Genomic DNA, 276,009 nt, shown 5'->3' on the forward strand with positions numbered 1-276,009 from the left:
TGAAACATGGAACATATAGTACCCCAATGATGCCCAACTTACAACTCATAAAAGATAGGTGAATTCCTAAAAAAATCCCGAAAGATACAAGAGGTTAGTGGGAAAACTTAATTACTTCACAGTGACTCGACCCGATATAGATTGCTTAACAAGTTTTATGAGACAATATGTGTCATGCCTTACAGTTGATCATTGGGTTGCTATGAACAAATTTTTGTTATCTAAAAGCTACTCCAATGGTTTATTATATAAGGATTATAGCCATTCTAATATTGAATGTTTCTCGAACGTCGACTAAGAAGGATCTAAAGAAGACAAGAAACCAACTTTAGAATATTATGCTTTTGTTGGTGGTAATTTAATTTCTTGGAAGAATAAGAAGCAAAACATGGTCACTTTTAAGTACAGAGTCCAAATATAAAACAATGAGTCCAAATATAAAACAATGGTGTCTATTTGTGTGTGAATTGATTTGGATATATCAACATCTTGTTAAATTGAAATTTGAAATTACTACACCAACCTCACGTAATATGAGCTTTTATCTCATTATTATTATATTAATAAAGAGATTGTCTCCTTTTCAAAAATTATCACTGCAGCAACAAAATTATTGCGTGATAATCAAGTAACACTTCACATCACATCTAATCTGGTGCTCCATGAGAGGACTAAACATATTGAGGTTGATTCTTATTTTGTACGTGAAAAAATTCACCAATGTTTGCTACCTATAGAATATGCAAAGACCGGAAAACAATTAGGTGATATCTTCACAAAGACATTGAATGAAACACGTATAAATAGTCTACATAACAAGTTGGACCTAATTAACATATATCCTCCAACTTGAGGGGGAGTTATAATTCTATTATTGTAAATATCTGACATTTTTTTTTTCGAGTTTTCCTGCACTTTATTTATTTGGTCATCTCTGTATCTTGTGTATATATATATATTTCTTTCGTAAATGCTACAAGGTATTCTGATTCTCTCAAACAAGTGTTTTAGGTTAAATAAAGTAAACAATACAATTCTTATTGTGTCATTTATATTCGATTAATTTGATAAGCTAGTAACAATAATAGACAAACAATCTGACACACATACCAAATAGGTCCATAATTTCGTATAAAACAATGCAAGTGGAGTGTGACGGGTGATAGAGCCCAAGCTGAAAAGCAGCTACCGTCATAAGGCATCTCTTAGTTTCATATTTATTATGACCGACATAGTTAACTTTCGACTTCGACATTCTGCTTATTAATCAGCAAGCAACTTCTACCCCTAGCTTTTTCAGCCTGTTGAGAGCTCCGAACCCTACCCGAAAACATGCCGAAAACTGAGACAGAAGACTGCCGCAATATCTCAATGACGTTTTCAACAAAGCTCTGGAGATAGGCATGTCAACATGGTTGATCCTACTCGAAAAAAATACAAGCACATTTTTACACCATCTCCATTTTTACCTTCACTGGTTCTCTGATCTTTATTCCAATGTTAGAACACGCCAACACAAATTAATTATTGGTAATGCAAACGGAGTTCATTCTCAGCTTATATCCTTTGCAGCTTCTCTTCTCCAATAATCCATCTAGTCAACCAACTAGGATCTTCGGCAAAGTACTTGCACGGTGAAGGAATGATTCCAAGATCCACACCAATTTCATCATACTCCTTCAAAGCCGCCTCCATGTCCTCTTCAATAGAAGCATTATCAATCACATCAATTGCACCCAAGCGTAAAAGATCAGCATAGTGCATCTCCCTTTCAGGATCATTCTGGAAAGACATCATAGCAGGGCCCTGTAGATCAACATTCCAAAGCATGTCAGTACTGCAATCACAAGGCGACAAAATTCAAACCAAGATTACTTCCGTCATATACAGACACAACTTTGGACAAGAGACGCGTGTTAAACTTATCTTCTGAAATTGAACTTTGTCTTTATGAAATGGGGAACCTTTAGCCCCATAGCAACATCGGTAACATGTTAATGAAATAACTGGTAAACATGCAAAACTATGAGGCCTCCCTTATTAAAGATGTATGCTAGGAAAAAAGTGAAAATTTACCCGCTGATGGTTAGTAGCTGAACGTGCATATGTCAAAGTGATGTAAACCAAACTAGAAAATTTTATTAATGTTTAAGTCATGAATAATAATTGAAAAGTAAACTAATTCTAATTCTAATTAATAAAATAAACAAATCCCGAATTCTAATTCTAATTAATAAAAGAAACTAATCCTATTCTTAATTATTAAAAGAAACTAATTCTAATCTTAATAAACTAAGGATTTACCCGTATTATTCTAGTCCTACTACATTCTATCCCTCCCAAAAGATAAAAATAAAAATTCGTTCCTGAGTTTTAAAAAATGAAGGTAGCAATAAAATGGTAAGCCGCTTGAATAGAAACAACTTTGAAAAACTAATATCAATAACATCCAAATTTCACAAGTTGAGCTAAGATTTATCTTTTGAAACGAAATAATTTTTTCATCAAAATCATCCGAATTTAGTCCAAGAGTTATGTTGTTCAAGAGATCCATTGCCCTCGTAACCAAGTCATGCATTGCTTCATCATCTTCTCCTTTTTTCTTTGTGGAGTCTATTAGTTCAACCATCTCAGTCACGTCCGCGATTTTTCCAGAATACCTGCATTTTTTAAATTCCAAACATGGCATCTCCCAAGTTGCTTCACAATCAACTAGAATTAGGTTTTCAAGGTTATTCAAATAAGTTCGCCTGCAAGTATTATCTTCTTCTTCCTCTTCAACGACTTTGGTTTAGACATCTCTTATGTTGCGGAGAGATTCGTGGGTCGCTTCACAATCAACTAGAATTAGGTTTTCAAGGTTATTCAAATAAGTTTGCCTGCAAGTACAATCTTCTTCCTCTTCAACAACTTTGGTTTAGACATCTCTTATGTTGTGGAGAGATTCGTGGGTCGGGTCACTTTCCTCCATTTTTGACATTGATTTCCTTTCCAATTTGAGTCTCACAATCTCCAATATGAGCATTTTTGTTGATTTCATTCCCACATGGTATTTCTTCTTTAATCAGTTTATGGTATTCTTTAACTTGAATCTCAATCTGCTTGTCTTCACTGATGATTTTCACTTCAGCGTCAAGAATTTTAATCGTGTTATCTTCTTTTTCTAAAACTTTGGGTGGGCTCCCCAATTTTTGTTCATTGTTTTCTTCCTTGCAGTGAATTCCTTGAATTACACTTTCTTTATATTTTTGCAAATGTTCTGAAAATTGCTTCACTTTTTGAGTTATTTCTCCCAACAAATGTTGAGTTTTCTTGACATCCTTCTTTATTTCTTCAAAACTTCATGGAGTTATGTTCAAATCGGGTGTTCTTGAATAAGTTTCTTCATCGTAATTGTTGTAGGACCGGTTCTTTAATTTGCTTACATATTTCTCAGTTTTTCTTGGTTGTTCTCCAAAACAAAAATAATTTCTGTCCAAAATTCTAGTACTTCTATAAAATTCCATTCTTGCAAAATCTTGATTTTGTTTTTCAATTTTTGGAATTTTAAGAGTTCCCCAAAGTTCGACGACAAGCACTACTCACAAAGCTCCCTCTTGTGATCAGCATCATGAAGAGTTTCTCAGTCTTCCACTGATAGCAATCAACGTTGGCCTAGATGGCTACTCTAATACCAATTTGATGTAAACCAAATAAGAGAATGTTATTAATGTTTAAAAGTTTTAAATACAATAAGACAATTACTCTATGAATTTCTGATGGGGACTGTTGGGCAAGAGAATTTCAAATCAGCTGGGTGTTTGGTTTGATTTCCGTTATCTTCTTTTCTGTGCTGTTCTTTCTAAGAGAATCTCTCCATTGTTAGACTGTATTAGGGGATTTTCAGTATTATATTACAATAAAATAGCAGAAATTGGCTCCTTTAGCCTCGTTTTTCGAGGAAAAAAATTATCATTGAAATAATTAAAAGGGATGAATGCCCAAGATAAAAGAAACAAACAAAAACACAAGAGAATTTTAGTTTTTTAGAAAATTAGAATTTTTAGGGTTTCAATGTTATTTTCGCTCTCATAATCTAGGTTTCAGAGTTTTATTAAATAGAAAAAAGAATACCCAATACAAAGTAGGAAAAAACAAATAAGGAAAAAATAAATACACAAATATATCCTAAATACAATGAAAATATAAACAATAAAGGAAATAATCAACAAACCAGAATAAACCTTATGCTAAAACTTCTGCCACCAGCAAATTAGGATGGAAGAAGAATTTTGCACAATTGTAATCCACAAACTTCAACTGTGGAGAACTCCGATGGGATTTAAGAGATAGGTAGAGAAGAGAGCCTCACATTAGAACCTGACAGACTCCTACAGGCTACAGGTGTTTCTTAACCTATAAACATAACAGTAAGGGATTCCTGACAGACTCCTAAAAGTGTTTCTTAACCTATGAATCACTTGGGACAGGGAAGATACGGGGATATAGAGAATTTCCCTTAACAAGGTTATGTACACCGGCAGAAAAAAGAGGATAACATCTACCACTTTTTCTTTTTCTTTCTTTATTATTATTATTTTTTTATTTTTATTTTTTTGAAAAGGATACCAGCCTCTTTATTAATAGTATAAAGTTCCAAGTACAAGAGAGTTATACAATGAGCAACAACGAAGAGACCAAAAGGCTACAACTTTTTTCTATACATTTGTCATACTTTGATAAAGAGCATCTCTGTTGATTTTAAAAGACGGAAAAGAGAAAAAACAAAAACAAAAACAAAAGAAAAAATTCGAAGAGCAAATTTCAAAAGACATATCAGGGTTGTAAAACAAATACACGTCAATTATAACTGTTCAGTACGGAATGACCAACATTCAATTACCTCACATAACTCAGAATAGTGTTTATATATCTCATTGCTTTCATCTTGATCGCCAAGTAAAGTTCCACCATACCAACCGTTGGCTTCTTCAACTGATGTCATTGCAAGGTACCTAGACACCAACAAGTAACTATCATTTTAATTATAAGCTAAAAGCTCTTCTGATAAATATTCAGCAACCACACAAAGATAAAAGAGCATTTCCGATTTGAAGATTATGCACCTGGCATTGATTAGAGAGAATTATGGTATTATGAACAGAAGTCCAATCTTCAATAATTCATGACAAGAGAGTACGTGAATAGTTAATGAACAGAAGTTAATTAAATTGTTTCATTCTTCCTATAAGATAAAGGATTCCACCTTCCAAAAACATGAGCTACACCTATCAACTTTTATATTGCATATAAAAACTTTTCAAACATAGTTTTAAAAGGAAACAAGAAACAAACTTTTGTGTTATGGAGTTTGATATGCTTAATCAATTTTCTAGGTAGATTCCTCATAAATTTTATGGTGATATGAATAGAACTTCATAGTTGAAACATTATCTTTTGTTTTGGATTTTTTTCTTTTATACTGCAACACTTGTATTGATGAAATTTATTCTTAATGCTTTTAATACTCTTACCAAATATTAATTGATTTCTAATTTAAGTTGGAGCTTGGAAAAGTAAAACTTAAATTTAGACTCTAGAGTGCCTAACTAATAAAGTAACTAACACGTGATTGAGGTTATTTTATCAGAGGTTGTTGATTATTTCTAAAGGGAGTTCTGATTCTTAAGCGACAGCAAGAGCAGTCTACTCACAGTGTGACAGTGGGGTAAATTGGAGATATTATTAGAAGTAACCAAAGAGAGTTTCTTAATGCCTTGTTAATTTATAGGAAATAGACTTAGTAATGTTCACTTTAGAAATTAACACGAGTTCATTTGAGCTCAAAACAGGATGTTGATATTTTAGAAAATTCTCAAACTTATATATTGCTGCTAATTTAAATTACGTCTAAAGCATGATATGTCTTTTAACTTTTCCCTTTGAATATGGTCTCCAATAAAAACAAACGAACTATTGAAAATAACAACAAAGAATTCACACACAGATTTACGTGGAAACCCTAGTACAGGAAGAAAAACCACAATAGAGAATTTCTTATTATTTTCTTATGCAACAAATTGATACAATAGGAGAAACTTAATAGACAACAAGAGCCTAATTATAAGAGGATAGAATAATTAGGGTAACATAAATTACAAAAACTACCCTTGAGCTTTCAACATACAACAAGTCCACTAATTCTAACACAAACCAAGGCTAAACAAGATTAGCAAGAAGGGCCAAGAAAACAAAGATATTCCTACCTCAAAAACCATGCATTGCAGGTTTGTCAGAACTATAAGAAGAGAGATATAGAAGAAGTCTCAATGGTACGAGCAAAGTAATTTAAACAATTCAATGCTATTAACAAATTGTTAATGCCGCTCAGTAATCTCTTTTGAAACACTTTTGTAGTCATACCCCTAAGATCAATACCAACAGGAGAGATTTTGGTAAACTCTCTTGCCCTCAAAAGTCAAATCTCTAATCCTTAATTGGTATCTCTTCTTGATTACTATTTTTTTCTTCATATCTTTATGAAAAAGATTTCCTATTTCCAAAAGAATGCCATTTTAGATATCAACACAAGAGGAGAGAGTCGTCTAATTTGTTTACAATGAAGCACATAAATTAACAGCAATATCAGTAAAGTATTAGTATTCATAGAAGATTTACCTTTGGAAGATCTCCTCATCATTGAAATTGTCAGTAGAAGAAAGTTTGTTTAAATCATAGAAGCCATCAATTTTTATGTTATCCTCAGTCATACAGACTGCAGCTTCATGTGAAACGCCTTTGGAACCAGGGCCACTTTCTTCATACTTCCTCTGACCAAACAGCCAATTTGGGCTTTTGAGTTGAATTTCACTGCATAAAAGTCACAGTTTAGTTCAATGCCGCTTCAATAACTGTTCCCAGCATTTACCAAGTTTAGTTAGTCCATATGCAATGCAGTCCCATACTTCAGTAAAAACAAAGATCAAAAGTTCAAAACGAATAAATGATACCAACTCAAAAGATAAAATATAATCTAATGAAGTTCAATAAATGTGCCTCCTTTCCTGATCTAGCCCCTCAAACAACGAGAGAGATTAAAGAGACCATTCAAGATTAATAAGAAAATTACGCTGCATCAGGTGCCATGCCGGAATTTCCTGTACTACCTCCAGGTTTCTGATCAGGCTCACACCAAAGCCTTACATTCTTTATTGAACCACAAGTTCGTTCGATCAATTTATCAAATGATGTCAACTTCAACCTAGAAAAGTCCTCTCTGCATGCTGGAATAGGTTCAAGCGTCACCGCCGTTCCTCCAATAGAATTGGAGACAGCTTCTGAACTGAAAAATAAGAGTTAGGAAGGAACTACATAAGACTGACAACAATAATAAGTTATTAAGTTTTACTAAATGTGGTAAATGGAAAATTCTGAATGAACTGCTTGCAATTATTCAATAAATTGCTAACATTATCAAACAACAATAACAGATTCTAGATCCTTTTTGAGAGGTATCCTCCGGCCTTTCCCTTGTATTATTATACCCAGAGAATAGTTAATCAATCGTCTTCCAAGTCTTTAGCAGGTAATTCTGACTCTTTAGAAGAGAAAGTGTGTACGAGCTCCCGTTCCTATGAGATCCGAGTGTCTTCACAGTGCTTCAAGGAGTCAGCATCATTTGGACTTAGGTTCTAGTGAGGACTCAGGTTGTTGGTGTGAGCAGCGTACCTGATTTCCATCATTTGGACTTAGTTCTTGAGAACCAGTTTCAGTTGAACACATTAGGGATGAGGAAGAACAGTCGGTTCATGATACAAGGTTGGTGCTCCTTAAAGGAAACAAGACTAGGACAATTTGCTAAGAACTAGAAGTGTCTCAAAAGACACCTAATGGGTTTATTGTGATAAAAGGTTGCCATTGCTATAACTCATAATTCAATCCTACATGATCAGACAAAGCACATCGAAGTTGACACACATTTCATAAAGGAGAAAGTTGATGCAGATCTAATATACATAAGTTATCTTCCGAAGACAGAACAAACATCAGATATGCTAATTAAAGGTCTTTCGGAAAGACAATTTGATAAACTTCTTAGCAAGCTGGCTGCGGATATCATAGTGGGGGAGTGTTAAATTTCCTTTTATCTCTTGTAATATTTGATGTTTATTATTGTATATTCATCATTTATGTCTAAGATTTTTTCATTTTTTGTAGTCAGTCTTTCTTCTAAGACTTCTATATTAGAAGACGTATTTGATTCTTTTTATGAAAAGAACAGTCTCATTTATTGATAACCAATAAGACAAAAGCTCATAGTACAAGAGGATCATACAATGAGCAAAATCGCAAAACCAAACAAGGATTAGAAGATGCACCCGAGCATCTCAACTAGATTGACACCCTTAACACCCTCGTCATATCCAACAAAATAAAGGACAAAACCAAAAATTAATAAATAGAGTCCATTTGGGGGCTAAACACCGCCAATACAAACCAGTAAGAAACATAGAAACAACTCTAGCAAGACTAGAATAAAAGACAGACAAACAAAGGAAGTGCAGATGGAAGAAGCATCAGAGGTCGTTGCCCAAAACTGGATCATCAAATAGAAGACATATTTGATTCATTAGATAGAATGATAAAAACAGCACTATTGCCTTCTCAATTTCAACTCACTGAATACTTTCTAGGATGGAACTGCCTCAATCAAAGAAAGGTTTGTGTCAATGTGTGTCTCTCAAAGAAAATATGTCCTTGACCTCCCAAAGAGAAGAGTATGCTCGGATGTAAGCCCTCTAATACTCCTAATGATCCTAACTACACCTTAGGAGAAGAAAACACATTGGCTAATATGGAATAATATCAAAAACTGGTTGGGAGGTCAATTTACTTAAATCACACTAGACCTGATATTTGTTTTGAAGTAAGTTTTGTGTGTCAATTTATGAACAATCCTACTAAAGAAAATATGCACGTTGTTTATAGGATCCTCAGATACATAAAAGGAATATTTGGAGAAGGATGTACATCAAGAAATCAAAGAAAAGAGACGTTGAAGTATTCACAAAAGTTGGTTAGGGAAGCTCAAAAGTTGACAAGAGACCGGTTATCTTTGTGTGGGGAAATTTGGTCACTTGGAGAAGTAAAAAGCAATTTCTTTTTTCGTGAAAGGACACCAGCATCTTCATTCAAATAATATAACGAGACTAATGCTTAAATTACAATAGAGATACACATTGAGCAAAAGAGTACTTTAAGATCAGGAGGTAAGTAATCAATTGTCTGGTAGAAACAGAAATTGAGAGCTCTAGCTCAAGGAATATGAGCATCTTATCAAAATTGAGATCACTTCTAAAGAAATAATGAAGGTCCACTGTGACAAGAAAACCAAGCAACAATAAATATTGTTAAAGACCCTGTCCATTTGAATCACTTAAAACATCTGGATATTGATTGACACTTTATCAAATATCAAAGAAAAAATTAAAAATAAAAGCATCTCTCTTAACTTCTTACCCACCAAGTCTTTCTGAAGCTGTTAGTGTGGAAATGAATCTGGGTTTCTTATTGAAAATCCACTACTTTTGCTTTGTAGTTTTTCTCTACTTTTTGGCTTGAGTTCTAGAGGAGTTTGGCTTGTTTTTTCTGTTGTTTTTATTGATATAATAGTCACTTTACACCTTTTTGCTCCTAGTATATTTCTTTGTACTTTGAGCATTAGTCTCATTTTTTTTCATTAATAAAGAGGCTCATTTCCATTTTGGAAAAAAAAAAAAAACAAAACTATTTACCCACCCAGATGAGACATAAGTAACAAGGCTCTATTCAAGAATTTCTTTGATGAATTAAAGACCGAGCTGGATTTAGTTAACATCTACAATCCGGGGGGAGTGTTGAAAATAGGAATGTTTCTTCTTTCGTAATTACTTGTCTTTTACTTTTCTGTAATTTTTGTGTGTATTTGTTTCCTCTATTTTTCACCCCATTGTACCATTGATCTATTGCCTTTTTTCTTCAATTTCTCCCACCATTTAAATTTACCGTTGTAACTTCATACATAGTAGAAATAAAAGTAAATTAAAAAAATTTTACAAAAAAGCTTTGTAACTGAGAAACTTCTAATGGCAAAAAAGCTGCAGAAGAATAACAAGTCAACTTAACTTCATACCCCAATCCTCAGTTAAGCCCACTGTAGTTAAGGCGCAGCCAAGTGCTCGCCTGAGGCAAGAGGCGAGGCAAATCAAGGCCTTAATGCCTTGCAAGTACCCAAGGCAAGGTGCTTGCCTTTTGCACCTTTCAATCAACTTGAACATACGATCAAGGCAACCAGGCGCTCACCTTGTTCAATTGTTGCTCGACTTTTTTTTAGAAAAAGAACATTCTTATCCAATAGGATTAAAAGGAAGTATCAGAGTTTGTAAAACTAGAATTAAAGAAAAATCTAAGAAAGGAAGGAAAAATGAAGAAAAAGAGCCAAAGTAGAAACAGAATCATTTTTATTTCTATATCTTTTTTCAAATATATTTTTCCTCAAGATTATTTGAGCTAATTTCTTTCAAATCTTATGTATTTTTTTTATTTATATTATTATTATTTATTATTTTATTAACTGCACCTCGCTTCAATCAGATGACACTTTTTTGTTGCCTCTTGCCTTGAGGTGATTAAAAAGTTTGTCGCCTTAGAGTTCGCCTTGCTTTGAAAACACTGGTTAAATCTTAATTCATGGTGATTGAGGCATGATTTCTATCATCTGTAAACCACACACCACAATTGAAACAAGAAATCAAGTGCCCAACAAATATATTTGTTGGAAATGCACAAGCTCAGTTTTGACAAAGACGTGATTGATGTAACTGCTAAATGAATCTCATGGAGAAATTGTACACACCGAATTCTTGCAACTCATTATATAGTACTCTAAGACCTGCTATGAACGAAGGTCAATTCCTTTTGTGCAAGAATAACAGTCAGTATATACATCAAGCAACACTAACACTAACTACCAACAGAAAGCTATAAACATAATAGCTGGTACATGTAAACTAGACTGAAATGTAGAAGTACTTTCTTTTAAGGAAACCTAGAATTACTATATGCATAGAATGTTGTACACATCAATGCTTTCACGGAACTGCATGAATAATTGCTTCAACAAGGTGCATATATATAGCCAAGACTGCTGACATTATACCACTTATCTGGAAAAAGATCATCTCCAAGCCCTGATACATGAAGGTAATAATCAGAATCCAGTTCCCACAGAGCAGGCTTGCCTTCTTGTGGTTGAAAGTAACCTAAAAATCTGGTAATACATGAGTAAGAAGAAGTTTAAGAACATGAAAAAGTGAAGAAGGCATAATGTTATTCTCTAAATAGTGAAATAATAAGCTTGAGAAAAGAGAATGGAAAATAGAAAGTATGTTCTGTCTGAAAGTGAATGGTATTCATTGATAAGATCCCATGATCATACAAATTTATTGCATCTTGTTTTTCACCATCAGTGCAAGTATTGCTATAATAGCGTTTGATAGATTTGATAAACTCTCTTGATTGGGTGGTAGCTTTCCATTTGCCCTGCCTTTCAGGAAACACCTAAATTTGTGAACAAGCACTTATTAGTTAGAGACGAGAGTGTCAAAATATAAATAAATTTATATGAACTTAGATTCATGCACGTATAATAAATACAGTGTTGTGAGCTGCAGAGCCACCATATTGTTGAGCAAGAGCATCCCCCATGCTCTGATACATATCCATAAGGGCTGCAGCAATGCTACTATCAGGATCCACTTTAGGCATATTTGTCAAACCCATTGCATGGAGTTGGCGGCCTAAAGCTGCAAGACCATAGGCATATTGGGCAACATTTGTTCGATCCAAACAATCAATGCAGTTTGTACGAAGAACTCCACTTTGAAAGTGTGATGCTTCACTACTATGACTGTTTGTTTTGTCATACTGGTTAGATGCAGCCTCTCTCTCTTTATTACTAACAGTACTTAATGTTTCACTGTTGCTCCCACTTCTGGTAAGATCCCCTGAACTAGCTCTCAAATCTCGAAGCGAACCATCCCTATTAGATAACAAGTACATACACATACCTATATAAATTGCCAGGCACAAAATTCAAAATGACCATACACACAACAACAGAAGTAAAAATGACCATACACATAAAAGGATATTCATAGTGATACGTCATTCTTAAAAAATTTTAGGACAGAGACATGTTTATTCAACCATACACCTTTTGAAATATATATCATTTTTACATAAGAAGGAAATTCAAAGACAACAAAACTAAACTTTATGCAATGATTTTGATGTATTTCAAACTCAAACTTCAATATTTTTTTCCCTATACCATTATCTATATATTTAGTATAATCTACAAGGGTTCAATACATGTTTAACAAATGCACAACTAGTCTTCAACACATGCCATCGAGTTAACAAGTGTTGGAGAGTCCATGTGTCTATAACGGACAGGCTAGCCAAACTAAAGTACCTATGATGCAGGAATAAAAAGTTTCCTATCCTTTTCTAAAGAAGAAAATGGCAGGTTGACAAAAGTTCGTAAGCATACCTTGAAGTGTTTGTTCGTCTGATTTGATTTGATTTTTTCTTCATGACACTGGGTTTACCACTATAGTAAAAACCAGTCAAGTCAAGTGCTTCACTTGCCACAGCACCCAAGACAGCCAATACGTTGGCAGCTTTGCTATGATCACCAAAGAAATCAAAGCATTGGATCAGAACGAAAGAACGCATACAGATAAAATACAAACTGTATTCAGAGGTTCTTTATAATTGGAACAAACATATCACCTCTTAGCAAATTTATGAAAGTCCCAGTGGATAAATTGAAGATGATTCTCCTCCGAAAGAATTTGGTTCAAATACCCAACCGCACTTGCAAATTCACGTCTCAGCATCATTTCTCTAGGCCTTTTCTCAAAAGTCTGCATTTAACAAGCATCATGAGAATAAATAATACCAGAAACAAACTCAAATTGATGTAGGACACATTTTGGGTAGTTGAATAGTTGATGTTCTCAATGAAATCAAGTCTCTCCTTCAAAAGTCTGACATTCAGTAGAACTTACATCCTTCCGGGCTTGATTAACTCTAAGTCAATGGAATTCAAAAAGACGTTCTCAAATCATCCACCATTAATAAAACTTTTCGAACTTGAACCTCTAAAAGATACAAAATCTCCATAACAGAGAGAAAAGTTCCCAGTTTTGCGTCCTCGATTGCAATATCAGCTGGTAAAAAACCAGCTAGGTTCTTCACCTGAATAATAGCACGAGCAATCCATAAAATTGAGATATGGCAAGCAAATCCTCCCAGGCCTTGACCAATGGCTTCAAAAACAGCACGCTTCCAGCATTTTAAAGGCAAATTTTTTAATAAGAATCCATCCACCATAACTCTTAATAACTCCAGGATGAGAATGAATAGAATCTGACAAATTTTATTGTTTTAAGAATAGATTACCATAGTTCAACCATTTTCCAGGAATAGCAATACCTGAAAAGTTTCTTTCACACTTAAACATGGCCTTACCATCCATGAATGGATTGATAACAACTCGGGACTGAAAATACTCTTCTAAAACCTCTTTAACCTCCTCCCGAGAGTGATGAGGCATTAATCTGGTGACTACTGAAGAAAGATCAAGATGCAGATCCAGCACTTCAATCTCTTTTCTAACCCAAAAAGGAGAAGTGTCGGCCAATAATCTCTTATCAAAATACGTTTCTTTTCCATTTTGAAGATTTTCCTTTTGCTTCACCATGCCAGCAAAACTACACTTTGGTGAAAAAGAAAAGTATCTAGCACTAACTTTCTTGTTAATGAAGGTGCCCATAAAATCGTTAACTATTTCCCAAAAAATTAGCCAAACTCGCTTCTCAACACCAGCAGAAACTTGAATATTAATTTTTCCACCAGTAGATGATGAGAGAACACAGTCAAGGAACCATCCCTCATTTGATCTGTATTCATCCTTCACTTGATCAGTATTTAGAATTTTTTTAAAATCTGTGATCATTTGATCGGTAATTTTGAAAGTTGGATAACCCAAAAATCTTCTTTTAACTTTCTTATGGATGAACGACAACTTCAAGGGAGGTCGTAAAAGTTCCATCAAACTCTCTTCAAGTCTTCAAGGAAGCAGTCAAGTCTTTCTTGCCAAATACAAAGTAGGTGTTTCAAATACAGCAGCTTCTCATCTCCATGGGACAACTAATCAACAAGGAGGATAGATGGCAAGACAGAGAGGAGATGGATGGGCAAGGGTGATGAAGATTAGTGAAGAGAAGGCCAAAGCGGAATAGAGGTGATCGAAGGTAAAGAAGATGGTTGGACGGAAGGGGCTGCGGACAGAAAGAGAAGTTAAAGGGAGGGGTGGTAACTATGTTTTTTCTTTAAATGGAAACGGAGGTAATTATGTTTCCAATAGTATTTTTTTAGGAATTGAAAATAACTTCCCCCTCTAATACATATCACAATTTGTGCCTTTCCCATAAAAATTAAAAATCATAGTATGTACCTTTATCAAATTGAGAACAATAATTGGATTGCCATATCTCTCTGCAAGGTCTTCAAAATGCAATTTTGTAGCTTGATATGTAGGATCATATCGTTGTACTGAAAAGTCAAAAACAATAAACATAAGGATCCTTTTATGGTTGTTCCTTTATTTATTTATTATTTCTTTTTTGGTGTGTGTGACAGGGGAGGGGGAAGGGAAAAGGGGGCAGGGGGTACAATGTTTTTCTTTAATCGCTGATTGACTCAAAAGCTTAAGCTAATCGATGACAGCAAATTAATATCATATCATTCAATATTCCTCTTCACTTGTGGGTTTGAAAAACGAAGAAGACCCAATAAGTGGAAATTAATTTTAATTGGAGAGGAAATAACATTGAAAAGGCGTGAACATAGTACCTTTCAAGACCACCTGCTCTGATATCAAATAAATTATCAATTTGACCTAAAAGCTCAAACTAATGAATATTTTACCATTCAACAATTTTTCATTCAGAATATGAAAGAAAAAAGAACCTATTGCAAACTCCAAAAGGAGCAAAAGAAAACAAAAATTTAAAACCTTTTGTTAACATGTTTAAACTTTATATAAAATTTTCACATTCTTTGGGGTATCTACCTATCACTTTTTTGATAGGTTCTTCATTCTTCTTGGCTCGAGTCAGGACTGTGGACCGCACTTACAAATGAAATTTGTTTCATTGAAAGAAAAAAGAGAAAACAACTGAAGTCCAGTTTAGCCATTTAATTTAACCAAACACACAAGATAAAAATCATGACAATGATATCCTTACAGATAATATCTGGCTTTGGGCTAAATTTAGAAGCTTCTTGAGACCAAAAGAGAGGAATTGAACCACGCATCTGCACAACAGAACTCATTTTCCCCTTGCATGAACCAGCTTCTTCATCAAGAACAATCTGCTCTGTTTCAACGTCATTTGCAACGTGTCCCCGATCATTCACTCCTCTTTTTAAGTATCTGTAATTTGTGAAAAGAATCACGAACGATAAAATTATTTGTTTCTTTTTTTAGTGAGAGAAGACCACTTTCATTGAGAAAAAAATGAAAGAATACAAAGACATGCAAAAAATCAACCCACAAAAGGAGGGAAGGTTATTGAGTTGTTCCTTGGTTATGCAAAGGAAACTTCCAAATAGTTGCTGCATGCCCTTGGTTTTCCCTCTATGCCTACAAGGGGAAGACTCTTACAGCATTGTTTCTTTACTTGCTCATATTCAGCTAAATGTTGGGGAAATTTGTTCTCTTTATTCGATGTTGCTTCGGTTTTTGATGGCTTATTCAGATCCAATGTTGAATATATTCTTTTTTTTTTTCCTCTGAAAAAGGAAACGAGCCTCGCCATTAAGAAAATGAATAGACAAAGTAGTGTTGAGTGCAATAAAGAGACAAGATCCAAGCCTTTAGGACCAGCAACTGCACCAAACATCTCAACTAGGCTGGCACCTCCTTAGCACTCTTATCGCTTCCAGACTTAGACCGTAAAGTAAAAACCAAACCGCAAATACGACTCGAGCAAATACATCTAGAAGCAAATAACAAAAAAAAGATTACAAGGACCTTGGAATCTGAAACTACAACAAACACACCCGAATCAGAACAAGATACAAACTAAAAACATCAAATCATATAAGAATGCTAGCCAGTTAAGGCTAATGTCCAGGATGGAATATGCTTAGTTGGAAATAAGGGACTTTGTTGACAGTTTATAGCCCTGGGGGTATTTTAATATTTTACTTTACCCTAAGCTTAATCTTTGTCTGTAATAGGGCATGCTAGAGCCTATCAAGTTGTCGTCTTTTGTAACTTTCATTGTGTGTGAAAATAATAAAAGAAACTCTCTATTGTGGTTCTTTCTCCTTGTTTTAGGGTTTTCCATATAAAACTTGTGTTCTCTTTTCTACCATTTAACATGGTATAAGAGCGTGGTGACATAACCCTAGCAGCAATAGGCAAAAACCAACCGGTGCAAGATAACCTTAGTTATGCACCAGTCTTGTTTTTTCTGATATAAGCTGCTCTGTTCTACGGAGCCAAAACAGAGGTTTGTTGGTTTTGTAAGACTTTTCAAAATAGGGGAGATTAAAGCTTTTTTTCTCTCCTATTTTGGTACTTTGATCTACATTTTTCCCAAACTGAGTTCCCAGATTTTTAACTTTATCGGCATAACTTGAGCTCTAATTTGAAGGAGGGTATTAAGACGTAGGGGTGTGGCTCAAGAACCAATTCTTATACTCCAAATTCGAAAAGAAACTTTCCAGCATCGACCACCCCTTTTTGGCTTCCCCTGAGGAAACCATAATGGTTGATCATACACCTGAAGCCAGCCAGAGATCACAACAAAGAATCCAACAAGTGTCGGCCCTGAATTTGGATAGCTTCAATCTCTCACGGTCTAACTCTTCAAATCTCTGAAAGAAGCGTCCTCTAGACCTCTGATAAGCTCTGCTAAGGCATCAGAATACCATTTCAACTGACTCTCTGAATTGACCAAGATGATTTAAGCTTCAATGTTTTCTAAATGGAGTCGTTCATTCTCCATCTAATGAATGAAGAACCTTACAGCATATAACTTCCATTGTATCTAACAATCGAGAAGCTGAGCCATGAGAGAAAAAAATGTCAGAAGGTCGTTGAAGAAGTGTCGGAGGTGATGTCGGAGGGTGGAGGTGGAGCACACGGTCACCAAATAATTGTCGGGGAAGATGGATTCAACAGAAGGGGGGAGAAGAGAACTTAACACTCATCCATAATATAACTATATATATATGACACATTCAAGCAAAACTATACCGTGTCCCTGCAAAGTGTCGAGAACGCCTAGAAATCAAGGTGATGGTGAAGTCTCTTCCGAATATTGATAGTCTAACCTGCACATTGATATTAGGATTTGTATTAGGAAATGTTAGGAAATTTGAGCATTCTAACAACTGAACAGTACTCTTCACGCATAAAAAATAGCATAACCAGAAGTATAATACAAATACCAAAAGACATTAAACTTTAAATAAACATAACAATAAAACCCAAACCATATGACAAAAAATAAACCCAAAACACGATGAGTTTTCCCCCTTCCCAACAAAACAGCCAAACTTCAACAACAAAATAAGAAAAAGCTCCCTAACAGAATTGGGCTCCTCCCCTAGCAAGGAATAGCATAAGAAAAGTATTAAAGCTTTCTAAAATGTGCCTATGTGAGCCTAAACTTGCTTAAATCTCCTCTATTTGAACAAGATTTGTTACGTAAGATGTATGTAATACCCGTGAACTTTAGGGTTTGTATCATTTAAATCTTAAACTAATAATTGTATGAATTTAAACTCTAAACTTTGTGGGTTGAATTAACTTAAACCCCAAACTAATAATTGTATCATAGACCTCAAACATTTCCAGGTGTATCAATTTAGACATGAACTTATAAGTGTATCGATTTAAACCCTTCGTTATGTTTTACTTGAACACACTTATAAAATTTGAGGGTTCGAATTAATACATGTATGAAAGGTTAGGGTTTAAATTGATGCATTTACGAAATTTAAGGTTTAAACGGATACAAATATTAGTTTAGGATTTAAAATTTTTTTTGAAAAGGAAACGAAACTCATTTATTAAGAAAATGAGGTAGGGCTCAAAGTATAGTAGGGTTATACAATGAGGAATTAAAGAACTAGGGATCAGTAGACACACCCGGATATCTCAACTAGGTTGACACCTTCTTAGAGTCCTTATCATATCCAAAAACAAAAAGAGAACAAAAAGAGAAGTGAAATGACATAGAGTTAATAAAAGTGGTCAAAAATATAAGACTTTTACATCAACATCCTATCATGAACAGAAGACTAAAAGACAAATCTAAACTGGGCAAAAACAGGGCCCTTTGCTAACTCTCCTTAGCTGGACTCTAGATGACTAAACAATAAAGGCTTGCCAGTTGAGATGGATGTCCTGTGTGAAATAATCCTAGAATCCTTTGACCATGGAGTGCCATGGTGAAGCATTTAAACGGGCATACTCAAATCGATTGGACCACACTGAAGCCGTATTGTGGAAAACACGTTGATTTCTTTCAAACCATAATTCTACTAATAAAGCCTTGACTACATTGCGCCATAGTAACGTTGAGGTTTTCTTTCAATTTGGTACAGAGAGAATTTGTAGTACCTTAGCACTAAAGCTGCCATGAAAAACCCATCTAAAATTAAAAATTTGCAGCAACTTACACTAACAATTCATTGCATAAGGACACTAAAAAAAAGGTGTTGAAGATCCTCTTGATTCTTACAACATGGATGCCACATATGTGGAGATAGGCAATGAGAAGAACCTCTTTTTGCAATGAAGAGGCACAATTTAAATTCTCTTGAAGTATAATCCACACAGATACGTTCTCTTTTAGGGCTCTTAGTTTTCGAAAGCCCCCTGAATAGAGAAACATCAATGGGAGAAGCAAAAGATAGATGAGCAAACAAGAATTAGTTTAAGGTCTAAATTAATAGAACCTCCAAAGTTCAAGGTTCAAATTGATACAATTATTAGTTTAGGGTTTAATCATCATGGATCGACCTAGTGGTGAAAAGGGAGACAAAGTCTCAATATCTAACTAAGAGGTCATGAGTTCAATCCATGGTGGCCACCTACCTAGGAATTAATTTCCAACGAGTTTCCTTGATACCCAAATGTTGTAGAGTCAGCAGGTTCTCACGGGAGATTAGTTGAGATGTGCGTAAGTTGGTCCAAACACTCACAGATATAAAAAAAAATAAAAGTTTAGGGCTTAATTGATACAACCCAAAATTCAGGTGTATAAATTGATATTTTCCCACAAATAAATCTAAAACCCATGAGATTTCCTCCTTCCCAACAAAATAGCCAAACTTCAACAACAAAATAAGAAAAAGCTCACTGATGGAATTGAGCTCCTCCCCTTGCAAGTAATAGCATAAACAAAGTATTAAAGCTTTCACAAATGTGCCTAGGTTGTACAACAACATGAGCTCCAAATATGATGATGGAGGCAATCAATCTGAAACAATAACTAATACCAAAACAGCAATGAAAGTTCAAGCAGTTAATATGATAAATGAATGCTTCCTTTTTGTACAACCTATGTAAATGAGATTCATTTGAGTTATGCCTCTGAGATCTGCCTCATTTTTTAATAAATGAGATTCCCTTAATTTAAAAAAAATGACAAATGAATGTTAATGTAAATCTTAAATCACCGGTTGACCCAAAAGCTTAAGCTAGTGGGTGAAGATAAATTTAATTATATATTATTCAACACTTCTCCTATCTTGTGGACTCGATGTATGAAGGCTCAACAAGTGGAAATCAATATTAAATGAAGAGGAAATAACAAATACATTCGTTTAAAATTTGAGAAATGGAACTAGCAGATACATGGTCGGTTGAATGTACTGAAGGGAGAGAAATGAGTCTAATGCCCAAAGTACAATAGAAATTGTGAGGGAGAGAAACAATATAACATTAGGTCTTTCATTCCAATTTTATCGGATGTCCCCAAAGGGACGATATAACCAATTTTATCGGATGTCCCCAAAGGGACGATATAACATTGGGTCTTCGAACTAACAACCTTAAAGATAATGAAACTGTACAACACCCAAAAGATGTTAAGAGCAAGGAGCTGCATTTGCATACCTGCTTGAAATGTCCGTGAACTAATGCTATGGTCCATGCAGTATTATTGCATCGTGATCGAATAGCTCGAGTCAAATAAGCATTCCAAACAAAAATGTTATCATATGGCATTCCTTCTGCAGCAGTTGACATGGCATTCTTTTGCAAACTTTGCATTATTGGATAGGTATAGCTATAGAAAAAATCTTTTGTCAAATCCACACTGGATAAAAGTTTTTTATACCTGCAAATAAACACAGCAACAAATGCAATTAATGTGTCTATATGGAAATAGCCTCATTTATTAATAAATAAACAATGAGACAAAAGATCATAGAACAATCTGTTGGAGGTTCCTCTTGCCAATGGGAGATTCACTTGGGTCAGCGATGGTAACATAAGCTCAAGATCCTTTGTTGACAAGTTCTTCATATTACAAGAACAGGACGAAAATCTTGATAGCACAAGAGTAACAAGGCAAGTAAAGTTGTTCTCTGATCATTTTTTGTTACTATCAGAAGTTGGATAATTCGAGTAGGGACCTTCCCCCTTTTGTTTTTGCAATAGTTGGTTGTACAATAAGGAGTGTTGTAAAATAATGGAAAGAGTTCTGAGCAACTCCCGTTCACAACAGTGGGCCGGCTTTAAATTCGATGAGGTTAGAGGTACAATAACTCAACTCCTTGGAACATGGGCTTCAAATGCATCAAATAGGCCCAATAATCATTCCAGAATGCTACTCTTGAGCCATCACCGAGCTTGAATGATGCCAAGGAATTCACTTGAAGTTGGCACCTCGAAATACTAATCCAAGGACTATGGAGACTACAAGTGACATTTCCTTTAGTATACCATCTAAATAAACTTTCTCCATGAATACTCTTCACTACTTGAACCCAAAGGGAATCCTTTTCATTCATAGATCTCCATCCCCAATTGGAAAGAAGGGCTAAGTTTTGCTTTACGAACATGATACCACCTTCCAATTTTGTTCAGAAAAGATACAGCCTCTTTATTTTTTGAAAAGGAACGAATCTCATTTATTAATAATGAGACAGAAACTCATAGTACAAGAGGATTATACAATGAATTATTTGGCATAGGCTTGGGAAACGAAACCCGCCGATCAACGACCAATTTAGGCTTATATCTCACACAAAGTAATTCTCGAAATCCTTGGAGATGGAGCACCACAAGAAGGCTAAAAAAATTTTGCTGACTCGAACGGGGTCATCCACTAAGAAGTTGAAGGGGAGCAATTAAGGAGGAAAGAGAAAGATCTGGCTTAGCCTCCTTTATTGCTCGTGGAAAATCCAAGGGCTAATCATGATTCGTTTTCTTCTTCTTCCTTCTCTTCTTCGGCCAGATCTGGGAAAAGAGCGAAGATTAAAAGAATTCAAAATCAAGGCCTTTCTTGAACCTCTTTAAAGCATTCCCAAAACATTTTGTTAGAAGAAAGAGGTTGAAGGAGGTCTCTAAAAAGAGAATTACAAAGGCAAAGTTGATTTCAGATCAAAATCCTGATCTTTTAGAATCAAATTGTGCCCATCTTCAAGCCCGTTCTTTTCTAACCAGGTCAGTTCATCAAAGCACAACCCATCCACATTCTAAAAACTTTGTTTTTTCTTTACCCAATTCCAAGGTAAAGTTATTGAGAGGTTCTCCTAGCTAAACTCCGCTCCCCACATAAAAAAAGAAGCTTGTTTCAAATTTTGACTCTCCATTTAGCGTGAGCAGCGAGGAAGGTGGTTTGATAAGTTTAGATGAGAAGGAAGATCAATTTTTGAAGGACCCTTTAGAGACTGATCTAAATTCTCTGTTTCAGACTAAGGAAGATTTATTTTTTTGAGAAACAAGCCACTGGAATTCCCTCACAAGCTCATGAACGTGGTATTCCAGATCATTTGAAGTCCTTTATTGAGAAATGTGGGTTGTTTTGGCTGGAGCACTTTTCACGCTTGGCCTTTTTCTTTGTATTTCTTTCTTTCTTCCTTTCAGAATTCTGTTCGATGATTTGGAAATTTGATAGGCTTTTTCAATAGTACATCTTCAGTTTTTTTTGGTGAGATGGAAGATTTCAGCAAGTCTTCTAGGGCACACGTTTGTTTTTTAAATTAAGCTTGAAGCAGCTCAGTAGGTTACCTTGTATTAGTGTCCTCCTTTCCATTCATTTTTTAAGCCATTTGGGATTAAGATTTTAGCCGATTTGGGGCTCCTTGTTGAAAGTTTTTTTGCTTTGCTTTGTATTTTCTTCTTGTTTTGCTCAAGTTCTAGAGGGTCTTGACCAGCTCGTTGAAATTTTTTATGTTCTCTCTTGTCTCAGATTTTGTTGTATTCTTTTAGTCCTTTCTCCTCTTCATATGTATCTCTTATACTTTGAGCTTTAGTCTCGGCTCGTTTCCGTTTCAAAAAAATAAAAGACTAGATTTTGTAGGGTCCAATTAGTGAATTATTTAACTACAAACACCTACTTACTCTACATCGTTTGTATCCCAAAATCCCCCACCCCATCCCAACCCACCCCCCACACAGACACCCGCACACACACATCTCCCACAGAAAAAGAAAAAAACAAATAAAAACACATGAAGATTGAAATATCTGCACTAGTACCACAAGAGCAACTTAAACTTACCTCAGCTCAGTTTTAGAATGTGCTACATCAGTCTGGACGGAGACGTGTGGAACTGTAATTAATTGGGTTTCATCTATACCATATATTGCATGACCACATATACATCCAATTTGCCGACGCTTGGTAACCAAAATCAAATAATAAGACTCCAAACATTTAATGCAACCTACAAGCATTAAACATATCACAAAATTATAGGAAAGTGCGAGGAGATTCGAGGATGAATTGGCACATAAAAGCAGAAGCATCATCAACCTGCAATACCAAAAGCCTTTGTAACCGGGTTTAACCCCCCTGTAGCACGATTCCCTTCGGCAATTCGCTGACGGAGGTTCCTGATTTCTTGCAGGGAATACACTACCGGGTCTTCACTGATATTGAGTTCCGATGGTTCCGAGCGATCGATCTTCAACACTCGGAAGAATTTCTTGTAGCGATCGCTCCCGATCAGATAATACCTCTGCTTCGGAAAACTCGATGCAATAAAACAAAATTAAAATTGGGGAACAATCAGCTTCTCATGCTGGTTAGAATTAAGGTTTTAACTCGCTCTCAAGCTTATGAGAAATACAGAAAAACAACCTTAAAATATTAAATGATTGTTTTGACACACTACCTAGGCAATCAATTATGTCTTGAACTAATTCCCTCAAGGCGAACAGGGAAATGGAATTTCATTTGTGCTTTCTAATGATAGAAAATGACAGACTGAAAGTGTAGAGCTTACCGCTCTGGTTTCGTAAAGTCTGAATTTCTCGAGAGAATATGAATTGTGATCAACGTCGGGGTCATTTGAGGGGTGAACTTTGGCATAGGGTGGCGGAGGCGGAATGGAACCTTCTGCCTTACCCATATTTCTCGAGGTTGGGGATGATGATGGCTGTGGATAGGTTCAGGAATTGGTTCTCATCACCGTTGGTTCTTCTTCTTTGAGTATTCATATGCATTCTAGTTATATTACGTACCGTGTATGCGTCGATGCTTCGTGTTGGTGTTTATTTGAGCTTTGTTTTCCTACTTTTACCGAAAAAGAAAAATAATATATTGTAAATTAATTTTAAAACATATATCAAAATTTAGATTAAGTAACATATATCTGGATGTTTTAAAAAATATAAAAGAGCGGCAAAAATAATTCCAAAAATTGAAAAATGTCACGTGTAAAATACTAAAAATATATCATCAATAACGGGTGTATAATATATTTGCGGATCTTTAGATTTGGTTATTTTTTGATACACGATCAATATGGCTACAATTTATAAATAGGATAGTTTACATTTGGAGACACGATTTTTTTTAATTTTTTGGTACACCATCGTTTACATTTGTCTACTTTTTTTCAAGATTCTTTATACACGATTTTTATCGTCTTGCTCTGAACTCTTTCGATTTCTTCCATCTTTTTTTATTTTAATTTGGGTAACCAAATTTATTTCTTTTTATAGTCATTCTTGTTTTGCATGTCTTTCTTTATCCTGTTTTTTTTATTGTGTGTACAAAAAATCTTTAAAAAATTGATAAAATATTAAAAAAAATCTTTTATACCAAATTTTGAAAAAGAAAATAGTTTAGATTCGATCGTAGACCAAATTTTGAAAAAAAAAATTAGATTTAGGACCCCAAGTCTAAACGTGGGTATACCGAAATTTTCATGCCCGATTAATCATCCAACCCATGCGAAATTTTCATCTTCACCTGATTAATCGTCCATTTGATTTTTCTTCTTCTTCTTTGATACCCATCTATCTGAATTCTTCTTCTTTTGCTCCACTGTCAACGTTCCATAACTTCTTTTTCTTCCACTGCTTCACCTCCTTCTTCTACTACTACTACTTCTCTTCTTCTTCATCTGCCAATATTTTCATCTATCATCGTCGTCAAACAAGATTAGAAAATTACTATTTGCTGTTCACTTCATCTGCTCCTCCATTCAATAATGGTTTTAATTGGAGGGTGAAAATAAGATTTTATGGTTTTAATTTAAACTTTGAATAGTTTTAATTGAAGGGTGAAAATAAGATTTTATAGTTTTAATTTAAATCTTAAATATATATAGATTTAAAGCAGACACAAATAGTACTTATTATTCATATTTCATATCACTATCTATTTCAAATAGATAAAAATAAACCATTGTCTATCTCAAATTGAAAGAGACAGATGATTATCATTATCCATCTCAGAAAGGCTACTATTGTTGTTCATATTTGTTTAATAATATTGGGATGGGGTTTACTGTAGAACTAGTGGAGATAGACACAATTATTTGTCTAATTGAATTTACCTATTAATAGAGAGTGATGGTATAATGTTCTATCCTTTTCTATCTAGATAGACATAAATAGACATCTATTTAACTTTATCAAAGAATAAAATGGATTGTTTATCAAAGAGATTATGAAAATAATGCTTTATTGTGAAAATGTGAATCAATACAAGAGATATATACTTATATACACAACGCTATCACTATTTATTCAGGTAGATAGTGATAGTGTTTTATATGTCTACTATCTATTGTATATTGTCTATCATACTTTGCTTCTACGTTGCTTTTAGTTTGTAATGACATATTGTTAAATAAATCTTTTCAATACGAGAACATAAATTGATTATGAAAAATGGCAGTAGAAACTCAAAAGTTACTCCAAAGAAGAAACTTCTTAAGAAGGAAAAATGAACTTTAACTCAAGAATATTTGAAATTCATACATAGTTCTTAAACTTAATCTCAATCTAAGTTTCAATCTTGATCGTATAATTACTTTATACAATTTGTAAAGCTTCAAGTTTGTAAAGTTTCAAGTTGAACATTTCTTTATTTTCTACTTTATATAGTTTGTAGACAATCAACTTGAAGGAATGGAATTCCCATAACAGAAACGTATCAATGGACGTACAAATGGAATTCAATTTGAAAAACCACAAAATTTATAGAAAACAAAACTTAAGATTCAACATACTTTTCTAAGGAGGAAAGGAAAAAAAGATTTATTCTTTGTAAAATTCTCCCAAGAATACTACGAAGTTTTCCTTGTTATTCTAAAAGTGAAAATCACACAAAAAGTTATGGGCTTCTGTGATATTGATTTGGTGAAAGGAAAACTTTAAAAGATTTTGTAGGGAAGATAGATTGTGAAAACAAAGGAGAGAAGTTAAAATTCATAAAAAAGAAAAAAAAAATCCCTTTATCTTTAACTATTTTAGGAGGGACGAAGGGGAAGTTATCAAACACCCTCCCTCTCCCTCTACTAACATAGGCCTTGAGGGTTGATCTGACGATTTTAGTGAACGAATATTCATCCCACGTAGCGGTCCTTTTTCAGTGTGAATATCTGATTTTTTGACTCAGGTTCAGGTAGAATATAGAGACCCATAGGTTGAGAGGCGCAAAGCATTTGCGGGTTAGGACCAAAGAATTTGCGAAAAAATTATGGATTCTTTATTCTCTGAGCTTAGCGAGCTCATTCTCTTTTCTTTACTACAGCGCTTCACGCCTTATTTATTGGGTGGAATTCTGGATCATAGGGCGGTTTATCTGATCAAGGACCGGGGCACAAGGGTCCTGGTACTATCCAAGTGCAAAGAACCTTGGGGGTGGGCAAGAAGCTACTTCAGTGTTCACCGCCCAATGGTGCTTTTATTTTACGAAAAAAGAGCTGAACTAGGCGCCTTTTTCCTCAATTACAACACTATCTCAACAGAAATCCACTCACCAGTCTCTCGAAAGTCCTTATCCTTCAAAGGAGTGCAACGAAAGAAATCCATATTAACATTAGGACCTACTACAATTAGTGAAATTCATAAGTCCGGAGGACGGGTATAGATGCTATGACGTGAAATCCAATCCCTTGTTCGCAAATTCTTTGCGTCGATTCGTGGTGGCTTAATAAGTGTCAGAAGTGGCAGTGGCCATTGTTCTTCCAAGGAGGTTCTTTTATCTCGACCATGTTTAGGCCTTTAGGGACAGAACCTATTCCTTAGCCTTAAGTCAAGGCCTTTTCAAGAGAGAGAGAAAGAAGTATGAGTTCTTGAAGGATCTTTCCAAATATCTGACGACTTATCTCAAAATATTTCATAACCTTGTTCATTGATCATATGTACTCCACTTTCTTAGTGTTTAGGCACCCATATCGATGCATATAATTCTATCTCAAGATGCCTATTCAGATGCCCAGAGGGGATATTTAAAAGATAGTCAGCCTTCTGAAGGGGTCGAAATGATGTAATGAAATGAAGGAAGCCCACGTGTCAGAAGGAACCCATTCCAGAAATGCTTAAGACGAATATTCTGTCCCTAGAAGAATGAGGAATATATCGAAGCAATCAGCTTTGTCTCACCCCAAGGAAGATGAAAGAAAAGATATCTTATCAGACATATTTGAGATTGAAAACAAAGCAAATCAAGTACCTTTGTCAAAATCGAATCGAAATTAAACGTAAATGGAAACTAATGAAGTCCAAGAAATACTATAAAAAATTCAAAACAGGTTAATGAGTCCTGAAAAGGAAGCCATTAAGAGAAGAGATGGTCTACAACGATTGACAAATACTAATTCAACAGTAAGAAGAAGACGAGAAACCCTAACTTATCGGGAAAATGAAGCATTATGGCGTTTGAAAATGAGGTCAAAAAAAGTAGATTTTAAAAATGAGGTTACCTTCGAAAGAGACTTTTTAGGTCAAAAATAGCAATTTCCCTGTTTCTGTAACAATATGCCATATTTTACCCATTTCCTTCTTACAACTTTCCTTCCAAAAAAGCGAAATCACAACTCTACTAATAGAATCATAAAATTAATTAAATAAAGTAGTGTTTTGGCATAGCAAGTAAAAGAGCTTTTAGTAAGGGCAACAGCTTCGGATATTTCAAACAAGCTAAACAGGAGGAAGTCAGCTTTTACAGTACAATCATCTACTGCCAACAAGAGGCTTTAGATGAGTTGTTTCTCGTCTTGCTATTCTACCTCTGATTTAAATTCAAGGTACAAACATGATCCCGTTCTCCTTAATGGTATCAATAACAATGCCAAGTTTACCTTCAATTTTTTCATCCTTTCTAGGCTCATACGAAATTGCATATACATCTGCTTCCTTTGATCTCTCTGCAATAAGCTTCCCTATTACTCGACATGCATTGTGATCTGTAAGTGATGGTAAACTGTTTCTAAGGTCCTTTGCATTTGTTGTTGCCACTGATATCACTTTGCTGGTTCCTCTATGCATTACCTTAGCATGGATAAATTTCTTCGAAAAGAAAACATTTAGTAAAAATGGCCTCATGTACATATCTGTTCTTTGTTTCCATGATTTCTTGTTTGGTCGCTTTGCAGCCTCCTCCCGAGACCTTCTAGTCCAAGCTGATTGTATAAATAAAACCTACAAGTATAAACATGCTGGTCCTTTAACAAAAGAAATACAAATCTCAACAGTTATCTGACTCTGTTTAAAGAGTGAATACAAACAGGTATAGATTTATTGACCAAATGTCGCAGACGTTACTATAAGTAAAGTAGGCCTTGCTCTATATAGTGTCCAGCCAAAGCTAGCAACGAAAAAGAAATACACGGGCTTGCTATTTTTAAAATAAAGCAAAAATGCACAAGATAACGAGTATATCTGTAATATTTTTCCCTTTAAAATATGAGCAGTGAATAGTTTTTACCACAATAATTTCAATTCTATTTTCCTTTCTTTTACTTGTATTTTTGGACAATCTTTTCTGTTATCTGTTTGTCCTGTATTCTTGTGACATCATGACATGAGGTGATCTTGTTATCTTTAAATATTAATACTTATTGATATGCCCTGCACCGAGCGTTTCACATCTCTTTCTTTTATTGTACGTGGTACCAGAGCACAGACTCTTTAATTTCTGAAATTTGGCCTAGCTCAAATAACTAGGCATTTAGTAACTATACTGGTCATGTGTTCAAACTTCCACTTTATTCATAATACAATACTAAAAAACATTACTTATTTTGAAAAAGCTTCCACTTAAAAATTTAACAATTGCCAGCTTGAACTTAGGGTTAAGGCGTGCTGACCTCAAACAAAAAGTAATAGATTTGCATCTTTGCCATCATATGCTATTAAAGTTGGAAAGGGGGACTGAATCTTGTTTTGGTTGGATCTGTGGCTGGACAGAATTGCTTTGAAGACCAGAATTCCAAGTCTGTACAGAATAGCCCTTTTTCCTCAAGGCTCAGTTTCCAAATATTGGGACTCCTCCACCTCTTCCTGGTCTCTTAATTTCAGAAGATTGTTGAAAGAGGAGAAAATCTCTAATTTTCAACTTCTCCTTGAATCCTTGGACAGGATAAGTCTATCCAATTTAGATGATAAAAAAGCTGGTCACCGGAATCTCATGGGGTTTTTTCAGTAAAGTCACTATCAAAACACTTGACAGGGAGCACTTGACTCCTGCCTCCCCGTTGGACCCACAGCTGGAAAAATGCCTTTGGAAATCTAAAAGTTCATGGAGGGTGAATATAACCATATGGGTTATGTTGTTGGGGAGTTTAAATTGTACTTCAGTTATCCAAAAGAAAACTACCCACTCATTATATTTCGCCATATATTTGTCCATTTTGTCTTATATATCTCATGAGGACCTACAGCACATATTATTCGATTGCTTTTATGTTGCCAAGTGTTGGAGTAACCTCTTTCACACCTTTAATCTCAGCTGGTCCATTGATAAAGACTGCAAGAACTACATTAGATAACTATTTATTTGATGTAGCCTAAGTAACCTCAAAAAGAAATCCTCCAAGAACTAAGGTTGTGGATTTTTTATTAGAATGAATAATATGTTTTATACAAGAGAAGAAGTCTCTTATTTATAAAGTTCTATTATAATTGGGGGTAAAAAGGGATATTAACCTAGAATATTACCTAATTACCCAATTAACCCTTAGTCTTCTTACATCATTCAACCCCTCCAAAAAGAAAACTCATCCCGAGTTTTAAAAAGAAGAAACTTATGAAGCAAAAAAAGGAAAAAAAGAATGAAATAAACTTGTTCAACGGAGTATGACCAAATCAACCTCCTACGTTTTAAACCAAAATATTATGATCGAAGGGGTAAAATCGAGACAAAAAATCAATTATGGACACTAAAAGATGAATCTCTCCATCAGCCGTAAACCTGAAAAAGATGTTTCCTCAATCTCACTCAAAACCGTATTCAAAGAATTAGCTCTCAAAGAAAATCCTTCAAAAATCACATTTTTTTTATCATTCGCTTCAAGTTCTTCGACGGTTTGAAGATCATTTCCACCGCAACCAATATGTCGTTCTTGTTCGATTTTTGCTCGGTGTTCGATACTTCTTTTTCATCTTCTTTGTTGGATTTTTCTTCACTTGTGACCATTTCTAAATCAACATTTTCAAATTCTTGTTCTTCAATTTTATCTTCAAGATTTTCTATTTGAAAGTTTTCCAACCGTGATTCCTTTGTTTTTTCTTTTGTATATGAAACCAATCCGTTCTTGAACTCTTGCAGATGAATTGATAGTTGATTGATATGTTGAGTCATTTCAACGTTGAATTTCTTTTATTGTTTTCTTTATTTCCTCCAATGCTATGGGATCTAAGTTGTCATTTTGTTAGATTCTTGAACGTGTTTCAATCTCATAGCGGGTATAGGACTCATCCATTGATTTTTTTGAATCAATCTTTCTTGATCGTGTTTCATAACCAAAAGAGTAATTTTGAGTTTGAACATTCTTTTTAGATGGTAAAAATCCATTCTTGATGATTCTTGAAATTCATCCAACTTCCATTCTTTATGTTGATTTCTTAAAAATTGGGTTTGATTGGATCATTGAGCCATTTTTCAATATTGTCGCCTTCTTATTCCGTCCCAAAGTGTCTTAGAAACATCATTGGAGTCACTAGAATCACTAGAATCAATTTTCCAATTTGGATAATGATAGGTTCTTTGAGAAAATCGAGCATGGCCGAAGTTGGAATGTTGAAATTCTTCTTCTGAATCACTTGAATCAAAACTCCAGCATTGTTTATGGAGTAAAATTGATTTTCTTGTCTATACCTACTGCTGGTTTTTCTCTTGGACATCTTCTTTGATCGATAGAAGTCCATTCTTGAAAAATCTTGATAAATCTTTGACATCTTTCTTTCTTTCTTGAAAAATCTTGATAAATCTTGATAAATGTGTTGTTTGGAAACAAGCACAACACTCAAAGCTCCATCTCGTGATCAGCGTCAACAAGAGTTTCCCGATCTTCCACCGACAATAGTCAATGTTAGCCCAGACGATTGCTCTGATACCAAATTGATGTAGCCTAAGTAACGAGAAATCCTCCAAGAACCAAGTTTGTGGATTTTTTATTAAAATGAATAATTTGTTTTATATAAGAGGAGAAGTTTCCTATTTATAGAGTTCTATTACAATTGGGGGTAAAAAGGGAATTAACCTAGAATATTATCTAATTACGCAATTAACCCTTAGTCTTCTAACATCATTATTGGTCTGTTTATGTGTAAAAATGCATCCTTGCCTTGGTGCAATGCTATGAAGGCAATCTTAGCAGAACTATGGTTTGAAAGAAATCAATAGATATTTCACAATAAATCTTCCTCTTGGCTTGACAAATACGAGCTGGCACGGCTGAATGCCTCCTCGTGGTGCTCTCTAAGAAAACAGTTCAAAGACTTCTCAATGCAAGACATCTTACTAAATTGGCAGGCCTTCATCTTTCCTCCTTGATCGTTGATCTAGATTTGGGCAACAACCCCTGATGCTTGTATTTGCAACTGCTTTTTTACTGGCTTTCATTCTTGGTCTTGTTAGATTTATTTGCATGTTTCTTATTGGTTTGTATTGGCTGTGTGTAACCCCCAATTGGACTCTATTTAATTTTTATTTGGTCCTTTATTTTGTTGGATGTGATGAGGGTGCTAATGGGGTGTCAGCCTAGTTGAGATGTTCGGGTGCACCTCCTAATCCTGTTACAATTTCGCTTTTGCTCATTATATAATCCTTTTGTACTATGAGCTTTTGTCTTATTGATTATCAATAAATGAGACTATTCTTTTTTTAAAAAAAAACTACTATTTTACCTAAAAAAGGAAAAATCTTATTTTTACTGGCTACTGGATTTTTTTTTAAACAGAAACAAACTTCTTTATTAATAATAAAACTCAAAGTACAAGAGAGTTATACAATGAGCGTAATAAAGAAGCCTTAAGAGCATTAAACAAGGGGATCAGGAGGTGCACTCAGACATCTCAACTCGATTGACACCCCCTTAGCACCAAAACATTGTATCTTTTTTTTTAAAAGAATACGAATCTCATTTATTAAATAATGAGGCAGAGCTCAAAGTATAAGAGGGTTATATAATGAGCAATTAAAGAACTAGGAATCAGTAGACGTACTGGACATCTCAACTAGGTTGACACCCCACTTAGCGTCATCATCATATCCAAAAACAAAGAAAATGAAATGACATAAGCTAATAAAAATGGTCGAAAACATAAGACCTTTCCATCAACATCCTTTCATGAACAAAAAACTAACAGACAAATCTAAATTGGGCAAAAACAAGGCCCTTTCCTAACTCTCCTTTGCTGGACTCAAAATGACTAAACAATAAAGGCTTGCCAATTGAGATGTATGTCTTGTGTCGAATAATCCTGGAATCCTTTGACCATGGAGCACCATGATGAAGCATTTAAACGGACGTACTCAAAGCGATCGGACCATATTGAAGCCGTATTGTGGAAAACGCGTTGATTCCTTTCAAACCAAATTTCTACTAATAAAGCCTTGACTGCATTGCACCATAGTATTAATGATGTTTTCTTTAAAGTTGATCTAGAGAGAATTTGTAGTGCCTTACCACTAAAGCTGCCATAAAAAATTAGCAGCTTATGCCAACAATTCACTGCATAAGGACACTCGAAAGAAAGGTGCTGAAGATCTTGATTCATACAACCTAGATGGCACATATGAGGAGAAAGGCAATGAGAGCACAATGGCATTCAACGATCAATTAGCCTTGCCTTTTAGGACATTTTATCTTGGGTGCAGTTTGCCTATGGTCACATGCCCAAAGCATCCTCAAACCACCGTAACATTACTTCTAGCCTCAAAAGGAAGAAAAGCCAAAGGTTGATGATTGGCACAAGTTTTATTATCCATGTAGCTAGCAAGTCTCACAATCACAGATTCACAAGCCATAGCAAGTGTTTTAGACTTGAAACCAAGCTTGCTAGCTACCAACAAACTTTTGAAACAATAATCTGATTAAACCAGTGAAAATAACCACCACGAAAGCCGTGTAACAATGATACGTTTTATGTCTATATCAGACTTGTTTGGTTGTTGTAAGTTGGGCTACACTCCGTGTTAATATAAGTTGTTTATATTCCTGTGTTGTATGTTTTATGCTAGTTCATTTTACTACTCATTGTTTTGTTAAAGCAAATTTGTTTTAAAACTGGTCACTCATTGAGATTTAGCTTACCCTTTCCAAAAATGTTTTCTTACTTTCCAAGTGGAGATCGTGGACCTGACGCCTGACCTCATCCGCTATCTGCTAGTTTATCTTGAGTTTCATACTAGTATGTGCTGTTTTAGTTGTGTTTTTCTTGTCTGTAAATAAGTATTGGGTTCAGTGGTGTTAGTTATGAGTCGTATAGGGTTTGACTATGAGTTGTGTAAACATTGGTATGTGGTCCGAAAGGGGGTTCTCTCTTCCTCTTCTTCAATAAAGCTGGTATTACACTTAGTTCAATGCAAATCTTCCTGAATATTCCACATTTCAAGTTGGAAAATTGTTAATGCAGCCTAGCTGAGTCCAAGGATGTTAACGTAGAGAAAACTTCTTGCAGACTTAACTAAATGGTCCTGGGTTCAAAAGGTTGGCTGTCATTTTGCTAGGCCCCCAATTACCCAAGTTTATCATAGAAAGAGGAAGAAGGGTAAGAAAGCCATTTCAGCATAGACAAAATGGTAGTTGGAATGGCCAGTGGTCCCTGGGGCACGTGGCAGCAGCAAAGGGAGTTTATATATAGGGGGACGTTTAGCTAGGGTTAGGCCTTGGAATGTTTGGAATGTTTTGAATGGACACCCTTGTTCATTTGGGAGAGAACAACCCTCTCATTTGGTTGTAATCATTTTGTGGTAACCTTTTGTATTGAATGATCATTCCTATATAAATATATAAGTTCCAGACTGTCTCATATTGTTTTAGAGTGTAGTGTGATAAGTGTTCTTGTGCTGTGTTAGCTGTTAGTTTGTGTCTGTGTGTTGGTATTATTGTTACAGGAACCACGGGCGCTAACATTGGTATCAGAGCGAGTCGACAATCTGGGGAGGTGGAAGAAGATGACGCAAAAGATGATAGAGGATCGTTTAACCGCTTCAGAAGCAGAGATCGAGGCGATTAAACAAGAGGTCCAGAGACTACCGCTCCTAGAGAAAAATTTAGAGAAGGTGCACGCCATGTGATCTGCAATTTACGAGGACCACCAGAGGCAACTGGGAGGTTCGGAAATGACCAGGATAAGCACCGGGAAGAGGAAGCTCAGAAATGAAGATACGGCCGAAGAGGAGGGGGAAGAAGGGGAGACGTCCTTGAGTGTGGAGGGGGAAGAAGGGGAGACGTCCTTGAGTGTGGAAACAGGGGTAGGACAGGATAGGATCAAGTTCAAGAAATTAGAAATGCCGGTTTTTAACGGGGAGGATCCAGATGGATGGTTCTACAGGGCGGAGCACTACTTCCAAATGCATCTCTTGAACGAACGGAAAAAACTGAAGATCGTCGTGGTTAGCTTGGAAGGGAAGGGATTAAGCTGGTTTAAATGGGCAGAAAACCGTAAACGGTTCAGATCCTGGAAGGAGTTGAAAGAAAGAATGTATAATCGATCCCGGAGTAGAGAACACAGAACGGTGTGTGCAAAATTTTTGGCGGTCAAGCAGGAAGGTTCGGTGAGTGAATATCTGCAAAGGTTTGAAGAACTATCAGTGCCCCTACCGGAAATTGCAGAAGAGGTTTTGGAGGGAACATTCACTAACGGTCTGGACCCAATAATTAGAAAGGAGGTATTCTCCATGAGGGCCGTGGGCCTGGAAGATATGATAGAGGCGGCCGAACTCGCAGAAGAAAAGATTGAAGTAGCAAAGGGGGGCCCATACCCGTACCCGAAGGAGACCGCGAAAACAAACCCAAAACTGAGCCCAAAAATTTAGGAAAGCCCGACCACGAAGATGGTGACCTTGGCGGAAAAAGTTCTCCCTCATCCGTCAAATTCAAACACAGTTCAAGCTAAAGCCGTAGGAGGGGGAGGTCGACGCGAACATCCCTATCGACGGTGGACCGACTCTGAGCTACAGGCGAGGAAAGAGAAGGGTTTATGCTATCGGTGTGACGAACCGTTCAGCAAAGGCCACCGCTGCAAGAACAAGAAGCTTCATCTATTTGTGGTAGCTGACGACTTGGACGACGCAGAAATGGGTGAGATGGAAATCGAAGAAGGAATGGTGGAGGTTAGTCCCATCGTCGACTTATCTCTGAACTCAGTGGTTGGCCTCACGGCTCCGGGTACGTTCAAGATTAAAGGAAAAGTGGAAGAACGGGAAGTTGTGGTGATGATCGATTGTGGGGCCACACATAATTTCATCTCCTTAAAGCTGGTGGAGGAGTTAAAAGTTCCGACAACAGAGACGACCAACTATGGGGTCATCATGGGATCCGGCAAGGCAGTCCAAGGAAAAGGGATGTGCACGGGTGTGATCGTGGGGCTGCCTGGGTTAACAGTAGTGGATGATTTCTTGCCGTTGGAACTGGGAAATTTAGATATGGTTCTTAGAATTCAGTCGTTGCAAAAGCAAGGAGCGATGACAGCAGATTGGAAGGATTTAGCAATGATGTTCTTCGTCGGGGGTACTAAAGTAGTGCTGAAGGGGGACCCGTCGTTAACAAGAATGGAAGTGTCCCTGAAGATGTTGATGAAGCAATAGCAGCCCAAGGATCGGGGATTTCTCGTGGATTTCAGGTCCATGGGAGTATCGAGGGCGGACTGGCAACTGACTGTTAGTGAAGCGGTGGAAGAGCTACGACCGGAATTTGAACAGCTTGAGCGGGAATTTGCAGATGTATTCAATATGCCCTCAGAATTAAGACAAGTTGACCACCGCATACAACTGAAGGAAGGTACGGACCCCATTAACGTTCGGCCATACCGTTACCCCCATGTTCAGAAGAACGAAATTGAGAAATTAATGAATGAGATGCTCGACTCGGGAATTTTTCGGCCGAGTGTCAGCCCATTTTCCAGCCCAGTGATCCATGTGAAAAAGAAAGACGGCGGTTGGCGGTTTTGCGTGGACTATAGGGCGTTGAATAGAGCGAAAGTACCCGATAAGTTCCCAATCCCCATGATTGACGAGCTGGTGGATGAGCTGCACGGGGCCAGTATTTTTTCCAAAATCGATTTGAAGTCGGGGTACCATCAGATCCGAGTGCGAGAGGAGGACGTAAAGAAAACGGCTTTTAGAATGCACGAGGGGCATTACGAATTTCTGGTCATGCCATTTGGGCTCACAAGCGCACCAGCGACATTCCAAGCCCTTATGAACCAGGTTTTCCGACCTTATTTACGTAAGTTTATACTGGTGTTTTTTGATGATATCCTTGTGTATAGTAAAGATGCAGAATCTCACTTGGAGCACCTCACGTTGGTGTTTAGCCTACTAAGGGAGCATAGCCTTTTTGCCAACCGCAAGAAGTGCCATTTCGGGAAGGAACGCATCGAGTATTTGGGGCATTGGGTGTCTGAAAAGGGGGTTGAAGCAGACCAAGAAAAGATCAGAATAATGTTGGAATGGCCGATTCCAAAGAACGTGAGGGAGCTTAGAGGATTTCTGGGACTGACCGGATATTACCGCCGATTTGTGGCAAACTACGGAGCCATAGCCACGCCCCTCACCCGTTTGACGAAGAAGAATAACTTCCATTCGTCAGCGGAGGCCAAGGTGGCATTCGAGAAGCTGAAAACGGCCATGGTTACACTGCCTGTCTTGGCCTTACCGGATTTCCAGCAACCGTTTGAGATAGAGATAGACGCTTCCGGGTTTAGGTTGGGAGCGGTATTATCACAGAACAAAAGACCAATTGCTTACTTCAGCCAAAAGTTGTCAGAAGCGGCGAGAGAGAAATCAGTCTACGAGAGAAAGCTAATGGCCATTATGTTAGCAGTAGAAAAATGGCGACATTATTTGTTGGGGCATCATTTCGTGGTGTACACCGATCAGAAAGCCTTGAGACACATACTGGAACAGCGGGAACTGATATCGGGAATACAGAAATGGTTGATGAAACTCATGGGTTTTGATTTTGAGATCTTTTACCGAGCGGGACCAGAAAACAAGGCTGCTGATGCATTATCCCGCATCCCGATTGAGGCCTAGCTGAATATTATTACGGTCCCTTCCATACTTGATGACGTTGTGGTGGAAAAAGAGGTCCAAGCAGATGACAAGCTCAAGGGCATATTCGAGAAACTATTAGAGGACCCCGGGAGTGTGTCGCGGTATTCAGTCCGACGAGGCCAGTTGTTTTATTAGGGCAGATTAGTCCTCCCGAAGACATCCAGTTTGTCACCAACCATTTTACACACTTTCCATGACTCTGTGGTTGGGGGACACTCGGGGCAACTACGTACCTACAAATGAATCGCGGCTGAATTATATTGGGAGGGAATGAAGAACGACATCAAGCTCTACGTGGATCAATGTCATGTGTGTCAACAGAATAAAACTCAAGCCTTATCGCCAGCCGGCCTGCTGCAGCCCCTACCCATTCCTAACCGAATTTGGGAAGATATATCGATGGACTTTGTGGAAGGCCTCCCACGATCCAGGACGTTCGACTTGGTGTTAGTAGTGGTGGATCGATTGAGTAAATACGCACACTTCATCACTTTGAGTCATCCACGGATACCCTCGATCAATAGTATCCGATCGCGACCAACTGTTTTTAAGCCATTTTTGGAAAGAATTATTCCGCTTACAAGGGACCCAGTTGAAAGAAGTACGACGTATCATCCCCAAACCGACGAACAAACAGAAGTCGTTAACAAGTGCCTCAAACTATATTTACGATGTTTGTGTCAAGATCGACCCAAAACGTGGAGTGAAAAGCTAGCATGGGCCGAATATTGGTATAACACCAACTATCATGCATCAATCAAGACGACCCCCTACGCGGTGGTTTATGGACAGCCTCCACCCCCCGTTATCTCCTACGGTCAGGTGAGCACAACACCGAATGATTCGGTCGAATACCAGTTACAGAATAGAGATGAAATACTAGCAGTTTTGAAGCAACATTTACAACATGCCCAGGAACAAATGAAGAAGTTTGTAGATGTACACCAAAGGGAAGTAGTTTTTGACGTTAGAGATTGGGTATATTTGAAATTACAACCCTAGAGGCAGCAATCGGTCGCTAAGAGGCGCTGTGATAAGCTATCCCCTAAATACTTCGAACCTTATATGGTGTTGGGAAGAGTCGGCGAGGTAGCCTACTTGTTGGACCTTCCGGAAAATGCCAAAATACACCCAGTTTTTCATGTTTCGCAATTAAAAAGGGCAGTGGGTGACAAACACCGTATCCAACCGGAAATATCTGCGCTTAATGATCAGATGGAGCTAGTTTTGGAGCCCGACCAAGTGACACAACTCCGCTGGAATGATGCCGAGAGGAACTGGGAGTACTTGGTTCATTGGAAAGATCAACCAAGTCATGAAGCCACATGGGAATCCTATGCAACACTCGTGAACCAATTCCCTGATTTCCACCTTGAGGACAAGGTGGCTCTTCTCCATGGGGGTATTGCTAGGCCCCCAATTACCCAAGTTTATCATAGAAAGAGGAAGAAGGGTAAGAAAGCTATTTCAGCATAGACAAAATGGTAGTTGGAATGGCCAGTGGTCCCTGGGGCACGTGGAAGCAGCAAAGAGAGTTTATATATAGGAGGACGTTTAGCTAGGGTTAGGCATTGGAATGTTTGGAATGTTTTGAATGGACATCCTTGTTCATTTGGGAGAGAACAACCCTCTCATTTGGCTGTAATCATTTTGTGGTAACCTTTTGTATTGAATGATCATTCCTATATAAATATATAAGTTCCAGATTGCCTCATATTGTTTTAGAGTGTAGTGTGATAAGTGTTCTTGTGTTGTGTTAGCTGTTAGTTTTTGTGTGTGCTGGTATTATTGTTACAGGAACCACGGGCGCTAACACATTTATAAGGCAAATTTCTAAGTTCAAAATGTTCGCAATTTCACACCCAACGAAAATAGAAGGTTGAAAACGAAGTATTTGAAAGAAGTGGAACTGGGACACTACTCAACAATAGCAATGAAATCATTTGACCTGGAACGAAGCAGAAAATAGTTGAGAACTTTGTATTCCATGGAACGGTCATTTCCGTCTTTTCCATCCATAATAACAGCAAGACTATTCTCAGAAAATGATTGCACGCAGTATTCCTTTTAAATTCTAAAAACATATCCTGAAAAGTTATCATGATAATTCTTTATAAATTATCACGCAATTCTTTCTCTCCTTTACTATGCAGCAAGTTCAAGGAAAGTTGCGATATGGTTGAGTTCATATTGACTATTGGCTTGAATACACAATTAGCAGCAAACCAACCACAGATTAACCTTTGTCGCATATAATTCTGCTTCTCCCAACAAAAGTGAACAACAATAGAGAAATTCGTGCTCCACAATCGATAAATCACAAACTTCAAAATGTAACTAAGATATCCTCCCGAATAGTAGGGAATGAAGTAGGATGGCAGTGAAGAAATTGTACCTTGGCATACGGGGGATTGGAAGAGGCGAAAGGAGAGCCTCTGAATATGTTAACATGCGGAAAAGAAGATGCCCACGATAGAGACGAGGATTTCTGTAATGGAGTTGATGGCCCCTGGGAGGAGAACACAGAAGAACAAGATGGCAGTGAAGAAGCTATTGCTGTGAAGGCCATCGTTCAAATTCAGGTCATTCGTCCACCCGCGACTTTTTGGTGGAAGTGAGGCCTAATGATATTTGTCCGCTTTTTTACCTTTACCTGGATTGAGGAGAAATTCGAGTGCAGTTACCAAGATGAACGGCCGAGCGTTAAAAAGTCATCTCCTCATGCTCACTCTTTTCCATCACTCTCCCAATGATACATGGTTTCGTTGGAAAAGAAAAGAGGAAAAAAAAAAAGGAATTTTTTTTAATAATGTAACTTTAAAAATAATGTCAAAAATAAGGTAGGTGGAAAAGAAATGTAAAAAATGGGATTGCGAAGTCGTGTACCTAATACACGACTAGGGTAAATCGTGGGCCAGGTATACGTCTATCGGTCGAAATCGTAGACCTGGTCCACAACGCGACACTGAAGTCATGTATGAGGTACACGACTCCAATCTCATGTGTATCCACTGTGGTAGTCAACGCTTCAATTGACTGCCCATTTGTCCGGCATGGAGGGCATCGTGGTCATTTGGTTATGAAATAGAAGAGTTGAAATAAGGAAACCTGTATAGAAAGTATGGCAAAATGTTAACTTGTCTTATCTATTGATGCAAATGATCATATATTTCCTCTCGCATTTGCTATCGTGGAAGGGGAAAATTCCTCCAGTTATTCATGGTTTCTTCACGTATTACGTCAATTAGCTTAATCTCTAATAAGCATAGAGACATTCTTTCTGCCATCAACAATAAAGTGGTAGGTTATAGAGAGGTAGGTTGAAGTGAACCTCAAGCATGATATTGATATTGTTTTCGTCATGTTGCTAACAACTTTAATACGGAATACAAATCGAAGCAACTAAAAGATTTGGTGTTTAAGACAGGTAATCAACACCAAGATGCAAGTTTACAAAGTGCATGAAAGAACTGAAACAATTGAATCCAGAGTGTCTTGAGTACTGTGAAGATATTGACTTGGAAAGATGGCCTCAATCACACTATAATGGAAATCAATATGAGTGGATGATAAGCAATGCAGCTGAATGTATGAATAGTTATTTAAAGGAGCTTGAATGTTGTCCATAACTTCTTTGATTAGATTGACATTTTATCAGAGAATTCTGTATTTTGAATGTCGAAGAGATGAGATAAGTGTAGCACTTAACCGGGGAGATGTTTATACATAATATGTGATACGAAAGCTTAAGGGTGTGAAAAACGAGCTTTTGCACATTCAGTGACAGTTATTGATAGAGAAACTCAAACATTTGAGGTTCACATGAGAATGAGTATGATTTCCTCATACAAAGGTGTATCCACACTAATAGTAAGTTTGATGGAAGGAACCTGTTCTTGCAACAAGTGGCAGTCATTTAAAATTCTATCCTCACATGTTATTGCAGTTTGTAATTACATGCACTTGACGTTATACCTTATATTGATGAATGATACTTATTGTCCAACTTCAAGCGTCCTTTTGATGATTGACTCCATCCAATACAACATCCAGATTATTGGCTAGAGTTATCACTAAAGTTCACTCAAATGCGGACTTACTTAGAAAATCTGATCGACCTAGAACTACTATGATCCATAATGAAATGGATTGGAAAGATTTCAATTAATCAGTCAGAAACACGGCCTGTAAAAGCATTAGGACATAACAAACATACTTCCTCCACGTGCTTCTTTTTTAAGACTATGATGTGTTGTATTTTAGGGTTTTTGTAATTATTAATGGACTACATTTATGTAACTGTTTGATTTTATGGCTTGATGTATATTTTAGGGTTTGACTTATATTGTAGGCTTAAATTTTAGTGTATCGATATAAAAATTTTACAACTTAAATTCATATTATCGTATTGTGTAATTATTTAATTTTATGTTTTTGAATTTTTGTTTCATAAATTGGACATGATATTTTTAATTCATCACTTTTATATAGTTGAACTTTCCTTTTTCATGTTATTATATGGGATACTTCCTCCATTCTGGTTTTGAGTTATTGGAAGAGAGAGACAATATCCTAGCGCACGATCCCCTTTAATCAACGTATTGTGCCATACTTAGACGCTGCTGGATTTCTTGGGGTTTCCTAGATAGGATTCATGTAGTTGGATTGACACTTAATTACTACTTTGGTGGAGCGTTAGAGACTAGAGACCCACATATTTCATGTCTTATGGGGAATGCACGATCACATTGCAGGACATTACAATCTAGTTGGGTTATCGATGGAGGGGGAGCCTATTGTAGGATCATTAACATATAACTGGTAGCAAGTATGTGAAGATTTCTTGGGAGTTCTATTGCTTGACATGAAAAGTCAAAGGTAGAGTCTTCCATGGTTGGTCGAATAGTTCACAAATTGCCATCAGATGTTGATGTCGTGAGTATCCAAAGATACACACGTGCATATATAATGCAACTAAATTGAAGACTTTTTGTTTGATGACAAATTAAATACCCTGGTACATTGTATATTTCTTTTACTAGTAAGCGATTTCGACCAGGCACATACATACTTTTGGGGCGTTACATGCCTTGCATGGCTTTATAGGGAATTGTGTTGAGCCAGTAATGCACAATCCTTAGAAATAGTTGGGCCACTAATGCTACTCCAAATGTGTGGGCATATGACAGATTTCCTATTGTAACACCACAAGTTGCATTGCAGACTTCAATTGCTCGATCACTGATTTTTAGGTATTATTTTATTTATATATTGGATTTTAATAAAATTTGCACTATTTTTAACTTATTATCAAATTGTTTAAAATATTAGATAGAGTGTTGTCCTACCTGCATTAGAACAATAAGCAAATATGTTGTTGACGTATCGACAAATATTTGACCAACTGATGCATACTCAGGTAGTAAAGCATTTATGAATGTTGTCAACTTATTTTTTGTTGTCTATTTATGTTTTTTTTTATCGATTAATTGGACACCACACATGTAAGAGTTGTGTCTGAATATAAAGATATGATAGTGTTATGATAAGATGTGTTAGGGAAAGAGTTATGTAGGTAGTATTATGCAAATTATTTATATATATAATTCATATTATAAATCCAATACACAAATTCGTATATTTAATTTACCAAATTGTCATAGTTTTCGTAAAATAATTTGCCTTAATTTCTTTAAATACGACATTCATTTTCAACCATTTTTAAGTAACCGTTACGTGCGAATAATTTTTTTTAAGAAATTCATATTCTAAATCCAATACACGAATTTCACGAATTTCGTATATTTAATTTACTAAATTGTCCTAGTTTTCGTAAAACAATTTGTTTTAATTTATTTAATTCTACTTTCATTTTCAATATTTTTTAAGCATACGTTACATTTCAATAAATTGATTTTGATTAATGTGACACGCAACCCGTAAACATATAAATAAGTGCAAAAAAGGGGTTTGAAAAGACGAGAAGTATTGAAAACAAAAAATAACAATCAAGCCTTTTACCAACTCTAGATTCGTTTTCTAGTGGAAAATTACAATGAATCTAGTTTTAGGTTTCTCTTCGGTTTATTTTAGTATGCTTTTAAAATATTAACTTTAATTTTTATTCTTTTTAACAATGATTTATATACTGTCAAAATATTTATTTTAGTCATTCTACAACAATTATTGGGTGAAAATTTCATGAACCTACCATCTTTATAACAAAATATTTATTATGTTAATTTAACAAAGCTTAATTTAATAACCAAAATAAGTTATGAAAGTGGAAAATATAAACAAACCACCTCTAAATAATAGGTTTGTTGAATCTACAACCCCACTAATCTTTAATTTAATCAAATAGTTCTTGTAGTTTGATAACTGTTTTAATCAATTTATGGTAGTTTATTAATTTTTTACCATTTTTTATTGAATTGACATTCCTTAGAAATTTAAGTTAATTAACAAAATACAACGAGGTTGAGATTGATATCAAAATTAATTTCACAAATTTATTGATATGAATTCGAACATAAAGTTGATTGAAGGTAATTAAATTAAAATTTTAATTGTGTAATCACAATAAACTATCTAATTCAAGAGTACAGAAAGAAATTAAAAGTTTAATAATGTAAGTGTACCAAATTCATAATTTAAAAATAAGCTGTATTTTTAAAATAAAAATATTTAAATTAACAAAACACATAAGTATAGAAATTATAAATGAAAAAAAAAAGAATTAAGGAATGGTTGAGGAAGAGTTTAGTAAGCGTTAAAAAAGGGTTGAGGGAGTAAAGCTAGGGTTATGATAACCCTTTCCTCAAACGAGTATTAGATTACATAACCTAATCCTCCCTTTTTTAACCCTTCCCCCAAACATGTCATAAGATTTTGAAAAGTATTTTATCACACAATCGTATAAGAAAGCAAATGATTGTGTAACAAAGTTAGACGATAGTATAAGAAGTAAACTATTGTTTATAAAGCTAAATGATCGTATAAAAAGGCTAAATGATCATTCAATCTATTACACGATCGTTTAGAAGAGTGAGCAATCCTGTAAGAGATTTAAAGAGATTCTCGGGGTTATAATTATCAGATCGGTGGAGTGGATTTCCGGTGTCGTAACATACGAAGATTTAGAATTTAGTTAAGTAAGAGCTAGCAAGATTAAAGGAGTTTAAAGAATGACTAATCCAACTTAGGATTAATATAAATAAGAGAATAGGACAAAAGAAAAGGGGATTACTGTTGGAAAACAAACTAGGGCTAGACTCAGCGAAATTAACATAAAAAAAATTCTCTAACCCTATAACGTAAAAACACCGTGCATAAACAATTAAATCATGAATAAACATACCTTTGTATCGATGTTCCAAATTCAAATTTTCTTTGTTCCGATAAGAACGATCCTCCAAATTCGTATCACCAAAACGTTGCAAAATCACTAACGTTCTTTGGCAGTATCCATACACAAATTTAGAATTTGACTTCTCGAAATCGAGTCTTTTAGAACCTCACAAAGTGAGAATTTTGACTCTCTCTACTCTTTCTCTATGTAAAATGGATTTATGTCTTTTGCTTGTATATCAAATATGATGTCCAAGGTCTTATTTATAGGTTTCCTAAAGTCTTCTAATAAGCTTAGGATTTTCTAGTAAACTTTAGATTTCCTGATAAGCTTCAAATTCTCTAATCAGACTTATTAACTACCCAACCCAAAAGATAAATTCGACCCAATTTTTTCGTGTACGATCCGTTAAGTTAATTTAATATGACAATGGGCCCATAACTCATTTTATGGCCCATAAGTCATAATTGGTATCTAGTAAGACATTATGGTTACCCATGTTAAATTAAGTTAGTGATCCAACACAGCCTAACATAATTATTACTTAAACCTTTTAACATGTGATATCTATAATTAAATATAAGGCATGGACAAAGTCACCTTATCTAATTCAATTGCTTTCTCAATCAATAAGCATACCAAAATAATAAATGGCATTAACACCCTTATTAATTCATTAATAGCACGCTCTTGCATTTCCACAATCATACTTAATCAAGGGATCCAGAGATATCTCTCCATAACAAGAGATAAATTCCATCCTGATTAATCTTTGTTCACTACATAATTCATAACGTATTTGAGTACAACCTTTATAATTATCCGGTTAAAAATAACGTTTGATTGCATAAGAATAGATTAATTCTTATATTTAACACTATGATAATCTCAGGTTTAAGGATCAAAACAATCAATTATTTATGACACTTGTCCATGAATAATCTAAAAAAAGGGTTAGTCCAATTCTTATTCTCTAATAAGAAAATATAATTATAATTTATGTCTTTACATATATAATAATCCTATGATTATCAATTATAACTCATACTAACATATTCATAATAATCGATTATGGACATTTAGAATATAATAACATATTCATGGATATTATTATACAATATCATGCAATTGAATAATAATGAGAATAATGACTTTTTTCAAATAATTAAACAATAATCCAACTATCCATAAAATCATCATAGAGCACAATAAAAAAACCAACAATTACTCTGCAACTTTGAAAAGAAAAGCTAAGTGTTAGCTTATCCTAGGTGAGAAGAAGAAGTGAACAAGGCATTCTAAGCTAAGGGAAAACTATGTTTTTGTGAGTGACTTTCTAAAAATATTTACATTTTAAAGCTTTCTTTAAAATTCATGTTGTCTTGTAAGAATATTTCATACATCAATGTTTATAAAACTATTTCGAATAAAAGTTTATATTATGTTTAAGGTAAGTTTTATGTGTTTTAAATGAATGTGAAATTGTGTTTTCAAATCATTAGTCTTTTCCTATTAATGAGCTAACTATTATGTGCACATAAGGAGTAAAGGTAGTCATGTAAAAAAGGATTGCATGGTGGATTGAAGTCGACCAATGTGTAAAAGGAGTGCATTGTGCTTGGAGTCCTGAGCAATGAGGAATGAACCAGGAAATTCCTGAATGTTGTTGATGAAAAGAACATCACAGTCTAAATGCGAGATGTTGACTCTTAGCGCAGGGAATGGTTCACTATCTCGGCAAAAGGATGTGTGAGACTAATGAGTATTTATGCAATCTAATGCATATGTGAAATATGAATATGATTTATGAGTTGTGTTCCAAAAGGTTTTATAATTAAAACTTCATTCAATAAGTCATAGACTTATGTTTTAAGTTTTACTTCCCCCATGTTGTAAGAAACTAAGCTATTAGTTAGAAAGGCAAGAAAGAAGGTTGAAAAGTAAACGATCAGAGCGAAGCAATTGTTTAGGCAACTAACCAATCGTGTAAAAAGGTAAGCAATTATTGGAGCTAAGCGATTGATCAAGAAATTAAGCGATCGCACTGGGTACTAAATGATCGTTGAAGGATGAAGACTTTTAAGGCTTTCAACATTTTTTTGTTAAGCTGTTTTAAGAACTATAAATTGTTTTGAATTGTTATAGAAATTTTCGGGTTTAAATAAATAAGAGTGTTGCTTTACTTCAGATGTTGTTGTTACTGTTAAGCTTTCATGGTGTAATAGTTAATGGTTCAAAGTTTTTAAATCACGTTTCGTTTTGCACGATAAGTTTAAGAATGCGTGTGGGACAAGACGTGACAATGCACCTAATATTATGACATTGCTTTCATGTCATAATGGCGAAGTGATATGAACTTATGTGGGCCCTATGATATGCTTCCATATTGTTGAGTTGCATGCACCTAATTGTATGTTGTGACAGTTCGATATGCTTCAAACGATACCATTATTGTGTTATACAAACCCCGCAATGCATCAAATTGATTTAAAAGGCAAACACGATCAAGATTGGCGTAGGATTAAGGTGGAGTATATCACAATGTGGCGTTCATGATTTGATCTTTGTGCACATGGACAAGCAACACACGAGCCATTTGTATGAAATGACTATTTTCCCTGGTACACGTCAATTACAAGATGATTTATCATACCTGATGGCGCTTACTATTATTGTATGGTAAGAATTCTAATATGATTTTTTTTTATAATTTAACAATATGCACATTCTTTAATTATATTATTGTAATCCTTAAAAATAATTTGTTCCAAGACGTACATGCTTATTTAATGGAACACAATTTACAAGATTTGAGCTTAATGTGTGATCAAACCACATTTTTTTAGAAGAATAATGCTCCTTTTTAATCTATATAGGTTAATGAATCAAATATATCATTATAACCATAAAACGATTACAAAATTTATAACCATCAAAATAATAGTAATTATAATTTCCAATTGAAACATTAATTATAAAACAGGTACAATGACAGTCATTCCCAACAGAGGAAAATAGAAGTCTGATGAATCAAAACGAACGAGAAGACCTGAAGAGGTTTGCAGACAAATTGAAAACTAAGAGCGATGACGAGCAACAAGCAACAGACATTGGACGAGCATCGGACAATTCATAAACTAAGAGAAAGAGATAGAGAGAAATCAAAAGGGAGGCAAGTGAGCAATAACTTAAACCGATAAGAGAACATAAGAAAACCCAAACTTCTCGAGATGAATCGATTAACTGGTAATCAAACTGAATCCTATTGGGCCAGCATGAGTAAAAGATAGAAAAAATAGGTTTAATTTTCAAAAATAAAAAACAAAATATGAAGGGATTGTTTGGGGAAAGATTATGTAGGATTATAATAACCACCTTGCTACAAGCGAAGTCTCCACAAAAACACTTTTTCAAAGCTCCCAATTTGCTACAATATTTGCAATTCGCTACCGTTTTTACTATTTGACATTCATCATTTTTTTTATTCTTTGTTATAACATTTATTACTTTTTTATCAAACTAAAATAATCTACGTACCAAACGTCTACTATCATAATCCAAACTAAAATAATCTACACCATAAACACAATCCATTTACTAAGACTATAATAACTTACTTCTTGTCCCAAACAACCCGAAATGTTTACCAACGAACCTTGAGTTTCATTTTTTTATTCTCTCAAAGCATTTCTCAAAGACACTTTAGTTCAAAGCATCTCAAGATATTGATACATTTATGTTGTAAAGAATGCATGTATCACGTGTATATCTGAATCTTCGGCTTGCAGTCTTACGACTCAACTTTAATGAAATTAAACAAAAAATGAAACTAATAAAATGAGGATGAAGAATACTGTTGATAAATTGTTGAACTTATTTATATGAGCACATCAAAGAAAAAACTAAGAAGAAAAATTAAAATAAAAACATGCAAATAGTTGAAAAAAATTGATTTGGTCGAAAATTGTGTATTAGCAATTTATGTTGAGTAATTTAACTCATTTTGTCATATATACCTTCAACCAATTTAAAGTTACAAATTAAACACTTTAAATAAATTAACAATTAAATTCTCAAACTGTTATATCAAAAAGATTAAATTCTTCACTATTCAGCATTAGTTGACACGCACTCCCTCTTTTAAAATGGGAGGTTTAATTTTGAATATTCACATAACCTTAGACTAAAAAATTTGAAGTTCTAAACTGACAAATTTAAACCACGTTCTAGAATTTGAAGTTATCTTTATTCACCAAGTTGACATGAATTTACTGATCTCAAGTCAACTTTATACTATCCATTAAAATTAAAATATATTAATTTTTACATAGAAAACTCATTCACTAAAATGAGATCTATTCGTTGATGGTACCATCGATAAGTTTAAATTATATGTCAAGCATCCATATTCACCAAACTAACATGAATTTACTGATTCCAATTACTGATTAGATTTAACAAGCAAACAAGTCTAATACCAAAATGTAGAAAACAAGAAGTAACAAAACTGAAATTCTTATTTTAATAACTTTTGTACAACGCTTTTTTACACACTCCTTCCCACCCAACCACTTAATCATAACTTAAGAATACGTGCCACTTTGAGCGAAGAAAATCAGGAGTATGAGTCTAAAAACAAATACCAAACTTTCCTGATTATATTTTCCGGAAATTAAGTATTTGAACAAGTCATATGCACATAGAAAACGGTCATATCCCAAGATCAAAAGATGGAGAAATGTCGATAGGAATATTCTTCTGTTGCTGAGTAACCATAGTCAGAGGCAACTCGACTTTCTTCTCGAGGAGCAATTTTGCATGGGCCTCAACTGCATCAAGGTCAAGACCTTCATAAAATTCATCATCATCAATGTACACATTTCTATTTGAATCCACTTCGCTTATGGATTCTCTTCCTGCCACCACCAACTCAAACTGTTTATCCAAATTAAGTACAGGAACAGATTCTGATGTACAAAATGTCGAATTTCTATTCCTGCTTTCTACGTCTGTTGCCCTTGGGCAGACACCAGTTGTAGCAATTACAACTTCTGGGCTGCAGTTCATTTTCACATGTTTTGAATGAAGTATATGAGATTGATTGACGTCACCTGTTACAGTTGACTGGAAAATATTCAATGTCTTGTCAGGAGAAGTTTCACTTTCAGTTACCCTGGTCGCTAGGGGTGAAGTCAACCTCCCAAATGGTGATTGACTTAGCAAAGAACGTCTGTTGTATAAGCTCACAATTTTAGTACAACATTTATAGAAATAGCTCCACCTCGTAAATCCAAATTAATTTTCAGAGTAGAAAATGCAATTTTGGAATGTCACAAATTAGAGATTTTTATAGCAGGTTCCGCAATATTCACAATCTAATATCAAATTTCAAGACACACGATAAGATATGTAGAATAATAGAAAATCGTCTGAGTTAATGTAATGCTAGGAAGAGACTGCTTATTCTATGTGATATACAGAGGCAAAAAGGAGAAAATTACTCCTAAAGATCAGTTGGTTAAGATGGCAGGAAGAACGAAAAGATGATTTTGTTATTAATTTTAAAATCATATAATGAGATGGAAAAGGTTCACAAATCACAAGAAAATGACCCAAAAGCCCAACTAGAGTTGTCCTAATACCTAGCGAATAAGATATAAAAAAGGCTATAAATAAGAAAGAGTACACTAAGTTATTGAACTTATCATTCTAGCCCCTGAAACTTCTTATTCCACTGTCAAAGCCAAAACCCCAATCGTGACACGAGGCACTACCCAGGGTGAAACTACACAAATTCAAAGGGTTGAACTGAGATTAGTAAATTAAAACAAAGGACAAAAGACTAATAAGCTCCTATAATTACATATATACTATAACACTCCCCTCAAATTGGAGCATATACAAATCTTGCCCAACTTGTTACCTAGGTACTCTATTTGAACTTCGTTCAAAGCTTAAGTAAAGATATCTCTTAATTGTTCACTAGTCTTTACATTCGGTAGACTCAGACCTTGTTGTATTTTTCCCGAACAAAATGACAATCAATTTCAATGTGTTTACTAGCTCATAAAATACTGGATTAGATGCAATATGGATAGCAACTTGATTATCATACCACAACTTAGTCGGAATTGTAGTATCAAAACCTAACTCAATCAAGAGTTGATGTAACCACATTATTTTGCATTGATTGTGTCATTGCTCAGCATTCTACTTTATCACTTGATCGTGAAACTACGTTTTGTTTCTTACTATTCCACGAAACCAAATTGCCTCCAACAAAAACACAATACCTAGAAGTCAATCTTCTATCTTTCTTTGATCCTGCCTGATCAGCATCTGAAAAAGATTCAATATTCATATGACCATGATCTTTATATAAAATCCTACATCCAGGTGCAACCTTAATGTAAAATAAAATTTTTGCATTCTGATATTCCACTGTGGGTGAGGTCATAAATTGACTCACAATGCCTATCGAATAAGAATAAGTAATGTCTGGACGTGTTACCCTAAGATAATTCAACTTACCAACCAGTCTTCTATACCTCTCAAGATCCTTAAATGGTTCTCCATCTTTTAAAAGTTGTAGACCAAGGATCATCGAAGTACCACATGGCTGGACTCCTAATTTTCCAGTCTTAGATAGCAAATCAAGTACATCTCTATAACATAAAAGTACCCTTCTTGCTTCTCATTACTTCAATGCCAAAAATACTTTAGCACTCTTAAATCTTTGGTATGAAATTGACTTTGGAGGAAAGATTTGAGAGACAATATATTTAATGTATCACTACCGAATATAACAAAATCATTAACATATACAACAAGTAGAATAATTCAACTTATAGATCTTTAGTAGAAAATTGGGTAATTCAATTTGCTTTTCTTCATTCTAAACTGCTCAAGTGCTTGACTAAATTTTCCAAACCATGTGCGTGGATTCTGTTTCAACCCATACAAGGATTTATGAAGACGACACAGTTTATCGTTCTCCCCACGAGCAAGGCTTGTTGCTCCATATAGATTTCCTCCTAAAGATCATTGTGGAGAAAGACATTTTTAATGTCAAGCTGATGCGAAGGCCAATCTTTAGATGCCACCACAAAAATGAATAACTTGACAAAAGTGAGTTTAAAAACCGGAGGGAATGTATCAAAATAGTTAACCCCATACATTTGAGCATAGCCTTTAGCCACAATGTGTATTTTTAAAAGAGCTATTGATACATCATGATTAACCCTAATTGCAAACACCTATTTGCACCAAATAGTCTTCTTTCTTGTAGGAAGAGATGCTAAATGTCAAATGTTGTTATCATCTAAGGCTACCTCTTCTATCATCGCACTGCACCATCTAGAATGAGACAAAGCGTTATGAACGGTCTAGACTGAGAGAGACCGATGACCAAGTTGACAATGGGCATTAAAAGGAAAAATAACTCCAGACCAAGCAACAATTGTGGATATCGATACTTGGTGATCCAAACTGTAAAGTCGTTGTTGATTATTTCCTTTTTGTATTATATTTTATTGTATTGGTTTCATTATATATGGCAAAAGTATTTTTTCCTTATGTGTAAAGGGTTGTTCTTCTATTTAAGAAAACCATTCTCTATTTGTGAAATACACAGAAAATTACATTTTTTGACATGGTATCAGATAAGGTTCTTGAAACCCTAAAAAAACCAATTTTTTTTTTAAAACCTAAAAGGTCCTAAAACTCTTATAGCCCGCTGCCATTGCCCAAGTGCTCCGCTGCTTCAAGGGTTGTCACTGACGATTGTACTACTCTGACCGATTGTCGTTGCCAACCACTACTTGACGGACACCGCCGGCAGCCGCTTTTTCTTGTCTGTAATTTGGTCTTTTTTTTTATTTTTAATCTTTGCCATTGTTCATCTTGGTCCTCGTCGATTGCCCCTTTCTAAGCCGCTCACCACCAATCCGCTGTCCACCACCGCAAATATGAGGTCCTAATGATTTGTATCGGAAATTAGTAGTGATGGAAGAGATGAACGCTCTGGAACAAAATTGCACATAGAACATAGTTGAACTACCAAAAGATAAGAAAACAGTTGGATGCAAGTGGGTTTTAACGGTGAAATGTAAAGTTCATGGTAGTGTTGAAAATTACAACACCAAATTGGTTGCTAAAGGGTTTACTCAGATCTATGGAGTTGATTATCAAGAAACATTTGCTCTAGTTGCAGTAACTTTGATTGGGCTCTTTATCAACCAGATGTTAAAAATGTCTTTTTCAATGGAACTTGAAGAAGAGGTATTTATGAACTTGCCACATGGTTCAGGATTAATGAACTGTGCAAGTTAAAGAGATCATTCTATAGTATCAAACAGTCTCTTAGAGCTTGGTTTGAATGCTTAGAAAAAGCAGTCACGAGCTATGGATTCAATCATACGATGTTTTATAAACATACAGAAAATGACAAGGTTATAGTTTTGATAGTCTATGTTGGTGATATCATTCTTATAGGCAATGATGAGGCAGGATTGACTTTCGTGAAGAAAAAGTTAGTTGATGATTTCCAAATTAAAGACTTAGGAACCTTAATGTACTTCCTAGGTATGAAGTTTGTCAAGTCCAAAAGTGGCATTCTTATTAACCAAAGGAAGTATATTCTTGATATACCGAAAGAAACAGATTACTTGGTTGCAAGGTAGTAGAAACTCCACTTTAGTAGAATTTGAAATTAGACGCTACAACAAAAAATGAGATAAAGGAAAGAGAAAAGTACCAAAGACTTGTGGGGAGACTCGTGTATATTTCTCACACACGTCTTGACATCGCTTTTTCAATTAGCTTGGTAAGTCAGTTCATGCATGCTCCTAGGTCAGCTTACTTTGATGCAGTTTATAGAATCTTAAGATATTTGAAAGGTAATCCAAGAAAAGGCATATTGTTTAAAAGGCATGATCATCTTAATGTTGAAGTTCACACTGATGCTGATTGGGCAGGTAGCATGACTGATATAAGATCCACATCTGGTTACTGCTCCTTTGTTGGAGGAAATTTTGTTACTTGGTATAGTAAAAAGCAACATGCGATTTCTAGATGTAGTGCAGAAGCAAAATTTAGAGCAAGCCCATGGTATTTGTGAGGTAAGAAGACTGTTGGAAGAATTGAGATTCACTCAGACGATGCCGATGGGTATTTACTGTGATAACAAGGTAGTAATTTCCATTGCCCATTATCCAATCAATGCCCAAGTGCTCAATCTTCATAAATGGCCGTCCAAGAGGCAGAATACAAGCATCAAGAAGCCTAAGACAAGGAGATCCACTCTCCCCTTTTCTATTCCTTCTTGTAAGTGAAGTTCTTAGTAGCCTCATCTCAACGATTCACGTAAATATAATGTTTGAAGGCTTTACGGTAGGCAAAGACAAGGTCCATGTTCCCTTACTTCAAATTGCTGATGAGTCCCTTTTGTTTGGCTATGATGGGAAGCCTTTGTAAGACTTTGGTTATATTTGAATGGTGTTCAGGCCAAAAAGTTAATTGGGAAAAGTCTTCTATCTGCAGGATCAACATTGAGGAAAGAAAGACTGCTGAAATGGCCTCAAGGTTAAGTTGCAAGACAGAGAAACTCCCCATTATGTACCTCGGTCTACCACTTAGAAGTGACCAAAAAGTTCCTCATTTTGGCAACTCATCATAGATAAAGTCCAAGGAAAACTAAGCAAGTGGAGGAGGTAGAATCACTTTATGCAAATCAGTCCTTTCTAACGTTCCCAAATATTACATGTCCACTTTCCATGCCAACCTTTATTTCTAATACTTTGGAAAAAATTACGAGAAAGTTCTTCTGAGAAGGTAAAAGTGAGGGGAAGATGAATCATATGGTTAAATGAAACAAACTCACCAAAACAGAGAGAGATGGAGGTCTCGAATTATGCGATATGAAAATAAAGAATAATGCTCTCTTATCAAAATCGGGCTGGAGGTTTATGTCAGAACAGAATGTCCTGTGATGTAAAGTAGTTAAAAGGATTCATGAGAGCCATCTCTTCCATTGGCACACAAGTGGGAGGGAGTACTTGAGCCTAAGAAGCCCATGGATCAGTATATCTAGAGAATGGTGCAAAGTTGGCTGCCTTTAGAGTGGGCACTGGCAGCAGAATCTTCTTCTTCTGGACCGACTGTTGGCTGGATGTTATCCCACTAAATAGCAAATTCCCAAGATTATTCGTATTTCCCTTTCACCAGAAGGGTTTGTGGCGAAGCATTCGGATAGTCAAACTAGCACTTGGTCGGTTTACTTCAGAAGATTACAGAAAGAGGAGGAAGCCACCAAATTCCAAATACTGTTTTTTGAAACGGAAATAAGCCTCTTTATTAATGATAATGAGACTAAAGCTCAAAGTACAAGAGTATTATACTAAGAGTAAAAAGAACTAAGGAAAAATACAAGCTAAAACTTAAACAAATAACTATACTCGGGTAACATAAATATGATGGAATTCTAAAAACGAACCCGAGCAGAAAATAACGAGCTAATAAAAGCCACTCAAAGACAATATATCAATAGAAAGCTAAATACAAAGCAAAACTTAAACTCTCTCAAAATTAGCCCACTTGAAACTAAAATCTTGCACACGCAAGTCTTCAAGATGGAAAGAAAAAGAGAGCTAAGAAGATGCAACCAGCCCCGACAAAACTGTCTTACCAATGCAATCCAATGTCTAGAGGAACTTGAAGCAGTCTACTAGTCCACAAAATCTTGCCAGCACTGCCTTCAACACATTACTCCAGTTATCAAAGAGAAATCTGCTTTAGCAATGTCAGACACCGAAAAAAACCTTCATCCCACCTTGTAAGAATGTACGCCGAAACTAAGCTTCCAGCAAAAATCCAGCCAACATCTTTTGAGCTCTAGATGCTTTTTACGAATGCTTTGTCAAAGCTGTCTCTTCTAGATTCATGAATTAGTACAACAACCAGATTGATTTCTCTAGCAATCTTTTAATAATCAGCCACATTGATTTTTGTCCAAGTCCTCACGTATTTCAATAGCTGGCTAACTGTAGGTGCAACTTGCCGTGGAAAAAGAAGTTCAATTTACTTTCTTTACCTCTTTGGGATTGTGCTTCAGAATCAGATTTGCTTCTATTTGCCATCCAATCAGCTGACAAGGTTCGTATATAAGAAAGAATCCATGAAATTTTTTTCCTCTTCTGGAAGGTAGTTCGTAACATGGTGGCCAATGTGTTTTGAACAAAATCTTGAACCTCAGCATGAACAGTTTCCCACAAAGCATCAGCTACCAGAGTATCACACTGCTGCATCATTGACCCAATGCTCTTTATATAGCTAACCAGCTCAACAAGGGCTTTCCTTTCTTCCGCACTATAATTATGTCTCACTACTTGTTAAAGAATGCACAGGAATTTCAATGAGTATTTTCAAAACGATCGACCCAATCGAGAGATTTGTTGTGAAAGTCCTTGGTTTCTTTCAAACCACAAAACAGCCAATAAGGCTTTGACTGCATTCCACAAAGAAACTGCACAATCTTATTAAGATGAGGCCCTCCTAGAAGCTGTCTAACCGATTCTCTACTCTCCAAGTGAGGCACCCAGGACATTTCAAAGATGGAGAGCAGCTTTTCCAGCAATTGGTATTTGGCAATTTTCTCTGAAAAAACTGTAGACTTCTTTTTTTTGGCGGCTAGAAACTGATGGAAAAACGTGGTGTTCACATCCCCTAATTTCATCTGGTTTAACTTACTTTTCTGAATAAGGTCTCTTTCCTCCCTCCTATATAGTTCCAGAAGGTCTGCTTCCAGCAACCATTTTAGGGTACTACTCTGTTGCTAAATCCAGTTGCTCATCGTTGTCTTCTTTATTTGCCAAAGCTTTCAGCTAGCTTTCTTCATTATGTTAACAAGGCTTCTTGCAAACAATATTGCATTTAAACGAGAGGACGTATCTTCCTTTAATGACTTCATACAGATATTTTACTTTCATCCCACATAGTCAACATTCCTCCAGATCTACCGGTTGATTCAATATAATCCCAGCCAATGTCCTTCGAACTCCATAAAGCCTTAATTAAGGAGTTGTCAATAGTCTCTTGTTTCGTCTCTTGAATTAGAATAACATCTGGATAAGTCAACTTCACTACTCCTTTCAAGACTAATTGTTTTGATTTATTTAGGATGCCTCTAGTGTTCCACAATTTGACTTTCATGTTTCGCTTATTCAGATCTTCTTTAGATAAGATCAATTCCACAAGCAGCAATGAAAGGGACTAATTCTGCAGGAAAGCTTTCTGCCAATTCTTTATAGCAAGCCTTGGGTTCAGGGGTGAGAAATAACTTAGGAAGATCTGGACCCAACGCATCATCCAGATTATTTACCTTGAATTCAGCCAACTTGTCGTCTCTCTCCTCTAAACTAACAGGTTCTAATTCTTCACTGCTGGTACCGACTATGGAGACTTCATCATCTAATTTTTTTTTTTCCGGAATTTGTAATATTTGATGCTGAATGCAGAGTACATCGCACAAGATTAATGCTCAAGTTTGAAATTTTTATAGGAGATAGATTAAAATTTGAAGAGATGTGAGTTTTATTTTCTGACCTTTCACATTCTAATCCAAAAGTTTGAATTTTAATCATAGTGCTCCACAGCCAAGGGCTTCCAGGATTATTTCACATAAGACATTCAATTAAACTGGCAGGCTTTTATTTTCTAAGATTTTTTAAGTCCAGTTTTGGTGTATTAGACATTGGGTCATGGTTTTTGTTCTGTTTTGATTTGATTGATATTCTCTGTTGATGCACTGCTGCTGTAGAGGCAACCTCAATTTCCATGTTTCTATAGTTTCATCTTATTTCTTTTCGGATATGATGAGGATGCTAAGGGGTACGACCTAGTTGAGATGTCCAGGTGCGTCTACTGATCCCTAGTTTTTTCTTAGCTCTTTGTATGCTCTTGTACTTTGAGCTTCTAACTCATTATTATTATTAATAAATGACACTCATTTTCTTTTAAAAAAAAGTAGAGGAAGAATACTACATTATTTCTACTTCCCATTTTTAAGTATATAATATAACACTTATATTCTGCTCTTGTAACGTGTTAAATAAATCATTTGAACAGTCAATAAAGTTTCTTAGACTTGAGCATTGTGCTAAAATCAGCTACTTTATCGCATAACGAGAGAACGCACAAGCCCATCACAATTAAATAACAGAGAAATATGAGATTAGTAGAAACCTGTAAATTGCCATCATATCAGGTTTGCTTGTTTCATCTTGAGTACTAGAGGCACTAGCACTGACCCTATCATCTATGAAACTATCAAATGAGCTCTTAATCTTGTCATCTTCATCCCCAGATAAGGTAGCATCCGAAGACACCCTAGATGTCAACAAGAAATGGGGCAGATATTCACCACTGTATCATCTCCTTTTAACTTGTGAACGCAAGGTAAAACTACCATATCATTACCAAAGGTATATTTAAATTTAGCACTAATCTCATTTCCTAGATTTTTTTCCTTTTAACAAGGTAAACTTTGGACTTACTCAGCTTCCTCCTCGATAAATGCTTTAACATTGTCATCAAATTTCCTTTCACCTAAATGTAGCAATTGAATTGACAATTAGCAACTAGGAAAGAGTTTTTGTTCAAACGTTTGCTCTATTAGATCTCTTAACAATATTTGGGACAAGATTTCAAGAATTGAACAATGAGAGAGAGAAGATACCATCACGTTTCTTTCTTTTAAATTGTCTGGTGCTAGAAAAAGTTCCAACCATATTTCCCAATGGAGAAATTGAAGTTTTTGCCATGCTTTCGACGTTTTCATTTTTCTTCATGTCTCCAACCTTTCGCAATCTTTTGAATTTGTGGGGTTTCGGTATGCTGCTGAACTTTTCTCCATTAACTGAATCCCAAACTTCATTATCACAACTGCTTGCAATAATAGCCAAGGGAGTTTGTATTTCATCAGCCACAGAAGATGTAGGGGCATGTGATTTTATACCCACGCTCTCATTATCCTTGAGTGCAGAAGATTGACCTTCACTACTTGCGAGAAAAATATAATTTCCAGCACAAAAGCCCCCATTACAATTGATCATTTCATTTATCCCAGAACTTGAGGAGTTTAAAAGCTGTAGACCATCCACTTGGGCAGGCAAGATAAGCTGTGATTTTGCTGATTCAGATATCCGTTGTCTAGAATATCCTGGAAAATAAAACCCGCATTAGTATGTAGAGATTCTTGTCATCATTAGAGAAATCAAAGAACAGTGGAATATTCCCTCTTTATCAACAGAACATAAAGTATTATCTTGGAAAATAGCATGTACCACAATCATCAATTGGTGAATCTGGTACAAAACCACTCTCAATTAAATTAGTGAGACGAGGACTAAGCTGAGTCTCAGTAATACAGCATTCGTCAGCCGGGGTGAATTGCGGCTCGATTTCCAGAACAAGTTTTTCATCGACAGTGTCTTTATTAAAAAAAGTCCTCTTCAATGGAGTGTTTTGATGATTTTTCTCAATCAGATTCATTGCTTTGTCTTCCAAGACAGGAACACAATCTGTTTCAGGGCTTGGAAAAATCTCATCCGGTAAGATTTTTGTTTGCGAAGTTGTCCGCTCGTTGACAGCTTCAGTTGGCACAATTAAGTCCTGAGCAGTTCTTACACAGTAAGAACCTGGCTCAGAAGAACTCAACAATTTGCTACCTACAATAATAGAATAGGAATGCAATAATATTTTGAAGAGAACACCAAGAAACATGGTATTTGGTCATTTCCCATGGCACCAACAGATATCAAACCTGAACCAACGAGGTCTATTGTAGAATGTTTGGGAGAACAGCAACGAGAAATACAATTGTTTTCTGCAGAATTTTGGGGTAGTGAGACTTCTGGATACACTAATGGTGTTTCTAATTCTGCTTTTGATGTGTTGACTTCATTTCTTGACTCTATAAAATAATCAAAACTTTGATCATAAGAAAATAAATTATCATGATTTTTTGACGAAGTATTATTAGAAACACACTACCATAATGAGTTCAGTTTATGTTTAACATTGCGTTGTCACCAACATAGTCACAAATGAAGATGAGCAAAAATGTTTCTTGTTCCGCAAATATAGAAAACACTAATTAAAGCTCCCACTCAAAATTGGCATTATTTGAGAAACGTAAAAGTGAACATATGTATATTTGTCATCCATAAGTGTTATGGTTATCTTACGTGCAATAGAGAATGATTCAGATTCCCTAGAAAAATGCAGTCCTTGCAAGTGTTGCATTGTGTTAATCAGAACCATTGTTCTAGATGAATGCAATACTCCATGGGTTCTTGAAGGAAAAGTCTGGAAGTGAGGAAAGGCAATAAGGGACGGCCTCCATGCATCATCACAAGGATGGAAATACTTGAGAAGTAACTCAGTCTCAGTATCAGTTAACTTGTTCTTAAATGATGTTATCTGAACAGCATGATCATCTTTCACTTTCTTTCCAGGACGAACAAATTGTTTGATAGACAGCTTAACAAACTGGACTTCTGGTCTGATAGCATGTGGAATCTAAATAATGGAAACGAAGCGATAGCATAAGAAAACAATACTATGTTGCGATAGACTTATGTCAAATGATCTCACCATTCTAGAGCTAGCATGAAAGTTGAAGCTATTTATTCCCCCATTTTGCATGTGCTTCTTTATAGACTTGCTTGTTGCTTGCTTTTTCATGTAACCCTTCAATTCTGACCCTTCACATGCTAAAACTAGTAATACTAGTCAAGGAAATTAAATAATTAGCATAAAAGGGAAAAACAATTAGGTTGAAGTTCCAAACTTTGAGGGATGAATGTTTAATTTTAATTTTCTTTAAGGAAACAACACTTTTCATTGATATAATGAAAAGAAACTACAGAAAAGACAAATAAATAAATAAACAAAACTTTTTTTTTTCATTGATATAATGAAAAGAATTACATAGTAAGGATCAGGAGGTGCATCCGCGCATCTCAACTAGGGTGACACCTCAAAGCAACCACAACAAATCCAAGATAATAAACCGAGTAAAATATGACAATCGTCTAAGTGAACAAAGAGATCTGGTAGAACAACCACGAATGCAAAAAAGAAGAGAGACTACTAAAAAAGATAAATAAACAAAACCTAAAATAAATAAACAAAACCTTTCTCATGGAGTTTTAGAAAGAAAGTGAAGATTACAAAAAACTAAAATAAAATATAAAATCTTTTAAACGGAAACTAGAAATTTCATTGATATAATAGAAAGCTTGTACAAGGCACATTCAATCATGATAATAATAAAGAGGATCAACAGGTGCACCTAAGCATCTCAACCCCTGTATATACGTGCACAAAAGACTGAAACCCTGAGGTATTTCGAGCAACACATTTGACTACCCATCCAGAAGAAGCTCTGAACTTTGTTAGTCTTATAGTTCCATCTGCATCTCTACCATTTTTTAGGAAGAAACAATGTTTCTCATTTTGAGCCAAATCCAACAAAGCATTGATAAACCATCTCAGTTGATTCTTCAAAACTTGTCTTCGAAAGTCAACAGCTTCAATGTTGAAGTGCCCCTTTTCCAACCAAATGCAGTAGAAAGACTCAATTTTACAGCTCTTCACTTCCATGTTGCTGCCAGGAGGAGGGAAGAAAGAGGAGAGAGAAAGGCAGAGAGAGAACTTACCTTTTAGATAAAGCTAGTATTCTCTTTCCCAAATGATCATCTTTGACACTGCTCACACTAAAAAAAGGAGAGCCAAAATCGAAATCACATTTCCTTTTAGAAGGAGGGTCCGAAGTTTTGGATAGGGGAGCATCTACAAAATTTTAAGTTTTAGGAAGGTAGGGAAAAATCAGAATATTTAAAATGTGGAAGGTTGAATCTCTGAGGGGCTGATCTGGTTGAAAGAGAAGGAGCTTGGATCCATGTACAAAAAAGGAGTTAATGACGATCTTCACTCTGAAACAAATCTTCCAAGAACCTTGTAGTTTCATTCCGGTCATTAAATATTGTCATTCTAGCCAAGAAGCTTGAGGGGCAGTGTTCGAATATGTATGTAACTATAGGAGCTTATTAGTCTTTTGTCTTTTATTGTAATTTACTAGTCTTTAGTTAGGGTTTCCATGTATGGCTATATATTGAACTCTATAGTCTATTGTATAGAATGAATTAAGGGAGTTATTTCATATTTTGCTCTAACTTCAACGATGCCAACCTAGTTGAGACGTTTGAGTGTGCCTACTAATCCTCTGGTCTCGATATTCTCACTCTATGTCTGATTCTCTTGTACTTTGAGTTTTATTATTAATAAAGAGACCGGTTTCTTGTTTAGAAAAAAAAAGTTGGCATGATATCTTGCTAAACTAACAAAAAACAACTTTAGCTAACACAAGTTCAGAATTTAATTAATGAAATTGATTGATAATTGAATGTTCAAGGATATCCACTCTTCCATCATGCTTCCTTCCGGTTCTACCCATCCGCTGAATCATTCTTATTGGTGAAATATTTGCATCGAAACAGATAACAAGATCGACTTCCATTATATCAAGACCTTCTTCACCAATGCATGTGGCAACAATGACATTGAACCCGCCAGCACGAAATTTCTGTTGAAAAGTATAAATTCAGTACAGGTAGCTAATAGGGATAGTAACCACAAACCCGGATTGCCTACCTCCAAAACAGCCTGTTGAACCTTTTGTGATTGACCTTTCAGAGATTTTCCTGCAATACTCAGACTAAGTAGCTTGTCCAACGTCAAAAATATTTCCAAACAAATAGAAGTCCAAGCTAGATATATTTAAGCTTGCTGATCCCTAATTCTTGTGATTTCTAATTCTTTGTAATTCAAACATTAGTCTCTTTTCATTTCACCAATAAAATGTGTAATTCAAGCATTAAGTCCAAGCTCTAATAAATTCCAAACCATACATAACTGGAGCAATTTAGATATATTTAAGTCCAATTCGGATTGACAAACTTTTCTCATTAGCTTTTCAACAATAGGACTATCCAGATAAGATTAAACAGGCCGAAAAACATGCTCTACAATATAATCATCTCATATGTGCTTATGTACATAAAGAAAAACATATCCAATATTGTTAAATCGCCAATCAACCCAAAAATTTAAGTTGGTTGGTATGATAAATTTATGAAGGGTCAAATTACAAGAGTGTCGGTTCAAGTTTTAGGGTTGTCTAACGAGAGGTCCCAGAATTTGAAAAGAGATCATAAGCCTCTAAACTTTCAATGTTTTGTGACTTTTATCAACAAGTTTCATAAACTATAAAAACACAAATTTGAAAGTTCACGGCTAAACTAGTAATTAACTGGTGTACATAAGTTTTCAAAAAAATACTGATTTTCACATTAGCCCTATAAGAAAGCCTTCGGTCTTATTTATAAGCTGAAGAAGTTACAACCTAAATTACCCTTTTACGGCAGGGTAAAAGAACTAAAGAGAAGCTAACTTAAAGAAAATACAATAACCTTTATGGTGAAGTAAAAGGTGAAAAGCAAGCTGCATATGAATACAACTCAAAAGAGAAAAAAAAAAGATTAACCCAAGAAAGGTCAAGAACTACTTAGGACAAAGAAAGAAAAGATTATCCTCTCTCCTCTCTCCTTCCTCTGCTGTCTTCTCCATTGATCATCTACACCTTTCTGGTGTTCTCTCCTTTTTGGGTCAATGACCGATATTACCTTCAGCCTTCTCGGGTGTTTTCTTCGGCTTAGTCCTAATACAATAAAAGTAGCATGTTGCAAAATTCTTTAATCGCACTTTTGCACTTGGCTGCAAGATAACCGCTTTCACGTCGAGGATGTGGAAGCTCAACGATCCCTATTCATCACAGAAGCCCACTTGAATTGGTTCCTTGCATCGATAGTAGAGTTAGTTAGAGGCCCGGAGAATTGTTTCTTTCTTAAATTTGGGAAGCTAGACAGTGGGAAACAAAGATCTCAAAGTTCAGATCCGACAAATGGTTGGGTTTTATGTTGCGAATTCTGGCCGGCGTCAGATGGGCATTCAACAATCAAGGTTTTTTCAACGGAAGACAAGGGGTGGTCGTCCTTCCTCTTGATGTTGGTGATATAATATGAGTTTATATTGTAATTATACATTCCCTAGATTAGGGCTTCTTAATTGCCTACATATGTATCTTCAGTCTGATTAAAGAATAAAATTATTATATTCTCCAAAAATACAGAGTACATAGTATCAGAGCATCTAGAGTTTGGAAATATTCGTTTGACGACTTCATTCTCTATTAGAGTCCAAGCTTAGGTCATCTTCAAGTGGCTGTTTGTTGATACCACCCATCTCAGTAGAAGCGTCACCACCATCCGCAAAAGTCTGTCGTCACCATCCATTGGAAACAACTATGCGTGAGGTTCACACACCACCAAAATGATAATGTCTTGTCTCCATGAGCTAACGCGTGGGAGTGATTGGAAACTTCGATTTGGTTTTCATCAGTTGGGTTCGTCTTGGTTTGGTTTTTGATTGAATTTGTTACAAGCTACTTTATGAGGCTTAAGAAGACAACTACTGAACTTTTTTACTATTATCTTTAAGCTTCGATGTCAAGGTTCAACAAGCTCAACATGAAAAGATGGTGTTGTGATGTTCTTGAATGGATTGTTACCAAAATTTGGAATGGCTAAAACACATCCTTTCTGATTCTGAGATTCTATAATTAGATGAAGCCTTTAGTCGTGTTCTTCATATTGAGAGTTCCCAATCTGATTAGCCTATTTCTCAACCTAGTAGTGCCCTAATCAACAAGAATAATAATAACTCTCGAGGTGTTTCAGGGATGACTAACAATTTTCAGAAGCCTAGTTCTGATATTCGAAAATCCGACTCTCAAGAGACTGTCTATCACTGTTGTCATAAGGCAGAACATCTAAAACATGATTGTCGAAAGTTATTGTATAAGTTTCTACACCTTTGACCCCTATCTCATCCCCATCTGTCACCTTGGAAAATGGATCAACCTCCTCAGTGCTTGGATCCGACACCATTACTCTCACCCCATTCCTTTCTTTGTCCTCTGTATTATATTTGCCTCAATTGTCCTTTAATTCAATTCCTATTAGTTGACTTACTCGTGATCTTAATTGTTTTGTCTCATTTTTCCTAGTTATTGCTTCTTTCAAGATCGTATGACGAAGAAGATTATCGGTAGAGGACATAAGTCGAGAAGCCTTTACATTTTTTACCATCAGATATCGAAAGTTGTAGCTTGCTTGAAGTTACATCTCCGTTTGAAGTTCATTGTCATTTGGGCCATCCATCTTTGTTCGTGTTGAAAAACATTTGTCCAAAATTCCATTCCTTGTCATCTTTGAATTGTGATTCATGTCAATTTGCTAAATTTCATCGTCTTAGTTTGAGTTCTGGAGTCCATAAACTAGCCAGTGCTCCATTGGAGTTAGTTCCTTTCGATATTTGGGGTCCTTTGTGAGACCCGTATCTGAATAAAAGAGTCATTTTGGAAGATAAGAAGTTAAGTAAAGGATTTTGAAGAAAAAAGTTTGAGGATTTAGGCATTCTGATGCTTGGAGTTGAGTTAAGGCAACGCGAGGTGAAGGAGAAGGCGAGCAAGACTAAATGGGCGGTTTGAAAATCAATGCGAGCTAAAGCTAGGTGTTGAGAGTTCGGAAAAGTCTAAGAAGTTTCCTAATTATACTTAATGAGCCACGTATAAGAATTTAAGCTAAGCATGGTTTGAAAAGTTATTAGGCTTACACGTCTAGCATTTTAAGTAAGAGCTGGTAAATTTATAAGAACTTAGGATGTCTAATCCAAATTAGGATTAGTATAAAAAGGAGAAGGAGTCAGAAGAGAAGAAGGTTACTCTGAGATTTTGATAAGGAAAAGTATTAAGTGTTGTCTTGCTGAAGAATCACTAGGCGAGAAGGAGGACTTTGGGGAGGTAGGTGTTATGAAGAAAAGATTTGAGTTGTGAGTGATTTTCCAAAATGTTTAAAGATTTAAAGTTTTCTTCTAAATTCCTTGTTGATCTGTAATGATGTTCATATGTTAATGATTATAAAAGAAAGATTCCGAAAGAAAGCTTGTGTTATGTTTAATGATTGCATTGTATGATATGTTTGTTTGTAAACCATTAGTCTTATTTCTATCGATAGAGCTAACTATTATGTGCATATGAGGAGTCAAGGCAGCCATATAGAAAAGAATTGCATGGTAGAGTGAAGCTGGTCCATGCGTAAAAGGAGCATATTGAGCTTAGCGACTTGAACAACGGGAAATGAATCAGGAAATTCTCCAAGGGATGCTATTGAAAACGACATCACAGTAATCTATACGTGAGAATGGTTCATGTTCTTGGAAGAAAGGAATATGAAAGACTAATGAGTGATTTCTGTTTTATGAAATGAGTCGATGAAAGCCATGTTTATGAAAATGATTTCAAGTGTGATATGCCGAAAAGGTTTTCAAAACTATTACTCACTAAGTTTTGACTTATGTTTTAAGTTTTCCCTCACCCAAGTTTAGGCGTTAAGGTCAAGTTTGGATAAGGATGGCGACCTACTACGCATGGAAGCTGAGCAAGGTATTCTATGTTTTACTTGTAGTTTATGTATTTAAGAATTGTGTAACATGTGTATTTAGAACGTGTTTGTTAAGGAATAAAAGGAGACTTTGTTATTAGCATTTTGCATCGTATATTTCTTATCGCCCTTTTGGTAAGTATCAAGCTTGCATTAAGTCAATAGAATTGGAATTAGGCGATTAAGCTTAAATTCAAGGACTTGAATTCAGCGTTCTAGCGTTTCATCTTCAGGCATCAAGGCTGCTCAAGTCGCGGCGCGTGCCGCATAGCGAAGTGCAAGATGCGTGCGGGGCGAGGCAGGACATCTTGTCCAGTTGTGTCTCAAACAGGTTTTCATTATTATGTTACCTTTGTTGCCGATTACTCTCATGTAACTTGGCTAAATTTACTGAAAAAAGTTCAAAGTTGTCTCATTGTTTGTGCTTTTCATGCTGAAATTTGAACTCAATTTAATGTCTCTCTCAAAACCTTGCTCACTGATAATGTTGGCGAATATTTCTCTTATGTACTCGAGACTTACTTACGTGATAATGGCATCATTCGTCAATCCTCTTGTGTAGACACTCCATCCCAAAATGGAGTAAAAACAGGCACCTACTTGAAACAACTCGAGCCTTATCATTTTACATGCATGTTTCAAAGCTCTTTTAGGTGATGTTGTTTCCATTGCTTGCTTCCGATTAATCGAAAGCCTTCCTTTGTCGTCAATGGTGAGATTCTTCATCGTGTCATCTTTCCTACTAAATCTCTGTTTCCCATTGCCAATAAGATCTTTGGTTGTGTCTGTTTTGCTTGGGATGTTCGCCCTCATCGTACCAAGTTAGATCCAAAGTCTTTGAAATGCATTTTTTTAGGCTATTCACGTGTCCAAAAAGGGTACTTTTGTTTTTGTTCTAATCTAAACGATATCTCATATCTCGTAATGTTACACTTGTAGAAACTTTTAGTCAACCATTGTCAAGAAAGACAATATTTTAATCTATGAAATTATCTCCCCACATCATCCTCTCCTCCACTTACCTCTGTGTCTCTTCCTTCTGACCCATCTGTTTGTCGTGTCTACTCCAAGCGTCCTACGAGCAACCTTCAAACTCATGTCCTCCACCACAAACTTCTTTGCCATCTTGCCCTACGCAAAGGTAAAGGAACTTGTACTTATCCTATTTCTTCGTGTTGATTATTTCCTTTTTTGAGTTACATTTTATTGTATTGGTAGTATTATATTTGCCAAATTTATTTTTTCCTTCTTTGTAATGGGTTGTTATTCTATTTAAGAAAACTCTCTCTCTAAATACAAGAAATTTATTATTTTGGTATGATATCAGAGTTGGTTTTTTTAAAACCTAAAAACCCTAGATCCCTTACAACTAGCCAACCAACCAACTGCCACCACCTTAAGGGTCGTCGTCGCCGATCACTGTACTCCGATCGCTGCCGCCACTTGACCTCACCGAAAGCCTTTTTTCTTACTGTAAGTTAGTGGATGTTTTGTAGTTTCTTGTTTGTCTTTGCCGGTCACCCCAATTTGAGATGTTTGCTTTAGAGCCTGGTTTGAATGCTTCGAAAAAGCAGTCACGAGTTATGGATTTAGTCAAAGTCAAGCTAATCCTACTATGTTCTATAAACATACAAGAAATGACAAGGTTGTGATTTAGATAGTTTATCTTGATGATATTATTCTTACAGGCAATGATGAGATAGGACTGACTTTTGTGAAGAAAAAAATAGCAGATGCTTTCTGAATCAAAGATTTAGGAACTTCAAATTACTTCCTAGGCATGGAGTTTGACAGGTCCAAAAGTGGTATTCTTGTCAACCAAAGGAAGTGTATTCTTGATATGCTGAAAGAGACAGATTTACTTGGTTGCAAGGTACCAAAAACTCTCATTGATCAGAATCTGAAATTGAAAGTTGCAACTAAGAATGAGATAAAGGAAAGAGACAAGTACTAGACATTGTGGGGAGACTATATATCTCTCTCACACGTGTCCCGACATCGCTTTTACAATTAGCATGGTAAGTCAGTTCATGCATGTTCCTAGGCAAGCTCACTTTGATGCAATTTATAGAATCCTAAGATATTTGAAAGGTACTCCAGAAAAAGGCATAGTGTTTCAAAGACATGACAATCTCAATGTTGAAGTTTATACTAAAGTTGATTGGGCAAGTAGCATGACTAATAGAAGATCCACTTCCAGACACTACTCCTTTGTTAGAGAAAATCTTGTTACTTGGCAAAGTAAAAAAAGAGCGTGTGGTTGCAAGAAGTAGAAACAGAATTTAAAGCTTTAGTCCATGGTATTTGTGGGGGTATATTGATAAGAAGATTGTTGGAAGAATTGACATTCATACAGACAAGGTCCATGCGCATTTACTGTGATAACAAGGCAGCAATTTCCATTGTCCATAATCTAGTCCTTCATGACAGAACAAAACATATTGAAGTTGATAAACACTTTATAAAGGAAAAGATCGATGCAGAAGTAATATGCTTACCCTATCTTCCGACAACATAACAAATTGCAAATATGTTAACTAAACACCTTCCAAAGTGGTAATTCAACAAATTGATTGACAAGCTAGCAATGACTGATATCTTCAAACCAGCTTGAGGGAGAGTGTTAATTATTTCCTATTTTGTATCATATTTTATCGTATTGGTTGTATTTTTGCTAAATTTAATTTTCCCTTCTTTATAATGGGTTGTTCTTCTATTTAAGGACCCTTCTCACTTTGTGAAATACAAGAAATATATTATTTTCGCACCTCGTTTGTTTCGTATACCCAATTGTCCTCCCACATATTCCTTTATTACATCTCGTGATTCCACCTCTATCCATAACTTTTTTCATGAAGCTTCATCTCATCCTAGGTGGCGTAGTGCAATGATTGAAGAGATGACTGCTTTAGATGATAATGGTACTTGGGATTTGGTTTCGCGTCATTAGTAGCTGATTGTGAACTTATTCTAATTTGATTCTTCAGTCGTTAAATGTAATTCCCCCAAATGTTAGACTAATTTTTATTTTTTTATTGATTTCTCTTCACGTGGGTGGCAAGCCAAGCACACTGACGGTGATGTTGATGGTTTGAAAGACTTCTTTGAGCTTCCTCTACGTAATGGATTATTTTGGCAAGAGAATTTTGAGACAGCCGATCGAATCTTCTTGGTGTCTCTTTTTCTCCTATTATTTTGAAGATTTGGGCATGCAAGATTTTAGATTCGAATGGGTTCCTTATGAGAGAGATTTTACGTTTAGCCCTCTAAGGCTATTTTATTTTTGAGTGATTTTGTTTAGCTTGTTTATTTTCTATTGGAATTTGCTTTTGGATTGCCATTTTTTTTGTTGCCTAAGTTTAGCTTCTGTTTTAGTCTTTGACCGTATTCTCCCCTAGTTCTCTTGCTCTTAATACTCTTGTACTTTGAGCTTAAGTCTCGTTTATTATCATTAATAAAGAGGTTTGTCTCAGTTTAAAAAGAAAACAAGATTATCCCAAAAGATATTGTATCATTAACTAAATAATAACCAAACATGAACAAAAATGAAATTGCAAACCTGAGCTTTGACCAATAAACTCAGTAGCTCTGACAATGTCTTCAATCTTGGATAGTGCACTCATAATGTCCCTAAATAGTATTTAGCACATTGAGGCAAGTTTAAGAATAAATAATTGATCGGAATGTGTGCACTTCTAAATCATCAAATACTACAAAATTGAACTTGAAGAAAATATTTCACCTTACACTTCCCCTGAAATTTGAGAATATAATCACCCTTGAATCTTGTGGATCCTTCGTTTCTGCAACAAAGTTACTTTGTCAGCTACATGTCAAGTCTTTTGATTACATCTCAGCCATTGGAAGCAAACTCATCGAGAAAATTGGTTTCGTACCAAAAAAAGGCCTGCTATTCAGTTGTCTAGATTTACAGAAAATTCAAAACCTAACATATGTGACACAGGTTATTATTATTATTTTATTTTTTGAAAAGGAAACAAGACTTTTCATTTATAAAATAAAAAGAAGCTAAGGCTTAAAGTAGGATGAAACAAAAAAACAAAATAAAAATAAATACGACCAATTTTCTTAGTACAACAATTGTCGGAGATCAAAATCGAAATTCTCACCTCTAGAATGAAATGTCATGTCGATTGTCAGCTAAGCACTTTGGCCAATTAACAACTCATAAAATGTTTGTAGCCCAATGATCGAAGACCAAAACAGGGATTGAAACAACAAAAAGTTAAAAGTTCAGGCCTTTTGAAGGTTTTCAACGGAGAATGCTCACTAGTCCTGTGAGAGAAAATTGGTCGGCTCCAAAGCACCAATATGCAACACAATAATCTAACAAAGTGAACCAAACACGTCACTGAAACTTCATTCTATGTAACAGTTAGACGAAAGCCACTGACACAGATTATTATGAACCCATGAATAATTTAAATCTAGAGGCGTTGGGGTTAGTTTTAAGATAGCTATTGGATCTGTAATTCAGTGGCAGAGCATTCGACTAAAGTTTTGAGTTAGCTACTACAATCATTTTCCTTTGCACAAATGGTTAATGGATAGAAAATTTACTGCTTATAACTCTAACTTAAGCACATTTCTACCAACTCAAGTTTCTCAAACCAACTTTTACAATATTGAGTAAATTCCAGATGCATTAGATTCTAGAGCACCACCTAACTCTAAGATATGTGACTCAGGATACTTTGGACCACAACCAATTAATTGAATCTAAAGGTCTTTACTACTATGCTAGCCCCTGGGGTTAGTTTTGAGTCGGCTACTACAACCACCCATTTGTCCCCGCAGAACAATTGAAATTTCACTGCCGACATTTTAAATTCCAATCCAAAATCCATAAAAGCCTTTTACCAACTCATGTTCCAGAAACCAAACTTACACATCATTGAAGAAATGCTCATGCATTACAAAAACTGAATAAGAATAGATATCAAACAAGAACTTATAATTTCAAAGATTTGTCTTGGTAATTCTATGAGTTTCTAGAGCCAATGACCTTGCTATATCCCCAAGAGGACAGACGATCAAGAGAGTGCAGGAGACAAAAAGAGAAGCGAGAGAAGAAAATATAAAAAGATGGGAGCCCTATACTTCTCTAAAAAAAAGGGAAACGAGTCTCTTTATTAATATATATAAATAAATGAGACAAATACTCATAGTACAAGCATAGGGTTCCCTCTAAAAACCCTATGCTTGGTTCCCTCTATCTCATCGTACAAGCATAGTATTTCTTGGATCAATATTTCAAGATCCTGGCAGAAAGTGGAGGCCTTAGCAGTGTTTAAGCTTGGAAATGGGAGAATGATTGCTTTTTCGCTTGCTTCATGGATTGATAAAATCCCTCTAAAAACCAAATTTCTGCTCCTCATGGTGTTCCTTCTCCAAGGATCTCGATTTTGACTCAGTGCGAGTTGATGGATGTTACTAATATAGTCTTTTAGTCTTTTTATTTGTATTTCTTTGTACTTCATTTGGTTTTGTTTTACCTTCAGACATTACTCCTTTGTTTTTGTTTTTAGCTTGTTTGGATATGATGAGGGTGCTATGGGAGTATCAACCTAGTTGAGATATCCAGGTGCACCACTTGATCCATGGTTACATGCTCATTGTATAATTCTTTTGTATTATGAACTTTTGTATCATTATTATTATATTAATAAAGAGGCTGTCTCCTTTTAAAAAATAGCACAATGCCCTAATGGTTCAGTTTTGGCTCATTGAGATCAAGCAACTTCTTCATGGTCCATTTCTTTTAGAAGACTTGAAAAGAACGATTAGATTCTTGATTTCCAAATCCTGTTAAGCATCCTTGCCGAGGAAAAGGTGATAGATTCTAATGACAAACGTTCTTGGTCCCTTGATGCAAATGGATCCTTGGAACTTCTCGAAACAGAGCATTGAACTCAACTCGATGTTATCAACAAGCTTGGACTCTTTTTGAACAATCTCAGCTCCAAAACACTTTGAGTTTTCACCACCGAGACTCGTTGGTTTTTTTTAAGTGAAACAAGTCTCTTTTATTAATTATAAATAAGCGAAAGCTCATAGTACAAGAGGTTTATACAATGAGTAAAAGAAATTTTAGGATCAGAAGACGCACGTGGACAACTTAACTAGGTTGACACCCTCTTAGCGTCCTCATAGTATCCAAACAAAACTAAGAATACACATGTCGCAGAAGACTACCATACTGCCTTTACAGCAAATGATACTATGATAGTGATACATGTAAGGCCAAAAATACAAAATTACAATCCTTTGGGCAATAAGACTAAGACCATGAAGAAGAGTCCATTAGTGATAAAGTACAAAATGACTCCAAAAATGAAAATAAGACAGAAATACGTAAAATCTGCTACTATTCTAGGGGGAGGATGAATGCTTGCCTATTCAAATTAAGCTCCTGAATTGAGTAGTCCTCAAAAGCCTTTGATAGTGTGCACCATGAATATGTGTGTAATCGAGCAATCTCAAAACAATCTAACCAATGGGATGATTTATTGTAAAAAACTTGTTGGTTCCTTTCAAACCATAATTCAGACAGTAAGGCTTCTACCGCGTTCTTCCAAACCAAAGAAGCATGCTCATTGTCTAATTCTCTTGTACTATGTATGAGTTTTTGTCTTATTATTAATATATTAATAAAGAGACTGTTTTCTTTTTTAAAATAAAAAACTCTTGGACAGAATAGGTTCAAGAGGCTTGGATAAGGTGCAACAAGATGAAGTATTTCGACGAGCAAATTTAAAATGGTCCAACCAGACAAAATGTTCCCATAATAGCATGTTCTTAAGCTATGGAATATTCAAATACTTGAGATATGAAATAGAAATAAATAAACCTCATAAACAAAACTATAAGGATCTCAAGCAACAATACTATAGCAAAAACAGTGGAAGAACAATAATGATGGCAAGCCATGACTACTATTGGCAGTTGGCACCTACTAAAATGGTCGGCCAATACTTCCATCATTTTGGACAATTTGGGACTTGGTGCACCATGGGTCAAGCTCTTCTCCATTATGAGTCTCACTTCACAGATATGATGATTTTTGCTCATAAATCTTGCAAAAGACCTGCAAAAAGTAGGGTTTTGTTGAATGTGATGGATAAGAACTTCAAAAAAAGAAAAATACTTGTAATATAATGTTTCAAATAACTACAGCACAAATACTGTCACTCCAAGTCTCTTCGGCTAAATAGATAAATAGCCAATAGCATTAATCTGGTGTCATGCAAGCACATTGTTTTTAATATTTGTGACAAACCAGCTTACGCGTACCACACTAATCTCACGAGACAACCCGCCTAACCCTACAACATTTGGTTGTCAAGGAAACTCGTAAGAAATTAATTCCTAGGTCATTCTAATATAAGAGGAAGTACCTTAGTTTTGAGGTAGCCCCTCTTGTTTCAACCGTGAATATGTTTCCTGGTTGTAATATTAGTTAGTTAGTAGTTCTGTTAGCTAAGTACTTTGGTTATTTGTTAGTTTTTGTAGCTAACTGACTGCCTGTTAGGCAATTAGGGTTCCAATTACTGGTATAACTCTGTAATTTTGGGCATTACGAACTAAAGAATTTATTCATTTGTTTCACACCAAAAGTGGAAGATTTTTGGTTAAATCTCTTACAGCTCATCTCTCCCCATCTTCATCGTTGGAAAGTGTGCTGCACATGGCATTATTAAAGACTAAAAGCCCAAAAAGGGTGAATATTCTGGTTTGGGTTTTGTTGTTTGGTCAATTGAACGTGTCTACAGTATTGCAGCGAAAATTGTCAACTAGTTGTCTTTCCCCTTCAATCTGTCCATTCTGTCTTCAGCATGGAGAAGACCCATCTCATATCTTTTTTCCTCTCCCCCTGTTCAACCAGATGTTGGAAAAATTTGTTCTATGATTTTAACATGGCATGGGTGTTTGATAAGAAATGTAGAGAATCAGATCAACAGCTTCTAGGATGGCCTTATTTCAATAAGACCTCTCAGATATTATGATGGGAAGTGGTTAAAGCTCTATTGGCAGATTTATGGTTTGAAAAAAACCAAAGGACTTCTCAAAACAAATCTCTCGGCTGGCTTGATCGTTATGAAGTTGCTCGTAGAAGTGCTTCTTCATGGTGCATTCTATCTAAGGAGTTTGATATGTACAGTATTTTTTAGTTAAATCTGAATTGGAGTGCCATCATTTCAGCAGGCTTACCAGGGTTTAGTGTTTTCTCTGAAATGAAACAGTCTTATTTATTGATATCCAATGAGACAAGAATATCCAATGAGACAAAAGCTCACAGTACTATAGTATTATACAATGAGCAAACATCGTAAAACCAAACAAGGATCAAGAGGTGCACCCGGTCATCTTAAATAGGTCGATACCCCTTAGTACCCTCATCATTTCTAACAAAAAAAAGAAAGGACCTAACAACAAATAAATAAAGTCAAATTGGGGGCTAAACATAGCCAATACAAACCAATAAGAAACGTAGAAACAACTCTAACAAGACTGGGAATAAAAGACAGTCAAACAAAGGAGCTGCAAATGGAAGAAGCATCAGAGGTCGTGGCCCAAAACTAAATCATCAATCAAGGAGGAAAGATGAAGGCCTGCAAATTTAGTAAGTTGTCTTGCATTGAAAAGTCTTTAAACTGTTTACTTAGAGAGCACCACGAAGAGGCGTTCAGCCGTGCGAACTCGTATCTATCAAGCAAGGAGGAAACTTTATTGTAAAAGACCTGTTGATTTCTCTCAAACCCTAGTTCTGCCAACCAACCATCATGGGTTAGCCAAGTGGTAAAGAGAAAGAAATAGTCTCAATAAGTAAGAGGTAATGAGTTTTTTTGACACCCAAATGTTGTAGGATCAGCCAAGTTGTCCCGTAAAATTAGTCAAGGTTCATGTAAGCTAGCTAGGACACTCACGGATATATATATATAAAAAAAGAACCATAGTTCTGCCTCCTTGACAGCATTGCACCAAAGCAAGGATGTATTTTCCCCATAATCAGACCAATACGCGACTGTCTAACATTATTCTTGCAGTCTTTATCAAGGGTCCAGCTATAAGATTAAAGGTGTGAAAGAGTTTACTCCAACACTTGGCAGCATAAACGCAATCAAATAATATGTTTTGTAGATCCTCATTGAATCTAAGACAAAATGGACAAATATGTGGCAAAATATAATGAGTGGGTAGTTTCTTTTGCATAATTGAAGCACAATTTATACTCCTGAACAGCATAAACCGTATGTTTATATTCACTTTCCTTGGACTTTTAGATTTCCAAAGGCATTTTTCCAGCTGTGGATTGATTGGAGAGCCAGGAGCTAAGTGTTTTGATAGCCACGACTGCTACTGAAGAAGCCTCTGACTTTACAACAAAAAACCCATGAGATTCCAGTGACCAGCTTCTTTTATCCTCTAAAGTGGATGGTCTTGTCCTGTCCAAGGAGCCAAAGAGAAGTTGAAAGTCAGAGATTTCCTCCTCTTTCAACAATCTTGTAAAATTAAGAAACCAAGAGAAGGTGGAGAAGTCCCAGTATCCAGAAATCGAACCTTTAGGAAAAAGGGCTATTCTGTACAAACACAGAAAGCTGGTCTTCAAAGCAAATTCTGTCCAGCCACTGGTCCACCCAAAACAGAGTTGTGTCCCCCTTTCCAACTTTGAATCTGCAAAAGCTTCTACTTTATGCCACTGCCTAGAAATATTTATCCAAGGGCTTCTTAAACTTGAGTTCTCTTTGCCACTTGTGTGCCAATGGAATAAGTCACTGTCGTGGATACTACAAACCTTACACCAAAGAGAATTCTGTTTTACTATCCACGCAGCTTAGCACCAGTAACAGCCTGCATACCCCACATCTAGTCACTCACGTGCCGCCACTACCAGGTGCATCTCCCTACACGTTGCCGTCGAATACCTCCACGAACCAGTCTGTTTTCTCCCATCTGTCATCCCAAGTCTGACCGCAATACCCTTCCAGCTAGGCGCACCTCCACGAGCCACCACTGCCCTCGGTTCACTGCCTTTTCACGCTTTATAGCACCCACATGTTCATGGTTTCAGAATCGGTTGAGGGTATAACCAATATGGATTTGAAGTTGGTGAATCCTCGACGCAATCCAAATTAACCGATTTACCCGATGTATGCAAAGAACTCGATAACTTCGATCCCTATTGATCAAGGTGTTCCTCGAGGGTCCATCAATTTGGTTTTTTGACAGGGGAGACTGCTCGTCCTCCACCTGGTGATGCCTTGGATGGTTTCTAGAAAGGAGACAATTCATTCATTTGGTCGATGTTGATTAATAGTATGGAACTACAGATAGACAAGCTTCTACTTTATGCAGCCACCACAAAAGATCTATAGGACACAACTCAAGAACTTTATTCGATGCGTCAGAATGCTTCATGGTTGTATACCCTGAGGAAACAAGTCCATGATTGCAAGCAAGGAACCCTGGATGTTACCTCCTACTTCAACAAGCTCCCTCTTTGGCAAGAGATGGATTTGTGCAAGGAGACAGTATGGGATACTTCGAACGACAGTATACAGTATGCTAGACTCAAAGAAGCTGACCGTATTTATGATTTCCTTACAGGACTCAATCCCAAGTTTGACATTGTCTGTACTCGCATACTTGGACAGAGACCACTTCCCTCCTTAATGTAAGTGTGTTAAGAAGTCCATCTTGAAGAAGATCGGAGAATATTGATTCTCTGGGGCTGCTTGATTTCCAAAGGGTTTTAAAGATGTCTTTATCTCCATCGAGGAAGTTGTATACAAGTGAACCGAGAAACACTTAACTGCGTAACGGCCTTGGTGGTCAATAGACCAATATCTATAATTGTGAGACTCGTGCCTAATAGAAGGATCATTGTAGTAAATAAGAATTTTTGAGTTAACATTTTTTAGGGGATTTTGAAGAAGCATTTTAAAGACAGAAGGTTGATCTCAGGGCTGTAGCAGACCGAGATGAAAAACAGAAAAGTTTTAGAGATGAATCTCGAGCAGTCATGTGGAATCTCGGGAAAGATTGAAGACAGAAGTGTAATCCAGAGGCAATCTCGCTACATGTTCAACCGAGATGGATAGAATGCTTCATAATGAGTCCAGCTGGTTATTTTAATAAGTTTAGTTTTGTAGACCAGTTGTAAAGGTGGTCAGTCACCTTTTGTTCTTGGTATAAATGTGTTTGGGCTGTTAACGATTTTTTCAAAAAATAAATAAAAGAAATAAGAACTTCCAGACTTAGCTCTGTTTTCTAAGCCTTCTTCAAGACCCATCGTACATTCTATGTCTGAGCATTAGACTCATTTCATTAATTTAATGAAAAAGTATTGTTTCCATTTAAAAAAAAAAAAATTGAGTTTCAACCATATCATAAATTTTTTAAAAAACATTTTTCACCTCAGATTTACTTGTCATTAAATAGACCCAAGATAGGTGTGGGCAATCATCAATAAAAGTAATAAAATTCCTTACTTGGTACTGATTGTACTTTGAGCATTAGTCTCATTTTATTATCTTAATGAATAGGCTTGTTTCTTGTTCAGAAAAAATAAAATAACAAACCATTTTTTCCCAGTATGAGTTAAAATTTTAGGACCCAAATGTCACTAGAATCAAATAAAACAATTTGGAAGCTTTATATCGTTTCCATAAATATGTGAATCAAAGATTTTGATAAAAAACACAACTTTCACAATGAAAATGAGAGCAGTCCTCGTTTTTTAACAATTTTGGAAACACATGTTTAAGATAGAAGAAACTGTATCATTCTTAATAACATGATCATGCAAAGAGGGTGCATAAAAAAAGGCTGTAACCACTTATTTCTAGTCAACAAAACTCAACAGATACAATCTAAAAAGAATATACCCTTGTTGTAGCTTATCTTCTAGCATCTCAGACGCTGGCCTTATTCCATGGCTTGAAAGTAACTTACGTATATGGTATAGTGTAATGAGTACTCCAAAGAAACCCTCCACGTCATGATACTTAATGTGTGGATGGACTGGTGGGGGTGCTTGACGAAATTTATCCCTGGAGTTCAGTAAATCACAGGGACTCAACTGGAAAAAGAGTAGGGGAACATGAATAATGATTAAAAGCTTCATTTATAGTAACACTGTTTTTTCTTTTAACGGCAAACTTTAATCAAGATAGATGAAAGAATGAATGGAGGACAAAAAAATAATAGTTATTGGTAATAAACAGTAACCGATGGTTATATTTTTGAAAAGGAGACAACCTCTTATTGATATTCAGAAACTCAAAGTACAAGAAATATATACTAAGAGTACAAAAATAGAGGCCTAAGGATCAGAGGACGCACCCAGACATCTCAACATCCCCTTGGAGTCCTCATCTTTTCCAATCAAAAAACTAGTATCCCAAAGGAATTCATAAATAAAAAAATATATCCATATGTGAAAAAACTGAAACTCCATCAGGAAAAAACAAACAAAACTAGAAATGGAAAAACAAAAAGCCAAAAACTCAAGATGTGAAGGCCGGCCAGTTCAGACACATGGTATAGGCGTTAGACTCCTTTGTCAAAGAACACCAGGCTGCTACATTCCTTTTTGCAATATCCATTCGATCCAACCAGCCCATGAACTTATCCTGGAAAACCCTCTGATTCTGTTCGAACCAAATTTCTAGGATTTAGACAGGTTGGGCCAAAGTAGCAGAGGACCCTTTTTCAAGAATGGTCCCAGAATAATCTGTCTTACATTGGAGTTGAAAGATCCTTCAAAAACCCAGCTTGCTGCAAAAAGAGAGAGGAAAGAACCCAGCATTTGGTTGAATACAGGCAGGAGAAAAATCTGTGCAACAGATGTTCTTCTTCTTGGAGGCAGAGAGCGCAAACAGAGGGTAGAAGGCAGCTATTTGGGAGCTTCCTTTGCACAATCAAAGAACAGTTTAGAGCCCCAAAAACCATAATACAGGCCAAGATGCTGGCTCGTCTAGGACTACGGGACTTCCACAAGGCTTTACTTTATATGTCCCTCTATTCAGCGGAGAAGATACAGCAAGGTGGTTTACAAAAGATTTCGCTGAAAACCGACTGGATGGATCCAAAGACCAAAACCTTCTGTCCATAGAATCTGCCACCTGCCTATTTGAAAGGAGGTGAAGCAATTGCTGGAATTCTGAAATCTCTTCTTCTTTAAAGAGTCTTCTAAACATTATGGACCAAGAGAGGGTAGAGTTATCCCAAAGTGCAGCTACTGATCCATTAGGCATCAAGGAGACTCTAAACAGCATTGAAAAGCAAGTTCTAAAAGAGGTTTCTTCAACCCACACATCAGACCAAAAGGCAATTCGATTTCCATTTCCAAGTTTGAAAGAGGTCAATGTTTCCAACTTTCTCCGTACCATGGAGATGCCTATCCAAGGACTTTTTAAGCTATTCCCGAATTTTCCAATGGTATGCCAACTGCAGGATTCTTTGCCGTAAATGCTTCTGACTACTTGGCGCCAAAGAGACTCTTCCTCCTCTATAAATATCCAACCCCATTTAGCTAACAAGGTCGTATTTTTATTACTTAGCCCTTTCAGTCCAAGGGTAACTCTTCCCCATTTAACCAAATGGTTAATTCGGCTGCCCGAGTGGCCTTCCCAAAAACAATTCCTCAAAAGCCTTTTCAAGGAGGACACTACCTTACTCGGCATTGCAAAAAGAGACATGTAGTAAGGTTTGTCGGGACTGATTTGCATAGCGTTTACCTTCCCCCTCTTGAAAGGTTGAATCTCTTCAATCTATCCAATTTTTTCTGAACACGATCAACCACCGGTTGCCAAGAAGATTTCCTTCCTCGGATATCCACCCAAAGGCAAACCAAGGTACATAAAAGGGTGTTTCTCGGCATGGCATCCTAGTATTCCAGCCATGTAGTTTAGCTCCTCCTCACTCACATTTACACCACTAAAAGCTGATTTCTCCCAATTGATTTTCTGCCCCGAGCACCATTCAAACAACTCTAAGGTGTCCTTTAGCTTCACCAACATACCTTCCCCATGTTTGCAAAAAAGGAATGTCATCAACGTATTGGAGGACAAGGACATGGATCTTTTCTTTTCCCACCAAGAAATCTTCCTACAACCCATTTTCATAGAACTTTAAAACAAAAGCTCCCAACACATCTCCAACGAACCAGGAAAGGAGACAAGGGGTGCCCTTGTCTGATACCTCTTGAAGTCGTTATTCTTCCACATGGTTTGTTGTTTATAAAAACAAAGAACTTGGTGTTCTTCAACCATCCTAAGGTCCAGGATGTCCATTTTGGGTCAAAGTTCTTGTTGTACAGTATTTTCTCTAAGAAGCCCCAGTCCACTCTATCAAAGGCGTTTTCGAGATCAATTTTCAAAATCCACCCTTTCTTTCTTTTGGCACGATAATCCTCTACAGCTTCATTGGCTGTTAAAACTGGATACAAAGTCTGTCTTCCTCCGATAAAGGCACTCCAAAAGATCTTATTATTGAATCTATAACCAGGTTTAACCATTCCGCCAACACTTATGCCACCACCTTATACGATAAGAGTGTTAAGACCTATTGGTCTGAAGTCTTTTACCAGCACAGCATCTTCTTTTTTCTTAATCAAGCAAATGAAATTTTCTTGAATGCAAGATTTGAGTTTTCCATTTATGAAGAATTTCTCCAAAATATTTTTGTAATTGCCCTTGAAATGGACCCAGTGTTTGAAAAGAAACTCGATTGTAAATCCGTCCGGGTCCGGTGAGCATTGTTTTTCCCAAGAGGTTTGACTGCCCTAAGAATTTCTGCATCTGCAAAGCACCCTATGAGAAGAATGTCCTAATTTGATGTGATCCAAGGCCAGACCACATTTAGAAGAAAAAACCTTACACCTGGCATCCTTTATAGAGACTTTTATAAAAGCTCAAAATCAGCCCTTCTATTTCGTGGAATGATCTGGTTGCTGCCCCAAAATCATCCACTAGTTCAGTGATAAGATTCTTCCTTTTCTGTGCACTCAAAAACCGATGAAAGAAGCCCGAGTTCTCGTCCCCCACCTTCAACCAATGTAGCTTACTATTCTGCGTATTACTCCTTTCTTCAATCCTATATATGCTTAATAGCTCGGCTTGCAAAGAGTTTCTGCATTCAATTTCTTCTGATTTTAAACCACTGACTTCTGCAAAAGCATCACAAGAGGCCAAACTTTTCAACAAAGATTCCTCTTTTTGTTTGAGAGATGTTTGGAAAGCGGATTACAAAGCTTTCACTGCTGCTTCACTTTTTGCAATTGTTCGTGGAGGGCAAAACCAGCCTAACCATTACTGTTGGAGCTGCTCAAGGCTTTGTAGATTACATCATTGCATTCTTTGTTCAGCAACAAACTATTGCTGAATCTGAATAGTGAGGGCCCCAACTCACCGCATCTGCCTCCAACACCAAAGGGAAATAGTCAGAGAAGGTATGTGCATTTCTGCTGACTCTTGTGTTGTCAAAAGCGTCGTCCCATTCCTTGTAGATGAAAAAACAAGCCAGCAGGGATCTAGCAACCTGATTTCCTTATCTAGACCATGTAAATCTTCCGTTTTGGAGAGGGATTTCCATGACATTTGCTGTATTGATGAAATTATTGAATGCCCCATTCCCCGTGTAACTTTACCTAAAGGAAATCTCTCAAAAGCCCAACATATGACGTTAAAATTCCCCCGATACACCAAGCATCCGAACAATAATCCAAGAGTGAGAGGAGTTCTAGCCATACTAACCATCTTTTTCTATATTCTCGAGGCCCATAAACATTAGTGATCCAACATATTTTTGCAACTTGTGGAGCATTTAACCGACAAAGAGGACGTTCCTTTAATTGTTTGAACCACGGTTATCTAACTCAAGTCCCACAGTGTCACAATTTCACCAGAGAGACCAGTTGATGCTACAAAATCCCACCCTATTTCCTTGGTAACTCCATAAAGATTTTATGAAAGCAATGTCCAAAACCTCCATCTTGAATAAGGGTCACCTCCAAGTGGAGTTTTTTCACAAAATTCTTGAGGGCTAAACGCTTAGACGGGTCCTTCAATCCACTTGTATTTAAAGAAACTACCTTCATACTGACAGCAAACAAAAGTCAACAATTACTAGAAAGGACTAGCAGGAGAGTCAGGTCAAAATTATGCCACGGTGCTTTACAATTGGCACCAAATGAGCCGGTTTATCAGAAAGCTTTGTAGGGGAAGACTAGGGGGATATCGGTGCTGAGCTATTAGGATCAAATTCTGCTGCAAATAAAAAATTGAGGTCTTTTCCATTAATGTCCTCAACGATGTCATCCTCATGGCTTTTGATCATACCCTCAGATTCTTAACTACTGACACTAATTGGTGTTTCTGTTACAGCATCTTTCTCCTTATTATTTCTGTCAAACAGGTGGCTTGGCAAACCTCTCAAGAAAGATATCTTCATATTAGGATGAGAGAAGCTTGTATGATTAAATAATTTAGGAGCTAAAGGATCAGCAACTGACTGGTTTTTCCAGATGGTGCTTGAATGAGAGAGCTGCAGTTTTCTAAAGTTCTGGATTGTCACTCCCAATCAAAGGTCTATTTAATGTTCGAATGTGGGGGTACTTCTCTTGGATCTTAACAGAGCATGCTCTGAAAGTTCTGACCTCAGAAGGGCTGTCCAGACTTTATTGAAAGAGGTTTCTTTTCGGATAAAGTGCTTTTGTGGGATCTCAAGAGAGCCGGGTTTTCTTTTGAGATTATTGATCCAGTTTTTTGGGGATGAATTGCAGCATTTTTTACTGACTGACTGTGGTTCTTGAAGCTCTGTGTCCGGATTAATGGGAGGAATGACCTTTTTTACCATGCTAGGGGAAGAGATTCATTTGTGCCAGATAGACTAGCGCCGTTATTTGAAGGAGGTAAAAGACAACCTTTAACTAAATTACTGTTGTGTGTCTTTTGAAATTCACCCATTGCCTTCTCCTATTCCTTATTATTTAAAATTTGGTTGTTTGGCAAGATAACGGGGCCCACATCATTAACCGCACAGTTGTCTATGGAAGCACTCTCTCTTTTTGAAATGCGACTCTTCGCATTCTGGCGGCACAGGAACTTCTCTAGCCATATTGCCGTCATCCGTAATCTTCACGGGGGTCAACAGTGAGCCATGGATGCAATTCAATGCCTCGAAAGGGTTTCGTGAGAAAGAGAATTTCGTCTTCAATGGTTTCAAAATTATCTAGGTCTGAGAAGAAATTAGACATCAACTTCTTCATCTTCCATTACTTACTTGCATCTTACTTTATAATTGGGTTTGTGAAGTCTTTGGCCGCCAGCCTTCCTTTGGTGATGCTCGGTGGAACCATGAGCTCAATGTCACCAAAACTCAAAAAATCGTTCCCTCTATTGAAGTAATTTGTATAGGTGGTGGGCATGAAACTACATAAGATTTGTTTGGCCTGAATGTGAGCCTCACTACAGTTATGAGGTTTAGTGTTTCTGTGGCTATGTCTTCCAGCCCTCCGAAATAGTTCCCAATTACTTCAAATGTTTTCCTGCACCAATAGTCCAGTGGTAAGTTCTTAATTCTCAACCAACCACCGAAACCTTTTACCACCTTAGGTCTGTTACGCTTGAATATATCCCAGTTTTCGAACTTGAGGTGGAATGAACCCATTGCCTGCCATTTTCCAGATTCGGATATGAAATCTTCAATTACCCTTTGATCAATACTGATAGAGGGCGTTTTCATCAAACAGGGGACTAATAATGACGAGTGTTTCACAAAAAACTTCCAGCATTTCCAAATCTCCCTCCAGTCATTGATTGCAAAAAGCCTCGTGACAATCCATAACTAATCAAAGTGTGCATTGATAACATCAGGATTCTTTGTCATCCATTGACTCTATTTTACTACCTTCGAAAAGGATAAGTCTTCAATTTTGGAGTTAGTCCGGCAACCCACAAGAGTAGCACTCAGTTTTCCTTTCTTTTTTTTTCCCGTTCTAAGCCATCTCCCACGAACACACAGTCTGCGTAGCTTAGACTCTTGCTCTTTGAGGAGAGATTAGTCGAGGGCCTTGTATTCTCAAACCATCTTCTATAGTTTACCTTAGTCAGGAAGTTCTTCAACATTTTGTGGAAATCTAACCAATCCTACTTGCCCACCCCTAAACACACTCAGATGTTGGAATGACCACCCGACAAAGGCCAAAGATCATAACCTAGCATCCATCCACCTTTGAATCTGATTTTCAACACTTTCAGCCTTCCTCTATCCAACTCTTCAAAATTTTGAAAGAAACCCACTACTTCAGTTGTGTCTCTGAAATTGACAGCCTTTTTGTGCGTCCACATCTTCTACTTGAAACTTTCCAACTTCAAACCACATACAATAGTGTGCTTGGAAGACCTGACAGTTTATTACTTCCATTGCTTCAAACTTTCTGACAAAAAGCTGAAGAAATGATAGGGAGGCAGACAGGTAGGCAATGCTCACCAATAAAATACCGCTGGAGGCTGTTGTAGAGGAGAGAGGGAAGAGAACTTACCTTTTTATCTATCAGCTACGGTAACTGATGGTATAATTATTAAAATTATAATTCAGAAAAAATAAAAAGGATAGCTCACTACTTTTAATACTTAAAATTTAGAAACTTTGAAGATAAAATATTTTATCCAATTTTCAATGTTAATATCTTCTGAAAGATAGTACGTTGAATAGGTTCCTCAAATACTCTAATGCGCATCAAAAGATTTGTACCATACCGTTCTATAATCTCTGTTCTGGAGAATTCCTATTGAACGAAGTTTGGCCACAAATGGACGCATAACTTCCAGGAGCTTATTATCTATCTCAACAGCATCTTCTCCCATTGCAACCTTCAAGTTTAGAACTACAATATCAAATCTATGATAAAAGAACATCACTTAAAGACAATGTTTGCATACTTGAATCAATTCTATTTTCCTGTCATGAACATATGGACTGACATCATGATCACTTTCATCACGATATTGAAGGGTTGAAATGTGTAAGTTGTCAATGATTTGCTGAACACCCTGATGCTTTGCTGAGTAAATGCAACTGATTTAGAATATATAGACAAACTGAACAATATGGAAAAAAGATCGATAGAAACTTACATCCTGGTGTGGCAGTTAAGGCTAGTATTCTTAGTGGCAAAGGTATTTTCGTTAACTGTACATTCAAAATCATATTGATTATTGTATATTTTTCATTGACACCCATACTGGTAACTGTATACAAACCTTGCAAATTAAAGTAAAAACTCAAAGTGAAAGATCCAACAGAAATGAAAACATTACAAACTGAACAACAGACCTCACGAACTGCAACACAATAAGAGTAATTTCCAAGTGCTCGATGGGCTTCATCAATCACTAAGCAAACCAGGTATTTCATCAAACATGTGCCTGCCAAATTTTGATTCCATCATTTAAATAATGAAATGTGCATAAGCAGCAATCAGCATCATGCATAAGTCATAAAATATCACTGGGTGCATGTTCACTTTTCTGTCATACATCATAACGAAACAAGAGGGGGGAATTTTAAAAATTCAAAACCTGGATAGATGATAACTAGGAACTTTATATCAGTAAGCATTTCCAAGTTTTGCAGAATAGTATGATCGAGAGTTAGCCTATATGATGGCAAACGTTAAATACAACACAGAATTGAACTCCAGTAAAATAAGAGATATAATCTCAGGAAATTGACCATTGCAGGCTTTCCATCAGAGCAGACGGTTTTAGACTACAATATTTTTATCTGGAACATCTCTATTATATTCAGATACAACTTTGACGAAAGATGAACTTATAAAACCAGGCATGGAACAGTGTCCCACGTAAATGTCCCCTTTCACCGAGAATAAGAGTAATTATACATAATTGCACTTCCTAGGTCCAGTCTATCGACATTCCCAATACAAGAAGGCTAAGGATTAAAAGAATTACCTGATTGAATATCCTTCTCTAGTACTTGTGGTGTAACAAAGAAAACTCTTTTACTTCTCCAAAAAGATGCTCTTTTGGCCGGATTTATCATGCCTGTCATGTCAATGGTCCATTCCTGCAATATGTTTGATTAGAAAGTTGTTGAATTCGTTTCAATTAATATAATGAAATATCTGGGGAAAGACAATGGATCCATCAAACCACTTCATTGAGAAACGAGTTTACCGTCGTACTTGTGGTATTCCGACAATATTATGGCATGCTTCTATCTGTTGCAAGACTAGTGGTCGAGAAGGAGCAGTAAATACAATTTTGCCTGCAAGCAATAACTAGGAAAAGATGTCAACATATTTTAAGTTCAGAAATGTATCAAATGAATTCCAAAAACCATCTTCATGCAAACAAAGAGAAGATAACTTCATTCACATGCATTATATTGCATATATCTGTGTGGTATCATAGTGCTCTTAGGTTCAATTGAGTGACGTAGTAGGGTTAGGTAATTGGGTTATCTTGGTCAAATTCTTAACTGATTAGGATTAAAATTAGTTGCCTTAGTTTATCAAAATTAGGAAAAGTTTTCATGGTTTATTAGGATCAGGGTTTGTTTCTAAGAGTTTTTTTTAAACGGAGACAAGCCCCTTTATTAATAATAAATGAGACAATGTACTAGTAATACACTACAAAATAAGAAAAAGACAAAGTCAACCAAACAAACTAACTAAACAAAGATGAACCCAGACAAAACATATGGGAAAACGACCAACAAACGATAACAAAGTAGAAACAACGAAAGAACCAAAGCAACAAAGAGTTGAGACACTAGTAAAGATCTTAATACAAAGAAAATATAAACACTTCGATGAAAAGCGCCCACTTCAGACTGAAATTTTGAACACCACATGCTTCAATTTGAAAGGAGAAGGGACAACCAAGAAGATAATCGATTGCTTCAAAACTATCCAACCCAAATAAATTTTTCTAGAGATCTTTGCCCTCCACTGAAAATCATGATGACGAAGACAAAACATCAAAAAAGCTAAAAAATTTAAGCTAACTACATCAATTAGAAATTTTTGCTCAATCTTGAATATGAGAGAACTAGTTCTAATAAGTGTTCAAGAGACTTGAATCCCAACATTTTTATCTGCAGCCTTCGAACCTTACGAAGTACCTGATTATTGGACCAAAAGATGGCTGAAATCAGATTTGGAAAGAAAACTAATTTGCATTTTTCTACTATCGAGAAATTATCTTCAATAGCTTGGATGAGGAGGAAGGTTATCAAATTTTCATTAAACCAAAATGATACCACAATCATTGACTAAGGGCAGCAGATCCTTAGGCAATTCCGAGGGAACTTTGATGGGAACAACACAGGCTTCATCAAATAGAGAAGAGAGTTCAACCCCTTCAACTTCTTCTTTATTCTCGAAATCAAAACCATTTGGAAACCCCAGGGACTCCTCACTACTGACACTAAATGGAGACTCCAAGGTCTTGGAGTTCAGTTTGTCAATGACGGCACGACAAGGGAAGCCTCACAACAAATTAACTTCAGAGTTAAAAATTGGGAGTTTTGAATATTTGAAATGCTTGACAGGAACCCTGAGTTTACTGACCTGGAAAGACAATTAGAAGTCTAGATTTTGGAGCTGCAAACCTCCAAAAGGTCAGGATTGTTTGCTGAGATAGAAGGCTTTGAATTATGCTTCCGAGAGGGGGCTGAAAATGGTAATTTAATGTCAGAACCTCCATTCAACTCACACTTCAGTAAGGCAGTCCATAAATTATTAAAAGATGTATGCTTCTGAGAATAGTGCTTCAGAATTTAGGGAGCATGTACTTAGAGACCTTTGTCACCTTGTGAAGGATTAGTCTTGTTGCAGAAACCAGAAACTGAAGGAAAAAGATGTATGGAGGCCAAAATAGGAAGTTGTTGTTGCTTGGAGGGAAAGTTGTAATCTTTAATTACTTTTAAGAAAATCTCATAATTTTGCATGATAGTAATTAAAGGAGATTTACCCTTTTTTCTCTCACTACTTAGATTTATAGCTGCCGAATTAATGGGAAGTTGGTTAAAATCCGTGGGCCTCAGTTTCTTTTTAATACAGTTGTGACCAATAGGGTTTTCATTAATTAAAAGTGGAGATTGTTCAGATTCCCGCCCGATGGAGTTGGCTGCCTCCTGTGTAACTGAACCTTTCATCTTCTTCGGCGTCAGAGAGATGGCCGGAAAATGTTGCAGAGACTGAAAAGGATTTCTACATTTTGGTAAAATTGCAGAAACCAATCTTGGTAATTAAGTACAGGTGGGAAGGAGGAGAGATCACACCCTCATCAAGCAAAGCTTTTCTTACCCTCTATCGGTCAATGGAATTGCTGTAAACGTCTTGTACACTAGGAGATTTTCTGGAAAAATGAGGGTTTAGAAACTCAAAATCTCCAAAATGTAGAAACATGTTTCCCCTTTTTTGGTCAAAAATTTCGATCGTTGAAGGAATGAATCCACACTGGTTTTCTGGACCTTAATATGAGCTTCACTACTATTAGTAAAATTAAGGGTTTCAGTGGCTATTTCTATGAGTCCTCCAAAATGGTCTCTAATTGCTTCGAAAATACTTCTACACCAGAAATCAAGAGGAAGGTTCTTCACTTTAATCCAACCTCTATAGCCTTTCAACACCAATCGCCTACTATGTTTTGCACTGTCCCATTTTTCAAATTTTAGGTGGAAATTGCCCCATTCCTACCATTTACCTACTGCACCAATGAAGTCACTAAGGGAGCCTTGATCAAGACTGATAAGGGCGTTGTCATCATAAAAGGGGTTAATAACAATGCTGGAATGGAATTTCGATTAATGTGTGGATCAATCTCCAATCATCAAAAGCGAAAAGTTTTGATATAATCCAGAGGTTATCAAAGTTAAGCTTAGCCACCTCATGGTTTTTAATTAACCATTGTTTTTGAATTGAAGGGGGATGACGAACTAAGACCTGAGAATGAACTTTATGATTGGAGGTCGGGCAAGGTTCCATTCTTTCCAAATCTAGTACTGATTGGTAGGAGATTTTGGATTTAATATTAGCAGCATAACTTTGTTTTTCCCCGGAAGGTTGGAAGGGAGCAGTTGAAAACCAACTAGAGTAGTCTACTACGTCTACATACTTTTTCAGCATTCTACAGAAGGAGGACCAATCTTGCATATTGACTCCTGAATAGATTCTAAGGGTAGAGTGACCTCCTAAATAAGGCCAGACGTCACAGCTAAGGATCCACCTCGAGTTGGCTTGAAACTAGAAGATCTTCATTCGCCCTCTATCAATTTCACCATCTTTCTTGAAGAAACGGTCTACTGGACTATTGAGGAGATCAGAAATAGTATGCAAAGTCCATCAAAGTAGAGCTTCGGAGATTGATATGGATTTGTTAGCTTCCACATCTTCAATGATAAAATCTTCTTTCTCTTTCCAAATACAATAATGAGATTGATAACTTTGCAGCTGGCAATTTCCATGTTGAGGGGCTCGTCGAAGAGACTTAGCTAAACCGGGGAGAAAGGTGGAGGAGGAGAGAGGAGAGAGGAGGGTTTGTTTCTAAGAGTTGAAAGAGTACAAGGAGAAAATGAGGCATGTATTAGTTCATGAAGTTAATTATTCAAAATATGGAGAGTAGCATAAGAGGAAGAGAATTTAGCAGTTTTTAGGTTCTTTCAGCATTTCTTTCCACTTTAGAACGTGATTGGGGGAGCTTAAATACTACTCATAGCTTTCATATCAAAGAACCATGAACCACGTTTTCAACAAAGTTCAATCGTAAAGTGGAGGTCCTGCCTTCTATTTATCTTGGTTTGTCCTTGGGTGATCACCAAAAGGGCACTTGGCAGTCAATCCTAGATAAAAATTTTAAGAAACTTGATCTTTGATGGTCATCCTTTCCATGGGAGCGAGAAGGCTCTATGGCTTAATTGTAAATTTTAATGCCCCCTAGGTTGAGGCCCCCATCCTTTAATGGAAGGGAAACCAAACTCCATTTCACAAGATGGTTGATCTTGCCACCTACAAAGCCTTCCCAAAAGAAGTTCCTCATGACTTTTTTCCAAAGAAGTTGCCACATTCCCGAGCATAACAAAGATAGAAAGTATGTAGGAAGGCTAGCCAAAACAGCATTGCATAAAGTTTGTCTACCTAGTCTAGAGATGTTAAAGCGCTTCCATCTATCTAATTTCTTGTGAACTCTATCTATGACTGGTTGCCAAAACTCCCTTCACCTAGGGTAACCTCCTAGGGGAGACCTAAGTATAAGATGGATAATTTTTCTGCCTTGCAACCAAGTCGAGCTGCTATTTAGAACAAGTCATCCTCACTCACATTTACATCACTAAGAGCCGATTTTTCCCAACTAACTGATGTAACTAAATGGACTAACTAAATAAGCCACCTAGATAACTAACTAAAAGCTGTTAAAGTTGTTACAACTAAATAGTTACACAATTGTAAATTTCTAGTATAAATAAACATCTTCACCACATTGAGAAGATAAGAAAAATTTCAGAGAAAACAAATTTGATATTACATCAAATTGGTATCAGAGCATCACCGGACTTGGACCAATGGCCAACCGGCGTGGCGGAGCTCCAACGACAGAGGAACAACAAGAGGCAGGAGAAACGCCCGTCCTCTCTCCAAGAACGACAACCAGACGCTTGCTGTCAGTTGAGAACACCTTGGAGGGAATTCGTGAGACTTTGGAGGCGGTGGTCAGAAGGCTGGACGTAATAGCTCCAACTCAACCAGTAAGGGACAGCCAAACTTACGGCAATGGGGTGCTCAAAGAAGACGAGGTGCAGAATATCCGAGAGGCTACATAAATCAAGAAAATTATCAAGAAAGAAGACTGAACCGATTACAAGGAAGAGATAGACATGAAGAACAACGGCCGGAAAATCAAGATTGGAGTTCCTCAAGCGAAGATGAAGATAGCGATGACACCATCAACAAAAAAGGACGTCGATTTGCACCGATCAGACAAAGAAGAGCAGAAGCACATGAATATAAGATGAAAATTGACCTCCCTATATACGACGGTAAACGAAATATTGAAACTTTTCTTGACTGGCTTAAAAACACTGAAAAAATTTTCAGTTACATGGAAACAGCTGAACACGAGAAGGTTCATTTGGTGGCATTAAAATTAAAAGGTGGAGCATCAGCATGGTGGGATCAAATAGCAATCAATCGTAAAAAACAAGGAAAGAACCCAATTCGATCGTGGGAGAAAATGAAGAAGCTAATGAAACAGAGATTTTTACCTCCCAACTAAGAGCAAACCCTATATATTCGGTATCAAAATTGCTGACAGGGATCCCAAAAAACAGCAGAGTACATTGAGGAGTTTCACCGGCTAGGAGCTCGAACGAATCTAATGGAAAATGAACAACACCTAATTTCCAGATTCAAATGGAGATTATGGATGGACCTAAGGGAGAAAGTAAAGCTCCAGCACTTCCAATGGCTATTAGAGGCCATAGCATACGCTGAGTCAGTAGAAGAAATGATAGAAAGCCGATCGAAGTTTACAAGAAAAGGATTGTGGGAAAATTCCACATCCAAAAACACTTCAGCACCTCAGGGAACTAATAAAGCGATTGTGGCAAAAAAGAATAAAGGACCAGAAAAGAAGGAAGAACAGAACAACAAAAAAGAGACAGTTGAAGCTAATAAAAGGTCCAAAAATCCCTATAACAGACCTTTCTCAAGAACCTGCTATAGGTGTGGACAAGCCGGTCATCCCTCAAATTCCTATCCTCCGCGTAAGACAATGGCAGTAATAGATGTTGACGAAGATGTAAATCAAGGAAGAAGAGGAAGAAGAAGCAGAATTAATTGAGGCTGATGAAAGAGACAGCCTGTCATATGTGCTTCAGAAGATACTGATCACCCCAAAAGAAGAGCAACAACCACAAAGGCATAGTCTATTTAAGACAAGATGCACAATTCAAGGGAAAACTTGCAATGTTATAATAGACAGTGGTAGCAGTGAAAACTTTGTTTCAAGAAAGTTAGTGACAGCCTTGAATCTTAAAAAGTGAAGCTCATCCCAACCCCTATAAAATTAGTTGGATAAAGAAAGGAGAAGAAGCTCAAATATCATCAATATGTTTTGTTTCATTATCTATTGGCAATAGTTATAAAGACCAAGTTGTATGTGACGTCCTCGAAATGAATGTATGCCATATACTCTTAGGAAGACCATGGCAGTATGATACTCGAGCCTTGCATAAGGGGAGAGAAAATACATATGAATTCCACTTGATGAATAAAAAGGTAATCCTCCTACCCTTGAAAAAGAAGAACGAAGAAGGAATGAATAAGAAAAGCTCCGGCCTCTTCATAACACCCAATGGAAAGAAGTTAATTAAAGAACGAGAAGGTGATATTTTGGGGCTAGTATTGACTAATCAAATCAGAGAAGAACAAATTGTTGAAATCCCTAAGAAAGGGAAGAAGCTATTTGATGAATTTCCGAATATCATCAAAGAACCATCAAAATTGCCTCCCTTGAGAGACATTCAGCACAATATCGAACTAATACCAGAAGCTTCACTGCCTAATCTGCCACATTTTAGAATGAGCCCAAAAGAATACGCTATTTTACAGTAGGCAATTGAAGAATTGCTGATAAAAGGACATATCCAACCAAGCTTAAGTCCATGTGCAGTCCCTGCCTTACTAACACCAAAGAAAGATGGAAGTTGGAGGATGTGCATTGACAGCAGGACAATCAACAAAATCACAGTAAAATACAGGTTCCCTACTCCAAGAATAAATGAACTACTTGACCAACTTGGAGAAGCAGGGATTTTTTCTAAAATTGACCTAAAGAGTGGTTATGACCAGATTAGAATCAAGCCCGGAGATGAATGGAAGACAGCATTCAAAACAAATGAAGGCCTCTTTGAATGGCTTGTGATGCCATTTGGGCTCTCCAACGCTCCTAGCACTTTCATGAGACTCATGAACCAAGTACTTCATCATTTCCTTAATAAATTTGTCGTTGTTTATTTTGATGATATCTTGGTTTTTAGCAGATGCCTACAAGAGCATAATACACATCTATACCAAGTGTTCGAAGTGCTGGCCAAAAATGAACTATACATCAACCTCAAGAAATGCACCTTTTGTGTAGAAGAAATAGCATTCTTGGGATTTATTATCAAGAAGAATCACATCCTAATGGATGAAAAGAAAGTCGAGGCAATTAGAAACTGGCCAATACCGAAATCAATAAAAGAAGTACAAGCATTCCTAGGCTTGGCATCATTCTACAGGAAGTTCATTTATAACTTCAGTACCATTGCCGCCTCAATTACAGACTGCCTAAAGAAGGGAGGCTTCCTATGGGGAAAGAAACAACAAGATAGCTTTGAAGCATTGAAGAAAAAGCTTAGTAATAAACCAGTCCTAAAACTCCCCAAGTTTACACAGCCATTTGAAGTAGTTGTTGATGCCTCCAGGACTGGCACTGGAGCTGTCTTATCTCAATCAGGTCATCCCATTGAGTACTTCAGTGAAAAACTCAACCAATCAAGACAGATGTTGAGCACTTATGAGCAAGAAATGTATGCTCTCGTCCGAGCACTAAAAACAATGGGAGCACTACCTACTATCTAAAGAGTTACTCCTATTGACAGATCACTTCTCCCTAAAATATCTCCAAGCACAAAAATTTATCAACAAGATGCACGCTAGATGGATTTCCTTTCTACAAAGATTCGATTTTGTTATCAAGCACAAAAGTGGGAAAGAAAACAAAGTAGCCGACGCACTGAGTAGAAAGCACTCCTTACTTTCTACACTATAATCCGAGGTGATAGCATTCAAACATTTACCAGACCTATATGAAGATGATGCTGACTTTAGCAAAATTTGGTACAAATGCGTCTATCACCTCGAAGCTGGAGAGTTTCACATCGTTGATGGATTTCTTTTCAAAAGAGAAAAACTGTGCATACCCCATAAGTCCCTAAGAGAAGCCCTACTAAAGGAAGCACACTCATGAGGACTCGCTGGTCACTTCGGGCAAGACAAGACACTTGAAATACTCTCCTCTAGATATTATTGGCCACAATTACGAAAAGACAAATAATTTTGTGAAGCATTGCGCCATATGCCAAAAAGCTAAAGGGACTAGTACCAATGCTGGCCTATACAACCCTTTGCCAATTCCTATGTTTATATGGGAGGACTTATCAGTAGATTTTGTACTGGGGCTACCTAAGACACAAAGACAAAATGATGTTGTAATGGTAGTGGTAGACAGATTCGGCAAAATGGCCCATTTTCTACCCTGCAAGAAGACTAATGATGTCTATATTGCTAATCTCTTTTTTCGAGAGATAATACGACTACATGGCATATCTAAATCTATTGTGTCAGATAGGGACGTGAAATTCTTAAGCCACTTTGGGCGAATATTGTGGAAGAAACTAGACACCACACTTAAATTCAGTACTACAACACACCCACAAACAGATGGCCAAACTGAAGTCACTAACAGAACCTTGGGGAATTTTGTTCGTTGTCTAAGTGGTTCTAAGCCGAAATAGTGGGATCTAGCACTAGCTCAAGCTGAATTTGTATTCAACAACATGAAAAACAGATCAACCGAGAGATGCCCCTATGAAATTGTTTACACTAAAAGTCCTAGACTTACATTTGACCTTGCCAATCTACCATCTGATGCAGATATCAACATAGAAGCAGAAAATATGATCGAAAGAATACAAAGTCTGCACAAAGAAGTTCGCGAACACCTACAGAATACTACTTTATCTTATAAACAAGATAAAGACAAGAAAAGAAGGAAAGTAAAGTTCAAAGAGGGAGATCTAGTGATGATTCATCTAAAGAACATATTTCCAATAGGGACATACAATAAACTAAAACACAAACAGTTTGGACCTTGTAAAGTACTAGCAAAATATGGTGATAATGCCTATAGAATGGAACTGCCCGACGACCTACATATCAGCATTGTTTTTAACGTAGTAGACTTGAAGACCTACCACGCCCCAAATGAGTTCCAGCTTGCTGACTAGTTCAACTCTGGGACGAGTTGATTTTGGGTGGGGTGGATTTGATGTAACTAAATAGGCTAACTAAATAAGCCACCTAGATAACTAACTAAAAGTTGTTAAAGTTGTTACAACTAAACAGTTACACAACTGTAAATTTCTAGTATAAATAAACATCTTCACCACATTGGGAAGATAAGAAAAATTTTAGAGAAAACAAATTTGATATTACATCACTAACCTTCTGCCTCCTTCCACTCCCTTAGGAATTAGACGACGTAAGACATCAAAGACAATAAGAAACAAGAAAGGGATTAAAGGATCTCCTTGCCTTAAACCCTTCTTTTGTTCCTTGGGTTCATTGTGTCATGGGGGAAGGAGAGACACTTTTGGGAAGATCATCAGGTGGATGCTTATATCATCTATCTTCCTTTAAAAATAATCTAAAAATAATTTCATGGCGGATTTTCTTGTGTGGTCCGAGAGTTATTTTTTCTTTCTCCTTTGGGCTTTGTCGTTCTCTTTTCAACTAGGAAGCTTCTTATGTGCCTATCCTTCCTTCTTTGCTTGATGTTCACCCTTTCAGGTTAGGGAGGAGAGATGTTAGAGTCTGGTTCTCGTGCAAATCTTTTTTCAATTGCTTAATTGATCCCTCTCCCTCAGGTGAGTCGGTCTTTGCAATGGTTTGGAGGATTAAGGTCCCTAGGAAGGTTAGGTTCTTTACTTGGCAGGTTCTCCACAACCAAGCTAACATATTTGGACAAGCTTGGTTGGAAGTTGCCTATGCTGTTTGGGCCTTTTTGTTGTATTCTTCGTTGGAAGGCAGAGGGAGACTTAGATCACATTCTTTGGAGTTGTGATGTTGCAGTCGTTGTTTGGGACTCTTTCTTCCAATCTTTTGGGATGCCAAGTGCTCATCAAAAAGATGTTTACGCGATAAGTATGGAGTCCCTTCCCAATCCGCTTTCTTGGGGAGAAAGGGTGGTTTCTTTGGCTTGTAGGCATGTGTGGTTTGTAATGGATTTTGTGGGATGAGAGCAACAGAAGGGTGTTTATGGGTCTTGAGAGGGATCCTAGTGAGCTTTGGTCCCTTGTTCATTTTCATGTTTCTCTGGGTTTCAATTTCAAAGACCTTTTGTAATTATGCTTTAGGATTGATACTGCATAGTTGAAGCCCGTTCTTGTAGAGGATTCTCCTTTTTGTGGGTTTGGTTGTTCGTATGCCCATGTATTCTTCATATTTTTCTCAATAAAAAAGAATGGTTATTTTCTTTTCTTTTTTTAAAAAGAAAATGTTACACAATTGGCATGCTAAATGATTATCCTCAAGGTCAGTTTGATTTTGGGGATGGAATATGATACAATGAGAAGCTTTATCATTGAAGGATAGTTAGTTACTTACTTGGGTGTTTGTTAAGAATTGTTTGATGTTTTAAACTTGTTAGTTTTGTTGTAATTCAGTTATAAAAATATAATCTATATTCTGTTTACCCTATAAATAAACCTCATCTCACCTCAGTTGAGGAAGAGAATCATTTCATTCAAATTCAGATTTTGGTATTACACTATAAACCTTTAATTGAACCTATACCTTACTGAAACTATGTTCAATTAGGCTAATGGACATTCCATTGATATGATATAACTTTAACACTCAGCAAGATAGCAAAAGTTTTCCCTTACCCTCAGGAAACCATCTGAAGTAGTTATACATAACAACTGCAGCAATAAGAGTCTTTCCAAGTCCTGTAGGCAAAGCCACCAACGTATTTGAAAATAGTGCTGTCTTTGTAATAGCCAGCTGATAATCCCGAAGAGGAACATTAACTACATGATTTAACTGACATCACATCAGATTATAATTCTATTAACACCTAACTTCTAAGAAAAGAAATAATTCATCAAGCAGTCAATGATGCAAAATACTGTATATACGCAATAAATCTCCTTATCTACTGACTTCATGAAATTTATAGCCTACATATCAAACAGTGAACTCAAGAAATTCTAAGGAATATGTTGGCATATTAAACAAACTTAGAGTTGAAACAAAAGAAAGGCTATCAAAAACTATATGGTTTGAGGAAGTAAATTGGACTCGTTGCATTCCAAAATAGGACTACAACTCTTGCAGTAAAACATATGCCACCTGAAGAAGCTTGTAGTTGATCTAAACAATCAGTTGACAAATTTAGGTTATCTTTTGTATTTTACATGTTCTAGTTGCTTGGGGTAAGTGAGGAGTACGTTTCACAGAAAATCATGGTGAGAATAGAACAAAATGAGTCCGTGGATAACAATCCCAAAATGATGGAAATCAAAATTAGTCCGGAGTTCAAAGACGACCTGGATATATCCAGGTCTTTGCTGCCTCCTCATCTATGTCAACAAGACCAACCGAGTCTTCAACAAGGCCGGGATCTTGAACCGGTTTTTCGACGTCCATTGTTTTCTTTTGAAACTTTGCATTCATGATAAATCTGTGAAGTGTAGACTGGCGAGAAGTCCCGCGTTTTTCATTCTCCTCGGAAAGTGGAAATGAAGCTGGAGTTTCTGCAGTGGCGTCGGAGGATTCCGTTAGGGAAGGATGAAGTGAATGTGATGAAGCAGAGTGAATTCCTGATAGGCAGGCCACGTCAATTTCTTTGACGGCTGCTTCCCAGTCGAAGTCCTGAAAATGGGATGGGAGAGAGGTCAAAGGACTCAGACATATGAGGTAAGTTAACAAGAAAGAGGAAGGACGCGAACGGCATTTACGTCGTCGTCGTCGTTGTCGTCAACAGTGAATTCTCGATTACTTGCTGCCATTGGACACATCCTAAACGCCATAGAACAAAAGAACTCACAACGCAGGAAAGCGAAAATAACCAAGTCAGTGAAAAGAAGGAGCAAACGGCGGCAAAACTTTCAAACGAAAATTGGGGGACATTAATGGCTGTTTTGGTTGCCGTTCTCTTTTGGGCAGGTTTGGGGAGCCAGCGTTGTTATTGTATTTGGTTAGTTGTTATATTCGATGTGTTGTAACCATTCATAATATATTGTGTTAGAGCGGAGAGGATTATATATAGTTATTATAGTTTTTGTTTGAGGTAGTTTATTGGTTATCTTTATTATGTCTTTTTTAATTAGTATTTTTTTTATCATATATATTTAGATACATTAAATATTATTTTTAAAAACATATACATGAAATATTATTTTTAAAAACATAGTTCAATCTTCCACTAATTTATACTAGCTAGTTTATTGCTAAGTGGAATGCGCTGGTTATAAAATTTCATAATATAACCTTTTTCATAAAAATTGATATATGATTTTATTAAATTTTGCTAATTATATTGTTTATTTAATAAATTTAATATTACATGTACATGATATTTATATTTTACTATATTTTAAAATAAACTTTCATAAAAGCTTTAACTAATTTTTAAAAATGTATTTTTAATCCTATATTGTTAACTTCAACTTGAAATAAACTAATATTTTAAACTTGAATTCAGTTATTAGAAATTTATAATTTTTTTATCAAATAATATTTGAAAATTAAAAAAATAAAGTTTTGAATTTTAATTTTTATTTAGCCGTTAGGTGATTTTTAAACTTAAAGGATAATTCCTATCGACCAACGTAAACAAATGGATCGTATTATTAAACTAAATCATGGATTTCTGGGCATTAGCCCAAATAAATATATTTTATTATATGAATTCGTACAAAAAGAAGTAGGATATCCTAAAATTAGTTAAACATTAATTTAAAATAAAAAAGAAAAATAAATAATTTTTAAAAGATAATAGATAATAATAATTTAGAGAAAAAGAAAACTCAAAACGGACAAAAATTGTGAAAAAAATGTATTTAAAAAATATTATTATTATTAAACTAAAAGCTAAATGTTTTTTAAAATTTTGTTTTTATGTAAAATAAAATACAAATGCGAGTTTTAAAATGTTAAATATTTGCATATACAAGTTTCGTTTGTTTGTTGTATACAAAAAATTTCAAAATTGACCGATGACGACGATTGTCGATGGTTGTCTGAAATTTGTTGGTGAAGTCACTAGAATTGGTGATTAGAGTTCGAACAACGGAGATTGATTGGTAATGATCGGAGTTTGGTTGGTGATCGTCATGTGGAGTTGGTTTTTAGAAGTTCTTCAACGAGTAGCCATAGGTGGTGGTCGGATATTGACCGACGACAATCATCAAAGACTAGCCTAAACCATACACATATCATTATTTAAAAAAAATTCAAAGTTGACTATACATGTCGTTTGCCAAAGTTGGTTGTGGGAACTTCACCATTGGAGTCACTAGAGGTGGTGGTTAGAGATTGGACAATGACTATTAGCATAAGTGGTGTCCAAGAGCTGTTAATGATAGGGTGAGCCGAGTTGGGCCAGGTGAAAAATTATGGACCAACTCAAGGTATAGTTAGCAAAAAATGAACCCTATTGCTTCAATATGTTATGGTCAACCCAACCCAATCCAAAAAATCTGGATTGGGTTAGCGAGTTGGGTTTTATTTATTCTTTTTGTATGTCTCCACAATTTATTTAGACAAATTGTTGTTCAAGTTACAAGGTGAAAAATATACACATGTTATATATTCAAATTCCAAGTATATTTATATATATACCAATAATCAGGTTAGGTTGGTCAACCCTACCTGTAACTTGCACAACTGACTACTGGTCCGAACTTTATTTCAATTTTCTAATCCAACCCAACTCAACATAAAATTTAACCCAACTTAACCCTTACGGTTTGGGTTGGGTAATCCGAGTAGGTCGGGCAACCGATTTTTTTTTAACACCCCTAGTTGCGGACTCCCAACCCTTAATCCTAATCCCAATCAAAACTAAAAATTGCCCCACAAGGAGTTGACTATTGTAGTCCACCCCACTTTAGCTCCAAACACAAATATCCGCAAACTTAAAAAATTTTAAAAACTTCAATTCATCCAAATTTACATTGATTTTCTATTCAACTAAGTTTGGATTACAACTTCAAGTGTTTAATTCAAAAAATAAATTATTTTGAAAATAATTAGAGTGTTTGAAACTCAATCAAAATAGTTTTTTTATTATATTTTAAAAAGATTTCATAAAAGTTAGTTTCTTTAAAAATATTTTTTTCTTCATTCGATCCAAACGAACCCTAAAATAAAAACAAAAATTTTAAATTAAACATAAAATCTCCCAAAATTCTAAAATATAAATTTATCCTTAAAACATGTTAAAACACTAACTAATCATATAAAAAAATACATTTAATTATTAACACTCAACTTTTAAAAATATTCTTATACTTTTTAAATGTTAAAAAAACAGTCTTAAAACAGATTTTTTTTCTAAATATATTTGTTGTTATACAACACGAGGACTTCAATATTCTTACTTGTTTGTTTTTCTTCATTTTTCTCTTTCCTTTATTCTTAAATACCAAAAAGAAATAAAATTGCACATTTTAATAAGATATATCGACTTTACTAAGAATTAAAGAAAATAATTGAAACGGCCAAAGATTTTTGGACTTGAATATTTTAATGGAGATGTTTGTTAGTAGTTTAGTACGTATTAATAATTAAATACATTTTTTGTTTGATTAACTCAGAAATTATTGTTTTTAAATTTGGTGTAATTTCGTAGAATTACATGTTTTAACTTAAAATTTTTGTTTTTATTTTGATTATTGAGGAATGTGGTATAAAAATTGAGTGTACAGAGGACATTTCTAAAAGTATTTATAAAAGAATTAATAATTCATAAACATTTTCGAAACAAAAAATTTAATTTTTAAAACTAATGTCAAGAGATTTCTTCAACCTTTGAAAGTCCAAAAAGTATTTTCTACCCAAATTACAAAAGTTCAATTGTTATAATTTAGCCTTTTATAATTATTGATCGAGGGAATATGTGTTTGGCCTTCAGAAAACAATAGTTTTATATTTTAATTCTATCTAAAAATTTGAATTTTAAATTTTAAATTTTAAAATGCATATCTATATTAAATAATGATATAAAAATATTTATAAATAAAGTATGTCGTATTATAAACTCGATTCATTTTTTTAATTAAAATGTGTATTATGCATTGTACTATAAACTAGGTTGAATTCCAAAGTTGATCTCATGGATGGATAAAGTTATAAGTTAGTTCCTATAGTTTTAGAGTCTGGAACCAAGTTCAGTTTACACAGTTTCATATATTGGCCCTTCTATCATCAGATAAATTAATTTGAACAATGTTTTTCATCAGATATATTGGCCCTTTTTATCGAAACGTGAGAGTTAAGTTCTAATTATAAATCAGCCCCAATTTTTTAAACTTCTTCCAAATCATATGAACAATGTTTTTCCATTTATCACATAAATTATAAAACATTGCAAATTAATAATTATATAGTTCTTTTTAACAGAAAACCATGTCCATAAATAAATTAATAACAGTCTTTAGACTGCAAACTAATATTTAGGGGGTAACAATAACTATGCAACTCTTTAAATTAAAATCCAATTTTTGAATTATGTACCAGAAATACAACTGTATTTTCATTTAATCTTTTGTTTTCAATTTTGTTTTTTCAGATTATTTACCAAACACCTTCTTATATTCTACCTCTGTTTTTTTAAATGAAAACAAGCATCCTCATTTAATTAATAAAACGAGATTACATTCAAATTACAAACAAAGGATCAACTAAACCACTCACCATCTCAACAAGTTCGACATCCCCATAACAACCTTAGCAAGATTAAATATAAGAGTAAGCTACTATCGACGAGGGACAGAGGAATATAACATAAAATAATGAGATCCAACTATACAACATCAAGAATAGTAATTTGGAAAAATAAAAGCACTCTAGTTTAGGCCTAGGTAATTTTGGCCAGAGAAACGAGCAAAGTGTTTAAATAGAGTATAATTTGAGGGGAAAAAAATTAAATCGAGCAACTTCAACATTAACCATTCAGTCGAAGGAGGAGCCAAGAAAGACCATTCGATCCACATTTCCAGATAAGACTGCCGAAAACAAACTAGATAATTGATAATATTTCCAACGACACTGTGTAAGCTAGTGAACTTAATGATAAATAGCACGCTAGTTTTTGTGTGAAGAGAATGACACCCTTTAGCTTTCTCAAATATTGTCGATCGGGTCTTTTTCGCACATCTTGTCAGACTACGAACTGATATTTTCTGAGTTTATGTAATATTATCAAATATTATACATAATCTTATATTTTTCCAAAATCAGAAATCGTTACTAAACACGGTATCAAATTAGTATGAAATTTTTTAAATATTTACCTTAACTTATGTTCTTACAGTTATACACAAAATTAGTACCATTTTGGTTTTACATTTCAAAAGTAACACGGTCTTAGAAAACTCGTAATTTTGTTTTTATCGGTCAATCTTGGCCGAGATCGACCATGAGATTCTTCCAAAATTTTAAAAAACTATTTGAAAAAAATTTCTTAGTCTCTTTCGACCGAGTGCGTAACTGAGAGTGCGTTTTTTATTAAAATTTTGAAAATAAAAAGATATATCAAATGACCAAAATACTCTTGACATTCCGATCATTACATATTCTCCGAAAACACTAAACTTCAAATATTTTGCTCATTTTCAGTTGAGAAGTGAATGATTTTGCTCTTATAATTCGTACAACTTTTAGTGTTGAGGTTAACTCTTTTTGGACTAAAGTTGCCCCAAACTAAATAACATAAACATTATGTAATATGATCTCGAGTTAAGGTTGTTCCAAATGTTTCAAAGTATAAAAGTAGAAGTTAAAATGGAAATTAAAAACTAAGACCCAGACACTTTTTAGTCATTTTTAGGAAATAGCTTAGCCATATATTAAAAAATACCGCTTGTTTCTGTTTTAAAAAATATAGCTCAATCCACCAACTCATTTTTTATTGGAAGTAGTCATCTTCAGGTCCACTTGTTTCCGTTTTAAAAAAGCTCAATTACTTACATGCCTTCTTCATTGATGGGAGAATTAATTAATGAATTAAGGTAAATCAAATCTTTAGAAATAAGAAGAGGAATGAAAAAAAAATGGAGTTTCTTGTTCATGTTCACTCAACAATAATAGACTTTCTCGATCATTAATTTAAGACAACTACCTATTTGGAGGGAGACTAATTTATGTTTCATCGGATGAAAAGGTTTGAAAGATTTTTTGTGTGTTGAATGTTGGTCTATTGGATCACAAAGGTTATTTGTTGACTTGTTTGATAGAGACACCATAAAAACTTCATTAAAGCTAACACAAATATATTATAGATTAATTTAAATTAAAGTTCAATTTTTTTAGCAGAAAGAAGAATATTGTGGAATTTCTTGAACAAGAGCTTCCCTTCATAGCTTCCTTTAGTTGCAGACAAAATGACATCGTCAAACGACCTTGTAAAGCGTCAAACAATTCCCATTTCCTTAAGGTTATTTTTGCTGATACTCTCAAGAAACAAAAGTTTGTAAGCAAGAAATTATTTTAACGGTTGGGGTGTTCTCGCTTAGTTCCTGGACAAAATGAAAAAAATGTTTAGGGTTTAGGGTTTTGTGAGAATATCCGGTTGGGGTTCTTCAGAGGTATTTTAGTTATTTGATATCCCTTTATTTTTAAATTTTTAATAAAAAAACACACTATCTTGGTGACACACTCAGCTGAGGGAGATCGAGAAGTTTCCTTTAAAGGGTTTTCTAAAATTTAGGAAGAATCTTGGGGTCGATTTCGGGTGAGATTGATCAAGACAAACAAAATTACGAGTTTTTTAAAACCATGCTACTTTTGAAATATAAAACAAAAAATGTGCTATTTCTCAAAATTTCTTAATTATATATGCTTAATTTCGAATGTGTTTTTTAATTAACAAAATAGATTTTTCGAAATTGATTCAAGAGAGTTGCACTCCCATTTTTAAAATTTGAGAATTATCAGATTTTGTGAAAATTGGGTGAGATTTGGTGTTAATCATGCTCGAGATTCCACTTGAAAAGCTTAAATATATATTGAATTTCAGTGTTACCTCTTCTCGATCTCGCTCTTGGTCTCGATGATAATTCATTTGTGAATACCATAAAAAACAATATATTCCAATCTGAATCTATCTAACTCTTTTACCAATTGTTACCTCTTCCTGAATTTCCTCTTGCAAATTTTCTCAAATCTTATATAAAATCTTGCAAAATTTATCTCCATATTATATATACACAAATTTCTAAATTGATTCGCTAACAATCTAAATACTTTAGCAATAATCTTTTCAAAATTCTCCAAATTGGGTAATATTTGGTAGTATGATTTCTTAACTTTTGCAACACCTAGAAATATTATGTAACATTTGGAAAAATGAGCAAATCTTGATGTGTAACATGGCGAGATGTATCGAGAAGATCCAAAATAGTCAATAAGTTAAAAAAGTAAAACTTTTAACTAATTTTGGTGGTTGACCGAAATTGACACAATAACAAAAGAAAAAAAAAACTATTTGAACAGTTTTCTAAAAGGGTTATAGTTTTGTAAGGTGAAACATTAAACATGTCATTTTCGATAACTTATCATTCTTTTCATCTCTCTAAAAGGGTTTTAGTTTTGTAAGGTGAAACATTAAACATATCATTTTCGACAACTTATCCTTCTTTTCATCTCTTGAATAGTTCTTAATGACTCCACTTGTCTACCTCGATGACAACAATCATCACTTACGACCACCAACTTTTGGCAACTGGCACAAATATACGGTCCAGTGGCCCATTCCAACAATTGGTGCTTGTAGACCCTAACGACCAAACTTTGACCAACAAACATCACTTACGATCCGACCACCAACTTTCGCAACTAGCACAAATAATTGGTATGGTGCTTGTAGGAACATCTATTAGTTACCTGCTAGACACCAATAGTCTATCCAAATTTATCACATATGGAAAGTAAAATTTTGTTATATTTATAAATATTTTTAATTGTTTTGCTATTTTTGAAAATATCTCAATCTTAAACATGCAAATAGGTAGAAATATTATATATATAAAAAGTATTTGGGGGTGGAATTGGGGTTAAAGGTGGAGGCGGGATTACCCACCTTGTTCCCAGTTCAATATATGTTTTGTATCTATGTTTTATGCCCCATCCTCGGTCAACAAAGGGAATTCTCCGTCCTAATCAGTGCAGTTATGCATGAGGACCCAATCGGACAAAGATTTTTGCCAACCCTAATTGACTAGTTCAAGTGATGGAGCAAAAGTACACTGGTTAAGATTACAAATGAGCTTCATTCAAAACATAATTACAAGATAGAGCTACCTTAAAAAGTTGCTCACTCAAGATCAATAGAGTTGGTTATTAGTATAAATATGTGTCTAGTTTTTTTAAATATTTAGCTTTTTTAAAAAAATTGAAATTAACAACCATTCAAAATATTCAAATAAAAATCTTTCATAAATATAATAAAACACTAAAATGTTTACAACTACTGCAACACAATCAAAAAAGTTTTGACCTTTATTTCCATTCCTTTTCTTCTTAGTTTTTCTTTTCTTTTTTAGTTGTTCAAGGATTGTTCCAAATATAAAAGATGGTGAAAAAAATTGGATACTCAAATCTGTTTAATTACATCCAAACAATTGTACATTAAATATGTACAATAAAATCAAATATTTGGCTACCCAATTAATCACCAAATGACATTTTTTTTCCTTTTCGAAATTGTTTTATAAATATTTATTTGTTATATTTTTTAAAAATTTCCTTTAAAAAATTTCGATTTTATTTTAAATAATTTTTCATTAAAGGAGTTCAAAAAAATGTTTTCTTGATAAAACAATTTTTATCTGGTCTATGCAACGTGCTTGTAGGAAATCAAGTACATTGCATTCAAACGTCATTGGCCAATATGGACAGATTGGCTAAAAGCAATTGACCAAAAATGACATCGATCTCGTTGTCAACAAAAACTTTGTTTCCTATCATAGTATAGTCCCCTCCCTCAGCGTAAACGACAATACCCACATTTACATCAAGAAACGTATGACCTAAATGGCATATTTACACTTTAATTTATGGTTTAAATTATATGCTCATTGACTTCATGCATATCTTATACCATTCAACCTAGTGGAACAAAACAAATATGAGAGGAAGTAAGAGATTTTATATAATCCACACACATTATGTTATACTATGAAAAGAAAACATAATCATCAAAATAAATAGAGACCAACTCTTTATTCAAAAGGTTAAATGGAAGAACTCCAAATGAGAATTGTTACTCTTCCAGAAAAGGATAATCCGTGTAACCAACTACCGGATCTGATAAGTAAAAAGTATCTCTAATGTACTGGTTGAGAGGAGCATTCATCTCGAATCTCTTTGGCAAGTCTGGATTTGCCAAGAACCAACGTCCGTAAGCAATAAGATCGGCTCGATTCTCAGCAATGGTTTTGTTTCCATCTTCCTTATCATACCCCCCAGCAGCTATAAATGTACCATTGAAAGCCTTTCTCATTGGTAGCAGGCTGTGAGGACACTGTACTTTCTCCAAAACATTTCTCATCCGCGGCTCCACCATGTGGCAGTACAGAATTCCATATTTGTTCAAACTTTCCGCCATGTAAACTCCCAAAGCTTTTGGATTCGAATCTCCAGCCTCCATGAAATCCGCAAACGGCGATAGTCTTATCCCCACTCTGTCTCCACCTATCTCATTTACAACAGCTTCAACTACCTCTAAAGCAAATCTACAACGGTTTTCAAGAGACCCTCCATATTGGTCTGTTCGGTCATTCACTTGATCCTTCATAAACTGTTCAATAAGGTAGCCATGAGCTCCATGGATTTCAACTCCATCAAAACCTATATATATTCATTCATTCAACTGCAATATCAGTGCCTTTGCGCAAATAAACCATTAATGAACAAAACCAAGCAACTGAGCAAAAAAAAAAAAAGTGAAGGCCCAATTGGGGTTCTTCACACAAAAATGAACAAAACCAAGAAAGTGAACATAAAATTAAAAACATGAACAATCATGGATAACCAACTCGGGCATTTAGAACTCGTCTAAGTAAAAAAGATGAAAAAAAAATTAAAGTATTCTCCACCCCAAAAGAAATCCCGAATTATCTTAGCATGTTAACAACTTTTCAGAAGAATTCTGAATCGATGGCCCATCAAGATTCTTATATCCTGAACATATAACGTAAAACTTTTGTATGCCATGGCATGCATATCAATAGTCTGTCTTCCACGTGAAAGAACTCTAGAGTCAATATCAAGAACAGTACCGCTATCTCTTCTGTGCTTCTCGGTGGTTTTTAGTATTAATCAGTAATCAAGAAAGAAGCTTGAAATCCAAACACGGCAGGACTGCTGTTAGTTTTCTAAAAGTAGGACTTACCAGCTTCAATGGCATTTCTAGCCGCAAGCCTAAAATCATTGACAATTTGAGGGATTTCATCTGTCCTTAAACGTATCGGAGGGGTAAACTGTGCAACATCAATTCCGTTGGATCTAACTTGCGGGAACAATGGCTTGTCTGATGATGAGATTGGGGCTTGTCCATTTGGTTGAAAACCTATATGCGTCAGAAAATACCCACACAATCAGAATGGACACTTATTTCTTAGAATAAACAAGAAATTGGAGTAAATGAGATTAATTGAGTTCACTATGGTAGGCACCACCAAAAACAGGGAGAAAATGCATAAAAGGATTTATAGTTTTCTACTTGAATCAGTTGTTCCAAGTGAAATGTTCGAGAATATAATGATTGAGCCAATTTAATTAAATTCTAGGTCGGCAATGTAAATGAATGGAGTTAAAGCTGATATTTTGACCAAGTTGAAGTAAGAAGTCTAGTTCTGTATTGGCTAGTCTTTAATGATCAAAAGGGAAAGGCACCTGAATTTGAAACCCTCCCTACATGCCATATCTGACAAAAGAATGTTCCACCTTTGCGATGAACAGCATCCACAATTGGTTTCCAAGCTTCAACTTGCTCCTTTGTCCATATCCCAGGTGTATCAGGATACCTTGCACGGAAGAAGACAGAAACAGATTAGTTCCTAAGCACGGAAGTCAACCCAAAATAAAGTGGTTCTTTGGCAGTTGGGCTGAAGAGGTTTCTTGAGACTCCACCAAACTCCATACTCCCCTTTTATTTCCTAAAAAGAAAAACTGCTACATGACCGTTTTTTATTTGAATAGTGCAACTCGGTGAATGCGTAAGTATTTTTCTTTTGAGAGTTGGGAGAAAGAAAAGGAAAAGAAGTTTTTCAAAGGTTATTACCCTTGAGCAGTGTCAGAAACTCCGGTGGCCTCAGCTATTAAGAAACCCCCTTTGGTAGCCCTCTGGGAGTAATACAAGATGGCATGTTGCTGAGGAACATTGTTGTAAGATCTCTGCCTTGTCAATGGAGCCAGTACGATTCTGAAGAATAATTATAGATTGAAGATGGTGAATATGGTAAATTAGGACCCACAATCTGACTTCCAAATCGTAAATGGTAAATTAGATGATGATTTAAACTTTTAAAGATGCGAATTGCGAAGTACCTGTGAGAAAGATTGAACTTCCCCATCTTGTAAGGAGTGAGGAGATCAGGAATGGTAGGGGTTTGAGCAGACGCACCATTGTTGTTGTCAGCCATTTCTATTGCTTTAACTTTGCTCCTTTCTTTGTGTGTTGCTCTTCCTTTGGGTATTTATAAATTTCAGACAACAATGAAACAAAATAGACATAATTATACATTTGCTCCCCGACGGAGGCCAGAGCGCACTGGCCACTGAGCAACGGAGAAGATTTAAAGTTGAATTATTGAAAAATGTAGGTTTGATTAACCAATGACGTGAGGGAATGCGTGAATAATGGAATTGCTGAGATTCCGCCGCCTCGAAATCGCCCGCCAAGGTTGAACGGCTTGATTTTTGTCACAAAAATACATCAAACTTCCCCTTATTTAATTATTAATTTTTTAAATCATATAACTACTCTCATAAAGTTTGCCTTTACTAGATTCTGACCCACCTTGGCTTGCTTGCTACCGGATTGGTTCATTCATTGTTGTGGACATTAATTATTAATATATAGAGTACAAAAAAGATGATTTGTTTTGCGTTGTTTAGAATCAACCCAAGTTTCGGTGCGTCATCCATGAGATAAGAAGTCTACCTTCTTATCTTGCCATTCAATCCTAACAGGTCTTTGACCGGCTAAATTTAAAAAAAGTAAAAAAAAACATTTCACTTTTTTCAAAAAATGTCCTTAAATATTAAAGAATGGAACAAAAATGCTCTTAATACTCGGTTTTGGATATAAACTATAAAGTTCTAAAAATTGTAACGACAACTTTTCAAACTAAACTGAGGTAATTAGTTAAATCCAAAGACTAATCCTTATAAAAATTGTTTAAAAAATAAACACACAAAAAAAGTTTAATTCGGGCCATATTTCAAATAAAATAAAAGTTCAAAATATTTATGTGTTTAAGTCACCTTGAAATAAACAGTCATTCTATACAATAAATTCATTTCAATTGACAGAATTCAAAAGAAGAAAACAATAAGATGGTAAGCGGAAGCGTTTTAAAAGATAATCACATATGGCATTCGTGAGTTCTTCTTGTCCCTAGCTGGTTTGGTATCGTGTTACCTTTGCCTAAAAAAGTTAAACATAGAAGGGTGAGTATACTACTCGTTACTGGTCCTGTTAGAGATAAAAACTGTTAACCTGTGATTCCGTAGGATGCACATAATCAGTCTAGTGACCCTGAATGATGCACATATCAGTCTAGTGATCCCGAAAGATGCTCATCTCAGTCTAATGATCCCGAAGGATGCACATATCAGTCTAGTGACCCTGAATGGTACACATATCAATTTAGTGATCCCGAAGGATGCACAACATGTAGTGATCCTGTAGAACACTGTGCCTACAAGATACACTACCCCATAGATAAAGCGATCAATTTTCCTTTAATCCATTCTAAACAGTCCAAGACAGTCACATCAAAGCACAATTAAAACTATCAATTGCTCTTTCTTTACACACAAGCAGTCAAAATAGACACGCTAATGTATATCACAGATCAGCCAACAGTACGAGTCATCAATATAATTTTCGTAAAACAGTCAAACCCTCCCAGTCATTACATTCCAACTTCAATATAAGGTCTGCTAGTACAAATCCCTTACTTCGAGTTTAACTAAAAATCCAAAATTCCACCAATTACTTTGAAAATTCGTCAATAACCTTCAAGCAAAATAATCCGATTTAATTCCAAAAATTAATTTACTGAGCACCAAAAATTGATATTTGATGGGCATACCAAACCCACATCAAAACCAACAAAAACTCACCCAAAGTTGGATCAACTGGTTTAAAAGAGGGGCAGTGGCTCGACTTAGCTAAAATGGCTCATGAAGGCTTGGAGAGGATAGTTGGCTCATGCGACTAAGAGAAGGTTGGCTCAGAGGACTCAAACGGAAGAGGTTCAGCTCAATTTAGTATGGACAAAGCTGAAATGGGTCAGTTATGTTTTCAGCGCGAACTAGGCGGGGCTCGATGGAGGAGGCTTGTGGTTGACAAAGAACGAAGACACAGTACCTTGGGCGATTGCACGCGACGGAGAATGGAGCGGTAAGGTGGACGAAATCGGGCGACACTATTGTTATAATTAACTTGTGTCCGTTCATAATTAAATTCTTAACGTTTCCTTAATGAATTTGAACGTTGGACAATCCTCCCCACACTATATATACATCCTTCCGTGTACATCTCAAGATACAACAAATTCATTCTTCATTCTTCTCCTATGTCTTCCTCTTCTATAATTTGTTTTATCCTGGGGACAACAGGGCAATAATCTGTTTCCACAATTCAGAGCAGAGCCGCAAAACGTCTTAAAAAGAGCATGTTCCGCGACTCGGCCATATACTAATATTTTTCTTTTTTGCAGCTTTTAGTTCCTGAATCAATCCATCCTGTCATTGTTGTTCTGTCTTTGCTTTAACTGTTACTAAATCTGAACTTATCGTGTATTAGAAAACCGAAGTGCAACAACAAAAACAAAATCAGAAAATTCAAAATCAAAATGCTTTCATCCCTCTGCATCAGTTGGATGTCTCAACACATCCTCTCTTTCAACACATTTATACTTATGCCATCTCATGTCAGCGGATCCTTCTTGCAATACAAACAAGCGTTGTAATCTTAGTATCAATGGAAAGTGGTCCAATACTTTATGTGGAATTTTTTCCTTCTATTAGGACTAACATTGTACTGAGACTCACCACAAGTATGACAATGTTACAAATCGCTAAACTTCTTCCAATACAATACACAGTCGTTACATGGATGAATAGTCTCGTATCGCACGCCCAAATCACGTTGTTTTCGTTTGGTATCGTAAAATGAACTAGGGATAGTAGTACTACACATTGAAAATGCTGCTCTTAATAGTTCTAATAACATGTCGAAGGACTTGTTACTCCAATTGTTGAGAACTTTGACATGCATCAACTTAACCAAAAAATTCAAGGAGAAAAATTCTAAACAATCAGGGTATAGCCCACTACATGTTTCATTCAATAAGCCTTGAAATATGCTTGTTATCTCTTGTTCTATATCTACCCCAATATTAAATGACATCTCATTCTCCTAACCTTCTTTCTTTTCCTTTACGTGCTCAATCGAAGCTTGTAAATCATTTATCATACCAAACATTTTATCTTATTCATGAAATTGGTTACTATTAGTTTTTTCATTAAAAGGGTTACTACTAGTTCTTTCATCAAAGCTTTTTATACCTTTATGCAAGTTCACTGGCTCTCCATGATACATTCATTTTGTGTAGGAGGGAGATATTCCAATAGTAAATAGATGTCGCTCCACACCCTCTAATGAGTCTCAATTTGAATTCATACATCCCTTGCATGGACACCTTATTCGTCCGTAATCATTGACTTGAAACTTAACAACCTTTAAAAATTGAGCCACTCCCTCTCTATACTCAACCGAGAACTTATTTCTAAGTTTCATCCAACCATTGCCCATCGTTAAAGAGTTAAAACATAAATATGTTTGATTAGTCGTATATTCCTCTTCTCAAACTCTAAACTTACTCCATTGAATAAACTATCACTACAAGAAATCTGGCCTTTAATGTCGGTTGATAATCGACATCTTTGCGAGCGTTATTAAAGGCCTTTAATGTCGGTTATAAATCGACATCTTTGAAGGTGTTGTTGAAGGCTTTTAATGTTGGTTCATCTTTAATGTTGGTGGATAATCGACATTAAATATTTCTTTAATGTCGCTTATGATACATCTTTAATGTCGTTTTTTCACCGACATTAAAGATGTCTTTAATTTTTTTTAACCGACATTAAAGCTATCTTTAATGTCGTTTTGAAACTGACATTAACGATGTTTAAAACGACATTAAGGACACATTTAATGTCGTATTTACAATAGTCTTTATGACGGCAAATCGGCATTATTTGACTCGAATTACGTCTAAAAGTGTTCGTCATCGTATATTGTAAAAAATAAAAAAATGGCTTGCACGCTGGCTATAATGCCTACTACTCAATGCCTTATAACTAGTTCACCTGCAATGCAGACAACAATACCTAAAATTCTAGCATACACTTCCATATAGAACTACAACAAATACACATCATCCAACACCTACATAGAATCACATATCAATAAACACAACTATATTCAACACTATAAGTCAAACTACTCCAAATCCTCCAATATATCCACTTATATATATAATCACACATATCAAACAACACATCCTGCCCTCCATGGCAAACCAATAATAAACACCTACAATGCATAAGATACAACAATAAAATACCAGCACACTTTTCCACACTTCCATATAGTACTACAGCAAATACGATCATCCAACAACTAAAATATCAGCACACCTTTCCACCATTCTATATAGTACTACAACAAATAAAATCATCCAACTCCTATATATAATCACATATTTAAATAAACAACCAAAAACTGTAAGTGAAAACTAAAAAATATAAAGATAATATATAAGATCGTGATTAATAACCAATGTATATGTACAATAGAAAGTTCCTTCACTAACTATACGTACAAACTATCTAACAAACAACAATTAGTACGGGACCATCTGTCCTTCAAAAAACTATAGGACTGCCCGTCCCTACAAAAACTTAACTCGACCAACTACTAACTTAACTACAAAAATCAACTACTAACTTAACTCGACCAAAAAATACATTTAAAAGCTTACACAAATCTGCTAACAAAAGTTTCTCATTCAGTTCGAATCTCGTCAATCTCCTCTTGCCTATATGCATTTTTGGTATTGAACTACACACAAAGAGAAAGATATGGAAAGTATGAGTTTAGATCATAAATTGTAATATGTAAAAAGTTAAAGTAGAAACTTACAAGGCTAGTAATAGAAGTACTAGAATTATGCACTATCTCATGTATGTACTTTTGCACGTAGTACCCACACCCTACAGAATCACGTAACCACGTCTACTAGAATTTTAACATTAGGACATTCAATGTTATCCTCAACTATCGTGGCTACTGCAACAATATTATTAATGGATCCTATAGAAAATTGGCATGGTGTTCCCTTTACAAATATTAAAAGCATAGTTAAGAACAATTGATCCTATATCGTTAAAAAACTAAAAGTGACAACAAAGTCAATTACGTCAACTCCTTTGTTGCTAGGTGTGTCCTCATCGGCATCAAGATCTATATTAATACTTCCAATGGATGACCTCGAGTGATTACTTCTCTTCTTGTCACTTTTTCATCTCGAGTCATCCTCTTCTTTATGACATATTTCGACTTGTGGAGTTATCATTTTCTCCATCCCTTTTACTGTGTTGAAATATTGTGATTGAGAGACAAAACCATCCACGCCTCTTACACGTCCACCGTGCTCCTTGGAACCCAATGCGTCAATCAAGATGTCTTCATTTTTATGTGTTGCAACTAATTCATCCTATAAAACAATACAAGTATTTTCATCATCGCTTCCAACAGCAGAAGCATAGGAAATGTTACTCATATCCTTAACTTCTTGAGGTGTCTTTGGACATTGTTCTTTTGATAAATAAATTCTATATCTATACGGCAACAGTCCCTTTTTGGGATTCTGCATCTTATATCTTGACAACATTTTGTCTATATAAAATGTTTGAGACATGACTAGTGTTTTGTTCGTTCGGTTCCGAACTATTTGGATACCAAGAACGTATTGAGCATTTCCCAAATCTTTCATTTGGAATTGCATAGCTAGCCATTTCTTAATATCAGTTAGATGACCTACATTATTCCCAATGAGTAGAATGTCATCTACATATAGAACTAAGAATGCTACAGTAGAATTGATGGTCTTTTTGTAAACACAAGGTTCATCAACATTTTGTTCAAAATCATAAGATTCGATAGCAGTATCGAACCTTATATTTCGGGATCTAGATGCTTGTTTTAATCCATATATGAATTTTTGAAGCTTACAAACTTTTTGTTCTTGACTCTTTTGTATAAACCCCTCTGGTTGGACTATATAGATACTCTCCTCAAGATTTCCATTCAAAAAGGCTGTCTTGACATCCATCTGCCATATTTCATAATCATAAAAAGTGGCGATAGATAAGAGTATTCTAATTGACTTTAGCATGGCAACAGGAGAGAAAGTTTCTTCATAATCCACTCCCTCCTTTTGTGTATAACCTTTTGCCACTAGTCGAGCTTTGAAAGTCTGTACTTTACTAGCTTGGTCTCGTTTTCTCTTGTAGATCCATTTACAACCAATAGGTTTTTTATGATTTGGTTGATCTACTAGAGTCCAGACAGAATTGGAATACATAGATTCCATTTCGAGGTCCATGGCTTTGATCCATTGGTCACAATCCACATCGTTCATCGCCTATTTATAGGTCAATGGATCATCTATCCCATCATTAGGTATGACGATTTGAGCTTCACTTAAACCCAAATAGCGATCAGACTGTGGTACAACCATCGCACTACGTCGAGGTTCTCCCAACTCTTGAGAAAGAGTGTTTGACCAATATTCCTAGTTTTATCAACTACTTTAGTGGATGAACTAGGTCTATCTGTAGTATTCTTGGAAATTTCTTCTAATACTAGTTTACTATGAGTTTGATGATTTCTTATGTGGTCTTCCTCTAAGAACGTAGCATTTGTCGATACAAATACTTTATTTTCTTGAGGGTCATAAAACAAACCACCTCTTAATTCTTTTGGATATCCTACAAATAGGTATAATTTTGAACGACGTTCCAATTTTTTAGGGTTTTGCACCAACATGTATGTTGGACATCCTCAAATCCTAAAGTGACGTAAACTACCTTTACGTCCTTTCCATAGCTCATAAAGTGTTTCAGAAACACTTTTAGAGTGAACGTTGTTTAAAATATAGATAGGTGTTTCTAAAACATATCCCCAAAAAGAATCTGGCAACTGAGCAAAACTCATCATAGAGTGAACCATGTCTAACAATGTTTGGTTTCTTCTTTCTGATACACCGTTCTGCTGAGGCATACAAGGTGCAGAGAGTTGTGATTGGATTCCATGTTCTATCAAATAGTCTTGGAATCACAAGTCCATGTACTCTCCACCTCGATTTGATCGAAGTGTTTTTATTGTTTTACCTTATTCATTTTCAACTTCAGTCTTATATTCTTTGAACTTTTCAAAAAAATAAGACTTGTTCTAAATTAGGTAAACATGACCATACCTTGAATAATCATCAACAAAACTAATGAAATATTCATATCCTCCCCGAGCTTTGACATTCATTGGTCCACAAAGGTTCAAATGGATGAGCTCTAAGGATGTTTTGGCTCTAAGACCTTTTCCAGTAAAAGATCTTTTGGTCATTTTTCCTTCAAGACAGGAATCACATAGAGGTAAGGAGTTATCTTCTAACAGACTTAGAAGTCCACTCTTAACCAATCTCCCAATCCTATTTAGATTTATGTGTCCAAGTCTTAAGTGCCATAAGAAGGCATTGGAAGAAATTTTTGTCTTTTATTCTGAGTTTCAGCTGTTCTAAACATTTCAGTATTTAAGACAAAATTTGCTCGTGTTGGTCTTAACTTATATAAGTTGTTTTCAAATATAGCAGAACAAACATGAATACCTTTTTGAAAAATGAACGCTTCATTAATTTCAAAAGATATTTTGTACATATGTTCTAACATACAAGAGATAGATATTAAATTTCGCTTCATTTGAGGAGCATACAAGACTATCTTGAGCATGATATATCTATCATTAAAAAACAACTTCAAGTCTCCCACTGCTTTAGCTGAGTCCATTTCTCCAGTTCCAACTTTGAGAGTCATCTCGCCCTCAGAAAGTATTTTCCAAGAACTATTTTCCTGAAATGAGAAAGAAATATGATTAGTGGCTCCTGAATCTAATATCCATATAGAATATTCATTTTCCACTAAACATGTTTCAAGAACAAGTAAATCATATTTACCTTGTGCTTCTTTCTCTACCTTTTTCTGAGCAAGGTAATTTTGGACAGTTTCTTAACCAATGCCCATTTTCACCACTATGGTAACACTTACCTTTTTCTGCATTCTTCTTACCCTTGTTCTGTTTGGGAGTCTTCCTCTTTCCCTTTTTTCTATCTTTCAATTATATTTTAAGGGTCCAGCTTTAGATTTAGAGGACGATCCTCTTAAGAATTTTCTTTTTGTAGTAGCAACATTTGCTTCTACTTCTTTTCCTTTATTCTTGGTAAGATTTTGGAAACATTGGAGCTCATTTATAAGGGTTGTCAAATTGAACTCTATCTTGTTCAGGGACGCATTTGTTTGAAATGGTATGAAGCTCTTCGGAAGAGACTCTAAGATAAAGCTAACCTGATTAGCCTCATCGATGGCACCACCATTTACTTCAACAATATTGAAGTGCGTCATCATGTCCAGGACATGTTCTCTAACAGAGGTCTCCTTCTTCATTCGCTTAGTGTAAATGTATTTAACTGCATCGTGTCTTAAGAACCATTCTGGTTGCCCAAACATTCTCTTTAATGAATCCATTATCTCTTTAGCCGTGGCTAAGGATTCATGTTTTTTTGCTAAAATATCAGACATGCTAGCAAGGATGTAGACACGAGCTTTCTCATTGGCCTTTATCCATCGATCATATGCTTTCTAACTAGTTCGGTTTGCATTTGAGGCAGGAGTTTGAGGACATTCCTCAGTTAAGACAAATCTTAAATCATCAACTACTAGTATTGTGTTAAGATTTGATTTCCATGCCGCATAGTTATCGCCATTAAGTTTTTCGAAAGCTAACAATTGAACTATCGAGCTATTCATGCTGAAAAACAAACATACTTTGTTTAGAAACTATAATCTAATAAACCAATCTTTTTAGCAAAAATAATATACCTTTTATTACATTTTGCAACGATATTTCAAAGGTTTAGAATAACCTTTACTGAGGGGTAGCCAATTACTCGTCCTTTGAATCAAGACAATCTTGACCGAATGCTACACAAATATCTTATATTTACTTAACATTTAGTTACCGTTACTTCGATCAAGAATATACTAACTATTTTAGTAATTCTTGTAAGTGTAACCCTCCATTTTCGATTATCAGAGTTGAGAATCATTATGCTCTCGAAAGTGGAAAGACAATATGAAAAATTATCTAAGAGACCCTATCCAAATATGGAGTTTGCGGTGTTCCGAATCTTATAATACAACCCTCCAAAAGGTACATCGCTTCAGGACAGACAATGAGGCGCATTATAAGAATCTCACGGTGCGACCCAATGAAAGAGACCATGGGATGTATTGTCATATATCCCTCCCCCACTTACTATGAACTACTTCCCCCATTCACCTTGTTCATAGCTCATGCAAACACTCTTCGAAGGGAGTCCGCTCCTATGCACGACCCAAAGCCCTGCATGAACCTCACGGTACGAACTCTTGGGGACGTTAGAGCTAAAAATACAATATTTTTCTCTAGTTGAAGTGTTCTAAAAAAAATTTTAGGTAAATTATTCAGGATTTTATTTAGGCTAACTTAAACAAATCCTAAATCTAGGTAAAACATCTAAGCATAACTTTTATACTGGATTTTTAACCTACGATCTAGGTGATAAACCAATTTTATTACCTTACATCTCTCACGCATGCTCATAAAATTAGGTTAACTAGGCTCAAGAACTGATTATGATCTCCAGGTAGGAGGTGTTCCGTAAACCGTCAAGTTAAAAACCTCAACTCCTTAGTCATCTTATCTGAATTTTTGGCAAGATCGAATCAGGTGTGCCTCTTGTAACCTAGTTTTACAAGATATCGACCTAAATCTAATTTTGAAAGATATGATATTAACCTAAGTGAGCATGTATCTTATCTTTATTATAGATTTTAAAATCTAATTTATTTTATAACAATTATAAAACTTTTAGACAAACCTATAACATTCATATATGAATACAACAATTAATATGGTATTTTTGATTTATTTAATTTTTAAATAAATCAAATAATTGATTAAATTTCATTAAATCATATTTAATAAAAATAATTCAATTAATCTTTAAATTAATCGTATTAATTTAAATTTAAACAACTAATTAATCATATTAATCAATTTCCATATTAATTTCTCAACATGCGTACTAAATATGCATGAACATGTTAACCTATAGTGGGTTCTTACAATTTATATGATAAATTGCTAAGGTTGAACTAAAATGGATTAGTTTTGGATTTGACTCTAAATTAAGTTGTTAATTTGCAGTAATTATTGTAATTAGCCCTGTTGGTGGCTTAATTTATTTTTTTGTAAAGAGTCTGTAATTTATTGGAGTCATTAGAGTTGAATTTAGGCTGTAATTACTTCATTCGGGAAGAAGAAGTGCTGTTTTGAAGCTCAAACCCGGGAACGAGCAGTTTCAGGCCTATCGTTCACCCTCTCAACGATCACGTATGGTACGCGTATCGCTTGTGCTAGTGAACGTCGCTCTTACCAGCTAAACGATCGTGTATGGTACGCGTATCATTTGAATAAGACCTCATCATTTACTTGCTAAACAATCGCGTAAGGTACGCGTATTGCTAGCGCTTGAACGATCGTCTATCAGCTTAGCGATCGCGTAAGGTACGCAAAACACTAGCGCTTGAACGATCGTTTACATACTTAGTGATCGTGTATGGTACGCGTATCGTTGATATCTATAAACGATCGTTTACCTTATAAACGATCGTAGTGACTATTTCAGGGTTCCAGTCTTATGTAAACCATTTACATAGGATGCCCCCACTCCCATATCTCTACATGAACGATTTAAATATATCGTGGATCCCACACTTTCATTTTTAAGATATTATATATTAAATATTCAAATCTTCACATCCCAATTTTCAAAAATATCTTTCTTATTAAATATTTTTCTAATTTTCAATTTTCAAAAATACATTTTCTTATTTAATATATTTCCAAATTTCAAATTCCAATCTTCAATTTTTTTTTAAATGTATATTGACAAAATATGTTATTGAATAAGAAAATGTATTTTTGAAAATTGAAAATTAGAATTTGAAAAAATATTTAATAAAAAAGATATTTTGAAAATTGGAATTTGAAAATTTAAAAATTTAATATATATATTAAATATCTTTAAAAAAAGAAAATGTGGAGTCTATGCATTAAAGTCATGGACCTCGTCTACGACTTCCAACCAAAGTCGGTACACGACTTCGTCCAAATTGCTATATTTTTATCAATAGTTTACTTTCTATCCTATTTTTTATATTACTTTTAAAAAATACATTATTAAAAAAATATTCAAATATTATGATAACATACAAGATATATCCCATAAAATTACGAACTTCTTTAGCCATTGATCAATTGCGTGTTCTTTCCAATTGATCTTGAGTTTTCATTTATTCCATTAATTTCTTTCTTCTCCACAACTTTTCTTTTGTTTTTTTTCCTGACATTCTTAACATCTCTCTACATTGTTATATTCCACTTTTTTTGTTTCAACAAAGACATATGGGAATGTTATTTTTATGTTGTATTGGATTTTTTGCTATCTTATTTATTGGTATATTTTTTTCCAATACTGTATTTTTTTTCGTATGTCGCATGCACGTCGACTTCACTTTCAACGCTTAAAATGCATGTTGACTCTACTTTTAACTCTTAGCATGAATACTAATACAATGGATTGCCTCTAGTAATCTTCACGACTCGAGTTTGACACCAGATCGCTACTATCAATTCATACTTTGCCTTCATCTCATCCAACTCCACTTCATCACATACCAAATTAGGTCGAATATTATATATATATATATATATATATATATATATATATATATATATATATAATATTGTGTATATATTTACAAAATAACTAGATATACGTGTATATGAAAAACCATGTGAAATATAAAAGCTTAACGTGGTATGTACTAACTTACCTAAAGTTTGTATAAATAAGAAACAAATATACAACAGTATATTTATTAAGTGCACAAAATAACAATACAGTATACCACAATATACCATCTTATACACAACACTACATATTATATACAAATAATGTACTTGATATATATTTGTATTTTAATAAATAAACTACGATATATTTCTTAGTGCACGAACATACAATCATTTCATAATATATAATTTTACATACCAAATAATATATGAGATGTATATTTTATTTTTTAGCATATTGAAAAATAAATATAATCTAATATTAAATAAAAATAGAATTTTATACAATTAAAAGATAAACATGTATTATCTCATTTTAAATGTTTTCAACTTAAATTAATATGTTTTTTTTTATTAAGAGATAAAATAAAGAAAAGAATGAAATAGTCATGAGGGGGTGGTCGTATTTTGTTGTAATATCAATAGTCGATTAGGCTGTTTCTGTAATACATGTCGATAATAGGCTGTTTGTGTAAATGGACCCATGAATTTAAGCCAGAGAAAGTAAAAGAGGACTAAGGCTCGGCCCATATTCGTGCCCGAATTATCGGCCGAACCAGAATACACGTTCATATTCTGGATAATAGGTTCTTAACTTCTGAGTTCAGCTGTGTCTTTATTTTGGAGCCGTTACTTGGGAAATCATTCCCGGCAAAAAAATTAAGCCCTAATCTATACTCTCCCCCGCTTTCCTCTGGTCGAGTTTTACCTTCGAGCCTTCCCAGCATGTCTACACTCGAAATCGAAGCTAGGGAGTATGTTTGCTTTTTCATTCATCACTTGGCCGTTTCTTAGTGCAATCTGTGTCTCATTGGTACCCAGAAATTTCGATGATTGAAGGAAAAAACGACTTACTTTATGTGCTAATTCTGAGCTGTTTCTATTTTATTTTTACTTATCTATTTTGGTTTTTCGTTTATTATGTTTTCAAACTGCCGGCTATACGCTATAGTACGCATTTTTTTTTTTCACATTCCAAATTTCATTAGTTTTCCATTGTTCTTTGTTGTTCATATTTGTAGCTGCTTTCTTTATTTAGTTTATATCTTAAAGATCGTAAAACATTGGCATTCTCTGATTCTAAGTAAGAACGACTTTTACACTATTGTTTTACGTATAAACGTTTGGCAGTTGCTCGTATGGCTTGCTAACCAATTTGAATGCATTTGCGATGATTTACGGTTAAAAGTTATAATTACTCCACTTTCCGTTGGGTGCGATCTCTAAGCAGCAATTCACATATTCCACTTTGGGCTCAACTATTGATCACAATGCTTTTCTTTCAGTGTCATCAAGATCGTGCTTCAGTTTTGTAAAGAAAATTCATTGCACCAAACATTCCAGACATTACAGAACGAGTGTCAGGTTTCTTTGAATACTGTAGACAGCATTGAAACTTTTGTTGCTGATATAAACTCTGGACGGTGGGATGCTATATTGCCTCAAGTGTCTCAACTTAAGCTTCCAAGAAATAAATTGGAGGACTTGTATGAACAGGTAAAGTTAAACAAACTAACATTTTATACTTAAGGACAAAATGTTGCATTTTGCTGCTGGAAGAAAATTTGCACTTGACGAATGGCAGAAAGATTTTACGGTATAGATAATTTAACTATCTTTAAGCATGTAGTCCCCTAGTGGGTTGGGGTTGGAAACATAGATGGAGGGGTTGACAAATGGCTTATTGGCAACATTATAGATGAGCATGAGATTCTAGAAAAGTCTGGAACTCAAAATTTGAAGAAAGAGGACTCTATGGTAGCACTTATTTTATTATTTCATTTCATTTTTTACTTTTATAAGAAACCCATATATAGTAGCATTTTTAATATTAAGTTCATGTGGGGTTGGGATAGCATCATCTACTATACTATTCAACAAGAGCTTGTGAGTATTCTCTCTTCTGGGGTTTTCTTTTTGCTGGTACATTATTTATTTTTTTTATCAAAATGAAGGTTGGAGAAGTCAACCAACTACCTAGAAAAACTTTCCTTGGAAGTGTCGAAAGGGAAATTCCCATCATACTAATGTCTTTGTTTGGACTGCTTGTTTTCATTGCTTCAATAGGTCAGAAAGGTTAGAGCCTTAAGTCCTTCCTGTTTTCCTCTTTGTTTTCAGAAAGAGTTTATTTCAACGGATTTCGAGAATACATTCACAGTGTGAATCCTATTTTGTTTTCCTTGTACATTGCCTGTTTTATAGCTCTCCTCCTTAATTTGAAACAAGAACACCATCGATGGCAAAATGTACCCAAAAAAAAAAAAATTATGAAGGAGATTATTGCCAGGATTGAGATTGCTGCTTTTGAGTTGGATGCCTCCTTAACATTGGTCTCATTGAGGAGAGGTTTAATTTAAAAAGGAACCTTGAGGAGGTGATTAGAAAGGATAATGCGACTTCGTATTGTAAGTGTAAAATCAAGTGGGCCGAGGAAGGAGATTGTAACTCGGGTTTCTTCCATAGAATGGCTAATGGAAGAAGGAACGAGAATCATATTGGTCTTTTAGGTTTAGACAATGGGGTTTGTACTAGAGATAGGATGGAAATTGAGGAGGAAATCTTAAATTCTTTCTCTGATCTCTATAGGCTCCCTTCCCTCCCCCCTCCCCCCACCCCCCCGCTCTTTTGCTCTTTAGGCTTCTTTACTACACTCATTGTATAACTGTCTTGTACTTTGAGTTATATACTTAATAAAGAAGTTTGTCTCCATTTTAAAAAAAAATCTCTATAGTCTTGCGGTGTTGGTTAAGTAGTTTGTGGAGGGCATAGACTGGAGTCCAATATTGCCAAGGTAGGTTGAGGAATTAGTGGCCCCATCTCGTTAGAGGAGATTAAAGATGTTGTTTTCAGTTATGATGGTAATAAGTCTCTTGGCGCGGATGGGTTCTCTATGGCATTCTTTAAGGAGAATTAGGATCTTATCAAAGGAGACTTGCAGGGGGTTTTCAAGGAATTCTACATAAGAAGGATTTCGAACAGTTTGTTGACTGAAACCTTAGTCTGCTTGATTCCTGAAAAGGAGAATGCGAATAGGATGAAGGAGTTTTGGCCTATTAGCCTCATTACTTGCGTCTACAAGATAAGCTCTCGCTAATTGTTTCAGGAAAGTGCTCCTGTCGACAATTTATGATTCTCATAGGGTCTTTTTGATTGGAAGGCAGATTCTGGACCAAGCTTTGATAGCTAATGAAGCTATCAAGGAGTATAGATCGAAGAATTTGGAGGGGGTTTTATTAAAACTTGACTTTGAGAAAGTGTACGTCCACGTGGATTGGGATCTTTTGGAAGGCTTTGGTTATAAATGGAGAATGTGGATGTTGGGGTGTGTTAGAAATGTTAAGTGTTCGATTCTCATCAATGGAGCCCGAAAAGGGTCGATTCAAGCTTCTAAGGGTCTAAGACAAGGGGATCCATTGTCCCTGTTTCTGTTTTTACTTGTGATGGTTGTCTTAAGCCGGATGATGACAAAGGGGTCGAGGGAAACATTATTATGCCTTTTAAGATTGGTAGAGATGGAGTGGTCTTATTGCATCTTCAATTTGCTGATGATCCAATGTTATCTTGTTCCAAAAAAGAGGAGTCTTTCCAGACTCTCAATCATATGGTTCAGTTCTTTGAAGAGATGTCAGGGCTGAAAATCAATAGAAGCAAGTGCACTATTTTTGGTATTAATTTTGATTAGGCTAAGATTCAGAGGTGGGCTGAGGTTTTTGATTTTGAGGTGGGTTCTTTCCCATCTTCTTACCTTGGGCTTCCTTTAGGAGGTAATTTGAGATCTGTGTCCTTTTGGAACCCAATATGTGACGAAATTTGCACCAATATGTGACGAAATTTGCAAAAGATTGGCAGTGTGGAAGAAAGGGTTCTTCTTGAGAGCTGGTAGATTAACTTTGATTAAATCTATGTTAAGTGGTATCTTGGAGTATAATCTTTTGCTGTTTAAGTCCCCTTGCTTGGTGTGTAAGAGTATTGAAAAGTACATGAGAGATTTCCTGTGGAAGGGGGCGGAGGAGGGTCGTGGCTTCCATCTGGTTAATCGGGAGTTGGTGGGGCAACCCATGAGTCGGGGGGATTAGGGAATGGTAACCTTAGAATTCGTAACATATCTTCGTTGGCAAAGTGGCTTTGGTGCTTCTATCTTGAATATGATTTTCTTTGGGTGGACGATGTTAGGTGTTAGAGGCACTTTCTGAAATCCTTGGAAGGATATTTCTTTAAAGCTCCCTTCTTTTTCTCGATTTTTTTGCTGTTTAGTGGGGAATGGTAAGGACACTTACTTTTGGGAGGATTAATGGGTGGGGAGAATTCCCTTTGTTCGATTTCTCCGCATTTGTATCATTTATCTGCTTCCAAAAATTGTACTATCTCGGGTCTTCCGATGAGATATGAGAATTTCATGTCTTTCTCTTTCGAGTTCCGTTGTAATTTGGCCAATAGGGAAACGACAGAGGTGGCTTCTCTTCTTTCCTTGCTTAAGGGGTGCTCTGGGAGAAGGGATGTTCGTGCTTGGAATCCTAATCCTAGTTGGGGTTTTTCCTATAGGTCTATGTTTAGTCTGTTGTTGGATCTTGCTCCCCTTAAATGGTCGGTTTTTGATGTGGTGTGTAGGATAAAGGCTCTTAAGAAAGTTAGGTTTTTTATCTGGCAAGTCTTGCTTGGTCAGGTTAATACTGTTGATAGGCTTGTTAGGAGAACTCCGCTTGTTGGGCCTTTTTATTGTATGCTGTGTCGGAAGGTGGAGGAAGATCTTGATAATGTTTGTTGGGATTTCTAGTTTGCAAGGGTCGTGTGGTGCTCCTTTCTTCAGGAGTTCGGTGTTAGCTTTGTTTGTTTGTTGAGCGTCAGAGATAAAGGAGGTTTTTTATGGCTTGTATGAGTGTGTGTGGCTATTTGGGACATATGGCGTGAGAGGAATGATAGGGTGTTCAGGGGTAAAGAGAGGGGTCTTAGTGAGATTTGGTACTTAGGTTTCATGTGTCTCTTTGGGCTTCAATTTCGAAGAGCTTTTGTAACTATTCCATAGGCAATATTTTACTTCGTCGGTCCCCTTTTTTGTAGGGGTGATTTGGGTGGGCCAGTTTTTTTTTGTATGCCTTTGTATTGTTTCATTTTTTTCTCTATGCAAGTTGTTTTCATAAAAAATTCCAAAGATAAGTGTCAGAGGAAAGAGTTTCAGCTAGTTAATAGACAAGAAGAAAAGAATGAAATCTCGAATTCCACATTCTGAAATCACTAGTATAATTCCTCCAGTTCACAACCTTTTTCTTCATAAGCTTGGTGATAAAGTCTTTTTTTTCTTTGATAAGAAACGGAGATAAAGTCTTAAACACTTTAAACTTTGGTTAGAGTTGTAGATTATGTATATTTAATGCTTGATTGCACTTCTCTTAAGAAAGTTCATCAGTTTTGAGAATCTTGACGCATCTCATGATTTGAAACCTTCTTGTAATTCTGTTTTCAGATTGTATTAGAAATGATTGAGCTTCGTGAATTGGATACGGCTCGTGCTATTCTAAGGCAAACTCAAGTGATGGGTGTCATGAAGCAAGAGCAACCTGAAAGATACCTGCGACTTGAGCATTTATTAGTCCGAACATACTTTGATCCGAACGAGGTAAGGGCTAGTTAATAAATCTGACAGACTTTTTTTTCAAGTAGGTTACTAGTTGATTTGCATCTTTATTTATTTTGATAAGAACCAAATTCATTGATGTATGAAATTATAAAAGATGGGGAAGCTCATGTCTAAATTGGACAAAAAGGAGGTTACTAGTTCATGTACATCTTTATTTATTGTTATAAGAAACAAATTAATCGATGCATGAAATTATAAAAGATGGGGAAGCTCATATCTTATTTCGACAAAAAGGAAGGGGGGGGGGGGATACTATAGTTACGAAAAAGGGGAGATCATTTATACCAAGTAACAGGCATAAAAAACCTTTTTTTCATATATATATAATGAAAAGGAAAAAGCGAAAAATTACAAGAGAAAAAGTAGAAAACATAATTTCAACTCAAAATAAAGGCATTCCAATTTAACCCTAAATTCTGAATCAATTTTTCACTTTTAGTGGGTGTTTAATAAGGCCAATAGTTTTCAGTTTGGTTTTCTGCTTTGAAAGAATTCTTGGAGCCTTTCAACATTAGTTGCATCGTTGGTTTTTAGGTTTGAGATCGCTTCGAGTTTTGTCTTCTCTTGTTTTATTTGGATTTTTTTAATTTTCACAGATCTTACCCTATGTCAGGATTCCCCCAAGGCTCAAGAGACCAAAATCTAGAAGCTAGAATATTAGCCATTGTTGTTGATGAAATTCTAGATGTCAACTACTAAACATCCATAATTTCCTCATCTTTAAGCAATTGGTGGAAGAAGATATTCCAAGATGCATTTGAAACATTCTAATTGATAAGAAATTGAATCATTTGAAGAAGAGAAAATTAAAATAAATCTTGGAAACTTAAATTCTAACTAAGGAGTATCTTCCTTTTGCAGCTTTTGTCTTTGTTAGACTATATTTTTATTCCTAGTTTTGTTGAAGTTTTGTTTCTATGCTTCTTATTGAGATGTATTGGCTGTGAGCCCTATCTTGACTTTAATTAGTTTTGGTCCTTTAATATATATGGATATGATGAGGGTGCTAAGGGGTTGTCAACCTAGTTGAGATGCCTCGATGCAGTTCTTGATCTTTGGTTTTGTTCGCTCATTATATAATGTTCTTGTACTATGAGCTTCTCATTGTTTATTATTAATAAGTGAGGCTGTTTCCTTTTCAAAAAAAAAAAAAAAAAAAGATTACCTCACCATGTAAGTATTGGCATGCTCAAAGGGTAGAGATTGAAAAGTTAGTTGGTGAGATGATGGATGTTGTGTCTTTGCTTTCTTATTGGAATACTCTTTTAGGAAGGAGAGAAGGGATGCTTGCATTTGGAATCCAAATCCTACGTAGGGGTTTTCTTGTAAATCCTTCTTCAGATTGTTATTAGATCTCTCCTCTCTTGGGAGGTCCATGTTGATATTACTTAGGGAATCAAGATCCCTGAGAAAGTGAGGTTCTTTATTTGAAGTATTGCTTGGCCGTGTGAACACTCATGAGAGGCTTGTTTAGAGAACTACAGTTTGGGACCTTTTTGTTGCATTATGTGACAGAAGGCAAAAAAGGACACGAATCATGTTTATTGGGATTGCCAGTATACGGGGACTGTTCACTAGTCATAGAAACATTCGAGCCACGGTCAAGGAGTTCCTTTTCCATCCACCTTTTAGAGAGAATGTTCGTTTTCTGTGGTTGATTGGGGTGTGTGCACTTTTTTGGAACTGAAATGAGCCCTTTTTCTTTTTATAATAATAAATGAGACTAATGCTTAAAGTACACGAGTATTACCCTAAGAGCAAAAAAGACTAAGGGAGAATACATGCTAAAACTGAAATAAAGGCTATACCCGGGCAATATAAATATGAAGGCAACCTAAAACGACCAGAAACGAAAAAACAACGAGGTAATCAAAGCAATTGAAATTCGAAACATTAGTAGAAAGCTAAATACAATGCAAAACTTAAACGTTTTCTCATAAGAGCCCACTTGAATATGAAATCTTGCACACCAAAATCATCGAGATGAAAGAAGAAAGAGAGTACCAAGAGGAGACAACTAAATGCTTCAAAGCTATCTTGTCTATCCTTTGCCTAAAAGAACTTGATGAAGTCTTCCAATCCACAGTTTCGAAATCAATGCTCTGACAGCAAATGGTTCAGAGAAGAAGTAGGACCTAATAATCAGCAAAAAATTGTCGACTATTCCCAAAAGGTAACCCCACCATTGCTCTCCAACAACACAAAAGGGATCCTTGCAATTATGTGGGATATTTGGGGCGAGAGGAATGATAAATTTTTTTTGGTGAAAGGAAACGACCTCATTTATTGATATCCAAAGAGACAAAAGCTCATAGTACAAGAGTGTTATGCAATGAGCAAACATCGCAAAATCAAACAATGATAAGGAGGTGCACTTGGGCATCTCAATTAGGCTGACATTCCCATAACACCTTTATCATATCCAACAAAATAAATGACCAAACAACAAATAAATAGAGTCTAATTGGGGGCTAAGCACAACCAGTACAAACCAATAAGAAACAAAGAGACAAACTCTAACAAGACTAGGAATAAAAGACAGTCAAACAAAGGAGCTGCAAATGGAAGAAGCATCAGAGGTCGTGGCCCAAAGCTAGATCATAAATCAAGGAAGAAAGATGAAGGCCTGCCAATTTAGTAAGATGTTTTGCATTAAGAAGTCTTTAAACTATGTACTTAGAGAGCACCACGAAGAGGCGTTCAGCCATGCAAACTCGTATCTGTCAGGCCAAGAGGAAACTTTATTGTGAAAGACTTGTTGATTTCTCTCAAACCATAGTTCAATCATAGGAATGATAGAGCTTTTGGAGGAAACGAAAGGTGCCCTTGCGAGATGTGTTCCATTTCGAGATTTCATGTCTCCCTTTGGGCTTACATATCGAAGCTTTTTTGTAATTATTGGCTAGGAAACATCTCTCTTAGTTGGAATCCCTTCCTTGGTGGGAGGTCTTTTGAGGATATTTTGTTATCCCTTGTAATCTTCATTTTTTCTGAACGAAAGTTGTTTTCCTAAAAAGTTAGTGAGATGATGACAAAGAAGAATTATCTAACCAAGTTGGAGACTATTCTTGAGCCTTGTTTTGTTAGTTAAGAAGTTGGGGAGTGGCATTTTATGGATTATAGGACACTGAATTAAGTAAGGATTGATGATAAGTTTTCCATTTGAGATATTGAAGAACTCCTCAATAAATTAAAGATGCTTTCTCTAGGCTTTTCACCCTCTCCAATTGCAAGGATGCTACTATTTCACATTGCTGGAAACGAGATCACGAATCTTGGGACCTATGCGTGAGACGTCATCTTAATGAAACAAAAGTTGTGAATGATTTGTTTATCCACTTTGTTTGATCCCCCACAAGGCCCTTGGTTGCAAATTCTTGGAAATGGAACCTAGACACATGGAGGATTTTACTACCAAATTGCTATGTCAATATCTAGGCCTGACCACAAATTTTTACAACTCATGAAAGCCACAAATTTTTGGTCATGACTTTTGGGTTAACGAACGCATTGGCGACTTTCCAATCTTTGATAAATAAGATCTTTAAGCCTTTCATGAGGCGGTTCATTCATATATTTTTTATCGCATATTGGTGTGTTTCTCAGTAGTAGTAGTAGTTGTAATTGTTGTTTTTCTTTTGAATACAAAATGACAACTTTCATTGAGAAAAAAAAAGGAAAGAATACACGAGAGCACAAAAATACAAGCCCAAAAAAATAGGACAACTCTATCTACAAGAAGGGACTCCACTCCTGAGAAATATTGCTTGTAGAATAATTTCAATAGGTCTTCAAAATTGAAACCGGTAGAGAGACTTGGAAACAATCAAGGGACCAAATTTTCCTTGGGTCTTTCCACTCCCCTAAAATCCATTATGCTCACTGTTAGATACCTAATACTAGAGCAAGGGTATAAGAGTAAGTAGATATTTAGGTAGTTACATAGAAGTATGGTTATAAATAGGAAGTTGATGAGGGAAGAAGGGGAGGAGGATTTTTTGGTTGAGTGAAGTCTGCAACATTCCTTGAAAGAAGAAAGGAAGGGCAGAGGGATAGGGTTCCTTTTAATTGTTCTTTGTTTTCTGCGATTTTATTACAGTTGTTTTGCTTATATTAGTTGTTCAAGGATTGAATCATCAGTCCTTTCTCTGTAATTTTCATACTATATCAATATACAGTTGGTGTTCTATCACTCACCCCACAAGACCCATACAGTTGCAAACATTTCTACCATCCACAAAGACAACACATTCTCCCTTAAAGGTGGATTGAGGAGGAACATATCGCTAGCACTTAATGAGCACACATCATCCCAAATGTCTGGGAGGTCTCATACACTACTAAAAAAATCACAGTGCCGGAGAATATAATCCAAGTCTTCCTTCGCCTTTCAACAAACAATACAACATAAGGGCCTTATAAGCAAAGGCATCTTTCTCGTAAGCCGACCCAACATGTCAGCACAACCATATAGAACTCGTCAACTAAAGAACCTCACCTTTTAGGGATCTTAATCCTCCAAAGCACAGTGAGGATAGGCACACCTAAGGGGGAAGGTCGACTAGAAATTGAAAGTTCCAATGGATTGGGGCTCAAGACTTTAACATCCTTTTTCCCTCTTTTAAAGGGGTGGGCCTCGAGTAAAGGCAGAAAAGCAGGCACCTCCTTAGCTTCCCTATCGAAAAGAGAGCGACAGAACCCAAAAGAAATGAAATAGAACCCACAGACCACAAAAAGGATTAGATGATTTTTAAGAGATGAAAAATGGTACAAGCAAGGAAACAAAGTGCAAAGGTGTGTGTTGCTTAGATATATTGACACATAAATGTCGCTTGTGAGTGGTCGAAAATGTACTATCTGATTGCAAGGTTATTTGCAAAATATTAGAAATACATTTTCTGAAAATTTAGAACGAAATATCTAGGCCATTGGGTATCAAGCCAGGGGGTTGAAGCTGATAACAACAAGATTAAGATGATAATGGAGTGGACATATCCCACGAATGTAATTGAACTTAGAGGATTTCTTGGGCTCCCTTAACTCGCCTATTGCACAAGGCTGCTTTTGTGTGGAATGACGATTCAATTCAAGCTTTTGAAGAATTGAAACGAGCTACGATGAAAATTCCAATGTTAGCTCTCTCTGGTTTTTCCCTTTCGTTCATTATAGAAACCGATGCTTTAGGAGTTGGGTTGGTAGCTCTGTTGACTCAAGAATCCAAGCGAATTGTTTATTTTAGTTTAACTTTGTCTTCAAGGGATCAAGCTAAATCAATTTATGATGGGGAAAACTCATGGCTATGGTATTTGGCCATTCAGAAATGGAGACATTACATAGTAATAAACCAAAATGGTTCACTTCATGTTTCCCGTTCTTAAATGGAGACATTACCTTCTAGGTAACAAATTCATTGTGATTTTTGATCAATAGGCTTTGAAAATTTGTTTGAACAGTGGGAGGTACAACCTCAATTTCAGAGATGGTTGACCAAGCTACTTGGTTATAATCTCAAAATACGATACTAGTTGGGACTACAAAACAAAGCCATATACACTTTGTTTCAAATGCCACCAGCAATGGAAGTTTACACTTTAACAAACCCAACTTTGTTAGATGTAGAAGTGGTGCTCAAGAAAGTTGAGAGTGACGAAGAGTTGCAAAAGATGATTCACATGTTGAAAAAAGACCCAAATAACAGGCCCAAGTTTCATCTACAACAGGTAAGGTTGATGTACAAAGACTGATTAGTATTATTGTCTCATTCATCAATGCTTATTCCAACATTACTCCACACTTTCCATGATTTCATTTTGGGAGGACGCTTAGGTTTTCTATGAATGTATAAAAGGTAACATGGGAGCTATATTTGGCTGGAATGTTAACAGATGTGAAAAAAGTATGTTGATATTTGTGTTATTTGCCAATGAAACAAAACAGTCTCTATGTCTAGAGTGTTTGTTGCAATCACTCCCCACTTCAAACCAAATTTCGGAGTAACTTTCCATGGATTTCATTGAAGGGCAACCAAAATTGGCTAGCTGTGATTTGATTATGGTAGTAGTCAATTGACTTAGTAAGTATGCTCATTTCACATTACTCAGTCATCCTTATTCCATCACCGTCGTTGGGCCAAACAAGTAGAGGTGGTTCATTTTCATGGGATACCAAAGCATATAGTTTCAGATAGAGACAAAATCTTCCAGAGTAATTTTTGGAAGGAATTGTTTGCTATGCATGGTACAGTGTTAAAGGGGAGAACGACCTTCCACCTTCAAATCGATGGCAAAGAGAGAGGGTGAATAGATGCTTAGAAACTTATTTACATTGTTTCTGGAATGAACAACACAAAATGTGGAGCAAATGGATACCAGGCCAAATTCTTGTGCAATACTACCTTCTACAGTTCACAAACATTTGCCTGAGTTGACTGAACAATTCGAGTTGCAAGTAACACTTGAGCTGATTCTAGGAATTTTTTAGAATGGGGAGTTGGCTATGAATGAATGGGTGATCAAGTGGAAGAGCTTATATGACAATGAAGCTACATGGGAACTGATACATTTAATGAACCAACAATTTCCTTCTTTTCAAGGTCATCTTTGGAGGGGGGAGGGGGCACTATGAGACCCTTGATCCTTTATACGTTGGTAGAAGGGGGCAGTAAAGGAGCATTGGGGACAGAGGATACGAGGGACATAAGCTAAGCTGTGTGGTTGGTAGAAGGGGCAGTGGGGACCAAGGGAGGTTGTTATAAGGAAATGTTTTTTAGTCTGTGTGGGGGAGAATTTTGGTTGAGGATGAGAGAAGTTGGAGAGGACTTCTAGCTCTCTTGAATGTGTTGGAGTCTTTCGGATCTTTTAACTTATTTTTCATTGTTGATTGTTAAGATTCTGTTCGTTTGTCTAGAGCTGTTTGAATATTTTCGAATGCAATATATCATATATTAGAGCTGTTGTTGCTCTGTCATCTTGCGTATTGTTGGGATTTACTGCATGCAGTGAAGTAGATACCTAACAAAATACAAAGTTACACAATTACAAAAAAGAACTCCAATTTGAAAGAATGAGGAGTAAGGGGTAACCATTTAAGTCTTTCGTAACCAAGACCCAAAGGTTAGGTCGTTTGAAGCCATGTGGAATAATCCTCCTTGGTGTTTGCAGACTTTTCCATTCAAGATTTATGCTTAAATTGGAATTTCTTTATTTTTCCTGCATAGTTCATATGTCATGTATAATTTGTTTATTTTATATTCTTTAAAATTTTTGTTTGTTGTGCCTTGATTAGTTTGCTATCTATGCTATAATGAACTGGGCTTTGTTGCTTGATGTATGTCTTTTTACTATAGTTTGGATATGATGAAGGTGATATGGGGTGTCAATCTAGTTGAGATGCTCGGGTGCACCTCCACATGATCTTGTATTTTGAGACTCTGTCTCTTTTCATTAATTCAATAAAAAGTGCGTTTCCCTTTTAAAAAACGTCTGTCCCAATTTACTAAGGTGCTTTACCCACATGCGCACACAAATGTGATGACTCATTTTATCTCTTGAGATGTTTAAATAGTTATTTTGACAGGCTTATCAAGATTCAACAAAAGAGAAACGCCGAGCGCAAATTGCACAAGGTTTTGAACTTTACCTATTTTTCATTTCCTCATCTTTTGTATGATCTTAATTTTTTATCATGGTTGAAAATTCAATATTCTCACCTTATTTTTTTGTATGAAAACGACTTTCATTAAAACAAAATGAAAGAATACACGGGCATACAAAAACCAAGCTCACAAAAAACCTACAAAAGCCCACAAATATTGAAACTTAATTATTTGGTAAAGTATAATATGATGACACATATACTAACAGTTTCATTTACACAATCAAATCTTAATGGCGCATGTTTGTCTCATATATATATATATATATATCTAGAAGAAATTGAATGGGAAATAACTCACTTAAACTGAAACTTCATTGAACCACTTTAAAGCATAGAAGAATGTCTCTTTATTAGATTTTAAAGATGCTAGCCGTTTTTGTAACCTTTCGTCTTCTTCTTTAGGATAGGCTTTTCGTCAAGGACTCAATCAAAGTTTCATTTTTAAGACATGAGAAGATCTAAGGAACAGGTCCCTTATTTTATATCAGAAAAAAATGGGTAAAATTTGGATACGTTTATCTATTTTAAATTATTGTATGTTTGTTGAGTTTAAATGTAATTTTAGGTTGCTCTCACATGTTTATCTGTGTTACTGTTGCTGACTGTGTGTTGGTTATGTTCCAATTTGTATTTTACAGCCCTTGCAGCTGAAGTTACCATGGTTGCACCTTCTCGTTTAATGGCTCTGATTGGTCAGGCTTTAAAATGGCAACAACACCAAGGTAATTTGATGTTGTGTACACTTTATACCTCAACTATCATTTTTTCCATATTGTGGGATCATTGGGTGAGCAGATAATAGAGTGTTTAGAGGGTTGAGGATGAGTCCAAGTGATACTTGGTTGTGTTAGATGTCTTGCTTCTCTTAGGGGTTTGATTTCGATGATCTTTTATAATTATACGTTAGGTGCCCTTTTATATAGTTGTTCACTGATATGGCTTCCTTTTGTGGGCTTTGGTTATTTACTTATTATTGTTATTTCTTTTTCCGTACACCCATGTATTTTTAAATTTTTTTCAATAAAGTTTGTTCTAAAAAATTCATTTGGTCAGATCTCATGTATCAGATAAACATGTTGCTGTAGGCTAAAAGAAAAAAAGGAGAACTTTCTCCAAAGTCTTATTATCAATTAAAAGTTGTCCATACAAGAAGACAATTTCTTTATTTATATTTATAGAGAATTGAAAAGCAAACTAATTCTAATCCTAGTGATATGATGTTGCTTGGGAAATACAAGGGCGAAGAAAAAAGTCGCAAACAACACTACATTGGACCACAACTTCTTCTTCCACTTCACCAAATAATGCAAATAGGGTTTTAGGTTTAGGGTCTAGATTGCAACTTCATCATCTCGTCTTGTTTTTTGCTCTTTTTCAATTGATTTTCCTTTTGCCGTTCATAATGTCTTTCTCATTCAAGTCCTAGATCTCCACGTGTTTGCTTACCATTCATTGACACTCAGCTTTAAATCTTTAGATTTTCTGTTTCATTTGTTGCTTGAACAGTTTCAGCCTTGTCTGGGCTCTTAAATTTCAGAGTGTTACTCTCAGTATTTCCTTTCGAATTGTTGTTGTCGGATAGATACACAAAGAACCTTAGTAGGTAAAAGGCAATCAATTTGAACACAAATCTTGGATAAAATATGGACTAAGTGGCTGTGTTTCTTTTTGAAAAGTCCATTCGATTTGACCAACCCATGAACTTATCATGGAATACACTTTGATTCCGTTCGGACCAAATTTCTGCAAGCAGACTTGACCAAGTTAGTCCAAAGTAGCCGTGTCCCCTTTTTCATAAGATGGTCTAAAATAATCTGTCTTACGTTTAGATTGTCTTACTAAAATCGGAATTAAATGGGTTTTGTGACCTCCCCCCTTTGGATTCTCTTCTGATCCATCCCGTCAAGCACTCCATTTTTTACAAAAACCTGGATGTTCTTGAAGTGTACAGCTTGTTTGACCTTAAATGCTACATTAGGTCAGTAAATGCAGATTCTACATCTAAGCTTTTCAATTTTTCTAAATCCACCATTTCAAAGGCTTCTATTTTGCGAGGAAGGCTACCCCCGCAAAGCTGATAATTCTTTCAAGAACCAGCTTGATATTTCCTCTCCAAGTAGTGTTAGTAGTGAAGAATCAGTCGGTGCTCTTAGCGTGTTTGACCTTAAATTAGACTCAGAAATTGAAGGGATGGATCTTAATGCTCTATTTAATGATGAAGGCTTCCCTCCAAATAAAGTTCCCCTGGATCTGCCAAAGGATTTGTTGTCGATAGTCAATGATTGTGGAATTATTTTGGCTTAAATTAGCAGCCTAGCCCTCCCATTCTGTTAGACCTCTAATATTATTTCTATGTAGTAAGAGAAAGAAGAAAGAGAAATCGGAAGTTTTTGAGTAGTTTTAAGGTAACTCAGGACGATCTCGAGGTGGATTGGCTCTGTTCGAGTCGATCTTAGGGTGGAATGGCTTTTCTCCGTTTAAAAAAAATGATAATTGGAGCTTAAGTTCAGTGCTTTAATCCTGAAGGCTTCGCTAGTTTTATTTGTTTGTTTTAATCCATTCCAACATGATCCTGGTCTAGCTTATCGACTATTTGAGCATTCATCATCTGTATTGAGGTATGTTTTGAAGAAAAGGTTTGCTCATGGTTCCTATGGTGATGTATGGCGGGCTTTTCATGGTAACTGCCGGGAAGTATTTAGTTTAGTGGGAGAGAATGATAATGTTTTCTGCAACTCATCTTTGGAAGACTTCATTGCCAGAAACTATTGTTGCTTTTCAAATAGTTCTCAAGCCTACTCTCTAGAGATTATCTTGTTCATCATGAAATGTGTTATGGTTGAAAAGGGTTCTAGAATCTATTTGAGTGGCTTACAGGAGAAATATTTTGGTGAATAATTTTTAATACTTCTACACGTCTGGGAGATGTTTATCAACTGGAACATTAAACCTTGTCTTTGAAGAATCACCATGGGGTGTTGAGGTGTTGCAAAAGGAAGTACAACCTTTATTGTAAATTTTCTTAAAATGCTGCGGTTCCTTTTGATAGGTCGGCAAAACAACTTGTTGGAATGTAGACTATGAGTAAATTTGGGTTGGAATGTGGCTGGTACTGAACGTCTGAGTCTTCTTCTGCCCTATTTGCATCCCAAAAAGCCAGGGGTTTCAGCTTTTGGAGATATGTTTGGCCAAAAGGCCATGTGTCAATCAAATGAATGACATGTAGTTCCACTGGGTAGTGAAGCCAAACCATTAGAAAGCCAAACTTGTTTCAGCCGTTTAAATGTTTTCTTCTAGATTTTGGTCCATCTTTAGTCTTCTTTTAGATTTTGGTCTATTTTTAGTCTCTCCGGTCTTTCTCTTCATGTAGGGGGCAAGTAAAGCCACTTTGCTGATGCTGATATTTTGAAAGATTCTTTCGAACCTCTTCTGAGTTTTGGACTACTTTGGCATGATAACTTCGAGATTGACGGTTGCATCTTCTTGCTAGTCTCTAGATTCAAATGTTTTCCTTTTGAGAGAGATATTTCGTTAGGCTTTGTATTCAGATCTCTTCGTTTTGGTTCTGTTTAGTTTCAAATTTTCTGTTGGATTTCGTTTTACTAGCTTGCCTTTTGTCATTGTTTTGGTCATTTTTCCCTTTTGTATTGCCTGAGTTCATCTATGTGTAGTTTGTTTGGATGATTTTGTTCTTTTCTTATTTTGCTCTTAGTATAATACTCTTGTACTTTGAGCATTAGTCTCATTTATTATTATTAATAGAGGGTTGTCTCCACTTAAAAAAAAATCACTTTGGGGCTGAAAGTTCTGTTGAATACCCAGCTTACTTCAAATAAAGAAAATAGACTGCCCCAACACTTAGCTGAATATGGACAGGAGAAGAACAGATGGTGCAAATCTTCTTCATTAAGGAGGCAAAGAAGGAAAATAGAGGGCAGAAGACAACTGTTTGGGAGCTTCCTTTGCATGACCAAAGAGCAGTTTAGTAACCCAAATAGCATAATCCAAACTAGGATGCTGACTCTTCTAAGGCTGTTGGAATTCCACAAGGCTTTGTAGGTCTCTCTAGTCAACAGAGAAGATGCTGAAAAGTGATTCACAAGGGCTTTGACTGAAAACTTACCGGATGGTTCTAGACACCAAATCCTTCTATCCATATAGTCTACCACCTGCCTTTGTGAAAGGAGGTGAAGCAGTTGTTGAAATTCTGAAATTTCCGCTTCTTTAAGGAGTCTTCTAAAAATTATAGCCGGTGGAATGGTTCCAATGTGCAGCTACTGATCCATTAGGCAACAACGTGATTCTAAACAGCTTTTGAAAATGAGATTTAAGGGGGTATCTTTAGCCCACGCATCATTCCAAAAAGCAATCTGAGTGCCATTTCCTAGCTTGAAGTTGGATAGAGTTTCCATATTTCTCATGCTTTGGAAATACCTATCCAAGGACTTTTCAGGTTGTTTCCAGCTTTACCTACAATATCCCAATTTAAAAGCTCTTTACCATTGATGTTTCTGACTACTTGGCGTCGTTGAGACTCTTCCTCCTCCATGAATCTCCAGTCCCATTTAGCTAGCAATGCAATATTTTTGTTGCTTAGCTCTCTAGTTGCGGGCGGGAGACTATCCCATTTTACCAGGTGATTGATTTTGCTCCTCGAGTGGCCTTCCCAAAAGAAATTTAATAATAGCCTCTCCAAAGAGGAGACCACCTTCACCGGCATTACATATAAAGACATGTAGTAAGTTGGTAAGTTTGCCAAAACCGATTTATATAGCGTTTGCCTCTCCCCTCTTGAAAGGTTAAATCTTCTCCATCTATCCAATATATTATGAACTCAATCGATCACTGATTGCCAAAAGTTTTCTTTCCTTGGACAACCTACTAGAGGCAAACCAAGGTACATAATCGGAAGCTTCTCGATCTTGCAGCCTAGTTTTCTAGCCTTGTAATTCAACGCATCTTACTCAAGTTGACTCCATCGAGGGCTGATTTTTCCCAGTTAATTTTTTGACCTGAGTACCATTCAAACAATGCTAAGGTATCCTTTTCCCACCACGAAACCTTCTTAAAGCCTATTTTCGTAGTGTGGTCAGTGTATTGCAAAAACATAGAGTGTGGTCGGCGTATTGGAGGAGAGGGACGTGAACCTTCTCTTTTCCCACCACGAAACCTTCTTTAAGCCTGTTTTCATAAAGCTTCAAAACGAGAGCTCCTAAGGCCTCTCCAACTAAGAGAAACAGAAAGCGAGATAGAGGATCCCCTTGCCTGATAACTCTTGATGCCAATTTGCGACTGTGTGGTTTACCATTAATGAAAATAGAGAATCTAGTGTTCTTCACACTACCTAAAATTCAGGAAGTCTATTTGGGGCAAAATGCTTGTTGTACAATATTTTTTCTAAGAAGCCCCACTCTACTATGTCAAAAGCTTTTTTTTAAGGTCAAGTTTTAGAATCCATTCTTTCTTCCTTTTAGCACGGTAATCTTCAACAACCTCATTTGTAGTTAGAATCGAGTCTAAAACTGTCTTCCTCCAATAAAAGCACCTTGAAAAGGGAACATAATCGTCCGTAACCATCTTCAACTGTTCAGCTAGCACTTTTGCCACCAACTTATAAGGTAAAGTGGTAAGACTTATTAGTCTGAAGTCTTTCATTAAGATTGCGTCCTCTTTCTTCTTAATCAAGCAATGAAATTTTCTTGAACTCGAACATTTAGTTTTCCATTTATTTAAAACTCATCAAGAAGTTTTTTGGAGTTGGTCTTAAGCTGTGCTCAATGTTTAATGCGGAACTCAATGGTGAATCCGTTCGGGCCTGGGGCTTTATTTTTCTCGAGGACTTTGACTGCCCTTAAAATTTGAGCATTTGTAAAAAGTCCTGAGGGACTAGCATTCTGCCCTGGTGTGACCCGAGGCTAGTCTGAGTTGAGAGGGAAAAATTGTTCACCCTGTATCCTTTTATATAAAGTTACCATAGAAACTCAAAATCCACCCTTCAGTATCATGGAAAGATCTAGTTACTGCCCCAATATCATTGACCAATTGTGTGATAAGTTTCCTTCTCTTTTTTGCATTTAGGAAACGATGGAAGAAACCTGAGTTCTCATCCTCCATTTTCAACTAGTTAAGCTTGCTTTTTTGAATTTGGTTTCTTTCTTCAATCTTGTATATGCTCAATAACTCAGCTTGCTAGGAGTTTCTATACACAATTTCTCGTAAGTTTAGGCCATTGATTTCAGCGAGTGCATCACAAAAGGCCAAACTTTGTAACAAGTCCTAGTTCAACTATGCCTCTGTAACGGACAGCCTTCTTTGAGCTTCCACATCTTCTACTTGGAACTTGTCATCTTCAAATGAAATAAAGTATTGCACTTGGAGGACTTGGTAGCTTGTTACTTCTATTGTTTATATGCCTTTGCTTGGTGAAACGCTAGAGAAATAGACGGAAGGCAGGAGCTGGTGACGTCGATCTTATCTTTTGCAAATTGTTGAAGAGGAGAGAGAAGCAAAAGGACGGAGAGGGAGGAAAGAGAGAAGAAAGAGAAGAGGTGATGTAAATAATGTAACAAGATAGCTACTAATAAGTCTGTTAATAAGCCTAGTTAAAAGACCGTTAAGAACCCAACTAATAGGCTATAACTGATTAGTTATCCAGCTGCCTAACTACTTGTAACAAACTCCTTTGTAACCACTTGTAACTACTCCTTAGTAACTACTTGAAATCATCAATAAATACCAACTCTCTTAGCCATTCTGAGCATAGAATTCTTTTGAAAAAATTACCAACTTTGATTTACACCAAAGTGGTATCAGAGCAGCCCCGATCCTTAAGACTGATGGCTGGCTGGAGAGGACCAATCCCATCCGCGGGGGACAACCATGAGCAAGAAGAAGCGGAAGAGATTGCTGCCCTCTCTCCAAGGACATCCACGGTTCGCTTGCTGGCTGTCGAAAACTCTTTGGGAGACCGTCACGACAAGTTCGATCGAATGATGGATAATCTTGAAGCTTTGAATCGAAGAGAGGGAGAACTACCGCGCCGCCGCGTCTAGAAGCAAACAGGTTCAATGGTAATGTTTTTTGGTAATAGAAGAGGACGATGGGGAAGATGAAATTTTAGGAATTTCGATCAGAGGAATAGTCATAGAAATCTGCCGCATTTTTTTCGAAAATAATGACTATGAGGATCAAGAAACGGGAGAAGAAGATTCCTCAAGTGATGATGATTAGGGGAACATCTGGAACAACTATGAAGCACGGGTTGGAAGAAATAACAGAAGGTATGATACAAGGAAGGAAGTTTATCATGTTTACAAGATGAAAATCGATCTCCCAACGTACTGTGGCAAGCGAGACATTGAATCTTTTCTAGACTGGGTGAAGAACACGGAGAATTTCTTTAAGTATATGGACACTCTTGAAAGAAAGAAAATCCATTGGGTGGCACTAAAGCTTAAAAGCAGCGCATCAACATGGTGGGACCAATTAGAAGTTAATGGGCAGAATTGCGGGAAGCATCCTATTCGATCATGGGAGAAAATGAAGAAACTCTTGAAAGCTCGGTTCCCAACACCAAATTATGAACAAACTTTATATAGCCAATTCCAAAATTGCTACCAGGGATCACGATCAGTAGCTGACTATATAGAGGAGTTTCTTCGTTTAAGTGCAAGGACCAATTTGGGGGAAAATGAGCAACACCGAATTACACGTTTTGTAGGAGGCCTTCGGTTTAACATTAAAGAAAAGGTAAAGCTCCAACTCTTTCAATTTTTAACTGAAGCTATTTCTTTTGCTGAAACCGTAGAAGAGATGAATGCCATGTGAACTAGGAGTATTAACTGCAAGACTCCATGGCATACATCCTCAGTTAAAAGAACTAATTACTCTAGCAAAGCTACTGATCAACTTTGGTGAAAGGAAAAAAAATAGAAACACAAGAAGGAACCAACGAGAAAAAGAAAGAGGCTGCAAACAGGAGCAAAGTTCAAAATACTTACAATCGACCGTCATTAGGCAAGTGCTTTAGATGTGGCCAAACAGATCATCTATCTAACCACTTGTCCCCAACGGAAAACAATAGCCTTGGCTGACGAAGAATATGACTCAGTAAGCGATGATAGTAAAGCATTAGAAGAAGAAGCCGAGTTGATTAAAGCTGATGATGGTGATAGGATATCTTGTGTCATACAGAGAGTCTTAATTGCCCCAAAGGAAGAAACCAATCCCCAACGCCACTGCTTGTTTAAAACTAGTGACCACCTTGAACTTAAAGGCAGAAGCACATCCAAATCCCTACAAGATTAGCTGGGTAAAGAAAGGGTGGAGAAACTATGGTAAATGAGATTTGTACCATTCCACTTTCCATTGGAAGTGGATACAAAGATCAGATTGTCTACGATGTAATAGACATGGTTGTATGTCGCTCCTAGGAAGGCCATGGCAACATGACGCTCAAACCTTACACAAGGGAAGAGAAAACACCTATGAGTTTTACTGGATGGGGAAGAAGATAAGGGGCAACTATTCACCATTGTTAGTGGAAAGAAACTAATTAGAGAAAGAGAAAGAGACATCCTAGGACTGATTATTGTTGACAAGTCCGTAGGAGAACAGTTTGAAATCCTGGAACCTAAACTACAACAATTACTTGCTGAATTTCCTCACTTGTAAAAAGAACCCAATGGGCTGCGACCTCTGCAAGATATTCAATATCAAATAGACTTGATTCCAGGGCATCCTTGCCAAATTTAGCTCATTATCAAATGAGTCCTCATGAATACCCGATGCTCCATGAGCACATTGAAGACTTGTTAGAGAAAGGGCACAGTAAATCGAGTTTGAGTTCTTGTGCAGTGCCAGCTCTATTCACACCCAAGAAAGACAGAAGTTGGAGGACGTGTGTAGACAACATGGCTATTAATCGTATAACTGTAAAGTACAGATTTTCCATCCCAAGAATTGGTGATCTTTTAGACCAATTGGGCAAAGCTACCATCTTTTCGAAGATTAACTTAAGAAGTGGCTACTATTAGATACGTATCAGACCTGGGGATGAATGGAAGACAACATTTAAAACAAATGAGGGCTTGTTTGAATGGATGGTCATGCCCTTTGGATTTTCCAACGCCCCTAGCATTTTCATGAGATTGATGAATCAAGTGCTTCATCCCTTCCTCAAAAAATTCATAGTAGTCTACTTCGATGATATACTTGTCTACAGCAATGGAACTGTTGAACATATGCTGCATTTTAGAAAACTGTTTCAAGTTCTGACTGAAATAGAACTTTATATTAACCAGAAAAAGTGTATTCCTAAAAGAGGAGATCTCCTTTTTTGGGTTCATTATCAAGCAAGGGAGGATAAGAGTGGAACCTAAAAAGACTGAAGCCATCTGGACTTGGCCAACCCAACCTCTACCAAAGAAATCCAAGCCTTTCTTGGATTGACTTCTTTCTACAGGAAGTTTATAAAAAATTTTAGCTCTACTGTTGCACCACTTACCGATTGCTTAAAGAAGGGGAACTTTAAGTGGACTCTTCAGCAACAAGAGAGCTTCAATGACATAAAAAAGAGATTGACTTCTAGCCCTTTATTACAACTTCTAGACTTCACTTCACCTTTTGAAGTTGCAATCGATGCATGTGGCACGGGAATTGGAGCTGTCTTATCCCAAAAGGGCCACCCAGTTGAATATTTCAGTGAAAAGCTTAGTCCACCTAGACAGTCATGGAGCACATACGAGCAGGAACTATATGCTCTTATTCGAGCATTAAAGCAGTGGGAATACTACCTACTCTGTAAAGAATTGTCCTCTTAACCGATCATTTCTCACTAAAATACCTTCATTCTCAAAAGAACATCAGCTGGATGCACGCTTGATGGATTTCTTTCCTACAAAGGTTTGATTTTGTTATTAAACATCAAGCTGGAAGAGTTTCCTTCTTACACTCCTCTCTTTAGAAGTTACAGCCTTTAAGCACCTCTCCGATCTTTATATAGAAGACGCTGACTTTGCAGATACTTGGTACAAATGGAATAACTACTTAAAGGCTGATGATTACCATATTGTGGAAGGATTTCTCTTTAAAGGAGAACAACTATGCATACCACACACCTCCCTACGAGAAGCTTTACTAAAGGAAGCTCATTCAGGTGGACTATCTGGGCACTTTGGCCAGGATAAAACATTTGAGATAATGTCTAAAAGATATTACTAGCCACAACTAAGAAGGGATTCCAATAACTTCATGAGGAGATGTTCTATTTGCCAAAGAGCCAAAGGCTCAAGCTCTAATGTTGGGCTATACTGTCCATTACCTATTCTAAAATCCATATGAGAAGATCTTTCCATTGACTTTGTGCTTGGCCTCCCTAAGACTCAAAGAAACTATGACTCAATGATGGTTGTAGTAGACCGGTTCAGTAAGATGACCCATTTTGTTGCTTGCAAAAAGACGAATGATGCTATATGCATTGCTAATCTCTTTTTTAGAGAGATAGTTCGGCTACATGGGGTACCTAAAACGATCGTCTCTGATAGAGATGTTAAATTTCTAAGCCACTTTTGGAGAACCCTATGGTGAAAGTTTGATACTACACTCAAATATAGCACTCTAGCCCATCCTTAAACAGACGGTCAAACAGAAGTGACAAATAGAACACTAGGTAATCTGATACGATGCCTCAGTGGATCTAAACCTAAACAGTGAGATTTTTCCCTTGCACAAGTAGAGTTTGCTTTCAACAACATGAGGAACCGATCTACAGGCAAATGCCCATTCGAAATCGTGTATACTAAACAACCAAGGTTAGCTTTTGACCTTGCTTCACTCCCTACAACCATGGACATCAACCAAGAAGCTGAAAGTATGATAGAAAAACTTGAACAACTACACAAAGAAGTTCATGATCACCTCACACAAACCACAGACTCCTATAAAAAGGCAGCTTATATGAAAAGAAGGCAAGCTAAATTTTCTACAGGAGATCTAGTGATGGTGCACCTAAGAAAGAATAGATTTCCCTCTGGTACTTATAACTAATTGAAAGATAGGCAGATCGGTCCAATTCGAATCCTAGAAAAATATGGAGATAATGCTTTTAAAGTATAGCTCCCATCGGATATGAACATACATCCAGTGTTCAACGTTACCGATTTAGAGCCATAATATGCACTGGACGACTTCAAGCTTGCACACTAATGGACTCTAGGGCGAGTCCATCCTAAGGGGGGTGGAATGATGTAAATAATGTAACAAGATAGCTACTAATAAGTCTGTTAATAAGCCTAATTAAAAGACTGTTAAAAACCCAACTACTGTAACTAATTAGTTATCCAGCTGCCTAACTACTTGTAACAAACTCCTTTATGATCCCTTGTAACTACCCCTTAGTAACTACTTGAAATCATCAATAATCTCTCAGCCATTTTGAGCAGAGAATTCTTTTGAGAAAATTACCAACATTGATTTACACCAAGAGGACTTTCCGTTGAGTCTCTTTCTACTCACCTAAAAACTGCTTCCCCAATGGATAATTGTCTTTTTTCAGCAATTTGGAAATCAGGCAGCCCTTTGAGAATTAACATTTTGCTTCGGATTATGGTCTTCAAGTCCCTCAATAGTTCAGGAATTTTGCAAAAGAAATCCCCCAATAAACGTCTCTCTCCTTCGATGTGTCCTCTTTGCTTGAAGGCTAGCGAAAACCTTCGTCACACTTTCTTGTGATGTCTCGTCTCTTCCTTTGGTTGGGAAAGGATTTTCTCCATGTTCAATTTAGTTTGAAATTTTGATAGTTCAATAAGCGCCAGTGTGGTTCAGCTGCTGTCAGGTCCGAATTTACTCAAAACACCTCGCATCATATGGGAAAATTTGTCTAAAGCTTTACTCACAAAATTATGGTTCGAGCGAATTCAACGTATTTTCCATGATAAAGCAAGACAAAGGGCAGAAATTATTGATGCAGTAGATCTTAATGCTGCATCTTGGTGTTCCTTAAAAAAGGAGTTGGTTAATTATTCCGTTAAAGATATTTACCTCAACTGAAATGTTTTTCTCACTCGAGACTAACCGTTGCTGTACTAGATCCACTGGATTGCAGTTTTCACAGTTTGAAGTCTTGAAGTTTTGAAGGATCGGCCTTTTTTAAGTTTTTAAATTTGAGATTGTTTTATTGGTCCTTTTCTGTTTTTTTGGTCATGTTTTTCCTGTTTTTCTTGACCCTTGTAATAGGTTGGACGTTATTATTATTGTTCCTCCATAGGTTTTTTGCCTTTATGTTTTTTCGTGATATGATGCTTGGCGCTAAGGGGGTGTCAACCTAGTTGAGATGTCTGGGTGCGTCTCCTGATCCCCTTAGGACTCCCTTGATTACAACTTTTTTATTGCTCTCTTTGTATAACTCTCTTGTACTTTGAGTTTTTATGAATAAAGAAGTTCTCCTTTCAAAAAAAAAAAAAAAGATCTTGTCCTAAAACTGAGGATGCCAACCTTTTTTCGCGACTAGTTCACTTCCTTGGTTTGATTGTTATGAGATTGAGCTTCTTCATGGTGTTCTCCTTCCAGTTTATTTGTTGGTTACTCTATTCTAGACATTAATTATCTCATAGTCAAAGCTTCTTCATGGCGTTCTCCTTTCAAATTATTTGTTGATTACTCTATTTAAGATGTTAGTTTGAATGGGAACACACTAATATCTTTTTTAACTTTGTTTTTTTTTTTTTTGGCTTGCTCTTGTCTTGTTCTAGTTATGTTCAAGTAATTTGCATTTCCTGCTAAGTTTTTATTTCTCATATCTCATACTTTGAGCATTAGACTCATTTAATTATTTCAATGTGAAGTTTTATTCTCGTGTCAAAAAAAATTTAATAAATAATATTGATGTGCGATCACAAATTCTGGAGTACATATTGTGTAAAGTGGAAACTAATATCGTTTTCCCATTAATGTGACTAATACATTGGATGGTGACTGTTAAATTTATTGTATAAATGTTTCTTATGGGCACTGTGACGATTAGTGATTTATTCTTTTTTCAGGTTTACTTCCTCCAGGAACGCAGTTTGACTTATTTCGTGGAACTGCTGCCATGAAACAAGATGTGGAGGATGTTTATCCAACAACTCTTTCTCACACAATTAAGGTGAGTTGAGCTAATCCATTGTTTTTTTTAATATTCCACCATGCATGATTGTTGTATTTATTGATTACTATTATTATTATTATTATTTTTAAGACACGTGTTTTTGTGGTAAACGCTATTTACCATCATTTTCTAGAAGAGACCTAGGATAGTCAATGACGTGCAATTGGATAGAAATCTAATTTTTCTATTCAAGATATTTGTCTGGATTGGAGTGCATTTATCTTTTCAGTCTAGACATTATCTCTTGTATTCTTTGTTTCATGTACTATTGTATCTTGAGCTTTTGTTCTTTCATTATCAATGAAATATGTTAGTTTCCTTTCAAAAAGAAATAGAACCTAAAGGCTCTAGAGACTCACATAAGAAAACCAAAAATGTTCTTTTTTCTTCTTATTTGTCGATTCATAGGGATGATTGTTAGAGTATTGATATAATATTAACGCATGAATTCTTATAGCTTCCTCGAGCCCACACGAATTCAACTTTCTCAATGATTTTTGGTTCTTTTGGACGTTTCAGTTTGCATAAATAAGACGGATGTCAGAATGAGCATAGCTCAACCGACATGATTAAGTATGTATGATACCTTTGAAGTTAGAGGTTCAATTGTCCTTTTAGGAACATTTGGTAAAATTGGAAGTTAAATGTTTAATTCCTCATCTATCTATTGGAAAAGGAAGACGTAAAGAAGTGCAGAAGGAGAGAAGCCATCTCTTGGTTTTAAGTTCTCTTTCATGTGTATGAGGATTTTGTTTGTTCCCTTCAAATCGATTTGTCCTTGCTGGTTTGAAGAAGTTGTTACTGTTTTAGAACTCAGCACATTGCTGCAACTGTCTAGAAGTCTTAAAGATGTTTTGGATATTCTTAAGTTTTGAATTCTTTCGCTGAATGATGTTATGGTCTTTAGAGTTATAGTTGTCTAACCCTTGTTTGCTGTAACTGGTCCTCTCTTATTAATGGTGTTTCTCCTTTTCAAGATTTTTGGTCATTGCTTCAAGGTTTGTAGGTTGATAGCTCTTTTTAGATGCAATCAGATAATTTTTTTTGGAGTAGCGAAGTAGATGATGGCAAGTGTATGCAAAGTCTGAAATTTAGACAATCCAAGTTTGTATAGTTTTCTAGTTTGGTAGTTTACTTCTTTAACGTTGGTTAGGCTCGTTATGCTGTATTCTCTAACAAAAGATAGAGGAAGACTTGGATCATATTCTTTTTTTAAAAAGGAAACGAATCTCATTTATTATAAAAAATGAGGTAGAGCTCAAAGTACAAGAGGGTTATACAATGAGCAATTAAAGAACATGAATTGTATTCTTTTGAGGTGTGAGTTTGTGAGATTTGTTTGGAGCATTTTTTTTTCAAGCTTTTGGGTCAAGTTTGCTCATCATAGCGTTTTTAGTGATATGTCCAGGGAGTTCGTCATCAATAATAAGCCTTTTCTTGATGAGGGAGGATTCTTATGTTTGCCGGGCATGCACTATTTATTGGAATCTTTTGGGTGGGAGGAATGGTAGAACGTAAAGTGGGAGTGGATATTTGGTCCCTCATTAGATTTTGTGATTATCTTTGTGTTTCCATTTCAATTTTCAAAGAGCTTTTGTAATTTAAGTTTCTATTTTTCACAATTGTAGAAGGGTTTTCTTTTGTGGGTTTGTCTTTTTATTTTATTTTTCTAGAGGTTGTGTGCTTCTCTTAAATCATTTAGTTATCCAAAAGCTTAAGTTGTTGGGTTTTGGTAAATATTCAAATAATCACACGCACACTAAAACTTCTTCAAATATGTTTTGGAACAAGCATCATTATTAATCTCCTGATTCAAAATAAATCCCTCTTTGATTAATTCGTTTGACACTTCATTAAAGGAAGGCCAAAAGCCAAAAAGTCTCATGCGCGCTCATACTTCTTCAAATTGTCAGTAGCCTCCTTCACGCCTTTAGAGCGTTTTGTCCCCTCCCCATCGGGTGTTTCAGAGCACTTCAAAGTCTCCCCTGCCAAGATCCTGTTAACTCTTCATCATCAGGCCCTTTCTCCTTTTCCCACCCTCCACTCATTAGCTAGTTCGAGGACAAGATTAAAACCGAAAAGAAAGAAATCTTCAAAGCTCTTCGCACATTTGTCCTTTCCTAAGTATTTCATTCGAAGGAAAATATCAAGGAAGATCTCGGTTAAGCGTTCCTTAAGAGAGAGCCCAGATTCTCCCAGATTTCTCTCACGTGGGAGGTTGAGTTTAAGCCTTGCTGTTTGTGGTAGCCTGCTTGTTATGGCTTTTATGTTTTGATCTTTGTTTTTATGGCTTGGCAAAGGGAAGTGTTTTCTGGGGAGTTCTTTTGGAATCTGTTTCTGTTTGTTTTGGAAGATCTTTTTGAGTTTCTTTTGGGTTTTGGTTGGGGCTGACAAGAACAGTTTTGGGCAGCCAGCTGCTTCTCCTTGGCACTTCTCTTTCTCTTCTCGTATAGAAGATGTGGGTGTGCAAGTTACCATATTCGAATGGGCTCCTCTTGATAGAGATGCCAAGTTTTGCTTTGTATTTAGCTTTCTTTAGTTTGTTTCTCCTTGAAAAGGCTTTATTCTGTTTGTTACGTTTTTGTTGTCTTCGTTTGTTTAGGTTGTCTTCTTCTTGTTGTCTAAGTTTTCATTTTAGTTTGTGTTCTCCCCTAGTTCTTTTTCTCTTAATACAATACTCATGTGCTTTGAGCTTAAGTCTCATATTTTATCATTAATAAAGAGGCTTGTCTCCGTTTAAGAAAAAACAACTTTCGTCTTTTCTCAATAAAGCTTGGTTTTCTATTAAAAGAGAACTTGAGAAGTACTGGAACAGACTAGATGAATGATAAGATTTTATGAGTGGAGATTCCCTTGGTTGTTTTTGTCACTTTGTACTTTACCTTTTTTCCCGATTTTGTCGGGGTGCTCTTGGGTAGCTCTCTAGCTCGGATGCCTAGGTCTGCCTCCTGATCCTTTCTATGTATTTCTTTTCATTTTATCAATGAAAAATTTTGTTTCCGTTTAGAAAAAAAAGATACTTATGAGTGGAGACTGTACTTTTGAGTACGAGTTTTCTTTTTTATTCTTAAATTGTGTGTATGTACTACATGTTATTGTTTCTCGTTTAGAAAACGAATAGTAAGATGTTTATTTGGTTTGTCCTGGCGTTCTTCACTTCTTTCTGGATTAGGATCAATTTACTAACGGTTCAAGGTATTTTAATGCAGTTTGGTACAAAGAGTCATGCAGAATGTGCTCGATTCTCACCAGATGGGCAGTTTCTTGTTTCATGCTCTGTAGATGGATTCATCGAGGTATCTCTACAGATGGATGGGATATTAGAGAATTTTCCTCCTAGCTTCTTTAACTTCTATTTGCATACAGGTCTGGGATTATATAAGTGGGAAACTCAAGAAGGATCTTCAGTACCAGGCTGATGTAAGTATGCTTTCTGTCCTTTGTTGCATGTCATATATTTTCCATAATTAAGTCCACTTCATTTTAGTACATGTTCTTTTTTCTTTTATTAGTTTCTTGTCGGTTTCTTTTTTTGATATGCAAGTGGAATTGCAGGAAACTTTTATGATGCATGATGATCCGGTCCTTTGTGTTGATTTTAGTAGAGACTCAGAGATGATCGCTTCTGGTTCACAAGATGGAAAAATCAAAGTGAGTTCTGAGTTCATCTTCTTCAATCGCTTCTGTAATGTAATCATTCTTGTATTAGGATATCAGTCTGTAATCTCTTATTTGATAATGTTCTTTGCTTCATTATCCGTCTTAATCACGTCATTTTACTGTGTTGCTAGAATAAATACTCTCCATACAACTCTGTAGATGCTTGTGGCCTAATTTTCTAAATAGCAGATATTGTCAAATATTATATTTTTGCGAATTATATAATTGGGTCAATATTGTGTTATTTCAATCAATTCAGTGCCATATTTTTTGTCATGATATAGGTATGGCGTATAAGAACTGGCCAATGCTTGCGGCGTCTTGAACGTGCTCATTCTCAGGGAGTTACGAGTGTTGTTTTCTCTCGTGACGGAACCCAGTTGCTGAGTACATCTTTTGATACCACGGCGAGGTTGGTTCAAGATCTTGATTGTTGCTATGAGAACATTTTCTATGTTGCTTAAGTGGATATCATTATATGTGGTATATGTCAATGGCAATTATAGTATTATGTGATTTAGTTTATCCGGGTTTTCTTAAAAATCTCATCTTTACTTTCATTCTCCAAACTAATTTTTGAATGGTCCAGGCTTCTCCCCCGTTTTAAAATGGTATATAACTGATAGGTTTTATATTTGGTATAGAATTCATGGCCTAAAGTCTGGTAAGCTGTTGAAGGAATTCCGTGGCCATTCATCATACGTGAATGATGCAGTCTTTACTAATGATGGAGCACGTGTCATTACCGCATCTAGTGATTGCACGGTTAAGGTCGATCATTATTTTGATGCATTCTGTGAATAACTGAATGTGCAATGTAGTTGGCAGGCTGGGGATTTATTTACTCGTCCCAAGTAACATACTAAATTTATTGTTCATTGTAGGTTTGGGATGTGAAGACAACCGATTGTCTGCATACATTCAAGCCACCACCTCCATTAAGGGTTTGTGATGGTGCATTTATATTGATGAGAGAAATTACTTTTTTGAACTTCGAGTTTCCTTGGTTGCTTGCAATCTTAGTGTTGCTCACCTTTGTTCTTCACTTTTGGGAATGCTAGGGAGGAGATGCCTCGGTGAATTCAGTTCATATCTTCCCCAAAAATGCAGATCATATCGTTGTTTGTAACAAGACATCGTCAATATACATCATGACATTGCAAGGGCAGGTAACTTTGGTTAATTGCTAACCTGGGAGTGGGATCATTTTCTTCCCTTAATTTTCTTTCCCAGATTAGGGACTATTATTTTTTTTTTATTCAGAAAGGAAATGGAACTTTTCGTTGATATAGTAAAAAAAGTCTTTAAGGCTAAAAGATACAATGAAATAAAGTAGAAGTAGGAAAAAGAAAAAACCAGAGCACTAAAGCATGTAACAGCATGATGCATATCCAAAGATCAAACAGGAAAAGAAAAGCTGCCCATTTTGGACATATATCTTGAATGGAAAAATTCGCAAAAGACTTAGAGAACACAATTGGAAACTATTAGAAATTAGACGGTAGAAGGGTAGGACTCCTTAAGACAATCTAAGGGAGTCTGAGGTGGAGGACACGAGAAGACATTCTATTGATTAAATAAGCTACTGTAAGAATGACATCTCCCCATGGGTATGAAGGCACTCACTAAGTTTGTTGAGGAGTGTAGGCACATGAGCTTTGGTGAACAATCCCCTTCGAGGCTAGGAACTCACTAAGATTATGGTTTTGGAATTCCCTCCAATTACCGCCCGAAGAATTGCAATTTTTCTATTGAATTTTGTTTCAATGGTATGATAGAAGTTTTAGAAAACAGAGGAAACCTAAGATTTATCTGTGATAAGGAATAACCAGGTAAGACGGGTATGATCACACCAATGAATGTTTGAAACCACCGTTGCCCAAATAAGGTGGTGACCTTGGATGGATCCCAAACGTCACTATTGATAAGGGTAAACGGTTGTGTGGGTTTATATGGTTGTGAGGGAAATGAGCCTCAATGTTGTTTTGCCCGAATACTCATCACAAGATAGGGAGGAGACATCAATTTTAGAAAATAGATGGGGAAACAAATAGTTCATATAATTGAAGGTCAGGTTGCCCAATAAAAAATGCCACAACATACAATCATGTTCAGAAGTGCTAAAATAGGAAGACAATAAACTAGCCCTAGAGATACTACTATCGAATGTATCATCATCAAGGATGTAAAGTCTCTTGCTATGTCGGGCAGTGCCAATCGTCCTACCTGAGCTCATGTCCTGAAAACAAGCAGATTCAGGTAAGAAGGTAGCTTTACAGTACAACTCACGATTATTCTTGTTGATAGATAACAAATTGTAAGAAAGCTTAGGCACATGCAAAGCATTCTGAAAAGATAGTCCATCAAAGGGAACTATTTGTCCTTTGCCAACAATTGGGGCTAAAGAGCCATCGACTATCCGAATTTTTTCATTACCGACACAAGAGGTATAAGGGACAAAGTACTCCGAAGAATCTGTCAAGTGATTTGTGGCTCATGAGTTTAAAATCCAGGAATTCTTCCCATCAACACTAACAAGGCCAAAGGACCGAGGTATACTTGACTGAGAATTGGCACCCAGAGTAGAAGTGCTGGTCTAGCTTGTAGTAAAGCTAGTTGACTGAGAGGTGCGGGTAGTGGTAGTCTCATTAATATGGGCACGCCTTGAGTTCTGTTTCTCGTTGTAGGACCGTTGCTTACCTCTTAGGGGACAACCATGGAGTTTCCAACATTGATCCTTGGTGTACTATTGTTTCTTGTGATGCTCACAAACCGGGTTTGGTTTCTCACTATTCTTCTCATTTTCTTGGATCAAGGACTAGGCAATAAAGGCAGTAGAGTCAGTGACAGGGGTAGTCAGTACACCCATGACATTTGTACGGTCTTCTTCAAGATGGACTTCAAAACACACTTCCATTAGGGAGGGAAGTGGTCTCTGTCCGAGTATATGACCACAAACAATATCAAATTTGGGATTAAGCCTTGCAACGAAATCATAAATACGATTAACTTCCTCAAGCTTAGCATATTGTATACCGTCATTTGGCGTGTCCCAAACTGTCTACCTACACAAATCCATCTCTTGCCAGAGAAGGGAGAGCTTATTGAGATAGGAAGTCACGTCTAGGGTCCCTTGTTTGCAATTGTGGACCTGTTTTCTCGGGAAGTGGTCTCTGTCCGAGTATATGACCACAAACAATATCAAATTTGGGATTAAGCCTTGCAATGAAACCATAAATACGATTAACTTCCTCAAGCTTAGCATATTGTATACCGTCATTTGGCGTGCCCCAAACTGTCTACCTACACAAATCCATCTCTTGCCAGAGAAGGGAGAGCTTATTGAGATAGGAAGTCACGTCTAGGGTCCCTTGTTTGCAATTGTGGACCTGTTTTCTCAGTGCATACAATCGAGTGGCATTCTGACGCTTCGAGTAAAGCGTTTGAGTTGTATCCCACAAATATTTTGCAGTGGTTGCATACAGTAGAGGCTTGCCGATCTGTGGTTCCATGCTATCGGCATGGACCGAATGGGTGAGTCCTCTCTTTTCCATATTCGTTTCCAAGGCATCACCCGGTGAAGGACGAATAGTCTCTTCTGTCATAAACTCGAACCGGTGGTAACCTTCAAGGACATCTTGATTGATTAGGACCATGAAAACAATTTTGGCCATTAATTTCTCTCATGGAAAATTTCCTGTAGATGATCCCAAAGAGCCAGTTAAATAATTTGAAGGCAAATTAAGGAATGAAGTTACCGGGTTCTTGGAATACATCGGCAACTCGGTTGGGTTGGAATGTGCCGAAGACTAACCAACTTGGATTTGGTCAATCTCGTTACTACAATAGTATGGCTCCTGTAAAGGATCAAACAACAGCGGCGTGTGGACTAACGGATTTGGTGGTGGTTGTCCGTAACCAGAGGGTAACAATGGCGCGTGGGGCTGCGACGGCTAGACAGGGAATGACATGTGGGAGAAGATGGGCTGGGTGATGAGATGATTGGATGGCGACGCATGAGCCCAAGCGCCTGACAGTGATAGTGCGTAAGGAAAATCCACGGATGACTCCGAGGGTTGGCCCATCATGACCGTCGGCATCTTCTGCAGGTAGTGGAGTAATTTTCCCATGGCGGCAGTGGCAGCCGTCTCCTTTTAGATTTCATCTATAATAGTGTCAAGGGTATCACCTTTACCTTGCTCTGATTGCATATTAAAAGCGATAAAGACAATAACATCGAGTTACATGGAAACCCAAGTACTGGGATAAAAACCACGATATTTTGTTCTTATTATTTTCTGATAAATACAATAGGTACAAGAAGGGGGAATGAATAGAATAGTATAAAGAGATAAGAAAAAAGAAAAAATATTTAGGGAAAATCTCCATAATCTGCCTATAGGCCAAGCCCACGAACTCTAACGGAAACATTGAGTCTTGCTACTACTTTAAAACTGGCAAACCACTCAAGATGTTTTCCAAGTCAAACCACTCAAGATGTTTTCCAAGTCAAACCACTCTAGATGTTTTTCATGGAAAACTCTTTGGTTTGTGGTTTTGTTTCAAACCATAATTCAAAAGAAGTGCTTCGACTACATTGATCCATAACTGTTGTGACAAAGGCTTCAAAGACACCATGAATGATGCAGTAATGCAACGTTTTAGGAATTTTTATGATAATGCTTCTGATGATTTTTATTAATGAGAGGGGAAGCCATTTTATAGGTTGGAAAATTACAAGAGTTTGTTGAAGTTAGTTATTTTAGAACTAACTTTAGGATTGAGTTAGTTTATTTTAGAACTATCTCAAGATACAAGAATGGTAATTCAAGATACTAAAAAATTAGCTAATAAATATTAAAGAACATTAAAGAAACATCAAGAAAGGAGGATGTTCTACATCAAACCCCTCCCTTAGGAAAATAGAAGGTTAGTGTCGAATTTCTGCCATAGGGATCTCCAAAAATGACTCAAGAATTTTACATCTCTATCCGAAACTATAGTTTTAGGAATTCCATGTAATCTATCAATTTCTCGAAAAAACAACTTAGCTATATTCAAAGCATCAGAAGTTTTTTTACGAGGGATGAAATGAGCCATTTTACTGAAGCGATCTACTACTACAAAAACAAAATCGTGACCCCTTTGAGTTTTTGGTAAGCCTAAAACAAAATCCATAGATAAATCCTCCCATATAATAGAAGGAATAGGTAAAGGAGTGTACAAACCTGTATTTTGAGAATTACCTTTAGCTGTTTGGCAAATAGATCATCTTTTGATGAAGTTAGTAACATCCTTATTGAGTTGTGGCCAAAAGAATTTAGAGCTGATTGTAGCCAAAGTTTTGTCTCGGCCAAAATGTCCTACTCATCCACTAGAGTGTGCTTTAATTAATGCATCTCTTAAAGATGTATAAGGAATACACAAAACATCACATTTGAAGAGAAAGTTATTAACGATGTGGTAATCTTTGCAAGGTTTTTTATGGTTAGAGCAAGTTTCCCAAATACTTTTAAAATCAGTGTGAAGGTAGGTGATCAAAAGCAATGATTTGAGATTGGAGGGTGGTGAGAAGTATACCTTTTCGACTGAGAGCAGCAGTAGCCTTATTAAACTTATCCGAAGTGTGTTTAATTACAAAGTCGAATCTTTGGAAGAATTGTAGCCATCGAGCATGCATTCTACTAATTGTGTTTTGGGAATTTAGAAATTTAAGAGAAAAGTGGTCAATAAGCAAGATAAAAGTATTAGAAAGTAGATAATGTTCCAATTGTTTTAGAGCACATACAAGGGCATACAGTTCCTGTTCATAGGTACTCCAATTTTGTCTAGAAGTACTTAATTTTTCACTAAAGTACACTAAGGGATGGCCTTCTTGACTAAGGATAGCTCCTATACCTAAACCCGAAGCATCTACTTGGACTTCAAATGATTTATCAAAGTTTGGTAGTTTTAAAACAGGGAGACTAGCTAAAGCTAATTTTAATTGACAGAAGTCTTCTTCGGTTTCACCCCATTGGAAACTGCCTTTTTCTAAACAGTTTGTCATAGGTGCTGCAATAGTGTTGAAGATTTTTATGAACCTTATCTAAAAAGAGGCTAAACCTAAAAAACATTGAATATCTTTTGGAGTTTTTGGTTGTGGGCAAGAACAAATAGAGTCAATCTTTTTAGGATCAATAGAAATATCATTACAACTTATGATAAATCCAAGAAAATGAATATTATAGCACGAAAATTCACATTTTTTAAGGTTAATCTATAAATCATTTTCTTATAAGACTGTAAAAGTAGCTAGATGTGTTTTAGTTGGTCTTCCTTAGAGGAGCTATAGATGAGTATGTCATCAAAGTATACCACAATGAATTGATTCAAAAAAGGTTATAGGATTTGGTTCATTAATCTCATAAAGGTGCTAGGGGCATCAGAGAGACCAAAGGGCATAACTAACCACTCAAACCACCCTTCATTGGTTTTGAAGGCTGTTTTCCACTCACCCCTAGTTTAATTCTAATTTGGTGGTAACCACTCTTAAGATCTACTTTGGAAAAGATAGAAGTCTTACCTAATTGATCAAGGAGGTCAGATAAACGGGGAATGGGAAACCTATATTTGAAAATTCTAAGTCTAGGTTTTGTGGGAAGGGTGAGCTAAGATCACGCTCTGATACCGATTGATGCAGTAATGCAAAGTTTTAGGAATTTTTATGATAATACTTCTGATGATTTTTATTAATGAGAGGGAAGCCTTTTTATATGCTTGAAAATTACAAGATTCGTTGTTAGTTATTTTAGAACTAACTTTAGGATTGGTTTATTTTAGAATTAATTCAAGATACAAGAACTAACTAAGAATAACTAATCTCAAGATATAAGAATGGTAATTCAAGATACTCAAGAATTAGCTAAGAAATATTAAAGAACTTTAAAGAAACATCAAGAAAGGAGGATGTTCTACGTCAATGAAGGACTTGACGGACGTTTGTTTGAAGGAATTGCTAAAGTCCCATTATAGATGAAAAACAACATAAGGTTTTTCTCGCATGTAAAGGAGTAATGAAAACCGGGGAGTAGATGTTGCAGGTCTTCGCAATCAGCCTTACATAAGGATCAAATGGATGGAGAAAGATGATGATTTGGCTGTTGGTGATATATAATTAAATTTGCCTTCAACCACTAGCGTAAACTTTTGGGTGAATTGGTGGTTTAATATGGTATTAGGGCAGGTGGTCCAATGAGGTCCTGTGTTTAAGCCCTTCCATTGTCGTTTTCCTCTCCAACTAAAATTGATTTTCATTTGTTGGATCTTTCAAATGTTTCAAGTTCACAAGTGAGAGGAAGTGTTAGTGATATATAATAAAAATTGCCTTCAACTACTAGTTTAAGTTTTTGGATAAATTGGTGGTTTAATACTAACAACTTTCTTTGAAGTGTTGGAGAACAATTTAAGGAACTGCGTAGCATGATCCAAACAAGAACATTCATTCTTTTTGGACTATTCTCATGTTTTTCATTGAAGAAAAAATTTTAAATTTTCTTTGTCCATATATATTTTCTTTGATTTGTGTGAGTGTCTGGATCAGTTTACACATACCTCGACTAATCTCACATGACAATCCGTTTGATCCTACAACATTTGGTAAAGAAGACGAAGAAGCAACTTGATTGACTTTTCTTTCAGGATTTACAATAACAAGGGATTGAGACTCTTCAACTTACACTGTTTTCTTTGGAATAGCTTGCCTCCAAATTTGAATGATCTTCGGGGGAATTTGACTGAGTTAAATGTTCATTATTTACTTGAGAGATAATCATTTTCTAATAAATTCGGTGAAGGGATACATTTCTCTAAGATCTAGCAAGTCTTCAAGTCTTGATTGCAACCTCTGGTCGAAAGAGGTACTCAAGAACACCTTTAATTCTCCCCCAAGAACAATGAGCCATCAACTTTGCAGTCACCAATTTTTTCTTGAGGTTTAAATCTACGACCTCCATTTTCTTCCTAATCCAAAAGGATTTCTATTCAGTAGCTTTGGAAGGCAATACAATAGCTTGAGATTTTGTTGGTGAGGAAACTACCTCTGCAAAAGATCTTTTAAAGTCGCTATGTTTTCCTTTATTAGTAGTTGCTTGGAGAGCCAACTTTTTCTCGACACTTGAACGGTGTTCTTGGGTGTACACCCAGGCTCTCGCCTAAGGCAAGAGGTGAGGCGATAGGAGGCCATACCACCTTGCAAATGCCCAAGGGAAGCACCCTCGACTAGACGCTCGCCTTTTGCGCCTTTCAGTCACACAGGCGCTCACCTTTCTTCTTTTCAATATCATTCTTCAAGTTTTTTGTTTTTCTTCAAATTTTCTTTTGAAGAATGAAGATTTAGACAAGAAGAATTAAATGAAAACCAAAGAAATGAAGAAGAATAGCAGAAGTAGTAGAAGAAAATGGAAGAAGTCATCTCTTTGCTTAGTAGCCGTCCAACGGTTGCTTATTAAAAATGATGGAAAGGAAGAAAAGGGGTTGGGAAATGATATAAAAGAAGAAAATTGGTCGGAAATCAGAACGGAAGAAGAGATGTTGTGTTCTCTTTTTGTTTTTAAATTTCTTAGAAGAGAATTGAAGGTTTGGTTGCTGAAACTAAAGTAATGTTGGCTGCATGCCAAGCGAACTGCCAAATGCCAAAATTTCTACCCATTACTCAAAGAACTATTTTTACCCATTTAAAAAGCATTTCTGTTTCTATTTCTTTTGTCAAATATTTTTTAGTTTATTTTTTTAATAATTTTGTTGATATCTTAACATTTTAAAAATTTAAGTATTTTTTTAATCCATAACTGTAAAAAAATGTATTCATTATTTTATTAGGTGCGCATTGCTTCAATCGGGCACTTTTTTTATCACCTCTCGCCTTAAGGCGATTAAAGAGCTTGTCGCCTTAAAGTGCGCCTTGCACTTTGAAAACACTGCACTTGAAGAATCTGGAAGACTAGCTGAAACATTATAAACTAAGCCTTCTTGATTTTGGCCTGGAGAGGAAGAAATGAGGCGTGATTTAAACATACCTTTGAATAGGAGCCAACCTTCTTTTCCTCTTCCAAAAGGAATGTGGACATTCTTTCTTTCACCCGAGGAGGGCCATATTACACATTCTATAAACCAATCTTTGGATGAATGGATCTTGGCAAGGTGCACCACACCATGATCGACCCTTGATTTCTTTAGAAACAAAGAATAATGTGGCAAGGCTAATAGATGATTCAAGGATTCTTCAAGCCGCATTCTTGAGGAGAGGAACACTTTGATTTTCCCGCCTAGATCTTCAACAAAAAAAACCCTGACCACCTTTCCAAACGCATAAAAATGTCTTTATCTTCCAACTCTTTACTTCCATGATAACAGCCTCTGGATGAATAACACAATTTTGAATCTGTGTTTTGTATCTCTCAAGGCTGTCCTGTTTTGACAGGAACTTTCCTTGATTACAAGAAACCTTTCTATAGTTCAACTTAATGGGTTTTGACAGCCTTGTGTCATTTTACTAATCATCTCTCTCTTGCATATAGGTTGTCAAGAGCTTCTCATCTGGTAAAAGGGAAGGGGGAGATTTTGTTGCCGCTTGCTTATCACCAAAAGGTGAATGGATATACTGCATTGGTGAAGACAGGTCTGTTTTCTTATGTTATGGATGGATAAAAATAAAGTAATCCAGCTGTGCTGTGTACTTGATTTGTTATGTTTGGTTAAGTGTGAAATTTGTTTTTGGTACTTGATAGCTGATAGGTACTCATACTTAACAATGTTGCAAATTCTTGGTAGTTGGTACCCTTTTCAGTTTCATGTTTGGTGCATATTCTTTTTCGGGGGTGGGCTGTTTATAGGTACTTTACAATGTTGCAAATTATTGTAGTTGATACCCTTATCAGTTTTCACGGTAGTATGGTTGTTTGACCTTTACCGATATGCAATTTCTTCAGTGGCATAAGTACAGCTATATACGAGCTAGTCCAGGTTTAGTACCCCTAGACTATATGATCTAGAATTGTCCCTATAGACGTGGGTAGTTCCGAGGTACTTTACAGTGTTGCAAATTCTTGGTAGTTACCTTTTCACGGAAATGATTGTCTGACCGTACCAAAGTGTATTTCTTCTGTCAATTTTTGGTTAGTGCCCTAGATTATATGATCTTGAATTGCCGTCCTAAATGTGGGTCGTTCATAGGTACTTTACAATGCTGCAAATTCTTGGTAGGTGGTACCCCTTTCACGGAAGTATGATTGTTTGACCTTACTAAACTTTAATTTCTTTGGTGGATTTGCCTAGCTATGTCTATCTAACGATTCTAACCAAGCTTTAGTACCCTAAACTACAAATTATTTTTTAAAAAAATAAATATAATTTTTAATGTTTGATCTTTAATTTGTCTGTCATATGCAGGAATATGTATTGCTTCAGTCACCTATCCGGTAAGCTGGAGCATCTCATGAAGGTATGGGTCTTGAACTCCAATTACTTGGGGTTTCTCTAGGCCGATTCTCAATTGCTATAAATATTTGCTAATGTAAACAACATATTTCCAAGAATATCGAAAGATCGGAACAGATTTTTTATCAATGGCATTTTTAATTAGTTATAGTATTTCATTTAAATATTTGATGAAATCAGAGTTTGCTCGCTAATGTGTAAACTATAAGGAATTAAGTTACTGTACTTTAGGCTGCCCTTTCCGTCAATGATTAGTCTGAAAGTAGTAGAAACTGTCTCGTCCTTGGTTTGTCATATAACTAGATTAGTTTCAATGTCAAGTTGATAGTCTTTACATTTAAAGTTTATCATTGATATGTGATATGAATGGAATAAAAAAGAGCATAGAAGTGATACGCTGCTTTATTCTCTATCCATAATTGTTTGTATTCTCATTCTATCATTTAATATACAATATCAATAGAATAAAAGAGGTTTCTAACTGTAGGTGATATTTGGTTTTGTTTTCTATCCATAATTCTGTCTGCCGTTTAAATATTTTTTAGGTTTGTAACTAATTTACACATATCAGTCTATTATTATTACATATATCATATATGGCTTAAATTGTCACTACAATTGGTTTGGATTGTTAGGCATTCAATTACATGATGGGATGCTAGATTGTTTGAACTCGAATTAAGCCTGAAAAGGGAAAAATTAATGATACAAAATTCTTTTAATTTGTTTCTTCCAGGTTCATGAGAAGGACGTGATAGGCGTGAGTCATCATCCTCATAGAAATCTCGTTGCTACTTATAGTGAAGACAGCACAATGAAATTATGGAAGCCTTGACTCTTTTACCTATGCTATTTTACGTGTAAAACTCAACACTTTTTAAGTTATAATTGTATTCATTTATCTCGTTAGCAACTTAGTTTTCTAGATGGACTTTGGCATTATTTTAAACGATGATAATCCATGTATGGAATCTTGTGATGGTGTTGCGTGCGCATGCCCATCTGTGTAGAGTAAAGATAAAGTGGTAAATCGATTTCTTAGGAGTTGACAACTGCACTCTACTATTCCTCGGTGCATTATTTTGATTATTTTCTTTTTTTTGAAAAGCATTATCTTGAACTTTGAAGTATAACCTTTGAACCTTTTGATCTAAATGTCCTTATTGTCATATTCTGGTGTGGCTAATCACTGGGTGACGTCTAAAAGCTAGAAATTGAAATGAGAGCCAAAGCCAAGTATTTGATGAGTCCTAAGTTATGTGAAGTACTTGGTTACCATAAGAATAGGAAACCAAGGTCTTTTATTCTTATACAAGTGTGGGCACTCTTAATTTAGATGCTTTGGTATTTACTAGGAGCTGCAAAATGTTTCGTTCATCGCACGAGGAATGAATATTACACGAAGTGAACAGCATTGCCTTTATGAGTATGAGTGATCTACAAGATAGTTGTTACCGATATTTGATGTCTTGGTGCCAATTGATTGTAAATGGACAGGGTAAGCATAAGATTTTTTTTTTTTTTTTTCCATTTTATATTTCATCCTTCTAAAGATTTGACAGGCCTATGCATTTTGATGCCCTTGTTGTGCGTAGTAATTTGGGACCGACCATTTCCCACGATAGTCCATTTGGCTTTTAACTTATCTCGTGCTTTGCTAAACGTTCTATTATGTAGTCAATGAAAGTATGAAACTATGGAAAGAAAGTACCGAACTTCGGCCAGACCGAGCATGATTTAGGTAGTGCTGAAAATTCATCAGACGGGCTGGCATTCAAGAAGCTTGATAATTTGAAAAATTCAATCAACCCGCGAGTAGGGTTGAGTTCAAATGAATGCTATGTTTTTGGGTGGGGTTAGTTTTAAGTTCATTTAAAGTTGGTTTTTGGTTGAATTAAACAAGTCTAAGGAAAATTTCTTTTTGATTTAAATCTTATTTTATTTCTAAACTTTGTTTTTATCGTTTTCTATTTTGGTCCTTGAATTTTAAAAAGGAAACAAGCATATTTTGGTCTCTACTATTAAGATTTTATTAATTCTCTTCTAGAAGGATGTTGTAGTTTTTTATATTTGGATGATTAAACTGCCAAATAAGATAGTTTTAATTTTTAGTTAAAAGTTAGATGGTAAATTGACGTTTTATTAGATAACTCAAAATGGTGATTACCATTGTCTTCAAGATTTTGAGCATCACCATTTTTGCATGATTGCATCATTGTCATTTTACTTCACTTGTTCAACTCATATGTTGTATGCAATTCATCCACGTATATATTTTCTAGTGCCTCAAGTTTGTGATTCATTGAGGTGTTTTTTTTCTTTTTTGTTCATCTCAATTTTTTATTCTTTGGGGTTTTGTGATTCATTTTGAGAATATTTATCTGTATTTTTGTAGAGTTTATTTTATATATGTGTTTAGATATCAAAATAAAATTTTAACCATTTTTTCTAGTTTATTTTACCTTCTTATGAATGCTAATACCAATATAACAATATTTTAGGGGCATTTGTAAAAGTATCAAACAAAAATTATGATAATAAGGTTCGTGTCACTATGTTTTCTAAATTGCAAAAGTAACAAAATTAAAAACAGTTAACCCTTTGATTGTTCTTTGATAGTCTTTTAATATATCTAATTACTTGTAATATTTGTCATATTTGTAATATGTAAAAAAATTTGTGGTATAAGCTGTTTTTGTCGTCTGATGAAAATTTTCATTTTTTTTTATTATACTCAATGTCATTCTTCAAATTTGCTTTAAGGTTTTAATTAGAAAAAAAATAATAAAGGGTGAAGAGCCGAAAAAGGATGTGAGAAATTTAAGTTTTAGAGAGAGAAAAAAAGAACAAAATTTATTTTTAATTTGAGTTTATTTGATTCAAGTGTGTTGATTATGTTTATATTGGCATATAAGATCTATATAATAAATTAACAAGGTTTTTAGATTATTAATTGAATTAATATAAGAAATCTATATTTTTCTGTGGATCAAAAGAGGTTTCGGAGGTCAAAAAACGGTCTATTTTAGTATAATGAAAATGGAAAGCTTATCATTCGGACCATTAAAAGGCGAACTTTCGCTTCTCAAATTCTTTGACTTTGTTCGCAAATTTTTTGTACCAAAATTAAATTCGTTAATTCTCCAATTATAGATTTAACGAAATTCTAATAATAAGGATTATTAAATTATTTTTTAAAAGTGCACATTTACTGAAATAGACTAAGTTTATTGATCAACTAACATTTTAACTTTTCTTTTTACTAAACATTCCTGGAGGACTTGAGTTCTATCTTTCCATCATGGCATTGAAATCATCAAATAAACATGTGTGCCCATTTATGAGATCCGGCTTCTCTACTTATGGGATCCACATGATATTTCTGATCCACCCCAAAATAAATAAGACGAAGGAAAGTGGCTAAACTTGTAGTGGGAAAATTTTTTGCTACCTCTTTCTTTCCATGAGTGACATGTGACTCTAATGGTAAATTTTTATTTATGTAATTTTTTACCTGGCTGTCTTAGTTTTAATTCAACGGTTTTTTTAAATTAACAAGTTTTTTTATCATCTTGGATTTATATTTCTATGAAATCTCTTAATTTTAAGAATTGTATCAATTTGATAGTCTAAAAGAATAATTATATAAATTTAAATCCTAAATTTGTATAAATATATCAAATTTTGTCAATTATATTCAGAAAAATTGGTATCTAACTTATAATTATATCAATTGAACTCAGACTTTCATAAGCATATCAATTTATGTTCTTAAAATTCTTTTTAGAATCATTTACGTATTTACTTAAATTTTCCATTTTCTAAACAGTTTATACTTGTTTGAGAATTATTAAGTGAATAATTTTCATTAATAATTCTCAAAAGTACTCAATCTGGATATGAGATTTTATGAGTTTAATTTACTGAAAAAAAATTATAAGTTTTACGTAACAGGATAAAATTTAAAAGAGAATGTAAGGGAATATATAAATTCAGAATTTAAATTTGAAGCAGTTTAGATTTAAATTTGACGCAGTTTATGATTTAAATTTATAAACTATCAAAGTTTAGGGGGGTTTCTGGTACCATTTACGTGACTATCAAAAGTTTAGGGGGTTTCTAACTTTCTCGTAGTAGGATTGAAAATTTTCCGGCCGGTGGACATATTCTTAAGCCATGCACAAGACCAAGCCGCCTAATGCTTTTCCTCCTCATAGTAAATTAGATGGGATCCCCATCCCCCCTAGAGTTGGTTGTTATTTCAGAACAAAAGGGAATTGTGATGGTTGGGAATCGGATATGTTGGTATTGCTGCTGCTTCATTTACTGCGTTGCAAGAGAACAGATGAATACATTTACTAATTACTACCTTCCCAACTACCACACCTTCAATTCACTCTTCCTATTAAAACCACTCTCCTTCACATTCAGTTCAACACTATATCAACCAATTCCCTCCTTATTTTAGCTTTCTCAACAAAGTAGAAGGGTGATGGGTAATGTTAAGGTTTACAGTGTGGCGGTTGTTATGGGGATGGTGTTGTTTGGTGTAAGTCTTGGGCAGTTTGAAGGAGGTGGAAACGGTCCTTTCACACGTGGCGACGGCAGTGGCAGGAGAAGGCCGGAGAATGAGATGGTACCCGCCATGTTCATATTTGGAGACTCTCTTATTGACAATGGAAATAACAACAATCTTCCTTCCTTCGCCAAGGCCAACTATTTCCCCTACGGCATTGATTTCAATGGCGGCCCAACTGGCCGCTTCTCCAATGGCTACACTATGGTCGATGAAATAGGTATGTCATTTTTCAAGCTATAAGCATGCATGTAGAAGTGGATGTATTATAAATTTACATCGCATTGCATATGCATATAGCGGAGCTGCTAGGACTCCCATTAGTCCCAGCCTTCTCTCAAGTTTCTGGACCCCAATCTCTGCATGGAGTCAACTACGCATCCGCGGCTGCAGGCATTCTTGACGTTACGGGAAGAAATTTTGTAAGTATCCACTCGTATTGTAATTATTTGAGAATTCACTATATTGAACATTACACAACTTTGGGATTTCATCAGGTGAGTCGCATACCTTTCAATCAACAAATCAGAAACTTCGAGAACACGCTGGATCAGATTAGTAACAATCTAGGTGCAGCTAGTGTGGGACAATCCATTGGACGGTGCATGTTCTTTGTGGGAATGGGGAGCAACGACTACCTTAACAACTATCTTATGCCCAATTACCCCACTCGAAATCAATATAATGCTCAGCAGTACGCGGATCTGTTGGTCAGCCAGTACGCGCAGCAGCTCACTGTCTGTATCAGTAACTCCAATTTCAATCCTATTAATTAATTTGGCATACTTAATTAATGAATAGCTATTACTATTATTATTGTTATTATGGGCAGAGACTGTACAATCTGGGTGGGAGAAGATTTGTGATAGCAGGGTTGGGGCTGATGGGGTGCATTCCAAGCATCCTGGCACAGAGCCCATCAGGAAGCTGCTCAGAAGAAGTGAACCAACTTGTTCGTCCTTTCAATGTGAATGTGAAGAGCATGATAAACCAGCTGAATAACAACCTTCCAGGAGCAAGATTTAGTTACATTGACATAGAACGCATGTTCCAGGACTTGCTCGTCAACTCTAGATTTTATGGGTTAAGTGTATTGAACAGAGGATGCTGTGGAATTGGGAGGAACAGAGGCCAAATCACATGCCTCCCATTCCAAACGCCCTGTACCAATCGAGATCAATATATCTTTTGGGATGCATTCCATCCCACTGAAGCAGTTAACGTCCTCATGGCTAGGAAGGCTTTTAATGGTGACCAATCCGTTATTTCCCCTTTCAATATCCAGCAGCTAGCCACTCTTTGAACAATTGCCTCTACAATTTTCGTCTTCAACAAAGAATTTGCATCGTTACAAGTTTTGTAATGTCTTTCCTTCCTATGTAATGCAATGCAATGCAAGAATTTACTCAATACTTTCATGCACAGTGATCTAATTATCATGGCTTTCTATAAAAACAAATCTAATAATATTGAATCACCACCAAGTCTAATCAACTTAAGTTGACGGATTAGAGTAAATTAAGTAATATCAATAGTTTAACCGTCCTCACATAAGTGAAAATCAAATCAATATTAATTGGAATGCCGCATGTTCTAATACAAAAAACTTGGGGTTGGTTTTGCATGTAAATATAATGAAAATGGTTTTGTATAAGAAGAAGACGACGGTGATGTGTAAGATGGAAAACTAGGGGCAAAAAGGTGTGTCCGGGCGAGTCCTATGGCTTGGAATGCTGAAGTGCCTTATCCTGCCCTCTTGTTTCCTGAGATATCCCTTACACAGAAAAGCCATGGAGAAATTGTCCTCAACCACTCTGTCCACATCATGAACGAACACATCAGTCTCACCCTCCTGTCTATTCCTAGCCATAAGGCCAGCCGTGTAAATGGCGCTCATTCTTCCAGGTGCCTCATTGAAGTAACCTGTTGGAGCATCCACCATTATCAAGTCCCATTCCATCTCATAAATCTCGCTTGGTAACCCTTTAAGTGCAAGCTCACACTTGCAAAATCTGGGGTCACCCACACTCTTGCACTCTTCTCCCATTCCTATCTTCATCAGCTCATCCGCCTGATGGACCTTGGTGTCGTACTGCACGTGATACGCCTCCAAGTTGGGCAGCCGCTCCTGAATTTGGTCGATCCATGCTTTGTCTTCTTCAAGGAAAACCGTGCGGCCGCCGTGGTTGAGAGCCGTCCACATGAGGCTGTCATGGCCCAATCCGAACACCAAGAAGTTGCAGGGCGACTTAGTTTCCAGGATTCTGGCGGACACAGAGATCTCCTTGAGGGTTTGTTGAGGGGTTATGTTGCTGGTTGCGTAATGAATGAGAGCATTGGCCACAGAAGGAGGGGTTTTTGTGCAAATTGGAAGAGATGGGCATTCTGGTTCGTCGGTCAAAATATGGGTTTGGGTAACAGGGGGTGGATTGTTCTGGGAAGATTGAAAACCTGACCTGATTACTAAGAGAAGGAAAGAAAGAAAGAGGAAGAGAAGGAGAATGAGCTTAAGGTTAATGGAGAGTGGGGGTCTGGTGGCCCTCATGCTCATTGTTTCCAAGTTTCAAATAATGATCGAAGGGTAGCAGAGATCGGAGACATTTATGAGCGTGAGAACATAAAATAGTGGAAGGTCACAAAAGTAGAGTTGAAGCAAAGAAGAGTGGTACTGTTTTGATGTTGACAAGGTGGTTAGGCGGCTGTTGGTTTGGTTTGGTTGAAAGTTTTACAAACAGTTGGTGGACCTGCTGTGGTAGACAGTTTTTTTACTCAATCTTTGTTTCTGTGAATCAATAAAGGGGAAGCTTACGAGTCACGATCTTCCTTCGAAATAACAAAACAAAAAAAAAAAAAAAAGGAATGGTTATAATAGAATGAAACTCAAAATCATTTTATTTGTATTCTGCTAATTGAAAATTAGTAATTAGGAAGACGGGGGGAATAGAAGACGGATGGTTGTTAATTTTGATCTAATATAAATGGAAGACGGAAACGTGGTGTGGTTGGAGATTTGGTGGGAAGAATAATGCGTTTTCTGTTGTCACTTAATAATAAATCAAAATCAATGATCCAAAAAACATATTGTTTTGCTTTGCATCTGCCACTCGCTCTATTCCAGCTCAGGCTGCTACTTTTAACTCATGCTTTGATTTACTGTTCTTTTTATTTTTTTCCAAATGGACCAAATGATCTATTGAATTGAATTACGTCCGTAGATATGTATTATAGAATGAGTTTTTTAAGAATAATAAAAAGAACAAATAAGTCGCTGCACAATTTTGCTATAATAGTAAATAGGGGTCTTTTTTAATAATATAACAAAGCGGTAAGTTATTTACACTCTATAGAACAATTTCATAAACCGAAAAAGTCTATAAGCCCATAATGCGAAATACCAAAAATACTCTGAGAAACGCGCATTTAATCGTTCCGCACGCGACTAACGTTAATAAACGATTATTAGACGGCATCTTGTAGAATAATATACAATTGATACACGATCTTGTAAATTACCAAATACATAAACGATCAACAATAAATGCTAAATGATAACAAAATGTTTTAACGATTACCTTAACGACCACGTAAATTATCTTTAACAATTATCTTATATGTGCATCTGATCACGTTTGAAAATATAAACGACAATCATACACGATTATGTACATTATATAAATGATAAGGTAATAAACAATAAAATATGACGAAAAAGTTTAAGTATACACGATCGTGTAGAGAAATTTCAACGATCGTTTGTATAAGTATAAACGAACATTTATAGAAACTCCAATAACTCGTAATTACAAAAATGTCATCACAATGAAGCGGCTATAAAAAGGTGAAAAAACTTGCTCACACTTTTTTGTTCATCGTCTTCCTCGTCGATCGCTTATATCCTACTAACTACTTCAACAAAACTGTCGCAATCGACGATCTGACTTGCATACAAAAGTTTGAATCTATATTCATTTCAATCTATCTCCATCATCTACATATATCTACCACGATCTATATCGCATACAAAAAGGTCTGAATCTATATTCATTTCGTTCAATCTATATCTATCACGATCTATCCCACATACAAACATGTTTGTTTCTATACTGATTGTATACATTTCATTGAATATAATTTATATTAGTTTTCTTTTTTACAATTAGATGGTAAGCAAGAATAAAAAAGTTTGAGTCTATATTCATTTCGATTTATCTCCATCATCCACATATATCTAGCACGATCTATATCGCATACAAAGAGGCCTTAATCTATATTCATTTCGATCAATCTATATCTATCACGATCTATTGCACATACAAACATGTTTTTTCTATACTGATTGTATATATTTGATTGAATATAATTTATATTAGTCTTCTTTTTTACAAATCGATGGTGAGCAAGAATCAACAAGCACTGTGTAGCAAATCAATAAGGTGTAAAGCAAAGACAGAAGAAAGAAAAATAAAGAAAGAAAAAAGAATAAAGGTAACAAACTAGAATGTGAAAATCTTTCGGTATAGCTTGTATATTTGTGTATCTTTTTCTTTATAGCGCTTTGCATTTGTAAATTTGTTTAAACTTACCCTTGTTTGAAACATACTATTTATTATATCATTCAACAGATGAAACACTATCCAAATGACATTATTATGGAAGATGAACAAAAAAACCTTAGAATTATTGTATACTACAGCTTAGAAATATTGAATCAGATCAAGTCAAAAATAGAAAAAAGAATTCTCTCTCGAGTTTTGACAAACAGTTATTTTGGCCAGTTCCTTAACATTAAAATGGCCAAAATTAATACAAAATTCCTGAATTTTCTATTAAGAAAACAATGTCATACAAAAAAAAACTAATGTCCTTGCTTTCAACTTCAATAGACATATAACCAAATTTGGGCTGAAAGACTTTTGTTTTGTGACTGGACTAAAATGTCACAAATTCCCTAAGTTAAATCTAGGAGAAAAAAAAAGAAAATGGTTTGAAAAATGCGCTTTTCTGTCATGATAACTTTATAACAAGAAGAGATATAGAAAGAACTTTCAAAGCGTTGTGCAACGAGGAAGACCCATTGAAAGAAAAACTAGTTAACCTCTCTATCTTAGAAGCATTTTTAATTCCCAAACAGCAACACAACCACATAAATCTCCTACATTTAGACATATTGGATAATAAAGAAATCTTCAAAAGCTATCCATGGGGGAGGTTATCATACATCCTAACATAAGAGTTCTTGAAAAAAGCATCCTACAGTGACAAGTATGTTGTATACCTTCAAGGCTTTCCCATAGCTTTAGTCTATTGGGCTTTTGAGAAAATACCAAGACTTTTCAATTTAGATGTTGGGTTTGGAAGAAAGCTTGCAACGAAAGGGCCACCAATTGTAACATGGGAATGTTTGGAAACAAGTGACTGGAGGACTTTAAACATCGACATTTTTGAATCTGAGAATATAAGTAAACTTAGAGCATGCTTATATATGTCTATCTAAATAGACAATGAAAGATTTTCTATCAATGTCTATCTTGAATAGATGATGATATAAATCTATCACTGTTTATCAATACCTTTGCTACTACTTTTTCACTAATAATCTAATATTATTTTATTTGTAGTTCTCCATGACACCTCTAGACTCATCAGAAGAAGAGTCTCAAACAATTTTGAAATATTTAAAAATTAATGAGAAACAGGAAAGAAAAGAAAAGGCAGAGCAACAGGAAAAAAAAAGATAAATAAATGGAAAAAAACAATGAAACAAATAAACTTTTAAATGAAATAAGTGAAATCAGAAAAAATCAAGAAAAAATAGAAACAGAACAAATATTATTAAGACAAGGAATAAAAGAAATAAAAAACATGTTGATAATGGTTATGACAAGCTTGAATGTTCCACCACCATCAGCCAAACTTCAACAACAACAAAATGAGAAAGAAATTGCATATACAAAAGTCTTGGAGAAAAATAGACCACCTACTTGTAGCCTTGATCTTCTTGATGATGATGGACAAGTTAGTACAATGGTGAAGTATGCAACAATACATTGCCTTACGGTTATTGCCTTATTCATTATGTACTTTGTTTTGTTTAATGTTTCTCAGTTTCCAAATAAAATAAAACACGATTATTTTATTTCTTTTCTTTTACAGGAAACTATTGTTTTAGAAACACAAAGTAGTTTGAAAATAATAGCAACTACAGAAGTAGAAACACCAAAAACACAAATATTATCGTAGGTTTAACTCTTTTCAAAACAATAAAATATAACTCGTATAGGCAGATATAATTTATTTATCTGGATGTGTTTTCTTCATGATGTCTCTAAACGTTCTTACTTTATGTTCTTCAGATAGATGAAGAAGACGAAAATAACAACAGGTTTATTCATTTAGAAACACCAAAAACGCACGTATTGAGACAGATTTTAATTTGTTTAATGTACAACTGGTTTAACGATCGTTTACATATAACTAAACGATCATTTATATATTTCACACGACTGTTCGTTTAGTTTATAATTCTTTAATTTATATATTTTTTTAATTCTTTGCTACTCAACTGGTTTCATGATCGTATATACATATTTAAAATATCTTTATATTGCACGACTATCTACATTTTCTTACACAATCATTTTGATAGCACATTCTCTTTTTACATTCAGATAATTGAATTTAAAGATGGAGAAGTTGAAAATAAAAGCCAGGAAGACAAAACAAAATGAAGCCAGATTCAATTGGGAAATATTGTAATTGTTGAAGAAAAAAATAGAAAAACAAAGGGAAGAAAATACAAAAGATACAACAAAAGGGAAACAAAAGTTGATTGAAGAAGATGAGTTTAATAATAACGAAACTGAAACTGAAGAAGAAATTGACACTGATAGGAGTCAAGAACCACAAGAAGTTGAAACAAAAGGAAACAAGAGAGAAATTAAAGAAATGCAAAAAGAAAATAATGTTAGTCAACAAAAAAAGACAAAAGTCTCAACACAAAAAGACAGCAGCAAGAGAAACGAAAAAAGAATGTCAACTCAGGAATATATTGATACTGCTCCATCCTTCAATCTACAAATTTCTCAATATTTTAGAGATGATATATAGTGTTTGTAAAGCTTCAAATCTTTAAATTTAACTTTTGAAAATTTCTTTATTTTATACATGAGAAATCTATATTCCATTTCACTCTTTATATCCTAAACTATCTTGTAGAACGTATAAATGGATAAATTACATTTATTACCACGATCGTTTATATTCAACAACGCCATCATTTAATCATATAAATACATAGTCGCTTAAATAATATACTCCACGATCACGTAAATTGTACAACATCATCGTTTAACAACATCTTATAAACGATAGCCTACACGATCATTTAGTCGTAAAACACACCATTTAACATTATATATTTTTTCCATCGTTTAACAATGCGATCACTTACATTTTTTACTGAATTACACGATCGTTTATATATATATATATATATATATATATATATATATATATATATATATATATATATATATATATATATATATATATATATATATATATTTAACAGTAAGGAATGCGAATTTACAGAATAAAACAAAATATTGCCCGCGTATTTACAATGTTGCCCCTTTGGTAAAAACAACTAATATATACATACTTCCTTCTTCGTTTTTCGTCACTTCACAATACACAAACGCACTGATCACTCAGCATTTCGTCTCAAAGATTTCTTATTCCATTTTTCTCTCAATCCATTTTTCTCTTCAACGTCAAAAGGTACTTAGCTGAACTTTTCCTACTATAACGTTATGTTTCGTCTTCTTTATATTTCAAACGTTTCTACTTCTGTCTTGAAAATTATCATTCTGTTCTTAAATTCTTATTTTCAAGCGTTTAGGTTTTCGGATTCGTTTAAACTTCTATTCTACAGATTATTAAATGTTTCAATTTATCACTACTTGTCGATTAACTATATTACGAATGTCTTTCTGTTTGGATTAAACGATCTATTACATCAAGTAAACGATAGTTTAATTTTAGGGTTTATGGTTTAGTATTTTATAAATGATCGTGTACATAACGAAAACATATTATGATCATTATTTTTAAGATGGTTGTACCTAGCGACAAGTATTTTCCTGCCACTGTCTCATGCCAAGTGCACAAGATCGACAGTCTTATTAAGGATAAACTGACCAAGGAATAGCTGCAGATGTTCGACAAAACAATTTTTGGTCCATTGCTGAATGTCAACATGATCTTCAACGGTCAGTTGATCCATCATTTCTTGTGGAGGCAGGTACCTGAAGAAGACAACGCAGATGGAATCTGTTTTTTAGTTTTGGTAAAAAAACGTTTGTTTCACCCAGAAGGAATTCAACAACATAACTGGATTGTGGCCAACAAATATAACATTGGAGAAAGATTATGATAACAAGTGCCTACAAAGCCTTCTATTCGAATCAGAAAACAAAAAAAATAATAACATGCTTGGAAGTTAAGGAAATTTTCAAGAATTTTGAATTTACAAATGATCACGATGCTGTGAAGTGCCTTAGCCGTCTTTATAGAAACTGTGATGGTCGAAAAGGATAAGAAAATACAGTTTGACATGTATATTTTGGGAAGAGTTGATGATGAAGAAGTAATTAAGAGCTTTGATTGGTCGATTTTCTTTTACACTCGTCTGCTCAACAATTTAAAGACAAGCCTAGAAGGGAAAAAGGAAGCATACGAGCTAAAGAAGACAAAAAGTTCCAAAATAGTGGCATACTACAACATCAAAGACTACGTGCTTGCTTTTCAGGTGGTTTTTATTTGTTTATACACTTTAATTAAATGCAAATTAAACATCAAAGTTTAACATATTTGTTTAAATATTTTAGGTGTGGGTTTATGAAGTGAGCACTTGGCCACAAAAAACAGTAAGGGATCAATCCCTAGGATATTGAGATGGAATTGTACACAAGCTCCATCTTACAAAATGCTGCAGAAGAACATATTCGACAAAAAAAATGTAAGTAAAACTTGTCAACGAACATTTAATACAATTACACGATCGTTTACATTTTAACATATACAATTGTTTAGCTTAATGCAATATCGTTTATATTTAATACCATATGTAGTAGCATATTATTTTATAAACGATCATTTATATTAACAATTCTTTGATTAGAACATTGCAGACTGTTGTTAAACCTAAACTGAAGCTATCAACCCAAGAGAAAGCTTTCATGAAGAGTCGAATTCGAGGGGATGATAACATGGAAATGGAGGACGATGAATCCATTCCAGATATTAACAATAGTGATACAAATACTCCTGATCATGCAATGAATAACCAATCATTGGAGCAATTAGACTCATCTCTACAATTTTCACCACGAAGAAACAAAGTCAAACAATGGCTTACCAGTCTGACATGCATCCAATCACCAACAAGAAACGTTGCAGATCAAATAAGTCCAATGAAAAAGAACAACAAAGTCATTTGAAATCCTATAAGAAACTGAAGAACGAATTAAAAGAAGTTCGTAAGGCTTTATCCACACTGACTTCTATAGTCTCTAGGATGGATGACACAATCAGAAAGCAGTCATTGGAGCTGTCTGAAATGAAGCACATGCTGGAGAGATTGATCCAGATAAAATTTGTTTTCAGAAAGTATTTCGTTTATCAGTTGTTTAAATAAACGATCGTTTAACTAAAATATCCAATCGCCTATCATATTTCAATGATCGTTTATCAAAGTTACACGATCGTTTAGATATAATACATCATCATTTACTTTTCTATACACGATCATTTAACAATCCATTATTTTTAATTTTATTTTTATTTGTTTATTAGAATCAAAATCAAAATCAAGGGAATGATCATACTCATCATAATGACAATGATGATCATCAGAATAGAGAAGATGTGATCACCAATGACCAACCATATGTTGAAGAACAACATACTGAACATCAAGAGAAAACCCAAAGGTTAACATTTCATTCATTGTTTACTGCTTTATATTGTTGAAAATTGCTTACATTCTAAATAAGTACCCGTATTTTTTCTGTTTCTCATTTTGTTTAGGCAAAAACAAGAGGAATCAGATAGTGATATTAGCATAGATGGCAGAGATGCAGACTTGCTATTGACCATAAGACATTTATCGGATAATATAAATAGTCAAGGTCAGAAAGGAAAAGACCTGCCAACATGATTACTACCCTTCCACTTATGAGCCAACATCTTCCACTTTGTGAGATACTACTATCATCATGTAGTACTTTCAAACAACCTGCAATAGCTCCATTGGATCAAACTGTACAAATTTATGAAGAGCCACTATCAATTTCAATTGTAAATGAAAAATCTCAATTGGTATGTGTACATAACAACTATGTAGTCCTTTGAATTAATAGTTTGTTTCTTATCTAATATTATGCATTGTAGGAAATACAAAAAAATGATCAAGTAGTTATTTTAGCTGAGATAGAAAAAGAAAATGAACAAGTAACTGAGGATCAAACAATTGAAAATGTGCAGCAATCTACCTCAACTGAAAAATTAGAATCTCGATTGGTATGTATACACAACAAAATGTGTAGTCTTTTAAATCAATAGTTTGTTACTTGTCTAATATCATACATTACAAGAAAAACCAAAACAACAGGTTGAGATTAAAAAAAATGATGAAGCAGTTACTTTGGTTGAAAATGAATCAATAACGGAGAAAGAAAGTTCTACAATTGATTTAGAATCTTTATTGGTATGTATATAAAAGAACTCTGAAGTACTTTGCATCGATCATTATTGTTTTTTATTTTTTCCTTAGTTAACAACATTGTGCATTATAGGAAATAAATGAACAACAAAAACCAATGAAGAGAAGAAAACTACGTAAAATAGCAAATAAAAAGGTGTCTGATCAAGATCAACAAGTTAATCCACCCACAACATCTACTGAGATCATATCAGAACCTAAAATACCTGTCCTAGATGTCGAAATCAGAGATGTAGATAGATATGATTCCATGTGGCAAGTGGATCCAAAATTATGGAAGACATACTTATCGTGGAAAAGATTAAAAAAAACAACTCATGAAGAAAGGAAAGCAATCTCCACATCCAAAAAGAAAGATTTTTTCAAAAAGCTTGAAAAAAATACATGAATACTAGGAAACATAAGTACTCTTTCCAAATTTCATTTTATATATAAAAATACACGATCGAGTACAACAGTCTTTCTCTGACTAAACGATCGTTTATATATATTACACGATCGCTTAGTAAGGGAAATAATATTGTAAACGATCACTTGTATTTTCTAAACGATCGATTCTATTCACTAAATGATCATTTCTATATATTACACGATCGCTTAGTAAGGAAAATAATATTGTAAACGATCACTTGTATTTTCTAAATGATCGCTTCTATTCACTAAACGATCGTTTATATATATTACACGATCGCTTAGTAAATAAATGATCACTTGTAATGCCCCAAAAATTAAGATAATTTTGAAGTTAATTATCTTAATTTTGTTTAATTAGCTTTAATTTATTGGACGTTATTTTGAATTTATTTAATGAGAATTATTTGATTTATGTAGGAATTGAAATTAATTAAATATTTGTTGGATGAATATTTAATTAATTAAAGGTTTTGGCATTTGGTGTTTGTTGAGTTTTTGATTAAGTAAAGTTGTGGATTTTTAGTGTTGTTGAAGTTGAATTTAATAAATAATTATGGATGTTATTTAATTAAATTGTGGGGTGGAAAGTTTGTTGGAGATTTAATAATTATATGTATATGTGCAAATATATATATAATTATTATGTTAAAGGAAAAGATAATTATATTTGTTGAAATATAATTATTTAAGGAAAAGATAATTGTATTTTTGGAGAAAGGATACTTAGGAAGGGAGAAAAGGTAAAATAATTATATTTTGGGAAAATATAATTATTTGTAAAAGGATAATTACTTTGGAGAAAAATAAACAATAATTAATTATTGTGGAAGATAATTAATTATTTTGGAGGAAGATAAATAATAATTAATTATTGTGGAAGATAATTAATTATTTTGGAGAAAGATAAATAATAATTAATTATTGTAGAAGATAATTAATTATTTTGGAGAAAGATAAATAATAATTAATTATTTTGGAAGATAATTAATTATTCTGCAAAAAGATAAATCTTGATTGTGGAGTGAAGTTGTTATGATTGGGTTAAGATAATTTCATGTTGGAAGTTATAAGTGATTTATTGGAAAAGATTTGATTGATTAAATTAATCGAGGATTCAAGTTAATTTGAGATTTTGGAGGAAAAAGTTGGTTTTGGTGGAATTGGATTTTAATTGAGTATGTATGTATGTATGTATGTATATATATATATATATATATATATATATATAATTAATAATTTAGAAAAGTGAAGTTAATTATATTATGGAATATAATTATATTTGTTTGGAAAAAAAAGATAATCTATGAAGAGAGAGATGATTGATTTGATTGGACGAAAAAGATATATATTTATTTACAAGAGAGAATGATGGTTTAAATAAATATATATGTTTATTATAGATTTTGGTGAAAGAAAAATAATAATAATAAAGAAGTATTATTATTATTATTAATGGTTATAAATGTCTAAGATTTTGTACATTAAGGCATTTATTTAAGAAAGACAATGGAAATAAAGATATATGTATATTTTTGGTATTATATATATATATATATATCCTAAAAGGAAAAGGAAAAGGAAATAATAATAATAAATATTATTGTTATTATTTGGGTCTATACATAGCATTGGAATGCTTAAGTTAGAAAGTAAAGGAAAGAGAAAAAGGTTCTTCATCTTCTTCTCTAAGATAACTTTCTGTTGTTGCCGCCTCACCAGTTGAAGTTAAGTTTGGTTTCTTTGGAAGCTTGAGGATTTAAAGTGATGAATTTTTCCATCAATGATAAGAGGATTTTTCAACCTCCATCTGAGTAACCTTGGTAAGCCAATGAAATTAAATTAATATTTTATTAATTTAATTTTGGATATATTTGAGGGTTTCTTTAAAGGTTCAATTGGCTATTTTTTAAGATTTAAATCTTGAATTTTTCCAATCAAGGTTGAATTGGTTTCAACCTCAATTTTTAAAAAGTTAATTAAGTTGGGAGAATTTTTGGATGTTAGCCAATTGCTAATTTCATTAATTAAGATACTAAGTTTTCCTTTTATGATTAGAATTAAGTTAAGTGGAGAATTTTTACTATCAGATAGGGAGTACCTTGTTTGGCTAAAATCTCCAGGTAAGAGATTCTCCTACTAGACCTTCGAACTGAATTTAAGAGACCGCATGTAATTATGATTATGCATTGATGGTAGCTAAAATGCATAACTTGATGCTATTGATAATGACTGTCATTATATTGATTGATGATGATGACTGAGGTTATGTTAATGACCGGTAGTATGTTGTTGACGATTGTTGATGATTGTTGATGCATGATATATTAATTACATGATTAAGGACGTTAAGATTAATACTCATGCCATGTTATGATGTTATGTTATGCTACATGCTATGGATAAGGTGTTCTATTAACTTTGTCTATTAGAGTCGTACCTACATGGGTATCCTTCGGGATCACCACCTTTTTAGGACTGCGTAGTCCAACGGAACCGCGAGTCTGGCATTGACATAGACATGATTCAAGTGATTCGACGAGATCGCTTGCGACCCGATTGTCTTAGTGTTTCCTCCGGGTACACTAAAGACCAAATTGTCCTAGGTGTTCCTTCGGGTTCACCGAAGACCAGATATGTTCTTTCGGGATCACATGTTGCACGTGTTCGGGAACGTGCCAGTTCTTGGGTACCACTTTTGAGGGCTCTAATGGGAAGTTAACAGACACCTAGCGGGACTAATAGTAGGTCCCTTACTGAGTATATGTTTATACTCACTCTTTCTATGTTTAATATTTCAGGCGAAGGTAACGGTAGAGGAAAGCTGGCGAGCGACAGAGAAGGATCCGTGACATGCCATATGGGGACTCAGTTTTGCTTCCGCGTCTATGTTTCAGTGTTTTAATATTCTGTTTTTAATGAAAATTTAGTTTCCTTCCTTTAAAGAAAGTGTCTCATGTTATTGTTTCTTTTTAGTAACGAACTCAACTTAGTATAAAAAGTTGGGTCGTTACATCAGTTGTATTTTCTAAACGATCGTTTATACTCTCGAGTCTATTCACTAAATGATCGCTTAATTTTTTTTGTAGACCATGGATTTGCTATTGTCCCACTTGCTGAATAAAATGTTGCATATCAAGCAACTTTGCAAGTATACTTTTAGAGTAATAGATTTCGCGTTTATAGTAAGTTGTTATTCTTTTTTTTTTTTTGTATAGAAGTTAAACTGTATAATTATATTTTGACTAATTTTTTTTACTTGTTCTTCAAGACTGGAATCAATAAACCACACTGCATAATTTGACAACGACTCTTTGATACTCATATGTTGACAATAGACAATAAGAAAGCTGAATGGACAAACGCAACAACACACTTAAATCTATGGACAGAAGAATATTTGGAACACTATTTTAATACAGCTCTTGGTGATTTCCAAGATAAACATGGGTGGTAGATGCCAACTATGTGATTGACTGCATCAACATAAGAGAACACTGGTTCGCTATTGCAGCTGATATGAGGAAATGCAAGATCTACGTGTTCGACTCAATGCTAAATTATGTTAAGAAGAAACTTGTTGGATGAAGCTCTTCAAATGCCTATACGATGCATCCCCTCACTTACAATTGCAATTGGAATGAACCTTCATTCAAAACGTTTCAAATATAGCCCTTGGTCAGTAGTCAGATCGAATACCACATTACAAAAAGAGCGTTAATTGGATTGTGGCATTTTCTGTTCAAAATTTATTGAATGCCTTGTAACAAATGCTGACCATGATTGCCTAGCTGTGGAAAACATGAAACTGTTTAGACAACAGTATGTACTGGAACTTTGGGCAAATAAATACTTTTGGTAAATAAATATATTTGGTTCTTTTACTTTTGAGTGAATGTTTGTATTCATTTAGATAGATATCACAAAATAATTGTATAAAAATATAAAAAATTCACAAACAGTGGCTGACGAGTCTGAAATGCATCCAATCACCAAGAAGAAACATTTCAGATCAAAGAAGTCCAATGACAAAGAAGAACAAAGTCATTCAAAATCCTACAAGAAACTGAAGAAGGAAATAAAAGAAGTTCGTAAGGATTTATCCACACTGACTTCTATAGTCTGTAGGATGGATGACACAATCACAAAGCAGTCATTGGAGCTGTATGAAATGAAGCAGATGCTGGAGAGATTGGTCCAGGTAAAATTTGTTTTCATAATACATTAGTTACACGATCGTATAACTTTGATAGACGATCGTTTATCAAAGTTACTCGATCGTTTAACTTTGATAGACGATTGTTTATCAAAGTTACGCGATCGTTTACTTTTATATACACGATGGTTTAACAATACATTATTTTTTTAATTTTATGTTCGTTTTTATTTGTTTATTAGAATCAAACTGAAAATCAAGGGAATGATCATACTGATTAGAATGACAATGAGTATGTCGTTCAAGAACAACATACTGAACAACAACCTATTGAAGAACAACATACTGAACATCAAGAGGAAACCCAAAGGTTAATATTTCATTCAATGTTTACTAGTTTATAAATACCTAACAATTGTATTTTTTTTCTTATTCTCATGTTTTTTTTTCATTTTGTTTAGGGAACATCAACAGAAATGTGGTAGTGATATAAGCATAGACGGAAGGGATGCAGACTTGCTAATGACTATAAGAGATTATATCGGATAGTCTAAGTCATAAAATTCAGAAATAAACAGACCTGCCACAAATGATTACTACCCTTCCATTTGTGAGCCAACCTCTTGCACTTTGTGAATTGGCTCCATTGGATCAAACTGTACAAATTGTAAATGAAGAATCTCAACTGGTATGTATACACAACAAATTTGTAGTCGTTTGAATTAATAGTTTGTTACTTGTTTAATACGATTACATTGCAGGAAACAACAAAAAAACAGGTTAAGATTCAAAAAAAATGATGAAGCAGTTACTTTGGTTGAAAAAGAACCAGTAACTGTGCCTGATAAAGATGAACAAGAAAAACCAATAAAGAGAAGAAAACTATGTAAAATAGAAAATAAAAAGGTGCAAGATGAAGATTAACAAGGTAATTCACCCACAACATCTGCTCAGATCATATCAGAATCTACAACACCTGTCCCAGATGTCGAAATCAGAGAAGTAGATAGATATAATCCGATGTGGCAAGTGGATCCAAAATTATGGAAGGAATACTTACAATGGAAAAGATCAAGAAAAACAACCCATGAACAAAGGAAAGTAGTCTTCACAACCAGAAAGAAAGACTTTTTCAGACAACTTGAAGAAAACACATGGGTACATGGAGACGTAAGTACTCTTCCCAAACGATCACTTCTATTAACTAAACGATCGGTTCTATTAACTAAACGATCGCTTCTATTAACTAAACGATCGTTAAGTTAATATTACACGATCGCTTAGTAAGTAAACGATCACATGTACATTTCTTAAGCGATCTCTTATACTCTCCTTTCATTCACTAAACGATCGTTTATTTTTTCTTTGTAGACATTGGATTTGCTATTATCCCACCTTCAGAATAAAATGTTGCATCTGAAGCACCTTTGCAAACGTTCTTTTAGAATATTACATTCATCGTTTATAGTAAGTTGTTATTCTTTAATTTTTTTTTGAAGTTAAACTGCATCATTATATTCTGACTAATATTTTTGACTTGTTCTTCAAGCTTGGAATCAATAAACCAGACTGCATTGTTTGGAACCATATTTTCGATACTCATCTGGTGACACCAGATAATAAGAAAGCTGAATGGAAAGACCCAACAGCACACCTAACTATATGGACAGAAAAAGATGTGGAATACTATTTCGACACTGCTGTTGGTGATTACAACCAAATACCACGGTGGGGAGATGTCAACTACGTGATTAGCTGCATCAACATAAAAGAACACTGGTTGGCTATTGCAGCTGATATGAGAAAATGCAAGATCTACGTGTTCGACTCAATGCCAAATTATGTTGAGCAGAAACTTGTTGATGAAGCTCTTCAAATGTCTGCATGATGCATCCCCTTACTCGCGATTGCAATTGGAGTCAACCTCCATTCAGATAATTTCACATATGGCCCTTGGCCAATATGCAGATCGAAGGCCACATTACAGAAAGGGCATTCATTGGATTGTGGAATTTTCTGTTCTAAATTTGTTGAATGTCTTGTAACTGGTAGTGACCTTGGTTGTCTAACTGTGCCAAACATGAAACTGTTTAGACAACAATATGTGCTGAAACTTTGGGCCAATAAATACTTTTGCTAAATAAAAAATATATATTTCGTTCTTGTACTTTTGAGTTAATATTTATATTCGTTTATATTATTTTTTTATGTAATTTTTATAGAGAGAATAACATATTATAATTTTAAACTTTGTTATAAAATAAATACTTTGTGATATTTTCAATTAAACACGGCCAAAATTGAGAAAGAATATTTGAGTTAATATTTTTTTATTCGTTTAGATACATATCACAAAATATTCGTGTAGAGAAATACTCATCGCGCACATATGTTTAAGCGATCGTTTAGTAAAGTCTAAACGATCGTTTAGTAAAGTCTAAACGATCGTTTAGTAAAGTCTAAACGATCGTTTAGTAAAGTATAAACGATCTTCTTAATAAAGAATGTCTAAACGATCTTCTTAATAAACGATGTCTTAACGATCTTCTTAAAATCATAAAAAAAATTAAGCGATCGTTTAGCTACAAGTAGTTTTGCAACACATAGAATAATCGATACTACTAATTGAAATGCCAATTGATACTAATTGAAATGCAACATAGAGAATAATCGAACAGCCAATTGATACTTGTGATTTATGTAAATATTTTAATACATAGGAGTGTTGGTCCATAATTGAAATGCTAATTGTTTTCTAAAGTAGGACATGTTTTCTTGACATAATGTATCTAAACCAACACCAGCAGCTATGTACTCAAAATACTTAATTGTGAATACGCCACAATCACTATTATTTCGTTGAAGTGGAATTGAGTCAACAATGACAACTGGCCAAGGTTCCTTGTATGTCGATGATCTACCTCTCCTATCAAAGAAGCCAGTACTATCTAACAACTTTGGCACCAACTCTCGAATGGGCAATAATATGTTTGTCATCTCTTCGGCAGTTGTAAGTGACGGAAGCGAATCTCATACCTTCACTTGACAACTTACCAAATCCAAGCATAATAGAACCCAATGGTTGCCATGGACATTGAATAAAGAGTAAACGTAATCAACACTTGCCCAAGGATCTTGGAAGTCCTCTTTTGACCCGACAACATAGTCAACCAACCTATACTCTTCGTCCCAGTCAAACGGACGATTCTCTTTAATACATTCTTTGTATAGGGGCCACTTCGAAACTAAAATGCCCTGCAAAGAAAAACATACAAAATCAAATATCAGACCGAAAGACAAATATCAAACGCAAATACATACATAAAGTAACGTGACGATTCCAAACAATAAAGATTGTGTCTGCAGTTGTGAAGTTCTGAGAAGAAGGTATCCCGGCTACCTTAATCTTCAAGCGAATGAAAAGAAAAAGTGCATCCAAATGCTAATAGAAACAAAAGTAAGCAGTAAATGTATAGAACCATAACAATGAAAAAATTATAATTGCATAAATGATAAGATAATCCCTTACCTCATCCGCCAACCACCGGCGACACATAAACAAGTCTCTGAAAAAAACCTTCGATTTTTTCCCATGAAAGGTTTCACGCAGCTCATCGTCTGTACGCTTGTCTGTAATTCAAGCTCGAAGTCTATCTAAATGGACGTCAAGTATTTTGTGCATAGGATCATAAACAATTGGTTCAGACTGAGAGGTGCTGGTGGTTGATGTCACAGACCGTTTAGGTAGAGTTGTGAATGGGGTTGATAGGTAAACACTTGCACGCTTCCTACGGACGGGCCGAACGTGTGGTCGTTGAGTGAGAAATGGTTCTATCTCTGTGACGTCCTTATTGTCAACGACATGTATTGGCTCCTCTAAACCAATATCAACCTTCTTCTCCAACACATATTTGTCGCCCTATGGAAGCTCATAATGCATTAGTGTGGATAATGATAGAAATTAAACATCAATATTAGCAAGAACATGGAACCAAACCTTCTTTTTAAGTTCAATGTGTTCATCCTTCTTTGGCATCCTCAACCAATTAGGGGTACCGCCTGTGTCAACATCTTCGGTCTTAGCATTATCCACTTTTTTACTTTCTAATGTATGATCTACTAAGCCTTCAAACATCTTGCGGTCCCCTTCGTCATCCTATGGAACCTCAAAATGAATTAGCGAGAACATGTAACTTAACGTATGAGTAATTACCAAATATGAAACAACTAACGTCAATACACTTAACAGTTTCATTCCTAACCTTTCTTTGAAGTCCAATGTGCTTCAATATGGTTGACATCATGCCCTTCAATTCGTCAATATCTGATTTTATACAATTAAGCTGCCTTTCAACAACCGCTACTCGATCTTGGAGATTCTGAATAGTCTTTTTCATCTTAGTTTTGGACTTCTGTTTCTTACTCTTTTTGAAGTCATCTTCATCATTAACAACTTCTCTTACTCTTTTTGAACCACCATTCTTCGACTGAATAATGGTAGATAAGCGGAAGTTTTCAAAAAGTTCACCTGAAGCAATTTTAAACTGCTCCTCTTCAGATGTCATCTCAATGACCGCCTTAATTATAAACTGCAAATAGAAAAAGGCAAATGTATTTAGGACAAAGAAATAAGCACAAAATCATGCGATCCTTAAGTAAGTTACTATTTGTTGCTACTTACCATTGGCGAGTCAAACACCTGACTTATAGTTTGGGACTTTGGTGATTGTTGACACACCCACCTCAGCATTCGTGGTATGGCATGATCGTTTACTTTATCTACACCACATTCAATGATGGTTGGTATAGACTCATATGCCTAAACCTATTCGACATTTGACAAACAAGTTTAGGAAGTGCCACAAGATATATATAGATATATAAAAAAGTGGTTTCACAATCGTTTGAAAACAACTAAACGATTGTTTAACATAACTAAACGATCGTTAAAAAACAACTAAACGATCGTTTAAAAGTTTTGAAGTAAGAAGTAAGAAGTCACATACCTGTAATGCATGCGGAAATCCATTGATAGTATATATTTTTTGTCTGTGTTGATTTCTTCTTTCCCTTGGGATATTGCTTGTCCAAGGCTCTTTTCAAGGTACTTAGCGTGCATACAAAAACAATCCGACCCCAATCATAATTATTAAATGTATTCCAATCATCAGCAATCTTGAAAAAACCAATGTCGACTTTGGTTCGCCTATCTTTTCCTAACAAAGATATCTCTATAAAGTAGACTAAAGCTAATTTCACAATATCATCGTCATCACCCTCGTATTCCAAAAATATATCCTCTAAGTCGCTAACATAAATACACTCCTTGTCTTTGAAAAACTTCTCCAACAGTCGACTATTCCCAACCAACTGAATATAGTCCTCTTTAAGACCCCATAGTCCAGTTATGATGTTAAACTCTCTCCTACCGAAAGTACAAACAACGCCCCCAGTAAGAAACTTATAGAATCCTTTCCTTCATCTTCCACCTCCCTTAACAGTAAGTAGTGGATGAGTGGCCCATTAAAGACAATATTTAGGTCCAAAAAGTGCCCAAACTTTGTTTTTCTAAATAAGGCTAATTGATCGGGTTTGAGTTTGGCCTTAATATTATGTGTTGTCTTTTCTAAATGAGACAAACAACTTACTAGGGAATAAAAATGATGGGAAGGATTAATCTTGTACAAGGGTCCGTCGGTCGATGTCGATGTCGATGTCGATGTCATGATTGAAGCCTGAAAAAAAAGGAATAAATTCCAGCAAATAAGTCGATTCCAAAACCAAACATTTACAGTAAATATATTGAAAATGGGTTATAGATAAAACTCACTGAAACAAGAGAAAACGCTCAAAGTTGATTCTTAGGTTCGAAAAGGAGAAGCGACGAAATGCACTGGAGGACCGACGACAGACGAACAGTCGGAGTATCTTCGAAGAGCAGAGCGGGAAATTTCAAAAGCCAACGAAAGGAGATGTTTTTTTTTTTTACTTCAGGTGTTTTACGCGAAAGAGAAGGGAAAGCAAACGTGGGTAGGAGAAAAATTCAATAGAGAGCGATAGAAATTTAATGAAGGGCATTTTTGTCCATTCACACCCAAATTGTCCTAAAAGTATTTCTTTTGAAAACTTGTCCCAAAATTCATTTAAAGCTCTTTTTTTAACCTATTTTTGGCAATTTCCCAATAATAATATAATAACATATCCTTTTTAAAATAATTTATTTAAAGCCCAATAAAACAATTTCACAATTGTTTTTTAAAAAAACTAGCCGTTAGACACAAAGATAAATAATAATATTAAATTTATTTTCTTTTTAAAATTCATTTTTTTTAAAGCCAATAAAAGAAAAAAAAGCCACATGTGTTACTTCTCCATTTCTCCAAGTGACTCTTCTAATTGGATCAAATTGATTATTTAGCCGCTACGTCACCATCTTAGGTATTTTTTCGTCGAAGCTTCTTTCAGCAATATCTTCTTCGTTTGAACTCCGATTTGGGTGATCCAAGAGGTGTTAGAATCATTGTTTCGATTTAAATTTGTTATCATCAAAAAATTAATTAATTAATTTGAGATTAAGGGTAAAAAAGCCAACAATAGACAAATTGGATTATTTTGATAGCATTATTTCAATAAATATTCACTTAAGCAATTGTACCACATTCGTCAAGATTGTTTTAATCCATATAATAATCTTTTTAATTTTATTGAACATAATTCTCTAGAGTTTGAATTATATGATTCATGTATCTTATATCATTTAGGGATTTTCATGTAGATTTCATTTTCCAAAGATCCATACAGGTATGTTGTAACTATATCCATAACATGCATATCAAGATTTTCACATACAGTCATATTAATTAAATATCTTAATGTAATAGCATTCACCACAAGAGAATATGTTTCATCATAATCAATGTCCGATCTTTTAGAAAATCCTTGTGCAACAAGTCGTGATTTATATCTAGTGACCTCATTATTTTCATTTCTTTTACACACAAATACCCATTTAAATCCCACAGGATTTACACCTTTAGGTGTATGAACTATAGGTTCAAAAACTTCACATTTCGTAAGTAAGTTCAATTCTGCTGGATGACTTTCTTTCCATTTGGACCAATCCTTTCTATTACGACATTCGTCAGCAAATTTTGGTTAATAATCCTCATTTTCATGAATGATATTATGTTCAACATTATATGCAAAAATGTTGTCCCTAACTATATCAGTTCTATTCCATCTTTTTCCTGTCATGGTATAATTTATCGAGATCTGATTGTTATCTTCATATACTTGAGCCTCTTTATCATTTTTACTATTAGTTGTGTCTATGACTTTTTCTTGAATGTTTCTATTGTTGATTGAGTCATTTTGACTATTGATCACTTTTCTTTTTGGAGGATTTTATCATTTGAACCTATTGGTCCACCACACTTTTGGTGCAGCGCTGAATCATCAATTGTATCAACTTGCTAAGTTAGGATTTCAATTCTAGATAAAGCATTTGCAGCTGTAATATATGACTTGGTCACTTCCTTAGTATGTGTACATACCTCTGACATTTGGTTTGCTACACTTTGTAAATGAATTATGTTTTGAACTTCTAGTTCACATTACTTTGTATGGGGATCTAAATGAGACAATAACGATACTTTCTAGGCAGTCTCATTTTTCAACTTCTTAATTTTTCTCCTAATGTTGGAAAAGTTGTCTCATTAAAATGAGAATCAGCAAATTACTGTGCAGTAAATACATCCCCTGTGAAGGGTTCAAGATATCTAATAATTGATGGGGATTCAAATCCAACATATATTCTTAACCTTCTTTGAGGTCCCATTTTAGTACATTGTGGTGGGGAAATTGGAACATATGCTACATAACCAAAATTAATTCACAAATGAGAAATATTTGACTCTTGGTCATAAGCTAATTGTATCGGGGAGTACTTATATATGATAAGATGTTGGTCTTATGCGTATAAGGGATGTTGCATGCATAATAGAATGACTCCATATAGATAGTGAAAGTTTTCCTCACATAAGTACTAGTCTAGAAATCAATTGTAAATGCTTGATAAATGATTCTGCCAAACCATTTTGTGTATGAACATGAGCTACAAAATGTTCATTATTTAACCCAATTGACATGCAATAATTATTAAATGTTCGGGATGTAACTCACCAACATTATCAAGTCGAATTTTTTTTTATATTGTATAATCAGGAAATTGTGCTCTTAATTTGATTATTTGAGCAAGTAATCTTGCAAATGCGAGGTTTCGACTTGATAATAAACACACACGTGACCATCTACTTGATATATCAATTAAAACCATGAAGTATCTGAATGGTTCGTTTGGTGGATTAATGGGTCCACATATGTCACCATGAATTCCTTCCAAAACTATGGATCTCAATTTCCACTTTGGCTAGTGATGACTTAATAATTAATTTTCCTTGAGAGCAAGCAACGCAAGATAATTCATTGGATTGAAGAATCTTCTGGTTCTTTGGTGGATGTTCATGAGAATTTTCAATAATTCTTCTCATCATTATTGACTCAAAATGACTCACATGTCAAATAAAATTATATTTGGATCAATGAACTTCGGTTCATTGTTGCATATATATCAATTATACAAATTTACTAAACTTTCCTTTGATAGATTTACAAAGATAGTAAAGTATATCAAGACTATCAAATCTTGAAGACGTATTGTTTACTTTTAAGTATGATATTCATAGGTATACTATATGCAACACATAAAAATCAATTATTCTTACTCTCCAAGGAGATTAAAAGAAAATCTATATATTTAATGCATATACAAGTGGGTCAAAAAGAATAATCATATCTTCAAAAGATTGCAACAAACTTGTAGCATACAAATAATATCATAATAGGAGGTTAAAATGAATGCTATGATCTCTTTGAGAGATACTAAGTTTGCTTTCATGCATCATTCTCCTTTTTATCATCGGGGATTTTAATTTTTGAAATACTCTTAATGTACGACAGGTACAAGATTATTATATCTTTTCCAAAACATATTTGGCAAATAAAATTCTCATATGCTTGTATATGTAGTTCTATAATAAATACTCCTTCACTATTAATATAATTTTGATTTTAATTATTAAATATTGCAAAATTCACTTCAGGGAATGCTATAAAATTATTTAATCGAAATTTACCATTTTTTTTTTTATAAAAACACAGGCTCATAAGCTCAATATCTAATATAAAGTTTCAAACTCTCTCTCAAATTGTTATTGCAAGAGTAAATATATTTTGGCATGTGCAATTATGAATGTACGACAAAAACAATGAGCGCTAACAGATTTATGCAACTTCAGATACATTAAATCAAATTTGGGTTTAAGAAGTAATTAACAATTATACATAACTTTTATAAACTTTGTCATGTGAGAATTTAATCAAATATATATAATTACTTTATATAAAAATTTTAAGACTCACAAAATTCACATGACAATAATTTAAATGTTCAACAATCAAATAATTTTCAACACAGACATAACAAACAAACAAAATTAAAGACAATATTGAAAATTTATTCTAATATTTGAAAAATAATGGTAACATTATATAATCTTTAATGTATATAAAAGATAAATATTTCCACAATATTTATCAAGAAAGATGAAATCCAAATAGGAAAACAAATATTCTAATTTAATTTATCATATATATAACAAGTATATTCAAATATATATATAAAATATAAATTAGTTAGAAAAACATCTCAATCAAATATTTCAAATATAAGATTAAATTTAAAAATATGATACATTAATTTGCAATTCATGATAGCTTTTAATCTAAATGCATGACATTTTGTATACAACAATTTTAAACATATACCACATACATAAATTGATGGATCTAAGAGATTGAAATACAAATTACATTGATTAGAATTTATATTTAATAACCTTTTGTTTTTATTATTATTATTTACTCGAACTTACATAGCAACTTTGAAAAAGAATATCCTCAACAAATACGAAAATGTCAATGGTCTAAAATAGTAACCACACACATATATACATATACTTCAAATAAAATTTAAGTTGAATATATACTTATCCAACACATATGTCATGATATACATGTTGGAATTTATGTCACAAAACTCATAGTTTGTAATCATATTTTATCCAATAAAGTCGTTATTGAGAAATTGAATACTATAATCTTAAATTAAATAAACTAAGATCCCAAGACTATTTTGAGTAAACTTGAACTTTACGTAGAGACATAAACATGGATTAAGTTCGAGTAAATAGTCCAAATAGTCTATAGTATATAAATAAAGGTTGACGCCTTATTCAGAGATATTATGGATGCAACCCACTTTGTAGTTAGTACAAACAAGGTAATCCTAAATCGTTCGTGTAGAGACATGAAAGTGGAGGCATCCTATGTAAAGGGTTTACATAAGACAGAACCATGAAATAGTTACTTTTACATTATAACGTCGTTTACTATTCAAAACTGACTATCTCGATTATTGATGACCTAGGTAACTTAATCTTAATACTAAGCTAACTGTGAACTTCTGTTAACACGAGATTATCCTTAGATCTGCATAGGTGATGACAACTCATTAGCGTTGGTCCAATAAGCCTCCAATTTCAGAGGTAAGATTGGATGAATAAATTATAACATACGGTGCAAGGCGAAATTCACTTCTACCCATTTTAGGGTTAGTAGATAGGTTGTTCTCTTAAGGACTGAATCCAAGTCCTGAACAAAGGGGCCCCACCCTCTCATTGGTCTAAGAGGGATTCGGTTTATAGTTTGGGCCTTAAGTCAATTGTTCAATAGTGGATCAATGGGACTTAAGGAGAAAGATGCAGTTTTGGGGGTAAAATGGTACTTTTTGACCCAGCCAAGCTTATGAACAACCTATGATGGATTAACTTACTGATCACAGTTATATCAAATGGATACAAATATATCTATAGTGAGGGAGTGCAACTATAGGACTTTAGTGGAATGACCCGTTAGTTAACGAATGTTGATTAGCTCGGTATAAAAGAGTCTAGCTTGTTAATCTCGGATCATTGGAGTCCTTGATCTATAGGTCCATTAGTTTTCCCTGCCAGCTCATATGTAATAAACTTAGAACAGTATGATGGAATGAGTCGAATTATTTGATTTTGGAGATGAGAGAGAAACCAACAAATAAATGTGATATATCTGTCGGTCTTTAGATTATTGATAGAGCTTTATGTTTAAATGGGATTTAGATATTAAAGTTACGAATGCGGATTCATACTCGGAAGCTCAAAAAAATGATGGAAATGGTCAAAGTTGTAGAAATAATTTGCCCATGATTGATGTCATGCCCTGCCCTGCACACATCTTGAACATTGCAATGTGGTCGTGACGCTATTAGAATCTTTGAACTTAAACAAGTATGCGATTCAAAATCTAACATAAGCAGCATAACCACAACAACTTTAATACAAACAACTCCTTATTTCTTAAGCCAAGCATTCTACAATTAACTCTTTACGAACATCCTTAATACAATAATTATAACAAATAAACTTAAACGTCTTACTTAGCTTCCTCGAAGAGATACTTGACCTTAACACCTGATCAGTGAGTGATGTCTTTAGAAATTCTTTTGGGGAGTACAATTAAATCAATAAATGCACTTTCATTTTCATAAACAGGTTCTCAGCCTCCTTTCATAAAACATATAAATTACACATTAGCACTTACTTATTCATTTCTACCAAGAACACGAATCATTTCCACGCATAAACGTCTCTTGAGATTTTACTGATTTATTTCTCGTTGCTTAGGTCGCTAACACAACTACATTGGTTAACCTCTTACCACCATGTGGTCTACTCACCCCATGATTGCCTTGACTCATTATGTGTCCACATAATAGCTAGCTTATTGATGTGAATAAGACTAACGGTTTATTCACAAGCAAAACATATAATACATTCATCACATAAAACATACTTTGGAACTCATAACTTCACCTTCATAAAACATGCTTTACAAAATCAACGCCCAACATAAACATGCATAATATGACAACATGCATAATACGATAACATGCTTTCTACTATGCATAATATAACATGATTACTTTAGAAAGCTTTTTTTTTTTCTTTAACAAATCACTTACAAACCTGAAGTTTCCACCCCTAGTTTGAACTTTTCCTTTCTCCAACAACTTAGCACCTTAAACTAAACTTTTCGAAAATAATCTTTCCAAAAGGTGTGAGAAACTTATGAACTTTACATCCCAAACTACCCCTTTTATAGAATCTTTTTGCATAACCTCTTTGTAACACCTAAATTCATATTACCTAGTCACTTTTCACCTCTTAATTTTAAGCTTATACCTCCTATTTGTCGAAATTTAAGTCTTACATAACTATACACTTGGAATCCAACTCATAAAATTAATTGGAAGTATAAATACTAGATATTTCAAAAAACTATTTTAAATAACAAAAATAAAAAAAAGTAAAATATCATAATATATTCGTGATAGACTATTATCTATGATGATACATGAATATCTAATTATTGAAAGAAAAATAAATATCGTTCAACTTAGGATTAAAATTCAACCCGTTACACATCCATCAACACCTAATTTGATTACCACTTCAATCCAGAATTCAACTACACCCCCTAAATTCCAACTTTTACGAGACATTTGCAATTTAACCATAATCATAATTAAAATGGTATTTTATTGCAAAAAATTAAGAGCAACCAAAATAAAAAGGAAGGGAAGGCGGCTAGGGTTGAAGTGGCGTTCCCCAGGTAAAAAGCGTCCAATATTTCAAACAGAATTGAGCGCCACAAGCATCTTTGTCAGTTTAGAGACGGAATGAAATTCGCTGTGAAGGCATGGAGCAACGGCAAGGCGCGCACTGGATTTCTGCAGCTCGGAAACTGCCCTGCCGCCATTGACACTCCGGCGTTGCTTCTCTCTACTAGCAAAGGACTTCCTAATTTCATCTCTCCTGATCTTCTTCCCTCTCTCCCTTCCCCTGATTCTCACATCCTCCAATTCAGTCCTCTTCACTTGTAAGTATTCTACACTATCTATATTCCTTCAGCTCCATTCGCCTTCACCGTGTTTTTAAATTGGAGCGCGTTGCTCTACTTTGTTGCATGGATTTTCCTTTCATTTATTCGTTCTCATATTTCTTAAGATTGTTTATATGCGAAGACGATTCCATGACTTGAAACTGTTCCAGAATTATGAGAATACGACAGGCTAAAGAATGAGATAAGAAGTTCGTATTTAGTAATAATCTTGTGGTGCCTTTTAAAATTTTCTAGAGGAATTTGTCATGGTGGTTGGCGCTGATAGTACTATGTATAGGAAAGGACGCTTTCGCACGGTAGAGTGGCGGTGGATGCAGGGCGTGTGATCATGGAAGTTGAAATGATAACTATGTCGTCGTGATTCTTAAATAATTAAACGGCTAATTTACGTTGTGTCGACTTGTGCTCTAGACTCTTTCGAGATATCTTATCTAGGGATTTCTTTAATAATCCTTTGTATTCGTAAAACAGCGTCGTGTAATATGGAATCCATTACTTTTATCTGTCTTTGGTCCTTGGTTCTGAACGTTGTTTCTCGATGTTTGTGCTGTTTTTTTAACACTTGTGCTCCTGCTACAACTGCCTTGTATCGGGAAAAAAAATCAGTTGTCCTTCACTGTGTAGTCGATAAATAAGTTATGTTCATTCATCTTAATGTTTCAATTATAAGGTGAAAATTACTTTTCTTAATAGATATTGTTTTGTAGTTAGTCACGTTAAATATTTGTTCTTCTCTAGAGAAGTCACATTGACTATTTGATCATTTAAAAATTAGCTTGGAAGGCCCTTCATCGAAAACAATATCAAGTATTGGAGGGCTCCAGCATTTACTTGGTTTGCATGAATATGGATTTGCTGCTGTAGCGAGAGATTCTGTTCAGTGCCTTCCACAATGTGATGCTACAAATAAATTTGGAGCATCTTTTGAGACAACTTGTGGTCGTCGTTTGGTAATGGAATCTCATCACTCTTTTTCATATCAACTTTTGTTATCCCTTCCTTTATTATGTAGTTTGAAAGAGAGAAAAAATCTAAGTTCCCTTTGAAATTGTAGATTAGACCCGTTGAGTACATTGAAATGATTTCATCCATGAAACCAGACATTTGGGCATCCTTGGCTGATGAAGTGCCATCATGGGTTTCAGATAAAAGGAATAAAACATCAGTGGATCGAACAGTTAAATGGCTGGATGAATGCATCACATTGAACTCAGTAAGGCTGGAATGTTCCTTTTATAGTATTAGTTGTATCGCCATTTTCTCCAGTTTCGAACTCTGCTAGATTTAGATTTCTAATGTTGATAAATGTCAGTCAATGGACATCATTTATAAGCATTTGGATAAGCCAGACATAATTGCTCTTTTGTAGTGTGCTGTGTGTTTTAAACACAACACGTGTCTAGGGCCACAGAGAGAACATAAGTTGGGAAATGATTAGAAATTATGCTTAGGACTAAAATCTGGCTCTATGTTAAGTCTGGAGATCATCTGCAATGTGCAGTCCTATGTGGAAATTTATAGCATAATAATGACTTGATAGAGGAAACATCATAGAGGCAGGAGGAGCATAGAATGTTGACCAAAATTTTCAAAGAAAGTTGTTTAAAGGAGGGAAACAAGAATTCTGGTCCCTTTTAAATCGATAGAAATGACATAGTTTTATCCAATGAGGATATGGTGTGAAGTTGTGCATTTTTGCTAAAACCTGGTAATGTTAGGTGGCCATCCGAGATTTTCCAAAATCTGGAGTGATTGGTTGGACGGGCTTTTATTTTCGTTTTTAGGAGTAGATTCTCAAAAGTGAAAGGGTTAGGACTTTGGGTGTCTAAAGTCTCCTGGTCTAGATGATATAGCCTAGGGTGAAATTTTGTAAAATGATGGAGCATCTAGAAAAACATGATTCGATTGTGGTTTCCCATAGTGTTTTGGAAGTGGATTCTAACAAATGCACAGATGAAACCTACACTTTTGCATATCCCCAGACTTCTAATTCAAGTGGACTTATTTATTTGTGATTTTAGTAGCTATTCTCCACCTAGATTTCTGATAAGTGTTATGACTGTTTATTTAAAATTCATTGATGCAGAGGCAGTATGGGAACACTGTCATGATTCATGATCAAGTGATAGTATTTGGTTTTTATGTCTTGGTTTGGTTCATTTTACATTTTCCTTTTCCTAATCATGTCATGAGTGATTTGGAATAAGTAACTTATTATTATAATAAAGACAGGTGGGGCTGTTTTTGGAGCTATTGTTGGAGGCAATGATCTTGAAGAACGCCAAAGATGTGCTGTGGAGGTTGTTAAGCGTAATGTATCAGGTTCATTAACCCGTTCTTTTCATATTTAAGGTGAAATAATGGTAACAAGTTCGAGAGTCCATTGTTGGAAAACTAGTGTTGAGTAATATCAATTTTGAGCTCTAGCAGAATTTCTCTGGACTGCCAATGTTTTTAGTAGTCTGTTTGTATCACGTTCCTTAAGATACGTATTTGAAACTATTAGCATACCCCATAAAATTTTGAAACAAAATATCAAGATTTACATTCCTGATGTTTTCTTTTCATAACACCCTTAGCCTTATCTAGTATGTAAGGAATGATAGTTTTCCCTATCTGTTTTGTTCAGTTAAATTTATCATTTCTATCTTAATTTTAAGCTTCTTGTTATAATATTTCAGTTCAAACAAACAATTTTTGTTAGGTTACTGGATTGGAGGTTTTGGGTTTGGAGAAAGCATGGATGAGCGTCCTTCCCTTCTTGATGCTGTTACGGTAAGGATTTAGCATCTAGTATTGTTTAGGTTTGCTTTTTGGAGCATCACCATTCTTTTCTTGCACCAACCGAGAAATAAACATGTGCATGTTTTTCATGTGTACTAGTTTGGGTTGAACTTTGAAGCTTAATAGTAGCAAGTTAGATTTGTAGACTCTCTATTAACAATTTTTTTCTGCTATTCTCTGTACATTCACAGTCCTTGATAATCTATTCCAACAAAAATAAAAAGGCAACTGCGCCTATCTCTTTACTTCCATGTTTCCCTTTGCTTATCCCTTTTTCTTTCCGTCATTTCTCTTCAGTTTCCATATCATTTGTTAACAATGTTGGAGCTTGGTCTTGCTTGAGCTTGTTTTTTTGCCCTTGTTTTCTACGTTCTAAATAGCTCTATGCAAAGCTGTGTTGCCTCGTCTCCACTTTTATGATGCATTTTTTTTCTTTTGGGCAAACTGCAAAGTATAATAAACCAATGGGACTTTTTTGTTTTGAAAAAGAGTATTTCTAGTAATTCTTTCACTGCTTGCACAGGATGTTTTACCAGAGGAAATGCCGCGTATGATCTGTGGGCTCGGACTTCCAGGTATAGTCTTTCAATCTTTTGGGTTGAAGTTGTTTAACGAATAATGACATGTTTGGAAGTGACTCTGAAATTGTTTAAATCATTTTTGTCATTTTTCATATACACTTCAAAAATACTTTTAATTATTTAAAATTGCATTTAAAAAGTATAAAATTAAATATCGAATTGATTTTGAGTGATTAAATTTGTTTTTCAGATAGTGCAATTTAGGTAAGTTCCCTCTCTCCTTTCCCCTATCTGGTTTCTGGCGTTTCCTCCCAGCCTCCTCCGAGGAGTTTCACAACGCAAAATAGAGGTAGTTAGTTGTAAAGTAAATTAGTCGCACTATTGCATTTGGAAAGGGGAAGGTCGTTTTCACATCAAAGATGTGGAAGCCTGCAGAATTCTATCAGTTTCTGAAAACCATCTCCATTGGATTTTGACAACAATATCGGATTTATTAAGAGGACCAACGGATAGCATTTTTAAAAAGATTGACGATATTGACAGAGGAAGATTGAAGATTTTGAAGTTCAAAGCAAAGATCGGTTGGGTCCGAAGATGCGATTTTTTTTTTAAAACAGAGACAAACCTCTTTATTAATAATAATAATAATAAGAGAGACTAACACCCAAAGTACAAGAGAGTTATACAGAGAGCAAAATGGCTAAAATAGATACAAACAATAGCTAAATCAAACTTAACAATAAGAACGAGCTAAACAAAATCCACTATCCTGGAAGTACGATTGAAATTTAGAATGTAAACTAGGTACAAAGTAATTAATTAAACCAGATGACAAAAGAAACCCAAAGTAAGCTAACAAAATGCCCACAAAAAGCTTCGAGATGAGTGAAGAGGGAACACCAAGAGAACAACGAAATAGCCTTGCTGAATCTTCACAGCTGGCCAACTGCAAAATTTTGTTAATGCATTTCAGGGAAAGCTTCCCCTTTGCAGAACGAACCAATATATAATCAGTCATTGGCACCTTATGGGAAATACAGGGCATTTTGATCATAAGGGGAAGACTTTTGATAATAAATGTGCACAACCTTGCCCCTATTCCATTTTTGCCCAAAAGCAAAGGCCTTTCTTCACAATACTCCATAAAAAAAAACATATCCTTCTTTCACAGAAGATCTGACTTCTATTTGGATGCTCCAGGAGATCTGATTGTTCTATTTTCACCATGCACGTTTTGTGCCCTTGGCATTATATATATTTTTGAACGAACAAAATGAAATAAGGAACTGGGTTGCACATTTTGGGTAGCCAAAGACTTTTCTCTTTCAAGCTCCTTTCCAGAATAAAATAAATTAATCCTTTCAGAGGGCTGCATATCCAGAAAGAAAATTTTGATAACCTAGCTTCCTGAAAGCTTTAGCCATGATGGACGAAACAGTCTCCTCAGGATCAACAATATGTTTGCTGCCTTTGCCTCCTAAACTCTTCAGAATATTTGCATTGGTGTAGGTAACTTCTGACAGTCATCTCATTATCATGTGGATACCATAAAGCTTTAGGGCGATGAAAATTAGCTAGCTCTTTGTTTTTGATCCCTCTGTTCTTGAGCGACTTCCCATTGGCAGAAACACAAGAGGAATGTGGCTTTTTAATAACTTCATTGATTTGGCTTACGTCATGGAACTTCCTCTTCAAAATGGCAGATTCACATGGTCTAGAGAGGGAGGATTAGCCTGAAGTTCCTTGCTGAATCGATTTTTTATTAATAACAAATGGGAAGAAGAGTTTGAGAACTCCAGAGTTTTACGTAAAGCGTGCATATTCTCTGATCATTTTCCTTTACTATTGGAGGCTGGAGCAGTTTTATGGGGGCCTTCTCCATTTTCAGGTTTTGCTGTAGCTGGCTGCTGGTCAAAGAATGTAATCTAGTTATCGAAGGAGCTCTGAACAGTCCCCTTGGCAATGGTTGGGCAGGATTCATGTTACATGAGCAACTGTGCAAAGTTAAAATAACAGTAAAGGAGTGGGACACCTCTTTTCATGTCTCCCTTAAGCCAAAAGAAAACACGTTGAAGGAATTGGAAGCCTGTGGTGCGATTGCAGAATGGTTTGGTTTAAATGATGAAGAGTTGGCCCATAAACCTTCCCGTCAAGCAGATTTACTAAGCGTTTACAGAGTTGAACAGAGAAATTGCATCCAGAAATATAAACTAAACTGGATGACAGTAGCGGATGAGAACACGGGCTTCTTTCACAGATATCTTAATGCAAAAAAGGAGAAATTTAATCACAGAATTGGTGGATGAGCAAGGGATAGCAACAAAGTCATTTCGAGATATTGAGAGGCTTTTATTGGGATTTTTATGGCTTATATAAAAGGATTCTAGGGGACAGATGCATCCCTTATACTACAGACTGGCCTTGTGTCACTCCCAATCAGAATTTGCTACTTGTCACCAGACTTTTAGAGGAGGAAATATTCAAGGCAGTCAAGGCACTTGGTGCAAATAAATCTCCCAGACCAGATGGTTTCACCAAGAAATTTCTCGTGAAGCACCGTCTGAAATCAAAAGGAAGCTTAAAAAATTTGTTTGATGATTTTCAAAGAAATGGAAAGCTCAATGCTTGCGTTCAAGAAAACATCATTTGTTTAATACAAAAGAAAGAAGATGTGGTTCACACAAAGGATTTTAGACCCATTCACCTAACCTCCCTCACATACAAGGTGGTAGCTAAAGTGTTATCGGACCGTTTAAAACTGGTTATGGATTCAATCATAAGCCCATTTCAAAGCAAATTCATTGAAGGAAGGTAGATATTAGACCCAGTCCTAATAGCTAACGAGGCAGTTGAAGACTACTGTGCTACAAAGAAGAGATGGATTTTGAAATCAGATCTTGAAAAGGCCTTTGATAGAGTGGATTGGGGCTTCCTTGAAAAGGTATTGCATTGTAAGAAGTTCAGCTCTAAATGGTCACCCTAGATGTTGGGTTGCCTAAAAAACCCTTAATTCTCCATCTTCATCAACGGAAAATTGAGAGGAAGGATAGTGGCTTCTAGAGATATTCGGCAAGGAGACCCTTTTTCTCCTTTTTCATTTCTGCTTGTCAATGAAGTTTTAGGAGCCATCATCAAGGTGCACGATAATGGTCAATTTGAAGGCTGCACGATTGGAAAAGATAGGGTTCACATTCCATTCTCCAATACGCTGATGATACTATCCTATTCTGTAAAAATAATGAGGCCATGCACATCAAGTTAAAGGAAGCTATTAATTTGTTTGAATGTTCTGGCCAGAAAGTTAACTGGGACACATCTGCATTTAGTGGAGTTAATGTGGGGGTTGAAGAGTGACTCCAAATGGGCAGGAAAATTAGGATGCGGAGTGGAAAAGCTTTCTTTCTGTATCTAGGTCTTCCTTTGGGAGGCTATCCAAGGCCGAAAGACTTTTGATATTTAGTAATTGACAGGGTACACAAAAAATTGAATACATGGAGAAGGTTCGATATCTCAAGTGGTTGGAAGACAAACCTTGTGTAATTCAGTCTTGGCCAACTTTCCTACATATTATTTGTCTATATTTGCCATTCCAGAAAATGTAGCTTCTACTCTAGAAAGGCTAAGGAGAAATTTCTTTTGGGAGGGGCACTTTGGTAGCAAAATAAACCACCTGGTGCCTTAGAAAGAAAGGTCAGACCTTCTCAGCTTGATGGGGGCTGGGATTGGGTGGTATCCAAACTCAAAATAGGACTCTTTGCTAAATGGTGGAGATATATGAAGGAGGATACCGTGCTGTGGAGACAAGTGATAGATGTATTCATGGCTGGCAGTGAAGCTTTTGATTGGCATACTTTGAGCAATTCTGGGAATAGTCTAAGACGTCCTTTGGGTCAACATCTCAAGAACATGAAGAAATGTGGAAGTACCGGCTCTTCTAAGCTTGGCAAGGGAAGAAGATTGGCATTTTGTTCAGACTTATGGGGAGGTAATTTCCCTCTAAATATTCAATATTCGAAGCTATTCAGAATAGCCTTGCTTCCTAACGGTTCAGTTGCTGCCCATTAGGACGTAGCCAGAAACTCTTGGTCTATAGTGTTTTGTAGACTACTGAAAGATGATGAAATCCCGAACTCTTCCCCTTCTTATTTCTCTTGGTGAGTGAGGTTCTAGGAGAGATCGTAAGCAAGCTTCATAGCAGTGGCTAGTTTGAAGGTTTTCTTGTTGGCAAAGTCATGATCCACCTCCCTTTGCTTCAATTTGCCGATGACACTCTTCTATTTTGTAAGAATGATATGAAGATGCTTTTTAAGCTTAAGGAAGCCATTAGGTTATTCGAATGGTGTTTAGGGGAGAAAGTAAACTGGGAGAAATCTACCCTTAGTGGTGTTAACGTGGGAGAGGATGATTTGACTCAAACAGGAAATCTACTAGGGTGCAAGGCTGAAAAGTTACCAATCTTATATTTAAGTTTCCCTTTGGGAGGCTATCCTCGACAAAAGTTGTTTTGGCAACTAGTTATTGATCGAATTCACAAGAAACTAGATAGGTGGAAAAGATATAACATCTCTAGAGGTGGAAGACATACTCTATGCAACCAGTTTTGGCTAGTCCTCCGACATATTACCTATCCTTGTTTTCCATACTTGAAAGTGTGATTGCCTCTTTAGAGAACATCATGCGAAACTTCTTTTTGGGAAGGTCATGTCGTAAAATTAACCACCTTGTTAATTGGAACAAGGTTTCATCTCCTCTAAAAGATGGGGCCTCGGCTTAGGAGGAATTAAAATTTGTAACACTGCTTTGCTTGCTAAATGGGGTTGGAGATACTTGAAAGAAGAGTTGGGTTTTTGGAGGCAAGTAATTAGAAGCATTCACAGTAAGGAAGCTTTTGATTGATTCACTAAAGGGAAGTCTGGTAACAGTCTAAGAAGCCCTTGGGTCAACATTGCTAGAGTTTGGAGGTCGATTGACTTCATTAGCCTCATTTAATCTTGGTAATAGTCTTAGAATTGGTTTTTGGACAGATCCTTGGGTTGGTAACACCCCTATCAAGGAGCAGTTTTCTAGGCTCTTTAGAATTGCTCTCTTGCCCACAGGTTCAGTAGCAGCACATTGGGACCATGTTACTTCATCTTGGTCATTGGCCTTTAGAAGAAGTTTGAAAGATGAAGAAATTGCAGAATTTGAATCACTTCTATCCCTCCTCTCAACTGAAAAAATGGTCAACTCTGATGACTTTAGATCACGGTCCATTGAGTCCCATTGACGGTTTTCCACGAAGTCTCTTTCGGCTCACCTAAAAACTGCCTCCCCGATGGATAAGCGTCTTTTTTCAGCAATTCCCTCAGAAAATTAATATTTTGATTTGGATCATGGTCTTCGGGTCCCTCAATAGTTAAGAAATTTTGCAAAAGAAATCCCCCAATAAATTTCTCTCCTTCGATCTGTCATCTTTGCTTGAAGGCTATTGAAATCCTTCATCACATTTTCTTGTACTGTCCTGTCTCTTCCTTTGGCTGGGAAAGGATAATCCTTGTTCAATTTAGTTTGGAATTTTGATAGTTCACTAAGCGCTAGTATTGTTCAGATGTTGTCGGGTTTGAGTTTACCCAAAACACCTCGTATGAAAATTTGTCTAAAGCTTTCCTCACAGAATTATGGTTCGAGCGAAATCAACATATCTTCCATGATAAAGCAAGGCAAAGGGTAGAAATTATGCATGCAGTAGATCTTAATGCTGCAACTTGGTGTTCCTTAAAAAAGGAGTTTGTTAATTATTCCATTCAAGATATTTGCCTCAACTGGAATGTTTTTCTCAACCAAGACTAACCATTTCTGCACCAGATCCACAAAATTGCAAATTTCTTAGTTTGAAGCCTCGAAGGATTGGCTTGTCTTAAGTTTTTAACTTTAAGATTGTTTATTTGGGGTTCTTTTCTGTTCTTTCTGGTCATGTTTTTCCAGTTTTTCTGGACCCTTTTAGTAGGCTGGTTGTTTTATTATTAGTGCTCCTACGTTGGTTTTTTTTTTTTTTGCCTTTTATGTTTTCTTCAGAAATGATGCTTGGCACTAAGGGGGTGTCAACCTAGTTGAGATGTCTAGATGCACTTCCCGATCCCCGTATGTTTACCTCGATTACAACTTCTTTGTTGCCCTCTTTGTATAATTCTCTTGTACTTTTGAGTTCTTATTATTAATAAAGAAGTCTCTATTCAAAAGAAAGAAAGAAAACTTGAAAGGCAAATTACTGAAAAATGTTTGTAAACAAAAAAAGAAAAAAAAAGAAAGAAGAGAGAGGGAGAAAAAAGAAGAGGGTCAATTTATAATCATATTTATAAGCACACCTTGAGGACAAGGTATTTTTGAAGGGTCGGGTAATGTTAGATAACTAGATTAGTATAGGACAGGGGCATAAAGGTAATTAGATATGTGGTAGTTAGATGGTTGTAAATAGGAAGTTGGGGAGACAAAAGAGGCATGAAGATTTTAGTGAAGGCAAGAGACTGCTATACTCCTTGAGAGAGGGAAACAGAAGGTCAAGTGCTTTTGTTCTAGTTATTTCATATTGTAGTTTCTGTTTAGATATCAATAAAGTAGAAACATTATAAGTGTCCTATCACTTCCCCATCTTCCTCGCTGGACAAAGATATCTTCAAAGCTCTTTGGAAGACCAGCGATCCAAGGAGAGTCAACATATTAATTTGGATTATGGCATTTGGTCTCCTAAACTACTCAATAATGCAAGGAAAAATCCCCAATGAGTGCTTGCTGCCTTCGGTGTGCCCTCTATGCTTAAAATACGGTGAGGATTTACTACATTTATTTGTTTTATGCCCCTATTACTTCAATTGCTGGAGAAGCATTTTCTTTATTTTAATGTGGTTTGGGCTTTCGATGGCTCCGTTGGCATAAATATGGTTTGAGCGCAATCAACGCATTTTTAACGACAAGGAGAGGGGATGGGTGGACACTTTGAACACGACAAAGAGGAATGCAGCAGCCTAGTGCTCTTTGAATGTAAAATTCAAGGATTTTTCTATTCAGGATATATGTCTAAACTGGACAGCTTTCATCCATCAACCACTTTAATGGAGGCTAATCTTATGCAATCCACCGAAGACTCAAGACTAGGATTATACATGTTTGGGGGCCTTTGGGAGTTTTATCTCCCCTGTACTTTTCTTTTGGTAGTTGGGAGCTTTTTTTTGATGCTGTGTTATTTTCCCCTGGATTCTTTCTTTAACCTCTGTTTTGTTTTCTTTGTTTTCCTCTGGCTGTTTGTCTAGTTTATTTGGTACCTATATGTTATCTTGTTGTTTCTATGGGATATGATGATGGTGCTAAGGGGATGTCAACTTAGTTGACATGTTTGGGTGCGCCTTCTGATCCTCTATTTTTATGCTTCTCTATTATTCTCATTGTATAATTCTCTTGTACTTGAGTTTTATTAATAAAGAGAAGCTTATCTTCGTTTAAAAAAAAAGTGTTTTAGAATGATTTTGAACATGACAAAAGTAATTTAATCAAGATCACTCTTAAACATATACTGCATCATGGTTCGACTTTTACGTTGGATTTCTGCGGCAGGCCCGTGAAAGCTTAAAATATATAATTTAAATATTTTAATGACAGTAAAGTGATGTTGGTTTATGGTTTTAGTAGCCTAAATATTTGTAGCTGACTTAAGAAGTTTAGGTTTTAATCATTTTTGTCAGCCTTAACCGGTCAAATAGTTTTGGTGTGTCCTCATCCTATGATGAATTCGAAGGTTTCTATTTTACGTTTGGTTCTTATTTCCATTAAACTTTCCTTTATTTATATATACGGTTTCTTTGATGCTGCAGAGGAAATCTTGCAGGGCATTGCTGCGGGAGTTGATCTCTTTGACTCTGCGTATGTTAATCATTTTTAATGTAGTTTGTCTTTCTATGATTGTTTCTCTATAAATAGTTCCATTACTGTGTTGCAGGTACATATATCATTTAACCCTCGGAGGCTTTGCTCTCACCTTCCCACTTGATGGAATTGTGGAGAAACAGCCTGCAGCGCACCTGATAGACAATGCAATTGATATGACAAAGATTAACCTAAGAGCAACAATTTATCGGTAAGTTTTCGATAATTCAGATCTCTACTATTGTCTCAGTATTGATTTGCCAGCATTTAGTCCTTTTCTAATTTGTATTATGTATGTATTTGTCAAAAAAAAAAAAAAAAATTATTGCTTTTGCCAGGAAAGATACATCACCAATTCTTGAGGGGTGTACTTGCTATACTTGCCTGAATCATACGAAGGCTTATATAAATCACTTGCTAAATGTCCATGAAATGCTGGCGCAGATACTGCTGGAGATGTATGGACGTTTCACTTGATGAAATATACCTAGTCGTCCCAATTTTTATTCTCACGATAATTATTAATTTATGGTCACCTGATTGCAGACACAACACTCATCATTATTTAGGATTTTTTCGATCAATCCGAGAAGCAATCAAGGTAGGCAAATTTCAGCAATTTCACCAGAAGTTTGTTGAGGAGAGGCGCAACCATCTAACCTTGCCAAAATCAGCACTCAGCTGTTGACGAGCTCATCAAACAAGTAATTATCATATGAATGTTGTCTCATTAAATTATGTTATGAATTGATTCAAAATATATTAACAGCAAGTGTGTACCTGGTTATTAAAGAGAGTACTTCGATTGTTAGTGGTGTAGACTAGCGAGGTATTAATTACGTATAAACTATTGGAACAAAGATAGCACATAAATCATTTAAGATAAACCAAGAAAATCCGATGGAAATTCCCATACCAAAGACTACATTGATCCATAGATCAATCTGAAATTCCCATACCAAAGATTACATTGATCCATAGATCAATCTGAACATTATCCTATGATCAAAGACTTGTCTTGCAAGCAAGACATTTAATGTCTGGAATATATGAGACAATCCAAATCTACCGAGTAGCTGTAGAATACGTCTGGAATATATGAGATAAAATTTGCTTGTAGTCGCCAGTCTTAATACCAGTATTGGGATCGATAAGGTAAGGTACCTGATATTTAGATACGGGAAATAAGTCAATGAGGAAACCATTGTTATAGCATGTAAGTCACAATGTAAGCAAGATTAACAAGAAAATCCAATGGTGTCTGAAAGGGAGGCTTCCATGAAACTTAGTTTAAGTCTTGCGTGGGATAACATGTGAGAAGTTTAGGTGGCATTCAATTGTTGGAAACAGATCGCTACTTGTTGTGGTTGGTAGTTTTAGAATTGTTGCATAAACAGCAAAATGATTGAAACGGGAGGCTTCCATGATATAAACGGCAAAATGATTGAAAAGTATTTTCAAAATTTTAGTGTATCATAATTTCAAATAGAACCTAAAATTATAGCTACATTTTATAAATATATTGATATATTTTATTATATTTGAAGATGTCCCCTCTTCTTAGTGTAGTGGTTTGCTTTGAACCTACAGATGAGTTGAATCTTGGACTTTGAACCTACAGATGAGTTGAATCTTGGACTTTGAACCTATAAAAATATGATTAATCAATTTGATTTTTAACCCATTGGGGAATCGTTACAATCAAAACATAGGCCAAAAGTGAATTACAAGATATGGGTGTAAGTGGTATCCAAATGGTTAATCAAATGACTATAAGACAAAAGCTAAAGTTAATTTCAATTGGAGGTATTTGTATATTTTCTTTAATAGGATGCACGAAAAATTCATGTCTTTTGAATATATACTCTCTCTCGGTGGGGATTGTTATGACCATAGGCAATCTTGACTTCTCATGAAATCCGCCACTGAAGCTATTTAGAGAGGAACTCGAACAATTTTTCTTTCTTTTTTCAGATCTCAGTTTTTTGTTCTCCCAGATCTTTTGCTCTCTTTATCTTTTCATGTGGTTTAATTAGTCATTCTCTTAACGTTGGGTGTGGAGTTGTACACGTAGAAGGGTCTTCTGGGCACATTTCTAAGAGATATTCATCTCCATGCTACAGAAAGATGAATGATGACAGAAATTTGAAAAATAAGAAAAAGGAGAGCAGAACAAAATTATCCACCTCATTTAGAAAAAAATATAAAAGTAGTAAGAAGTCCTATGGTCAACCAACTATGGTAAAATTAACCTGAGACGATTTAGAAATATTTTTCAAACCTAAAATACTAAAATGTCCCTATTAAAAGTTTAGGAATCAAATAGACATAAACATAAAACCTCATCAGATCAAAAGTACAGTTTACCCTAATTTTAAAGACGCTTGGATCAAGAATCATTTAGAACATGTTTAGTAAAGAATCTAAATTCTGTATTATGTTTTTAAACTAAGTGTAAAGAATATGTGTGACAGATTTCTAATAGTCGTTTTTGAATTTTGTAAACCAAACAATACAATGGAAACAACAATTTTATGTTGTGCCCAGATTTTAAACTAATTTTTTTGAAAAATAATCATGTTTTAAATTTAATTCGTTGTTTAAAAATATATTTCTTCGTTTCCTATAAAACTAATAATAATAGTAACAAGAAATTATATAATTCTTTTTAACATATTAATAAATAAAACAAAAATAGTTTATTGTCATCTAAATATTAATTTGTAAGAACTAGTTTTATGTAGTATCAAAAGCATTCTAATAAGAGACGTTTTTAAATATAACAAAATAAATCAAAATACAATGAAACTTCAAATCCTATCAATGGCATTAAAAGAAATAGGTAGATATCTACTAGTATCTATTATCGATAAAAACTAAAATCTTACAATATTTGTAAATATTTTTAGCAATTATCATTTACAAGGATTTTTCTTTTAATAAATGTTTAAATTAAAATCTATTTTTTACCTAAATTCCTTGTTTCTAAATTCCTTACTTTTCAGACCTTCAGTATGGTTTTTGAAAATTAAAACTTCACTCGGGACCATTTGATTTTTGTTTTTAAATTTTGAAAACTACAATCATAAACACTCGTTTCACCCCAAAAAATCTTGTTTTGTTACCTACAAATGTTTTAAAAAACCATGCCAAATGTTCTTGAAAAAAATAATTTCTAAAAGCTTGTTTTTATTTTGAAATTTGGCAAATAGTTCAACCCTTTCATTTAAAGAGATGCCAAATCATTGCAAGAAATTGAAGAAAATAGACTTATTTTCAAAAAGAAAAATTAAATTGAAATGGTCGCAAGTTGATTTCTTTTAATTCTTCTATGTGACTTACATTTTTCTTAAGTGAAAAGAATTAAGTTCGTCAAATTTCAAAAACAAATAGAACTTTTGAAAACCACAGTTTTTTGTTGTTTGTTTTGGGTTTTCAGAAATAGTCTCTTCTACCACTAAATCTATTATTTCGATATCGACTTTTTACTTATGTTTTCGAGAATCAAGTTGAAAGTTGAAAACTAAAAGAACAGTTTATAAAAGTTTGTTTTTGTTTTTGAAATTTGGCTAAGAATGTAACTCTTCTATTTAAGATTGATACAAGATTAGGCAAATTTGGGAAAGATTTGAAAAATTAAGTAAGATATGACATAGGATTTGAGAAGATTAAGTAATACTTAAGTTGTTAGAATCTCGATGTGTAATCCTCTTGAAATTCGAGACAATTAATAAATTAGACGAGATTTCAAAAAAGAATTGACAAGAATCAAAAAAGACATTTTTTCTAATGAAATTTTAGTAGTTGATCTCACCTAAGATAAATCGAGAAAAACAAGTTAAACAAGATTTCAAAAAACGCGCTAATTTTGTAAGACGAAAACTTAACAGAGAACTTTTCTGGCGAATTCTCCAAATTCGCAGACACTTATCCTATCCTTCCATATATATTTTGAGAAAGTATCGATTCAACTCTAAATAATGAGGTAAATAGAATGACCCTGAGAGCACGCAGGAATTCATTCAGACAAAAATCACAATTATCATAGTAAATAGTAATGTGGGTTATGTAGTCAGTAACGAACCTCTTTTGATCCAGAAACGTCAAGAAGTAACTTTGTCTGTAGAGATCCTTTTCCCACGTTATGCAGGATGTAAGGAAGCTCCAACTCACATAATGCTTCGCGCACAATTCGAGCATACTGCAAAGTTTAGCGCAATATTTACTTTCCATCAATACATCACAACCTAAGTATTAAAAAACAGTATGATACTGCAGTTTATACTCTTAATATATGTCAGCATTCGTTAATACATTGGCATTCTTCAACCAAATTGTAACCGGACTATAAAAAGGTTGGAAAAGTAATATTAATATATACAGATAATCATTCCAACCCTGCAGTTTGAGAATGGAAAGTACGTGCTACTTACCTTTATACCCGGCATATTTAGGGGGTATTTATACAGTATGAACCCAACTCAAATACTATATAGTTGCAAACTTCCAACCCAATGGACCCTAATTCTATACCAAAGTAAGCTGACAGAAAAGAACAATAAAACAAAGTAATTTACCTGACAGGGATTATATATCCGCATCCTAATCTTTAACATTACAATAATGAATAGTAGCTATCGTGAATTTGTGGAGGTTATAAATGAAAAGGAGAGATAAACACGCCACAGGCATATATATAACACAGATAGGATATATCATCAGCATACCGGATTGTTTTCGTATGAGAAAAGTTTGAGCTTTTCTGGCGGAGGGTCTGTCAAGGCCTTTCCCCACAATGTCATTCCTCTGCCAGCCCTAAGAATTGTTGGCATCCACCCCGTAAACAATGTACTACATAAAATAAATATTTAGATTATGAACGTAAAAGAGCCAACGTTGGGCTTTCCATACAAAAATATGTGCACACTGCACACATCTGTGATATCGGGAAACCCTTTCTTTCTAATGCATGTTAAAGATTGTGAAAACCAACATGCTTACGACACTGTTTCTTTTTAAAGCTAGAAATAGCCCCATAGAAATCTCTTTCAGCTTGGAAACGTTTGATTCAATTCAACAGGACTACGTACACACCACCAAAATAACTAAATCAGAGAGAGATAAGGCAGAACGATGCAGATAGTACAGATAATAAAATTATCTCCCATGTCAGTAAGGGGGTTTCCAAGCTAGCACTACCTATCTCAAACCTGCTTAACTACGGTATTCGGAACAAGTGCTGGTATGATCACATTAGTATCGATAATTAACATAATTGATTACCCATATTGCATCTAAAAACTTGTTCATGCACATCTTGCCTAAACCTTTTTAAGACAAATTTAATGAGTAGAAATTAACAAGTCAAACAACTTTCAAACTTGTTCTCCAAAAGACTATAATACTCTCAATAACAAGAAAAAAGGTTAAGACGTCCAGTTACCTTCCTAAAAGCCCTGTTGAGGGGCTTCTACCATTTCCATACTGGTAAAAGAGGTACCTCACGATATCACCTATAAGCAGAAAGTAGAAACCATGCATGTTATAGAATAATCAAATAGCACGGAAGGTGGCCAAGGAAAGTGAAAGATAAGAAGAAAAACGCAAGAATATTTTGAAAGCTGAAGTATCTTTAACAACATTATCCCTCATGTTTAATGGCATCTGACCGGTTTATTGTTGCTCTACAAAGTCATGGTCCAGTTCGTTTCACTTATTCGTTGAGCTTAAGTCTCCGTTTTCTACCCTTTTTAAAATCATTTTGACATTTATTAGGACGATGTCGGGAACAACTACCATTACAAGTGACAATCATTCAATGATCTACGCTAACAAAAAAATGTAATAGTATTGGAAAAGAATAGTTCTGAAATTTGAACAATCAGAATTTGCAGTTGGCTTGGATTAAACCTATATTATCATGTGGATGCGTCAACTTGTAATTTCTATAAACTAGGACATGAATACGGCAAAGAAATCTTTATTAAAATATACATTTTAAAAATAAATATTGTTTTTATATAAGGAATCTCAAAGTCAATGAGTTTTATGCATTTATAGACTTAACATTTGAACTTGATATATTTTGCTTTCAATTATTTTAAAATTATTTAGTTATATATGTGTATATTTAGTATGCTTTTGTTGGCTAAATTATAAAGAATGACCCCTCAAGTTTGCATTTTGTGTCAAAAATACCCTTAAAATTTCAAAAGTTTCAAAAACACCCTCAAACTTTCAAAAAGAGTTTAAAAAAAACCCTTATCATTAGTTTTGGATGAAAACCGTTAAAGTTTTGTTTCATAAATACCCATGAACTATTGAAAAATTGCAAAAATACCCTTTGACCTTAGAAAAAAAAGTTAAAAACGACTCTACAATTAGTATATTAACTAAAATGTTAATATCTCGTTAAAAAACAACTCTAAATAAAAAATGTCTCTATCGTTAGTACAATAATAAATTTATTTGAAGTTGTTAGGTTTTATGAGATTGACAATATTTGTTTTATGGCTTCAAATATTCATTGCATTACTCTCGTTTTGAAAAAGGATAGTCTACCGAAAAGCTGATTTTGCAAGATACTATCTTTATCAACGATGACATCTTTCTTTATTCAGTGTGCGGTTCCTATGGAAGTTAGGGTTGCTCATTTATGATTTTGCTATGCTTATTTGAAGTACATTTAGTCCTCCGGTTAGGGTTTTGGCCATTCAGTTTGTCTTAAAGAGCAACATGTGTACTATCTTGCCGTAGTTGTTTCGATTTGTTTTAAAAGAAGGGAATGTTACATGTATTGGAGACATACTTCATTCTTTTTACTATTGTGCATTGGGATCTATTGAGAAGGGATTCTCTAAGTTTAGGGAGAGCCTAAATTTATCAACGAGACATTAATAGTTTGAAATAAAGTTATCATTATACTAACGAGGATAGAAAATCAAGCTACTGTAAATTAGGGATTGTTAAGATTATTTCCAAGTATATTTTTTTTTCATATATGTATTTGAATTGATTGCTTAATTCTAGATCTCTAACCAAGGAATCTCTTGTACATATATGTGAGGGATTTTTCTCACCAAGAATAAGAAACAGGAATTAATTTTCTCCTATACAAAGCTTAGAGCTTTGAATCTCTTTAAAAATAAAAAATAAAAAACTAGCTTAGTCGCGGGAACCCTAGCCACCACCATCGTCAAACTTCTTTTCTTCCACAAACAAGCTCACAGGAACTGGGGTGCTCTCCTCAACACCTTAAAAGATGCCAAAAACACCAACGCACTTGATTCCATCTCTCGCAAACATTGTTTTGTCACCACCCACAGACGAAGACGCCGTTAGACAAAGTTGCTGTCACTAGGGGTGTAGATAAGCTGGGTTGGACTAGGTTGGCGGAAAATTATGGACTAATCCAAAGTATCCGGATTGGTAAAAAATGAATCTAGCCTATCGGTTCAATATGCACGGGTCAACCTAACCCAACCAACCCAAAAAATATGGGTTGGGTTGACGGATTGGTTTTTTTTTTTTTTCATCTCTCAATAACTAGACAAATTTTCATATTGTTTTTCAATAAGCAAGATGAACAAATTGTCATTCAAAGTGTAAGGTGACATATATATATGTTATACATTCAAACTCCAAGTCTACAATGTCCATTTAAAGGAAGGTTTACTTTTAGGTTTTAGGTTTATATATATCTATATAATTGGGTTGGGCTGGGTCAAACCGACCCTTTACTTGCATGACCCGGCTATTCGGCTCAACTTTTTTTTCTCCCATTTTCTAACCCAACCCAACCCAACGCAAAATTTAACCCAACCCAAACCGTAATGGGTTGGTAATCCAAGTTAGTCGGGTTATCGGTTTTTTTGTACAACCCTAGCTGTCACTAGTGCAGTCAGAGACAAAGTCACCTTCGGATCTAACACGCCGTCGCAACCACTCACCTTAGAAACCCTAAGTTTTCATTTTCTTAAGGTTGCAGTCAAAACACTGCTACTCTTATTCACCGTCATCATCGCCATCATCGGTCATCGCTGCGCTTTTCCGCTGCCGTTCACTGTTGCCGCCCACTATTTATAGAAAACTGATTTTGTTTCCTTTTCATTTGCTTTATAATGTTAAGATCAGAATTACAAACTACCACTCCGCAGATAACATGTCCCAAACTCACAAAGGACAACTGCCTTCGATTGTTGATGATGTTCATGTATGCTCAAGGATGAGAAGACTATATCACAGGTAAAACAACCCAAAAATTGACGACCTAAATTTTGCATATGGAGGGTCGAAAACAATCAAGTTTCCATGACCCTTGAAATCGAAGGAAACTTCTTTTTATTTTCAACTGCAAAGAGGTCTGGGATGCTGCTCGAGACACTTTTTCAAATAAGGAAAATACTGCTGAACTCTTTCAGATAGAGACCACCGTTCAAGATCTCAAACAAGGTGATTTATACGTTACAACTTACTACACCACTTCATTGCTCTACTGGCAACAACCGGACTTATTTGAAATATTGTTGAGAAATGTTTTGATGCTGCTGCTTTCATTTGAAATATTGTTGAGAAAATAAAGGATCTTCGAGTTCCTTAAAGGACTTAGTAAATCTCTGTACGACATTCGCGACCGAATTCGGGGCACTAAACCTGTACATAGTCCTCACGAAGTTTTAGGTGAAGTTCTTAGGGAAGAGAGTCGAAAGAAAGTAATGATGGGACCAATAGAGAACTTGCTCCTATTCAAAATGGATATGCTCTCATTTTCCAACAAAGTCACTTGATTGAGGGAACCGCATTAAAGGCATGCTGATGAGGATTTCTCTCTTCTTGCTTGGAACTTTTTCAATTCGCAGGTTTTCCATGAAGTTTCCAAAAAGTTTCACGCACTAGACACAAGATCTTTCATGTGTCTTGTTGGATTGGTTAAACACCTTCAAAGCATTATTTTCAGTCACCAGTGCAAAATTCTCAACTGAATCAATAGAAGTTTGCAATCATAACATTCCGGTGACTTCCTTCCCTGCAAACTTCAGAAAAAAAAAACACCATTAATTGATGGAAGAGTAGTTTTCCAAAGTATCCTACCTCTAGTCTCATCAAACTCAACATTAAGGCTACCAAGGAATTTGTAAATACTTCCAAAATCTAAGATCAGAAAGAGAAATAATCCCGTCATCATAAAGGCCCCCACTGGCATTCTTCTTCAGCAGAGACCCCTCCGAATGGGGGCTGGAGAAGTCATTGCTTCTGTCTATCTGAAGCAAGCAAGTTCATTATTTCTATTCTCTACAGGTTATCCTATAATTGTCCTTGAAATTGTGACGAGGATCCCAGAGGCCTCAGCCCCTCTTATAAATTTTTTGTTATAGGAGCTATATACTCCTCTAGTGGTCCTCTGAACTCGAGGACTACCACTAAATTCCTTTTCTTAGTAAGTGTAGAAGGCGTGGAAGGAGTGGGTTGGTAAGGTATTCTTTGATCTGGTCAAAGGATTTCAAGCAATGGTCATTCCACTGCATGGGTTGATTCTTCTGAATTTGAAAATGGGGCATGGGTTTTAAGATCTTTTTTGACTGATTTTGAATGATTTCTTATTGCTTTATATACCCAAAACCTTACAAATTGTGCATTTTCGCTAATAAGTAAAATGCAAATCAGACTTCCACTCATATGTATCAAAGAGATCAAGGTCTTGTCAAATCCTTTATAGGGAGTGAAAGTATTGTGTAATGGAGCTGCCTCCTTATCGTATATCACCCAGTTTAAGATTCAACTCAAATACTTGTGATTGGTTACCTAAATTAGAATACATTTGAGTAACACTATCCCATAATTCCTTGGCTGTAAAGTAGCACATGTAGTTACCGTTGATGTCTTCAACCAAGGAATTTACTAGCCAGGTCATAACCATGGAGTTTTCATCATCCCACTCGACAATTGAAGGATCGGCAGGGCTAGGAGAGGTTTTTTATAATGTAACTAATTTTCCCTCGTCCACGACTAAACATCTGAACACTTTGGGACCAATGAAGAAAATTATCTCCATTAAGCCAAATTGTAGTGATTTGGATAGTGGGACTATTGGCTAGGGTGTGGTTGTCTAAGACTTTAGTGGCAGTGGGTGTGTGTATGCCATATCGCTAAAAAAACAAACCCAAGAGGAAAAAACAGAAGTTCTGGAAAGAAAGAAAACCAAAAAAATAATTATGAAGAGAATCTGATAGCGACAGCGGAGGGCGGTGACCAGTGGCAGCGGCAGAACCCAATTGGACACGGCATAAGTGACGTAAACTTGACCGACCGGCGGAAAGAAGCATCTCCTTAAATGACGCACAAAAGAAAGGAGCAAGAAATAGTCAAACCCGATTTCCGCAACGATTCCAACGGAGAAGTGGTGGCCTGGAACAACGGTCGGAGGTTGGAGGTCGGTGGCAGTGACAGTACAAACTAGGGTTTTTAGTTTTTGAGAAAATAGGATGTTTAGAGTTTCACTTCTCTAATACCATGTGAAAGAGGTGCTTTCTCTTATTTCTCTTACGAAGAAAAGAGTTTTCTTTTATAGAAAAAATACCCAATACAAATATGTAAAAAATAAATACACAAATAAATCTTAAATACAATGAAAATATAAACAAAAAAGGAATAATCAATACCATCCTCCAACTCACCAATTTTTTCATACCATGGATGTCACATTCTTTGAAAGTGACCTTATTATCCCAATTCTGCATTCAAGGGGACCATAACAATCTTGAACCACATAATTGGAACTGCATTTTTTAATTTTCTTTGAACTCATCCCTTGAAAGTTCTCATGTACAATTGAGTCACCCCCTATTATCTCTAAGATTGAACAACAAATTTATTCACGAAGAGTTAGAGAACCTGAGACAAATGAGGTACAACCTATACAAGTCAAGATAAGTTGAACTCTATTCAGGTAGTTGTCTCTATTGTAGCAAATCTTGATTGCCACTAATTCAACTTAACGTAAAGAATGCATTTCTAAGTGGAGATCTATTGGAAAAGGTTGTGCATGGAAATACCTTCTGGATTCGAGGACAAATATACTACATGAAAAGTATGCATACTCCCAAAGTCTCTATATGGTCTAAAACAGCCACCTCGCGCTTCGTTTGGAAAATTTACAAATTCGCTTAAAAAAGATGGCTACCCTCAATGTCAATCTGATCACACCATGTTCATCAAACATTTCTCACCAAGTAAGATCATTGTGTTAATAGTCTGTGAATGTTATTGTTATCACAGGAAATGTCTCTGATGAAATAAGTTGACTAAAACTTCATCTCCCAAAGAAATTTGAAATCAAAAAGTTGGGACATCTCAGATACTTCCTAGAATGGAAGTAGCAAGATCTAGCAAAGGGATTTCTGTCACTCAACTTAAATACACTTTAGATCTCTTAAAAGAAATAGAGTTGAGTGGTTGCAAACCAGCTGATACTCCTATGGATGCGAACTCAAAACTTGGACTTAATCCTGAAGATGAACCAGTTGATCAAGACAGGTATCAACGAGACTAGTTGGGAAACTAATATATTTGACTTCTACTCAACCGAACATTAGCTTTGCCGTTAGCATGGTAAGTCAATTTCTGAACAAACCCTCTAAGGTGCATATTGAAGCTGTGTATAGGATATTGAGGTATCTCAAGCATGATCCTGGAAAGGATGCACTGCTTTCTATTTTTTGGAACTTCGCCTATGATTCTGGCTGAAGAAGAATTTGAATGAGAAGAAAAAGAATTACTTATTCCTCGAACGACGTAGTCTTTGTTGGTCTCTGATATTGCAACTGAAGGTACTGCTAAATGATCTGAGAAGACAGGGGACAGTGACTTGCTGTTGCACGAGATTTAATTAGATGGGATGCGCCCACTTGCCTTTTGTGCTTCCTTCTTGAGAGAAACACACCGAAATTAGTTTTAAATTCCGAATATCCACCTTATTAAGACTTGAATTCTCATTGGGGAAAATAAAAGAGTTAGCCATATTTTTCTGTCATCATTGCAGGCGACTTTTCAACTTCCTCAGCAGAATTCACGACTGATTTCCTGCTCTTCTTCTTCGGTTTTTTGCCGGCAATGTGATTTTTCTGACAAGAGGAAGAAGAAGACTCACCTGATCCTCATGATCATCCTTTTTTTTCAAGTCCCCAAAGGGATTCCTTGAGGAACCAGGTTCAAAAGTGAAGAAGAAAGGAAGGCCCATTCTGATTTCAAAATATTCAAATCTTCCTCTTCGTCTAAAAGAACTTGGTTTAGTCTCACTAAATCAATCGGATTAGTGAAGTCTTTTAAGAACAATGCTCCTTCTAATGACCTTCGGGTTTTCCATCACTTCAAAGTCCCCGTCCCCAAATTGAGAAAAATATTACCCTGGTTTTCATCTCTTAACTCAACCGTTGCTGGCAAGAAACTACACAGGTTTTGACTAACCTTGATTTTAGCCTCTGAACAGTTAATCATATTCAAAGTATCTAAATAAATACTTTCTGAGTCCACAAAAATATGCTCCAATAACATTAAACACATCAGTACTCCAATAATCCAACGGTAAGATTTTTATAGAAATCTAGCCTCAATAACTCTTAACTACTTCTGGTCGATTGTGCTTGAAGCTATTCAATTATTCAATGTATCTAAAGAAACAAGGGATGCGGGTTTGAGTTCATCAGACACATAAACTAGGTGTTTAATTATTTACACGGCAGCATAAATCTACCAAGGATGCTCCATGATGGCAAATGTTCTTCTTTCTAGTAATTAGTTTTGTTTCCCCTTGTGGATGCTACACCCTCGTCCTCACTTTTTTCATTTGTGCCCATGATTTTTTGCTTCTTATCTAAAAGGTGTAGAAAGGAGAATGACGTGAAGATTTTTAGAACTACGATATATTGTATCATTTAAAACCTTGTCTTGTAGCGTCCAATCTAAACTTCTATCAACTATTAATCTTTTATTTGCTGAGAATTTGATCTCCATTGTTTTAGATGATGCCTTAACTTCCCCTTTATTCCTGTCCAAGTTTAATGGAAGATTTTGATTTTTCAAAAATTGCTAAATTTATCTGATGAAGTAAATTACAATCTTTTCTTCAAACTCTATAGCATCCCACCGCTCCATTTGCAAATCTCACTTACTCTAAAAAGTTGATATGTGTATCTGACAACAATGGATACTTGAAAGAAGACTGATCAATGGAAGAAAATGGATATGATGACAACTTTCAATACCATAGCAATGAGATTAACAAGCCCCATTGTTAAAAATTACGACTCAGAATTCAGAAAGCACGAGTTGATATACACTATATCATACATGAAAAACAAGAACGACCACAAACAAAAAATGTGAATTAAAGCATTCGAATAATCGAGAAGTAGATACTGTAACAATCAAAAGTTTAATCACTTACCACTTTCGTACAGTGAAGTACTGGTATTTGGGTCAATAAGAAAAGGAAACCTGCATTTACACGTTTTAATTAAGAATAAATGTTTAAAAAAATTAAAGCATATCATTACTTCTTATGCCATTTGATGGTCGCTTAAAACCCTCCACCACTGAAGGGGCTCACAGAAAGATGCTTCAAGAAGAGTTGATAACAAAAAGTATATTTTGTTGGTTAAGATCGGTTGAAGTGGAAGAATAGAACGATTTTTTCTTATTCAAACATGTACAATTGCAATATCATTAGCATAGGCCAAAAAAAAAAAAAAAAAAAAAAGCTACAAGCGGTTTCATTGCAGTATAAATTCTTCTGCCATTCTAACTGGATGTTCTAAATTACCTGCCTATCAAAATGTTGCACGCTAGTAGTAGCTGCTTTGTGTTCTTCCGAGCATTTAAATGAAACAAATCACTGAACTTAGTTTTCTCTTTGATCATATGAATGATCTTGAATCAAACATCCCAAAAGCATTTCTTGGCCCACATTAAGCTTTGTTTCCAATTAAAATTGTGCGACCACCTACGATCCTATCATCCTATGATTCATTACTCCTGCCCCCTTCTCCTAAGGATCAGTCATTTTCTTCCCCTCTGGCTGATGTTACAATTTTGACAAGGTCAACACAACAGAGAGATATTTGGAGGATTCTAAGAGACAAAAGCGGCTAAAGACCAATGACCCGACCTTTCAGATTTTTCCACTGAAAAATCAAATCAAAATTTAACTTGAGGAATTTGGAGGCTTGATAGCTCTAATGCAATTTCAAATCCTAGTTCTCTCCATTTACAACCAAAACACTCCTCATCTAAAAAGTCTTGATCTACAAAATCGCAGGTTTGGCAAATTTTTTAATAATAATTAAAAATACATAAATAAATAAACTAGTATTTTTTAAGAGGAACAAGTCTATTATTAATAATTAAATAAAGAGACAAAAACTCAAAGTACAAGAGGGTTATACAAAGAGCAAAAGGAAGAGAAAAATGCAAATTAGCAGCAATATGATTCCCGCAAAAAAAAATTATTATTCAGGAATATGATTCTCTGTAAAAGAAGCTAACAAAATTAATTACAGAAAAAATCACGTTATATTTACTCCAGACTACATTAAATTTTGTGTAGATAAAGTTAAATGTATTTTATAATTGTCTAGGGAGGTTTGTTTCATGAGAATCCAAAATTCCCATAAGATGGGCATCGGTATTACCACATTTATTTTGCGGTGATGTAAGATGCCCAGAAATCTAAAAAGTTTTGGATGACCCTCCGGTAACATGGGTTTTCGAGATTCCCATATAGATCACTCTTCTTGGTTATTTCATAATTGTTCTTTATTTTCTTTTTAGATATATATATTCAAATTTAAATTTAACTAATATTTATTTCTATAAAAAGCCAAATTAATACAGATTAATTTGTTAAGGAAAATAACACATAAAAATAATATAAACTAAAATTACTTTAAAAACAAATTCAAATTATTAAAAACAATTATGTTATATAAATGCAAAAGATATTAAATTAATGTATAGATTATTGAATAATTGTAACTCGTAAGGCCATTCTTAAAAAATTATAAAAAATTAAAGGCATTTTAAGAAACAAGAGGTGAGCATAATAGATCAAAAAATCAAGTCGACCGATCAAAACCGACCAACTGAAGGTGATTGGTCAAAAATAAGGAGGGATTTGATCAATGTAGGTTTGGATCCGATAACATTGCAAAAAATTTCAAAGGCTTTAACTGACCAAAACCAGTCAACCAACCCTTCCAACGGCTGGTTTGCAATCTTTCACGGTTGGGGTCGATTTGAACATTTACTAAATTGACCATAGTTGGTTCAATGGCGGTTTGGTCGGAAAACTGACTTCAACCAACCGATGAACACCCCTACCAAAAGAAAATTCAAGGATAACTAAATATCGTACATATATTCCTACAAAACAAATATGGTTATCTAAAGAAGTCATGCATCACTAATTTTATGTATTTGGAGAAGAGGAAAGGGTCAAGGAGAGAGTTGTCTCAGGTTTATGTTGTATCTCGTTGAAGATTCTAGTTATATAGATTCTAAAAAAAAACAAAAAACAAACAAACAGCCTAAGTATCATAACCAACAACACATGAACTAGTCAAATAGGGCAATTGTTTCACTATGCAATGCTCAGAATTAAAGAACTAACAGCTTTGCTTAACCACCAGTCAGATGGCTACTATAATTTTCAAAGGGATTAAGGCTTACAAGTTATCCTTTAGACCAGTTGACTAATTCAAGGTAGTTTCTTTGAAACTGTACATTAGTAGGTCAAAAAATAAATAGACGAATGATTAAGTTTTATGTTAACATTTTAATATACCTTTTATCAGAACTCATTAAATCTTTATGGCACCTTAAAATGATCTTGAATAAACTGAAATAATGACTATATAGAAAGAATCACGTACTGTTCTTTGCCACCATATTTCTTAACTATGTTCCGGTGTCTAATGGAACCCTTGGGACAAGGATAAACCTGCATTATACGCTCGGTAAGTTTTGAGCAGCTAATACATTGAGCTAATAGTTTGCTGCAAGGCATCAACTGTAGGCTTAATATTCGAAGCAAACAAAATGTGATAGTTTGACACCAGTTTAAAGGGATCATAATTGAAGTCAAATAAGTCTAAATGTTTCTTTAACTTGACCAAGTTATGAGTAAAATATACAAATATCAATTTTGAAAGATGTGGTGTCCACTTTCATATATTTGACATGTCATTTAGCACCTCATACACAAATTTAGTTTTGAGTTAGGATTTGTATTGACGAGAGACTTGGGATTTCAAATTGTAATTCAGTGAGAAGGAATATTCCTCAGGACCCCACAAAGAATCAGAGGAGGAACAAACCTGAACAATCAATAAATAAGTTCGTAGGAATTACAGCTAACGATTCTAAGTCTAACAAGGACCTCAGGACCCCAAAAAGAATCAGAGGAGGAACAAGCCAGAACCATCAATAAATAAGTTCATAGAGCAATAAACACGAAACCAAGGCTTTCGTGAAAACTTGGAAACCGAGAGAAAAACCATGATGTTTTTAGTTTTATTATTTTTATGATGATTAATACAATAGGTACAAGGGAACTTAAATAGAATACAAAGAGTAAAGAAAAAATAGGAAAAGAAAGATTTATGATAAGATTTCCATAAATACAAATTCTAACACTCCCCATCAAGTCGGGACGTAAATATCAACGAGGCCCAACTTGCTAACACAAAAATCAAAGTTTGGTCTAAGAAGCCCCTTGGTGAGAACATCAATAACCTGTTGGCTTGAAGGGATGTACGGAATGCATACGCTCCCACTGTCAAGTCTTTGATGAAATGTCGATCAATCTAAACATGTTTAGTTCTATCATGTTGAACTAGGTTGTTAGCAATACTAATAACAGCTTTATTATCACAAAAGAGCTTCAATGGAGTCTTACATTCCTGATGAAGATCAGACAGGACTTTCTGGAGTCAAATCTCCTCACATATTCCCAAACTTGTAGCTTTGTATTCGACTTTAGCGCTGCTCTTGGCCACAACACTTGGCATCTTACTCCTCCAAGTTACAAGATTGCCCCAAACAAAAGTACAATAACTGAAGGTAGACTTTCTGTCAACAACAAATCCTACCCAGTCCCAGTTACTATATGCCTCAATGGTCTTTCTGCCTGTTTTTCTAAACATCAATCCTCTACCAAGTGTCGTTTTCAAGTATCTCAAAATTCTGTTGACAACTTCCATGTGTTCCTCGTAGGGAGCCTGCATACACTAGCCGACAACACTCACAGCAAAAGAAATATCAGAATGAGTATGGGATAAGTAAATCAATTTACGCACGAGGCACTGATATTGTTCCGTATCAATTGGAACTTGATCATCAGAGTTTCTTAGTTTACAGTTGAATTCAATAGGAGGGTCAGCAGAACGACATCCCAACATACCTGTCTTGGTTAGCAAATCAATGGTGTATTTTCTTTGAGACTCAGAGATGTCTTCTTCCAATCTAGCCACCTCCATTCTAAGGAAATATCATATTTCCTAAATTTTTTATTTCAAATTCATCACCCATTCTCTGCATGAGTTGATTGATTTCTACCCGATCATCTTCAGAAAAAACAATGTCATCCACATAAACTATCAGAATTGCAATCTTCCTTGTCTTGGAAACCTTTGTAAATAAAGTATGATCATAATGCCTCTGACTGTACCCTTGGGACTTGACAAAGGTGGTAAACCTGTCAAACCATACTCTGGGGTACGGTTTCAGACCATATAGGGATTTTGGGAGTTATACCTATAGATCAAACTGGGCTTCAAATCCAAGTGGGGGCTCATATAGACTTCCTCCATTAGGTCTCCATTCAGAAAAGCATTCTTAACATCCAACTGGTATAGAAGGCAATCTTTGTTCACAGCAACAGATAGCAAGACTCTAACAGTATTCATCTTAGCAACTGGAGAAAAGGTTTGTAAATAATCAACACCATAGGTTTGAGTAAATCCCTTTGCAACTAACCTTGCCTTGTGTCTGTCAAGTGTTTCATCTACTTTGTATTTGAGAGACAACACCCATTTGCATCCCACAGTTTTATGTCTCTTAGGTTGAACACAAACCTCACAGAAGGTATTTTTTTCAAGAGCCTTCATCTCTTCCATGACAACATTCTTCCATTAAGGACACTCTAAAGCAGTGTAGATACTTCGATATTATGATAGAGTCAAGGCTTGTTGTAACGCTCTGAACTGTGTAGAGAAATTATCATAGGAAACATAGTTACAAATGGGATGTTTAATCCAGGACCTGGTACCTTTTCTCAAAGCAATGGGAATGTCAGGAGAGAGATCATACTCATCAAAGTTTTCCTATATCACCCTGTTTAGCTTCATTATTACTAGTTCCTACTCTAACCTCAGTCTCATCACCACTATTCTTTTCTTCCACATTATCAAGAACAACAACATCAAACCTGTCATTCTCACTCATCTTATTATCAGTACAAGGCTCAGTAGGGAGCTCCATACCTTGATCTCGAGGAGGTTCAGAGTCTTGGACTAGAGCCGGTGGTTGACTAGTAGGAGACCGAACTTCCTTTCTGAGATTCCTCTAATAATACGTTTTCCAGGGAACTTGGTTTATAGGTAGGACAATGAGATGAGGATCGAAGTCAGACACAATACTAGTAGTAGGTTCGGTAAACTCTAAAGTACAGTTAGACTCTTCACTCACACTCTCCCCCTGAAGATGGCTAACAGGAAAGTAAGGTCGGTCCTCACAGAAAGTAACATCCATAGTGACGAAGTATTTCCTGGACGGCGGATGAAAACATTTATAACAACGCTGATGTACAGGATACCCGACAAACACACATGCCTGAGCCCGAGGGGTAATTTGGTCTAATTAGGGCCAAAATTATGAACATAAGCGGTACATCCAAACACACTAAAGGGAACCTCAGAAATTAGATGAGTAAAAGAGTAGGACTCCTAAAGACACTCTAAGGGAGTCTGAAGGTGGAGAATACGAGAAGGCATTCTATTGATTAAGTAAGCTGCTGTAAGAATAGCATCTCCCCATAGGTACGAAGGAAGGGAAGTAGATAGCATAAGGGAATGGGCTACTTCTAGAAGATGACGGTTTTTCCACTCAGCCACCCCATTTTGTTGAGGAGTATAGGCACACGAGTTTTGGTGAACAATCCCCTTGGAGCCTAGGAATTCACTAAGATTATGGTTTTGGAATTCCCGACCATTATCACTCCAAAGAATTGCAATTTTTGTATGGAATTGTGTTTCAATAGAGTGATAGAAGTTTTGGAAAATAGATTTATCGACGATAAGGTAGACCCAGGTAAGACGGGTATGATCATCAATGAAAGTTACAAACCATCATTTCCCAGATGAGGTGGTGACCTTGGAAGGACCCCAAACGTCACTATGACTAAGGGTAAACAACGTGTGGGTTTATATGGTTGTAAGAGAAGAAACCCGATGTTGTTTTGCCTAAATACACACATCACAAGATGACACAGAGACATCGATTTTAAAAAATAGATGGGGAAACAAATATTTCATATAAGTAAAGTTTGGGTGACCCAACCGAAAATGCCACAACATAAAGTCATATTTAGAAGTGCTAAATAGAAAGACAGTAAACTAGTCGTAGAGATACTACACCAGAGGTATCATCACCAAGGATGTACAGTCCCCTGGCCCCTACTATGTCGAGAAGTGCCAATCGTCCTCCCCGAACTCAAGTCCTAAAAACAAACAGATTCAGGTAAGAAAGTAGCTTCACAATGCAACTCATGACTGATCTTACTGATAGATAACAAATTGTAAGAAAGTTTAGGCACATGCAAAACATTCTCGAGAGAGATAGCTTTACAGCGCAACTCACAACTGATCTTACTGAAAGATAACAAATTGTAAGAAAGCTTAGGTACATGCAAAACATTCTAAAGAGAGAAACCGTCAAAGAGAACTATTTGCCCTTTGCAAGCAATCGGAGTTAAAGAGCCATCGACTATCCAGATTTTCTCATTACCAGCACAAGGGGTATAAGAGAAAGTGCTCCGAAAAACTTGTAAAGTGATCTATGGCCCCCAAGTCCAAAGTCTAGGGATTCTTCCCATCAACACTAATAAGGCCAAGGGACTGAGACATATCTGACTGAGCAATGGTGCCTAGAGTAGGAAGACTGGTTTGGCTAGTAGTAGGGCCAATTGACTGAGAAGTGCTAGCAGTTTCCTTAACATCAGTACGCCCTGAGTTCTGTTGCTCGTTGGAGGAATGGTTCGTTACCTCTTAGGGACCAACCGTGGAATTTCCAACATTGATCCTCGGTGTGCCATTGTTTTTTTTTTTTTGGTGCTGCTCACATATGAGGATTGGTTTCCCACTATTCTTCTCATTATCGTTGGTCGAGAATCAAGCACTAAAGGCAACAGAGTTAGTTACATAATTAGAAGGTACATTAGGGAGCTAACGTCTGTAGATCGGTTGATTTAGACTGTGCCAAGGATGCACAAACTTCAAAAACAAATTTATTGTAGGTTTGGTTAATCCTGAGACCACAGACATATGGCTATTGTAAAGGGTCAAATGACACCGGCGCATGGAGAGAGATTTGATAGTTGTCCATAACCGAAGGGTGTCAGCGACGCGTGGGGCTAGGATGACCGAAAGGGTGACACAGTTGGACAGGCGACGACGCGTATAAGCGACTGGGCTGGGCAATGAAATGAATGGACGACGGCACGTAAGGCACTTTCTGACCATTTGGTTGTGTAGACGATGGCAAGGGTTGGTCCACTCTGTAGATTGGAAAATTTTGAATCTGGTGGAGTAGTTTTTCCATGGCTGTGGAGACGGTGGCGACAACAGCGGCAGCAGCTTCTGTTTTGGTATGGGTTTTTCCTAAACTGTTTTCTAGGATTTCGTTGTTGCTTTGCTCTGATACCATATTGAAAGCAATAAACACGAAACCAAGGCTTACGTGGAAACCCGAGAATTGGGAGAAAAACCATTATGTTTTTAGTTTTATCTCTGATGATTAATACAATAGGTACACAAAAGGAACTTAAATAGGATACAAAGGACAAAGAAGAAAAGGAAAAGAAAGATTTATGGTAAGTTTTCCATAAATACAAATTCTAACAACAACTAATGATTCTAAGTCTAATAAGGAAGTATAGGCAAACATATCTTCACTAGCACTGTATCATGCTGCTTTTACATTTAAAAAGAAAAAAGAGGAGAGAGAAAAGGAGGAAAGCCTGCTACAAGACAGTTAAGATGAAATTATTTACTTCTATCAACTTTCTCAATCTAGTGGGGCTTTTCCCATTGCTTAGTTTTTTTACTATATCTTTTTTTTTTTTTTTTCATTTTTTCTCAATGAAAGCTGTTGTTTCAATCCAAAAAAAAAAAAAAAAAAAGACAGTTAAGATGGAGTATCTTGAAAGAAAGTGTGTTCCTGCTAATGGACAAGACCAACTAAAATGCAACTTGCAAAAAAACTTCATGAATATTTATTCAGTGATAGAACATTATAAAGCTGATAGCAGAAAAGAAAACTAGATAAGAATATGTGCAGCCACTTATCCTTCTCAAATTGGATTATATCAGATGGTCATGCAGTAAATACAACATCCATGACATAAATTAAGGAACTTCTTTTAGAAGTAAAAGCAATCATAACAGTGGTTGTAACAAGTGATGATACAGAAACTTGATACAGAAATAATTGAATCATTGAGCCATAGGAAGCAACCAAAACAATTTTTATTTCTATCCACTCAAGTAAAGAAAAGTGCGATATGAAATCATATTCAAAGAAACGATCTAAAATCAAAGTAAAACTAAAACTAAATCAATTTGCATGAAATAAATCATTTTTGAGGTATCGAGACAATTTTAAAACAGTCTAAAATGGACTAGAGATGGCTATAAAGATAACAGCTCAAATTTACATTAAATTTAGACATAGGATATTCATGCAACAAAAATTAGGTCAGCCAAATTCATTTCATACCTCCACTGAAAGATCCAGTTCAGTCAAGGCCTCTCGAACCCTCCTGCAAAAAGGGCATGCCTCTGCTGACAAGTAATATTTGAAATGAGAAAACTTGGTAAACACTGCTACTAAATAGCTAAAATTAACATCTCCAGAAAAAACTTGGAGTAGCTTTTAACACAACTTCTTTCTAGAATTCCACGATAGTAGATTTCAAAATTGCATTCCTTATTATAATTTATAACCAATTCAATAAGCCACTTTGAGTCTGGATATCTTCCTTGTAAATTCCATAAAAACATCCCTCCTTCATGAGTAACATATATTTTATTTCAATATAATCTCTGCTTTCTATCAACAGTGCATTCTATAAAAATTTAAACCCCGAAATATAAGAAGAAAATGTCATTTTGGCTTCCAGGATAAGATAACCATAAAGTTAGAAACAGACACTACCAAATTCATAGAGTTGCAAAGGCAACAGAGATTCCAAATCAATATTCCTATTGCTGTGAGAATTATCTGACAATGTTCTAGAGCCCCATGGAAGCCTTGCCAATGAAGATAAGGAAGATGTGGCTACCTGCTCTTTAGCAACAAGATGAGAGATGTCATAGAAGGATAGTAGATTACTAGCAAGCTAGACGGAGTTGCCTGATTGAGCAATGCAGGCGAACGCTTGTAGCAACAAATAAAAAGGTGGAGAAAATATGGGCATTTTTCATGACCGGATAAATACTGTTTTACCCAAAATATTTTATTAGTTACTAGATTAAAGTTTTGGTGATGCTAGAACATAATGGTGTTATTAGTTACTAGGTTCAAGCGTTTGGGAAAGCTTGAGATTCCAATGACAGAACATAATAAGAACATTTCGGTGTAGATATGCTATATCTTGTTAGTCATATGTGGGAATATCAGTCTATCATTTCGATGCAATTATGAAATAGACAGTTTGCAAAATATGTTCCGGAAATAAGTTGCATGTTGTAGAACTAACTATAAAAAACCGTATATCAACAATGACTGTAAAAATACTGACGAAACACAAAAGTAAAAAAACGCATTGAGCGAAACAAACAATCCAAAGAGCTAGTTATGAATGAAACAAAGAAGGTTAAATCATTGCCTCCAAAGTAAAATTCCTCTCTCTCGAAGGATCTCCTCCCTACAATTTAAAAATAAATGAAAATGAAGATTATGAACGTTAGGAGGTAAAGTTCAAAGGAAATGAAAGAAGGATTTTAGACCTTGTTCTCTGGACTGTAACTATAAGCAATCGAATGAAGAATACACAGTAATTAGACTCTTTCGGTGGATATCAATATCAAATAATCAAGACAACTTCATCGGATACGCTAACTGAAAACCATATAAACGTGCAAATTGTATTATTATTGTTTATTCATTATTATTATTATATACAATTTACTCACAGCGAAAAGCTTGAGCAAGGGGCAGAGATAAGATAGAAAACTTGTAGAAAGCGTGCTTCCATTACTCGGAACTTCATAACTTTCAGGCGAAATCTGAGTTCGAGATTCTTCAGTTTCAACGCATGAGCGAACAGAGTCGGCACAAAACCTGCGCCTGCGTGAAGAGATTTTAAATTTCTTTGCAGAATTCGGGAAGAGATTCCGATTGAAAAGAACGGAAGTGGCTGCTTGGTTGAAGCTCTGTTCAGAATGAAGGACCGAAGAGCAGTGCAGAGAGGAATGATATGGTGTAGCGAAATAGAACGATGTCATTCTAGTTGGTTAGCCTTCAAACTGAAACCTCTCCTGCTTCGCTTTTCAAACCTCAAATGGCGTACTCTTTTATGCACTAATATTTTTCTGCCTTTTTTCCTCTCTTTTTACGGCCAAGTACTTTTCAGATTAAAAATTATAAAATATCATTTTAGTTTGCATTATTATAAATATCATTGAAAATAGATGACCATTTATCATTATCATCATCAGTGGCCACGTGTCATTTTCCCCCTACGCATCCAACTTATTTGTTATTGCGGATATATCAATATTTACTATCCGGTTCAAGCTTGTCAAATTGTATATAAATAGTGGTATTTTGTGAGTTTGTAAGATACATATCCGTTGAATTACCAAACAAATTGGAGATATGGGAGAGTTTTATATTTTTAAAATTTTTAATTTATTATTTATATATTATATTATTTTTATTTTAATATTATATTTTCTCGATGGTTGTGTTCCCGTTGTGCCTCATTTTTACAACACATGGCTTGTCTTCGAGTAAAATTATACCGATGATACTATAGGAAGACAACACTACATATATAGTTCAAATCAAATAAGGTTATATTAAATGAGATAGAACAAATATATTTCACCAAAAATTTTTCTACACTCATGATCTCAAAGAAAATGATGACATCACCACAAATTTGTTCAAAAGATAACCCGACATACATATTTACAAAATCATTACTTAGCATAACATTTGGTGAATGCAGTGACTCAGAGATCTTGTTTCCATGAAGGTGAGTAAAAATTATTTTTGTAAGTGTATAGATTACATAAAATATGTACTTTTTTTTTTTAACTATGATTTTTTTTCCATTAGGTTTTTTTCCTAATAAGGTTTTAATGAGACATATTTCATATATGTAATGGATATCTAAAGAGAAGTATTATAAATATCATTGAAAGTAGATGCTCCATTATCATTATGATTAGTGTTCATTGTGTCATGTGTCATTCCCCTACACATGCAACTTATTTGTCATGTGTCTTGAATATACCAATAGTTAGTAGCCGTGTAATTCATCTCAAGCTTGTCAAATTATCTATAAATAATGGCATTTTGTGGATTACATTGATTGACTTACCAAACAAATTGGGGATAGTGGAGTGGAGATAGTCGAAAGTTTTAGAGAGTTTTATATTTTCTTGATTTTCGAATTTATTATTTATAGATTTTATTTATTTTAATATTATATTTTCTCAATATTCGTGTTTCCATTGTGTCTCATTTTTACAACATGCATCATCTAGTTATCACACTTATTTTCAAATATAACAAAATGAACAAAAATATTGAAAAATATCATTGATTGTCTACAATAAATCAAGATAGACTATTGTTCGAGTTTATTTATATCATGATAGACACATATATTAGTCTATCATATTTTGCTATATTGGTAAATATTTTCAAAAGTCTTTTCATTTAAAATAATTTTCCATATATATATTAAAAACATAACTAAAAAGGATTCATTAGATGATAGATTATGATTAAACAATTTGATGAAACGTACACAGTTAATCAAATATTTTAGACTATTGGCAAAACACATGGTTTGGCTGCAAGTAAACCAAAATATTCAATGATTAGAAAGTAATATTTTCGTTGGGTGAGGTATAAACCTTGAGAAGAAGAAGAGAGCTTAAGAAGTACTTGCCATCTCCTAAATCTTTCAACATAAAGTTCGTTTGAAGGATCCTCTCTTTGTATCATTAATGGCACTTAAGTAAGGTCTTGTGACGTATGTCATCAACATAGACCAATAGTGCCACAAAATCTTTGTCTGGTCCTGTAATGAATAATGACTAATCATCTTTAGATTGATCGAAATCATTATTTAGAAGGACGGGAGAAAACTTCATGAACCATTGGCAGGAAGCCTGTTTTAACCCGTAAATTGATTTTTATAATTTGCAAACTATAAGAGTAGTACCTTTTGTTTGAGAATGATATCCCAAAGGTTAGGACATGTGGACTTCTTCAAAAAGATTTCCATTAAGGAATGCATTGCTAACATCCATTTGGATAATATGCCATTGGAAGAAATATGACTAAAGATAATAATAGCTTCACCGTTACAATTTTGGCAACTAGGGAGAAGGTAACAACGAAATCAATTCCTTCTTGTTGATTATATCCTTGGCAACTAAGTAGGTTTTGTATCGATCAATGGAACAATCTGGTTTGTACTTGATCTTGTACAACCACATTGGATGCAATAGCAAGGTGATTCTTGGACAGAGGAACAATAGTCCAGTTTTAGTCCTTTCCATTACACTTATTTCTTGATCCACGACCTTTTTCCAAGGAGGGAAGTTTATGGCTTGAAGAAAATAAGATGGTTCAAAGGAAATTAAGACATTAAGGACAAAATGCTGATATGAATCAAGAAGTTTGTCATAGGTAAGGTATTTTTCAATAGGGTATCAATTCTCAAGTGTTTGGGCGAAGGGTCTTTTATCAAATAGATGGCAATGATAATCTTGTAAATAGGTGAGAGAATGTGACTACCTTAACGACCTTCGGAGGGGTAAGAGAACATTGCTTTGCTGCATACTAGCATCATTGCCTTACTGCATCTAGCATCACTACTTTGCTACATATGGCCATCACTGAATTGCTGCACATTATCACCACAACTTTGTTGCCCATTATCATTGTTGTTTTGTTGCATACAATGCTTGAACTTTGTCGCATACTGCTACTTCTTTGTGGCTCGTTGTCACTACTTGAATCATGTTGCGGCTCATTATCAACAGGTTAGCTTTAACATTGTGCTGGTGAAGAACTACCAGAAGTGTGCACATGGGGTACCTCCAAATGAACAACATCAATTAAAAGAGGGATAACAAAGTCATCAATGATACCGCTCGGATCAATCGTGTCATCATCTGAATCAGTAACATGATGAAAAGGAAAATAATCTTCATGAAAAACAACTTTTCTTGAAATAATGACTTTTCTAATTGAGATATCATACAACCTATATCCTTTGTAACCAGGTTGATATATATAAAAAAGAAGGCATAGTTTGAGGATAAAATTTAAATCTATTTACTATTTAAGTGGAGGCATAACAAAGACACCCAAAGGTTCTGAAGGTACTATAAGCAACTTCGACTTTGTGGAGCAAAGAATATGGAGTATGACTACTTAATAACTTCATGGGGATACGGTTGATTGTTGTTGCACTTCGGTCTTCCAATACACAATACGTTTAGATTTAGCAACTGGTACGACAAAGACAGAATAGGAATAGCAAGATGGATTGGTTGAGGAAGTAAAAGCTGCAAAGCAGAAAGAGATTAGTATACAGCTGAGTCGCGGAACACATTCTCTTTAAGACGTTTCGTGGCTCTACTCTGAATTGTGCAAACAAATTGCTGTCCCGTCATTCCCAGGATAAAATAGCCTCACCCTTCATGTAAAATCAACTAGTAATCACTAAATCACTCAAAGTTGACAAACACACATAACTCAAAAACTTGAAGAGAACCAATTAATTTAGGAAATGTTTAAACACTTAATTAATGGTCAAACGTTTCTCAATTCAAAATTAGAAAATTAAAAGAAATTTTTAGTATATATCTCCTCTCCTCTCCCGATGGACAACGACAGCGCGCGTGTGGAGGTGTTTGTCATAAGGGCCCTAACCCATTGATTAATCAATAGGTATTAGAAGGAGCCTCCAAATTCCAAAATAATCAATGTGGGAATGCTTTGGAGAATAAAATGATATATTTTTTCTTTTTACAAATTTTTCATCCAATAATCCCCCACTTGAAAATTTTTTACTATCAGTCCCCCACTTGAAAATTTTTAAAAACATTTTCATCGAGTAGTGTCTGTCTCTCATAGTGTTGTGCTTAAGTAAAGGTGTCTGATGGCTTGAACTTTTATGTAGTGACAATAGTTTAGAGTATTGCAAAGTAACTCGTAGTTTTGAACTTTACTTCTAACACTATGTAACTCCCCAAAATTTAGAATTTAATTTTATTATCTTAAGTGCAGATATTGGAACTTTGGACGTATTTGAGGAACCTTGATTAATGAAATTTTGGTGGTGAAATTAATTGAGTTTAAGGATAAAATAATTTCTCTAATTGGATAATTAAATTTGGTAAGATTGTTTGTTGAAGATAAGATAATTGAGTTGAGGGGAGAGAAAAATTGATTTATTTTGGTTTAAGATAATGTGATAATTTATTTGGAAAAAAAATACATATATTTATTAAAGGGAGTGTTGTGATTGGTTGCTTTTGAAATTTAAGGAGATTGGGAGTTTTAATTGAAGAGAGAGAAGATTTGATTGTTTTGATTTAAGTTAAGGAAAAGAAAAAGGGAAACTAATATTGGGTTATATTTTTGTATAAATGAGCCTTGGAACCCGTGCACCAAAATCACCACCTTCTTCTTTAAAAAAAAAAGAGAGAAAACCCTAATTGGAAACCCGTCGCCGCCGCCGGACCCGTCGCCGCCACCACTATCGTCGCCGTGACCAATGATAAACACCTACAATGCATAAGATCCAAAGCTAGGGCTTTTATTAATATGATTTAGATCATAACAACAGTCTTATGATCTTTAGTACATAGATTACACAGTCGTTTTAATACTCTATACTGTAAGTGATGCTATTAACAAAGTAACCTAGATCACTTAGAACAAATCAAATAACATATGCTCTTCCTTTTTCAAGTACTTCTTTTAGCTTAATAATACAGAGAGTATTTGAAAATTCTCCCCCTCAATTAAACGTCTCTAAAGGATTCACGGGCACAGTGCGAGCTTCGCACACTTCTATTTCGTCGGTCAAGACCCACAAAACAATTAAATTATTTTCTAAGCAAACTTACACAATTCTTCACTTTACTCAGAGGTTTGCCGTAAACTATTAATCTTGAGATTCTTTAGTGTTGTGTTGCCTTGCTTCAAACTGGAAGTATATATAGGAGTTTACACTGCACACTATTCGGATGAACAAAATCTTCTTCAAATAAAATCTTTCCTTAACAAGATTATTTTTACCAAATAAAATAATCTTTTTGTATGAGAATCTTCGTAAGGAAAACTTTCTTAATTTGACAAAATATTTTATGAACAAATAAACATCTTTTATGAAGAAGTTCCCACCAAATAACCAACAAACTCCCCCTTGGGACCTGCTTCCATTATTTGTTCAGTCATGCACAAAAAGATAGTAGATGGTCTAAACATCATAATCATTAATAGATAATAGTGTTGTAAACAAAAGATAATTTAAACAACCAACTGAATAACTGCTGCTACATAAACATATAATATGCAGCTCAAAATAGTTTCACAAAAAATTGTTGTAGAACTTCCTCCCCCTTGCGTGCAAACAAATAATTAGGAAGCTAGAGAAGACCGAGAAGACTTTGAAGATTCAAGCAGTGTCTGAACAACATGAATAACAGTATCAATAGCCACACGTCGGCTAGTAAGACCAGCAATCATTTCATTTAAATCAAGAATCGCCACATTGAGAGACCGTGATTCATCAGTCAGAAGTTGCAATAAACGAGAGGCTAACTCAGAGGGTAGAAGGAGACCCGATGATGGAATATTCAAATGTGTAGTAGTAGTCTAAGAACCAACACTTGGAGGACGGAAAATGGATGGGAGATCAGGCACATGCGATCCCTGAAACAGCTTGTAACTGAAAGAAATAGTGCGAGGCGCAAGTTCTTATATGTCATCATCGGTGAGTACCTTTGGATGTTGAGACAGTAAAAATGCACAGGGTAATCAAGGAAAACAAATAGGGATATTTACCCCAAAAGTATCAACATGGCGTAACACATGCTAAAAATTGAAATCTCTAACATCAATTTTAGATCTAGTGCCAATTAAAAATAGAAGATTAGCCAAAGTAGTGGAAATTGTAGAGAGATGAGTAGTAGGATGCTAGTTTGTAATGCCTATCTTGTGCAGAATAGCATACTTGATACTCAGTTTAATTACAGGAATCTGTCCATCAGACGACCATTGACGAATTGAACCACCAGAGAGTTCCAATGCAAGTTGCTCAGGAAGTGGTAGACATACAGAATAATCAGCAGGTAAGGAATGCTTCAAGAACTAATTGAGAAGAGCATGAGAAATTTCAAAGCACTTACCCCGAACATGTACCTTTTGGTATTTAGGATAGAGCCATGATCATTGAGGTCAGCAGGTAGGTTAACTATAAACTCACGAATAAACTTTAGATAAAAAGGGTCGACATTGGTGATTGTGGGCAAGAGACTAGCAGCAGTAATAAGATCAAAGATGGCCTTACAGGAGCGGTGTTGATCAAAGATGACAACTTCATCCGCAATGCGCTGCTTTACAACAATTTTTCACTTGTGCACACAATCTTCCGGATGAAACGAAATCCCATCAATAGGAACGGTAGGAACATTTAGAGGCACCTTGCCAAATCTGTGAAGAAACAACAGCATTAAGGACAATTGTCGAAGTTGGTAAGATATCAATCAAATTTTAGCAAATATAAACCATTACAGCATTTAATCTTGCCAATCATTCTTAAACTTGTATTGTCATGTATATTATAATCAGTTTTAGAAAACTGAATGGAATAGGAACCTTCACGCAACAAGCAACAGGCTAAGATGAGATTATATTGGAATTGGGGAATGAATACGATATCTTAAAGTATCAAGCAATCTGAAATCTATACATCTCCAGCAAAATAATTACACAAAAACAACTATTATTAGGGAGTACAACACCAATAGTAAATATAAAACGCCAATTATTCATCAAAGCTTGAGAAAAGCACATATTTCTTGTAGCACAGAGTCCAATATCCAAATATATTTTAAGTCAAAGAAGAAGAGGGAAGGTAAGGAACAAATACTTGTACCACGTCGTCATGAGTCTAGTTGAACTGGTATCTGTTTGTTTTCAAAGATAAAAGGTCTCGAGTTCAAATCTTCTCACCCTATGTTGTACTTGGAAAGATGTTTTCAAAGAAAAACAACTGATACCATGAGTAGTGGCAGATCCATAAATTTTATATAGGGAGCACCGGACACTATATAATAAACACACTAAAAAATGTTAAAAAAAACATCTCGACGTTTCACTAATGCTTCAATAATATTCACTACATTTGTAGCAATAAAGAAAGACCGGCAATTTCCACATAATTTTTTTGTAATGTAAATATGTGAATTTAAAAATTACATCAAAAAAAGAAAAGAAAAGAAGAAAGAAAAAGAATAATACCTTTTTCATGAAATATCGTTGAGAGAATAGTAGGAAATAAGTTAAGACTTTACCTTAGTTAGGTTTTTTTTCTCTTTTTGAAAAATTATCTTCATTTTAGAAAATCATTGAAATTTCGATTTTATCTTTGTTAGGTTTTGTTTTTTCTTTTTGAAAAGTTATATTTCTTTTTAGGAAATCATTGAAATTTCAAAAAATTATTAATTTTTTTTGAATAAAATCTATTTTGTAACAATTTAAGAAAATTTGATATTTGGGATAATTTAGGAAGAAATTTGATATTTGAGAAAAGAAAATTATTGACATTGGAATAAAAACTATTTTGCGAAAATAATTGCAAAAGGTAAGGCTTGGACTCTCAACCACAAGGATAAAATATGAAAACATAAAAGTATTAAAGAAATTCGTAGCATTAACATTGTTTTCAGAAGATGAAAAACGTGAACCAGTAATTTCAGTATTTATTGAAGAGCTTGAGGACTGAGTTCTATATCTATACCCAGGTGGCAATTTATGTAACTTGTAGCATTTGTCTACAATACGCTCTTTTTTTTCCTAATGCGAGCATATGTAGGACGATCTTTCTTGCACCTTTCCTACTTATTAAATAATTTTATTATATATCTAAAGCAGATTTTAACATGTTACATTCTAATAATTTATTTAAAAAAGAATTGGTTTGGTTTTTTGAACCACAATTAAAAACTATATAGCAAAAGAAGAAAGTTAGAGATAGAAATATTATCTATAAATTTAATTTAAAGAAACAAAATGATTACTAAGCCATGTGTTTGTTTGTATTGCTCTGCAATTTCGAATATAGTTAATTTTGTCATCTGAAGCATATTTTGGATTGTATCTTGGTTAATTAGTTATGATTTAATTTGATTTAAATCCATTAATTGGTGTTGAAATCTAATGGGATAAATTTAAGAAAAATGATCAAAAATAGAAAGAAATAAAACTATTTTGCACTTAAAAAGTAAGAGGGTTTTTTACCCGGTATAGGATATTTAAAAAAAAAAAAAAAGCTCATAAACCCACAATATGAAATAACAAAAATACTCCTTCAATTAATCAATCACGCACGCGTGAAAAATGATTTTGTACCCAATTTAAATGATCTCTTACCCAATCTAAACAATCTCTTAATAAGTCTAAACAATTTCGTAACAAAGTCTAAACAATCTTGTACCCTTGTACCAAGTCTAAACGATCTTGTACCATTATACCTAGTCTAAACGATCTCGTAGCAAGTCTAAAAGATTTTATACCCTTGTACCTAGTCTAAACGATCTTGTATCAAATCTAAACTATCTTGTACCCAATCTAAATGACTTTGTACCAAATTTAAACGATCTATTAGTGATAATGGTCTATCTCTTATCTATCTAAGATAGACAACTGATCATTTAGATACTTGTACACAATTGTTTAGATCCTATACTAATATCATTTAAATCTTGTACCAAAAAAGAAAAATGAAAAAGAAGATGGGAAATGAAGAAGAAGAAGAAATTCTAGAAGAGATCAAAGTGTAGAAATCAATAAATATTTATGTAAATAATGATAATATTGTATGCTGAGGAAGAAGTAATAATATGAAAATATTAATAATATGAAGAGAAGATGAATAAATCACAAATAAGAAAAAAAAGTAAAAAATTGTCCGCATTATTCAAAGACAAACTTGGAATTTATGAAAATATCATTGATTTGATTTGTTACATGAGTCGTAAATATTTTGGTGTTTTGTTATATTTATGAAAATTAACTTCAAAATAAAGTATGTAAGAAATTTTGGAGGAAAATATTTACAAAATATAGTAAAATTTCAGATTCTATTAATGATAGATATTGATATGCTTCTATCAGTCATATTGATAGACAATAATAAAAGTCTATCAGTGTCTATCATTGATAGAATCCAAAATTTTGTTATATGTTGTAAGTATTTTAGTTTATATTACTAAATTTAAAAATGTCCCAAAGAAATTATTTCCATAGAAAAAAATAAATTTTCATAAATATAACAAGAAAGATTTAGAGAAAAGACTTATTTTGACTAAAATATTTCACAAATATCCTAAAATATTTTTTTTTCTTGATTAGGATTTCCTATATTTTAGGACAATTATAACCTTATCATTAACCATTACAAGAAGCGGGAAGACTCCCGACGTACAAAAACGTCGACGGAAGTGGTAAACACGTCGAGAAAGGAATTTTCGACGCAAAAAGTGACGTCGGAAAGGTCGTCGGAAGAACGATTCCCAACGCATCACCAACAAGGCATCGGGAATAACCTTTTCCCAACGTTATCTTTATCGATGCCTTCTATGCGTTGGCAATATGTAATTTTCGACGTCCTCAGCTCCGACGTTAACATTAATTATATAGTTATTTCGAAATTAAATAGTATACATTTCCTAATTTATATTATATTGACCATTATTATCTAATTTATAACTTCCTTAACTATTATATTAATTAATGTAAAATGTTAATTATTAAGGAAAAAACATTACCTTATATAATTTATTTTCATTAATCATCAAATAATATATCTTTTAATATGGAAATAATTTTCAAAATAGATTTTAAATTAATTTCAATACTAAATATTTCATCTAAATTGTTCATCTGCCGCCGACAACTTCTTCAATTTGCTCACATGTAATTTCTGCAGTCATCTAATTTCGTTCTTCACCAATTTCGGTACATCCAGTTTCGATCTTTACCAATTTCTATTTCGTTCATCATCGATTCTGATTTCATTCTTCATTGATTCTCAATTTATTTTGTCCTTTTGTTCTCCTCATACTTCTAGGTAGTTGTCTTTCTCAATTCCTCGTATTTTTTGGTACTCTATTACATCGTAAAAACCTAATGTAACAACATAAGTTGATGAATACATAGTTATATAAATACAATATATATAAACAAAGGGGAAATTAAACATACTTTTTTTCATTAAAAATAAATTAAAGAAAGAAAGAAAATAAAGAAAAGAGAGGAATAAAGAATGAAATAACGTAAATAAAATAAAAAATGATGGATAAAGAAGTCTCTTCAATCCAAAATATAATGCTAAGAAACAACCAAAATTTAAATTAATCGAATATAGATACATAGATGAAATAATGTTGTAATGCATGGTAACTATTGTGAGAATATTACTTATTCCACATATAGTTGATAGTGTCACCAAAAACCTCCTTGCATCTCTATACATGAGTGGGAAAACAAAAAAGTACATCTTGCTTTACACCAAATTCTCCTATATATGGATTTATTTTATTGCTCACAATACTGAGAGAGATAATGATTGGGAGTGTAAGCATGAGTCACAAGGAAGATGAGGGAGAATGTGTGAGTGATAGAAGGGAAGAAGAGAAATTTATATAGCTTTAAAATCGAGCTAATGAAAGGTCACACGTTTTTTCTTAATTTAATTTTGTGTGACGAGAGTTTTAAGGCATTAAAAAAATTAATTAATTAAATTAATTGATAGATAGTGAGGGATGTAACCGTTAATTGAGAAATGATAGAGTTATTCGTTGAAAGCCCATAATAATTAGAAAAATCAAATTACAATAAAATCAACACAGTAAATAAAAAAACAAACTATGAAAAGGGAAAAATGAAAAGGAGATGTTTCTCCCTGTTGTCACTTTTATATATACTATAAATAGTAAAATAAACTAAAATATTTACCACATATAACAAAATTTTAGATTCTATCAAAGATATATATTGATAGACTTCTATTACCGTCTGTTAATGTATATTATTGATAAAATCTGAAATTTCACTATATTTTGTTAAATTTGTCATGTTTTACGATTTTTTTTCTATTTTGAAAAAAATTCTAAATTAAATTTAAAATGTATTATTGAAGTAAGATATTTAGTTTTCAAATTTTGTGCATTAGAAATTTTAAATTAAGTCACAAATTCATAATTTAGGAAATTTATTATATTATTTGGATTCATTGAGATGAGTTTGAAGAACTCCAATATTTTCTAGATTGAATTAGGTATTGTCAGTGCGATGAGTTGCTTTCGCTAACTTGCGTATGTTGTAAAAATTTATAATGGTATGTTTTCACATTTTTTCTTGTTATAATACCCGGTTACACGGTCAGAGCAATTGAAATGGAGGAGAAGGAGATAAAAGAGAGAGTAGAAATATATGAGAAAGAAAATTCTAAATTGAATCGTAATTTGAAAAAGGGGAAAAAAAAATCAAAGTCAAGGAATGAAAAAGTCAACTCAAGGAAAAGAGTTAAGCTAAGCAATTTCCCTCCCAAACCAAAAACCATTGGAAAGAAACTAGAATATATACAAACAAAATCCGAAAAGCAAAAGGTCTAAGAAAAAATCTTGTAGGTCTTGAATGAGAGAATAATCTGTCTAAGTCCACCAATCGGCGTTAGCACTGCTATCAATATTCCAATGACAGTTGCCACCTGCAAATTAATTATAAAATAAATGAATGTTTCAAATTATGTGAAAATGAATTTACCAAGCAAAATATCACCAATGCAATCCAATTCCCATCCAACCACACTAACTAACTTACCCAAGATGCAATCCAATGGAAGCTCCATGGTTTGGGGCGCTTAACCAACAACCAGATGATGCAAGGTACCTTTATTCAAATCAATTATTAGTTAATTTTCAAACTTTTTTTTTTTTTAAATTTCCTTAAGAAATGGTTTAAAAACATACATATAAAAAACTTACGAAATATGAGGTGGCAGAAAACACTAATCCGCCGAAGAATCCAAGTAATCCTCCAAAGAATGGAATGCACATCCCCACAAGTCCAACTAATGCTGTGTGCAATGCCAATATTTCAATCAACTTCTTATTTATACGTGTGCGTACATATATTAGTTTGTTTTAATAAAAAATAATTAACTATTACAATTATTATCACTTACCAACAAAACTGCTTCGAGCAATTAGTCGCAGTGTTCGGCTTGGCTTGAATTCATACCTTTGTACTAGAGCTGATTCTACGGTATCGAACACCGGCATTGCAAATACCTAACGTAATACAATAGGGCATAAAATATGTTGAGAAGTGTGAATAAAATATAGTTACGGCCAAATTAAAGACAAGCACCCAATTTTATATATTTTTTTTTACCTGATAGCTTCCAATGACGTGGAGAAAAACCATGAAGTTGGCAACAGCAATGAGCCAATTAGGCTTCTCGAGGGAAATAAGAACGTCATCCTCAACAGCGATCCCAAATGCCCAATATCCCGAAACAGAAACGGAGATATAGCAGATGGCAACAATGATGTAAGCCACAAAAACTCCTCGCCACATTGGGATCTTGGACGGCTTCTCTTCGGTGGAGGGAATAGTGGCTTGTATTTCCAGAACCACGCTGTGTCCGGCGAAGGCAAATGCAATCGTGCCAATTCCGTTCAATGCGTCGAAGGTCCTGTCTACGGTCGTCTGGGACCTAACCCCGTAGGTGACATGGTGGATGTGGTGGTCTGCTGTTCCTTTGATGAAGGATGTAACGCAAGCCACCATGGAGTAGGAGAAGGACATGATTGCAGCAAGAAGAGAAACACCTTTTAGCGAATTGAAATTAGGGCTTTGGGACATTACTAGTTGAAACACCGTGAAGAAGAGGATGAAGTAAGTCTCCCGGACTCCGCCGAACACTTCTGGAAACATAAGGTCGAATGACTTCTTCAATGACTTGCCACCGGTCACTGTGTACACGATCGTGGAAGCCACTTGAACTGTGAGTTGAAGGGGCATTATGGTCCAGTAACCCAACTTTGGCCCGAACGCGTACATCCCTAGCTCATGGTATCGGTCGAACCGCCGCCCCGGAGCCGCCTCATGCAACTCCACCAGTTGCCACAGCGAGTAGAACGTGAGTATCCACGAGAGCACAATGGCAGTCACTCCAGGGGCCCTATGTATTTGTACTTGTAGTTACACATGTGCGTACGCCAAATTAAACAACATTTTAAGCTTTAATTAACTTAATTAATATTTCCTCCTCTTGAGTATCTTTCATTTAAAGAAAACATTTCAAAATTATTTTTGAAGTACAAAATGTCTTCAAAATTTTAAACAAAAAATAAGACTTGAAGTATTTAAAAAGATTCAAAAGTAATATTATAATTTTGTAAAGATGGACTAATTTAAAACAAATGAACAAATCGACAAAGTTGAGAGTACTATAAACAAACCATCCAAGCTGCGAGAGGGCAAAGGGCAGGCCGAGAACACCAGCGCCGACCATGGCAGTGACATTGTGAAAAGCGGAGTACCACCATTTGGCTTTCCTGGAGGCAGTGATGGGTAGCCAGTTGCTGATCTGGTCTTGGGGCTTGTCTTCTCCAGGGGACGTAGGCGTAGGCGTAGTCGTTATTGTGGTTGTAGTTGTGGCTGTAGTCGTAGTCATTGTCGAGCCAGTGGGCTCAACATTTTCAACACGGACAATGTTGTTATTCTCTTGTTCCATTTTGAAACTGATCAGGTGAGGTTATGTTAATTAAGGATGGTGTGTCCGGTTGGTTGAATTGTTATGGAAGAGTGAGGTATGGGGTGTATTTATATATATGATGATCAGTAGTTACGTTAATTAGTGTGTAGTGGGCGAGACAGAAGGAGTGAAAGTGGATAAAGCATTGATTTGGAGATCCTAGAATCAAGTAATTGAGTTTTTGAACCATTCCTCATTTTTCACAACTTTAATTAATTATCACATGTTTGAGATCCTAACACGAAGCCTTTGGGAACTCAGATAAGGATAATTCTCTCTTTCCTTATGTTAGTCCTTCAAAGTTTTATTCACGCCTTGTATTTCTTTTCCTCATCTCTCTCACGTTTTTCTTTTCTTTTCTTTTCTTTTCTTTTTTTTTTTTTCCGTTAGTTAATGATTTAATTACTTCTTTTTCATCACCATCTCTTTCCTAGCTGTCAAAAAACAATCATTTGTTCTCCTAATGTTTCTATTTTTTTTTTCCAACCATAATTTGTATGTATTATTACATCAATGATATAAGATGTGTCGTGCATAAATGAGGACCAACCCAAGGCAAGCCAAATTTGATATTTTGGTTTGCTATTAAAACAAAATTTTACTTCTGCATATGGTATTCTCCCATTATTGTTTCTACAGATATATATTATTTATTTTGAGTTCTAACTTTGGCAGTTGATTGCATTTCTATGATCGAATGGTTAGGCCTAAGACAATAATCGGAAATTTAGGTAGAAAATGAATTCTTCTAATTTTGTACTGAAGACCAAAAAATTAATAACCTCCTCATTTTCCTCACGGTGCTTTAATTTGAGTCGCCATTTAGTCATTTAATTTCTTTAATTTTATCTTACCAAACTATTTGTTAACTAACTAACTAAAAATAATTGTTTGTTAATTTAGGTTGTGAAATGTCGTTTTATAATATTTGGCATGTTGCAAAGTGTGTGTTAAGTTTGGTTGTTTTCCTATGATCTTATGTTTTTCACAATTTATGTTACCCTATATATATGTTTATTTGGTGAAAGCATGTGTTTAGGTTAAACAATGGACCATTTCTTGAGCTTTTTTTTTGGAGAATCCGTTTCTTCTTTGTCATACTTACTTTAATACTACAATCATGTTAGTAGTCTCATGTCTCATTAGACTTGAGCAAAAACATGCTATGTCATCAAGAATACTCAAATTAAGTCTTACTAATTGGGGGAGGGAAGAATTAAAGAATTATTTTAGAGCGATTTTGTTGATCATATTGTAGATATTGTTATCTCAAGGTTAAACACGTCACTCTGGACTTACAACACCCTCTCCGTAATAGAATTGGGGGTGATTGAGGAAAAGAATTAGATTTACATATCTCCTTTTTCTTACTACCTCTTTACTTAGTAGTACTAGTCCTTCACACGTGTCATATACGTGAAATTTGTGTTTTGTTTTCATTTTATTAGTTAGATTATTTTTTATGATAATAACCTTTTCTTTATTGAGTATCTTCATTTTCAAGTGATTAATTTTCCTTCTAATTGATGTTTAAAATTAAATCAATAAATAGTTCTTAAAAAATGAATGCTACATAATTGTTTGACAATTCTACTTTGCCACCATTAGAAAAATGAATTAATTATATGACATTAGTTTTCTATGCTAAATTCTATAAACTTTTAGAAAAAAGAGTTGATGATGGAATAAAAATACAAATCAAGAGACGTGGTAAACACAAAGTTTTTCTCTTATATATGTAACATATAGGTATTCTTAAATGCATGCATGACAATTGATGGAATTTCATAAATCACTACCAAATAGTTATCAATTAAGGATGTATTGTCATTTTCTATTGTTGTTTGTATGGACCCTCCGAATGTGCTTTCACTTTTACCGATACTTATGGATTTACATATTAGACCAAATCGAGAAACCTCTCGATCTAATTAGCTTAGTCTTGGGTGGATAGATTGATTAGACCAAATCCAGAAACCTCTCGATCTAATTAGCTTAGTCTTGGGTGGATAGATTGATTAGACACTCGACAAATAATGAAGACGTTCTAAAGTGCAATTTTTATATATCAATATCAACTTGAAATGTTGATAAGATGTAAAAGATTTTCTAGAGATATAATTTTAAAATGAACACATCTAAAAAAAGCTTAAAATAAATATATAAATAAAATAAAAGGAGAGAGAAAAGAAAAGGCTTACCTTGAAACTCTAGTATTAGTTGAATGTTATCCAAATTATTTACACACTTGGAATATAAAAAAAGGGATTCTTATAGTCATCCAAACCTCGACTAATTGATGTCATTTAAGAATTTCTAAAGTTTTATTAATTAAACTAGTTAACCAATTTAGTTATTAATTCTTTGCATTTAATAGTTAGGATAAACTTTTTGGTTTTCTTATGCTAAAAAACTGTTAGGATAAACTTTTCTGTTTCCTTATGCTAAAAACCTATTCATTAGTTACAAATTTGTAAGAGGAAAATAAATTATTGATTATTTTCATTTTAGAAGTTGGATGGTCTTTGAGTTTTCTTGAACTATAAGTTATTCAGGAGTTACAATTAATCTAATAAATACGTAAGGTATTTTTAAAATCCTCTCATTTATTCTTCAATTATCATAAAAATAGAAAATTGAAAAAACAAAATTGTTACCAATGCAATAATAGAAAATGATATAGGGGAAGGGTAAAAATGTCATAAAAAATTTCTCCTCATTCAAATTTTTATATATAGGGAAGTATAGAAAGGCAAAGTTCCACACAAGCTAAATTACTAGCTAAAGTAGCCGGGGCAGGGGTTTAGTGTGTTTTGAGAAAGTAAAATGTTGAAAAATAAAATGAGAAAAAGTATTGAAAATCAAAGGTGCAGAAAACAAACGGCTAGAAAAAAAAAGGTGGGTTAATCTATGAATTAGGATATAAACTCAATTGTTCGACCAGTCGGAAATTATAGAGCTAATCTATTATTCCATACATGTGCTTACCCTATCTACTTACCGCAAACAATGTCACATGCTCGCTTGAACATACATTAGTTAAGAACTTAATTAAATTAGATGCTCGATCGATTGAGTTCAGTAACATTTATAAAAAATCTAACACCCCTAAGCTAAACCTTAATTAAGGATTTCGCTAAGCTAAGTAGAACACTCAGTTTAAATAACTAACCTATTTGTTTTTGGATTAAACAAATCATAGAATTTTTATTAATTGTGAACTATTCTTTACCACCTATGAATCATGCTTTGATTGGTGATACTCTTGCTGATTAGCAAATACAATTATATGTCGTATATACGCCAAAACTCTAGCCCTAGCAAAAGAAAAATGGTGGTTGATCAATTCAAGCATAAAAGTTTAAATAATTTAAAGAACCACAAACATTCAATATAAGTGATCTGGTAATTAAACTAAATCAACACAATCGTTTTTCCAATACCTAAGCTAGAAGACTAACCTTAGCAAACTCATCGGGGCAGTATCATCAAAACCTGACACTATTTGACCAAAATGAATACCCAAAGAAAACTAAAAACTAATAATATGATAGATGGATAGAGAACAACAAGTGAAGAAAACAAAAGGTCGTTTGCCTAAAATAGCTTACTCGATTAAACAATTATGACCTACTTATACCAAAGTAGATATAGAATTTATAGTGGCGCAATAACACTACGACACTAGGGCAATTTCTCCTACGCCTTAGTGTTGTGGGGTTTCTGAATAAAAGTATCTCAACATTGTGACACTTGCACAACTTCTAAACTCCTCCCGGTGTAGCATCGATTTTAACTCTTAGAATTTCTAAGGATAACAATCAAAGTTTCTTTTTATTGTGTGGGGGCAACTGTTTAATAACCCAAGTTCATCTCGAGCATTAAACATAATTGTACCAAATTTCAGTAGGACAATTCATCTACAAAAGTTCAAATTTTCAACGAATATGTTTCATGATACAATTAAAAATACCTTCACCTATAAGTTTAAATTTTTTTTCTTATCAATCATGGTTTAAGATGAAATTAAAGTAAGTTGATTTAGGTCATGTGTTTTTCCTCTCCAATTAATATCAATTTCTACTTGTTTAGTCTTTCATATCCTAAATGCCCACAAGTGAGAAAGAATATAAGATGATATAACTAAATTTATAAACATGGAATGACAAATGTGTGAACTAGTTGAACTATTGTTGCACTTCGATCTTCAACTCACAGCTCGGTCAGTTCGGCAAACTGTTACTTAGGAATTAGAACATCAAAGTAGGTCAGTATTATAACAGAAGCTGCAAAACATAAACGATGTTAATAGACGACTGAGTCGCGGAACACACTGTCTTTAAGACCTTTCGCTGTTTTGCTCTCAATTGTACAAATAGATAATAGCCTTGTCATCCCCAGGATAAACAGCCTCTCGTTTTCAATTAATTTTGCACGAAAATCAACTGGTAATAAAAAAAGCACTCAAACGACTGACACATTATTGCTCGGGAACTTTTGTTTATATCATAGAAGAGAGGAACAATTTTTTGTGTATTCTGGAAAAAAGAAAACTAAGATATATATAGTGACAGATGAGAGGTGGCCACGTGTTAGATTTATTCTTAAATATAATATTATTATTAATGTGGCCTAATTACCTTATATGTTATTTATTTCTCTTGGGCTTGTTATTTTATCAGGTCCATTAGGTTAAAAGATAAATACTCTAATTAAACACCATGATGGGTGCGGTCTATAAATAGAACCTTAAGGATTAATTCGCCTCATTAAGTAGTTTATTCTTTCCATTAAGAAACCTAAATTAAGTTCTAAAGGAATACAGGTAAGAGAAACACAAGAAGATTATCATAGATCAAGGTATGTTGTTCTTTAACTAAATTTAATTTATAAAATTATCTAGTTCAAAGATCTTGTCACTTATCGTTATATATAATGTTAGGGTTTTATTGTATAATCATGAAACTAAAGTTTACATGTGGTATCAGAGTCTTGATTGAAAATTTGTAATTTTACATGATTAATAATATGTTTTTATCTTTCCGCTGCATGTTTTCTTAAATTTAAATCAAGATTCTTTAATTATCAATTATTATTTGAATTAAAGATTTTAATTATCGATTATGAATTTGAATTTTATCGAAAGTCGGAAGGGATAAAAGAAATTTAAATATGGCTACAGTATTTCGATTAGTAATCAATTCTCACCACTGGCCACATATTTTGATTCTTTATGGCCACATTATGTTGTTTCATATCACCGCTGGCCACCCTTCCTTTTCTTGAATGTTAATTGAGTCAGCGACGTACAGTTTTGTTTTCTTGAATGTTATTAATAATTAAAGTTTCTCATTTAATAAAGAATTAATAATTGAAAGAATTAAGAATGAAGAATTAATAATCGAAAGAATTAAGATTGAGGAATTAATAATTGAAAGAATTAAGATATTGAATTTTAATATAAATTTCAATTATCTCTCTGGAAGACTATAGGTGAATTAAATCAATATTCTAATTCATAATTAAAAGAATTAAAATATAATGAAGATTAGGATACTATTGAAAATCTGATTCATCCTAAATCTAATTAAATTTTAGATTTTGATGATTTTCAAAAATTGATATATTTAGTATGCATATATTTAGTCTATGTTAATTATATTTTATGTATTATGTATATGTTGTGTTTAAAGTACCCACTTATATTTAAAATTTAAATTATACAATTAAATTTTGGAAGATAATGTATGAATGTTTGAACTTTTGATGAAATTATTGTATCTAACTGCAAATTGTGAGGTAAATCACTTGGGAATGATGTTATTCGATATCCATAATATGTTAGGAATAATTTGTTAGCCACCAAAGTGACCAAATTAGTAAGTCTTATAGATATTTCATTGATTGTGTTTTGCAAATTAAGGAAATAATTATTTGTAATTATTTTAATATGATATCTACATTATGAACAATTTGTTAGTCACCAAAGTGGTCAAATTAGTAAGTTCCATAGATATCAAATTAAGGTTAAACTTAATTACTCATATTTATGTGATGATGATGAATCTTATTATATTATGAAACATAAAGATATTATTGTGAGTATATTGATTTTCATTATTATAAAACATTTAAATTGTCCAAAGGTAATTAGTAGTTATAAAATTTGGAATCTTTTTTGGTTAATTGGAATTATTTTATCATTATGCCTATGTTATGAATAGTTTGCTACTTACCAAAGTGACCAAATTAGTAAATCTTTAGACATCAAATTAAAGTTGATTCAATTACTCATGTTCATTTGATGCTAATGAATGAGATAATATTATGAAATATTAATAATTTGTCATGAGTATATTGATTTTCATTATTATAGAACATTTAATTTGCCTAAAGGTAATTAGCAGTTTTATAATTTTGAATCTTATTGTGGTTAATTGAGATGTTTGGTTAGATATTATTAGTATATCAAAAAATAACTAATGTATCTAATTTGAGCATTTAAATTACCAATTATATGAAACTAAATCTAGCATCAGTTAAGTGTAAATGTTGTACATTGTTGTGTCTTCCAAAGAAGAACTTCAATGTATAAATTTATGATTATTTAATATTATCTGAATATATGTATCTTTAAGTTTATTTCTCAAAGCAATAATGTATAAGCATATTTATTTGTAATTGTAGCATCTACTTCTGTTTCTCTTTATTTGCATGCTACATCTATAATAAAGTTTAATTGACTCAATTTCTCTGATTGGTGTGAACAAGCTCAATTCCATCTTGGAGTTTTGGATCTTGATTTAGCACTTTTAAGTGAGAAACTTGCTGCAATTATTTCTGTCAGCAGTGATGAAGATAAATCTTTCTAAAAAACTTAAGAAAGATCAAATAAATTGAGCTTAATGTTTATGTGAATGACTGTAGCAAATAATATTAAGTCCACAATTAAGAAAACTGAAGATGCTAAGGAACTTATGAAATCTGTGGAAAAATGTTCTCAGTTAGAGTCAACTGATAAGCCACTTGTTGGAATACTTATGAGTATTTTGACCAACATCAAATTTGATGGTTCTCGTACTATACATGAGCATATCCTTGAAATGACGAACTTGGTAGTAGAATTAAAGACCATGGGAATGAAAGTTAATGAGAATTTTTTGGTAACGTTTATCCTTAATTTCGTACCTTTAGAGTATGGTCCATTTCACATGAACTATAATACTCTGAAAGATAAATGGAATGTGCATGAATTATAAAATATGCTCGTTCAAGAGGAAACGAGGCTTAAGAAACCAATAATTCACTTTACCAATCTCATTGGTCGCAAAGGAACGGGAAAAAAACCTAGAAAAAAGAATGAAAAGGGCAATCACGGACAATTAAAGGTAAAACAGTCATCTGTCCCAATTCAAAAAAAGAGACAAATTAAGAATAAGTGTTGTTTTTGCAACAAATCTGGTCACTATCAGAAAAATCGTCTAAAACGTAATGCATGGTTCGAGAATAAAGGTAAGCATAATGCTTTAGTATGTTTCGAATCAAACTTAACTGAAGTTCCTTATAATACATGGTGGATTGATTCTGGTTGTACCATTCATGTTTCCAATACGATGCAGGGATTTCTTACGACCCAAACCACAAACCCAAATGAAAGATTCATTTTTATGGAAACGGAGTAAAAGATCCAGTTCAAGCTGTGGGAACCTATCGTTTAGCTTTAGACACTGGACATTATCATTTAGACCTTTTTGATACCTTTTATGTCCCTTCTATTTCTCGTAATTTGATTTCCTTGTCAAAATTTGATACTTTAGGTTATTATTTTAAATTTGGGAATGAGTGTTTTAGTTTATTCAAATAGAACATTTTTATTGGTTTTGGTATTTTTTGTGATGGCTTATATAAATTAAAGCTTGATAATATTTTTGCTGAGAGTTTGTTAACCCTATATCATAATGTTGGTACTAAACGTGGTCAAACTAATGAATCATCACCTTACTTGTGGCATAAACGTTTAGGTCACATATCAAAAGAAAGAATTAAAAGATTGATAAAGAATGAAATTCTTCCAAATTTGGATTTTACTGACCTTGGAATTTGTGTGGATTGTATTAAAGAAAAACAAACAAAACACACCGTTAATAAAGAAGCCACAAGAAGTTCACGGCTTCTTGAAATTATACACACTGATATTTGTGGGCCTTTTGATGTTCCATCTTTTAGTGGAGAAAAGTATTTTATCACTTTTATTGATGATTTCTCACTTTATGGTTATATCTTTTTATTGCATGAAAAATCTCAAGCAATCGATGCCTTAAAAGTATTTATAAATGAAGTTGAAAGACGATTAGATAGAAAGGTGAAAATCTTAAGATATAATAGAGGTGGTGAATATTATGAAAAATATGATGAGAATGGACAATGCCCCGATCCATTTGCTAAGTTCATAGAAAGCCACGACATATGTGCTCAATACACAGTGCTAGGAACACCACAATAAAATGGTGTTGTAGAAAGGCAAAATCGTACATTAATGAATATGGTTAGAAGAAGGTTAATTTATTCATCTTTACATGTGTCCTTGTAGATGTATGCATTAAGAACCGCTCAATATTTATTAAACAGGGTTCCTAGTAAGTCAGTTCCAAAGACACATTTTGAACTATGGACATGAAGGAAACCTAGTTTAAGACACCTACATATTTTGGGGTTGTCAAGCGGAAGTAAGAATTTATAATCCACACGAAAAGAAACTGGATTCAAGAACAATCAGTGGTTCATTGGTTATCAAGAAAAATCAAAAGGGTATAGATTTTATTGTCCTAACCACAGTACGAGAATAGTTCAAACTGGAAATGTAAGGTTCATTGAGAATGACATAATTAATGGGAGTTTGGAACCATGTAAAGTGGAAATTCAAGAAGTTAAGGTGAAAATTCTTTCGTCTATAACTTCTTCTCAAGTTATTGTTCTTGTAGTTGTTAAGTGTGTTAAATAATCCACAAGAAGAACAAATTAATGGTCAAATACCACATAACGATGTTATAAGAAATGAACATGTAACTGAGGAACCACAAGAAATAGAGTAAAGAAGATTTGTAAGACCAAGAAGATCAACTATTTCTGATGACTATGTGGTTTATTTGCATGAGTCAGAATTTGACTTAAGCATTGATAATGATCCGGTTTCGTTTTCACAAGCCATTAAATAAGATAATTCTACTAAATGGTTAGATGCCATGAAAGAAGAGTTAAAATCTATGAATGATAATGAAGTCCGAAATCTTGTAGAATTGCCTAAAGAAAGTAAAAGAGTTGGGTGTAAATGGGTCTTTAAGACCAAACGTAACTCAAATGACAATATCGAACGATACAAGGCTAGACTTGTTGCCAAAGGTTATACTAAAAAAGATGGCATTGACTACAAAGAAACCTTTTCTCTTATCTCGAAAAATGACTCATTAAGAATTATTATGGCTTTGGTAGCTCATTATGATTTAGAGCTTCATCAAATGGATGTGAAAAATTCCTTTCTAAATGGAAATTTAGATGAAGAAGTTTTCATGAATCAACCAGAAGGTTTTATAGTTGAAGGAAAGGAACATATGGTGAGTAAATTAAAGAGGTCAATATATGGACTTAAATAAGCTTCCAAACAGTGGTATCTTAAGTATAAGGATACCATCACATCTTTTAAAGAAAATATCGTTGATCGATGTATATACCTAAAGATCAGTAGGAGTAAGTTTATAATTAATGTTCTATATGTTGATGACATCTTGCTTGCTACAAATGACTTTCGTTTGTTATGTCAAACCAAATAATTTCTTTCTAAAAACTTTGAAATGAAAGATATGGGTGAGGCATCCTATGTGATTGGAATTGAAATATTCCATTACCGAACACATGGATTTTTAGGATTGTCTTAAAAAGCATATATTAATAAAATTTTAGAGAAATTTAAGATGGACAAATGCTCTTCAAGTGTAGTTCCAATTCAGAAGGGAGATAAGTTTAGTCTCACGCAATATCCAAAAAATGAATTCGAACGAAATCAGATGGAAACTATTCCTTATGCATCTATTATTGGAAGCTTATTGTATGCACAGATTTGCACTAGACCAAACATCAGTTTTGCTGTGGGTATGCTAAACAGGTATCAAAGTAATCCAGGAATTGATCATTTGAAAGCTACAAAGAAAGTTTTAAGGTATCTGCAAGGAACAAAGGATTATATGCTTACTTACAAGAGATCTGATCATCTTGAGGTGATTGGATATCTAGATTCAGATTTTGTCGGATGTGTGGATACAAGAAAATCCACTTTTTGCTATTTATTCCTATTAGCCGAAGGAGCAATTTCGTGGAAAAATGCAAAGCAGTCTATTATCGCTGCATCCACTATGAAGGTTGAATTTGTAGTATGGTTTGATGCTACAGTTCATGGTTTATAGCTGCTGAACTTTATCTCAAGACTTGAAATTTTCGATAGTATTGCCAAGCCGTTGAGAATTTAATGTGATAATTCTGCAGCAGTTTTCTTCTAAAAGAACAAGTATTCTAAATGTGCTAAACATATATATGGAATTAAAATTTTTGCCATTAAAGAAGAAGTTCAGAAACAAAGGGTGTCAATCAAACACATTTGCACTAAACTTATGATTGTGGATCCACTAACTAAAGGACTGCCACCAAAGACGTTCAATGATCACGTTGAACGTATGGGCATCAATAGATATCATTATTGAAATCAAGACTATGTTATTTGACATTTTGAGCTCATTTATTTATTGTTTCTGATTTTATCTTATGATTCCGTTCTTATGATTAGTATATACATAAATGAATTATGTAAACCAAATAGGACATTGTCTTTGATAAAGACACTTATTGTTGGACCATTATTGATTATCTTTATTATAGATCATGTTAATAGAAGAATTATTTTAGTGATACACGGAAGGGAGTATGTTAATGCAATGATGTATGACCGTCATAATCCTTTGGTAGTTTCTTTGACTTGACATGATATGTTATGAAGTTTAATTTTGCGCATTATGTCTATGAACGTATACGGTAAATAATGTCAATGGCCAAGTGAGAGGATGTTAGATTTACTCTTAAATATAATATTATTATTAATGTGGCCCAATTGCATTATATGTTATTTATCTCTTTTATGCTTATTATTTTATTAGGCTCATTAGGTTAAAAGATAATGTCCTAATTAAACATCATGATGAGTGGTGTCTATAAATAGAACCTTAGGGATTGGTCCTCTCGCTGCCTCATTAAGTAGTTTATTCTTCCCATCAAGAAACCTAAATTAAGTCCTAAAGAAAGGCAAGTGAGAGAAACACAATTCCTCAAGAAGATTATCATGGATCAATGTATTGTTGTTCTTTAACTAAATTTAATTTATAAAATTATCTAGTTCAAAGATCTGACACTTATCGTTATATACAATGTTGGAGTTTTATTGTATAATCATGAAACTAAAGTTTACACAACGGTCACAAATTTATGGTGAGAGAAAAATATGGGGGCAGTACTAAGGGATAATGTTAATGTTAATTTTAATGTTTTGGAAAATTAGAAGAAATTTTTAGTAATATATATAAGGCAAATGAGAACGATGTTTCAACTAAGGAGCTCAGTTCTGATAAAGTATTGTAAAAATGAGACACAATGAAAACACTAATATCAAACAAATATAATATTAAAATAAATAAAATAAAATAAATAAGAAAACATGGAGATAAAAAAAAAATCCAAAAATCATCCACTATCTCCAAGATTTATGGAATTTTCACCCATATGCACTGTATCCTTTGAGAATGCACCAAATGTCACTATTTATAGTCAATTTGTTAAGCATGAGGTAGATTTCGTGAATACTTACCGTGTATCATCTCAATGTACATGTACAACATCTAAGATAATATGTATATAACAGATTGCCAATAAATACCAAGCATGAGTATAATGAGCTCTATAACATTCTCCATATTACAATATTTATCATAAAACAAAGTCAGTAAAAATAATTGAATATGTACATATTTTGAATGTTTACCAAGCCTACATTTTTTTATTTGTTTTTCTTCCTTTTATTGGAGCTTTTATTGTAATTTATGTTAAACTTGCACTAGGTTGTCCAAGTTTCTTCACAAATTTAAAAATTTGAAAGAGTAAAACTTAGGTTTAGACTACACTACATTCATTCCAACAACTTAGACACTTTTTCTTATACAATAAGCAATGAATAACTAAGATAAGTATGATAAAATTATTGCAATTACTAGATATTTTTTCACAAACAATTTTATTATAGAAAAAACAAATTGTACTAATTTTTACGATAAAATCTAAATTTCACCACTTACTAGATATTTGATCAAATTGAACGGAAGACAAATATTAAAATTTCCATGCACCACACCTATGATCTACTATTTACCCAATGCATATGAGAACATTTTTTTTAGCTACCTTTCAAACATAATCATGTCCTATATGGAAAAAAAATTTCATACCATTTAAGTATATGTTTAAAATTACAATCTTTTACCTTGCTTAAGTATGACTAGGGTTGAATGTGATGAAATTGGAAATTGTTTAGTGATTTTTATTTTTGAAAAAAAAAATTATTAAAATCAAAACATGGTCAAATTCCCTTTTTTTTTTTTTTTTTTCTTGTAGCAATTATATTTGTACCACGTGCATTCAATATATTTGACCAATTGTTTATACTATATAAATAATTAGCTTTTTGGTGACTCGGTCTATCAACCGACCACTAGCGCACCACATTTTGTGCATCTTCACAACTTGCAGTTGCTCACATTAATCCAACAAATTCTCATTTCTATCACATTAATTATTCATATGTTAGTCAACGTATCACATGGATTTTTTTGGTTCTGACTTCTAACAATACATGCTAATTAAGAGACAGGTTATTGGATGGATGGTCGTATCCATTCACAATGTGTCCAAGCATTCAACTTTATCCATACAAATTATCAACTATCCTATTTCATATAATATCTTGAAAAAACTATTCAATATTGAATTTTTTTGTTATTCACAAAATAAAATTAACTAAACTTATTTTATTAATTCATTGCAAAAGTACAACTTCAGTGCAAATCACATACTCTTTGAATTGTAATTAATTCATAAGTGTTATCACAAAAATGTCAAATACAATTTTTTTTTTAATCATATAAATTTGTTTCATCATCACTTAATTTATATAAATGGTTAAAATTAGTTTTCGATAATTTTGACAATTCACATGCATCTATCTATTAGCTATCACTCATAAAAGTCTATCATTAATATTATTAGGGATAAAAATTAATATTAAGTATATCACGAATGAAAATTTGCGGATGTTTATCAACGTTATTTTTATAAATAATTTGACATTTTTTTTTTTTTTTACGGAGGATGATTATACAAATAGACATGTTTGCACTGAGATAAAATATTTTATTTCATTCCCATGTATATTTTATTTTAGAGGGAAGAAAATGAGGACCGCACATTCCCACTTGAATGTCAACCTCCTTCGTAGATGTGACATGATTGGACGGAAAGGATGACGTGGAGTTTGCATAAATTAAATGGTCCAACACGTTTATTGTTGGCGGAGCGGAGACGAATTGAAAGGCAGTCACGTAATTTGTTTTAATTTGCCATTCTAAATCAAAACTCTACCAATAAAATAATACAAAATCAACCCATCTATTTGCTCCCACTGCCATACCTATATTATACAATAAACTTTTGACTCTGACTTTGAAAATTTTGACCAATACGCAATTCAATTGAATATACTATAGCCTATAACAATATTTAATTAATATTTGAGAATTGACTTTGCTCTAAGATTTCAACCTATAAAAAACCCAAAAACCTTTCCTCGTCTTTCCCACAACCTTCCTCTTCCTCAAACTCCACCTTACTCCAGTAGTATACTTTATCCATTACAGTCAATTCATAAAAGGATATGGCCTCCAGTTCCAACAGTCTCGGTGAGATAAAGAAATTCAAGGGTGTACGGCAACGTAAGTGGGGGAAGTGGGTGTCAGAGATTCGAGTTCCGGGTAGTCAAGATCGGCTATGGCTAGGTTCTTACTCATCGCCCGAGGCCGCCGCCGTGGCTCACGACGTTGCATATTATTGCCTAAGAAGACCCTCAAACCTGGACCACCTGAACTTTCCGCCGATGGTGCTGCCCTTGACCAACCACCTCCTTATCCGAGACGACATGTCACCTGGCTCCATTCAGAGGGCAGCCTCCGACGCCGCCATGGCTGTCGACGCACAGTATATATGCAACAGTTTGGCAGACCGAGGCAGTAGTGGCCGTGCAGGGGCATTTCAGGCATCAGGAGATGACCAGTATACGGCTTTCAATAATGATCAAGATCTTTCCATCCAAGATTATCTGTAAGCGAGCGCTAGTCTTAATGGCTAGGATTTTATGATGATTTTATTAAGTACCGATCAACTTTCCATGATTTAAAATTAAATCTCCAATGATTTAATTGTATATACGAATTAAATCAAAATATTATTGAAAATTATTGTGGTCGTATCCTAAAAATATGAATGTTTTTACAATTTTTGGTACATTATTTTAATGTGAAATTTGATAAGTGGATCCCCTAAATTTTCAAACTCTAGTGAAAATTTGACACGTGTGACATGTGGGCAAAAAATTGATGAATGATAAAAATGTATCTTTTGTACTTCATGTATTAAAGACGATGATGATAATGATAAAAGGGATAAGGTTTGAAAGTGTGAAAAGTGAAAATGGAGGGTTTGAAGGGAATGGAAAATATGAAATGGTATAGATGAGCGAAGACTTTCAATGTGAATGTATGAACAAAATTCAAAGTTAAAAAGTGGGAGTTGCATTTATAACAGTGACGAAGGAACGTTTTGTTTCTTTCTCGATATGCCTTCTTCATGCTCCAAATTTCAATTCCCAACCCAAGAAAATATCTCTCTAACTCTTTTAAATTTTTATCAAAAATACTTTGAATGTATCTGGACTAAAATATTATTTTGTATATCTCATCAGATTGTTGAATTATTTCTCTTTTTTACTACTTTAATTTTAATTTTTATGTAAATGATATTAGTGGTATGTTCGTACTCAAGTTTTAATTACATATATCATTGTTCCCATTCATAATAGAACTCAAATTAATTAGGAGATTATTGTTCCCGATCCCAAAAACTATTTCAACATTTTAGCAATCCATGATAACTGATTGCAAATTAAAGAAGTATCCTTGCATTTAACTAATTTGAAACATAATAATACTATAAAACATTCTGGAAGGGCTATGACAATTCTAGAAGGGGTGAATAGGATTTTTAAAAATCAATTAAAAAAATTAACAAACCTTTTGTTAATAAGTAATTTAAACAAGGATTTTAGGCAAATAATTTCACTTTGAATTAATTAAACAAGAAATTAACAATCACTTTAAACCACCCTATTTAGTTCTTATAAAAAGATTGATAATAAATATAAAAAATTAAGAACAACCAATCGATATAACCAATATGAGCCATTAATTTCAAGTACATAAATTATAGCTATTAATTACATGCAAATAAAGCATAAAACAAATTCATTGCAAAATTAAGTAGGAGAAAGGATAGAGAAATTGACACGGGTTTGACACAAGCCAACTTACATCCCCTTTTCAATCTCCTTTTGGTATGAAACTAAAAAGCTTCGACTCTTTCCACGTTTAGAAACAACCTCTACATCTTTCCTTTTCTAAGCACAAAAAAAAAAAAAAAAAAAAAAAAAAAAAAAAAAACTTGATCATTTTCAAGATTTAGGATCAAATATTCAAACTATCACAACAACACGTTTTTATGGATTAAGAGTAACCCTCTTTTACTATGAATTTGGAAATGAAGACACACTTGCTGAGAAACTCTTTGCTAAAAGAGTGGATTTACAAGTTTTAGCTCACAATAAATTAATTCTCACTCCACAAGATATCTCTCTCAAGAGAAAATGAGAATTAAAGAAGAAGGAATTAAAGTTTGTAGAGAGCAACAACGAAAGCTTTGTATTTTTGGAGATTGAAAATAATGAGAAGGTGGTGTGCGTTTGTTATGCCAAAATGTGTTAATTGGGAGAAGATGATGGGTTTAATCTATAATATATATAAAAGTCTTAACGTGGAGAAACTTTTTTCTCTCATAGCCTTGAGTTTAGTTTTATGTTTCAAATCACTATTTGGTTTTATGGTAAATTTATTTTTAATTTTACTTTTTGAAAAATTATAAAAGGTACACTCTCTTACACTACTTTTTGAATTAATTTTACTTTAAGTTTAATAGAATTAAATGATTTTTTTCACTCACAATATAAAAAGTTGAATGCAAATGGTTTTTCATTTACCCATTATTTTTTTCATTAATTATACTTAAGTTTAGTGGAATTGAAGTATAGGATCTCAAGAATTGGAATGCAAATGGTTTTTCATTTACATTTTAAAATTTAGTTACAAATTAAATATCTTATTAATTTTAATTAACAATAATACAAATTTAAAGACTTGAAAGTTGAAAAATTTTTGTAACATTTTTTTTACTATATAAAAGGCTTCCTTAATTTTTTTTTTTTTAATCAAGTTGTTATTGAAAAATTTAAATTCATCCAATGAATTGTGTAATGGGACAAAATTGGTATGTTGATCATTTGACAAAAAATATTATACATGCTGAAATAGTAATTGGTGATCATACAGAAAAACAAGTTTTTTCTTCCACAAATACCATTAAGCCCACCAAATGACAATGGATATCCATTCAAGTTAGAAAACAATTCTCCATTCATTTATGCTTTGCAATGACAATTAACAAAGCACAAAGACAAACGATTTCTAATGTTAGAATATATCTTCTTGTGTTTTTTCATATACAACTTTATGTTGCACTATCTAGAGGAATTTCAGTGACAACAAAAGTTTGGATCAAGTTCATAGGTGACAATAAGTTAGCTTCAAATTGTACAAAAAAATATTATTTATAAAGAAATCATTTTCTGATATATGCAAGTCTTACATTTAAATTCTTATATTTTAATCTAATTATTGTAACTTCTTCCTTGTACATCTAATTTTATTACATTTTGAATTTCATACTTTTAAATTTAACACCACGTAAATATATACATACAATGTTTACTATAGTTTGAAGCTACAATATTTACTATAATTTGAAACTACACATTATACGTATCTTTTACTAACAGAGGAAAAAGCGTGAAAACTAAGTTTAATTTAGACCCTTGAATCTGGTTAAAAATCAAATCAAATGAAGAGACTAAAAGTAAATATAAAACTAATTAAATTCAACCGCCATCACTCATTTAAATCCAATCATTAATCACTCATTTTAAATTTAATCACCATCGTTCACTTTTAAATTCATAAAAAAATCAATTACCTATTAGTCACTTTTAATTAATAATATTATTACTATTTTTAAATTTAAAGTTCAAAATTAATTTTGTTTTTAAATCCAACAAATCCAAAAATATTATAATCCATAACCTCTCCATCAACTAATAATATCTACATTTTTCTATTTAATGCCTTATTTTTAAATATAATTTGAAATATTTGAAATATTTGATTGAGATGTTTTTTTAATTAATTTATATGAAAGTTTAAATTAGAATATTTTTTTCCTAATTGGATTTCATTTTACTTGACAAATATTGTGATAATATTTATCTTCTATATATAGACATTAAGATTATATAATGTTAATGTTGCTTTTCAAATATGAGAATAAATTCTCAATGTTATCTTTCAAACTTATTTGATTGTTGAATATTTAAATTATTCTCATGTGAAATTTGTGAGTCTTAAAAATTTTATATATAGTGATTATATATATTTGATTAAATTCTCTTATGACAAAGTTTATGAAAGTTATGTATTAATAGTTAATTACTTCTTAAATCCAATTTTGATTTAATGTACCTGAAGTTACATAAATCAATTAGTGCTCATTGTTTTTGTCATGCACTCGTAGTTGCACATATCAAAACATTTTTGTTCTTGGCAATAACAATTTGAGAGAGAAAATTGGAACATTATATTAATTATTGAGCATATGTTTCTACAAAAAAAAATGGTAAATTTCGATCAAATAATTTAATAGCATTCCCTAAAGTGAATGTTATAATATCTAGTCAGATCGAAATTATGTTAATAGAAAAGAAATGTTTATTTGATTAGAACCATACATATTTATATGAAATTTTTATTTTCCAAATATGTTTTGGAAAAGATATACAATAATCTTGTACAGTATTAAAATCCTTAACGATGAAAAGGAAAGCGATATATGAAAGCAAACTTTGAGAAATTATCTGTATTTCTCAAAGAGATCATAGTTTTTATTTTAATCTTATAAATATGATATTATTTGGATATTACATATTACTTACAATCTCCTGAAAAGATGACTGTTCTTTTTACCCATTTATATATGAATGAAATATTTGGATTTTCTTTTAATCTCTTGGAGAGAATAAGAATAATTGATATTTATCTGTTGCATATAGTATATATATGTATATTATACTTAAAACTAAACAATACTTTTTCAAAATTTGATAGTCTTGATATATTTTACTATCTTTGTAAATTTATCAAAGAGAAGTTTAGTAAATTGGAAAGGTATATGTTGTAATTGATATCATATCTACAGAGATTGATTATAAGAATAATATATGATATATGCATATTATATAATCATCTGCGGGTAGTGCATATATATAATATTATTTATCTACTTTTACTTCTCAATTATATTATACACATTCGTGTGTTTGATATATGTGCAACAATGAACCTGAAGTTCATTGATCCAGATATAATTTTATTTGGCATGAGAGTCATTTTGGGTCAATAATGAAATTAATGTATGATTGGAAATATACATTGACATCCATTGAAGAACTAAAAGATTATCTTTCATGCAATAAATTGTCAAAGGGTCTCTTGTTCTCAAGAGGTTAATTATCAAACTCTCACAAGCGAAAATTGAAATTGAAACCTCATGCTTTTGGGAAGAGATTCATGGTTTATTCTTGTTGTCGCATCCTATTGGTGGTCATAGATATACTTATTATTTTGATTTAAGAATGTTAGTGAGTTTGCATCCTAAATATTTGATAATTGATTGAGATAAGTGAACGAACATATTGTAACATATGTTTGAATAGAAAAGCTTCTAAATTTGTATGAGATCATGTTTAGATGATGAAACAATTAAACTCTGGATGGATGATATATTTACTATGCAATTTGCTAATTCTAATGAGACAATTTTTTTTCCAACATTAGGGAGAAATTAAGAAAATGTTGAAAAATAAATTAAATGAAATGCATAAGTATTGTCTCATTTTGATCATCATACAAATTATTTTGAACTAGAAGTTCAAAAGATATTTCATTTGGAATAAAATGATATCAAATCAAATGTAGATGCATTTACAGAAAATTTGTAATTGTAAGAAAGTGACCGAGTAAGAAAGATACCATCTAAGAATGATATCCTAGTGCAACAAGTTGTCAATACTACATGCTTGAAGCGTGATAGGCAAATGTGAGTTCCAAAGAAAAAGATCCTTAAAGAAGAAATAGTTAATTAATGATCAGTTAAGAATATTAATATTCTAGAAGAAATCCTGAATATGAGTACTCATAAGAATCTTAAAGTAAAAAAAAAATGATAAAGAGATCTCAATAAAATTATATGTCATGACAAGAAATAGAACCATACTCAAATAACTTGACAACATTTTTCATACAATGTTGCTCACGATATTTTTTATGAAAATAAGTAATATATACTTAGACATATTGAACAATGTCGCGACAACGCGGAAAGGATTGACTTATGTAAAAAGAAACAATCCAATCAAAATAAACTTAAGTTTCAAATCGTGAGAACTAGTTAGACATTTAGAGAATGTCGAACATACAAAATACAAGTAAAGTATTTGTAAGAAAAACAAATAGAAAGTAGGATGAGTTCTATAATAATTATCAAGAACTGGTATTGGTTATATGAGAGATACATATTCTCCTATGGTGGATATAATACCATGAGATATCTAACATATCTCAGTGTGTATGCAAAGCTTAACATACACCTTATGGATGTAGTCATTATACATTTATATAAATTTATTAATAATTTTATCCCTGAAAGATTAAAGGTTATAAAATCATATTATTCAATAATAAGAGAGTTATAAAATTTTCAGACGAATATCATCATCTCTTATTACATTTTTGTTGATAAGAGGATATAAAAATAACCTCTATTTGTCCAATTTGATGATTTGAATAGAAACTCCTTAAGAGATTTTAAAGACAATAGAATGTCTCTAAAAAGAATTTGAGATTATATGTTTTGTCATAACTTGCAAATAAAGCATAAAGCAAATGAAATTGGACTAGTTATATCATTGAACTTTCCTAGCTAGGGTGGTTCATTCACTTTGCCATGTGAAAAAAAAATTATATCATCTGGTATCAGAAAAATAATGAAGAACTTGAGGTCTTGAAGAACCATAATTTTGAGAAATAAGTGCACTTATATCGTTACTAGTTTATCCACTACCTGTTGTAATATCTTTAGTAATTTTGTTACATAAAAATAATATTTCTCCAAAAATATTGAAGTAGAATTAAATTATGTATGTTTAATTTAAGAATTATTAGCTCACAGTAATTTATTTTAATAGACCTAATTGTGATCTAGTTGATTATGAAGGTACAGATTATTTATCTAACTCATGCGAGCTAGATCTTATACGAGTTACTTAGTACATATAGAAGATTTTTTATATTATGGCAGCTTATGAAGCAGATCAGAACAACTACTTTAAATCATGCAGTGATATTGATGATGTACAAAACTAGCCAATAATATTTTTATGTGAAGACAAAGCATCAAATGATGACATCAATATTCAACAAAATTCTTCAAAAGACAACCTGGCAGACTTATTTACAAAGGCAATTACCAATTCCAACATTTGAAAAGTTTAAGCACAACATTGAAATGTGACAACTCGAAGAATTCAAGTGATGTACTCATGAGGGGAGAGAAAAAAAATATTGCATGCTTTCTTGACTATGGTTTTTCCCATTGGGTCTTCCTACCAATGTTTTTAATGTGGCAATTATTAAAGTATATAAAATGATGTATTCTTTTTCCTTCACTAGGATTTTTTTTCCACCGGGTTTTTTCCTAGTAAGATTTTAACGAGACATTTATTTTATATAATATGGACATCTAAAGGGGGAGTGTTATGAATATTCTACATTAAAGTCAAATACAGGTTATTCATAATAGTCTTCTAATTCTCATTCTGTGAAGTTTCCCAAGCTAGAGTATCTGCAATTTTTAAGTGATTTTGATTCCAGTTGGTTTCTGTGCAAAACCAATTGAAGCAAGAGGTTGTTTTATTCTAGGGATGACGGGGCATTATTATGTTGCACAATCCAAAGCAAAGCCACGAAACATCTTAAGAGAGTGTATTTCACAACTCAGCCGTCTACTAATCTTGTTTTTGTTTTGCAGTTTCCGTTTCAATACCAATCTATCTTCCTGTCTTCCAATTGTTGTTCTGTCTTCTTAATTAACAATTTGTTAGATCTAAACAAGTTGTAAGTTGAAGCCCGAAGTGCAACAACAATATATCAATCACATATTATTCAATATTACATATAATAACATTTAATGGTTTAATGGATAGTTTAAATATTACATTAAAATAAATATTAAATAACGAATCGATTACGAGGGTTTAGGACATAAATTCTAAAAATGTTGTCATCTCTTCTTGTTTGTAACCCAAACACACGTTTAGCTACAATAAAACTATTTGTAAATTCTTATTATTTGGAATTTTCTATTTTGTAATATTCCCTCTCTTTCTTTGTAATCCAAATTAAAATAATCTAGCACACACCCTAAACACAGGTTATAATCATTACCGACAATAATAACTAATTTAACACCTTAAACAAGTCATTATTATTTTTGTTATAAATACTATTATATTGAAAAATGACTATCATTGTAATGGTTTTCAATTAAATAATATATTTGACAATATAATAATAACAATTGTTATTTTGATAACTACAATTATTGCAGCCATTTTTACATTTCTAAGCTTTTAATATGCTTTAATTTTCTATAAAAGTCAAGTAATAAAAGATTTTGAAAGAGAGTTCTCGATCTTCTCCATGATTTCAAGTTTTTGTTTTTCTCTAAGCAAGTTTTCTTTGATTTCATTCATTGGGTGAGTGTACGCTTGAGTTGGGAGGTTGTGTTAACTTTAGAGAGCAATCAACATACACTACAAGAAATCGAGATTTTTTCGACGCCGAAAAACGTCGAAGGAAGTGAAAAATACGTTGAGAAAGGATCTCCTGACGCAGTCCTCGGCGTCGGGATGAACGTTGGGGGAAGTGAGTCGGGATAGACTTTCCCGACGTTGTGTTGATCACACGTCGGGAAAGTCTCTTCCGACGTCGTCTTTCCCGAGGCAATCCACGACGTCGGGAAAGCCTCGTCTGCTTTCCCGACACCATGTACTGCATCGGAAAAGCCTCCCTCGACAGGCTTTACCGTGCAGCTTTGTTAAGGAACCGTTTTGCCGACACTATATTAAAAGCTCGAGAAAAGGCATTTGAAAAGGTTCGTTAAACTTGAGATTTTTCTTATTTGTCCAATGTTAGGCCAACCCTATGATGCACAGACGCACACATATTCATTCAATGAAAGTTTTTTTAATAAAAAAAATATTCATTTAAGATATATTTGTTTTGTAAGTCATTGACTAACTTAGCTACAGGGTGACAAACGGGATCCTGAAAAAGTGAAAATGGAGAGAGAAGAACTTGAAAGACAGCAAAGAGAAGGTTGGCGACGAGCTACGGACGGAGGAAGGTTGAAGCTGAAGTTGCGGCCGCGGCGACAGACGGCAACGACGATGGAACAGACGGCGACGAGCTACGGACAGCGACGAATGTTTCTTTCTTCTCCGAACCCTTTTCCCTTTCGTTTTTAGTTCTGTGTAAAACAGAAGTGAAATAAATAATCAGGGGATCTCCCGACGCACTACTTACGGCGTCGGGCAAACCTAGACCTTTTCCGATGCACTAGTTAAGGCGTCGGGAAAACCTAGGCCTTGGGAATACCCCTTATTTCCCACGTGAGGCTTTTCCCGACGCACTACTTACGGCGTCGGGAAAACCTAGGCCTTTCCCAACGTCTTACTTTATGTGTTGGGAGAACCTCTTATTGCCGACATCTTTTATGCCGACATCGGAAAAAGTCCAATTGCTTGTAGTGATATGTGATTTAGGATTGAGGTCGTTTCGAATTTTGCTTTTAGGGCATTGGTTTTTTTCGCGGCACAAAAAGGATTGACATTTTCCAAACCAATATATTAAACTTTCAAAAGTTTTAGGATGCTCTGAGATATAAAAAAAAGATTAATACCCTTATCGTTAGTGTATTGGACATAAACCTCCCTGAGAATTTGGTTTAAAAAATACTCATAAAATTTGAAAAGTTACATTAATACACACAAAAATTCAAAAATGATTTTTTTGCGATTATAATCATTTTTTAAAAAAAGAAATTAAAGCAAAAGCAACTTGTATAGGTGCTATGTTCATTTTTTTTTTTTCATATAATCTTTTTTTTTCTTTTTTTCAATTCTTACACTATTTTTCTAGCAAACGAATAGAACTCATAACCTTATAAAATCTCAAAAGACAAGAAAATCCATAAGGTCCAAAACTAAAAACCTTCTCTCAAAAAAATAAAGTGATAGTAAGAGAGTTTTGAAAAATAGAGTGGAGAAAAAGAGTAAAAAAAAATGTAGGTCATAAACTGAAATAGATGTGAGAGAGAAAATAGAAAATAAAGGTAGTGAGTGATATACAACGGTGTAAGAACGTTTTTAACCCTTGGGTTAAGGATATCAATTTAAGCGTACTAATTTGAGTTTTGAAAGTTGAAAAATAATTTTAAAATGCGGTACTACCACTTTTTTTTTTTTTTTTGTTCATATACTAATAATAGAGTATTTTATTTCTTAATTTATTTGAAATAGGAGGGTCTTACTGTTTTTTTTTTTTTTCTTTTTTCCTATAAAATAATGGTAAGAATATCTTCCTATGTTATTTTATTTTAAAAATGTTTAAAGGTAATTATTCACGGTGTATAAGAAGAGGGTAATTAGGTTTAAACTTACAATTTAATTGTTTTTATTAAAATTATTAATAAAAGCTGGAATAGCTCAGTTGGTTAGAGCGTGTGGCTGTTAACCACAAGGTCGGAGGTTCAAGCCCTTCTTCTAGCGTTTTTCATCCATTCACATATTATTCCTTTTAGACAATGGTAGACAACTGGGAGAAAAAAAATATTATGATCATGTTAAATCATTCCCCAAACACTTCAATTCTGGCGCAGGTTTTATCTTGCATTACAAGAAGTTGCCCATTTCAAATTTTGTTTTAATTGATACCTCTCTCAGTTTAGCTATAAATGGATTTTTTTTTCTTCAAATCTTTATCCACACCTCACAAACCGAATATAAATCTCTGAAAACTACCCTTTCGTGTAAAAATTTATGTAGGCATATTCTAAAAAGACTATTGAATTAAGCAAATGTGAACAGGATATACATAAATTACATTTAGAAGTAGGCTATAAAAAGGTAGTAGCTGTCCGTCTGCTAAATTTCAAAAGCCAGCTAACTTCTGTACATTTGGCTTTAACGTAGATTACACATTTGAACTTTGGGAGTTTTTTCAATCTTTCCTTCCTTCAGATAAGTAAACTACATATCTTGCTTAGGCTTTCTGCTCAACTCTGAATAGTGACCACCCATTAACTGCAAAATCTCTTCCCATAGTCCCTCTGATGAGGAATCTGATGAGCTTCCACCAATTAGATTTGAGCTACAAGCTGCCACATACCAGTAATCTGATTCAATCTCCTCCCTCAACTGATCCAGTTGCCAACCAGCATAACCCACAAAGAATCTGAAGTCCTGAGGTTTAAGGATTCCCTTCTTCACCAGCACTGCAGCTTCATCTAGGCTGTTTCGAGCACCAAAGCAGAGGCCTGGCATCACTTCTTCAAACCCATGGAGTTTCGATTTTTCTCCTGTTTTCAGCAAAAACATGCTCGCCTCAAGAGGCCCCCCAAAATGTAGAGAGCACTCAGAAAATGTAGTTGCTAAGTCAATATTGGTTGGTTTCATATGCTTGATCTTTTTGTGGAGTGGCCTATTTATCACGACACCAAACGGTCCCTCCTGAGGGTGTCTGCTTCCAGATCTGAGGAGAAGGACGACAGTTCGCTCAAAAGTGCGAACACCATCCAACTTCTCGGTGGCAACAAGCACACAGCCAGTCTCAGGCATAGGAATAGGATGTGCCCACTTCAGCGCAAGACCCTTAGACTCGTGAGCATTTGCAGTCTGGGTTTCCACATCAGCTTCGACCTTTTCTGCCTGCAAAAAGATCACAGCACTGAAAAATAGTTGCATTGGATTCAAAGAGTAGATATTTCTTTTGTTGACCTTATTTTGTTTACATTCATGTTCTTCAGCAATCTGATAATAATACTAGAACAAGACTGAAGAATTGCATTCCCAATCAGACCCCCGCAAATCCACAGTAGAAAGCAGGACAAACTAAAAAATACAAAAGCGGGAAAACCAGTCCAAACAGGAGAAAAAATTGAAAAGACAACTCTTATTCACAACTCTCCATATTTTTGTGTACCATCACTCATAATCACACGATGCAAACAGACTTGTACCACTAAACATAACATTCCAGTGATACCCATTACCCACAGAAACATTCAGCTATCCAATAATGCTCTTAATAAGTCAAACATATGATGCTCCCAGAAACAAATGACAATCAATTCTGCTCTGAACGGAGCTTAAGAAAACCCAAATATTCCAAGAAAAGCATTTATGATTTATTGAACTTCAGCTCAAAGGGCACTGCACTTCGCAGATGAATCATATGTCTCGGGCTCCTGTCCAATGAAACCAGGTAACACCATATTCTAAACGAAAAGATATAGCTATCTACAAGAGGATTCTACCCTGAGTGTTACCATTTATACCTTTTCCTAGTTAGGAGTATCATCATTTTTAATTTAAAAAAGGAGAATGTAAAATTCAGTAAAAACTAAAAGAATGAGAAATCACCTGCTCACGAGCAAATAGGTTCGCTCTGAATTCTCGCCAGTCCAAATTTACATGATGTGGTTTCTTGGAAGAAGTTTCATTACTTTCGTTGCCATCAGAAATATTCTTTGATTTAGCGTCATCTCCAGGAACAGAGTGATCTCCATTTTCTGCACTTAAGAAAACAAAATAAAACAAAACAAAAAAAATGATATTTCTCATGGTAAACATAGTACTACTTGGAGTCCTATCATAAATTATCATATGGAATAAAAAAAATAGTTTTCTGCCTATGGTCTCCCTGGATCGTGCAATAGTTCACTTTAATTTAAACATCCACAGCCTCTCCAAGGGATTGGCAGTAGCTAACTTTCACAAAGTGGAGAAGCACGTTCTTTTTCAGCAACGGAATCTTTCCTTTTTTAGATAATCCTCATGAATCTATAGCTACCTCCACCAGAGGACTAAAGTAACATCTATTAAGACACCACTGAGGTAGGAACTAACGTTAAAACTCCGGGATCAAGTCAGTGTCACCAGTAATACTACATTAAGCAACGTATTTAATTTACCATCACTGTCAGAAGCATCTCTTACAACTAGAAAGGGAGGTGAGAATATATATTTTTCTCCTTTCTATAACTTTTTGGCTGGTCAGTTGAAGTATTCACGGCTTGTAATGTTTCTACGATTCCTTAATTTCCAGAGGAATTGTTGAAGGCCAGGGCACTAATCCTTGAAAACAGTTAGCTTAAGGCTGTAAGCAAAAAATCAAAAAAGAGAGGAGAAGAAGAAGAAGAAATGAAATTGCAACTCGACATGTACAGAGCCACAGAGGATAAAAACATAACAAATGAAATGTCATTGACAGCAATGGAAGGACAAAAGGGGATCCCTAAGACTAACCATTTATAAGTAGTAGATTTTAGGGTTTTAATTTTGTACAATGCATCTGGAACTCAAAACTGTAAGCAGAAAAGAGGATGAACACAACAGTGGGCCATGAGCCCAAATTCCATCTTTAGACTAAAAAATGAGAAGTAATGGAAAAAGACCCCAACATCCAATTTCCAAATGCAATTGTCTAGCAAGAAGGAAATCTTAATACGGTTACCAATAATTAAGTTAAGATTAGTTTTCCACCCTTCTTCCAACCATTCAAATTTCAAAAACTCTTGAAACTAAAGATCCAAGTGGCACTACACAAGTACTGAACCTCCTTGATCATTCCATTCCTACCATCAACAAGATAGGAAAAGTTACCACTGCCGCACTATTGAGAATTCTTCCTTTCAAGAATCCAGCAGCCTAAACCAGTACCACAATTACAAGTACCAACTACATATCTAGAGCATCCCAGATTCCATCGAATTTTTTGCACTAATTTTTCCCATTTACATTTCTCGCCAGATTTTTTAGCAGAACTCTATGACAGAGATATATGATGGAAAAAGTAAAATAATACAACAAGAAAATAATAAACAATAGGAAGATTGTAAGAGAAGTGAGGTAAACACAAAGAAAAATTCCAGAACACAGAATTTTCTTCTTTAGCTACTAGGGTGATAACTGATAAGAGCATCTTCCTCTCAAAATACAACACTGCTTCAAAAATTGATACAGCATAACTGATTTTATTGCAAAAAATCAAATAACAAATGTGATTAAGCCTCTTTAGCAAGAATTTCTAACAAAATTGATCCTGCAATAAGAACTAGAAAGAAGAAGGAACTTTCAGGAATAAAACTCAATGGGGAAGGACCGATTAACAGACTGTGGATAGTTGTTCATAGATGGGCATATTTGTCCATATCGATTATCATAATCATTTGATCACTATCATTCTCAGTGGTTACAATCCAACGATTTCATTTACATCTTTAAATCCACATATGCAGGGTTTCACAACTAAACTCCGTTAACTCAGAAAAAAAAAAAAAAAAAAAAAAAAAAAAAAAAAGACACCCTTAACAAATTGACACATCTGTGAAAATATAAAGGCTCCTCACCGTGATACATAAATACGAACTGGTAAGTACCCCAAAGTATTCAATACAATCTCTGGGAGGCCCACACCTGCAGCCTTGAGGATGGCGTTTTGCATTCCCTTATCTTATGACTAACATTGATTAAGTTTGAGCTTGTCTGAATTATATATAAACCTTTAGTCTACTTTCTATAACTAATGTGCATAGCATAATCCCATAATACCTTACTTCAAACAAGATTTTACCATGTAGTTGATCGTGCTTAAAGATTTTCCAGTAAGGATCGAACCTCAACTCTTAATTACATCAAGAAGTATGGAACCCACGAGAAACCATGCCAAAACAATGCTTTTCCAACCACTTAAACACAGCCACATATCAGCTTAAAGAGAACAAAAATAAGACAGTTCAGGAAGTGAGTGATTTTAACAACACAGTCCTCGCTATGATAGCCAGTATACATAAGCAAGTCATAAAGGGGAAGAAACAGCCAAGAACAGAAGAAAGTCCCGAGTAGTATACATAACCAGAAAAGAGCGTACGACGTTAATTTAAGGTTACAAGCATACATAGGAGATTCCATAGTCAGTGTAATATCATAATTCCCAGCATTAGCAATCATTACCACGAAGCACAAAGGGCCAAAGATCGTAATGTCAAAAGAAACTTGAAACACGTAACAAGAAAGAAGCCTAAAGAAAGAAATTGAGGAGGATCAAAGCCCAAGAAGTGAAGAACATAGGAGAAAAAGAAAAGTACCAGGAGATGGAGAATTGTCGTGATTCTTCTTGGCAGTGGCTCGCACGAGAAAAGCGGGAGAGGAAAGCTTGGGCTTGAAAACACGGATCTCAAGCAAGCGGAGAAGTTCAGCGCCAAAGGGATATGAAGAAGAGAATCTCCTCGAAGTCATCGCCAGAGAGCAAGAAATGGGTCTATCAGGAAAGGAGTGTTTGAGTGAAAAGGGAGAAGGAGGAGTGGCGGCGGCGGCGGCGGCGGCGGTGTTCTTGACATTGGCAGCAAAGAGATCCATATCCGAAAGGGATTTTTTTGGTGGGAAGAAGGCGTCGGAAACGATGATCCAATCCAGAGGAGTAAGAAGAAGAAAATAGAGAGAATATTTAGGCGATATATATTGAAGATTGAAAGCCAAACAATGAGCAGCTAACAGTTAAGGTAAGGGCAGAGAGAGAAGAGAGTGAAAATGATGTAGAGCGATACACATACACACCGAATATGCCATTGTCTAACGGAATGTTGTTCTACTTACTTACTCACTCTAACTTACTTCTTTGGTCCAATTCTTTCATTTTTCTCTCTGTCTTCTTATCATTGTCTTTTTGATCAATCTTCAATTTACTTCCTCAAAATATTTTTTTATTGAAATTTACTTGTAAACAAATATTAATGGGTAATAATGATTTTTTACCTAATAATAATTTATTAATTTTATTTTTCATGGAGGAATATATTAGTAGCCAATAAAATTGATATAACAAATAATAATAATAATAATAAGCAATAGACCTTTAACTACATCTATTACAATTTATCAGACATAAACAACCATATAGTCTATTTGAATTTATCAATAAAAAGTTTATTATCATGTCATATACTGATAGACATACTTTTAGGGGCCGTTTAGGAGAAGGGTTGGGTTATGGAGGGTTAGGGTTATGATAAACTTAGGATTATGATAAGATGTGTTTGGGGGAAGAGTTATGGAGGAAGTGTTATGATAAAATGTGTTTGGGGGAAGGGTTATGAAGGAAGTGTTATGATAATGTTTTGATAAGATATGTTTGGGAGAAGGGTTATGATACATTAAGGAAGAGTTGAAGAAGAGTTAAGAAAAAGTTGAAGAAGGGTTAAGAAGTGTTGAAGAATGATTGAGGAAAAGTTGAAGAAGGGTTAAGAAGTGTTGAAGAAGGGTTTGAGGAAGGGTTAAGGGGTTAAAACTAGGGTTACATAACTCTTCCCCCAAACGAGGGTTGGATTACATAACCCTAACCCCCCATAACCCAACCCTTCCCCCAAACGCCCCCTTATATACTTCCATCAAGACAATGTAGTGTAGGGTCTTACAGTATCAACGATACTTCTTTATAACTTTATTAGGGTTTAGAAACATACTGTAAATTTTAATTGTTTATTTAACCTTAAATGATCAAGGTGGCTACAATAAGCTAATTGCTAAACGCAAACCTCAAACAAAGAAGGTATAAAATAAGTATATAGATACTTCTATCACTCTCTATTAAAATAAAAGTAAAATTAGTGGTAAACATTTATTACTAATCTAATAGATAATGATAGAAGTCGTCCTGCCCTAAATGTCAATTTATGCGACCTTGTGTGGACATGCTACCTAGACACTCAACGTGTATCTTACCACAAGATAGCACGTTGAATGCCTAGTAAGTGAAAATACTTTAACAACCAATCTTTTAAGCTACTTGAAATTCACCTTTATTGCTTAGTTCAACTTAACCTTCATAAACACCATGCAGCGCAATAAACAATCAACTTCTCTTTATTTACTTAACAACTTCCATTTTATAGTAAAATAAACATGCTTTCTTTACAACAAAGCTTAAAATAAATTTTAGGCCTTCAACACTTAGTGCTTCTAATGCCTAGCTTGCTCGCCTCACGCGTAGCAGCTCACCTTACCCTTAATTACTTGGTCTCGATGTCTTATAACCTGGGGAAGGAAAACTTAAACTATAAGGTACATACTTAGTGAGTGATGATTTTATAAATCCTTTTGAGGGAATGCAATGCAATCACATAAATTCATTTACATATTCATCATAAACAGACTCTCATTGCCTCTTTTCATAATAAATCACAAATTAGTTTCTACTTATTCCTTTCCACCAAGAACATGAACCATTTCCACACATAGACTAGGAATTCATTTCACCAGCATCATGCCTGTCAGTTTATCATGCCTCGTCTCGCACATGATTTGGAACTCGCTATGCGATACGCGACGCGACTTGAGCAATTCTGACGCTTGATCAATTTGAAATGCCAAAACCCTCACTTAAGTCCTTACACCCTCACTTAAGTCCTTACACTTATAATTCACTTTAACACATAAATCAACGGAATACAAAAAACACTTCTCTTTATTAACTTTAAACCATGTGTTCTACATATTACACTTTACATATACAAGAATTTTAACAATTAAGCTTAAACGTCTTGCTTAGCTTCCCCACATAGCAACCCGTCTCACTCTTCCTTACTTGGCCTCAATGTCTAATCACCTAGGGAAGGGAAACTTAACATGTAAGTCAAATATTTAATGAGTGATACTTTTGAAAACCTTTTGGGGAATACAATTCAATCAACAAATTCATTTTCATAACATAATAGGCTTCAACGCCTCATTTCATATAATCACACAAAACACACATTAGTCTCTACACATTCCTTTCCGCTAAGAACATCAATCATTCCCACGCATACATTACTATGATGACCGCATCATCATTAGAATCTCCTAAGATTTCACTGATTCATTTCTTGTTGCTCCGACCACTAACACAACCACATTGGTTAGTCTCTTACCGTTATGTGGTCCGCTCACCCCATCATTACCTTGACTCATTATGTGCACATAATTAGCTAGCTCATTGACAGAAATAAGACTAATGGTTTACTAACAATCGTAACATACAAAGCCAATATCACATAAGAATTCAGCTTAAGAAACTTTCTTTAGAAATCATTCCAATTGTCTTATAAACATTAACCAAGTTGTACATGCTTATCATTAGCATAACAATACAGAAATTAGAAAGAACGCTTTAAAATTGTCGAACCACTTTGAAAATCACTCACAACACTAAGTATTCTTTATCCTCAAAACGCCTAGTCCCATTTCTTCTAGCCTAAAAGCTTCTTCCTTTTCGTAGAGTAACTTTTGAGAATTTAGTATAATGATTCTTTCTACTGACCTGTCACTCTTATTTATACTAATCCCAAAACAGATTAGTGATTCTCAAACATCTCTTAGCTTGCTAGCTTCTACTTATAGTGGCACACGTGTAAGTTTAATATTTGTTATGACCATGCTTAACCTTAAATCTTGATCACAGGTAGCCCACTAATTAAGCAGCAATAGGAAATTTAGAAATTCCCTAACTCCTTATCGGCTAACTTCAGCTTGCATACTCTTTCTCCTTGTGTTGCCTTATTTCTATTCCAAACATCAAAATGCCTTCTTCTTTTCCCTCGCGTCGCTTTGCTTCAACTTGATTCATCAAAACACTTTAACTCATTTAAAATACATATTTTATCCAAAACGGCATTTTCAAAACCTTCATTTAAAACTTTTATTTCCAAAGTGACCCTTGTTGGCTTTTTGGCCCTTAATCTCAAATTAATTAA

The 276,009-nt window shown here is 34.7% G+C and overlaps 12 protein-coding genes across 26 annotated transcripts; 4 read left to right on the plus strand and 8 right to left on the minus strand.

The window, feature by feature from the left end:
* Positions 1–989: 989 nt before the first annotated feature.
* On the minus strand, positions 990–23,819 carry LOC103485370 (phosphatidylinositol-3-phosphatase SAC1). The gene is made up of 16 exons (XM_008442921.3): positions 23,569–23,819; positions 23,097–23,301; positions 22,842–23,007; positions 20,228–20,450; positions 17,357–17,433; positions 15,336–15,523; positions 14,543–14,640; positions 12,814–12,947; positions 12,572–12,706; positions 11,674–12,058; positions 11,456–11,577; positions 11,177–11,287; positions 7,109–7,321; positions 6,658–6,849; positions 4,883–4,994; positions 990–1,806 (listed from the first exon to the last, which is right to left on the minus strand). The coding sequence occupies exons 1-16, from the start codon at positions 23,692–23,694 to the stop codon at positions 1,558–1,560; spliced, it is 2,736 nt and encodes a 911-aa protein (XP_008441143.1). The 5' UTR covers positions 23,695–23,819; the 3' UTR covers positions 990–1,557.
* A 3,805-nt stretch (positions 23,820–27,624) lies between these two features.
* On the minus strand, positions 27,625–40,092 carry LOC103485371 (uncharacterized). The gene is made up of 2 exons (XM_008442922.3): positions 39,703–40,092; positions 27,625–28,222 (listed from the first exon to the last, which is right to left on the minus strand). The coding sequence occupies exons 1-2, from the start codon at positions 39,874–39,876 to the stop codon at positions 27,824–27,826; spliced, it is 573 nt and encodes a 190-aa protein (XP_008441144.1). The 5' UTR covers positions 39,877–40,092; the 3' UTR covers positions 27,625–27,823.
* A 9,065-nt stretch (positions 40,093–49,157) lies between these two features.
* On the minus strand, positions 49,158–98,379 carry LOC103485372 (DEAD-box ATP-dependent RNA helicase FANCM). 9 transcript variants are annotated; one of them, XM_051081851.1, is made up of 23 exons: positions 98,115–98,379; positions 97,704–98,028; positions 97,041–97,184; positions 86,512–86,594; positions 86,279–86,393; positions 85,641–85,732; positions 85,442–85,496; positions 85,247–85,368; positions 85,064–85,177; positions 78,188–78,381; positions 73,256–73,386; positions 70,021–70,081; positions 69,838–69,908; positions 62,371–62,420; positions 62,137–62,302; positions 60,310–60,437; positions 59,901–60,234; positions 59,477–59,539; positions 58,998–59,381; positions 58,391–58,873; positions 58,209–58,260; positions 57,898–58,041; positions 49,158–49,888 (listed from the first exon to the last, which is right to left on the minus strand). In XM_051081851.1, the coding sequence occupies exons 1-23, from the start codon at positions 98,184–98,186 to the stop codon at positions 49,369–49,371; spliced, it is 3,903 nt and encodes a 1,300-aa protein (XP_050937808.1). In that variant the 5' UTR covers positions 98,187–98,379; the 3' UTR covers positions 49,158–49,368. The 9 variants fall into 9 exon arrangements, with proteins under 9 accessions (XP_050937808.1, XP_008441145.1, XP_050937809.1 ...); XM_008442923.3 differs by having other exon boundaries at positions 59,477–59,626; XM_051081854.1 differs by having other exon boundaries at positions 49,637–49,769; positions 59,477–59,626.
* An 8,198-nt stretch (positions 98,380–106,577) lies between these two features.
* Positions 106,578–109,459, minus strand: LOC103485373 (putative 12-oxophytodienoate reductase 11). Its single transcript, XM_008442927.2, has 5 exons — positions 108,931–109,459; positions 108,665–108,805; positions 108,277–108,407; positions 107,774–107,950; positions 106,578–107,229 (listed from the first exon to the last, which is right to left on the minus strand). The coding sequence occupies exons 1-5, from the start codon at positions 109,023–109,025 to the stop codon at positions 106,643–106,645; spliced, it is 1,131 nt and encodes a 376-aa protein (XP_008441149.1). The 5' UTR covers positions 109,026–109,459; the 3' UTR covers positions 106,578–106,642.
* A 12,032-nt stretch (positions 109,460–121,491) lies between these two features.
* Positions 121,492–162,536, plus strand: LOC103485374 (suppressor of mec-8 and unc-52 protein homolog 1). Its single transcript, XM_008442929.3, has 16 exons — positions 121,492–121,665; positions 122,197–122,407; positions 126,372–126,524; positions 134,121–134,169; positions 134,840–134,923; positions 147,242–147,345; positions 150,558–150,644; positions 150,715–150,768; positions 150,904–150,999; positions 151,293–151,420; positions 151,653–151,779; positions 151,893–151,952; positions 152,070–152,177; positions 160,566–160,666; positions 161,437–161,488; positions 162,221–162,536. The coding sequence occupies exons 1-16, from the start codon at positions 121,637–121,639 to the stop codon at positions 162,317–162,319; spliced, it is 1,542 nt and encodes a 513-aa protein (XP_008441151.1). The 5' UTR covers positions 121,492–121,636; the 3' UTR covers positions 162,320–162,536.
* Positions 162,537–165,755: 3,219 nt separating this feature from the next.
* LOC103485377 (GDSL esterase/lipase At1g71691-like) lies at positions 165,756–167,482 on the plus strand. The gene is made up of 4 exons (XM_008442931.3): positions 165,756–166,280; positions 166,361–166,482; positions 166,558–166,797; positions 166,893–167,482. Exons 1-4 carry the CDS (start codon positions 165,977–165,979, stop codon positions 167,361–167,363), a joined length of 1,137 nt encoding a protein of 378 aa, XP_008441153.1. The 5' UTR covers positions 165,756–165,976; the 3' UTR covers positions 167,364–167,482.
* A 101-nt stretch (positions 167,483–167,583) lies between these two features.
* On the minus strand, positions 167,584–168,726 carry LOC103485376 (glucuronoxylan 4-O-methyltransferase 3-like). Its single transcript, XM_008442930.3, has one exon. It carries the CDS (start codon positions 168,609–168,611, stop codon positions 167,748–167,750), a length of 864 nt encoding a protein of 287 aa, XP_008441152.1. The 5' UTR covers positions 168,612–168,726; the 3' UTR covers positions 167,584–167,747.
* Positions 168,727–194,200: 25,474 nt separating this feature from the next.
* Positions 194,201–206,650, plus strand: LOC103485379 (uncharacterized). 2 transcript variants are annotated; one of them, XM_008442936.3, is made up of 10 exons: positions 194,201–194,505; positions 195,305–195,479; positions 195,584–195,742; positions 196,758–196,851; positions 197,234–197,304; positions 197,837–197,888; positions 205,679–205,727; positions 205,804–205,941; positions 206,069–206,188; positions 206,277–206,650. In XM_008442936.3, exons 1-10 carry the CDS (start codon positions 194,306–194,308, stop codon positions 206,416–206,418), a joined length of 1,200 nt encoding a protein of 399 aa, XP_008441158.1. In that variant the 5' UTR covers positions 194,201–194,305; the 3' UTR covers positions 206,419–206,650. The 2 variants fall into 2 exon arrangements, with proteins under 2 accessions (XP_008441158.1, XP_050938667.1); XM_051082710.1 differs by lacking the exons at positions 205,679–205,727; positions 205,804–205,941; positions 206,069–206,188; positions 206,277–206,650 and adding an exon at positions 204,481–205,645 and having other exon boundaries at positions 194,208–194,505.
* LOC103485378 (uncharacterized) lies at positions 206,581–229,606 on the minus strand. Of its 6 annotated transcripts, none has more exons than XM_051082711.1 (10): positions 229,193–229,605; positions 228,886–228,924; positions 228,213–228,339; positions 227,775–227,839; positions 221,654–221,721; positions 219,172–219,221; positions 211,174–211,243; positions 210,458–210,545; positions 209,815–209,931; positions 206,581–206,894 (listed from the first exon to the last, which is right to left on the minus strand). In XM_051082711.1, exons 1-10 carry the CDS (start codon positions 229,502–229,504, stop codon positions 206,796–206,798), a joined length of 1,035 nt encoding a protein of 344 aa, XP_050938668.1. In that variant the 5' UTR covers positions 229,505–229,605; the 3' UTR covers positions 206,581–206,795. The 6 variants fall into 6 exon arrangements, with proteins under 6 accessions (XP_050938668.1, XP_008441154.1, XP_008441155.1 ...); XM_008442932.3 differs by having other exon boundaries at positions 210,458–210,581; positions 229,193–229,603; XM_008442933.3 differs by having other exon boundaries at positions 210,458–210,581; positions 227,775–227,836; positions 229,193–229,601.
* An 11,378-nt stretch (positions 229,607–240,984) lies between these two features.
* On the minus strand, positions 240,985–243,427 carry LOC103485381 (lysine histidine transporter-like 5). Its single transcript, XM_008442937.3, has 6 exons — positions 243,011–243,427; positions 241,938–242,730; positions 241,729–241,834; positions 241,529–241,620; positions 241,365–241,433; positions 240,985–241,251 (listed from the first exon to the last, which is right to left on the minus strand). Exons 1-6 carry the CDS (start codon positions 243,283–243,285, stop codon positions 241,153–241,155), a joined length of 1,434 nt encoding a protein of 477 aa, XP_008441159.1. The 5' UTR covers positions 243,286–243,427; the 3' UTR covers positions 240,985–241,152.
* Positions 243,428–257,092: 13,665 nt separating this feature from the next.
* LOC103485382 (ethylene-responsive transcription factor ERF019) lies at positions 257,093–258,282 on the plus strand. The gene has a single exon (XM_008442938.3). The coding sequence runs from the start codon at positions 257,327–257,329 to the stop codon at positions 257,771–257,773; it is 447 nt and encodes a 148-aa protein (XP_008441160.1). The 5' UTR covers positions 257,093–257,326; the 3' UTR covers positions 257,774–258,282.
* Positions 258,283–268,050: 9,768 nt separating this feature from the next.
* Positions 268,051–272,897, minus strand: LOC103485383 (uncharacterized). The gene is made up of 3 exons (XM_008442939.3): positions 272,368–272,897; positions 269,642–269,790; positions 268,051–268,927 (listed from the first exon to the last, which is right to left on the minus strand). The coding sequence occupies exons 1-3, from the start codon at positions 272,636–272,638 to the stop codon at positions 268,250–268,252; spliced, it is 1,098 nt and encodes a 365-aa protein (XP_008441161.1). The 5' UTR covers positions 272,639–272,897; the 3' UTR covers positions 268,051–268,249.
* Between the last annotated feature and the right edge of the window lie 3,112 nt (positions 272,898–276,009).

The sequence above is a fragment of the Cucumis melo genome, chromosome 3 (genome assembly GCF_025177605.1).
Source record: "Cucumis melo cultivar AY chromosome 3, USDA_Cmelo_AY_1.0, whole genome shotgun sequence".
Lineage (NCBI taxonomy): Eukaryota > Viridiplantae > Streptophyta > Magnoliopsida > Cucurbitales > Cucurbitaceae > Cucumis > Cucumis melo.

What these genes read in the sequence shown, in the direction of transcription:
- LOC103485372 (XM_008442923.3), bottom strand. Translation starts at nt 98,186, where the DNA reads ATGGCGTTTAGGATGTGTCCAATGGCAGCAAGTAATCGAGAATTCACT. An exon ending in GAAGATAAGCTACAACAAGG is followed by an intron (nt 73,387 to 78,187) that starts GTATATTCTTTT and finishes TACTTTTTGCAG; the next exon opens with GTCTTTTGCAAGATTTATGA. An exon ending in TTCAACAGGCTGTTTTGGAG is followed by an intron (nt 62,303 to 62,370) that starts GTAGGCAATCCG and finishes ACTTTTCAACAG; the next exon opens with AAATTTCGTGCTGGCGGGTT.
- LOC103485381 (XM_008442937.3), bottom strand. Translation starts at nt 243,285, where the DNA reads ATGGAACAAGAGAATAACAACATTGTCCGTGTTGAAAATGTTGAGCCC. An exon ending in GCCCTCTCGCAGCTTGGATG is followed by an intron (nt 242,731 to 243,010) that starts GTTTGTTTATAG and finishes ACAAATACATAG; the next exon opens with GGCCCCTGGAGTGACTGCCA. An exon ending in TTTCTGCCACCTCATATTTC is followed by an intron (nt 241,434 to 241,528) that starts GTAAGTTTTTTA and finishes ATTTGAATAAAG; the next exon opens with GTACCTTGCATCATCTGGTT.
- LOC103485371 (XM_008442922.3), bottom strand. Translation starts at nt 39,876, where the DNA reads ATGGCCTTCACAGCAATAGCTTCTTCACTGCCATCTTGTTCTTCTGTG. An exon ending in CCAATCCCCCGTATGCCAAG is followed by an intron (nt 28,223 to 39,702) that starts GTACAATTTCTT and finishes TTATACTTGTAG; the next exon opens with GTTTTATTTATACAATCAGC.
- LOC103485373 (XM_008442927.2), bottom strand. Translation starts at nt 109,025, where the DNA reads ATGGCTGACAACAACAATGGTGCGTCTGCTCAAACCCCTACCATTCCT. An exon ending in GTTTCTGACACTGCTCAAGG is followed by an intron (nt 108,408 to 108,664) that starts GTAATAACCTTT and finishes CTTCCGTGCAAG; the next exon opens with GTATCCTGATACACCTGGGA. An exon ending in AGGGAGGGTTTCAAATTCAG is followed by an intron (nt 107,951 to 108,276) that starts GTGCCTTTCCCT and finishes TGACGCATATAG; the next exon opens with GTTTTCAACCAAATGGACAA.
- LOC103485383 (XM_008442939.3), bottom strand. Translation starts at nt 272,638, where the DNA reads ATGGATCTCTTTGCTGCCAATGTCAAGAACACCGCCGCCGCCGCCGCC. An exon ending in CGACAATTCTCCATCTCCTG is followed by an intron (nt 269,791 to 272,367) that starts GTACTTTTCTTT and finishes TCTTAAGTGCAG; the next exon opens with AAAATGGAGATCACTCTGTT. An exon ending in ACCTATTTGCTCGTGAGCAG is followed by an intron (nt 268,928 to 269,641) that starts GTGATTTCTCAT and finishes ATCTTTTTGCAG; the next exon opens with GCAGAAAAGGTCGAAGCTGA.
- LOC103485374 (XM_008442929.3), top strand. Translation starts at nt 121,637, where the DNA reads ATGTCTACACTCGAAATCGAAGCTAGGGA. An exon ending in CTAGTGATTGCACGGTTAAG is followed by an intron (nt 151,780 to 151,892) that starts GTCGATCATTAT and finishes TGTTCATTGTAG; the next exon opens with GTTTGGGATGTGAAGACAAC. An exon ending in TACTGCATTGGTGAAGACAG is followed by an intron (nt 160,667 to 161,436) that starts GTCTGTTTTCTT and finishes TGTCATATGCAG; the next exon opens with GAATATGTATTGCTTCAGTC.
- LOC103485370 (XM_008442921.3), bottom strand. Translation starts at nt 23,694, where the DNA reads ATGGGTAAGGCAGAAGGTTCCATTCCGCCTCCGCCACCCTATGCCAAA. An exon ending in AAAGGCTTTTGGTATTGCAG is followed by an intron (nt 23,008 to 23,096) that starts GTTGATGATGCT and finishes TAATGCTTGTAG; the next exon opens with GTTGCATTAAATGTTTGGAG. An exon ending in GATCTTTTTCCAGATAAGTG is followed by an intron (nt 7,322 to 11,176) that starts GTATAATGTCAG and finishes CTTATTTTTCAG; the next exon opens with TTCAGAAGCTGTCTCCAATT.
- LOC103485376 (XM_008442930.3), bottom strand. Translation starts at nt 168,611, where the DNA reads ATGAGCATGAGGGCCACCAGACCCCCACTCTCCATTAACCTTAAGCTC.
- LOC103485378 (XM_008442932.3), bottom strand. Translation starts at nt 229,504, where the DNA reads ATGACATCGTTCTATTTCGCTACACCATATCATTCCTCTCTGCACTGC. An exon ending in TTTGCAACTCTATGAATTTG is followed by an intron (nt 227,840 to 228,212) that starts GTAGTGTCTGTT and finishes ATTACTTGTCAG; the next exon opens with CAGAGGCATGCCCTTTTTGC. An exon ending in TCAACAGGGCTTTTAGGAAG is followed by an intron (nt 210,582 to 211,173) that starts GTAACTGGACGT and finishes TATTTTATGTAG; the next exon opens with TACATTGTTTACGGGGTGGA.
- LOC103485382 (XM_008442938.3), top strand. Translation starts at nt 257,327, where the DNA reads ATGGCCTCCAGTTCCAACAGTCTCGGTGAGATAAAGAAATTCAAGGGT.
- LOC103485377 (XM_008442931.3), top strand. Translation starts at nt 165,977, where the DNA reads ATGGGTAATGTTAAGGTTTACAGTGTGGCGGTTGTTATGGGGATGGTG. An exon ending in CACTATGGTCGATGAAATAG is followed by an intron (nt 166,281 to 166,360) that starts GTATGTCATTTT and finishes ATATGCATATAG; the next exon opens with CGGAGCTGCTAGGACTCCCA. An exon ending in AGTACGCGCAGCAGCTCACT is followed by an intron (nt 166,798 to 166,892) that starts GTCTGTATCAGT and finishes TATTATGGGCAG; the next exon opens with AGACTGTACAATCTGGGTGG.
- LOC103485379 (XM_008442936.3), top strand. Translation starts at nt 194,306, where the DNA reads ATGAAATTCGCTGTGAAGGCATGGAGCAACGGCAAGGCGCGCACTGGA. An exon ending in CAACTTGTGGTCGTCGTTTG is followed by an intron (nt 195,480 to 195,583) that starts GTAATGGAATCT and finishes TTGAAATTGTAG; the next exon opens with ATTAGACCCGTTGAGTACAT. An exon ending in AATGCATCACATTGAACTCA is followed by an intron (nt 195,743 to 196,757) that starts GTAAGGCTGGAA and finishes ATTATAATAAAG; the next exon opens with ACAGGTGGGGCTGTTTTTGG.